We start from the raw sequence: 288,358 nt of genomic DNA, 5'->3' as shown, positions 1-288,358 counted from the left end.
TCCCTGGAGATTATGCCCCCAGTTCAAACATTCTCTGGCATACACAATGAGGAAAGTGCCTCCTGCATTATCTCATATTCTTAACAGAATACATTGTCATCTTTGTCTGAGTCAAGAGGAGCCCCTGGCAGCATGGGCCATGTTACTATTTATATAACTTCGGTTTTACATGCTAGAGGGTGCCAAGTGTATTAAGTCAATGCAAGTAACTTGCAAGATGCATATGGAATCAGGATATATCATGGTTTGAAATGTACTTTTTTTGTACAGTGAATCTTCTTATATTACATAAAATCTACAGATCAGCTTCCAAACAGAATTTTTTAAAATATAGCAAATAAAAGTTTCATAAGAATGATCCCTCTCCTGTTGGATCTTTTCTTTTCACCTCTGGTTAAACAAGGCTTGAGCAGGGGTTAGTAGAGTTCTGAAATGATTGTACCACCCCTTATTTTTGAAATGCCCCAGCTTCTTGGTCGCTCACTCAGGATGAAGTCCCTACCCCTTAGCACATATGACTTTCTTGTCCTGCTGAGTCTGGCCCTAAACCTTCCTCTGTAGCTTTACTACTTCCTATCACTCCTTTCTTGCTGATTCACTATGGATATAACACTTCATAATCGGTTAAATACCTCTCTTCTCCTCCCCATGACTTATCTTTTTAGCCACAAGATCCTGTCCCTTTCCTCTGCCTACATCTAAGAACCTAGTAGCTGACACACAGTAGCCAGTCAACAAATGTCTGTCATCAGTACTAGCTAACATATGATCAGAAGGGCTAGCATTTATCATGTTCTAAGAGCTCTACATGTGTTGTCTCACTCAATCCCTACAACCAGTCCATGAGCTTGGTACTATTCCTACACCTGTTTCATGGATGAGGGAATTAAAGCTCAGAGATTAAACAACTTGCCCAGGATTGTAACAGTCAATAGATGGTAAAACTGGGACTTGAACCCAGGCAGTAAGTCTCCAAAATCCTGGCTCTTAGTTTATAATGAACAAAATCCATTGAAGAATAGATGGCATTAACCATGTCATTGGGACAGTGGCCACATGTGGGGAAGTACTCCAGTTTTCTTGACAGGTACACAGGCTCTGTAGACTGACTACTTCTTTTTAAATTCTATTTCACCGCTCAGGAGCTTTGTGAGTTTGGAAAAGTTATTTACATTTTCGAATCTATTTTCCCATTCATAAAATGTAGATAAAAGTAGCTCCTTCCTGATAAGATTACAGTGGACATTAAATGATATATTCTTCCTTGTCTGGCATATCATAAGAGCTCAATAAATACTGTATACACAAAGCTCTTATTACCAGATCATAAGACTTGTACTTACTGCTATCTTCTGCCCTGGAGTGAATATTTCAAATGCCTTGGAAAACAGAACATTCATTTTCCAATCACCTGCTCTGCATGTGAGTCTGCACATGTGTATTGGTCACACGGGAATATTAAGTGACAAAGTCCCTAGTCCACCTAGAAGGCCTCCTGCAGAGTGTTCTGCACAGCCATTTGTGTTACAGCTTTTCAGAGCAGTGCCAAATGGGGCTTTGCTGTCACTACTGTATAACAGGTCTCAGGGACCCTGTAGTTCCAATATGCCATGAGACAAAAATTAAGGCCTCTTCCAGCCCTCAGATAGTCATGAGAGCTTGGGAGTAGTGCAAGGATTAGAGGTAGCCCCATCCAGCACCCAGAGAAGAGCTCCCCCTTTACCCATCAGCTGATAAGACACCAGCATGCTTCATCTACCCCATAAGCCTGTTTGGGCTCAACATTCCAGACACTAAATTCTCACTGGGTCCTTCTCTCACCAGGGAGGAGACTTGACAGTGACCTCATAATTCCTCTTGTTTTATTTTGAATAGGTCTAGGCAGCTGTGCCCAGAAAATATAGCTCTGACTAGAAGAAATAGGATCTCCTCTCTTTCACCACCAAATCGCCAAGTTGAAATAAAAAGTAAACTGAACTTCAGAAAATGAAAGGGAGACATCAGCCTGCACCATTCAGAAGGGTGCTGGGAGAAAGAGAGAGGCAGAGTAAACAGCACGAAAGCTTCTCAAAAATGAGGCATCCCAGAGCGATGATGACAACTGGTATTTGCAGAGCCCCACACTGCACAAGCAGGGCACTCAGCTCCTCCCCACAGCACCCAGCCGAATTCGGCCTTGAGTGTTAGTCAGGCTTTATTGGTGAAGAAAGGGTTTGGGGGACATTGTAATCTGCCCAGGATCAAGTGAGTCAGTAGCGGTATGAGGATCAGCAGATTTTTTGCCTTTTTAGAGGCAGTGGTCACTGGAAGGGGCTGTGTAGGCTCACAGAATGTTAGTGTTGGAAGGAATCTACCCAGCAGTGCCCCTTCATTTTACCTGGAGAGGGACTAAGGATCAGAGTGAATACATTTTTCCACGGTCACAAAGCTCATTTGGGGCAGAGGATGACTGCTAGCCCAGTGTTCTATTCTGTCATCCTCACGATGATACTGCTTGCCTACTGCTGCTGACTCACACATAGCCCTTCCACCCTACCCACTATTAGTGCCTGACGAAGTCATGACCGCCTTGGTGTGCTACGGAGTGGGAAAGAGGATATATGGCAGAGTTTCGTAGGCAACAGCATGATGTCTGTTTTCCTGCCCATTTTGAAAATCAGTTTTATTTCAGACCCCATAGTGGAGTTAATTTTACACCCAAAGGAGAGACCACAGAGCTCCCAGACCAGGGCAACACCACCCAGGGAGAAGTGTTAGGTAATCAAGCAAATGGAAGGACCAATGTAGTTGCCAAACACATGATATAGCCATTCTCTTGCTTCATGTGCCTAATGATTATTAACATTTTCTTAGCAAGAAAAAAAGGGAATTATTATCAGGATGCCTCATAACTTTTACTGAGCACTTACTGTATGCAGGCAGTATTACTTAATCCTCAATAACACTAGGTAGTTACTGTTATTGCCATTTTAAAGAAGAGAACATTGAGGCACAAAAGGTTTATAACTTGCCCAAAGCCTTGTAAATAGTAAATAATCTGACTCTGGAGCCTTATACTTCATCATGCTTTTGTTAGCTCTCTTGTAAAATTGTATATATTTCTTCCTTCCTAACATGGATTCCATCATTATCATCAAATTCAATTTCTTTATCAAGTACTAAATTAAAGTATTCCTTAAGTATTATTACTGAGCAACACCTGAGCCAAATCTGTTTGTAACTGGTGAGATGCCAGTATTCAAATAATTTGCAGTTTTTACAAAATGCTGCTTTGATTTGACACAACGTATTTTCTGTTTGTGCTACAGGGCACGTAACCAATGTTAGCATGTCGGTGTATTTCCTTTCTGCCATTTTTCTGGACACATGTAGAGGAGGAAAAACTTCCTCTCCTCTTTTCCTAGGTTCAGTGCCAGAGGCTTGGCCATTTAGATTAATAAAGGACAGATTAACAGGAGAATATAAGAGTTTCTTTATGTGCACAATTTATGTGTGCACTGAAGAACTCATTAATGAGTAACTTAAGGGGTGGCCAAGATTTGGGGCTTATACACCATTTTAACAAAAGATCAGATAAATTTGTAGAGAAGTGCAAAGCAAAGGGGAAGGCGTTTGGGCGCCTGGGGGTGGTGAGTTGTAGGAAGGTGAGTTTATGGGGACACTAACGGGATATAATGGTTGTTTCAGTAAGATTTGTCTGTGCAGACTCGTCTCTGTGCTGCTTTCTGTCTCCTGTGATAAGGGCTGTTCGGCTCCTGGTCCACGAGAGGGGAGGGGAAGCCTTCACAGAGGGAGGACAGAATCCTTCTATCTTGCTGTGGACAGATGGAGGGAGGGCGAAGCACCCTTTGTGTGTTTGCTGCTTCTTAATGGTCTTCAGCTCAAAACAATTATTATGCCAAGATGGGGTGGCATATTTGGGTCCCCTTCACAGGATAAAGGTATATTCAAGTTCTTAACTGCCTCCTCCCACTTTGTTATATATATATTGTTTGGTGTGACTATGTAGTCATTATAACTACCATTTTTCAAAAATAAATAACATTTCATTGAGTATATCTGTACCATAATTTCCTTGTGATGATAAACAAGTAGGGTATATAAAGCTTTATTATGAGATATTTGGACTATTCCCAAATTTCTCATATTATCAACAAGTACAGTATACTGCATGTTTATTTACTGGATATATTTTATTCTAGTTTAGCAAAGTTTGAATTATCTTAATGAGGTTCAAAGCATGGTTTAAATCTTTGTGAGTTTAGGTAGCAAAAGTTTGAGGAAATGTGGGTGGGCCATGAGCCAGCCCAGAAGTCTCAGCAAGTTCAGGGAGCGACATGAAAGGCCTGCATATATCAGGGGCAGCAAGAGGAGCAAGATGCCACACCGAACAAGAGAATGTGTACAAGAGATTTAGGAAGGCTGGAAACATCAGCAGCTCTCAATATTTCATCCAGAAAGATAGCTCTCTTTTCACAGGGAACTCCAAGTAGCCATCCCCACAGGAGGCATTTTTCTGAAGATGGGAAGTTCAAATCACGATTCCCAAATCCCTTGGAGCATTCTCAGTTCTTTGCAATAACCAACATGCACAGCACATGTGCCCATACACACACAATCCAGAAATGACTGTTTTCCTGCTTATTTGTGTGGCAGAGTGAGAGACCATGGGATTAGGAGTCAGGAAGACTTCAGTTAAGATCTCAGCATCATCCCTTCCCACCAACAAGACTGTTACTTAGCATGATTATTTCTTAGTCTTCTCACATGTGAAATGGAAATTGCATTTAAGGAAGTAATTAAGTGGATTTTTAAAATTTTTAATGATTTTTATTTACTTATTTTTAGAGAGAGGGGAAGTGAGGGAGAAAGAGTGGGAGAGAAACATCACCCCAACCAGAACCAAACCTGCAACCCAGGCATGTGCCCTGACCAGGAATCAAACCAGCGACCTTTCACTTTGCGGAATAACACTCAACCAACTGGACCATACCAGTCAGGGCTTAAATGGATTTCTAAAAATACTTTTAAAACCACTAAATAGTACATAATGTTAGTTATTTAATGTTAGGACCTGATTATTATATAATCATTACCCATCTTGGGGGCTGAGGATAGATCTGATTACATATAGAATACTTTGAGAGTTTTAAAATGTGAGATATTAATAAATATTTATTACCTCCTGCTGCAGGAGATTCAAAAGAAGGAGTGGTATTTTCCCCTTGGCTTGTCCCAGTGGCACTCAGAGTCTGAGCTGCATGTTCCCTGAGCAGCTTTCCTGGTACCAGGCACCCAGAAAAGCTCCCTGCTTTGCTTTCTTGTTGCAGAGGTGGGAGCCCATTTAGTTTAATTACTTTTCTACTGGGCCTCTTGTGAATCCCAATTCTGGGAAGTCTTGGCAGTCTCTTTCACCTCCTTGCCCATCCACACACTAAATTTAGTTGCCAAATTCTTTGGTTCTATTCTATCAAATGAGTGTGTCCTCTCTCATCCTCCTGCCGCTGCCCTAAACTTTCTTTACATTACATTACCATTTACTTTGCCTGTTGTAATCATCAATCTGGTCTCCTTGATTTTAGTTTCTCCTCATTTCAACCCATCGCTGACAAATATTGGTTATATTCCTAAAATAAAGTGTGAACACATTATTGCCTGAGAATAATCTGCTGTTTCCAAATTGCTTGATGAATTAAGTACAAACTATTCTAACCACATTTTCAAGGCCCTATACAAGGTGTCCATGTAGCAGAGACTGCTAGTTTGTCCTCTCCCTCCTCCTCAATAATAGACACTCTTTTCCTACTGAATGTTAGCCAGATATATATATATATATATATATCTGGCTGCTTTGAATAAGGACTACATTTCCCAGTTTTCCTTTTAGTTTGATGTGGCCATGTGACTTAATGCCTCCAATGAGGTATAAGAAGTAATTAATGCAACTTAAGGGAAATACCTCAGGGGAAAGACCCAGTTCTTTGCCACACCCCCACCCCCAACACACACACCCTTTCCTGCTGGCTGGGATGCAGATGTGGTGGTTGAAACTCGAGTAGCTGAGTAGCCCTATGGAACAATAGATGAAACACGGGCTGAGGCTGACAGAACCTGGCTCCCTGACCCTATTGGAGCATGTCAGTCCTGAATTGACTGTCTTAGGACTGCTTTTATATAGAAAAAAAATAAACTTCTGTCTTTATTGTTTTGTTTTATTATAGTTTTCTTAATATGGAAAATGAATAAACTGTCTTCATTGTTTTGTTTTATTATATTTTTATTAATATGCATTTTAACAGCTTTCCTGAGGTATAATTGATATGTACAAAACTACACATATTTAATATACACAATTTGATGAGTTTGGACATATGCACACACTCATGAAACCATCATTGTTAAAGCTACGTCCATCATCTCCAAAAGTCTCCTTGTGACTCATTGTTGCTGTTGTAGTTGTTGTTAACATGAGATCTGTCCTCAACAGACTTTCCGTGCATGATATGGCATTGTTAACTCTAGGCACTATGTTGTGCAGCAGAGCTCTACAATGAACTCACCTGGCATAAGTGAAGCTTTGTACCAGCTGAACAGCTCCCCACTCCACCCCTCCCCCACCCCTGGCAATCACCATCCCATTCTCTGTTCTGTGGATTTGGTTGTTTCAGATGCCTCATTTAAGTGCAGTCATGTGGTATTTGTCCTTCTGGCTTATATCACGTGGCATGTCCTCCAGGTTTATCTATGTTGTCACATGTGACAGGATTTCTTCCTTTTTAAAAAAGGCTGAATAATATTCCATTGAGTGCATATACTATTTTTTCTTATCCATTCATCTGTTAAGGATATTTGGGTCACTTTCATATCATGTGAGTAGTGCTTCAGTGAATGTGAGAGTACAGATCTCTTCAAGATCCTGATTTCAGTTCTTTTAGACACATATCATTAGTGGGGTTGCTCTCAAAATGTGCCTTTTTAAGGACAGACTTATTGAGATATAATTCACATACCATAAATTTCACCTTTTAAAACTGCCATCTTATAGATTTGTCATCAATCCTTTGGACCCATAACTTTTTTATTTATTACAGTTTATTTATTACTTTATAATTATTCTATACTACTCACATCTCCTCTACTTATATCCTATAGTACTTAGCATTTTAAAAAGCTCAATTGCTTATTTGTAACTTAAGACATGTTGTGCTTATTATATTTGTAAACATAAAAATATTGGTTAAGCTCAAATTCCCAGATGAACAAAAATCAAACACTACATTTGAGAAACCTCTACATACTTTGACCTGTTATTGGAGAATGGATTTCTATTCAAGGCAACACAGAGAATTTAAAGAAGTTTAGCAGCATTAACAATAGAATTTAAAACAGGATCTGAATTAATAAAATCGCGAATTTTTCTTTTATTATGCACATTTTTGTCAGGGTCCTGCACAGAAAACAATGGGGCATCTCTAATGGTTAGTCAATATTAGTACTTTTATTTTACAAATGAGGGAACTAAAGCCAAAAATAAAAAAAGTATTATTTCAGGAAATGGTACCTCATTCTCTGATACAGCAGAAAGACTTCAATCATAACCAGTTTCCTTCAGCTATGAGGATTTACTTCTTCTACATTAATCAGCACTTCTCAAATGTGATCTGTAGACTACAGATGCTGGCTTAACATAGGGTGGGGATTCTGAGGCCTGTGAATTAGAGTCTCTGGGGATGAGGCTCTGGAATCTGCATTTTTAATGAGTTCCTTAGATTTTTATGCACATTAAAGTTTGAGAAACTCCATTGTCCATAATTAATGATACACAAAATCAGAGGATCTCAGTCCTGGCTAAACACCAGAAGCCCCCATTGTGAGAGATTCCGAGGCAGACAGCTTTGAAGACTACTGCATTCTACTCTCACTTAACCGAGGCTCAACTTTCCAGAGGTTTGGAATGACATTTATGGGTCAAATGAAATTACATTTGACCCATAAACAACACAGGTTTGAACTGCTTGGGTCCACTTATATGTATATTTTCTCAATAAATATACAATCAGTGCTCCATATCCATGGAGTTTCACATCTGAGGGTTTAACCAACCACAGATCAAAAACAGCAGATATTTTCAATCTACAGTTAGGAACCCTCAGATGTGGATGGTCAGCTGTGTGCATTTTTCTATGCTGTTTTATATAAAGGACTCAATCATCTGCAGATTTTGGTATGGGAGAAGCCAATCCCCCTGAAGAATCCATGGAGAGAATGAAGCTTTCAGGCAGTCAAAAGTTATACTGGAATTGTTGGCTGCAAGGGGGTAGGCACCCGTAACCCCTGCATTGTTCAAGAGCCAACTGTCATTGTTTAGTGGGCTATGTGTCTGGGTGGAAAATTAATAAAAGATTTTTCTAAGGATCTAAAAGATTACATAAGGCATTGAATTAAATGTGGAAATAGATAAGATTTTTTATGTTCCTCATGCTAAGCCATCCCAGCCACAGAGGAAAGTTGGAATACTATATTTTAGAAAGATTTTCAATAGGATTGTGTCAATTTGCCAAAAGGCCAGTAGAAAAAAACTATTAATAAAGAAAAACTATGATCAGACAAGAAAAGGAAATAAAAGGCATCCAAATGGGAAAGGAGGAAACAAAACTGTCATTGTTTGCAGATGACATGATATTGTACATAGAAAATCCTATAGACTCCACCAAAAAACTGCTTGACCTAATAAACAAATTTTGCAAAACAGCGGGATACAAAGTCAATATCCAGAAATCAAAGGTAGATTTGTATACCAACAGCAAAACAGCAGAAGCAGAAATCAAGAAAAAATCCTGTTTGATATAGCAACAAGAAAAATAAAATACCTAGGAATAAACCTAAGCAAGGAGGTAAAAGACCTGCATGCAGAAAACTATATAACACTGAAGAAAGAAATCAAGGAAGACACAAACAAATGGAAACATATACCATGTTCATGGATCGGAAGAATTAACATCATCAAAATGTCCATACTACCCAAAGCAATTTACAGATTCAGTGCAATACCTATTAAAGTACCAATGGTATTTTTCACAGACATAGAACAAACACTTCAAAAATTTATATGGAACCATAAACAATCCCCAATAGCTACTGCAATTTTGAGAAAGAAGGGCAAAGTAGGAGGGATCACAATACCTGAAACCAAACTGTATTACAAGGCCACTGTAATCAAAATAGCCTGGTACTGGCATAAAAAGAGGGACATGTACCAGTGGAACAGAACAGAGAGCCCAGAAATAAACCCAAGTCTCTACGGTCAATTAATATTTGACAAAGGGGGCAACGAGATAAAATGGAGTAAAAATAGCTTCTTTAACAAATGGTGTTGGGAGAACTGGACAGCTATGCCCCAAAAAATGAAACTCGAGCACCAACTTCCACCATACACAAAAATAAATTCAAGGTGGTTAAAAGACTTAAATATAAGCTGTGACACCATTAAAGTCCTAGAGGAGAACATAGGCAGGAAAATCTCAGATATTTTACACAGCAACATTTTTACTGGTATGTCCCCTAGAGCAAGAGACATAAAGGAAAGAATAAACAAATGGAATCTCATCAAAATAAAAAGCTTCTGCATGGCTAAAGAAAACAGTATTACAATAAAAAGAGAACCAACTGTATGGGAAAATATATTTGCCAATGATACCTCAGACAAGGGTTTAATCTCCAAAATACATAAAGAACTTACACGACTTCACTCTAAGAAGACAAGCAACCCAATTAAAAAATGGGCAAAGGACTTAAACAGACACTTCTCCAAGAAGGACATACACAGAATTCAGAGGCACATGAAAAGATGCTCAGTATTGTTAGCTATCACAGAGATGCAAATTAAAACCATAATGAGATACCACTTCACACCAGTCAGAATGGTCATCATCAACAAAGCACCAAACAAGTGTTGGAGAGGTTGTGGATAAAAGGGAACCCTAGTACACTATTGGTGGGACTGCAGAGTGGTACAACCACTATGGAAAACAGTATGGAATTTTCTAAGAAAACTAAAAATGGATCTGCCTTTTGACCCAGCAATTCCACTGCTAGGATTATATCCTAAGAACCCTGAAACACCAATCCAAAAGAACCTGTGCACCACAATGTTCATAGCAGCACAATTTACAATAGCCAAGTGTTGGAAGCAAGCTAGGTGCCCATCAGTAAATGAGTGGATCAAAAAACTATGGTACATTTACACAATGGAATTCTATGCAGCAGAAAGAAAGAAGGAGCTCCTACCCTTTTCAATGGTATGGATGGAACTGGAAAGCATTATGCTAAGTGAAATAAGCCAGACGGTGAAAGACAAATAACATATGATCTCACCTTTAACAGGAACCTAAACAACAAAACAAACAAACAAGCAAAATATAACCAAAGACACTGAAATAGAGAACAGGCTGACAGTGACAGTGACCAGAGGAGAGAGGGGAGGGAATTTCAGGGGAAAAGGGGAAGGGTTTACAGGAACAAGTATAAAGGACACATGGACAAAAACTGGGAGAGGGGGTGGAAATGGGAGGGAGGTGGAGAGCATTGAGGGGTGGGCTGGGATGGGAGTAAAAGACAGAAAACTGTACTCAAACAACAATTAAAATAAAAAAAGGAGAGAAAACAAAAAAATAATAATAATAAAAAAAGAAAAACTAAGCTTCTTAGCCCTACTGTAGAAGAACACATCACCTTGCCATCCTGGTTGTGTCTCAAAAGGGGGTAAGTTGCAGGAGGATATTCAGAGGATCTTAGGGCCTGGGATGAATGACTTGCAGGCAAGGCTTGGGTGAGGCAGAGTTTACAACACATTAGCTGTGGCTGGTTAGGCACCGGGAGGAGAGGATCTTAAAGCTAGTCTTGATGGCAAGCTGTGACTCTCCTCCTTGACAAGTCTTTTCAACTTGTGCTTGGTTTACCCTCAAAGAGCAAGTATTTCCTGGAGCAAGCCTGGTCCCAGGATCATTAAACACAGGAGAACAGTATCTTTGTTTCCATTCTAACTGAAATGAAAATATGTGCATGAACCTCAATTATCCATAAAAATGCACTTTCCAGAATTTTACATCTGTAAGCACGTTGGTAGCAATCAATCAATTAACATTTGTATTTTATTTAACAGTTTACAGAAAGCATTCACACACGTTGTGTCTTTTGATACCCCCATTTTTACAGATGAGGAAATGAAAACTCAGGGAAGTAATATAATTTGCCCTAAAAGAAAAGTACTTTAGCTAGGAATCAAACCCTGGCATTCAGACTCCAAAGTCTACACTTTTAAATAACACCACAAACAGGTTGTATTATGTTAGAAAGAAAGAGAGAGAAAGACATAAAAAGTGGAGGAAAATGTGGGGATGGCTCTTGAAGGAAGTTTAATATAATCTGGTTTTACAGGAATAGTTAAGAGCAAACTTACAGCCCTGGCCGGAGTGGGCACCCTGGGCATATGGAAGGCAGCCCATGGATGTTCCTCTCACACATCAACATTTCTCTCCTCTTTCTCTCTACCTTCTCCTCTTTCTAAAATCAATCAATAAATAAAATTAAAAAATTAAATGACTCAAAAAAGAGCAAAATTACAGAGAGAGAACCAAAACAGGTCAATAGTAGAGCAGTCATTAGCAAAGTATAAATCAGCTGAGATGGAAGAAATAAACTATGGCTTCCCGTGTGCAAAAATCAACATGAAGCACTCTTGTCTTGGTTGCTATTAAGTCCTTAATACAGGCAACCTACAAGCAAATTCTGTGGGTTCCAAAGTATAAACTCTTACGAAGTTAAATGGTTTTCAAGTACACAAAGACCCCCCTCCTCACCCCACCCTACCCCTCAGCCCAACCAGGAAGTTATAAAACTTTTCAAGTGGAAACTTACTGGTGGGGCTTAATGAACTGTGTCACGTCCATTAATGACGTGAAATACACCACATTTCCAAATGTCCCTTTAAATTGCAAATTTGTCTAAATGGGTTTTTTTGGATAAACAAATGCCACAACTCCTTTTGAACTAGAAAATCATATTCTATGATAATCTGGAAAAATAATTACAAAGTCAGATAAGTGAATATATCAAGGATATCATGGGTATAACAGATATAATTAACTAACTCTTGGAAACTGAATGTCCACATGAATTAAGTAAGTATCCACTCCTGCTTGAAAATGAAAAAAAATCAATTGTCCCACCTGCCTTTCTCAAGTGGGGCCTCATAGTGTAAATTAGAGGCTCTCAACCCTCGCTGTACAATCGCCTGATGTACAAACCTCACCCCACCACCTCCACCACATCAGGTAGGATTTTTAAACTCCCCAGGTGCCACAAAGTGGGGCTGGAATTTAGGAACTGTGCTCTAAATCAGTCGTCCTCAAAATGTGGAGCCAGACAAACAGCATCACCATCACCTGGGATTTAATAAGTAGGTGCTCATTAAATATTTATCATTAACATATGTATCACTCAATTATATAAATACTCATAGTACATGAAGGAAAGTAGAACATGGGGAAAAGCTTTAAAAGGATAAAAAGAAACAGGTGAATATAATTTTAATAAAATGGGGCATCTACCCTCACATGAAGGAGTGGCACATGGTCAGAATGCTTTTGATTTCCATGAGGCCATACTCTCACCGCTGCCCATTTCCCCCCCCCCCCCAACATTCCCAGCTCCCCTTTCCAGTTTCCTTTGCCAGATGCTTCCTTTCTCGTTTGCTCACCAGGACGTTTTGTCGGTCCTCAGTAGTTGTTTCCAGCCCCCATTCTCTTCTCACATTGCATTTGCTCCCCAGGTAGCTTCACCAGTGCCATTTACTGTCTAATACCCATACCACCTCCTAGTTGGCACCCTCAGCCTAGTCCTCTCTTCTGAGCTCCAGACCCACACACCCAACATACCCCTGCCTGCTCACCACCTCTCCCTGCATGTCCCAAATGCAGCAGGTCCAAAATTAAGCAAACTAGTGCTTCCCCATCCCACATATTTACCTATTTTCCATTGTTCTCTTTCTCAGCAAGGGGCATTACCTTCTGCCTAGTTACTCATCCTGATTATGATCTTGGCAAAAGAAACGAAGAAACTAAAAGCTGTCTTAGGGTGGTGGTGCTATTATTTTAAGATGTAACAATGTTTTTATGACATTTTGGTTGTATACATTAGTCAAACAATTATGAAAGAAGAGGGAGAAAACTCCTGATCCCAACATAGGCTCCAATATCAGTCATTTGCATGTTAGTGTAGCTGAGTATAAGTAATGATACTAATGTTGAGGAATATTAACAAACTAAGTGGCAGAGTCATTGCCAGAGAAACTTTATACCTCTCATAATCATGTCTAATGTGTGAGGAGCATTGAAAAAATCCTATCTGGGAAGAAAATTTGGAACCAGGCCTTTCTTAGGAGCGGACAAGATCTTCTCAGAGAGAGATGGCTGTGAGTGTCTAGATGGGCTTCGTGTCCTTCCCATTGCCTCCAGGGTCAGCGTCTTTGCTCATTCTGTGTTCCCGTGGCCCATGGCAGTTTCTGTCTGCTGGGAATGCAGCCCTACTGGATGTAAAATTAGGAAACCTGACTCTCAGACAATGATTTGTTTGTGTCAGGCCTGTGGAATGGAGAGGCCTCCATTTTGTGCACTGCTGGGGTGATGGGAGGTGGAAGGAATGGGAAGAAGGTGGGGAAGGAAATGCGATGTTTGAACTGAAAGCCTCTTGGTGAGACTGTCCCTTCGTCTTGCCTGGCTGCCTTGGTGCAGAGCTACTGGGAAGCCATTGCTCATTTAAAAAATTATTGGATTTTGTAAGTTGTCCTCATTGTGGCAAAAACAACAACAATAACAAAATAAAACTTTGCATCTCACTAAAAAGACTAGAATTAGACCAAAAGAAGAAGAGTTTTGAAGGGGCATGGGAAAGGAAGTGGGGACTCTTTCTATGCTAGAAATTAAACCTCCAGCACAGTGTTGTCCATTTTAAATTCACATATGCAATTTTAAATTTTCTAGTAGTCTCATTTAAAAGGATAAAAAAGAAACAAGTGAAACTACTTTTAATAACATACTTATTCCAAAATATGATTATTTCAACATGCAGTCAATACAACAAAATCATTGGGATACATGCCGTTTCTGTGTGTCCTGAGCCTTTGAAACACAATGTGCATGGTACTTTTCCAGCACATGTCGGTTGGGAGTAGCCACATTTCAAGTGACTGATGTGCCAGTGGCAACTGTGTTAGACAGTATGGCTCTCGCTCATATCTTTCATCACCAAAGGGAAGCAAAGGGTTGTGATGGTAATCTGTAAGCTTCAGTTAAAAACTGGCTTATCTGAAGCATTCAAAAACAAAGCAAGTAGGTTTAGCACCAAGGATTGCTTGATTTACCTAAGAAAACTCTGGGCCTGCTGGACAGGGGCCTTGGGGACTTCTGAATGAAAACAGGCTTTCTGCCAGAAAGACCAGCTCCCATTAGCTGAGTCCTGGGCATTGTTCTTTCCCTAGGCATCTAAACATTTTTCCTCACTAAACAAATTAAGACTTTAATTTTCTCACTTTTCAGTGTGTCCTATGTAGCAACTAAGATATATTTATAAGCCTCGAAATTTCTGGAACTCAGATGGAATTTCATCAGTGATGTGATGATGAGCAAAGCATGAGAGTGGTCTCCATCCACTCTCTGGAGTAGATGGATCTAAACCCATTACACCCAACAGCTATATTAATGGAACAAGCACACATTCAAATAATGTTTTCCTTTGCTTCCCATTACATTAGGTTTTTGGGATCCCAACTGCATGATATAGAAGACAATTCATTCTCACTCTGCATAGGGCTGTTTTGGTTGGTAAATACCCAATTTTATCTGAGCCTGCTTCATTCCAGGAGCTAGAGCTAGTTGCTCCTAAGAGAGACATGGCTGGAGGCAGGAGGGTGAAGATTACTCCCACTCTAGCCCAGCTGGCTCCTCCTGTTTCCAAGTTCTAAGATTATATTTGCATCCTGTGCTGAGCCATCTTCCCTGCTATTCACAAAGAGGACCAAGAGGCGTTCACAAAAGCTAAAATGCACGCGGAAACCCCATGTTTGACTTTCAGAGGGTTAGAAATGTCGTTTTTTCTGTCTGTATGGAGGACGGTACCTTGAAATTTTCCAATCTGGGACAACTCTGCTGACAGACGACCTGCTCGTTGTCAAATCGCCAGCTCAGGCTAAGGCCGTGACTGCACCTGGTCTGCCTGACTCCCTGCAGTCCTCTCTAACATGCTGCTCACACTTCTAAAAAGGTGACATTTTAGCAGTCTGTTTATAAAACTGCCAAAAGAACATTTGTCATGAGGTGCAAACAAAAGAGGCGCTGCGGAGGAATCTTTGTCACCAGGTTTGTCGGAACCGGGAACTTGCCTCCCAGGTCTCTCTGATTTGTTATCCTGCACCGCCCCCAAGTATCAGAAGAGCACGTTTTGGGGGAACGCGGGCCCTGGAAGGCTGACACAGGATGAGTCAAACCTCAGGCTGCTGATTCTAGGATGATTGTGCGTGTCAAAACCTGCCACACTATGTCCGAGGGGTTATTAAAGGAATATGCTGAGGGAAAATTTTCTGATTATAGCAGGAGACAAGAATCCAAGAGGTTGAGGAACTGCTGAGTTAAAATGCCGGTGACTGATGGTTGCCCCTAGCATTATATTAAATTTTGACAGGCCACCTATGACTGGAAAACAAATAGAGACTTCCTTCGACAAGAGGGGGATAAATCAATGGTTCTCCAGGAGCAGCGGCCGCTGAAGCATGGACTTAGGAGTATTATGCAGTTTTCACCAGTGGCTTACCCAGCTTGCTGTCTGCCCACTTGATTTTTTAACCTCTTTGGGGAAATCCCAGGGTCAGAAGTTAATGTCCTGAATAGAAGCTACCAGCAGATGTTACTCATTAACTAAGAAAGCCTCAAAATAACCAGCTGGATCTGGCTGCAGCCATTGGTGCCAGACCAATGTGGATCTTGTCTCATTCCTCTAGGGGTCACGGACTGGGCTGTTCAGGACACACCTGGGAATCTAGGGTCATAAATGCTGATGGATCGATCACCTAGTCCTGTTACAGTGTTCAAGCTCAGAAAGGTGTCGCATTAAAAGGGTGTTCTGAGTACTGCAGGACCCCAACACTAACCTCAGTCAGGTGTTTGCGGCCAAGGGGCCTGTCCACTGCTGGGCCTCTGCTGGACTGCATGCCATCCAGCTGCTCTCTGTCCTTCCCTGTCCCCTTCCTCCTCCCCTCTCTCCTCGTTCTGTCAACCAACAAATGGAAATGGAGATTTAAAGAGTAGGGGCAGAGATGGCAGTCGGACAAATTGTATGGTATCCTAGGAAAGGAGAGACACAAATACCTCGTCCCTGACAATTAGAAGCTCCTCAGAGAGCCGCTTTCTGGCTGGGGCAGGAGGTGGGTGAGGGACTGAAAGGAAGTCCCACATCGACGTATTTGTTCACATGGCTGTTTCTTTCCTAGGCTATGGTTGTCTTCGGAGGCAAGGTCTATGTCTCAAGGTCTTCTTTTAACACAGCATGTATGTTTTTCCTGATTATGAAAGAACTATATGCTCATTATGGAAAAATTCAAATACATAAAAAGAATTTTTACACAGCTTTCAGAATAGTATTGGAACGTAACAGGCACTCAATAAAATTGTGCGGAGAGGGAGGAAGGAAGGAATAAAAAAGAAGTCAAGAATACTGGTAACTGACATCAGTCTCATTAAAATGTGCCGAACTTTGTGATGGCCACAGGAAGCGGTAGGCCGGGAGGGCTGAAGCTACAGACCCACTCAGCCTGGGGCTCGCCAGTTGGTCTGGAGATAAAAAGTGAATTCACCAGATAAGCAGGAACTGAAATTGCCTGGAGAAACCTTGGAAACAATTTAAAACTTACTATGGCAATTTTATTTCTATTATAAAAAGTAGTATATGTTTATTAGAGACAAATTGGAAACAATGAATCTCCTGAGGTCCCAGCCCTGCTGATAATTTGGCACAGTCCCAAGTACATTTTCTGGACCTATGTTTTTGGGGTTTTTTTGCTCTTTTCCATCGTTGGGATGAAACCCACGTGGTGGGTCTAGCTAGATTTGAAAAGGACCAACTCGAAGGTTATGGCATTATATACAGTGCCAGAATGCATCACACCCAACATAGGCAAGCACTGGTCCATGCAAACTTGGAGTCAGTAATAAAAATGCGTACGGGTGTCCTGGGTCAACATGCAAAATGAATGGTTTACCGTAGGTTGTGATGGAAAGGTTTCAAGGATACTGTAGAACACCTCATTCTGCTTGTTCCATTGACCAATTTAATAGAAAAATGGTTGTATGCTATTGCATATTCATGAAATGTCATTGTAAATTAGCAGTTTAATTTACCATCACATGGATGTACTATAATTTACCTAACTTTTCTCCTACTGCTAGGCATTTCAGTCACTTTATTATTATAAATAATATGAAACTTTTAAAAACTTTGCATAATTTTTCTACTTTTAAGAGTTGATTCCCAAAAGGGAAATGATTATAATTAAGTGATATGAAAATTTACATGTGTAGCAGAGATGAAACTTAATAAACTACATAACTCAGAAATGTAATTTATAAATTACTTTCTATAATTGAACTTAACTAGCCTCCACTTCTCTGTTTCTACTCATACGTAGAAAATTTGATTACATCATTTCAAGGTAAGTTAGTCTCTCTAGTTTAAAATTCCATTTGTCTTTAGTAACCACCCCACCAGTTCATGATATTTGTTTCTTTCTGTAACTCTCACTTAGCAGCATCTGAGCACAGGTGAACTTCCCAGGGAGGTGCAAATTTGGTCCACAGTTATCTGTTGACCTAGCTGCCCACTGAGGTATAAGTGCTGCTACCAGCTCTTGGGCATCACTCTGTTTCAGCTACACCCACTGTCCATGACCTTGGGCAGTCATCCATACACTTTGCCTCCTCCTAGCCCAACCAGGAAGTCTCTGCCAGTCTGCTGTCTTTGTCTGCACTGTTGTCCCTCTCCCTGAAGCTCAGAAACTTTTAACTGTTTTCTCCAAACCATCCAGGATGCTCAAGATGCTGGGAAACTACCATAGGTTCATCTGCCTCAACATCTCGCAGCCACTTCTACTCCAACATTCACATACTATGTTGTAGGCACAGCACCTCCTGGAAGCCAGGCAATGGTATCTGCTGCTCTGGCATCTTTCTAAATTTATCTGGCTGTGGGCTGGGTGTGTGTGAGGGGGGAAGGGGGTAGATTTCCATTATCCCAGCTTGTCCAGCCAAAGAGTATGCAGCTTGGATCTCCCTTCAAGAAAGAAACTTGCCATTCAGATGCAAGAATGCAATTAGCTGACAGGTCCAGCCATGTGCTCCCTCAGGCTTTTTCTCAGCCTTTGAGCTGAGGCCACATTCTTCCTAGCAGGGCCAAGCCAGTAACTGCGCAGCACCATGGGATACACAGGCCTTGCCTTCTCTGCACAATGCAGGACTCCTCTAAGGGGCAACCTTTGCTCCAGAACTCCCCTAGGGCTGGCAGAAACTTTCCCTGTGCCCAGTCCTCCCTCTTTGTTCATCACGGGCATTCCTTCTCCTCAGCCTGCTGCGTCCTACCCCCGCCCCCTCCCCGCACTTCTAACTTCATCCCAAGGGCCCACAACATTTGGCCCCAGCCCCCTTCTTCTTTCCAGGAACCATCGGCATCTCAGCCCTGCCCACTTCCCTTCAGTTCTCCCTTTCTCATCACTGGTTACTTCTATTTCCCTTCGGTGAGAAATGGACTTGGTGTTATCTTCCCTTTCTGTGTCATCTCACATGGAATCCTCAGGACCACTGATCCTATTTCACAGATGCAAAGAGTTACTTTCAAAGTCACTAAGCTACTATATATATATCATTCCTGAAGACCAAGTACAAATGAAGCACAGAGGTCTCTGCTGGAAGGAAGGGGCTATGATATTTTTCTTTTTTTTTTAAATTTTGCTTGCATTTGCTTACCATTAGTGGCCATTGGTATGTAACTTAACTGACTGTTGATGGTTATATTAAGAAAAAATTAATTTCTTAAACTTCATAGAGGCAGGAGAGCTTTTGATTGAATATTCCTTCAGGATAGCTCAGAACTTACTAGTTATTAAAGGTCTCCAGGGACTGCTAATCACCATATCATAACTTTGATTTTAAAAATCTGGGAGATGTACTTTAGAAATGACATAGAGAATTAGTTTAATCTGTGTTTGAATTAATGAATGAATGAATTATAGTATATAAGAAATTTACTAGCCAAGAAAAAAATACCTTAGAGGTATTAATTCATCTGGCTCAGCATCTCTGACTTCTACACCTGTAAGGTGAGAGTTCTAGCGATGGACTGAGATACGCTAGTATTAAATGAAACCCCAAGGAATTGATGGAAACTGGTGCTTTTTTGGAGATTACCTATCAGTTGTGGAGGACACAGGAAGAAAACAAAGCAAACAGTCGTGGGCTGGAAGTTGGGGTTGGCATTCCACTTGTGGAAGCTGATGTCAATGAATCCAGGCTCTGCATAAATCAGCTGCTTAGGATTTAAGTAGCTCTAAGCTGGTGATGTTCATTTAGGACAGTGCTTCTCAAAACTTAATGTGCATATAAATCAAAGAGCATCTGGTTAAAATGCAGATTTCGATTTAGGAGTTCTGGGTGGGACCTGAGACTACATTTTTAAAAAACTCCTAGGTGACATTGTGGATGCTGCTAGTCAGTGGGTCAAACTTTGAGTCCCAGTGAATTCAGAGATGCTCAGAGAGCTACATGCTTAATGCCGGAAGCACAGACACTGTTTCAAGAACTTATTCTCTCCCCTTTCCTTAGTCCATGCTTTCAAAGATGCCTGCAGAAGTTCAAGGGCAGCTAGAAGGTGCACTTTGGATTTTCTTATTGAGAAAAGTTATGAAGAACGTAAGCTAATCATAGCCCACTGCAGCTTTGCTGATCCATCATCTCTTCCAACCTAAGAAAACTATTTCCCAAGTGAAGGCTGTGTGCCACTAAGATGATTTCATTTGATAGATACACGTAGTGTTAAATGACCTTGAATCAATAAGGATATTACTCCCTGATTATATCAAGGAGGAAGTCTCTGTTGGGTGCTAGTTTGCCTTTGAACACTTTCTTCTTTCCCTGTCTTAGGATGTAATTAGTTGCTAACAACAGAAAGCCCAACTCAAAATGTTCTCAGTGATTAATGGAAAACAGCCTGCATGGCAGGAGAGTGGAGTTCTGGCAGTCTGCCCCACTGGCTTGGGGGCTCCTAGGATGCTGGCCTTGAACTTGGGCTGGAAGTGGCTCTTTTGATGGCTAGGACATCTCCAGGTCCTGCATTTGCACCCAGCATTGGTCCCAGTCAACATCCAGAGGAAAAGATGCATTCTCTCCCAGGAGTTTCCAAAAGAGAGAAAATCTTTCTTTCCCAAAAGCCTCCAGGAAATTTCCCTCATTTTTATCAGCACATGTTGGCTCATGTGGCCTTTTCTGAAAATCGCAATAGCCAAGAGCATCCCTAAACATTAGATCTGGCTCCCTGGCATGGGGATGTGTGCTGGGTGGTTACAGGAAAGACTCTCTTCACTCCCTTTGTTAACAAAAAGAGAGCAGGCCTGTGGTTAGAGGCCTTTGGGCAAATAACTGTGCCTGACTTGATTTGAATAATATGAAAGGTATTTGTTTTTGCTTCTTTTTTCTCAATTGCCTTCTCTTGATGGTAAATGGTACTAATTTTCTATTCACCATTGTAATAAGAAATTTTGTTTTTAATTACTTATATTTCAGTTTAAAATTTAATTTAGAGGAAAAAAATTAGGAATACTAGGATACATGATACACGAATGTGCCAAAAATTAGGAAGGTGATGGGAAAATGAGAAGTTTGAGAATATCATAAATCTATTACTTTGTGGCTAACAGGTATTTGGGCCTTCTAAATACAGAAGGTTAGATCTAAAAAACATCATCAGCGACAACAGAAATTGATTTCTCACAGTTCCAAAGACTGGAAGTTCAAGAGCAGATGCCAGCACGGTCGGGTGAGGGTCTTTTCCAGGCTGCAAAATTCTGTTGTGTCCTGACTTGCTGGCAGGGGGAAGGGCCCTCTCTTGGGTCTCTCTTATAAGGGCATTAATCTCAGTCACAAGGGTCTCTGCCTCCATGACCTAATGGCCTCCCAGAGGCCCACCTTCTCACACCATCACATTCAGCATTAGGATTCCAATGTATGAATTAGGACACAGACATTTAGACCATAGCACTGAATTAGAATCACATGGGGGTTCTGATAAAACAAATGCTAGGGCCCTACCCCCGTAAGATTACAGTCTTTTGTGGAGTCTGGGTAACCATTTTTTTAAAAAACTTCACAGACTATTCTGATGTACAGCTAAAGTGAGAACAGCTGCTGAGAATTTTGGAGAATCCTTTTGAAATTGAAATTTTACAGCAAGATGTTTGGTTTGACCCCATTGCCAGACTGTCTCTTTCCCAGAAATGTCTTGTGTTATGTTTGCATCCACTATGGATGCAGTCAGGAACATAAAGATGTGCACTGTTGGCCAGAGAGCAAAGGAGCAAGAGCGTTGTCAGAGGTGAACACAACACATTTTGAAAATACTGCTTCTCAAGTAGTGTTCTCACAACAAACTGGCAAAGATGCTTATTGTTATATTGTGATGTCTCCAATGTGTACTTTAGAGAAAAAAAACATATATTAGAGCCGGGAGTATTTGAAAATTATTTTTAAAAAATCAATGTCCCTTTTGAAATTATATTCTTGGTAATAAAAAAATATTAACCTAAGGATATTCAGCTTCAAACTGCAATGTTCATCTGCTCCAGATTTTAGCTAGGTGTTTGAGGATGAGCACAGTTGCTGAGAGACCAGAGTTATTACAGTTTCAACATGTAATCATTGTTGAATTTATTTGAAATGTCATACATGGGCGCTTTTCCACTGCTTATGGCATTTACAAAATTAGGTTCCTCGCTCTTCACTAGTCAATAGTAAGATCAGTGTAATTTAAGAGGTTGCTAACCTACTTCCACACTTCCTCCTCATGTAATTATACTTGTACCTTGGGTCTTCCTTCTGTGTCATGAAAGTGTTGACATTTTTAACCCAACTACAAATGAATTTTAACAAAAGTGTTTTGTGTTCCTTTGTAAGAGCTGTTAAAAAAGGAATAAAGAAGACAATTTAAGTGATGCAAGCAAACTTTATTTAACACTCCATGGGGTGGACAGTTCCCTTTCACAGAACTGCAAAATAGGGTAGAAGGTTAGAAGTTTTACAGGGTAAAGAATAAAGAACAAGAAATAAAAACAAAGCATCTGATTAGTGAGGGCCACATAGTCAGCCTTGTTTGGAATGAGAAGGCCCAGAGTTGGCTTGGTGTTTGGGGGTTGGTAGACTGTGTTTCTGGTCAAGGGGGTATTAGAAGGACATGAAAGTGACCTACATTTCTGTTTGCTGACATGGCACTCTGGCAGGAAAAGCTTTATCTTGGGCCTAGAAAATTGTTTCAACAAAACTGAAAGTGAAATGTGAATGAAGACTCACAACATGGACAAAATCCAGGCACAGGATTAAACGAACCTTCTGCAGTTCTGACAGGTGCTCACTTTGCTAAGGAGGTTTCTGTAATGACCCTGGCGCTGGACCAGGAGTGAGTGATTTGTTGAAGACGGCCATCAGATGGCAGAGAATGTGTCACTACCATTTGCTCCACTTTCCTTCCTGTTCACATTTTTATTCAACATTCATTTGTTCAGCAAATATTTATTAAGCACCTATATGTACTAAGCTCAAGTACCAAGGTAACAAATGTGAATGTCGAGATCCCCCTTGGATATCCAAGGTAGATCAGAAGGCCAACCTTTATCTCCAACTACAGAGCTCTTAGAATCAAGTTGACACTAATTCTAGAAAGACAAGTCTTCTATTGGGGACCGTGACATGAAAGTATGATTGGAAGGATGCATGTCAGAGCCATTTTTCTCAAGGAGTGCTCTCATGTACCTGCACTGCCTCTGACAGGCAGGACTGTCTCCTGTTTTGTTTCCTCCCCTTGCCTTCCTGCCACCACCACTCCTCACGCCGTCCCCAGCCTTCGCCTGGCCTCGCTGACCACTACCTGCCCTTGGCTGTCAGCCCTACCGGGACTTCTCTTCCAGGAGCCCATATCCCTGGTGTACCCTCAAAATTTGCATCTTTATTAAAAGCCATTAACATTGAAACTTTATTCAACATTCTGGAATCATATCTGAATGCCACCTTTTCACTTTTGCATTCCACACTGAAATTAATAGTTTCGTCCAAATTTTTTGCTTTGAGAATTTAAAGACTAGGAAGATAATTCATAACTAGATCAATTATTCCTTGTTGCAACTGTAAGTCCATGTATGGTCTTGTACCATGATACACACAAACACTAGGACATTGAAACTAACAAATTATATGGCAGTTGTACATCAACAATATTTCTACTGCAGAGGTACCAAAAGGATGTATTTTTTAAAAGATTTTATTTATTTATCTTTAGAGAGGGAAGGGAGGGAGATAGAGAGAGAGAAATATTAATGTGTGGTTGCTGGGGGTCATGGCCTGCAACCCAGGCATGTACCCTGACTGGGAATCGGTCCTGCGACACTTTGGTTCGCAGCCCGCACTGAATCCACTGAGCTACGTCAGCTGGGAGAGAAGGATGTATTATAGATAGTAATGTTATTTCAAGTTGCAGAGCTCTGGCCCTGGCATTATTTGAAGTATGATAGCTCATAAACAAGATTCTTCATTTCAGAAAAAACCCATGGACTGGCACCTGCTAGCCAAGTTGTGTTGTACACGCGTGTGGGGTTTTTAAAAATTTTTATTTACTTACTTACTTACTCATTTTTATTGTTCTTCAAGTATAGTTGTTTCCATTTTTACCCCACCATGCTCCCCCCACCCCACCCATCCCTGCCTCCCACCCTCGAACTTGCCCTCTTTTGCTTTATCCATGCGTCCTTCATATATGTTCCTTGACAGCCCTTCCCCCATTTCCCCCCATTATCCCTCTCCCCACTCCCCTCTGGTTACTGTCAGTTTGTTCTCTATGTCAGTGTTGCTGGTTATATTTTGCTTGCTTGATTGTTTGCTTTTAATAGACTGGTACTTTTATTCCAGTTTTGCTTTCTGACCAGTGTTCACTTAAATGTATGTTTTAACTAGATACTCTTTTATAAAATATTTATTTGCTGCTTGCCAAAGACAATATCCTTTGAAACCCAGTGGAGAAAGTGACAGCTTATCAATACTGATGATTTTATGGTTAGGTTTGTGTGCAGAGAAAATAAAAGGAGAAAGTCATGCAAAACAAACTATTACCTGTTCAACTATTTTTTCTTTTCTTTCTAATTTAACATTAGAGATTATAGCCCCAACAAAATAGATTTCTTTCCCTTCCTACTTGAAAGCACTCTGTCCTCATTGATGTTTGGTGCTTACACACCCACGAGGGATGTGTTCTGTTTGCATCCTTGGAAGCTTCCCTCATTTAGAGGGTTCAATGTTATAGCCCTGGAGGGCAATTCATTTATGCATCTGCCTCTGGTCAAAATGGTTCCTGAGCACTTGAGAGGAGTATTGATCATTCCACCCACTAAACTACTTGCAGAAAGGCAAATGAAACCACGTCATGCCTTTTGTAAAAATCCTTTCAATTATGGTTGAAAGAGTTTTATTTACACCTGCCAGTGCTGCCTTTTATGTCTATGTTTTACTTTCTGCAGAGTTGTGTTCACTCCATCGTATCTTTAACTAATGTAGGTCATTGTGATGATGGCCAAAGGCTCAAGGAAATAGGGACTCTCCTGAGACTCAGCTTCAGTTTCTTTTTCAGGTAGCCACTAGAGCTGTTCCCACATACAGGGTCCTGCAATAACATCCCTTCAATACACCATTGATGTGATGCTGTGAGAATTTAACTCTTGTTTTTATCAGTTGGCCTGTGGTAAAGCTGGTTTTGTTATATACCACATTGCTTATGGTGGCAGAACCTATCGACAACTTAAGTGAGGAGAGCTGGAAACAGCCCTCCTCCTTCCAGACTCAGGTAGCACTGCCCTTCCCTGCCAGCCGCAGGTTGGGAGTGGCCATGAGGCTTGCTCTGAAGGAGAGGTGGATGTGGGAGCTGTGTGTGTACCCCACAGACACAAGGTGGAAGAGCCAGTGGGTGCTTTACTGCGTTCTCTTTTTCCACTGCCACCTAGACCAGCCGAGATCCAGAGTGGCTTTTCCTTCAGCCTGGCTCCCAGACAGGGAACCGTAAAGAAGTGGAACAAAGCTCCTACTGACATTGGATAGACATATGGCGTAATTATAAACCTTAGCTGTTTTAAACTACGAAGATTTGGAGGCTGTTTGTGACAGGAGCATAACTTACACTCTCCTATTATATCTTTTTTCCTAAGACTCAAGGAGAATTTGGTTTAAGAGTCACAATAACCAAATGAGAACATCATCTCTTATCTAAATGGAGCAGATTAATGAAAGTTCTGTGTTTATATAAAGATTGACTCAGTTGCTTCTCTCTCTGTAATATCTTCATTATTAAATAGAAGGAGAAATCATGGGGGCATTGGGCCACAAATGGCCATTGCCACTTTCACTTTGAGATCTTTTTAATGCCAATGTTATTGTGAAAGAATGTGTTGCCCTGAGTAAGTCATTTCACTTTTCTAGGCCTCAGTGTCCTTGCTGTGGAGAAGGATGAATTAAAGCAGTAATATTCTGTGCTCAATACGTAGTTCATGGAAGTCAATGGGGATATTAAGTGGAACCTAGAACTCAAGTCTTTTGGTTCCTTTAGCTTCTGGAAAGTGTTAGTAAAGCTTAAAGCAATTTTGTTATAAGTCTATATCTTCTTATGAGAGAGAGGCCTAAAGTAAGAGGATTTTTAAAAAATAATAAAGTATTTGAAATTTGAGGGTTTTGTTTTTTCTTTGATTGTATTTTTTCCAGTGAGTGCTTGATTTAACTATAATGTATATATGGGAAAATGCACAAGTCCTAAGAGAAGAGCTCAGGGAATTTTCTTTCACAAAGTGAACACACATTTGTAACCAGCACCCAGAAACCCTCCCTGTCACTTCCCCTTGACACAGGTTACCACCATCCTTCCTTCCACTAGGCTGACTTCTAGCAGAGGTGGTTAATTTTGCTGCTTTTTAACTTCATACACCAATACCAAAGGTACTCTTTTGGGCCTTTGCTCTTTTTTTTTTAATTGCTTTGAGAGAGAGAGGAAGGGGGAGAGAAAGGGAAAGAGAAACATAGATGTGAGAAAGAAACATTAATTGGTGATCTCTCAGACGCACCCAGACCAGGGATCCTACATAACCTAGGTATGTGCCCTGACCTGAAATCGAACCCTCAATCTTTTGGTTACTGGGCAACACTCCAACCAACTGAGCCACACCAGCCAGGGCTGGGCCTTCCCTTTTTCATTTAACAGTAGGTTCATCAGTGTATTTGCATGAAGTCGCAGTTTGCCCATTCTCCTTGCTCCGTAGTATTCTTCTACCCAAACTCACCACAATCCATCCATTCCACTGTGTGGGACACTGGGATATTTCCAGGTTTGAGCTATTATTAACATTGGACATGTTAATGCATGTCTTCAGTTGATATTATTTCCTTATATTTTCAGGTTTAGATTTCAGAAAGTAGACATTGTTAGACCCAAGTAGGAGGATCTAGCCCTGTGGTTAAAGATTGCATCCTGGAGCATCTCCTTAGGGATGAAGGGGAACAAACAGTTCTACAGTCCCAGGTAGGGAGAGAGGGAGAGAGTCACAGAGGAAGGGAGGGAGGGAGGGAAGGAGGGAGGAAGGAGAGAGGGGAAGCTCTGTAAAGCTAGAGGAGTGAGCACTGCTGGGCTCTACCCTCCCAGCAGGAATTCTACTGTCCCTTTAGTTTGATCCTTGAGCCCTCAGGCAGTTACACTGGGTGGAATTCTCAATGTAACAGGAAAAAGCATGTTCTGGAGCAGCACTGTACTGTCAAAGTAAGAAGTCAGCCAAAACAAAAAAAAGGCAGATGCTTAGAAGAAATTTTTTTTCTAGACTTGTAATTCAAACTTTAAGGAATCTTGTAGACAAACACAATATGTCAAATACTAAATAAATGCATTACAATTCATAAAGGAGAAGGAGAGTGTGAGTAGCCGCCAATTCACCTGATTCCATTGTAGATAGATACTGAAACTCACAGCACCCCTCCCACCAAATCCAGTGTTGGGTGTGTAATCATAATTTACTGAGTACTTCATGTGCATTCTCTCTAACCCTTCCTTGAGTTTTTAGCATTATTATCCCTGTTTTGCAGATGAGGAAACAGGCATACCAAGGTATAGACTTGTGGCTTAAAAGATGCAAGGTCACTACTTAGACATAAGCCTATTCTTGCCTTCCATCTTTCTACCTAGGGAAAACTGTGTTGAGACTTATAGTCTCAACCCAAAGCTGTAGAAGTTGAACAAATGGTACCTGGTATTCTAAGAACACTGGTTCACACCAGAAGGCTACTTTGCCCCCCGGGAGACATTTTACAATGTCCTCAGACAGCCAGAGGGAGGGAGATACTACTAAAATCTAGGGAGTGCAGGCCATGAATACTGCTAAACATCTTCCAATGCACAGTACAGCCCCACAACAAAGAATTATGTAGCCCAAAATGTCCATAGCGCAGAGGGTGAGAATTGTAACTTACAGAGTGTTTGCATATCATAACAGTGTTTTTTAAGCTTAGAAGAGTGAGAGATTGCATTTGATGGGGGCAATGAGGGATAGTTGAGGGATACTGAGTCAGAAGACCTCTGTTCTAGTTCCAGGTCCACTGTTAACTAGTCTCATAGCATTATGAAAATAGACACTCTAAACCTCAGTTACCCTGTGAGTAATGGGTGATAATAGTGTCTGTCTTATCTATTTATTTACTAATTCATCAAATTTATGTTTATTAGGTACTATGTGCCAAGCACTGTGTTAGACACTGATTATGTGACAGGCAACAAAGTAGGCAATGTCCCTACCTTCAAGTAACTCAATGGGAAACAAGATAAGATACAGTCAAACCTCAGTTCTTGAACAATTCAGTTCTCAACCAAGTTGTTCACAGTAAAAATATCTTGGTAGTCTGACAAAACTTTGGCTCTGGATTCTCTACCCAACAGACCTTTCATGGTGATATGTATATGATCAGTCACACATCTCTCAGAGGACAAAGGAGATTCAGTTTTTTAACAAATTGCTTCTTGAACAGTTTTCCAGAACAAATTAAGTTCGAGAACCAAGGTTGCACTGTAGAACTATGAGATGATGAGGTCGCCTAGAGAAAGGACACCTAATCTAGTCTTGGGCAGTCAGAGAATCAATATCTAAACTCAGAAGTGGAGTACAAGAAGTTGGGCAGGCAAAGGAATAGGGAAGAAAGTAGAGGGTACAGTGTTAGCAATGTCCAGAAGTGAGAAAGAGCAGAGGACAAGCAAGGAAATGAAAACTGTGCAGTGTGACTAGAGTGTAGAATGAGAAGGGAGGACAGATGTGCATGGGGGAGGGAAGCCAAGGTCAGCTCCCCGAGGGCTTTTAGGGCCCGGCTAAGGAATGGAAACTCCAGCCTGGGGCAGAGAGAAAATAATGAAAGGTTTGAAAAGCAGTGAGGTGACATACTCAGATTTGAGTTTTAGAAACAGTATTCAGGCTGCAGGGTGAAAAATGGACTCTAATCACTTTAGGGATTGGGAGACCAGATGGAAGTTCATTGCTGTCCCAGCAAGAGGTCATGGTAGCCTCTACTGGGGTAGAGGCAACGGGATAAACAGAAGTGAAAGCATTTAAGAGAAGATCAGTCAATTCCAGCTACTGAAGGGTTGACAAGAAATCCCTGTCTTAAAGTAGCAAAATTTCCAGAGTGAGGAATATCTAGAAGTTGGAAGTATCTGCAGACACCTCACCAGATTGGATTATGCACAGGGTCTGTGTCTGTCTCATTGTGTAAACTAAGTCTCTGGTGTCTAACTGGCAGCGCCTACCTCACATGTCTGTACTTGAACTACAAAGGGTGTTGGGAAAGTGAGTACCTGGCTTCTCCCTGGAAGATGTTTAAGGAAGAAAGACAAATATGTCCTACAGTACCAGTGGAATGTGATTTGTTAGGGCCTATTTAGAAAGCAAACCTGAAAATACCTTTCAAATTAAAATACTCTTGCTATAAAAAACACTGCTTCTCGGAACTTATGGCATAGAAGTAAAATTACCCATACATAAAGAGCACAAATGCACAGGGATATTATAGTACCATTATTCTTTGTGGCAACAATTTGCTAATAAAGAAATGCCTTTTAATTCTCAGTGAATGTCTGGAAAGAGTTACTACATTTATATTGTTAAATGTGCAGCCACTAAAAAGAACTGAGAACCAAGTAAGTTGGGACTGGGACTCTCTAAAAGGCTGTGAGGAACATTCTGGGTCACCTCAAACAGCTTTCTTCATATTAATCTTTTTTCAATGTATTGATTTTAGAGGGAGAGAGAGGGAGGGAGGGAGAGAGATGCATTTATGCATTCATTGGTTGATTCTTGTATGTACCCTGACCAGGGATCAAACCCGCAACCTTGCACATTGGGCTGATGCTCTAACCAGCTGAGCTACTGTGCCAGGACACTCTTCATATTTAACACAGATCTTGATTTGTATCATCTCCCAGGGAATGAGAGGGGTAGGGGTTTTACCACATGGGCATTTCTGCATATTTACCTTTTAATTGCTGCTTCACTCAGGAATGAAGTGACCATTGATAATCAGAAAGGTACCAACAGTTAGTTTACCCAGCTTTTTACAGAAATTTGACTCCTGGTCTGGGGCCCTATCCCACATCACCTTTGAGCCAAGCATCCTCTGTGACTCAACCCCATCCTGCAGAAAGCATGGTCCTCACAGAGAAGCACCTGAAATAAATCCCTGGTCTGAGCAGAACTCCTCTGCCTATAATTCCCTGACTCCCTGGGTAACTTGTTTGTAACAGTTTGGTGATCTGTTTAATCTTTTTGGGCTGCTATAACCAAGTACAAAAGACTGTCTGGCTTAAACAGATATTTTATTTCTCACAGTTCTGGAGACTGGAGGTTCAGGACCCTGGTACCAGTAGATTCAGAGCCCTCTCCCTGGCTAGCAGACAGCTGCTGTCTCACTGCATCCAACTCACACAGTAGAGATAAGAAGTTCTGGTGTCTTTTCTTCTTCTAAGGGTAATAATTCCATCCTGGGGACTCCACCCTCATGACCACATCTAAACCTAATTACCTCCCGAAGGTTCCACCTTCAAACACCATCACTTTGAGAGTTAGAGATTCAACATATGAATTTGAGGAAGACACAAACAGTCAGTCCATAGCACGATCTCTGAGGCATTACAGTGTGATCCTCAAGAATACAGGCTCCAAGACCAAAAAAATCCTGGTTCTGCCATTTACCAGCCATGTGACTGTGACAAATTATTTAGCCTTTCTCTGCCCCAGAATCCTCATCCATAAAATGGGTTAGCAACAGTATCTATTTCACAAAGTTTGTATGAGAATAGATTAGTTAATACACATAATGGCTACAGAGCAGTGCCTTGGTCAAACAAAGAACTCAATAAATGTGATTATCATTATTCCTTTCTGCAACTAGATATATCTTAAATTAATCTCTTCTCAGCTACCTCACCTGGTTTAAGTATCCCAGCAGCTTTCTTTCTATCCCAGCCTTTGGTTGAACCTCCCAGTTTAAAAACAAAACAGAGCTGTATTTATTACTCAAACAATATTATAGTAATGTGATTCATGAAGGACATGGCTGAAATTCCTTGGGGTGGAAGAGGGAGGGAGTTCTTCACAGCCATCCCAGTTTGGAGATGGTAGGGAGGGTGTGTACCCCACTACTGTTCTGTACTTGCAATATTGCTCTTTTCCATTTTTCAAAAGCTCTATTTAGCCATTGTAATTTGTGGTTTTCTTCAAAGCTAAGTATAGAGCAAAACATAATAATGCAAAGTAGCTCATGCTGAGCCAAAATGAGTAGTGTTCTCTCACCAAATTCTCTTGCGAGCTCTAATAATTTCTTTAATTTTTCTGTTATTTTCCATATTGTATAGCTGTTCCAGAAGTATTCATTTTGTCTTTCCTAAACTAACTTTCTTATGCTGGGAAAATGACCAAATTATTCTGCTCCCATCCTCCTGCCACACCTCCATTTTTAAATTTTCGGACCCCATTCTGGGGTTATAACCAATTTAGCAGTTGTTGATCATGGCAAGAGGCTATAATGGAGTCAGTACTGGAGATGGAGTAACTTGCCAGAACATTTCATTGCAGGGAAACCATTTCCAGAACATGGGGAGAGAGAATGAGCAAGACTGCACATATTCATTGTACTTGCTTGGAAACGAATACATTCCAAAGTGGAGTTAACTTGGGTTATTTTCTTTGACTCCAGGACACACTAGCCCCTCCCCCTTTCATTTTAATATTAGCCTCTAACTGAAAGCATAAAAGTTCCCTGTCTGGGTTGAGACACAGACACTGTGTTTAGACTGTAAGTTCTCAGAAAATGCAAAACATTAATGCTAACCATGTCATAGAAACTCAGAAAACATGAATTAAAATCTACAGGCAGAAAGAGGAAAGCAATTAGTTATCTACAGGAGAGTTCCCATAAGACTGTCAGCTGATTTCGCCAAAGAAACTTTGCAGGCCAGAAGGGACTGGCAAGAAATATTTAAAGTCATGAAAAGCAGGGACCTACAGCCAAGATTGGTCTACCCAGCAAAGCTATCATTTAAAGTCAAAGGGCAGATAAAGAGCTTCCCAGAGAAGAAAAACTAAAGGAGTTCATCATTACCAAACCATTATTATATGAAATGCTAAAGGAACTTAATTAAGGAAAAGGAGATCAAAACTAAGAACAATAAAATGGCAATAAATACATACTTGTCTACAATTGAATCTAAAAAACAAACTAAGCAAATAATAAGAACAGAGACAGAATCATGGATACAGAGAGCATTTTGATGGCTGCCAGATGGAGGGAGGGTATAAGGGAATGGTTGAAAAGGTGAGGGGATTAAGAAATACAAATAGGTAGTTACAGAATATCCATGGGGATGTAAATTATAGTATAGAAAATAGAGTAGCCAAAGAACTTACATGCATGACTCATGGACATGAACAGTGTTGTGGGAATTGCCTTAGGGAGTGGGGATGCTGTGTGGAAGGGGTCCGAGGGGGAAAAACTGGGACAACTCTAATAGCATAATCAATAAAATATTTTAAAAATAAAATAAAATCTACAGGCAGAAAGAAAGAGCCATGCTTCAGTGGGTTGGTCAGTGCTTACCATATGGCTGCTCTCATAGATTGTGTGTATCTATATTTGGATCTTCCTACCAAAAAAATAATGTCTGGACATTTCAAAGTACCAGTATAAGAAGGGTGAGTAGCTGGAGCTGAAGTGTAGGATGAAAGGGGCAGGAGAGACCTGACTCCTTGCTGGGCTGTTGATGGGGAACTCAAGAGTTGAACACTTTTTTAGCCTAAAGTTATAGTTTATAAGCTTAGTAATTAATGCACATAGAAAGCTATTGTTCCAAGAACTGGAAAGTATGACCAGACCCACCCTGACTCCAGGAAACTCACAAGCAATTTGACCTTTGTGCCCCAGGAGGACTGCAAGCAATCAAGATAGTATCGGATCCATTGTGCTTCAGGGAGGGAAGTCCATCTACCAGGATGCAGGTAAAGAATAGCTGGTCAGCAGATGAAGGAATGCTAGGAAAATTGCAGGACTGCACCTTTTATCTCATTAATCTTTTTCCTTGAAGTCCAAACTCTTTATCTACTTTTTCCTAATGTCGGCTTGAGAAGAGATATAAGATAGTTTTTGAGGTATATAACTGCCATCTTCTCAGATCATTGGCCCTCTGAATAAAGCTCCCATAAAGACTCAATCTTTGTGTCTACTTATTGCTTCTGGTAGTGAGAGGCAGCAAGAACACTGACTTTTTTGGTTTCACTGTGAAAGGCTCTGGGGTACTTCCCAGGACCATCTGAGAATGTTCTTTTGTCCACATTCCCTCCAGACTGGACTGCCTTCAGTTCCTTGAACAGTATATGTTCTTTAGCACTTCTGTGCCTTTGTTTTCTCTGCCTGAATCAACCCTTCCTGCCAGTGCACTCACTGTGCCCACCCAGACCCCATTCAAACAATGCAAATTATTGCCAGCTGGAATTAATCCCCTCCCCCTCTGCATCCCACAACACCCTCTTCAAGCCTCTCTTATCACATTCCAGTCCATGCTTCTCCTAAAATCAGACCCACAGTAAGAGAGTTGACTATAAGAACTTATTTGGGAAGAGATCCCAGGAAACACTTTGAGGGAGTAGAGGGTGAGATTAAGAAAGAGAAAAGATTCTTGGTTTAGAAGCCGGCACTCAATCCATTGAGCCACACCAGCCAGGACACCCAATAATCCTGTTTTAGTGAGCAGTTTACTCTGGCAAGCAACTGGGGCTCAGCCCCACTGGAGACCCCCTGAGAGTCTGAGGGGCACATGTAGAAAAGTGTCCTATTGAAGGATAAAAACTGCTACCCTCATTGGATGCAAGTTGTACTGGAGATGTTAATTCTCTAACACTTTCCATCTGCCTTCACCTGCTGAGCTGCAACCAGGCTAAAGAATGCCTTCACGTGGAAAGAGACTAGAACCCACAGCCCAGAGGGGAACCATCCAGAAGGGAAGGAGGAGGAGGCTGAAGGGATATGGACTTGACAATGATAGTATAATTCCAACTTTATGACACTCTGAAAAAGGCAAAACTATGGAGATAATAAAAAGAACAATGGTTGCCAGTGGTTGTAAGGGAGGGAGAGATGAGCAGGCAGAGCACAGAGGATTTTTAGGGCAGTGAAACTACCCTGTATGCTACTACAATAATGCTACAATGATGCTAAACAAATATATATTAAAATACTGAGTATGTGCCAGGTAGAACCAGACAGGCCTCGTCCTTAACCTTGGGGAACTGAAAGTCTCACAGAAAAGACAGCCAATAAACAAATAATTACAATGAGGGTGATGAATAGAATGACTGACATCATGGTTATACTTGTCGCCCATTGGCACCACCTCAGTCACCCACTGGTACAAAACCTGTCATCTGATTCTTAGCAGATTAGATTTTTATCTTCTAAGAAGGAGGAGTTTATTTTTCCTATAGAGAATAGGGACAAAGAATAATTTTGATGAAATTTTTTGGTGTCATTTTATATTCTGGGTTGATGGGCTTGGATTTGAAATAGACATAAAAGGAAATGGGAAATGGAAATGTACAAACACAACCTGCTGATTCCTTTCTATTTTTTCTTGAAAAATGAAATGATCTTTTAAAATAGCTAAGTAGGTTCTTGATTCCAGAAATCAGAGGCAAAAGTATATTTTCTTGCTTTGCCTAAAATAATATTCAGTAAATGCTAAAAAGAAGCTCAGTAAAGGAAAGAAAAATATGTCCCTTAAAAATGAGCTTGTCTGTTCTGATTTCAATTTGAGATGAGGAGGCTGAGCAATATAACCAACAGAGCTGTTGACCACTGTGCTTTAGTTTTCTAGAACTTTAAAAATAGTGCCCTTGATGCCTTTCAGTTTCCAGCCCAGTATGCAATGGACTTGGCATTTACTCAAATGAATTCAAAACTTGTGTTCACACAAAAACCTGCACAAAGATGTTTATAGCAGCTTTGTTCATAATTGCCAAAACTTGCATGCAACCAGGATGTCTTTCAGCAGGTGAATGGATATAAAACTGTGGTACATCCAGATGATGGACTATTACTCAGCACTAAAAAGAAATGAGCTGTCAGGTCATGAAACAACACAGAGGAAACTTAAATGAGTATTACTAAGTGGAAATAGCCAATCTGAAAAGACTACATATGGTATAATTTCAACTTTATGGCACTCTGAAAAAGGCAAAACTATGGAGATAATAAAAAGAACAATGGTTGCCAGTGGTTGTAAGGGAGGGAGAGATGAGCAGGCAGAGCACAGAGGATTTTTAGGGCAGTGAAACTACTCCGTATGCTACTATAATAATGCATATGTAAATATATATATGCAAATATATATATTTGTCAAAATCCATACAATGTACATCAAGAATGAACCATAACGTAAACTATGGATTTGGGGTGATGATAATGTGTCAGTGTATGTTCCCTCATTCTAACAAACTTACCACCGTGGTGAGGGGTGTTGACAGCAGGGGAGGCTGCGCGTGTGTGGGGACTGGGGTTACATGGGAACTCTCTGTACCTTCTGCTTAATTTTGCTGTGAACCTAAAACTTCTCTAAAAAGTAAATTGTATTAAGTAATGATTGAATTGTTAGAAACACAAACCTGTATTTTGCCAAATTAAAAGGATTTTTTTTGAACCATAGCAAAACTAATTAACTTTAGGGTGACATAATTTGACATGAGAATTCATGGTGCCTTTTTACATTTATACTTCAACTAAATGTAATTCAATAAAGTACTTATTATGAATTCTACTGCCACTCACTTTGACAAGTACTATTGAGAAATATTAATCTTAAAACACATAGTTCAGAGATGCTGGATCATCTTTATTCATGAAATTATGTTCCCAGAGACAGGCGGGATTTCATTTACACGACTGTGCTCCCCCGCATTTCATTCCCATATTTGTAGTCTCTGCTTCCCTCCCTGAGCATACTAAGGGCTCCACAGAATGGTACACAATTTGCAATATACATATAGAAAACAGTCCTAAATTACTTTGGATTTTAATTTAAGAGTATATATTGATGTATAATTGTTAAACTATTTATGTATTATTCTAAATACAGATAATAACTTTTAGCAGTCTTATCTATCAACCAAAGAAATTTTATCCACAGGAAGATTGGGAAACTGAGTGATCACCTTGTGGCAGACTCTGTAAGAATAATTGAATGTAACAGGTGAGGGGGTGCAGCCTCACCTAACTTCTCCTTAGATTCAAGGAACATTTCATGGATACTGCTAATGCTTCTCCTGGGACTTACCCTGAATCACACACACTTTCAAGTGTGATCTCCAAGACTTCTCTCTTTTTTCTCCCTACTTTGCTTTTAACAAGCATACATTATAGGTGTTATGAAAACCTTTTTGGGTAGGATGTTTGTTTGTTTGTTTGCTTGTTTGCAAGCTTCTGTATGAGGTATTTCACTCAAAAATTCTTAACCACTTTTGTTCTGTGGTCCCCTTCAGCAGTCTGGGGAAACCAATGGATACCTTCCCAGAAACAGATCTGGGGGAAAAAAAAATCTTGCTATGGGAATAGAATGGAAGCCTGGGCAACACCCCGGACTCTGGGCAATGAATGAATGAATGAGCAAACAAACAAGAAAAGGAAACTGGTAAAGGGTTTTCAGGAAGCTCATGAAAAGCTTCTGATGGACTGGGGCTGTTTTCTCACAACAAATACCCCTTAGGTGGCTACAAACCCATCTTTTTCATCATATGAGCAAGCATTCTAGTCAGGACATTTTAAATATTAAATGCCCCTCTTTGTCACAAGGCTGGTTGAATTCTCAGACTTTCACTGAAGAGAGGTAAGACCCTGACAGCTGACATTTCTCCCAGTGTGTCTCTTCCCCTTGGGGGCTCTGCAGGACTCCAGGCTGAGCATCATCAAAGGCCCTGCCAGGGGCTTAAGCCTTAAGTACATCAGAGTGACCTGGACCTGGCATGTGGCAGGGCACAGGACATCTGGGGGCAAGATGGGAATTCCCAATGAGAAAGTGACTTGTGCCCTTTGTCGGAGATTCTTTCAATTAAAGCTTTTAACTTTTTTCACAGGCAACCCCCAGGGATTCAGTCATTCTCGGCACCAGCTTTGATGGATGGCAGGCTAATATAGCAAAGGACTCACTCATCTCACTGCAAACACTATCAAAACTCAGCTATTCTTTCTTCTACAGAAAGCTTCCTGTGCTTCCGACAGGGATGTAGATCAAGAAGCTTTAAGAAATGTTTCTTTTACTTAAAGAAATGCATAAATGCGAACTCCAACAGAAGTTATTCTTGTTGCTTGTTTTTGTCTTTGAGTCATTAAAGATGAAGAAAGCAACATCCTGTGGTCTCTTCATAGGCTGGGTGCCAACCTGATATCCGGACAGAACAGCCTCATTAAAACCCAGCCCCGCTGCATACTGTGTGACTCTAGGTGAATGGCTTAAATTCTCTTAAGTCCACTTTCCCTCATCTCTGCAATGGGGGTAAAACACCCACCTCATAGTTTTCCTTTCAATTCAAAGCAGAGACCTAGTCCATTCCTAAGATGTAGTCACTATCATTCATGGGTCTCACTATAAGGAGTCATCATATAAATGATGTTATCTGTGTATATATGTTTTGTATGTACACATATTAAGCATCTACCTATTCAACTGCACATACCACATACATATATATGAACCAACATATAAAAACTGAAAAATTGCATACAAAAATTTCAGATTTGCTGTTTCTTTTGAAAAAAATCAGAAGATCCCTGTGCTGCTTCTGAGTGGCAACTGCCCCTTAGTCAGGATAGGTGTCACCACTTCCTGGACACTTCACTTACTTCAGGACCAGCCTTTTGGTATTTGTGCCAGTTTCTGCCTGTGCCCTCATCCTACCCCACCCTATACAACAGATCTTATGACAAGAACTCTTCAGAAAGGCAGAAGCAAGCTTCAGTAGGTATTTACTTTCAATGAGGGACCTCCTTTGTCTATCAACTTGTTGGGTAGTTAAACTTGGAAGAGAGGGATTCAGCAAGATGAGTCAATTCTTTAAATTCAAAATTATTTCTGCTATAACCCTGTTCAACAAGACCCTTCTTTCTGCCTTTCTTCAGCTGCCTGGTTGAGCAGATGGTGTTACTGGAGGTGGGGCAGAAGCAATGGGTCCCAGGGCATGTTTCAGCTAAGAGAGTGCTTCTCTACTCGGGCAACTCCATCCTTAGGGAGTGTGTCAATGACCTGTGGCACTTTTTGTTTTGGTCATCACAATGATTAGAGGCTACCACTTGAGTTCAGTGGGTTAGTCAGGGTGGTGGATCCCCTGCAATGTGCAGGAAAATCCCTCGCACTAAAGAATTTGCCATATCCCTCGCCCCTTTGGGATGGCCTGCCAGATACTCATATAGGTGAAAAATGTATTTATAATTACCTAAGCCTAAAACCCAACTCACCATACATACAAATATAAAGTGTTCTCAAATAGTCTTAATAAGCACTGAATTTTCTAGGAGTTCAGTTACTGTATAAATTGATGGAAGAGTGTAATTTCTGTGTTTGGAAATTTACCAAAAGTTGGTCTCCATTTCAGAAACTACCTGAAAGCATAACCCTTCAATATATTTGGGGTAACAATTCAACCAGTTGAGTCAGTCTGCCTGTGTAGATGCTGTATTCAGGTTTGTTTTTGTGTTTTGTTTTTTTACCTGTAGTGGCAAATGTCTGATTATTTCACTAAGGATAATGTATGGGGAAAAATTGAACTAAAGTGGAAAAGTGTGCTCTGTCTATAGCATACCCCTCTGGATTATATGATTCTGATTTTGTGAGAACTATTTTACAACTCTGTAAAATGTTGCTAACTGATAACAGTGCAAAATAATTTTGTCTGCAGACATCCAAACTCTGTCCTTTCTGGTAGAGGCTCAATTGACTTCTGTTCCTCACTGTTGAGGAAACTAGTTTTGATTGTATTTGTACAACATTTCAATGTTCCTGATCTATGGATGTGTCTATTCTTTGGTTTTTCTTTTGAACAGGTTATAACATTTACCTAGTTCCTCAGTTATGAGTTGCTTAAAACATATACATTTGTTCATTTTTATATCTGAATGAGAGTAGTGATTTTACCTGTTTTTAAAAATTATCCTATAACAGTAGTCTTTTTTGGGTATTTGCAAATTGACATTCATATTTTACTGAAAATTCCTTTTAGTTTTCCTTTTATAACAGGGTGTTGTATTTATTTTTAATGTGTAATATATAAATTTCACTTCAAAATAGTAAAAAAGGGTGTTCAAATATTTATTATACAAGGGAGCATGGGGTCTGAAACCATTGCAGTCACAGATTCCATCGGAAAGTCTCTGAGCAAGCCCACATATGCCCCTGATCAGCTGGGTCATTATTTTCCCCAGTCAGACAGAAAGTGCTAGCGCTCCAAGCTGTACAGAGAAACCTCTAAGCTGTGAATTATTTTGGAAACCACTCCCCTTCCTTCCAACTCCAGTTTGGATTAGATAGGACAGTAGGTTATAAAGCAGTCATTTATGAGTACCACTAACCCAAATTTCTTTTCTCAACGTTCCCCCCCCCCCTCAGATCATCAAAAGCCAAGAGTTTTTCAGAAAACTGTTTTGTCTGGTTGTCTTAGGTAATGCCAAGAAAGATCAAATGAAAGTACATCCCCTTGTTCTCCCTCCCTTGAGGTATACATTTTCACCCCGAGATGGAAACCCCCCACAGAGTACACATTTCCCACATCACTTCTAGCAACTCCTGACCCTGACTTGAAGCCCTACAGAAGACTTAGGCCCAACTCTTGTAATACATTCACCTGCTGTCACATTTTAGAATCCAGAAAGGGTGGGATTTCAGGGTAAAATTTCTTTCAGCTCAGGAAAAACAGTGACGTGGCTCACCCGTCTTGAACCATACATTTCACCGTTAGCTAACAGCTGGAAATGTCTTCAGCTGACAATGATGAATTAAAGAGAAAAAAGATCCCCTCCTGGTTTACTACTAAAAATCACTATTTTAAGATATCGCTTTTCTTTTTATTAAATAAGCATTTATCCCCCCAAAAGTACAGAAGAGCTTGAAAAATAAACTTTAGAAAATTTATGAGCCTGGCTTATACATTGCTTTATTTAGAGGATAATTTGCACATGTTTTTTTCCTTCCACTTACCAAAAGGAACATGCATAATAAATGAAACTAAGCTTGGCAGGAAATCTATCAATAAGGTTAATTTAAAGTGTAGGCAGAATAGCAAATCTCCATATGGATATCAAGGAGTTTGTTCTTGATTCAAAACCAATTGACTTCCAGATGTCTGAACATGCTTCTCTCAAGAAACGGAGGAAGGAAATCCCAGTAACTTAAACAACCACAGCCGCATTCTGATAATGCCTTCTGGGAATTCATTTTTAGGATTATTTGCAATAAACAAGCAAGGCGGGGGCAGATATGACGCTGTGCTGGTGAGCAGGAAATCAAGACTTGGGTGGCGTGGGTTCAACTCTTGTACCATCACTCATGAACTCAGAGTTTGTGAGATATAAACATTCCCTAAGCCTCAGTTTCCTCATCTGTAAAATAATGACAGTATACAGTGCTGTATATGTTACATATTGTACACATGGTTGAGATGAGTATACTATTAAATAATCCATTAAAAAATCCTTAGCATTGTGCTTGGCATTATTATAATTATGAAATGCTTAAGACTTGATTTTTTTAATGCTATAAATTGGTGAGGGGTGTGTGTGCAGAAATCTAGGAGAGTATCATTTTAGAGATTAATAATTTTAAAAGAGATGCTTCTCTAAAAAGGAGATAAGAAAACAAGAAAATGGTTATAGACATCATATATATCTATAAGTGGATATAAACACGTCTTAAGGGAACACAATCAAAAAGGTTTGGACCCTTCTGCTGTAAAGACTTTTAGCTCATTGGGAACATGGTTTACTTGTGGTTTTACATTTACTGCTGGGCATGTCTGACTCACTTCTCTAACCTTGGTCAGCTTGTTTCTCAAGAACGGTTAAGATTTTGGTGTTCTGCTGTGTGGCTAGAGAGCCTCACACCTTTTCCTTGCGATGTGAGGGGTGCAGCATTTCTGCCTCTAGAGACTGGGAGAGGCTTGAAGTCATGCCTCCTCTGAGCTTGCTGGGAAGTCCCGGGGAAAGTAAAAATCCATTTCTCCATTCCTTCCTGGCTCTGGGCTTTGTGAGTGAGGAGGGGAGGGGGGTTGCTGTGAGGGGAAGAGTGTTATTCACACCTGATTCTCAAGTTTCTACCCAAGTTTCTTTTAAAAATCACGTTGGGGGGTGACTGAAGTGATCTGAAGATGAAAGAAAGTAAACTGCCAGGTCCTAGCCTTACAAAAACAAAGAGCAATGAAGGTTGGACACAGAGTCCACAGGAATTGAGGAGATTTGGTTCTGGAGCAAAGAGCTAGCATTGTCCTCAAAGCCAAAATGAGGAAATGCTCAGAGCTTTTGGCACAAAGCACTCCCAGTGTGCTATAGCATCAGTATTATTGGGCATTTTCTGAAATTACTAGTTACACTCAGCTGAATAAATGTTCCTAAATGCAATTAAGAATGTATTATATGTTAACTTCATGGATGAGTTCAGAAAAATACTCATTATCTTGTCTCTCTGGGAGGTACTACACATACTTAGAAGCTTTGTGTTTTTGTCATAGTTGTAGGGGACAAACAAGAAGAGGAAAAGGAGAGTTCCCCAGCCCAGCTGGGGCTGCCTTTTCAGCTCCCCCACACCCACACACAGAACCGTCATCCCTACTTCCTTCCCTGACTTGGAAGACTTCACTGAGAAAGCTGTGTGGTGAGGTTGGGGAATGCAGTTTCCTGCCTGATCCCAAGCAGCTGGCTTTCAGGGACCTCAAGATGGTGGCTCACTGGCAGAGTTTGGCCTTAGGAAAAAGGCAGAGGCCTCATAAGGGGCATGGTTGCAACTCTTGACTGCCCAGTGGAGCCTCTCAAGCTAATTCTTTTCCTTTTCTTGGGAGGAGATAAGCCCCCAAGCTGATTTCCTCTGTACCACCCTCTTCATCACTGTAAGGTGATTCCAGAGGGGATTAGGAGGACTGGGCTACAGCTCCCCTCTGCTTGGAAGTCCTCAACCCTTAGCAGTCCCCAAGAGAGGTGCCTATAGCCTCCTCACTCCAGTCTTGTTAGGTCCCGGTTCAGCAGTGTCAGCGTCACCTGTGGGGAGGAGGGTTAGCTAAGCAGAGCCTCTGCCTGCTCTGCAGAAGCCTACCTGAACAGAATTTGCATCTCAACAGGACCCCAGGGGATTCGGATGTGTCAGTCTGAGTGGCAGTGACCTGAAGTTAACTACTCTTGAGATCAAAGCCCAGCTCCCCACTTAAAGCAAGTTACTCCACTTCTCTGAGCCTGAGTTTCTGCATCTATAAAATGAATGTAAAAATAGGTCTCACCTCACAGGCCATTGCAAGGGGAAAGTGTGCTCCCATGTGTAAACAGAGGTACAAAGTAAATGCTCAGAAAATAATGCCTAGAAATCCCCCACTGCCACATCTGTGTATTAAAGCATATCCCAACAGGCCTGGCATCTTGTTTTCTCAGCCTATATTTACAATTGATTAACACTTTACCTGGGGGTGACAGGGAGAAGTAGCTTTAATACATCTCAAAGACCACCAGTGGGATTCACTGCCTGCTCTCTTGCTAGAAGTGAAAAAAACAAAACTGAATCTCCAGTGAGTCACCTGCTGTAGTAGCCAGCCTCCAAGATGGCCCCAGTTACTCCCACCTCTTACTCTTCACACACCCTCAGATTTGAAAAGGGCTGACCTGTGTAATGAATAAGACACTGCAGAAATAACAGTGTGACTTTCAGAGGTAGGTCACGAAAGACATTGCAGTTTCTGCTTTGCTTTCTCTTGGGTCACTCATTCTCAGGGAACCAGCTGCCATGTCCTAGGGGCACTCGAGCAGCCCTAAGGAGAGGTCTGAGAAGCAAGGAGCCAAGGCCTGCTAACCCAGCCTTGCGGTGAGTTATCTTGGAAGTGAATTCCTCCAGCCCTGGTCAGCTTCAAATGACTACAAGCCTGCAGCCAAATGAGAGATCTTGAGCCAGAACCACTCAGCTAAGCCATTCTTGACCTGCAGAAACTATGTGAGATAAAAAAATATTTATTGTTGTTTTAAGTCACTGTGTTCGGGGTAATTTGTTACACAACAATATGTAACTAATACGTACATGGTAGCAGCCAAGTGTGTGTGCATGTGATCTTTTCCAATAAAATTCTCATATCTAAGATCAACACAAATTTTTTTAAAAAGAGAGAATAAAATTCTCTTTCACTCTCATTTGATAAGGCATTCCAATCGTTCCAGAGGAGAAAGCATGCAGATCCAAGATAAGAAATGTGAACAAGGGGGACACTTCTTCCCTGCCTCCTCTTAGGTTTTGATAGAAGGACTGGATTAACCACTCCATTTGCCAGGAGGAAAGAAAAAAAGCTGGAGAGTTTCCCTTTTGCAGTTTATGTGCCCTCACTCTCTCCCCTGGGGCAACCACCTTACCTGAAGGGTGCATTTGGGAGAAGGAACTGCACATGCTCAGCGGGGCCCAGTGCTCCCAGCTACAGGAAGGCTGACTCTACAACACCAGAATGAGCAGAGAAAAGCAAGGCCCTGCAGGGAAAGCTTGTAGTGGTTCGGTCTTCAGTTAGGTGGGGTGTCAGGGTCCATGTGCTACACGCTTAGGCTATGTCCTCCAAGCCAGCTTTACCAGTAGCAAAGTGTCACTTTGCTCTCTCCACCTGTGTGAGTTTGTGGCTATCTCTCAATTGATTCCAAATTTGGAAGAGGAAGGAAGGGGTGTTATTAGGCTCCTAAACCTCAGCAAGAAGCATACATTCAATGTAGATATGAGTAATTCTAAATTAATTTTTTATGATCAGTCATCCTCAACATTTTTTCAGCTACCAGTCCTCATACTACCAAGAATAAAAGAAACTTCTGGTATATTCTAATTCCGGCCTCACTTTTTTTTATTTAACTTTTGTTGTATTTTTTCTATTACCATTTAGCCTCCTTATGGCCCCTCCTACCAGCAATCACCACACTGTTGTCCACGTCTGTGAGCTCTTTTTCTTTTTCTCTCTGTTCTTCCACCCCCTCATCTCCCAACCTACCTGTCATCCTGCTCTCCATCTATGAGACTGTCCCCCTTTTCCTTGTTAATCAGCCTCACTTTCTCAATATAATTCCTTATCTTCAAAATCCAAGTGGTGCGTGGCAAAGAGAGAAACTAGGTTGTTGAGGACGCCAGACCATCTCATTAATCATATAACAATAATGACACCTACTATGTACTACTATACTATTTATGCAGTCTCTCCTTTAATCTTCATAATTAATAATGGCATAATGTAACTGTCAAGTATTCCCATTTCACTGAGGGATGGCTTAGGGAAATGGCAGAACATCCTGGGATCTGGGCGCATGTGTGGCTGGCTCTGAAGTCTCTGCTGTTCCTGATACTCATCATTACATTTTAAACCCTACTATAGAATCCAGTCCTTAGTTTTAGAAACATTATTTTAAATCTGATTTAAAGTGTCAATTCAATAAATAGAATTTCAGAGGAGTATGGAATTTCTGGACCAGAAAGTTATCTGAATATCATCAAGTCCCCCGCCAACCTCCTCCATTTACAGATGAGGATACTCACAGAGAGATTAGATCACTTCTAGCAATTCAGTGATAATTTGCAAAAGCTATGGGTAATCCAAACTGCTTACATGAGTACTAAATTAATTGTGCAGAGATTTTATTCACAGAGGTTTTGGCATTTGCCTATCCAATTGTTGAAGTATACTCTGGCCAAACAACTCAAATGTACAGCTTGGAGAGCCAAGCAATTGAACTGATAAGTGCAATCCCCTCCCCCACCCCCAACCCCCTGTAATTGTTTCTGCAGGCAGTTTAAAGGGGAAAAGGATATAATTCTTTCATAGACCAACAAAAACTTTGGAAAACATTGGGTTTGCCTCCATCCAAGCCTTGGATTTCAACTTTTACAGTTGGTTGCAGAATGGTGGTATTCACAAGTGAAAGATTTCGTCTCTAGAACAGAAGATCCTTGAGTCCATCTCACAAGTACAAATGTGCAAGTAGGCCAGTTTGCCTGGGCTGCAAACTCCGACGTTTTGTAAGCATTTTGGATTTGATTCACATTGGAAGTTGTTAATTATTGCCACAAAACCAGTCTTTCTTAGCTAGAAATTTCTCACACTTGCAAGAATTTCCTTGCCATTTTACCAGGAAATATCAACTTATTTGGAAAGAAAAACAACTCCTGTACTTGCTGCTGTCAGTGACCCATTGCCAATACATAAAAAAATTGTGTATTTATTCTTACATGTTCAAACTTTAGTCACTTTCAAAGTGCTCTCCATCTGATACAATACATGCACTGAGACATTTTTTCCACTGTACAAAACAATGTTTAAACTAGTTGATTTTGATGACTTTTAGTGCTTCTGATTTTTGGGGGGGGGGGAGGGGTTTGTTTGTTTGTTTTACCTCTTCCACTTTGGCAAAATGTTTTCCTTCCAGGACTTTTTTTCATCCAGGGAAACAAAAAAAAAGTCAATTGGGAAGAGAGTGGGTGAATAGGGAGGGTGGGGCACAGGGGTCATGCCATTTTTGGTCAAAAACTGCCGAACACTCCGCATGATGTGGGCAGGTGTGCTCATACATCACCCATCACAAAGTGGGCAAACATGTTAAAAGAGTCTTAAAAAAAATTCACTGAAGCTGAAGGCAGCCTCACACAACAATTCCAGCTGGTACACTGATACAGATGGGCTCCTAGAACACTCACTTCCCCGAGTGGGGGAAGCCTGCATTACAAGGCCCCCGCCTTCCAGAAGATAATTCCAGTTTTTTCGGGGGTGGATCCCCCCTCATACACTGTCCAACCCTGCTGAGCCCTGCCTGCATGAACAAAAGCCAGCGAGGGGACTGCACAGCCTCAGCCCAGTGGGAGACAGGTGGGGAACAATGCAGGTCGCTCTGGACTTCACCTCATTGTCTGGCCATGCTGCTTCGCTCGTTCCAATGACCACCCAACTTCAGCGGGTCCCTGGAGCCTTCCCTTGGCTCCCTCCCCTGGGCATAATGCCCCTTTCCAATGCTCTTCTTCCGGGATCCTTCTAGGATGTGGTGTGAGCCCTGACTTCACAGTCAGATGGTCCTAGGTTAGGTTTCCATGCTAGGGTCCATTCAAGGTTTGTGTCCTTGGAGATAATTTCTTTTTCCTCTGACCTTTGATTTCCTCACTTGTGAAATGGGAGTAAAATATCTGATATGTAGAGATGTTGTGAGGACTAAAGGAGATGATATTTGTCTAACAGCTAACACAACACTTGGCATGTACAGGTACCCAGAAATCAGAGTTCTCATTTCCAGTTACACCTTCAAATCAATAGTTTTTTAAAACATCCATGTTCAGGACCTATGACCCAGGGATTTAACTTAATTATAAATTTTTAAAGCTACCCATATGAATCTAACATAGAGCCAGGGTTGTGTGCCCACAGTCATAAATGGTTCTCCTTCTTTCCCTTGCTTTTACAGTCTTTTATAGAGATGAAAATTCAATCTTACATAATGTAGTACAGTTCTGCCCCTAAAAGGGCCCTGTGTCTGGAGTATCACTTAGGACGTGCTACCCAAGGTCCCAAAACATTGCAATGTATTCAAGTTTTCCCATGACACATGTTTACTTGAGCTGTGCACACTGAGTTCTCTTCTCTTATGCCAGGCTTTATAAAACATTTGTTAAAATATCTAAATCCCAACTGATCTGAATTTATCCATTTGAGATAAATTGTATTGTTATCCCCATTATACAGAGTAAGAAACTGAGAGTCATAAATGTATATTCTTTCAACAAGTATTTATTGCATATCAACAGATACGTGCCAGCCACTGCTCTAGGTGACACACTGAAGTGATGCCTCCAGGTGAACAAGCTTGCCCGCGTCACAAAACGTCAGGTAAGAAAGGGAGCCTGAACTCACCTCGGTCTGTCTGGCTCAAAGTGCACTTCCAGCTGCACGGCAGAGTTTTCAGCCCAGCATCAGGCACCAGAAGGGGCTCATGCTTAATCATTCCTTCAACCTTTACTCTTCAGGGCACGCTACTCACACCACATGTTGCCTGAATGGTGCTTCCCCGAGTTGTGCAAGTCGGCTGCCCTGCCTTTTTCTGTCATTGCCATTTTACAGGTGGCGGAACCAAGGCACATAGAGGGTCTTAGGGTCCCAAAGCCTGTAAGTGCCTCCCAAGCCTCTGGCTGTTTTGCAAGCTTCCAGAGGACGAGGAGTCTTCTGTCCTCTGTTAGGCCATTGGCTTATACGCTCCGAGTATGTGAGCCACATGGAACAACAGCGGAGCAATGCCTGGCAGGCCCTCCTGAGGGAGTCGGTGCCCTGGGGACCAGGGCGGGTAACAAGTACCATAGTTGTGGGCTCCAAGCAGATGACAACCCTAAGCATGTGGTGGTTGTGCATCTTCAGGATTATATTTAGCTTCTATTGCGTCACATGTTCAACCAAACATATTAAAACACAGTGTCTGCATCCAAAGAACTAAATATACAAAAAGACAGGGAGAAAAAGAGATGTGTCGGAAGGAAGAGAGTGAGTTTCCCCACTCCATACTGTTTGGGGTTGTGGTTTGCACTGAGAGCTGATATCAGATGCTGAATCAATTACTCATTGCCCCCCGCCCCCTGCACAGTAGGTGTAGTGGGAAGATGTGGCCATAAATGCCTGCCAATGTGGTTCTCTGTCCTCAGAGAACCTGTGTCCTCAGGCGCACTGATCTATGAGCAGCCAGCAACCTCGACAGGGTGGGGCCTCAGCCTCATGCAGCAGGTCTAGAACACTGGTTCCCAAGCTTTAGGGCACATCAGAATAATACACAGAGCTTGATAAGGCACAACTTATTCTCAGATTTTCTAACTTGCTTACACATCTAACAAGTTCCAAGTGACGCGGTTGTTGCCCGTCTGGGGAACACATTTTTAGAACTTCTAGTTTCCAACAATGAGGCAGTTCTGTGGATACTAAAGGGCCCCCAACCTAAGATAAACAGTTGAGGGACTAAAAAGCACAAGCAGGAGAAGCGGGGAAAGAGTCCACTACCATCTACATAGAAAATGGGTTGACATACACTTGAAGCTTGTGTATGCACAGACTAATTCTGAATGCTTATAAGGAAAAGGCTAGCAGTTGCCTTGGGGGCTGAGGGCCAGGGGTGCTATGTTGATTGTTCTGTGGGTGCCTCCCCAACCCCAACACCACCCCAGATCATTTTCTTTTCTCTGCTTCCTAGAGGAAGTCTGTCCTGCACAGCCTCCATCATTACCCAGTTTCCCTTGACGGGCGACTTCCTCTTGGGTTTGGCGGATGGGAGCACTGGTGGCAGATCTGAGAGTGGAAAAAGACTGAGAGATTTCCATGCTCTCTCCCCACTTCAGTGCAGCCTCTGGAACAGCTGCGTCTGTCCACGGCTAGCCCCTGCTCCCACTGGGCTTCACTGACACCATTTCCTTCTTCAGCTGTTGCTAGTTTCTGGGGACCCCACATCTCTTGTTTGTTCCCTTGGCCCTGCCCCCTTCTCTGTAAGGAGTCCTTTCATTAATGTCTCTGAATTTGAACCTTCTGGAAGTGAATTTTGTTTTCTGCCAGGATCATGACTGAGAAAGGTGGGAAACTTACTATTCACTGTATATACTTTTGTATCATTTAAATATTTTGGCATGTACCTGTAATACCTGTAAAGAATGTATATATTAAAAAATACATCACAGAAATTAAAACTCAATCTTGAATAATCTAGATCCCTAAGTTCCAAAGAAAATCACTAAAGAATTGGTCTACTTCAGCACCTAATGTCTCTTCATTCTGTCTGGCTGTAATCTGATGCCAACAAGGAATTGTTACTTATTTTCTTACATTCCACCCCTGCCCGTATAGCTAAGCTGAAACCTCTTGAAGGACAAGGACCGTAGCTGATGTTTGCAATGCGTGTGGTGTCTGGGTTGCCAAGGTATATAATGTTGCGCGTGGGTCACCGGCCAGCAGTGACCACGGAATGCTGTGGATGGCTTGCCGAAACACACGCGAGAAAAAACAACACATGCACAGAGACAGACTAGTTTCTGTGGGGGAAGTAGGGACGAAATGGCCACCCCCCTAGTGGGGAGCGTGCCGATTTACAGTCCATACCTGCTTTTATTGGGCTCATGCTACATAATAACTCAGGTAAAGTACAATACTCATTAGGGGAAGTAAGGAACTATAGAAAACAAAGAACTCTGCCCGTCTATTGAGTTGGGGGGTCAAAGAGCTGTAAGGCTGAGGAACAAACTAGCTTCCTCCTAAGACCCTTCTCATTCAACTGAGAGCATTCTTGAACAAAGAAGGTTTCACAGTAATTTACATGTTCTTTCTTAGGCCTGATCACCCCGGGAAATCCGCACTTCCCAGTACCGAGCTGTACTACCCTGTCATTGTTTCAGGCTTAGGTGGAGCAAGGGAACTAAGGCCACCGAGAGATAAGGAGATTTTCTTCCGGGACGCTGAGAACTCAGACTTTGTCAAAGCCGAGGAGTGAGGGTCCATCACCCCCTTTTGCTGCAGCCCCCCAAGTCCTTCTTTGGGGGGGCCTCCCCAAAGTGATCGTGCCTGGCTTAGGTCGTTCCCCCCGTGGGGAATCTTACCCATCTTTGGCTAACCGACCAAGCTTTTTGGGGTTCAGCAGCAGAAGCAGCATTCCTGCCAGGGAGATAAGCTTTTGTCTCCTTGCTGGCTCACGGTTCCAAGGGCGTTCCCTTAGCCTTAGCCTAGGCGGGGGTTTCAGCCTCTGATACCAGTCAGGGCAGTTCCCAACAATATAATATGGAGGAAAGTAATTTTCAGCTTTGAAGTCACATGCACTAAATTCAATCAAATCTATGCCACTTGCTTACTTTGATTCCATGAGCCTGCCCTCCCTCCTGGGTCCTTTAAGGGGATTCATCACAGCACATCACATAGGGTTTGTACTGTTGGAACATGGCCTCTTAGTTACCATGAAGATAAATACTTTTACATTCTTTCAGGAGCTAAGAAGCAAACCATTAAACTCTTAGCTGTTTTCATTCCTATGTATGTACACAAGGCCCTCCCCAAAAGCTGGAGCCACACCCCTACTGGCTGGAGTAGGAGCGGCCCTGGGGTCGAGCATAAGAAAAGGGTTTGGACCTCAGGTGCTGAGATTTAGAAGACACATAAATTGTAAATAAGGATTTTGAAAGCTTAACATCTACTTAACAAGAGTAATGGTTTAAAGTGGGAAGCCACCAGATGGTGTGCACTGTTAATAATGCCCATCTGTGAACTGTATCATGAATTATATACACTGATTTGAAGGAGAACATCTCCTGCTGTTTGCCCCAGGTGCCAAAGTATCTTCTTAAAGCTTGGGGGTCAGGTATGGGGTAAGGCAGCCTGAGGTACAAGTTGCCTAAAAAATAATGCTATATATTTACATAATAACATTTATTGCTAATATTTGCATGTTGATTTTTTTCTAGGTTACAAAATATCTGTGGCATCCAGAGGGCCATGCCAGAACTTGCTGCTTCACACCCAGGTCTGCCTCCAGGAGTACGAAATGCCTGGCTGTAGGTGCCACAGTCCCTAGGGCTGCAAATGGTCAGCTCCTGACCAGAAGGTGGTTTTGGTGGCCCTCACTTCTCAGCCTCTTCGCCTTAACCTAGGCTTCTGACAAGCGCCTCAGGTTGGCTCTTAGTAAAGGCCGTTTTGCTCCTGCGTCTCCACCTTGAGCCTTGACCCTTGCCTCTCAAGGTCAGAACACCTTCCTCCTTGCTCACTCAGGACTAGCTCACTGGGAGGCTTAGCCTGAATTCTCTGACAGAAGAGGGAACTAGACACCAAGTAGTTTCCTTAAATATCTGAGGTCCAGTCTCTTCATCTGTAATGGTACCGCACTGAGGAGTTACAGGAAAGATTAGTGCCAAGCACCTAGCAGAGGGTAGTGATGGGGGCAAAAGGAGCCAATTCTCAACTACAGGAGAGTCTTCTCACTATTTCCATGCCCCAAGCATGGTCCCTGCTTTGCTTTTTGTCTCACCTGCAGTGAATCCCCTTCCCTTGCTCCTCACAAAGCCCTAAACCAATAAACACCTCCCCTTTACTATCCCTACCCACAAGGGTCTTTCTGTCCCAGAATCTTTGCAGGCATAGTGTCCATAGGATTATACTTTGCCTTGTGCTGCTCTCAGTTATCTTCATGTGTGCTTATCTTGTCTCCCAAATAGATCAGAAAATCTCTTGAGAGCCATGTCTTCTATGTCTTTGCACCTTCTCCCACAATGTGTCTGACCCAGAGTTGGGGAGACAGAGGGAGTGTAATCATTTCTGTTCACTGTGTAATGCATCTTGTTCCATTATATCAGTGGTCCACCACTCTCACGGGGCACCGGAATCTACGGGGCAACTTTAAATGTACAGTTTCTATACTCTGATTTCTCTTCAGATCATAGAAATCTTTTGTCTTTTAAATATTCAGGTTGTCACAGTGCAGGCTCTACTCCCAGAGACTTCATTTCCATTGGTGTGGAATGCAGCCACCTTTGGGCATTTGCTTATGAGCTCCCCCAATGATTCTAATGTGCAGCTAAGAGTGAGGGCCACTGTACTATATGAGCCAGGGTGACCTTGTCTTAATTCCCCAGGACACTTCAATTTGTCTACTGGCTGCCCTATCTCCATGTTAATATTTCAAATTGTACCTTATAAGTTAAATTGGGACCCTCAGCTCCTGATATAACATACAAGGAATCATCTTTAGGCAAGTGAAAATTTTCTGCCATTACCTTACTGGGCAGAAAGTCAAGCTGTAAAAACCGACTGAGTAATTCCCTTCAAAATGAGACTGTCATTTATCAATGAGCCATCCTCCATGAACCTGTGTGAAGCCAGGCAGTCACTGTTTGTGACTTTCTACCTCTTTCCCCCAGGTAAATCAGACAGAGAGCTAGCAAACAACAAAGACCAAAGGTACTTTTATGTACTGAGGTCACCACAAGTAATGATAAGACAATAGGAAAAGGGGGAAAAAACAAGGGTGATGAATTAATGAGGCCATTATGAAAAAATGATTTAATGATAAGTACGTGGAAGCTAATTAATGAGGCTTTGATGACATTTACAAGTTTCACTTCCCTTAAGCATCTCAGTGAATTCAATATCTGCTGGAAATTTTTGAAGAATATCCTATTTTGAAGACTTTCTACTAACAAGACAGGAAAAACAACCTTGAGGAAAAATTTTCTCATTTGCCTCTTTTTGGTTTAATACAGTTTTATTTACTAATGAAGTGAAACCATGAGGTAAAAAGGAAAAATAGCAACAATGCACAGAACTCTCAAGCAGCCAAGGTGCTTTTACATGTAAATTTTAGTAAGATGATTAAAACTAAAAAGAAAAGATAAGCATGAGGAAGTGTAATGGAATTGTCCCTAAAGTATGATTTTCAAAATTTTTCATCAGGTACCAATAAGTTTTTAAATATTCTGTCAGATTCATCTTCTTAACAATCGCTTTATCAAGGACAACTATAAAGGACACATGGACAAAACCAAGGGGCAGGTGGAAGCAGGGGAAGGAGGTGGGGATGGCTGGGGTCGGGGGCAATGGTGGCAGGGAAATGCAGACAACTGTACTTGAACAACAATAAAATAATTTTTAAAAAAGAAAAAAATTGCTTTAAAAGCTCTGTTTACCTGTTTGAAAGCAAAGAGCTATTATACTTTGTTATGAACTGTGGAGCTGCTGTACTGAGGATCTCTCTGCAGAATATAGGGTCTACAATATAATCAGTGTCTTCTGCAGCTACCCAATCATTCTTTGCATGAACAGAATTGTCATTATTCATGAATCTTTGGTATTGAATGGCCTTCTTTTTTCCTTCAAAATCATTTCAGGCACAGTGTTCATTAAAATTTTTCATTTTTCATCTGCAGAGAAGCCCAGTAGGTGATGCACACTGCTCCCAGGCCCAGAGCTTTCACACACTTTGATTCCTCCCCCTGAAATATAAACAAAGGCCAAGGATCACCAACATCGAGAAAATGCTTCATGTGGATGAGAGTGACCCCAAAACAAATACAGGTTTCCCCCACGATGCAAAAGTAGAGCATTCTTAGGAAACCTTTCTTAACTCAAAATGGTGTAAAGCAAAGAAGCAATTATCACTGATTTGCGTGGAAAATTTTTGAGCTTTCCCAGAGCCCCAAAAATAACCTACCAAATCATACCAAATAATACTAACATATAGTAAAAGTAGGAATGATATGATAAATATGCAGCCTATGTAAAGTAGAAATGATGTATCACAATGTATTTTCACTTATCAATGTGAGCTGCCTCTAGGACAGCTTGCTCCGAAATAGGCTCTGAACTCTATTTTTGCTTTTTGCCTTTTTTTTTTTTTTGGTAAAAGCGAAAATCCTCTTAGGATTTCTTTCAATTAGCACAAACAGGTACAGTTGATGCTTGAACAATGTGGGGAGTAGGGGCGCCAATTCCACATGCAGCTAAAAATCTGCATGTAGCTTTTAACTCTACAGTGGGCTCTTCTCACCCACGAATTCAGTCAACCTCAGATTGAAACAGTATTTTTGATACACAGTTGTGAGTCCCCAGTTGGGAATCCCTGGTGGGGAATTCAAAAATACCATTTTTGATTTGCAGCTGGTTGAATTCGCAGAGGCAAAACACTTGAATATACCAAGAACAAGAGCCAACTGCATTTATTGAAAAAACTCTGCACAGTTCAAACCTGTGTTATTTGAGTATCAACTGTACTAATGTAGGTCTTTCATAAAAGCAAAGTGATGTAAAACAAATTTTCAAAAAGTGGGGAATATGTGTATATAGACTAAAGGAATGTAGGTAAATGAGAGATAATGAATAAGGCAGAAGAAAACACTGAAATATTTATATCTTTCAAGAAAAAAGCTATTGCATCTATTTATAAAAAAAAATCAAACCTGGGAAAACAGATATAATCAAATAAGAGGGAAGAACTCATAGAAATTAAAAATAAAATAGCCAAAATGAAAATTTTAGTAAAAGTGACATGATAAAGTCAAGGAAATCTACTGCAAGTAGAACAAAAAGGAGTGACAAAAATTTAAAAATTAAATAAAAAAGGATAAATACCCAGAAGGTTCAAGAGCCAGCTCTAATCCAAAAAAGGAACACAAGGGATATATGGTAGAAGATGAAGAAAATTATACAAAAATTTTCCAGAACCGAACGGTGTGAGTTTTAGAAAAGTAATGGGCCCCAGGAAGCCAATGATAGTGATGACAGGGGTGATGCAGGGGCGGGGGTGGGGTGGGGGTGGGCGGTGGCAAACTAAGGTAAATCATTGAAAAGTTCGAGAATACCAGGGATAAGCTGGATCTAAAAGCTTCTGGTAATCACTTCTTCCAAGTTTACATTCAGTGGAACTAGAATCAAGATGTCCTCAGCTTTATTAACAGCAATGCCAGATACTAGAAGGCAGTGGAGAAATGCCATCAAAATTCTAGGAGGCCTCAAAAATTTAACTCCCATCAATCCTTTCTTAGGAAATTATTGAAGAATATATATACCAGGAAAAATAGGAAATGAACTAAGAAATATCAAATTCAATGAATCAAAGAAACAAAGGGTCCATCACAAGGGAACTGTGAGGAGTTCCAGAAAGGGGGGAAGTCCAAGGCCAATGTCTGTGGCCAGATTGGAAGAAGTCAGAGATCTCTGGAACTCCTCCAGTAAAAAAGAATTTCCAAAATTATAGTTCTAATTTACATTCCCTTCAGTAATGTTTGAGAGTTCTAGTTGCTTCATGCCCTTGGTAACACTTGATATTATTGGTTTTGTTTGTCATCGTTGTTGTTTTTTTTTTTATTTTAGCCATGTGGTGGGTGTGTACTGGCATCTCATTATGGTTTTTATTTACATTTCTCCAATAACGAATGATGTTGGACACCTTTTCATTTGTTGTTGACCATTTGAATACCTTCTTTTTTCCTGTTCAAGCCTTTTGCTCACTTTTAAATGGTGGTGTCTTCTTTTTTATAGAAATTATTTTTTTATGTTTTAGATTGTGTTCTCTTGTCAGGCTTGCCTTTATACTTTGTTAAAGGTATCTTTTGATAAACAGAAGGTATTTGTTAACTCTATTTTATCAGTCTTTTCCTTTACAGTTAGTACTCTTTAATATTCTCTTAATACTAAAGTTTTCATTTCCAAATTGGGATTACTCCATATATACTTTTTATAACATTTTAAAAGCTTACCAATATAGTGCAAAGAATTTGACACCATAATATTTCTTCAAGAACACTGCTTAAAATGACTGCATAGTATTTCATTGTATGGATGTGTCACTCCTTATGTAACTCAACACTTACTCTTACACATTCAGATTGTTTAGAACAGCATTTTTCAATTGGTGTGCAGCAAGGATCTTTAAAACATGCAATACCTAACTATTTATTTAGTCAGGGGCATTGGCATGTTTTCCCTTTGACTGTCAAATGAGAAAATAACAACAGCCAACATGACAATAGCATCTGGTATGAATGAGTCAAAATTCTATCCATTTTTTTGTGTCAGATTAGCAAAAAGTATATTTTTTGGTGTGCTGCAGAACTTTAGTAATTAGTGCCATGGGATGGAAAAGGTTGAAAATCACTCTTTTAGAACATTACTGAAATAAAATTATAAAGTTAATAAGTGCATTACAAATTAGAAACCCAAGATTTTAAAATCCAAGTTTGACTAATTCTAATATTTATTCCCTAATGAGTACATATGGAGCACCTAATATTTCTTTAGCATTGTGCTGCATATTCTAGAGGATACAAAAAGGAAACACAAGTTGAGACCCGTCCCTAAAGAACTGACAATAATATTTGGTGGTCCAAAATTTACCTGTCAGCAATAAAGGAATAATTGATAGCTCAACTATTAATAACTATATATGCAATAGGAAAAAGTTCAAGGGAAAATAAAGAAGAAAGGGGTTTTGCAGCTTCTTCACATACTGGGGGAACATTCCACAGTGCGGGACTGTATAGGCAGAGGTGGACCCAGGAATGAGCAGCATGTGTGGGAGAGGCAGAGGAGTGGCTTTAGTTGAAAGTCGGAATAAAAGCTGCTGAATGGTGGAGAATAAGAATGAACAAGTAAGATGAAGCCACATTGATGATGGCTTGGACGTGAGAATTTGGGATTTGATTCCACAGGAAATCGGCCGGCCCACTGAGGCTGGGTGGGGGTTGGGGATGGGGCGAAGTGTGAGGAAATGGAGCAGATGTGAGGCTGGGGGCCAGGCCCTCAAACTGGAGTTTCCGGGAGCTCCTTCAGGTTAGTGGTGGGGTGAGGAGGGTGGAGTCGAAAAATAGATTAAAGTTTATGGGAATAATGCAGAGGCCAGGTGATGTTATGTTACAACAAAAATTTACATCTGATGCAATTTTCAAAAGAAACAGAAAACCGTACATTTGCTGTCATAGTCTCCTGTTTAATTCTAACTGATACCCTGAGTTATTTTTTAATAACATTTTGAAAAGAAAGAAAACATCTTACCATGGTTATTGAGAAATCATTGATGAGTGTTGCCTCTAAAGAAAAGTTTATATGTAAAAAGAGTTATGATTCTGTCACTGCTTGGGAAAAAAAGAAAAATAAGATTTATTGAACAACACTTTTATGCTTTACTTACATAGAAAAGCTTGAGAACATAACGGTATTGGTTCAAATTCTAGTTATTTCATATAGAGAAGTCATTTAACCTCTCTAAACCTCAGTTTTCTCATCTGTAAAATGGGACTAATCATGATTAGAAAATACCTGTCAAATAATAAATGTTTATTATTGTCTGTGATGTAAACATTATATTTATAGATTCACTAATTAAAATATTAACTGCATAGATGTAACTTTATTAGAAAAATAAATACTACCATTTATTGTAATGGTACACAAGGAGTTAAAGTATGTTATGAGTAACAATTAAGTAACAAACAATGGGAAATTTGATCAAATGCACTATCTAAGGACAAACCACCCTTCCTTGGCTTTGCATCTATTATAACTATAACATTATCAATAGTAATAAAGTGCTTGGTTTCTATAGCACCTAGAACTTGGAAACAAAGCCAAGTGACATATGTATATATTTATTTAATCGTGGGAGACATGGCACATTTGGCAACAGGCATAGTGTTCCACTCAGTGGGATGAAACGCATGCCTCATGCCAGCTTCTTTAGAGGGACTGTTATTCATCACAGCTGTAATGTTCTCTTCGGAGAACTCCCACCGGAATGGAAAAGGAGCACTGGCAATTTATATACAAAAGCCAACCCACGTTTGGCTTTGAACATTCACTGGGAAAACTGTATGTAGTCTGTTAGTTATTCATGGACATGCTCTGGTTTCTGATGGGAGTGCTGTGGTTTCATTTGTTATTATCAGAGTAAAATTAGAAAGCAGCAAAGAAAAATTAAAGGACTGGCATGTAGACATCTTCTGGCTGACAAATCATTATGCGTGTAAGTTTTTGTGGTTCAGTTGCCACATAAAAATAGCCACAATCCACACAGCACTGTGTTTGGAGTGTGCACCCTGGCCTTTGCCCAGACTGCCCAGCCCTGCCCCCACCTTCCTTTGGTGAAATTACATACTCATCATCTGCACTAGGAAAATTCAACATGCCCCACAGAGATACTGTGGCTCTGAGATGCACTAGCACCCTGCCTCCTGAAGCAGTGCCATTTATGTTAACATCTAATGAAATGGTGTAACTGAAAATATGTATGGGCAAATTGCTTTACAGTTAAATCTTGATTCAAAAGGAATATTATGTCCAGTTAACATTGCAGCCAGAATAGTTTGTGACTCCTTAGTTGGATAAGTGCCTAACTGTGTCTAAATAATAATATTTCTCCCCAAATAACATATTATCTCACATCTGCAGAGGAGTGATGTGCATATTCACATGTACCATCACACCTGATGTTCACAGGCAATGAGACAGAAAGACAAGCGAGCATTGTAATACTCATTTTACTAATGCAGACACCGAAGTCCAGGAAGAGGAGCTAATTTACTCCAAATCTCACAGCTAGGATGGGCAGCAATGGAGCTGAAATTGAGTGCCCAGAAAGAGTATTATCCAACACTTTATGCTGCTTCCTGAAATGTATTTTACAAGAGAAATAGGGCTTTGTCTTCCATAATAATGAGTTAAAATCCTTAAATTATAAAGAATAAGAATAAGTCATTTCTTTTAGCCCCAGTAGAAAAGCAAGCATGACACTGGATTGCTTAGGTATAAAATGTATATAAAAAATGTACTGCTATCCTTTTGTTGTTGGATTTCCCCACGGCACCAGTTCTGCACTTAGATCTACCAGCCTTGAACTGAGCAACCACTATGTAGCAAACAATGTGCAAGACACTGAAGACACCTAGGGGCAAGTTCCAGCCCTTGTCCCGACAGTCCTTAGTGGAGACAGGCAAGCTAACAAATAACACCTCATGGCACTCACAATGCTGTGATTGAGAGGTAGGCATAGGCTGCTAGGGAAGACCAGAGGAGGAGTCAGGTGCGTCAATTCAAAAGTTTCAAAAGAAACACAAAAGATTAGTTTTGAAAGATGACTAGGAGTTTTCTAAGAAAAGAAGAGGGGAAGGAATTCTAGTAATGTTCAGAGAAATGAAAATATAAGACAACAGGAATAAATATAGTTTCTGCTGAGGAACACAGAAAAAGGGGAGGGGATCATTTTAAAGGGAATGTCATGTAATCATGATAATAGCTAAAGTTCCCAAAGTGCTTGCCACGTGTCAAGCTCTTTTCTAAGCACTTGACATATACAAATGCATTTAAGCCTCACAGCCCCTCTGGGAAGTAAATGTAATTATACACCCCCACCCCTGCCCCAGTTTTGCAAACAGATAACTGAGGCAAAAAAATATTAAACAACGTGGCCAGTATTTTATGACTCATGGAATTTTCAGTGGCTTTCAACACTTTGCTGCACCATCTTTCAAAAATGTGGGAGTGGGAAAGGGGGAAGAAGGAGGGAAAGAGAAAAAAAAGAGGGAGATAAAGAACAGAAAAAGTTTCCAAATGGAGAAACAAAGATGAACAAAATTTTGAAAAACATATAGATTTCAGAAAAAAAAATAATTCAAGGTTTTTACTCTGGAAAAATGGGCTGAGAAGGCAGTCTGAAGAAAATGAACCTCAATATTATTAAGGAGCCTATAAAGTAAACTCAAGTAAGTATTTTCTGTTGACTGGGAATAGGCTGTAACAGGCCCACATTACCCAGGGGGCTTGTCAGCTGTCCTTCCTGCAGGCCTAACTCCTCATAAATGCTTTGACTCATCAGAATCCTGACAGGTTATTATGGCAGCACATGAGAAAGACACGTGACTCCATTGGAATGTGTAAACCTTTTGAGTGCAGATGTTCAATAAATATTGATTGACAGCAAGTCATATTTAGTGCCATAACTAAGATCAGTAAAATTAATTGGAAACACATCTCATAGTTGTTATGATTCATGGCTAAGGTAAAAATTCATTAAGTAAAGTTTTACACTTTTCTCCTTTTTAAGAACTTTAGTGTAGATGAGCTGCCACTAGCTATTAAGTTAAATCTGCAGTCTACTTCTGGCAAGGCAGAAAAGACTTTGTGATATGTATTTTAATTGCTTATCTTGCCCTCATTTTATCTTAGTTTTTTTCCATGCTTATTTCCTTTTTTAAAATGTTATTGCCCTGTAGCTTTGAAAATGACTGCAAATTCTTTTGCAGTGAGATATGGTATAAGTAAATACCTACATAAACCAGATGTTCCTTGAAGATCCCTTGGAGATTTAGTTAAAATTAGTTGACCTCCAATCCAAGGACCTCAGAGATCCCCATGATATTGACACTCCTATGGGCCACATCAGTTCAGGCTCATGTATTTATTGTTTTACTCATGCTTTCAACAAGCAATTATCCACCACCAGCAACACCCAGGTATTATTAGAAAGCAATAGCAATGCAATGGTGAAAATCACAGGCAAGTCCCTGTCCTGGTGGAACTTACCTTCTAGTAGGAGGGAGATAAGCAAACAAGCAAACAAAAGTAAAAGAATACTGTGCATGAAAAGATAGTTATAGATAGTGAAAAGTTTTATGAGGAAAATGCAACAGCATAGTATGAGGTCCTGTGATGTAGAGAAGGTACAGGCAGTGAATTTCCCCTGGGGGAGGTCAAGGAAGTCCTTCCTGACAGGTTGGCCAATGCCTGTGACCTCAGCTTGGTGCCCGGCAGATGTGAGGGAGGGGTTCTAAGCAAAGGGAACCACTAAGGCTTTGAGGGCAGGCTGAGTTTGCCTCAGTGAAGAAGACACAGGGAGAGTGAGTGTGGCTAGGTCTGCTGCACCAGGGAAAGAAGGGCTGGCAATGAAGGATGAGCAGCTGTCAGGGACCAGATCACCAATGACTTTGTCAAAACCCAAGAAAAGAGATGGGAGTTTATTCTTAGTGTTGGGGGTGGGGGCTGAAGAGTCTGCTTTATGAATTTTTTATCCTCACCTGAGAACATTTTTTCATTGCTTTTAGAGAGAGAAGAAGGGAGAGGAAAAGAGAGGGAGGGAAACATCAATGTGAGAGAGAAATATTGATTGGTTGTCTTTTGTACAAGCCACAATGGGGACACATTCTGAAACCCAGGCATGTGCCCTGACTGGGAATTGAACCTCTGACCTCCCAGTCTGCAGGACGACTCCCAAACAACTGAGCCACACTGGCCAGGGCTCTGCTTTATGCTTTTTAAAGACTGTTGTGTGTGTTTTGTGGAAAGAAGACTGGAAGAAAGCAGAAGACACTGTAGGAGGTACTTGCCACTGTCCTGGAGTCAGATAGTGGCTCCTGAAACTACAAGAAGGTGTTAGACACACAGGTAGGAATGGGTGGGGGTGGGTTCAGTTTCAAAGATCCTGAGAGAGGCAACTTCCACCCTCCTACTCTCGACCTACTCTCCTCCAATCCCTGACCTACTCTCCTTGCAAGAAATTCAATTGCACCAAGATTGTAAACTTTGGAATTTTACTTATGATTTGTGGGGCCAAAGAAAGGCACTCACTTGGGGAACACATGGGCATCTTTGATAGGGATGCTTTGTCTCACTTTGCCTTTCTAAGGATCTATGGTGCCCACCTGTGACCTCCTGTCCATAGGAATCCTCCAATACATGTCATCCTGTCCCTGCTGCCAGCTTCCTCAGAGGGGCCTAGCCCTTTGATGTCAGTGTCAGTTTAAAAACATTGCAAACATATTAAATCACATGGAAATCACTCACATTCCATATTAAATGCATATTATCTACACATGAGTTTACTTGTGGCTGACTTGGTGATATGCTGTTATGGGTTAGAGGCCATTAATTAGACATCTACTTGTATTTTATGATTTCCTTTTCTGCTGCTTAACCAATTACTTTTTTCAGGCCTCAACATTTTGTAGGTCATTGCAATGCTGGCAACCTCTGTTCCCATGGACTTCCATGATTCCAATGGCCGAGACCAGGCATGTTTGTATAGCCCAGGCTTGCCAGCAGCCCAGTGAATGGTATTGTCTCCACGTCACTGCCCATGCACACAGAAGTAATATCAGCTGCTGCAGCATCAGCAGAGTTCCAGGACACAGCCCACGATGTAGATACTCACCTCCCCCACACTCCCCTCCTTACAAGGCCCTGAATGTGCAGACAGGGCTTCCTGTGCCCCCTGCCCTGCTCTCACCAGCAGGCTGCTTTCCTCTCCCACACTCGTCTACTCCCTGGAGCCTTGGCTTGGGAGGGTCAGCTCCAACCTTGAGATAACAGAAATCCTTGGCTCCAGGTTTTCCACAGCTAACCCAGGGACTGGTGTGGCCTCTACAGAGGAGCCCAAGGCCAGAGACAGGATCTGAGAGTGGGGTGCAGTTCAGGCCAGAGAGAGAATGCCGTGCACAAGAAAGGATTCAGGACCCCCATATGCAGGAATCTTTGGTCAAAATGTTGAGGACAGAGCTGGGAACAAGAGGGAGAAACTGAAGGGAGCAGGAGCATAGTGAAGGGCCAAGGATGGGAGACTGCCAGGGAGACAGGCCTGGGACTGGGAGAGTCTTGAAAACTCACCCACCTTTGCTCCAGCAGGTGCTGCAAATGGTGTTTCAGCAGCCCTACAGGCCATGCCTGTCCCATCCTTTCTGGCATCACTCCCATGCCTGTCTTCTCCTTCTTTTCCTGCTCTAAGAGACACAAGGAGCCCTCTCCATGCACGGAGCATTTTGAAACTGAGACAGCAGATTGGGAAGTTGGACACCTTAGCTCTATAGCCAGAGTGCTTGTGCTCAAACCCCAGCTCTGTGCTTAATCACCTGTGGACTGCTGGGTATAATTCTTAAGGTGCCTGAGCCTCAGTTTTCTCAGTTGTAAACTGGGATGGTAGTTCCTACTTCATAGGCTTGTTGTGGAGTTTCCTGCTAAGTGCCTAGCACATGATAAAGACTCATAAATACTTAGCTATTGTTACTTTAAGGAACCATCAAAGCAGGATCATAAAACTGGTATATTTTAATGTTTACATTAACATTATAATGTTTACATTATAATTTTAATTCAAAAAACACAATGACATATAATTGTGCTACTCACAGGTAATGACAAGAGTTTTTTTTTTAATTAAGTTCATAGCACCCAAAAGGTAACACAGCTCAATCATGGGACATAAGTTCAGAGTCAAATGAAAAGCATCTGTGTCTATAACTATTTATAATCTCATTTGGAAACAATGTCAAAAGTCTAAATTTGAGTTTTTTTGTGAATGTTTGTCTCCAGGCCAAGTGCTTTTCTTGGTCTCTTTCTGACCCCCACTCCTACCCCCATTCATAAATTAAAATGACTGAGCAAATAAATGTGAGGAATTGGAATAGACTCCACTTCCTATCTCTCTGATTTTGAAATTAGATTAATAGGGCACTAAATCTTTAATTCTATAATTGGGTGATTTATATATGTTTACATATATCAGATATCTATATATAGCTAAAAATGCAAACATTAGGAGGGGAAATAATGCAAGGCTAAAACTCATTTGTCCAGTAAACAACTAAAATCCAACCAATCTTCGAGGAGATGAAGGAAGGCCAGTAGGTCCTGGCAAAGAGAGAACCGCAGGGAGGAAGGATAAGCTTCTTCTGTGCACAATTTTTACTCGTTTTGTTTGTATGCCCAGTAGAAGCTGTGTGTGACTGGTAAGGAGTGGATGACTTTCAACCAAATGGTACTTAACAGCTGTGAACATGACCCTAAAGTACAGCAGCCCATAATGTAGGAGCCTGAAAGAGAGGCAAAGTTAACAGTGCCCGTTGTTTCTCTTGGAAACACCAGCCCTGCACAGGAAGGGCTCTGTGGCCACTACCCAGGACTTGCTGCTCCCAGAACTTTAAAAACAGGAGCCTTGGGAGCTCTCAGGGGAGCAGAGATGAAAGCCTACCTAGAGTAGAGCTGACTGGTTGACCTTACAGAGGCCCTTTCATCTAGGAGAGTCTACGGTTTTGATGTAGTGTTCAGTATCTTTGAACTTCCTATCAAGAAGAATCCATATGTAAAAAATAAGGTCTTGTTGTTTACTAATTCTGTCATGCATTTTTAAAATGTTTAAAAAATGAATAAACATTGCAGTTGCTCAATAAATAATAATTGCAACAGGAAGAGATATTTCAATTTTTCTATTTTGTAACTCTAAGAGTTCAAAATTCCTATGAAGGAACACTTGGGGAGAAAACACCATACTTTAAAAATGGGAGACAAGACCTCGTTGCTCTGCCCAGAGTAGGAGCACAGTACATTTTTGTTGAGTGAATGAGTTACTGAGGAACACAGCTTTCCATGTCTTAATGTTAATTTTTTTTAAAAAGTCAATGAATAATAATGATAACTTTAAAAACAGCTGACATTTATGGAGTGCATTTTATCTCAGTGCTGTGTAACAAACCACTACAAAATGCGGTGACTTTAAACAATATTTTATTATTTTTTTAGGGTTTTATGGGTTTGTTGGGCTCAGCTGGTGGTTCTTCTGTTCCTCATGGCATCTGCTGGGGCTAGAATATCCAAGATGGCTGCCTGGAGCCTCAGCTAGCATGGCTGGAACACCTAGGGTTGTTCACGACATTTCTCTCTCCCTTCAGGAGGTCTCACCAACAGGATAGCCTAACTTCTTTGATTCACAGGCCACCACTCAATCCACTGAGCCACACCAGCCAGGGCTTAGCCTAACTTCTTTATACAGTTGCTCAAGGCTCCAGGTGCAAGTGTCCCAAAGAGACAAACACCTGTGTGCACCCACTTATTAAGACTCTGTGCCTGGCTGGTGTAGCTCAGTGGATTGAGCATGGGCTTATGAACCAAAGGGTTACTGGTTCAATTCCCAGTCAGGGTACATGCCTGGGTTGCAGGCCAAGTCCCCAGTAGGGGGCACATGAGAGGCAACCACACATTGATGTTTCTCTCCCTCCCTTTCTCCTTTCCTTCCCCTCTCTCTAAAAAATAAATAAAATCTTCAAAAAAAAAAAAGGCTCTGTGGCTTGTGTAGTTCAGTGGATAGAGCGCTGGCCTGTGAACCAAAGGGTTGCCGGTTCAATTCCCACTTAAGGCACATGCCTGGGTTTTGGGCCAGGTCCCTGATGGGGGGTGCTCAAAAGGCAACCACACATTGATGTTTCTCTCTCTCTCTCTCCCCCCTTCCCTTCTGTCTAAAAATAAATAAATAAAATCTTTTTTAAAAAAAGACTCGGTTTCTATTCCACTTGCTAGTATCCCATTGGCCAAAGCAAGTCCCCCAGCCAAGTCCAGAGACAGTGGCAGGGCAGGTACTACACGAGGACTCAAACACAGAGACATGGTTCATTTGGGGCCACCAGTGTAACAGTCAACCACACAACCTATGTGCCATGCCTGTGTTGGACATTTTGCATCAGTTATTCTCATTAAAAATCAAAACCACCCTATAAAAGTGAATACTACTTAGAGAAGTTACTGATTTTATTACCCAAAGTCACACTGGTAAGAAGTGACAGCTGAGATTGAATTCAAGCCATCTAACCCTAGAGCCTGAACTCACAAGTCTGGAGGCATAAGCACAAGATTAGGAAATTATGAACTTCTATAATATCTCAGAAATAGGTAATATTTGATTTAAACATTTATACATTCAATAGCATTTATGATAATTTTGTCTCCTTTTTCTAACAGAGGTCCTATACCTCTTACCCCTTGACAGAATTGTGATCCAAGAGAGACAAGAACACCTGCTTGATGAGCTCCATTGATCTAAGTTAGAACTTTTCTTCTCTTTACTCACTGACTCATTCATTAACTTAATTTCCTCAACTATAAAGTGGGAATGATAATAATATCTAACTGTCAAGAGTTATAGCAAAGATTAAAGGAGATAATATAATGAGCAAAAAGTATCCAGAATGTTCTCAAGGCATGGAAGGTGTTCATACCCATGTATAAATATGCATACTTGAGAGAGCTAACAGTGGCAGGACATGAAGAGAGCAGGTTTTAGGGGATTCATGAATGCTTACGTGAGCTCACCAGAGTGTGACTAGAGCAGTGAATTTTTACCATAGCATAGACTGTTCTGTCTGCCCACAGCTGGGAAGCATGGACCAGAACAAGGTGGGAGAAATTACTGGTCTGGAACACCCTGCCCGAGGAACAATAGAAAAACAGACACCATGGCTCCTGGCAACTCCAGACTGGTATCCTAACAGAACTATTTGGTTTTACCCAAGCCAAATTGACCAAACTCTAGTCTCTGCAAATTTAATCCAGCTCTAAGAATCTTTTAGGACATCACCCAAATTTGGAAAGTCACATTCTAGCTCAGTAAGGACCAATGATCTAGTCCTGGTCATGTTCCAATACAGAAAACTATGTTGACTCTAGGGAGGATGTGGAAAAAGGGAGAAAAGGAAAACAAAAGCCAATTTACCATGGGTGACTTTTCAGAACTTTACTTTCCATTGTCTGGTTATGCAAGCAGCTGACTGCTGATTTTGAGGCAATTTATAGCTGGAAGAAACAGGACTCCACGTTTCTTCCTTTGGGTTTTGAATGATGGCTTTCTCCATGATATTATAGTCACAGTTCTGTACATGAGTTATGGCTGCTTTAAATTACAGCCACAATATTATGGGGGAAAGGGTAAATTCCTCACTGTCGTCTTTTATCTCCAAAGCAGTCGGGACGTGGGGAGGAGGCCACTTACCCAAAAGGAATAAAATAATGGTGGGGGAATGTGTCTGTGTCCGAAGAGGCAGCTGGCAGCAGGCTTCCTGAAATGCCCTCAAATGCTAACACATTATTATACAAATCTCTCTTTCCCAGATGCAGGAGGAAGGACAGATGAAAGAGGATGAGTGAAGAGAATGAGAACAGGGCAAACCCTTTTCAAATCTCACTGGTAGTATATATATTGCCCAAATATCGCTCTCCAACGACTCAAGGATACTCTTCCCAAAGCATAGTTTCTGGTTTATTTAAGGTAGTTTTCTACAATTCATTAAATGCATTTCTGTCACACATGCCTGAGTAATGTCTGTGTGCAGTGTCTCAATACTTTGTGCTATGTGTTCTAGCTTACTGGCTGTGTAAGCAACAGGGAAGTTATTTCACCTCATTCAGTTCAGTTTTGCCATCTGCAAAGTGGACATAATGACACCTACATTACGGTGTTACTGAGGCAGCTAAATGAAGTTGTTTGCACCTTCCTTTCTCTCGCCCTTCTTCCTGACTCCTGTCAATTCTACATCCCATGTATCCCCAGGATGGAGTCTCTCCTCCGTATCATCCTGCCGATCGTTGTCTCTCACAGGAACCACGGCAGATCCTCCAACAGATGTCCCTCCTTTAGAAAGAAGGATTTCCAGAATTCATACTGATGCTCCTCTACCCGGACCCCTTTGCTTATTCCTGTTTGCTGTAGGGCAGTATCCAAACTTTGGAGCAGGACACCCAAGACTCTCTGACTTGGCCTTGAGCACTTCCCCACTCCATCTCCTCCCCCACCTCATTCTCCACACACAGGTGCTAATTTAGTGATATGGTCAGAGGGTGGCATGGTCTTTGAGAGGAAAACAAAAGCTATTTGTCAGACAGCAGAACTGAGAATTCAAAAGATTCATGTAACTCTGTGGCCACATGAACAGTGGCCAAAGGGGAAGTTTTCATATGGAATTTGTGTTTGGACCACATCTCTTTGTCCTTGGAAGGCCATTAGCAGCCACCACCTACTTCTGAACAAATGCACTCCCCTACATTCTTTCCCCAGCCTAAAGACTCATTTGTTAATTATAATTTAAAAAAATTTAAAGCAAGCAGTACTCTTTAGCTTCGATTAGAAAATTCCCAGGAATTCTGGTCCTAGGAAGAGTCAGAGGTACTTGGGATGCTAAGGGAGCCAGCTCTTTTATCTGATGTAAAAATGTGGCATAGTGGTGACACTTCTGGGGTCAAATGTCCTCATTCCATATGTGCATTTTCAGTCTCAGTATTTTAAGGAAGAAAGAAAATTCTTTGAATAGAGAGCTTTCTATGTTACACAGAAAAGAATCAGAAGCTAAACGACAACATTGGAAACCACACAAGAACAATAGACTTCTGTGTAGGAATAAGAAGGAACAAATTACTGATAGATGCAAAGCCATGGATGGATCTTAAAGGCGTTAGACCAAGTGTCAGAACCCAGACACAGAAGGTTACACACTGTATGACTCCATTTATCTGCTATTCTGGAAAAGCAAAACTTCAGGGACAGGCAGATCAGTGGGGGATGGAGAAATTTGGGTGGTGGTGGAGCTGTTCAGGGTCTTGATTGTGGTATTATTACAAGACTGTGTCAACATCCATCTAACTGGAATCTTATAAAGGGTGAATTTTACTGTATGCAATTTATACCTCAATGAGCCTCACTGACGCTCACACACACTCAGGATGACCCTGCTAGAACTGGCTGGAATCAGGGGTCGAGGAACTGGCTCAGGACTGTGGCCTGTGTTATACATTAAGATTCTGTGGCAGTTTTTGTTTGTAAAGAGTTCTGCTGCTAAAAACATTTGGAAACCATCATATAAGGTTAATGTCAGTGGAGGGCAGCTGAGGTTGCTTAAGAGAGAAACACTCTTTTTGTTATTGTTGGTGTTGTTGTTTTTTAGATATATCTTACTATAAGATAGAAGCCAGAAGAGAGGCGAAAAAAAACTATATACATTTACTTTTCCTGAGTAACTCCCAAAGTGTTTTCTTTCCCTACAATTTAGTCATAATAATAGCCCTGTGCTCTCTATATTTAGGAACAAAGGTTTGGACGCCACCTCTCTTTGCCAGCCTGGGCGGGCCAGTAGAAGGATGCCCCTCCCCATGCACGTAGGTGCGTGCCAGGCAGCCAGGCCTCCCTTCAGCCCAAACTAGCATCTGATGCCTTTCCTGGCCCCCATCAGCAATAGGAGTGCATCAGTAAAAGTAATTGGGGAAGCTTTGCAGGCCTGGGAAGCTGACTGAACAAATCATCCCTGACACTGTGCTTTGGCTCCAAGGACCAGAGAACACTCCTGAATCCAGGTGGTGTAACACTTCAATGGAATGCCCGGCCCCCGACCACCTCCATGGGCTGGCATGACCTTTTACCCCAGTCCCTGCTGCTTGTTCCTGCCTTCCCCTAACTCCCTCAGTTTCCTGATTGAATCCTGAAGGTGGTATCATTCATGGAAACTGTTAGGGTTTACTGGCAAATATTGGAACTGGCAAATATTTGCTGGCAAATAATGGTGGTCATCAGAAGAGAAATTCCTTCTGATCTCCTGTAGTCACCCATCCTCACCGGCACTCTTCCCTCATGCGGCTGGGCCATGTCCTAACCCCACTCCATCTCCACTCTACAAATCTTCCTAACAGACTCTGGGAGTCACCACCTGACACATCTGTTGGTGGCCACCGTGGCATGGCTCCTTTTCTTCCCAGATGCCAGGGACAGCTTCCTCTCAGCCCCTCCAGGTGTGGGCTGGTGACAGCTTCTCTCTGCTGCAAGTCCCTGTGTGCTTCACCACCTTTTTGGGTTTCCTAACCCTGCCCACTCCTAGGTTTGTAGTCCTCTCCTTCTGTTCTCTTCAGTTAAACCCTTTCATTGTTTACTCTGACTCCTGTCAGTCTAGTGACCATCACAAATTCCCTGCCACACATTCTATAATGACTTGTCAGTGCTCTTAGGATAATATCCAAACTCCTTTAAGCCCATCTCCCTGACTTCCTCTCCTCCTTTTCTCTAATCCACTAGGTTCCATCCTGTGCAAACTCTTCCCCATCGGGGGGCCTTTGCATTTGTTGTCCCCCACCTGGAATGTTCCTTCCTCATATGTTTGTGCAGCTGTCGTTCTCATCACATTCTTAGGTTCAATGTCATCTCGTCAGAATGGCCCTCCCAGGCCAGTTTAGGCAAGGAGCCGTCTCCCTTAGATCCTCTCCTTCCATTACCCTATTTTAGCATTTTTGGGCCCTTATCACTATGGAACATTCTATAAATTGTATTTGCTGTTGTGTTTGTTGTCTGTCTCTCCTTCATGCTATTGTGAGCCCTGACTTATTTACCATTATATAGGTCAGGGTTGCAGCCAGAACGCAGGGATGGCACGCTTACACTGCGTCCAGTGAAAAGAGGTTACTAAAGGAACCATTTAGAATGAGGAAGGTAACAAGGGCTAACACAGTCCCCTGGTGCTGGAAAGACTGAGGTAATCAGAGTGCTTGCCAGGATTCTGAGAAAGTAGCTGAGTGGAAAGGCTGCATGGCAGGAGCTGTGGCCTTCAACTGCAAACCCACAAACCTGCAGACAACCTGCAGGTTGCCTGGCCATCCCCTCCTGCCCTACCTTTGCATTTCCTGCTAGTGCTTCCCATAATCCAATGGGAAGTTGGAGGTTCAAAGAGTTGATACAATCCATACAGGTCTGCTTCCTAGGACCCAGAGCAGAGTAGAGAAGATGAAAGAGTGCATCTGAAGGAGCAAAGACATACAGCATAGTCACTGGGCTCGCTGCATTTCAAGACAGTGCTCGGCATCAGGCCCACCACATCTGACCACCTGGGAGCACCCCTTACCTAGAGATGTGTGACATGGCAGCCCTGCCTAGGGGAAGGATCTCAGGGAAGGAGAAATGGAATGAGTCCTTGAGTTCCTGTAGGTTTGGCTTCAGGTTCTGAGGGAACATTTACTCCCTTCTTAACACGAGACAATCGGGACAGAGATTCACTCCATGGTGGGTGTCCTGAATAGGGCCACCAAGATCATAGTCTCGGCCCTGAAAGGTAGAGAGAGAGAGAATTCCCGTGACTGGTAGGCTTGCACGTTCCATGCCAAGGACATTTCTGAAGTTGAAGAACAATCTCTATTTCTGTGCGGCATGGAAACAGGAGATTGTTTAACATTCTGTTTGAAGGCAGAGAGGAATCAGGTAGTGCACTAGCAGCACTTCTGATTTTTCAAGGTGTGTAGAGCTCTCCAGGTTTTGTGTGGCGTGTGTGGTGGGGATCAGGGGGGTTGGGGAGGGGGACAAAGTCGTTCATCTGCAGGATGAGTGGCTGAAGAAACCAAGTCATTACACACTACTGCCATCATTTTTTAGCAAGGTGTGGGGTTACTATGGTGACTTATATGGAGTAGGTTAATAGCTAAGTGGAATTATTAATCAGAAATCCCCCTTGAGTGCCTACTCCCCCTACTAAGTATGAGGAGTGGTGAGTATTCACAATGAAGTGAAGACAGAGGTTTGCTTTTAATCATAGACAGCAAGAGGAGTGGCAGGTGTATGACTGAGAACCAATGACAAGGGACATGTTACATTACCAAGGGTGGAGTGGGAAACACTTGTCAAAGGGTTTGAACACTAAGCTAGAGACTAGTAAGTATGTTGTGATGAAAATTGCTCCCAAAACAATCTCCCCTACTTCTCGGTTAGGACAGGTAGAAAGAGGAGGTGACCTGGGATGGCCGTGAACATAGAGAAGCAAGGCAGGCAGGATAGACTGCCAGGGCCCACAGCCCGGGCTGCTATTCATGCCTGACGGCTGCATTGTTTCTTTCCAGAAACACAGCAGACTCTCAAACAACTATGAGCTCTGTGCTGCTGCAATTACATACCTGGTAATTTAATTTCCCAACACACATTTCCATGTAACCCATCCTATAGAGATTTGCAGAAAATGGTGTTGTTGTTGCTTTCAGCTACAGTACTGCACCTTAGCTCTGTCACAAAAGGAAGAAGTCATTGCCCACATGTGTTAATTTCTGGTAAGAATTCATCCTCCCCATAAGGAAAGCTGCTGCGTGCTAGTTGGCTGATGACACGAAAAAGAAGGGAGGGAGGGAGGGAGGGAGGGAAGGAGGGAGGAAAAAAAAAGAAATCAACCCAAAAAGTACACGTCTTCTAAGGACATTAACTTCAAACCTATAATACTGGAACTTGTTCATTCTTGCCATAAACCCTCCTTAGGTGCCAGCTGATAATAGACTAAGAATTTACTTTCTCAACAAAATCTGCATTTGATAAAAAGGGATTTTTATTCAACAGTTTTGGAGCCCTTACTATGTGCTAGGTTCTGTGTTAGGCATGAAAGATACAAAGATGAATAAGATGGGGCAGATAGTCCCATGAGGAATGCACAGTCCAGCGTGCATGTGTGTGCGTGGGGCCTGGGGGATGTGGGGGACACAGCAAGGCTGTGAAGGTGGGAACCACACAGAGTTGTGGGGCCCCATAGGAGAGGCTGCTGACCAAGGCTGGAACTGGGGGCAGGGAGGCAGGGAAAGTGTACTGGTCTTCCCCCTGCCTCTCCCCCAACTCTGTGCCCTGGGGGCTGGCCTGCAGGGATGGCATCAGTGCTCTCAGTGCCTGCTGCTTCTAGTTGGACTTGGCGAACGGGAAGCCCCAGCAAGAGATGAGTGGGAGGGATGAGGGCAAGGCTGGGGTGTTAACTCTCTGGAGTTCCTCATTTCAGGTCATTGCAGAGTGGCTGTATCCCTCCCCCCCCCCCCACCTCTTGAGGAATGCAGCTCCTGCCCAGTGGATTTCACCATACAACCCTTTCCTCTGGGGTCTAGAGACTTCTCTCCCCTGACCCTTTCTAGCCACTGAGATGATAACAGTAGTACCAGCTGTGGGTGCCGTACCACCACTTTTTGGTTTCTTTGAACCCTGTTCATACCTATATAACTAGTCATCTCCTTCCCGCTGGATTCTGGCAGCTGTGGAAGGTTTCCAAGGAGAAGATGCCTGCACTGAGTGTGGAATGGTGAACAGTGTGATTTGGGTGAACAGGGAGGGGGAAGGGTCCAGTTAAAAGACATGCAGAGATGCAGGGAAGAGAGACACAGGGTGTTGCAGATGCTAGAACATGAACCCCGAACTCTCTGTTACCACCTTGACATGCACCTGGACCTCAAGCCCCAAACATTCAACTTCCTCACCATCTCTCCACCCTGCCACTTTTCTCCATCTCCAGTACCCTCGTGATTTCTTGCTTCTGTTAATACCCCAGTTTTGCAATGATTCTCAGTCCTTGCTAACAACCCTCTACTGTCTCCTCATAACTATTAGGATAAATGCAAACTCCTCCAGCCCCACCAAATGACTTCAGCTTTAATTTTGTGCCTGTATTCTTGGTTACTTTTCTGTAAAATGAGAAATCATAGTAGTAATTAACACAGGGATGGCATCATTATTTCGTGAGAATAATATGGATAAGCAGATAGCTTGAACTATAGCAAGCTCTTATAGTGGGAAAGTGAAAAACTCTGGCCAATTCCAGAAGAATTTCTCTCTGGAATTGCATTTATTTGACCTTAGCTTTCAGTACACAGATGGGCACCTTACCCATTAGACACAGTGAGTATGAAAGTGTTTTATTTATTTTAAAAAGCAGAAGAAAATGGAATAATATACTAATGCATATGGCCTGGATGATCTTCATCTTTATACCAGTACAATTATAAAATATGATTTTTAACCTTTTTTAAGAGGAGAAAAAGCCCCATGAACACACAAGGTCCCATGAAAGTCATGTGTCTCCATTTCTCTTATCATCCATTATTATTCCAATGGATAATTTGGTTCAAATTGCTATAAGTCAGGCACCATGCTACACAGAGTAAAATCTAGAGAAGAGTGAGAGGGGCTCCCTGAACTCGGGGTGTCACCAGGCACAGTGCTGGGTAGTGGAGGGCAATAAAGAAGGACATAAAGAGATGGAATGATCCAGAGATAAGTGCTAGACTGTTTCCTCAGAAAGCCAATGATGTGTGTGGGTGGACAGTTCCTAACACATAATCCCAGCATGATGACCTCTGTGTGTCTGGAGAGCAGTGACACAGCAGTGTGGCATTGTCCCATCTTCCAAGTCAGGAACCTGAAGCTTAAAAAAAGAAAGAAAAATAGAGAGAGAGAAAGAACTCGTGCACAGAGACAGCAGTGTGGTGATTGTAGCAGGGAGGGGGCAGGTGCAGGTGGAAGAGGGTGTGGGGGGATAAATATAATAGAAAATACAATAAAAATGCCAAAATTTTTAAATATATAGATGATAACACATGGAGCAGTAGAAGTATGATTTTCCCTCTTAACATTTGTAATGTATCATGCTAGAATTAATCTTGATTTTGCTGAAATACCTAATATATAAGCCCTGAAAGAAAAATAGTAATGTGTAAAATGTGAAGGCATCAATAGGTTTTACAACATGAGTGTCCAGATAAAATTTTGACCACTTGAGCACAGGAAAGTAGAAAATCAGTAGAATACTGCAATAAGTGTTCCAGCAACTCCAGGATGGAGTACTGTAGCTTATCTCTAGAGAATGGACTTGTGAGTTATTTTATTTTCTTTTTGTTTATATCTCTATTTGCTTCTGTTTTTGGACACCTACAAATTTTCTTTCCAAAAATTAATACAATTTTCCAAACCTACTATAAAAATTGCACTATCATACATTGAAAAATTTTCTTTTTTTTAAAATCCTCACCCGAGAACATTTTTTTTCATTGTGTTTAGAGAGAGGGGAAGGGAAAGAAGCATTGACATAAGAGAGAAACATTGATTGGATGCCTCCTGTACACACCCAGACCGAGAATCAAACCCGTAACCTAGGTGTGTGCTTGGACCTGTAATCAAACCCACAACCTTTGGTTATGAAACAATGCTCCAACCAACTGAGCCACACCAGCCAGGGCTGAAAAATTTCTTTCAAGAAGATAATTAGTACATGATGGAGTAGTATATGAAACTGAACAATTGAAATAAGCTAAATATTAATCAATACAGAATTGATTAAATACATTCCAGTATACACTTAAATTGTCACTAAAATTATTATTTAGATCTATACTTATTGATATGGAAGACATTCACAATATTGTTAAATATAATGTACAAAAATGTATTTAAGGAATATACATGATATAATTCCTTTTTTAAAAATTTTAAAATGTCACTTTTAAGGCCAGAATGGATATACATTGAAATATCAGTAGTAATGTCTGTAGAAATATGGGTATTTGTCACTTTTCTAAATCTTTGTTTCCAATCTTAATTTTTTAGTTTTATCTTTTCATTCCTTACTCTTTTCTAACTAGAATAAAAACTATTCCTACTTTTTAAATTAGAATTGGAGAAGATTGTCAGATGCCCATGAAACAGAAAGTCTTAAGAAACATATCTCCTGAACATATCTTTCAGTGAAAGCCAATGTGATTTTGAAAAAAGAAACAAACAAAAATGCTATTGCCATAACTTTAACGTCTCAAAGATTTATCAGATCATTGCCCTACCATCTCTGCTTCTCCTCCCTGTTCCACTTATTGTGACTATCCTGGAGCTCGGAAATTCAGGCACTTGCTTCCCAAACCAGTGGTGTAATGGCTATAATGACCTCACAGCTAAAACGAGGGTATGTTGCCCTGACCGGTGGGGCTCAGTTAGCTGGCTCAGTTGGTCATCCCACAAGGCAAAGGGTCACCAGCTCAGTTCCCATTCAGAGCACGTGCCTGGGTTGTGGGTTCAGTCCCTGGTCAGGGCGCATGAGAGGCAACAGGTTCATGTTTTTCTCTCACATCGATGTTCTTCTCCCTCTCTTTCTCCCTCACTTTCCCTCTCTCTAAAATTAAGTAAATGAAATTTTTTAAAAAATAAAATGAGGTTGTATTTCGGATAGGTTGAAGTCAAAGGAATGACAGGCAGAACAAATGGCATGGACAAAAGCTGGGAGTTGAGAATATGCACCTTGTCTTTGAAAAATAGCAATGAGATCCTAGCGGATGAATGAGGAGTTTGTGAGGGGAACGGCAGGAAGTACAATAAAGTGGGCCCAGTTAGAGGGTCTTAAATGTCAGACTGAGTGGTCCTCGGTTTGTCTAGGATGTGATGGAACCACTGGGTATTTTTGTATCAAAAAGACGAGAGGTAATTAAAATGTTAGAAAGATTCATCAAAGGCTAAAAACAAAAAGATCAGTTTTACTGCTGTTGTTTGTATTTAAAATGAGAAGAGCCTGGATTAAGACAGAAGCAGTGAGAGAGGGAAGATGACAACTGAGAGATGTTCTGTAGTAGGGTCCTCCTGAGGAGCAAAGCCAATAGAGTTCATATTAGAGATATAGAGAGAGTTCACTGTATGTATAGACATTATATGTAGGTATACACACACACACACACACACACACACACATATGTACACACAGAGAGAGAAAGAGAGATTTATTCTAAGAAATCAACTGACGAGTCCCAAGATTTACAAACTGGACCCAAGAGAGTTGGGTGTAAGTTCCAGTCTGAAGGTGAGTAGGATCAAGCCTCAGGAGGAGCTAATGTTTTAGTTCAAATCCAAAGGTGGGAAAAGACTGCTATCCCAGTATGAAGCAATCAGTCAAAAGGAGTTCCCTCTTAGTCCTGGGAGATTGAGCCTTTTTGAGCTATTCAGGCCTTCAGCTGATTAGATGGAACCCACCACATTGGGTGGGGCAATCTGCTTTACTCACTCCACTGATTCAAATGTGAACCTCATCCAGAAAAACCCTGACAGATACACCTAGAATAATGTTTGACAGGAATTCTGGCATTCTGTGGCCCTGTCAATTTGACACGTAAATGTTAACCATCACACTTTCCAAAGGCAAACAATTTTACTATTTGCTTTCAGGATATCCACATGCAAAGAGTACGTACACAGGTTTTTCTCACCTCCAGAAAGACATACCTCCTGACATCTCAGACAGAAGCCTGACACTCTTCCATTGCACAATGGCCGTGGTTGTGAAGTCCACCACTGAGCTATCAGGCAGGTGTGAGAGTGGTGGCCATCACCCACAACAATAGGAACATCTGTCCAGACACACCTGAGAACATTCCAGGGAGCAGGCATTTTTGTGGTCTTCTACGCAATTTAAAGATAAGGAAAACTGAGGCCAGGAACATTTAAATAAGTTGCTAAAAGTCTCACAGCAATTAGCAGCAAAATCAGGACCGGGGGGGGGGGGTAACAAACTCCTGAGTAACCATCATTGATTAGGTAATTGGCCAGGAAATCATTATCCATTACTGTGGCTAATCCTCACGGTAACCCTAGATGCTATTATTATCCCCATTTTTCAGATGAAGAAACTGAGACAGATTAGGAGACAGGGAGAGTCGGATTGGAACTTATGTCTGTTTGATTCTAAAGCCATGTGCTACACTTTACTGATTATGACAAGTCACATGAGAACAGAGGAAAAAGTTAAAGACGACCAAGGACAATGAGCCAAGCCAGCGCAAATGACTGGAGTAAATGAGCCAAAAAATTCTGATTCACTCCTTGGTATCTGTACAAAGTCTGTTCTCTCGCTGCTCAGCCCTGCAGTTTATCCCAGACCTGTCTTGTGATGGTTTCCTCTTCCATCCCACACACAGGCCTGTGTTCTAATGTTCGCTGCTGCCTGGAACCACAGAAGGGCTGGACTTTTTTGATCACGACAGAGAGGAACTCAGTGTTAGCAAACTAAAAGCAGAAATCCCAACTGTCAGTGGTACTTACACTCTGTACAATGCTTATTCCCTTAAAAGCCAAGCAGCCCTAACTCACTGACTGGCTGACTAATTAGTGGAATGTTCTTTGCACAGACAGAACTCAGACACCTCCAACAATAAAAGTAAAATCAGCTCTTTGGAATCCCTTTTTTCTCCCTTACAGATCAAAAGTCTGAAAGGAACACTGTGTGAACAAGTTTCACTAAGGGCTTACAAGGGGGGATCCCACCCCAAAAAGGAATTACCTTCTGGAGGACTGGCCCTTACAGTACAGGCTTCCCCCACTAGGTAAGTGTTCTAGGAACTCATCTGTATCCGTGTACTAGATGGCATTGTTGTGAGAGGCCACATTCAGCTTTAGTGATTTTTTTTGAAGACTCTTTCAACACGTTTGCCCATTTCATGATGGGTGATTTATCAGTGCACCTGCCCACACCACACTGAGTGTTCAATAGTTTTTGAACATGCCAAAATGTTCAAATATGGCATGACCCCATGCCCCACTCTTCTTATTCACCTGATCTGGCCCCCAGTGACATTTTTGTGTTGTTTCCCCAGATGAAAGAAATCCTCAAAGAGAAATGTTTTGCTAATGTGGAAGAGGTGAAAAAAAAATGGCAGAAGCACTAAAAGGTGTCAAAATCAATGAGTTCAAAATCGTTTTGAGCAGGGGGAAAAAATGTCTCGATAGGTGTATTGCAGCAAAAGGAGAGTATTTTGAAGGTGACTTAAGTTTAAACATGTGAGAATAAATACACAATTTTTATAAATAAATTTCTGGTTTCTTGGTGTCCCCCCATAAATATGATTTCATCAGTGTGGAGAGATCAGTGGATGAAGAAGAACAAAAGAACTGGAAGCTCCTTGGGAGTTCTGCTCACGCTTTCTGTTGGTTTCACTCCTGCGTCACCTTGCAGGGGAGGATGAGAAACAAAACATGAGTAGGATTTGTTGGAACAGTATTTATTGTTCAGGTTTACATAGAAATAGATACCTGTTCCATCCTTCACGCACATTTACCTAGTCTTCCGGAGGTGCCTTTTGTGATCCTGGGGTCTAGCCACCCAAACAATTTTAAAATTCCCTCAAACCACAACTAGCATTTATATGACAAAAAGAACCTGATCCACCTTACTGAAAGCTATTCTGTCCCAGCACGGGAGGGTTTCCTATTCCCTGTTGTACACCAGCCAGTTATACATTATCCACACTTGTCTACACTCTCACATGCACCTACCTGACAGAAGGCTATACCCCCAGGAAAAAATATTTTCTTTCCTCACATCGAACCTCTGATTGGGTATGTCTGCCCACACTGACCCATGGAGAGGGCCTCTCTGTGAGACCAGAGAACATAGAGTCACATGCTCTTAAGAGAGTGTTCCATGTGCACATTCCTCTCTCTCCAGCTGGTTTTTCTATCCTTGAGGGCAGAGGCCAGTATCTAAGCCCCAAGTCAATCTGGTCTGCGGCGGGCAGTCAGCAGAAAGAAGCTGGAGCCCAGAAAGCATGTCATGGAGCCGGCTGGGGTGGCGGCAGGAGAAGCCGAATGCGGAGGAACATTAAAACCTGAGGACAAGGTACTTCTGCAGTCCCCGTGGTAACGCTGACTTGGATCTGATTTTGCCACCCACTTCCAGCGGTGCAGGAACGAAGCCCAAAGCGGTGTCAGGTGGCTGCAGCGGGGTGGCCAGGCTGCAGCCTTTTGGCAGCTAATGAACTGGCCAGAGCAAAGGAGTGAGGCTTCAAAGAAAGCAATGAGTCGGCCTGCAGCTCCCTGCCAAGGCCTGATATGCCTTGGAAACAATCGGTGAAGTGGTAGCAATTACCAGAAGTCCTTGCCCCTTGGTTTTGGTAGCATTGATCTATGACACAGTCTCTAAGTCCTGGCACACTTTGAGAGGGCAGAAAAGACAGTCGCCTTTGCAGGCGGATTTCCATATTTAAGATTGTTGTCTCAGAGGCTATTTTGGAAACAGTCTGTCATAACTAAGCTATGAGTGCTTCTCTGTGATGTTGTTCCTTTGTAATTGACACTCTATGTTGTAAAAGACACTTTTTTTGTTCTTTGTTTCAGGAAGTAATTCATCTAGATATTACTCTGTGGTTGGGGTAATGGTTATAAAGCAGAAGGATTGTTTAATTTATATTTAAGCAAGAAGCCAAGGTCAGTGACCTTCATTTTGAAGAGTATCATGCTTATTGCAAAATCCATGCACTTACAGTGCTTAGTGGTAAGGGTGGCTCCCAAATCTCTGTGTGGGAGGGGCTCAGGGTGCTGATATGTTTGGAAATAGAAGAGGAGGCTGGAAGCTGCATTTGCACAACACCTGCCACAATACGGAGTAACCTCAGCAGACCCTCTCAGAGAGTGCGTGGGGACTGAAGTGCCCCTAACCACAACCCCCTTCCCCAACCCCTGCTTAGCTTAATCATGATCTGGAATCTTTTCCACTCCTCCCAAGGAAAGTTTTGTTTGCTTTTAGCGTTTTACTGTCAAACCAATTTTTCAATTGATTTCAAATGCTTATTTCAACCTACAATTTCACTAGCTATATGAGCGATCCTTGACTCTTTTCTTTTGAACCCATCCTTTCTTTCCCATCCCCCACAGTCACAACCTAAAGGCAGGCCCCCATCTCCTCTCTCCTAGACCATCATAAAACCCTCCCACTGTCCTCCCCTTCATCCTGACTCCTGGAGGAACTCTCCTAATGTATACCCAGCCAGGCAAGCCAGTCAGTCATTCCCTTCTTCAGCAGTTGTCTGCAGTATCCAATCTGACTTCCTTAGTATGGCAGCTCTAAGCTATGATGATGCGACACCCCCCCCTACCATTTTCAGAAAAATGAAAGTAGTTCTTTCCATTGTTGCAGAAGTTAACAATGTAGTAAAGGTCTTTGTAAAAGACCTCCATGATGAGGGCTTGCTGAACACTCCAGCATTTTGCAGATGCTCTGATGACTTCCACTTCCAGGGAGCAATCTCTGCCCCAGAAATAATAATAATCATCATTTGGTTCCGTCCAGAAATGAATTTTCTTAGAGTCTTCCCAAGGTCAGTCCTACGAAAGAGTGTGGCTTCCAATCAGGGCAGGTCACACGTGGCATGCCCTTCCCAGGTAAATAACATTTACCTTGACAGCAGAAGGTTTATGAATACTTTTTAACATTATGAAAGCTTTGAAGAACTAAAATAAAAATGGCCAATCTAATTACCCACACTATTCAGAAGCTCTTGACTCAAGGACAAGTCTATTCAACAGTAAGAGAGAGAAATATGCATGGGCCTCGTGGAGCCCAGACCTGCCTGCGTGTCGGTTTGACCTGGAAGGTGACTTGTGCACTTTGTTCTGTACTTGGCAACTGAGGCCTGTGGGGATACTTCGACTTTGGGCCTTGAGATCCTTCTCTATTTCTTATTAAAGATGGGAGGTGACAGCAGGCAAACTGTTACCCTGAGGGAGAGACCCAGATTGAACTCAGAACCAGCTGAGCTGGGAGGGGCCGGCTCTTGGCAAAATGCTTGAGAGAATGCGTGTGTGTCCTGTGCCACAGCCTCCTACTTGGTGTCTTTCCATGACGCCTCACCAGAGTGGTGTGAGGACAATGATGTTACATGGTGAAGTCATCGTTCCTGACTTCAAATCCCTTTTGGTGTATGGTCCAGTGCAAGGGTTGTCAAATTACATGTAGCCTGCTGGCCAAATCCAGTCCACCGCCTGATTTGGTAACAAAGTTTTATTGGAACCTACAGCCACACGCACTCACTGATGGTTGCCTTTGCACTGAAAAGCAGAGCTGAGTAGCAATACAAAGACCATAGGCTGTCAAAGATTACAACTTTTACTATCTGACCCTTTATAGAAAAAGTTTGTAGACCCCTGCCTAGAGCAAGTGACTTAACCTCAATTTCTTTATCTGTTCTTTAATGTGGATAATAACACTATTCCAAAAGGTTTTGTGGCAATGCTAACAGATGTTAAACAAAAATAAATAAGCACACTTGGAAAACTCTAGGTTAAAGAAGGTTTAACCTTAAGTGTTTCTTTACTGTAGATCCTCTCAGAGCCTTTAAGAAGCCAAAAAGGGAAGCTGGCATCATTCTCCAAATTAACTTAACCTCGGACTACTACAGCCATGGAGTTATATACAAGGTTTGACTTGGTAATGGGGTACAGGTACCTCAGGAGTGCAGAAGACTTCCCAGAGGGAAGGGATACAGATCATTTAAAAGGAATCAATTTTCAGGTCTAAAGTCTATATTTTTTTATAAAACTGATCTACTTGATATTAAGATTGCCTTGCCAATACTATGGTCTTCTCTCCTTTATAAGTGACAACCTGCTCTCTCACTCACCCCAAATCTTAACATGAGGCTTTGCACTGTAATACAAGTATCCTGGATTGCCTGCTCCTTTAATGTTAAATCATGGAACCCATAAGGTTCCCTGTCTTACGCAGACTTTTGTTAAGCCTGAAGCTTTGCAATAATGTCCTGTTTGGGGCATGCTGAGATGCTCTGAGTAGCTGAAGTGGTGCAGGTTTCTGATGTATATTCTCTAGCCTGTAACTGGGATGTTTTCTGAGATCAGCAAATTTTGAGATATAGCAAAGAAATCTAATGAATAAAAATTTTAAATGCTTTTTTCAGATATGTTGTTCTTTATTCAATAAGCTAGTCAAAATTTATTTGAGCAAGTCATGTTATGAAATGTTTATACCAATTGTGATCAGTCCTAACCTGGGTTTATGTTCAAATGTTTTATATTTTACACTATTAAAAATCTTTAACTTACAAGGAAAAATTTTAGGTGTTAACTTAAAAATGTGTAAGAGGGGACATGATTTTTCAAAATTCTCCTAAAAAGTAGGTGAGGAAAAACGTTTAGAGACCTGTCTCTTGCCAGACTAGCATTCTTCACACTCTCTTCAGGAAATACTAGGATAATGTATGAGAAGTGTCCATCAAGATGCCAACATGCAGCAACTGTTCCCTATGGGTTCTCCCCTCCAGGTCTCCTTCCCCAGCCAGTTTGACCAGTGCATGCATGCTCTCCCCCTCCTCTCCTGAAGTCCAAACCTGCTCTCAGGCAAGGGTTTAATGAATACATTCACACAAAGAGATAACTGATATAATTTAGGGTGCATGCTCACACATCACTCAGCACTTGCATTGTAACACTGGAGAAAATACAAGCCAGTGGGAGAGAAGCCGTACTGAGCTGCTTCCCTCGCTGTCTGACATCAGGCCACTGAAAGGCACTGCCTATTTGTGCAGCTTTCCTTTGCAGGCAACTCTTCACTGGGACGAGGGGGAGCTTCTTAAGCCCCAAGCAAGGAATGCTTCACAGAGCAGCCTCAGGGCACATTTCTGGCTCCTGTGGACTGGGAGGCTGAGCCTGCAGGCGGATCCTGGTCCCAGGAGTACATTCCCTTCGGAAAGATCACACTGGGACCTTCTACCAGGAACACATCTGTGCCTTCTTCTGGCACCACCCACACTTAGTCAGCTTGTGGTATCTGGGGCTGTCTTAACTTTCTCTGAAGTTAGAGAAGAATCTTAATGAGCCATTTTGTGAGTTTTCTTCAACCTTGCAGATGAATTCAGCAAAAGTGAGAGGGAGTGGTAAGATAAGTGATGGGTCCATAGCTTCAGATATCCTGGTAACTTAGCATAAACAGACACCATCCCAGTCTGTTCCAGACCACCCACCTTTGGTCCCTTCCAGTCAGCAGCCTCTGGTTCCAGCCCTTGACAAAAGGAAACACACTATTTCTGCCTTTGTATTAAGGGCTTCTCCAGCTGCTTTATATATCTCCCTAAGCAGTGTATTCAGAGATCAGCTCTTACCAGGGTAGGAATGGGAGTGAGCCCCTGAAAGTATGGCAAAGATGTGCTTTAGTTCAAGTTCCTGTGGAGGCTCAAGTGGACTCCCTTCTTTTCTTGCAGACATCTGGATTCATGAACCTCTTCTTGCCCTCTGGGCCCCACCCCAACCCTGGGTGGTACGCCCTAGTCTGGGCAGCACTTCACCCAGACTGTACTCCTTGACTGCCCAAAGCTAAGGCTTCCACTGACCCCTGGTAATGGCTCAGCCATCTCTGAGAGCAGCTCACTGTGTCTGTGCTATCCCCGTGAGCCGCACGGCTGATCTGTCACCCAGGGCTCAGGTGCTCCGTGTACTCACCTGAAAAGTCTGCCTATCCTCCCCAGCCCTGACCACTTGAAAACCTAGGGTAACATATATGAGTCCTTTCCTAAGTCCCTTGTTCACTCCTTAACTTTGAAACACATGCAGCCTCCCCAGGCACACTGACACCCCAGGATTCTCGCAGCAGAAATTCCCTAAATCAGCCTCCTGTCTATTCCAATCCTACACTGCCTTCTCTCAGATGAACCTCTGGTCCTGGTCAGCATACCCTGGTTTCTTTCCAGGGCTCTTCACTTGTTTTTCCTCCTGAAAGCCACAACGTTTCATTAATAAAACATCACACTTTACTTTCTTCTTCCATATTCCCCTCCTAAAGGTGCAAGGTAGTCTGCCAAGGAAAAATATTTCACCTCTCTCATTTTATGTTTAAATGCACAAGTTGTGTTCTCCTCTTATCATTAATATGTTTAAAAATCCAAATTTATGTCTTTCACTGCAGTTTCTGTCTGGCATGACCCAGCAGTCTACAGAGCATAAGGCCGGCCTGGGGCCTGCTCCCTGCAGTTCTATTTCCCACACTCAAAAAACATATACACTTTAGAGAGGTCTAAAACCAAACTTTCCTTCCTTTCCACCGAGTCCTTGAGTATCCTTTATACATGCCTGTGTTACTAGGATGGGCCTCAATGCAGGGTTTTTCTAAAGGGGATATTTGGATAACAACAAATGCAGTGGACACTGCCTTTTCACGCTACAGTTGTGGAAGTGGGCTTTTGCACTGGGATTCCAGGCTGGGGAAGGGGCTCTTTGCACAATGTGCTACAGGAGATAGGCTAGCAGAAAGGGACTGCTGATAACATGTTGTAAGGGACTGAGGAGCCAGGGTGGGAGGGGACAGAGTGACCTGAGGGAGAAGCCTTTGGGGCACAGTGCCTGCCCACAAGGGTGGTCACAAATGTGCCTGACAGTCTGCGCCTGAAGCCACATCCACAGCCAAGAGTAGAGGCAGCTGACTCAACAAGTAACACCACTCCCAAAATTTCTCTGCCTGGTGCTCTCTAGGTGGACTGGAAACATCCTTGAACTTGAAGGGAACAATGGTTTGATTTCCTCTGCACCCCACTACCCTTCTCTAATAATGTCCAGTGTGTAAGAATCAAGGCAGAAAGCCTTGAAAAAAGCAAAAAAAGTCTCCTCTCCAAAACGATGTTCAACTGTCTTCCAAATTGTTTGTCAGTCAACATTTGCACAGCTCTCCACATTCACAGATTGGGGAGCAGAGGGCAGTCAGTAACTAGCAGTCAGAACAGAAATCTAGACTAGGCTGTGGATCTGTTTTCAAGTCTTCTTTAGATCCTGATTCAGAGCTGAATGAATAACCCCCAACCCCGTGTCCTTTGGGTGAAGCCTCCTGAACAATTGCAGAGCTGAACCCAGAGCTTTGCATCAACTCCTCCTGGCCTGAGGCCAGAGTCAGCAGCTCTCTCCTCATAGACACTTTGTTTCTCCTTTCCTCTCTCTGGCCCTAGCAGACACAACAAACAAATCAAAATCTAAACAAGCGAGGATGCCAAAGTTTACTTGAACATTCAAAGATCGGTGCAATTATAAGCATCTTTGTACTCTCAACAGACTGCTTCATTATTAATGTGAAATTAAAACCCGTTCTTAGCTCTCACAATCTGGTAAGTGTCCTGTAATTGTATTTATTGATATTGCCCTGATATGGAACACTTGGGAACACATATCATAAATAAAGGATGTTGCAAGTCATAGGTATGATTACTGTCAAGTTGGACAAGCATGGGTTTGACACTCGTTTGAGCCACTTAAACTCTCTGAGCTTCAGCTTTTGCATTACTAAAACAGGAATAATTACACCTACCACCTAGGGTTGTTGTGAAGATTACATAAAGCAGGACTTGAAAAAGGCCTAACATAATGTTTGAAAATACAGCACATCACAATAAATAGCAGGTATTATTATCATGCTATATTAAAGTTGCAGTACAATGTTATTAGAAAACCCAGATTAACAGAGGACTCTTGAAACGCTTTTCATTATTATTATCGTTGCCAGTGTTCATTGAACACCTATGCTGTATCAGACACCATCCTAAAAGCAGGAAATACAGCAGGGAGCAAGACAGGTAAGGCCCCAACTCTCTGGCAGGTCACCTGCACATGGCAAGGAGACAACAATAGAAAAGGAATTAATTAACCAAAAAAAAATGATTTCAAGTATTTCTGGGTTGGGAAGAAAATTAAACAGGGTAATGCAATAGACGGGGGTTATTAGGGAAGATTATTATGATCCAAAAAAAATCCTAATTGAGGTGACACCTGACAGAAGAAGGAGCCACAGGAGTATATGGGTGGGGACAAGTTAGAGGCGAGTACCAAGGCCTGAAGTGGGACCAAGCCTGGCCTGTCAGGGAACAGAATGAAGACAACCGTTCCTGGAGTTTGATGAGGGCGAGGGGAAGCCATGTGGGGTGAAGCTGGGGGGCTGGGCAGGGGTTCGGAGTTCCTACCTCAGCTGTGTCACCAGCTGACTGTATTTCTTTGGATAAAACTCTTATGTTCTTGGAGCCTCAGTTTTGCCATGTGGAAAATGGGGGAAAGGATTGACCTTGATATCGTTAAGGTCCTTTCAGTTCTACGATTTGAATAGAATACAAGCACAGATTAAATGCTGTATTACTCTTTCTATGGTGACAATACTGGAGTCAAATATAACTTTAGCGATTACGTGTTTTTGCTTATTTGTAAGTATATTGATTTTTAGGGAAGAGTTACCTGCAAAACCGACCAGGCCCCATGACTTGGAATCCTTTACTTCTCTTATCTGAAAGCATCCTTTGATGCATCACTACAACCAAAAGATTCACTGACTACAGATCATTTTTAGTTCTTGGTGGCAAACCTCTAGGAGCTCACAGACAGTCCAAAACCTACTTTAATATTTTTACTTTAATTGTTCTGTACAGTGTATTCTGTACACTTTTTTTCCCCAAAAAACAACTGAGGAACATGTATCAAGTTACACAGCTGGGTTTAGGGAAGTATTAACATACTTTCTATTTTGTTCAAAGGCATTAACTCATATGGAAAATCATCCCGAACAGTCAAAATGAATGTCAAAATGCTCTTTGTAAATCACCATCTGGAATATTAAAACAACTTCGACTCTATTTTAGTACCAGACTCTTGTGCAGACATTTAATATGCAATTGGTCCACCCCCAGGGCAAATGTACATTCAGGAAATGACAAACCACCCACCATTACCACTAGTGGCATTGCTCACTGAAAGCCAGAAGAGACCATGACAACTGTATGAGATTCCAAACCACCCAGATCAGGAAGGTCGGTGCTCACCCTGAGATGGCTCTAGTATAACAGATTTGCACGAAAACTACCCTGGTCAAAAGAGTAACCCTGTTTTTAAAGGCATTTAGTTTTCAAGCCCATAGAACTTCCTTGATATACTATTCCAGAATTTACAAAATAACAAGAACTGTCCAAGTTCTCTCTTATTTCTAACTGAAGTCCCTCCTGCTGCTTTCTAGGCTATTCCCTCCGACTCTGCCTGCGCGGTGAAGAGTAAGGTGGTGGTCACTCTCAGCACATTAACCTCTTAAAATAACAGCAGCACACAGACACGTAGTATTTACTAATCTAGTTTCTTTATAGATTATGCATGTGATCCTCACAACAACCCCATGAGGTAAATGTATGAACCCCACTTCATAAGTAGGAATGCTGAGGTGTGGAGGCCAAATGGAGCAGAGCTGGAGTTTGAACCTATGCCACCTGACTCCGGGGTCTCTGCTTTCAGTCACTTCACCATATTGCCTCTTTCATAATTAAAATGTCTACCTGGCATGCTATTCACAAACTTACCTCTTTTTTGGTTTAAGTGATTCATGAAGAGAAACCAGAATGTTTTTTTTTCTTTTTCTTTCCTAAACGTAAGCTTAAGATCAATGCTTTATTTCAAAACTTTCAGAAAGGGCCTTTGATTTATCCGTGCTTCATCATTAATGGAGAAAATACTTGCTATGGCCAAACCAAGCCAACGTGTCTCCCCCTCACCATCTAATTCCTTCAGAAAGCAGCATCCACCACGAGAGGTACAACAGGAACTCTGCCCATTCAGTGTGAGAGCACACAAGGCCATGAGATTAACTGCACAACTGAAGCCGCCCAAGTGGATTGAAGAACCCAGAAGATGTGTTATTCAGGTTTATATTGAAGTGTAGAGTCTCTCTGCATCATAACTGCTCTGGGCATAGAAGGGCTAGCTCAAAATCTATGTCTATCTTCATTATACGCCACACACACACACATACACACACGATTTCTTTTTATTTACCTTATTGGAAACCACTACAGTAATTTTCTGTTTAGCCTATTGAGCCTCCATCATAAATAGAAAAGTCTCCCTGGCTGATGTGGCTTGGTGGATTGAGTGCTGACATGTGAACCAAAAGGTCACCGGTTCAATTCCCAGTCAGGACACATGCCTGAGTTGTGGGCCAGGTCCCCAGTAGGGGGCACATGATAGACAACCACACACTGATGTTTTTCTCCTTCTCTTTCTCCCATCCTCACCACTCTCTAAAAATAAAGGAATAAATAAAATCTTGAAAAAAAGAAAAAAGAAAAGTCTACTCCTCTAATTGTCTAGCAAATTTCCAAACCAGAAACATAGGGAGTGCACACAATTTAAATATATAAAATATTATACTCGATATCTACATATCTATCATCTATCTATCTGTCTAAAGTGGACATGTATTTCAGACATAATCTTAGTGGTTTAAAATATATAACTTCCTGTAATCTCCAAATAACCAAACTTAGTGTGTGTTATGTGGAAACAATCTCAGTCAAGGAGGGTCTCTTCCTTCCTTGTGTCTACGTTGCTGTGGGAGAACTGTGTCCCCAGACACTGGGTAGGAGGGGGTGTAGGGAGTGGATCATTCTCCATCCAATGAAGGAGGCATCTTCATTCCTGTCTGGTGTCCCAGACAGGACATGCAGAGAGTCCAAGGTTTCTGGAGTTCTGGTCTGTCAGGGGCCATTCTAGGGCCCCCATGCCTCCCAGGGCTCAGATATCAGTAAGCCTGCTTGGGTCCCTGAACCCAGTGCTCCATCATAGATGAGGGCATTCCAGGGGACTCTGGTCCTGCTATTTCTCAGCCTTGGAGTAAGTTGGAGGGGGAAGGGAGTACAGACGCTCACCACTCTCAGATCCTGTGATCTCATTTAGTATTTTTTTAACCTTTCTCCTCACCTTTTACCAAGGGCCTCAGCCTGGGGAAGGGAAAAGTGCTTGGAAAATCTTCCTCAGTCACACAAGAGTTTAGCTAACTTTCCTTTGCCTCCCCTCCAATTTTCTTCTTTTCCTTCTCCCCCTAACCTGTTATCTTTGGGGGAATGATGAGTTGAAGGGAAAACTTGCTCTTTCTCAATAGGATGTTTCTATTCCCTGAGCACTCATACTTTTGAAAACCAAAAGCCTTTTCTCTGCTATAACGACTTGAGGCAAAAAGGTCTGTGTCCAGCTGACACAATGGGGCAAAAGGAACTGCAATGAGAGAGACATTGGTCTTTTCATTCAGTCACATGTACTCATGGGACTGTTGTATGTATCCCGACATATGTACATATATGTATTTAATACACAGAATTATATTTAAACATATAGACATGACTCACCCATGTGATTTTAGTCCATGAATGATAGCTTTTTGGGGGAAAAAATCCATGGATGACTTGTTCAACCCAATTCTTAAATATTTGAGTCATAAGCATTTTTATTTATGTTTCTAATTTAGGATTTGTAGGGTATTGGGAGAAGTAGAGAACCAGAAGATGATAGATAGATGGATAGACAGATAGATTTCTCATCACCAATTATAGAACCAAGAATTTCTGACTCATGTACTCTGTAATAATTGACTCACTATAACCCTAGCCATGTCATTTAGTTTTATTAACAGTCTTGTTTCATCATTAATGGGAGTTTTAAAAGTGCTCAAAGTGGGTGGGGGATGTAGAGGAGGGTAGTAGAGTGGGATAAATGGTGATGAAAAAAGACTTGACTTGGGACGGTGAACACACAATATGATATACAGATGATGTATTATAGAATTGTACACCTGAAATCTATAAAATTTAAGTAACCAATGTCACCCCAGTAAATTCAATTAAAAATAAAAATAAACAAATAAAACAAAGTACACAAAAATAAAGGGAAACTACAAAAAGGAAAAACATGCTCAAGTACATGGCAAATATAAGCTCACAGATTTCAAATAATACAGTTGATTATGCTTGAGGTTTAATTAGTGGTTTATTCATGAGTAAAGCACTTTTGAACACTAATCAGACAGTAAAGAATTTCTAGTTCTTGAATCAAATACCGTGATTCAGGATGTTTTTCTTGGTATTAAATTGCTTTCAAGCTAGATTCAGACATACTTGGAAAAAAGTCAAATTGTATAGGGTCTTTCTGTACAAACTCTATGCAAAAGGAGGGTTGGGGGAAAGAAATAAATCAATCTTAGATTGGATTGATCACATCTTTACCTTATTGCTACTACTCTAAGGCAAAAATTTAATTTAATTCTCCCTAAATATCCAAAAGAAATATTCCTCCCGCAGGTAGAGAGATAGGACATGGCAGTTTTTGCTTACCTGTGCCAAGGGGACAGAACACCTGCTTAGGGGAAAAATTACCCCATTCTTCTGACTAGCCTGAACCTTGAAAGGGCATACTCCTCTTCCAGATTGTAGGACAGGAGTCTGTTTTTGTTTCTGGATGTGTAAACATATTGTCACTGTAGACTGTAAGGGATAAGATTTAGGAAAAACAGTTTTGGAGAAATTACCTGGAAAGGACAATAGGTAGAATCCTAGGGGAAGTGGCCTGAGGTAAGTGTTGCCAAATTTAGCAACAAAAAATGCAGGCAGTCCATGTCAATTTAAATTTTAGATGAATAGTATAAGTTCAAAATATTGCATGAGACAACATTACTAAGGTGGAAGCATGTGAAGAAAAGAAGTGGCCACTGGGTGAATGCTTCACGGGAATATGGGCTCACCAACCAAAAGAGTGAACAAGTGGCAACTGGATCCACTTGGCCCCTGGACATGCTAGCCTCAAAAAGTAGCTGAGAACCAAATTCCACCAACAGCAGAACAGGTCCTAGGGAGCCCTACAAATGCAACTAGCAAACTGAAACAGTGGTATTATTTTTTAATATATTTTATTGATTATGCTATTACAGTTGTCCCATTTCCCCCTTTACTCCCCTCCACCCTGCACACCCCCTCCCACCCACATCCCCCCCTTTAGTTCATGTCCATGTGTCATAAGTTCTTTAGCTTCTACATTTCCCATCCTATTCTTGCCCTCCCCCTGTCTATTTTCTACCTACCATCTATGCTACTTATTCTCCATATGAAACAGTGGTATTAACATGAGCCTACCTTATTTAGAGTTAGCCCAAGAAGCTTAGCACAGCATCCAAGTGAGACCAAGGTGGGACAGAGAGAGAAATAAAGGGCCTGTTAGCCAGGTTGCTCTTGCTGTCGCACCGGTCTGTGGCTTGTCTTTAAGCTATCTTAGGGCACAAAGTCTGTGTCAAGTAGTTCATCTGCTTATGTGCTTTTGTATTTTCATTTTTGGTCTTTTTTGGACTTTCTCCTTATTTCTCAGTCAAGTTCAATTTTTTTAAACCCTAGCTTCTATCTCTAAATAATTAGCATCTAGGGAATTAATCTTGATTATCCTCATCAATCCATCCTCTGTGGCAATGAGAGGGGCCTCCCTCTCTGCATCTTTCTAAAATTGACCTTATTGAGGTACATTTTACATACAATGAACTTCACCATTTTATGTGTACAGTTCTATGTATTTTGAAAATATATACAGTTATATAACCACCACCACAATCAAGATTTTACAACATTTCGATCACACCAAAAAGTTCCCCAGTGCTTCTTTGCAGACAATTGCCTGCTCCTCTAACTGGACCCTGGCAACCTCTAGTATCTTTCTGTTACTACAGTTTAATGTATGTAGTCTTTTGTGTCCAGCTTTTTTGACTTAGCATAGTGCTTTTGAGATTTGTCTATGATGATGAATTCTTATCAGTTGTGAATTCTTTCATACAGATTTTCCATATATTTTGTTAGATTTATATCTCTAAACATCTTGTGATTTTTGATGTTAGTGCAAATGTTATATTTTATTTCAATTTCTAATTACTTATGGATAGCATATAGAAACAGAATTAAGTTTTTTATGTTGACATTGAATCTTGCAAAGTTATAAACTTTTTCATTGGGTAGATTTTTGGAGATTCTTTGACATGTAGACAATCATGATATCTATGAATAGAAACAGTTTGTTTTTTTCTTTATAATTTATATGCATGTTATTTCTTTTTCTTGCCTTATTACACCACTAAGAACTCTACTAAATATTGAATAGAAGTAGTGAGAGTGGACTTTATTGCCCTTTGATCTTAGGAAGAAAGCATTCAGTCTGTCACCATTAAATGTGATGGTAGCTGCAGGTATGTAGTAGTTGTAGTATATGTTACATGTGCACTTAATAAAAATGTGTATTCTGCTATTAGGTGTAACGTAGGTCAAAAGACACCTGAAAATAAAACAATGTTAGAAGTCAACTGTAATTGAAAAATAAATAAAATTTTAAAATTAGGTCCTAAGGGCAAAGATGGCTTTTATCGAATTGAGGACTTTCCCTTCTATTTCTAGTTTGCTGAAAGTTTTATTATGGATCTATGTTGATTGTTCCAATGCATTGTTGCATCTGTGAAATGATCTCATGCTTTTTCTTTTCTGTTCCTTTTTTTTAAAGATTTATGTATGTATGTATGTATGTATTTTTAGATAGAGGTGAAGGGAGGGAGAAACAGAGGGAGAAAAACATCAATGTGTGGTTGCTTCTCATGCACCCCAAACTGGAGACCTGGCCTACAACCCAGGCATGTGCTCTGATGGGAATCAAACCAGTGACACTTTGGTTGGCAGACTAGGGCTAAATCCACTGAGCCACATCAGCCAGGGCTCTTTTCTGTTCTTTTGATAAGGTGAATTATACAGATTTATTTTCAATTGTTGAACCAGACTTGTATTCCTCTGGTAAACCCCACTGGGTCATAATGTATTTATTATCTTTTTATTTTTAAAAGATTTTATTTATTTATTTTGAGAGGGGGAGAGAGAAAGAGAGGGAGAAAAAGCTGTTTTTATAATACTGTATTCTATTTGCTAGCATTTTGTTGAAGGCCATTTATGTCTAGGAAAATTGCTCTGTAGGAATATTAGTCTGTCGTGTTCTTGTAATGTCTTTGTCTGGTTTTGGTATCAGAGTAATACTGGCCTTATAAAACAAGTTGAGAAGTATCCCCCTACTTTTCTAATTTCTGAAACACACTATAGAATTGGTCTTATTTCTTCCTTTAAGGTTTGATAGAATTCATTATGGTAGCCATCTGGGCCTGGATTATTCATTATTGCATGGTTTGTAACCATAAATACAATCTCTTTAATATTTTCTTCTTTTGGCTTGATTTCAGTTTAATTTTCTCTTTTTAAATATTCTTAGGCTAAATGCTTAAAGATATTTCTTCTTTAACATATTTTTAATTCTATAAATTTTCCTCTAAGCCCAATTTTATCTGATATGTTTTCATTTTCACTTAATTAAAACAATGTCATAATTTATCTTGTAACTTCAGAAAGGTTACATACATTCCTTCAAGTGGGGGACTATGTGCCAGAATCTTGACCAGCACAGAAGGTAATCACACAGATGTGTTTCATATACTGGTACATGTCTTAGTAAATTATAAACAGAATGATTTTCTTCAGAGAGTTTAACATACTGTCACAGTATAATTTTAAAAAATCTAAAAATATAACATTTGTATAAATATAAGGTAAACACATGTCAAAGATTTTATTTAGATCATTAATGAGGAAACTCTTAAGATGGTAAATCTGGTGCAAGAGCGTTGGAAGAACTGGGTATTTACAGGAAATTATAAACAATAGAAGAGATTGCTAGATTAGATACAAAATTGGTTATAAACCCATAATTTTTTAGAATATCTTTTCTAACAGACAAAAGTGATTTGCATCTCTACCAGACAAAAAAAATCTACAAGTTAACATGTAATTTCACAAAATCTGGGACCATTAAACATTAGTAAAAAGTGAGTCAAATAAAGATACATTGCCCTAGACAATTAAATACTCACTGGTGGGTTTTAAAGCAATGCCCCAACATGATGTTGAAAGGCTGTGTCTTTCAATGAGCCAAATAAAACTCTCTTGGTCTTATTTCCAAGTTTTTACCAATGTTTTCTTAATAACATACCAAGAAACCTACTGTAATAGTGTCAGGGCCTTAAACAAGGGTGGGTTCAAATTGTATGGGGCCTGTAGCTTATGGAATATTGGCATCTCTTTTTTTAAAAAATGCAAAAACATTTTACTTTTATAAATATTACAAAAATATATAAACATGAGAATACATAGTTTATGTTCCTTCAGGGCCTTGCAAGGGCCATACTCAGAGGGTCCCTGCGATTTAAGCTGCATTAAGTTTCATTGTAAGTTGACTCTGCCTTTCACCATAGCATTATTTTAGTATAAAAGGAATAAAGTATCTGATCGAAAATAATTTTCTTTTCACTTTAAATCTCCAGTATTTTGTAATCAAGTGTCTTTAATTCTGGGTTGAATAAAGTATCATCAGCCTAAATACCTATGACTTTTTTGGTTTGCTAATATTGTGTATCTTGCTAGGATCACTCAGTTCACTGATCCAAGGTATTAACCCGGGCAATCTAGTTGAATGAATTCTCCACCTTTTGTAAATTGTGTTTAAAATCTTATACCAGGAAATATGTGCAGGCACTGGCTTTTCACTAGCTAAGAGACATTGAGGGCCAGCATGAATAAAATTATGTGTTTGTATTTAGTCCACAAGTGACAGACTTAGCATTTTTCATGAATGTGTGTTCTCGCCAGACTCTCTTCCATCCCTATTCACTAAAAAGGCTTCTGCCATCACCAGTTCAATTATTTCCCAGCTTTAAGTTCTGCCTTTACCAGACTAGTTCTTCCACCTATTTGGTGGATAGAGACTTGGAGGGGGAGAGGAGAGCAAGGAGAGAAAGGAAATGCAAGGAGAGTGGGAGGCACAAATGTAAAAGTACTGAACACTTCCTGTGTGCAGACACCATCCTAAGGGTTCTGCATGGTTAACCAGTCAGTGGCAGGAGCTACTACTTGCTTTATATTACAAAAGAGGGAACAAATTAATTAAATACCTTTCCCAGTAAAGCCAAAACCTACATGTTTCCATCCAAGAGCAAAGTCACATTCAAAGCAACACAAAAGATGTGTTTTTTATTTTGTAGGTCCTTGAAAAACAAAGTTTGTATCTACTCTTATTAAAATCCACTGGCCTCTCCTGCTAATTCCCTGTGCATTTGTTTCATATCACAAAAATCCAACTCAAACTTTCTCAAAACAAAGGGGTTGTGTTGAGGTTCTTGTAACTAGGAGTGTCTCCCTTTAGGTACTGCTGCATCCAGCATGTTTAGTGATGCCATCAAAGCTGTGTGTGTGTTTGTCTTTCCATCTCCTGACTCTGCTTTTCTCTGTGTGGTGACTCCCTCCTCCGGCAGTTTCTCCCACAGTCCTGGGGAAATTGCCTCTGGCAGACCCAGGTTCATGTAATTTGTACAATAAGAAACCCCAGGATAAAATAGACATCTTTTCTTTTCCCATGTTCATACATCATGTCATAAGGAAGGCCAGTGCTCTGAAGAACTGAGACCTCTGATTGGATATCTGGGGCCTTAGGGAGGTGGGAAAGGTCATGAGGGACCATAATCCTTCCATGACCACATGGAGTATGAGAAGCAGAGTGCTCTGAAGAAAACAGCATGCTATTAATCTGACAAAGAAGACAAAATACTAACCAGGTGAAATCAACAGGTGCCGTAACATCCTGTCATGCTCTGGTCCTCTCCTCCTGCCGACCCAGTACCCCCTCTCATTCACGGTCTTCAGAAATTACCACCGTACACCCAACAGGCCTGCATCAGCCTATCCACAGATCTCAACAGATTTCACTTCTGCTCTGTTGCTCCCTTATGCCACAGCCTCCTGTGACTTAAAAGTACATGTCAATCATTAACATTTTAATGTCATTTTTCTGCTAAGCACTGCCTCCCAATAACATTTGGATTTAAAGTCTAAGCAAGCAATTAAAACCTTTATTCCCAGAGTAAATTTATTCTAACATAATCAAACAGGGAGGGAGACCTTCTCTGCAAAACATGAACGTCCACAGATGTCCATTTTCCTCTGTGCTAGCCATTGTCACAGAGAGCCAATGACGTCAAACCCTTCTACTGACCACATGCCGGATCATTCAGGTAGAAAATCAGAATCTGACTGACTCCTGTGTACAAAATTCCTTCCACAAACAGTCATAGGGTTTTTTAAAGGCCTGAGACACATGGGCAGCTGCTTCTCCCCAAGGGGATTTATGAGGACTCAGGATGATCTTACTTTCTCTGGTTACCCAAATCAAATAGCTGGCCCAACCACATCTAATCCACTGTCACCATATATGAGCAGCTCTCTTAAATATTTTTAAACAATTCTCTTTTTCTATATACTTCCTCTCTGTGTGGTAGCAAAAATACTTCATAGACCCTTATCTTAGTCATTTTTGACCACTTATTTCCTTTTTGTTTATCTTCAAAGTAAACCTTTTGGATGATGGCTGCCTGCAGCACTGAAGGAGGGAGAGCTAAATTGGCAGGATGATGGAGTAGCACCGCAGATGCTACAAACTGTGGGAGTAAGTGGAACATGACATTTCTTCCCTAGCACTGGGCAGGGGAAGCTATTATTAAGTGGACTAAGAGCTCACGCCTAGAGCAGCAGTGGTGAGATCCTACTGCTGGGCCAACCTTCGGTTTTTAAATACATTCTGCCCACAGGTTGGCCAATGTTTTCTCCAAGTTATTTCTTGTCAACAAATGAGCTCACTCCAAAGGGTTGCAAGTTCTACCTCTGCCCTGCAAGCAACACAAAAGTGTATTTGTAAGGGAGGAAAATGCATTATACATGTCTTTATTTCTTCCACATTCTTTGGGTTGGATTGACATTGATTCATGTAACAAACTCATTCCCCGAAGAAAAGGCTGTGTTAATATGGGAATGCTAAAGAATACACACATCAGAGTTTATTTTCTTCATTCTGTTGGTGACATTGGTCCCTATGGGCCTGTAATCAATAGGAGTTTGCTATTATTTTCTTGCTGTAAAACATTTTACTGTATGATAAATGGTCCCCTTCCTGTCTTCCTGAGACGAATGTCTCTTTGCCAACTAGTACCATTGTGGCTGGTGTCCCTAGGGAACACAGTTCAGGCTGTGTTTCCAGGAAAGTTCAGGCATGTCCAAGTACCTCTGGAACACTGTGGACCAATAAGAGGAGCTCATTTGAAAGTCCACTTGTATGAAGGTCCAAAAACTAATGGGAAGAGACACCTTAAAAAAAGGATAGTGAGTGTGTGTGTGCAAATGTGAGTGGAAGGGTGATTCTGAGCACAATGGAGAGCATGAAGTTCACACTGCCCTCTGGATCAGCCTTCCTGCTACACCTCCATGCCTAGCTTTCCTGCTATTCCCTCTTCTCCAGGTTTCTGGCTCACATTTGTTGGGGAGGTTGAAATACAAAAACAAAGAAGTGTTTCAATAAAACCACTGGAAGGCTTTGAGAGCAGAAAGACTATTCCTTACCTTGTGCTCTGTGTTACAGAATGCAACACAAATGGATAACAATGTTAGGGGCAACCTGGGAGCCCAACATTGCTATCCAAAGTCACAAAGGCAAAGCTACATGGCAGGGCCCTGTGCTGTCTGGATGGAGAAAGCCACGAGGATGTCACAGGGAGCATGTGCAAAGCCATGGAGACACTATGGTCACACCTCACTGGGGCTGCCAGAATCCTGCAGTATTGGAGAATAACTTGGTGGGAAGCAGGGTTGGGAATTGTGTGTTGCCAGAGTTCCTGTAATTCTGTGATTGGAGGCTGAATCAAGAAAACTATTACTATTTCTGTGACTCTGTTTTCCCCAGATTTGGTGTGGAGAAACAGAGATTCATGCTTATGATAAAAATGCATGTGTTCAACTGAAGAAAGACATTAAGGAGGAAAGAAAACAAATATGTAGAAGCATATACCACACTCATGAATTAAAAGAATTAACATCATCAAAATATCCATATTACCCAAAGCCATTTACAGATTCAATACAATCCCTATTAAAATACCGTATTTCACAGGTATAGAAAAAATATTTCAAAAATTTATATGGGACCATAAATGAACCAAAATAGCCTTTGCAATTTTGAGAAAGAAGAACAAAGTATGAGGGATCACATATAGTATGAGGGATGTAATATAGTTTGATACCTGATATCAAACTATATTACAAGACCACTGTAATCAAAACAGTCTGGTATGAGCATAAGAACAGACATATAAATCAATGGAACAGAGTAGAGAGCTCAGAAATAAATCTATGTCTCTATGGTCAATTAGTATTTGACAATGGGGGCAGGATCATAAAATGGAGTAAACATAGCCTCTTCAACAAATGGTGTTGGGAGATCTTGATAGCTACATGCAAAACAATGAAACTCAACCACTAACTAACACCATACACAAAAATGAACTCAAGATGGATAAAAGACTTAAATATAAGTCACAACACCATGAAAGTACTAGATAAAAACATAGGCAGGAAAATCTCAGATATTCCACACAGCAGTATTTTCACTGATGGTCCCCTGGAGCAAGGGACATATAGGAAAGAATAAACAAATGGGACTTCATCAAATTAAAAAGCTTCTGCATGGCTAAAGAAATCATCAACAAAATGAAAAGGGAACCAAGCATTTGGGAAAACATATTTGCCAATGAAACTTCAGACAAGGGTTTGATCTTCAAAATATATAAATAACTCACATAACTCCATACCAAGAAGACAAACAATTCAATTAAAAAATGGGCAAAAGACCTAAACAGACAGTTCTCCAAGGAGGACATACATAGGGCCAATAGACATAAGAAAGGATGTTCAGCATTGCTAGACATCAGGGAGATACAAATTAAAACCACAATGAGATACCACTTCACACCAGTCATAATGGCCATCATAAACAAATCAACAAACAACAAGTGCTGGTGAGGTTGTGGAAAAAGAGCCCTAGTACACTGTTGATGGAAATGTAGACTGGTGCAGCCACTGTGGAAAACAGTATGGAATTTCCTCAAAAAAAGTAAAAACAGAACTGCCTTTTGACCCAGTAATTCCACTTCTGGGACTATACCCTAAGAATCCTGAAACACCAATTCAAAAGATCCTATGTACCCCAATGTTCATAGCAGCACAATTTACAATAGCCAAATGCTGGAAACAGCCTAAGTGCCCATCAGTAAATGAGTGGATAAAAAACTGTGGTACATTTACACAATGGAATATTACACAGCAGAAAGAAAAAGAAGAACTCTTACCCTTTGCAACAGCGTGGATGGATCCAGAGAGTATTATGTTAAGTGAAGTAAGCCAGGCAGTGAAAGACAAATACCATATGATCTTTTTAACTGGAACCTAATCAACAAACAAGCAAGCAAAATACAACCAAAGACATGGAAATAAAGAGCAAACTGACAGTGACCAGAGGGGAGAGGGTAATAGGGTGGACAGGAGGGGAAGGGTCATCAAGGAACATGTACAAAGTACATACAGACAAAGACAACAGGGGTGGGGTAGGATTGAATTTGGGAGGTGGGAATGGGTAGGGCAGAGGAGAGTAATGGGGAGAAAATAGGGACAATTGTAATTGAACAACAATAAAAAAAGGAAAACAGAAAACCTAACAAACATAAATAACATCTTTATATCAAAAAATGGGATAATTTATCATAACTTAATAAATTATAATAATTTTTCAAAAAATAAAAATAAAGGGAAAATGCATGTGTTCAATTGTCTGTGCTTCCGCCCACCAAATATAATTTTGTCTCAAAGCTACTCCACTTTCTAGTTCCCAAATGAGCTGACACTTGGCAATCAGTCTGGTTTTTCACTTGTCCTGTAATGTACACCATTTCCAAGAGGCCCTCGAGGTGTCGAAAGTCAAACAGGTCCAGAGATTACAATATTGGTTTCAAATAACAAATACACTTCCAGTGGGAGAAGACAGCAGGCCAAATCTTTAGCTAAGCTTCCACCGGGTGTCTCTTTTTTAAGACTGCAGTTTGGATGCCTACAATTATTTGCATTTTTGTTACTAATTATTCCTGCCGTTGGTGCAACCAAGCACTTTTGGGTGCAATTACCCCCTCATGGGAGCAATTACATATGAAAACAGGTCTGCACGTGCAACTAATAGTGACAAAACAAAGGAGGCTGGAGAGGACAATTTGGCTCATCAAGTTGTAATGCCAGCTTCAAGTGTGTTCCAGCTATAAGAGACAGAACAGCGGGACAGGGTACTGGGTGTTACAGGCTGCAACATTCCTTCCATTCCATACTAATGTGTTTCTACCGAATTAGACTATGGATCTATTTAATTAGAAAAGAACAACTCAGCCCTGACCAGCATCATTCAGTTGGTTGAGCATCCTCCCACAAAGTGAAAGGTTGCTGGTTAGATTCCTGGTCAGGGCACATGCCTGGGTTGCAAGGGGTCCCCAGCTGGGGCATGTGCAAGAGGCAACTGATCAATGTTTCTCTCCCTCTCTTTCTCACTCCCTTCCCCATTCTCTAACAACTAAATAAATAAATACAATCTTAAAAAAAGAAAAGAACAACTCTTCTGGGCCTTCTGCTAAAGTGAGTTCTATATACTAAATCAAGCCAAAAAGCCTTCTAATTCAGCATGCAAACCCTTAGATGATGCCAGATTCTAATGAAATTCTGGTGTGTGTTTTTTTCTTCACTGAGAACACTGAGACCCATCCCACTGAATTATAATGTACACGAAAATCTCCCTCCCCTTGTCTGTCTCTACTAGGCATGCCAAGATAACTGCTTCAGGCTCAGGATTGGGAATGACAGTGTAATAGGCTGACACACCAGGTGTGATTACCAGGAGCGGTGGTCCCTACTGGCAATATATATCTAGCAGTCTAAACAAACCCTCTGGGGGTTTCCAGGCAGTCCACATAACAGACAATGGTCACATTATATCTTGTTGCCTGATTCAAATTTTAGATTAGAAATGAAAAATTGGACTGCATCTTATTCCACCATCAGCCTATATTTCCAGTTCAATCAAATCCACACACACACATGCACACACCACAGATACCTTACTGTGCCCATAGCTGTTTTGTTCATGGGAGGCAGGTCAGCACACAGGCTTTGGAGCCAGATTGCCTCAACTTCCTCCTCTGTGAAATGAGGACAGTGACAGGCCTGCCTGCCTCCTGGCATTGTAACAGGGACTAAAAGAGCTCGCATGTGAAAATACTTAGAACTGTGCCCAGCACTCCATAATGCTGACTATTCTTATCATTACCTATGACATGTTACTGCAGTATCTGCTTCTAGATCTGTCTCCTTTCTGAATTTTAAAAAGCATCCAAAACAAGATAACCACAGCTTTTTAAGTCATACTCAAGCATTATCTAACACGCAGGCCCAAAAAGAAAGTCACTTTGTTTGACTTATTACTATCCATTGGTTAGAAGCTAGATTTTGGAAAGTTAAATATTAATTTGTGGAAGGTTGATAATGATTTGTAGCCAATAAAGAGGAAAGCTCCAATTAAAACAAATAAATTAATAAAGACAAAGGTTAAGGTTTTGGGGTTCCTATAAGACATTAACCAGTTTGGTACTGAATCTTGCAATCTTATTCCAGCATTTCTTTCTTTCTTTTTTTCTTTTTTTGAGAAGTTAATTTAAATGACATTTTAATTTAAACCAAATTAAAAACATTTCAAAAGGAACACACAATAAAAATAATTTTATAATCTTACTAAACAGAGAAAATTACAAAATATTATTTTTCCCATAGCTAAAATATAAATGTTTAGATTCTTCTGGTTTAATAAATTACTCCAGTGACATTTAAATCTATTGCTTTTTTTTGATGTTGTATATGTAGTTTTTTTTTTATTGTTGTTAAGTACAGTTGTCTCCATTTTCCTGCCACTTTTCCCGGCCCCGCCCACCTCGCCACCCCACCTCCCACCTTCCACCTCCCACCTTCCACCTCCCACCCTCAATCCCTCTCCTCTTTGGCTTTGTCCCTGCATCCTTTATGCACGTTCCTTGATGACCCTTCCCCTTATCCCTCCCCATTATCGCCCTTCCCCCTCCCCTCTGGTTACATTTGGCAGTTTTTCCTGTCCTCTTTTGAACCAACTTTACCACTTTGGTGATCCCCTCATTAATAAATTAAGTCACTATATCTTTTTCTGAGATGTTTTTACCTTAAAAAAAAATAAGTATCCCTTGCCAGGAACCAGGATTCAGTAGGTCTGGGGAGGAGCCTAGAAATTTGAAATTCCTAGCAGGTGCTGCTGGCCTTGGTCCTGAGCACAATACCTGGACACAGAAAATGGCAGATGCCTAGAAAATATTGGTGTAAACATCCACCCATTTGAGCAAATAACTACCTTACTCCTTATACCACCTCCCTCCAATAGCTAACCTTTATTTTACAAATTTTCCCGAGTAATATGGAGGATCTAATCAGGGTGGAAACACGATTAGTAAACCTCGCTTATCACAATGACCACTTAAATAAAAGGTTAATGAGAGGGTGAGGGAGAGGGGAGAGGGTTCACCAATAACAGCAAAATATAGTCAGTTTAGATGTCAAGGTTAAGCCACCTGTGATGATTATGGTGCTCCAACCCCCACAGACACTCCCATCTCAGAACTCTCAGCGATAAGATAATACCAGCAGCATTACCCAACCTCGTTCCCCAGTCTTAGGTGATCCTGGGCTTCAGAGAGGTGAATCTCAGCTGGCCTTGCAAATGCTGTGGGGACTTCTGACCCAGGGGGTGGACTTGATATCCAGCTCCTACTGTCTTGGGGCATTCCACCTTTATGTGCCTTCTCATATATATAATCAATGGGCAGTACACTCTCCGCTAGTAGAAAAATAAAATAATCAGTGCCTCTTATATGAACTTAGGAAGAATCATGAATGTCTACCACAATGGTTCTCAACCCTGGCAACCCATTAGGATTGGGAGCGTGAATAAAAACGAGCCTGTGTCTGGATCTCATCTCCAGAGAGTCTGCTCTGAGTCCGGGTGAGACCTGAACCATAGTACTTTCAATATTGCACTGTGTCCTTGGGGAAATAGCCACATTGGCTGCATTGTCGTTGAGGTAACTGGGACATTGTTGTTGGCTATCAACTCCTTCAATCATTCTAACAACACATTAAGTCTAAGTGTCTGTAGTCATTTTAGGAGCTCTGCAGATTTTCAAAGACAGTAGTTTGAATTCTCTGTACCTTATAATGTTAATGTACTAAAACTGCTTTTGAGGGGAAAGTCTTAGAAACTACCAAGTACTGTGACACATGAAGCCTGCCCATAAGGCCTGACCTCCTGCAAGCACCTGGAAATAAGGAATAATGTTCCATCTGAAGCTAAAACTTACGAAATCCACACAAAATGGATATAATTAAGCAGCCAAGAAATTGTAACTATGATTACAAAGGTTTTAGGGGTAATTTTTTTACAAAATACTCTTACTATTAAATGATTACAGTACTTCTAAAAATAAATTACCTTGAAAAAAAACATAAGAACATAAAGCCTCCCTTTCTACACCCTCTTTCGCTCCCCATCACTGCTTCTCATCCTGTACCAGGAGTCACGTGTGAGAAAGGAGTAAGGAGAACTCAGCTTGAAAGCTCAGCCACATTAGCACCTCTGCTAAGGAAGAGGACACCTTTGTCTGACACCCACATTTATCCAGCAGGTTTCTTCCAGAGGCAAAACAATTGAGAAGGCACAGATGAGGGGAGAAACGTGCTGAGAAAACACTCTAACATATCTAACCCTCAAAAAGTGTCATTAAATGCCAACAAAAATAATGCCAAGTACATGCACCTGTTAAGAAAGGCTGGGGAAGGAGGAAAAAGAATGTGAGAACAGCTAAAATAGAGGAAACAAATGTAAACGAACCATGGCAGACTAGTAGTGGCCACCATGTGTTCGGTGCTGTGCCAGGCACTTTATAAACACTGTTTTGTACAATTCTCAGAAGAGCCCAATGAGGTCTACATCTCTCAGATAAAGGTCTGTTTCTGTAGTGACAGCACAGTCAGGGTCTTTCCCCAGTCAGCAAATTTTAGAACGTTTCCAAACCTGATGTCAGGGAAGGGAGGGCATACCCAGTTCCTGAGGCTGGATGCCACTGCGGGGATTGAGAGGACCCTGAATACCTCAAGAAATATGGAGTCCCAAGAAGGAAGGAAACTGGGCCTCTAAATGAGCCCAGGGGAAACCAACAGACCAGGAGCTGTACCCATGCTGGCCTGTGAGTGAGCAAGAAACAAATTTTTATCCATCCATCCATCCTTTCATTCAACAACCAGTTATACTGATTTGCTATGTGTTGGGCACTATTCTAAGGCCTTTTATATTCATTTAATACACAAAGCAACATTATGCAACATGTGCTAATATTCTCCCAATTTTATAGATGAGGAAACTGATCCACAAAAAAGATAAATAACTTCCCAACAGCACAACTACTGTTTTAAGCCACTGATTAGAAGTTCTATTTGTTACAACAGTGAGGTTACCCTAACTAATACAATGTCAACTATGGTGATACTTTCTATTCAGACTTACTTACAGGACTAATTTTGTCAAGAAGTTTACAAAGCCCAGAATAGTGACTTCAGAGACATTAGAAGTGAAGTTCAAAACATCACATTTTGGTATGGCGTAGTTCAAAACATTTATGACAATGATGAGTTTATCTGAATGGTGAAAAGGGGAATAATACATTGGCTAATAACAATCTTTTTGAAGGGATCTATACATTTTTATTTACAAAATCTCATATGAAATTCGCCATCTTTTAAGTAACATGAATAAGTTCATCACTCAGTTCATGGTGACTGTGTGTTCTCATCTGTTAAATGAAGGGTGAGGACTGATGAGCTTGGAAGCAATTCCCAGCATCCACAGTAAGCGTCAATGATAATGTCCCGTGTCTGAAGCCATCTCAACATGGGAAACACAATTTAAACTAAGATTAATTGATTTCAGAAACAGTTCACATACTCAAGACCAAATCTGAGCCTTGGACCTCAGTCTTAACTCTGAGCCTGGGCAGAAGACATGAAAAGTCTGTGTAAGAACGGGAACATATGTATAGTCTCTGGCTCATATAAAAGGGTTGTAACTACACTTTAATTTTCCTATCTTTTGTAAAAATGCATATACACTGTACAATTCCATAATAAATAAATTGATGCAATAAATATTTGCCTTGGATGCAAGGGTACAGTACTGCTGTATCTGATTTCTAAGAGAAAACATCAGATCAACAGAGATAATCTGACTTCCTCTCCCACCCATCATGCTCCGCTACCTTCTGTTCTCCATCCCCTGGCTGTCTCCTCTTTGGAGTCTCTGACACCCTCATTTTGCAGTCCTGTCATTTGACACTCAAGTCACCTTTTCCTTTCAACAGCCCCTCTGCTTTATGCTTTCCCTTTTGTAACTCTGCAAAGATAAATATCTCATTTTTCAATGAGAGCTGAGACTCAGATAAAGTGTAACTGGGAATTAGTTTAATTGGCAAAGAAAAAAGAAAATGATTGAACGAGCCAGATAACTGACTCCAGCCCAAACACAATTTTAAATCTGGCATAACTGTCATCTTCTTTCAATCTCAGAACCAAACCAAACTTACTATTTTTTTAGGGTTTTCTGAAATTTAATCAAGCATTACAGTGGGGAATGTGAATGATGCTATGTATGAGAATCATTTGAAACCACCTGCACTGTCACTGGCTTGAACCTGAACTAAGCCAGAACAACCTTGGATGTAAGTAGACACTGAAACCCATGCAGAAAAATTCATGGTTCCACTCCATGTAGGGATAAAGCAGCAACTGCTATTAATTTTATCAAGTAGACTTACTAGTCTCTAAAAATAAATGCATTTGAGAATTTGACTTTACCTTTAAGATAAATGGATTGATGTCACAAGGTAGATACCAAATCCTCCCCTCCTCCTTCCTCCTCCTCCTCCCCTCCCCCTCCTCCTCCTCCCCTTCCCCTTCTTCTTCCCCTTCTTCTTCTTCTTCTTCTTCTTCTTCTTCTTCTTCTTCTTCTTCTTCTTCTTCTTCTTCTTCTTCTTCTTCTTCTCCTTCTCCTTCTCCTTCTCCTTCTTCTCTTCCTCCTCCTCCTCCTCCTCTTCCCCGTCAATTCATCAGAATGCAAGCAAGTTCCAGATGATCTCAAACAGGCTCTTGGCTTAAAATACCATCCTTAGGATGATGGTCCCAGGAATCCATATCTCCAGCCTCAATCCCTTCCCAGAACCACAGACTGTTATTTATTCAGCCACCTTCTTGGCGCCTCAGTTTAGTATGTTTCAAACTTAACATGACCCAACAGAACTCTAGATGTTTGTTTGCAGCCTAACCTCCCTCACAGTCTTCCCTGTCCCAGTAAATGACTTCCTCACAATTCCATCACTAAATTAAGTAAATTATCCTTGATTGCTCTCCTTTCTCACCCCCACATCTAATCCAGCAGGCAAACCCATTGAGTCCACCTCCAAAACATACCCACTGCTCTTCAATTTCAGCATCTCCATCCTGGTCCAACCACCATCCTCTCTTACCAGGTTGCTGAAATTTCAAACTTCCTCCTTTCCACTCTTGCTCCTCCACAATCCATTTTTCTTAATAGCATGCAGAGTATCTTTTAGACACATAAGTTGAATCATGTAACTCTTCTGTTTAATGGCTTACCTATGGTTTTCATTGTACTTAGAAGGCTTGTATCTTTGTATCCTTGTTTCTAAACTCTCTGTCCTTATTTCCATGATCTGGCCTCTCAGACTTCATTTAACATGACTCTCACCTCCACCCACCACATTCTAGCTATGAAGTCTTACTTCAGTCCTGGTACAGGCCAAGCTCATTCTCACATCAGGCTTTTGCTCCAGCTATTAACCCCTCGCCTCAGCTTGGCTGACTCTTGCTGTTCAGCTTTTTGTTCCAGTGTCTCCTTCTAGACTACCCAACCTAGCATGATGGAATGCTTTGCATAGCACTGATTACATGAAAGCAGGGTTCATGTAAATGTATTTTTAACTTATCTGTTTTTCAGCTTTCGTTTACAGTAGTATAGGTGCTTTGTCTTTGTCTGCTGTTGCCTTCCCAATACCCAGAACAGTGCCTGGCCCCATATTAGGTGCTCAATAAACATTTGCCAACTGACCAAATGAAACAATCAGTGTGGTAAGAATTATAAAGAAAAGTGTTGGGTGCTACAGGAACAAATAATGAGGGGACTAACCTAGTTTCAGTCATGCATCGGGAACCATTTCTTTGAGAAGGTGGCATGGCAGTTAAGCAAAGATCAAAGGAGAAAAAGGAGAAAGATAGAAAAACAGGGAGTGGGGAGGTGGCAGAGATGAACACCTTTGTGTCATACAGATTTTTAGGCCTTCATCTTAGATCCCGTGATGGTTTTCTGTCTGACCCCCTACTCTCCCCTACCCGATCCTCTTCACCATACACACACATACACACCAATCCCATTAGCCTATGGCCCATGCTAAATCTTCCTAGGAAGTGGCCTTCATCACCATACTTCTCCAACCAAAGACTTGAGTGGCTTCTCAGCCCCAGCACCATCCTGTCTAAACCCCTTCAGCAGGCTTCATACCTCTCTTCTAACCTGATCTACCAGCACCTCTTCTGAAGGATACTACTTCATAAACAATGAATGCACCAAAATCATTCCCTCCAGCATTTTTGCATTTGGCCCAGAATGACCTCCTTTCTCCTCTCAGTGATTTAAGTTGTCCTCCTCCATAAAGCATCTGCCCATCACTCAGTGTATGGTCATGCTTAAGAGCTCAGAGTCTGGAGCTGGATTGTACAATTCCACCTTTCATCTGCAGCAGGATCATGGTCAAGTCACAGCCTCTCTGTGCTTTGTTGTTCTCACTTACAAAATGGAAATAATCATAGTATCCAAGTCATAGGGTTCTTGTGAGGATTCCATGAGTTAATATATGTAAAGTACTTAAGGCAGTGCCTGGCACATTGAAAATACTAAGAAGTGTTTACTACTGTGGTTGTTATGGCTCCATCTTCTCTGTTCTAAACTCATAAAGCTAAGAGCATTGTCCATACCACAGATTTAATTTTTACTTTTATTCCAAATTGTATTTTTACTTGCTGTTCCTGAGACTACAAGCCCTTCCCCCACCCCCTATCACAGTGAGAAGATCGTTTCCTTGAAGACAGAGAAATACCATAGACTGAGTTACATGCTAGCAGCCCAGGAACTGCTGTGGTGAGTGAGACAGGGTCCTGACCCTTGGCTTGTTCATGGCCCAGTGGGAGGAGACTGGCCTACAACCATTATTCAATCCCACGGGGTATGGAAGTGTGAGAACAAGATAGGCACAGAGGATATAGGAGCCCTGTGGATGGGCTTTCTGGAAGCAATGCTCCCTGAACTGCAGTTTAAAGGAGAGTGAAAATCAGGTCTATAGTGTAGGGAACAGAAGAGACTGTAAGCAATTCCAACCCACACAACCTGAGTCTCCTCTTCCTGGGGTGGCAGTCAGTGAAGAACCAGTTCGATAACCAAAAAGCACTAAAAAGGATTTAAAAACTCTCCTGAAGTTTTTTTTAAACAGACCTAAACCAAGGTGTATGGCATGATTCACAGCAACTTATCTAAAGTCCCTCCAACGCCGTCCACTCCCCAGCCGTCCACTCCCGTCTCTACAGCAGCCACTCAGAAATCTCTCTTGGCTACCTTCCCACTCTCTCTGCACAAACTCTCCTTCTGAACACCCCCAGGGGTGGCTGATTCTACCTCCCCTCTTCTGCTCACTAAGAAGACACACTGAGCCTTTCTATGCTTCTTTCAATTCATCTTTTATTCTTAGCAGTAACACAAAGCCAGGCTCCAAGGCCTCTCTAGAAGGGCAGGAAGAGGGAGGCTGCAAAGGTTTATTATTGTACACTTGTTATTTAAGTTCATCACAAATTCTCCCTAGTGAAAGGTTTGCAGGTCACCTTCTACTCTCATAACCCACCCAGCATGCTTCCCCCTTCTCTCCCACTGGGTTGAGTAGGGTGCTCCTCTGACATCCCTGAAGGGAGGGGAGGGGCTTGGGTGGAAGACGCTGAGGCTGCTTGTGAGGATGGGTCCTTCAGAATATTTTTCTAAAACAATGACCTTTGAACTTTCCTGAAGACTCATTATAAGACATGCATTGTTATTTCAGCCAAGCATACAGATTGTTCACACACACAAGGGAAACAAAAGCTTAATAAAATATTACTTAACCTTCACTCTCTATTTTCTATTTCATGTATGACATTTAAAAATGATAACAATCAGCCCTGACTGGTGTGACTCAGTAGGTTGGGCATTGTTTCGAAAACCAAAAGGTCGCTGGTTCATTTCCTGGTCAGGGCCCATGCCCGGGTTGCAGGCCAGGTCCCCAATTAAGGGCATGTGAGAGACTCCTGATAAATCTTTCTTTCCCTTTCTTTCTCCCTCCCTTCCCCTCTTTCTAAAAATAAATAAATAAATAAATAAATAAATAAGATTTTAAAAAATGGCAATAATCATCATCTTTTAGGGATACATATATACAAAGTATTTGCAGATGAATGCTATGAGGTCTGGAATTTGCATCAGAATAACTAAGACAGAGGTGCGAGGTACAGGTGAAACAAGATTGATCATGAGTTGGTAACTGTTGAAATTGGATGAGGGGCACATGGCGGTTCATTATACTATTCTCTCTCAGACTTCATATATTCGATATCTTCCATAGCAAAAATTTTAAAGCAAAACAAAAATGTTGGTCATGCCCCACTAAATTGATTTCACAATCCACTTATAGGCTAAGAACTACAGTTTGCAAAACACATTCTAGAAAATCTTGGAGTCAGGAAATTTGAAATTAGATGGCAGGGAAACACACCAACATCTACAGTTAATCTAATACACACAGCCTATCCCCTGTTTCTTTTCCAGGGTTGGCTGAAGTTTGCTTCCCCTTAGGGTACAGTGCAACTGTTTATCAGATGTCTCTCTTCGTCAAAGCTAAACCTACATGGTAGTTATTTCCATCGATCAAGATTCAAATCAGTTTCTCATGAGCTGAGATCTCCCACACATTAAAGGATTTGTGTTGGAGGCCCACAGCCACCCAGTCACATTAGAAGCAAATTAGGGGACACTGTGACCAAAGCCCCACTGAGACTCTGAGAGAGCTCAGAATGGGGCACAGGAACCTACTCATTCATGTTCCACAACCAACCAACTGGTCGCCATTTCTGGCTCCCCAGGTGTACCCTGGTGCCACCCTGGCAGTCTCTGAGGATCTCTGTGGCAACCCCATCCTCTTCTTCATTTCCAATTAGTTTATCAAAGTGAGAGTTCAGGCATCCTTTTGTTTTCTGAAGGATGTTTGTTATCTCTTAGTCACAGGATGCTCTGAACCAGCTTCGACTCTGCTTCTCCACAACGCTTGGTCACACTGTGCTTGGGGGATGCTGCAGCCACCCCTTGTGTCCAAAACCACATGTGGACCAATTCTGTGCTCCCTTTAGTATGCAGCTGGGAACTCTACATAGAACCACCACTTCGGCAAAAAAAATCTTTCCATAGCTGAAGCAATTCTGGCATTAAGAAAACAGACGCTTTTAGGTTTTGAGTTTACAATGCTGACCTTGTCGACCCACACTTCTCATGCCCAAAGCCAGTCATCTGCATAACTCAGGGTTCTGTTCTCCTATCCTGCCCACAATTTCTCCAGTTTCTGAAAGCAAATAAGCCTTATCTGTGATTTCCAAATCCTTATCACTCAAACTACCACAGCAGCCCAACTCTCAGTGGTGCCATACACTATTAGTATCTGAGAGGATAAAACAACTAATATGGCAGAGCAGGTAAAATGTACCAAAAAGCCATTAAAAACAGCCAAGGCAGTCCTGTATGGTGTCCATTTCAAGTGAATAAAAAAGGAGGTGATTGTAACACCCAATCTAGACATTACAATGAGCTTTACCAGAAATATTGACAGTTGTGCTCATCAGTTGGTCCTCCAGGAATGCTGTTTAAAGTGTAGAGATGATGTCAAGTTGCCAGCCACTTGGGATATGATTTCCATTCTGGAGGTTATTGCCCTTATGAAATAAGGCAAGCTCCTGGTTGAGGAAGGGTGGGCGGTGACCACTGCCTATAATGTGGAGGGTGTGGTCTCATGTCCTATATAAACGAGATGGATTCATAGCTTGATCTGAGGCTCACTCTGCCACCCCAGCCCTCCTGGCTGGCATTGACTGGGCAGTGACAGATTTGCCTCAGGAAAGCCCATGCTGTGTGGCTCCTGACCTTGCAACTTCAGTGCCTGTTGATCTGTTAGATCCACTGAGTGTGGACTGGCATGCATCACCAGCAGCACCTTTCCTGGAAGCCACCGGCAAAAAAGGATCAAGCCTAATCGTCCAAATCCTAACCAAGTTCATGAAAAAAGAGGCCCCTAAATATGCTACTGAATTATTCTCAGTTCATTTAAACAAAATTGCAGAAGTGTACTCTTGGTTTATAAATATAGAGACTGCCTCCTGGAAGAAATTAAACCATCCTCACTCCCATAAAGTGGACTATAAGAAGCTGTCTCTCTTCATAGCAACTTACATACAAAGATTACAGATTCCAGTGGTAACCTTCACCACATTGGGAAATACAGCAATCCATCACGGTGGACTGGTGATCCACCTGCCTTTGAGCTGCCACCACCAGCTTTCTTGGAGAAGCCCCCATTGCAGAACCCTCACAGAGCACCAGTTCCTCCAGTTGGCTGAGAGAAGAAGAGCTGACCCACTCATGGTGACTGAGGATTCAGACTCCCCACCCTGTTCCACTTTCCCCCACAAAACCATACACACTAGCAAGGTGCTTCTACAAACTGTGACATGGCTACTACTGTTGCTCTTAAAATGGACACTAGCCAGCCTTGCCAGGGTCAGACAGTGGGCTCTAGGGTCTTTAGCCCCTGGAGGCAGGGGAGGAGGTCTGGCGTAGGACTAGGCCATAGTGCAGTCCCTGAGCTTCAGGCAAACCTGCTGTCCAAGTCTCCCATCACACACCGGACACTTGCCAAGTGCTGATGCCAGATGATTCACCCACTGGGGTGGGGCACCCTCTGTGAGTATAGGGACCATCTGCATTACATGCACTGCTTACACTATTCATCCCTAATGTCCACCTCTGTCTTCTTTTCTTTTCTGGAATGAATTCACATTTCAGAAACTGTGTCCAGGAAGTCTCAAATTAAAAGATCTGCATGCAGGCTATAGAGATGATGAGGGAGTGGACCCAGTCAATCTAGAGCAGCTTCAGGAGGCTCTGTGCATATGGAACCCCTTATCGGTATACCAAGCCCCTGGCCAGACATTCTCCCAAAGATTGGCTCCACAGTTTCAGAATTGGTTCCAGTTTCCTAGGATTCTGAGGTGCTGCTCCACAGAGAGAGGCTGCTGTGCTGAGTCCATGCCACCTACTTTGCACCATAAGTCTGTCAGCAGGCACTTTTGGTGAAGGCACCCTTGAAAGCTCACTTTGGGAGATATTTAACTCAGTAGCTTGCTAGAAGCTCAGGGCCGAGATCCAGGACACCTTCTCCCCATTTTGCTTGGTTGGCCATATAGAGTGGCTAAAACCAAAGGAGTAAGGCTAAGAAAGGCGAGCAGAATGTAACTTATGTTTTCTCCTTTTCCTCTGCAGCTCATTTAGGAGAGGTAAGGCAGGGCCACATTTTGACTTTTGAGGGCCCTAAGAACTTTATCTTCATGGGTCTCTTCCTCCATAAAAATATTAAAATTGATATTTTACTCTTGTATTTGTATAAAGGACAAATATGTTAGCATTATACACTTAAAATTTTTTCAACCTAAGAGTTATTATTTTTCTTCTGATTTTAAAAGAAGTTAAACATTTTATGGACCCTCAAAAACACTGTTGTCCCTGGATGCTGTGCTTGTGGAGCCTAATGCATGTCGATCTTGTTAAGAGGTGCCCATTAACTACCTGGAGATGGGTGGGTATATTAGCGGTGAGCACACCGTATTGAGGAGATCGAGGTTTGCAGAAAATCCTTCACTGTGTTTCCTCCCATGTGTCCACACTACCCCGGGCTTCCAGCTCTCAGCCATGATTACTGGATCTCCATTCACTTTGAAGGGTGGGAAAGTATATGTGAAGGGAAGTGTCATTTCCCACACATGAGTCACCAAAATACTGTAGTAATAGAGGGTTACAGTTTCCAGTTTTAAAGGGAAATTTATTTAAGCACACTAACAGAAATATCATATCAAGAATAAATTTTGTCCTTTGCTGCAAACATTGCTGCAGATGTCCTAGCATTAGTCATAAGAAAGACCATTTTAAAAGATATTTACAGAGCTACCTTCAGAATCTTGGGCTTCATTATCATAATATTTTTCAGCTGTTGATTGAGTATCCAGTCTTATGATCCACTGAATCACAAACAGAAAGACATAAGATTGGCAATGGCTTCTCCAATATTTCACATTTGTCATTTTCAGAATTTATTACCAAGAGAAAATTTATTATAATTTTCTTTGTCCTCATAGTTCTAATTTACTTTTCCTTACCTTACTCTACTGGTCTAGGGATGGTCAGAATCTACTATGTAATCCTGAAATTTCCTGTTCTTTTCCAGAGACATTCCAGTTCACTGTAACCTGACACTGAGATGCCGTGCAGCACAGGTAGCAGCGTGTGCGTGTCCTCCAACAACGACGAGGGATTGTAACAAAACTAGAGAGCCTGAGAACTGCTTCTGATATTGTTAAAACCAAGTAAACTGAGTTATTATTGTTGGGGAGCAAAAAATAATCTTTTCTCTACCTTTCTAGGTTCTTGGCTGACAACCCCTGTAATAAAAAGATTAACAGGAGAAAAACAAATGATATTATGCGTATGGGAACCCCACAAAGACATAAGACTCAAAAGGCAGCCAGGCAATTGAAGCTAAAAAATGGGATAGGGACCTGGGGCTTCAAAGGGAGAAAGGCAATTCGCAAGAAGGTGAGAAGAGCAAATATTTGGTAAATAAATATTTGCCCTGCAGAGTAGATAAGTCTCTCAGATTAAAAAGTTATCACTGGTAATAGCTCTCTTCCTGGTATGCCAGGGAGAGGAAAAAAGCTTTTCCCCCAGTCAGCTGAGTTTTGATTGCCTTCAGCTCAAAATAATCCACATGCCAAAGTGGTGCTTCTAGGGTTGGTAATTCAGAACCCCCTTATTAATTTAGCCAAGAGTGACAACTCTAGCCCTGGGCCAAATCCAGCCCACCACCTGTTTTTGTATATCCCAGGAGAGAAGAACGGTTTTTTACATTTTTAAATGATTGAAAAAAAGACAAAAAAAGAAAAAAGAAAATATTTAGTGACCTGAAAATTGTGTGAAATTTAGATTCCATCGTCCATAAATAAAATTTAATTGGATCATAAGCATACCAATTCATTTACAGATTGTCTCTGGCTGCTTTCATGCTAAAGGGTAAAGTTGAGTATTTTTGGCAGAGACCGTATGTCCTACGAAGTCTAAATTTTTTACAATCTGTCTCTTACAGAAAATGTGTTGACCCCTGTCTTCGTGTTGCTGGAGGAAATAGGATTCTTTCACAGAGTCATGGGAAAGGAATTTCAGGGACTCACACATAGCAGGATTTGGGGTACAGTAGCAAGACTCACTGGAGCGAAAACAGAGGACTGCCCCACGTGCCGGATGTGTCATCTACCACTCAGTGGCTCAGCAAAAGAAGTCCAGCCTGAGGGGCCCCTGGGCCGTACCCAAGCCCATCAGACCCAGGGGGGCCAGAGCTCAGAGATGCAGAACTTCTGTGTCTCACTTTCCCGTCTGCACATCCACCACCAAGGCTTGGTGGTGCCCAGCCACGACTGGCACCGCACCTTGGTCCATGAGGCTGCTAGGAGACAACGCACCTGAGGCCTTTGTTAAGCCTTGATTGTATCTCCTTGGGTTTGGGAAAAGATAAGCTTTCTTTCAAATTAACCAATCTTCTTAATTGTTTGTGGGCTTGTGTGGGTGCCACCCCCTATCCAATCCCTTTCTTGGCTAGAATCCCGCCCCCTTTATGTCACCATTTTGGCTTCTACTACTCATGCACCCAGCAAAGGAATTTCCCCTTGCTAGTTCTCCTTCCCTCCAGTAATCCAGGCTAACAGCAGGTTATTTCCCAGGGAGACAGAGAGCAGGTCTTTCCTGCTTGCTCAGGATTAACCATCCCTTTCATGGAGGATGCTGGAGGATGCGGCTGTCCCTTGGAGTGTCTAGGAAGCTGTTATCTTCCAACTTAATTAAGCTTAGTCAGCTTTCTCCCTTCTCTTTTGTTAATACCCAACTAGCTGCCTATGCTAACTTTAGAATATAAGAATTTCTACACAGGATCAGAGCCACAAAGTTTCTTTTACTAATCACATTGCAGGAACTCTTACCAGGAATAACATTGCTAGTTAACCTCTGTTGACCTCGGACTATGTGCTGGACCCTGCGTTACATGTTTTTATCCATTATTGGACTTAATCTTCACAACAACCCAATGAAATAGACAACGTCATGACCTCTGTTTTATACACAAGAAATACGAAGCTCAATGAGATTAATGAATTTGCTTCAAGTTACTCGTAGCAAATGCTCTAACTGGGATTCAAACTCAAGACCATCTAATGCCAAAGTTCATACCCAAAACTATGGTGTTACTCATCCACGTGCCCTAAGCTTTTCTTGGTGTTATGGTTGCCATGAGTACTACTCTGAAGTAAAGATTTGTATAAAACTTACTAAGCATTGTGTAAAGTGCAGCTCCCTTTTATTTGTCCTAATTTGCACCTTTCCTAATTTTACAAGATCTTTGGGTCTGGTGAATTGCTCTTGGTGAGTCTGTTTATCTAGCCAGTCTGTACTATTTTATGGATTGGAGTTTCATCTGCCTCTAAGCTTTTCTTGGAGGGAAGGGGTTGTCTCTGATCTCTGCATATCAAAGTCTCCTCTATTCTTCAAGCCTGCTATGATTTTGTCTCTTTTTTAAGATTTTATTTATTTTATTTTTTAGAGAGGTGAAGGGAGAGAAAGGGGGAGAGAAACATCAATGTGTGGTTGTCTCTCCTGCACCCCCTACTGGGGACCTGGCCTGCAAAGCCGGCATGTGTCCTAGACAGAGAGTCGAACTGGTGACCCTTTGATTAGAAGGCTGGCACTCAACCACTGAGCCACACCAGCCAGGCTGTTTTATTTCTTTTAATGCAGTGACCAGAATATATGATATTCCAAGGTTTGACAAACTGTCAAAATAGTGTTTATTTTCATTTTCCATGTCTTTCTTAGTGATTCTTTGCATTCCGTTGCTGTTTTATTTCATTGTCTTGAGGCCACAGAAGCAAAATATGTCAATGTTTTCAGCTTATAGTGACTTTACAATCATTTTCTGGGATCCCAACTTTATTTACCAAGAGCTAAGAATCTTCTTATGTTGCTCACATTAGTTTTCTCAGAATAGTTTAAATATCATTTTCTTTCATTGTTCAAAAATTCTAGTTCTCATTCTAAAGGGAGAGGTGTGTGTGTGTGTGTGTGTGTGTGTGTGTGTGTGTCCTGAGGAGGGCTGCCCAGTGAGGCAGAAGGCCTACATTCCTTTACAGGAACTGGAGCTTCCAAACGTCTCCCCAAGAATACCAGATGCAATATAATCCCCGAATTGGAAGTCAGCAGACTGTTCCCATGACTCATGACTCCAGATACGTCTTTTAACAATAAGGTCTTCGCTTCACAGGGAGGGTAGTATCTATCACTCCAGCAATGTGCATAAAGCAGATCCTTTTTAAAGACTCCTATTTATTCCAAAGAATAGAAACAATATTTTGCTTCAGATATATTTTATCCAGCCTTCTTAAATCTATTTTCCAAAACATACATTTCTGCCAAGTTTCTAGGTAAATTTTCATGTAAGCATTTTTTTGAATGCCTCAGCATAATTACCAGTTGGTAGTAGGGGGCTGACCCTGATACAGCTCCTGACAGGGCATTTTTAGGTCCCTGTCAGTTTCACAAGCTGTGTGATATGAGATGATGTCATTCATCAAGCTGTATGAGAAAGACTGTGTAATTTCTGCCTAGCAATTTATCCCCAGAATGAAAGATTCTTTCTGGGCATTCATGCAAGTTTTTAAAACTTTGCTTAAACATTTTTTATGACTTCTCTGTGATATTTATGCTTATTTTGTCTAATCAGCCAGTTCTTTATGTCCTTGTACTAACTTCTCTCCATTCCTTTTTGGAAAACCTAACAAGAATTTCATCTATCCTCACTGCTCAACACATTTGCTACCCTATATTTGTTTTTTCGTTTAATTTTGTTTTGTCTTTTTATAAAACCAACATCAGAATACATAAAATTGAAGCCAAGGAAATGCTTTTGTAATAAACATCCTCAAGTGTGTGGCTGGTACACACAGTTAGAACCTGGACTTGCTGAGGGCCATCTCACACATTTCTCGGGTGGTCAGAATTCCACAAACAGAGAATGCCTTACCCAGCTTTCTTAGAACTGATAAAATTTTATCAGTAGAATGTCATATATTGACAACCAATGTATTCAAACTTGGTGTAGACAGTATGTCACAGAACCAGCCAACAACTTCAGAGGAGTCTCCAAAAGCACTGATTGACAATCAAAGTCTAGGGACAAAGTAAAGGGGACAGCAAGGCCAGGTTCGACCTAAAGCACACCAAGGGCCCACACTGAAAAGAGGCTTGATACCCCCCACTCAGATGGGTCCTACAGCAAATAGCCTGATACTGGTCTAAAGCTTCATGAAAATAGGAGTATCCAGTCATGTCTGAACCTTGAGTCAAGGTAAAGAAGCCATAAACCTAGCCAAGCTGAAAAAGACAAATTAATGCTTAGTCATTTCAAAAATAATTAAGTAATGTGACTCTCTAATCTTGTAATCACTTATACCTAATATCATTCTCTGGACCTAGATAAATAATAGTATGTGGTCTTGAGCTTTCTGTGTATAAAGAATGTGCATGAAATGTCTGTGAGGGGCAAGAAAGGATGAAAGATTATGAATCCCACCATTGTATCTTTTACAGAAGATCTTTCTGACCCTTTTGCAAATTATAGAATGTTAGCTATCACTTAGAGAAGCCACCCTGGACAGGGAGCTTCTAATATATTAGGAACCCAGGTAACTAGTGACAACCTTACATTAGGAGAACAGTTTGCAGGTAGCTCATGAAACAAAGAATTTCTACAATCAGCATTGGTTTCTCTCTTTATTAAAATGCAATATACACTTGAACTCTCACCTGTCTTAAAATTCTCAACCACAAGAAACCACAATAAAAAAGACAGGAAAATGAGAGTAAAAGGGCAACCTTGTGTTTTATCATGTAGTCATTCTGGTTTCTACAAACAACTGGAATGAAACAAATTTAAAATTACCAGTGTTTCTTATACATTTTCTAAGTTTCTATTTCTAATTACAAGTTTTATATGCTCATTAACTGATTCCCAAATCAACCTCATTATTGATAATATTATTGTATGCAGACAGGAAAATATCATCATAAATACAGAACATTTGTACCTAAAAACCTATCACATGTCAAAATACATCATCACATGTCAGTTTTGGAAATAAGAATGTTTTGTCAAATTTCAACAACCCTTTTTCCTAGTTCAAAATCTTACTTTAAAAATATTTAATACTTAACATATGTCACACAATCTGTTTATTGTTCAGTAGAACACTTTGAGGGCAAACTCAGTATGCAGGACTCAGTGTTGTATCACATAATCAAAATTAGTTATTTTCTTTAACAAATAACTTGAATCAAAAAATTAACTTGCTACTTTAATATAAAAAATGATTAGAGCCCTGGCTGGTATAGTTCAGTGGACTGAGTGCGGGCTGTGGGCCAAAGGTCGCTGGTTCGATTCCCAGTCAGGGCACATGCCTGGGTTGTGGGCCAGGTCCCCAGCAGGGGCGTACAAGAGGCAACCACACATTGATGTTTCGCTCCCTCTCTTTCTCCTTACCTTCACCTCTCTCTAAAAATAAATAAAACAAAATCCTTTTAAAAATGTATCAGGCATATGGTTTCTCTGATTTTTGTTTAGCAAAATGCTTTCCAATAGCAATATTGCTAATACCTCTATCAATGACTTATTTGGAAAATGTCTTCATAAAATACACTTTAGAATTCTGGTCCTGGTAATGGCAGACAAGCTTATATCAGACTAATATTTCTGCAGATAAAAATAATAAGTTTTAGAAAAAATATTTTAAAAGTACCATCATAAAACATCAGAAAACAAACAAACTCTGGCAGAAACTGAAGAGAATAAAGTAAGGATGAGATTCACATTGGTATAGTTTCATCCTGAAAGCATAAAGCATAAACCCCAGTTTTTACTTTACAGAGTGGCTAAAATTCAAATGGAAAACAGCAATTTTGTTGGCTTGAAATGTCAAAGAATTAAGTTCAAAGCTGCTGGAAAAAAAAAACACCTGGAAATTAAAGGAGGAAATCTCAGAAAAGAGGAAGAAACACAGGAGGAGCACTAAAATCTGTGGATAAGCTCCTCTCAGATCCTTGGCTGATTTCTAAACTCTGCATGTGTGGGAGTGACTTCAAGGAACCCAGAGAAAAGTAATAACTAGAAGGTCATAAAGCTAAGCATATATGTCATTTGCTGCAGAGAACTGGGAGACTGACTTGAAAAATTTGAGTTTTGCAAAATTAGAAGGGCTTGGTACACACCTCCAAATGAAATAGACCTGTGTCCACAAGTATTAATCCAAGTCTGCAGAAATTCAAGGTAATCTGTCAATAATTAACTGGTGACTGGAAGAAAAATCAATGTTATTCACAGGAAGATAACACAGTCAAGAGTCTCTATAACATATCAATCATAATGTACCCTATATAGTTTTTAAATGACTAGGCAAGCTATATGAGTCTGAGTCTAATCAAGGGACAGAAAGCATACAGTAATTTGAACATAGAAGTTTAATATAAGGAATCACTAAATTATGATAGAAGAGTAATTATAAAGTTATAAAGAGACCTCTAAAAGGGGGCTGTAAAGAGAACTACTCTGAGGCTGAGAGAGTACTTAAGGAAGAACAAAATTGGAAGGGGGTTCCCTTCCCAAGACTAGGGTTCAGGCCTCATTGGGGAAGATGTGGTTGTATTGCAGTGGATGGCAGAAGTGTCCAGTGGGTTGCTCACTATAGAGTTGGTCTGTATCACAAGGCAGCAGGAAGCAATCTTCCAGTGCACAAGTGAGCTGAGACTGGCAGGCGGGTACACAGAGGGAGACAGGGTTTCAGTAGCCTATTTTCTGGCCAAGTGATGCAGCCTGAGGTATGCAGAGTCCATGTCTTAGAAGTCAATTATCTGGGGTACAGACAAGCCAAGGCAGAGTCAGAGCACCACTCCCAGCACAGGGGCTGAAGCATAGTGGTGTCTGTATCAGGAAGACAATAGGAAACAATTCTTTGGGATGTAGGCAAATTGAGACTAGGGGCACCTATACAAAAGGAATAGAGGCACCTTTCCCAGTATAAGACATGAAGTATACCATTGTCCACATAAGGAAGGCTTCATCATGAAGGTCACCAGGCCTGAGATAGGACTGACAGGTCATGAAAGGACTGTGTAGTCTAGGCACGTGCTTGGAGCAGTATACCAATGGATGTTCCCACACATGTACACATCAATGGAGACTGAAGCAGGAGCAATGGAAAATGATCAAACATATCAGAATAAGGAAGAAATGTGTCCTTCCTCCTGCAAGATGCTTCCAGCCTCCTCCACTTATAAAACTTAACATCATGTTCACTATATAGAAGAAATACTTAAATAGCCAATACCTTTCAACAGTGCAGATACTAAAGGGTAAATTTGGAATTAAGAGATAATAAACTGATAACAGGCACACTTGCAAAAAAACAAGAAAATGTTATCTGAAGCTAAAAGGAAAAGCCTCCAGTAGAAATCAACCTCTGTATTAAATGTTGGAATTAGCAAAGACTTTGCAACAGCTATTATAAGTACATTCAATGGCTTAAAGGAAAAGATTGTATAACAATTGAATATCTATGGCAGCAAATGAAATGAACACCATAGAAAAAAATAACCAGTGGAAATTTTAGATCTGGAAATAAAATATCAGAAATTAAAATAAATTACTTAAGAGCATATTAAAAAGGAGAAGAAAGAGCTGATAAACGTGAAGACAGATCAGTAGAAATGATTAAATCTAAGGAGAGAGAGAGAAAAAAAAGGTTGAAAAAATAAACAGAGCCTCAGTGGCCTACAGGACAATATCAAGGAGTCTAACACATGGTAACTAGAGTTTAAGGAGGAGAAAAGATAGAAAATGGGGCAGAAAAAATATATTTAAAGAAATAATAGTGAAAAATATCAAATTAGAGACCCAAGAGTCTCAGCAAACTCCAAGCAGACAGCTATAAGGAAAACCACACCTAGCGAAATTATAATCAAACTCCTGAAAACTAAAGATAGAAAATCTTGAAATCATCTAGAGGAAAGAATATGTCTCACACAGGAGAAAAATAACACAAATGATGGATCACTTCTCTTAAGAGGAAAAAAAATGGAAGCCAGAAGACAATGAAATGACATTTTAAAGTGCTGAAAGACTTTAAAATAAAAACTGTCAACCCAGACATTTTTAATAAACAAAAGCTGAGAGAATTTGGCATAAATAGATTTGTTCTACAAAAATGATTAATACAGATTCTCTGGCTGAAATGAAGCAGCACCAAATGGAAATTTGAATTGATAGGAAGAAATTAAGAGCACTGGAAATACTAAATATTTTAATTAATATTAAAAAATCTTTTTTTCTCTCAGGTTATTTAAAGGACAATTGATTGTTTAAAAAAATTTACAACACTGTATTGTGAAGTTTACCACCTACATAAATGTAAAATATATGACAATAATAGCACAAAGGATGGGATGGGATAAATAAAGTTACACTGTGGCAAATTCTTCTATTTTGTTTTTTTTTTAAGATTTTATTTATTTACTTTTAAAGAGAGGGGAAAGAAGGGAGAAAGAGAGAAACATTGATGTGCAAGAGACACTTTGATCAGCTGCTTCTCACATGTCCCCAAGTGAGGACCTGGCTTGCAACCAAGGCATGTGCCCCGACTGGGAACTGAACTGGTGACCTTTCTGTTCACAGACTGGCACCCAACCCACTGAGCCACACAAGCCAGGGAAAATTATTCTATTTGGAATGAAATGAGACAATATTAAGTCTACTAGACTGCCATAAATTAAGATGCAGATTATACTCTTTAGACAAAGCAACAAAAAATTACAAGGAAATATATCTAAAAAATGGAGGAATCTAAATGGAATACTCTAATATATTTGATAGCTCTTACAAAGCCAGAAGAGAAATAGCAAAATGTTGACTAAATCCAAAAATTACCTTATATTTAGATGGATTATACAATCCAATTTAGCTGGATTTTGGATTTTAAAAAGGGAAGACCCACCCTAGCCAGGTGCCTCAGTTGGTTGGAGTGTCATCCCGAAAACTAATAGGTCATGGGTTCGATTCCTGGTCAGGGCACATGCCTAGGTTTCTGGTTTAGTCCACAGTCAGGGTACGTACAAGAGGCAACTAGTTTATATTTCTCCCTTACAGCAATGTGTTTCTCCCTCTCTCTCTTCCTCTCTTCCCCTCTCTCTAAATCAATAAACATGTACCTGGATGAAAATTTAAAAAATAAAATTAAATTAAAAAAAGAGGCCTGTAATGTGGGCATTTAAATTTTAAAAAGCAGGACCCAGTTATATGCTCTCTACAAAAGATAGGTTAACATACAGTTATGTCTGAATAGATATTTCCTAACATCTATGCAATGAACTTGGAAGCATTCCTGGTTTGAGCTAAATATGTTTTAGATATTTGGAGTTCAATTAAACTGTTACAGTTTCCTCAAAAGAATTTGAGGATGAGATCTTCAAATCTCCTTTCTCAAAACTTGTTTCTGCTGCTGCCAATTAATTATTTGTTCACACAATTTCCTGCTTCATCTACATCTGCATGCATTAAAATGTTGTATTTAAACTTCAGACATGATCTAATATCTAAAACCACTTTTAGGCATATAAAATTATGGTTTGAAATTCTAATGATCTTTAATGAACACAGAAATGATCAATTGAATATGCAAATCACGGACCTGAGATCGAATGGTCCTCAGTGGCACTTCCTGCTCATTTAGGGACCATATGCAGTGGTTCGAGGCCACTCGCATCTTCACTGGAAGAGGGAGTCCAACCCACCTTGCTCTGACCCCTGTCTCTTCTAACTGGCAGTGAGACCTGAGAAAAGTTAGCCAACTTTTGTTTTTCTTGCTTGTTCCCTCTTATGTTTAGGAGGATGACTAGAAGGCAGACTGCTTAGGTTCTAATAAAACCACCTCCTTCTAACTAGGTAACTTCAGGCAGGTTGCTTAAGTTTCTACGCCTTTGCTTCCTTACCTGTAAAAATGAGTATAATAACAGCCCCAAGAGCACTAAGAGTAAGTCCTGGTACATAGGAAGCATTATGTACCTGTTTGTTAAGTAAAATAAACACCTTCCTCACTGGGTTCTTATAATGATTAATTAAGATAATTTAAATAAATCACCTACCATTATGTCTAAGAAATAGTAAGTACTCAACAGTAGTTGCTATTACTGTTACAGGAGGTGCTATGGGTGATGGAACTAAACCTTAGCAATTGTCTCACTAGTACACTTTGTCTTGCACTGGGGAGAAGTCTGTTTGCTAATTAATAATGAGAGTTGACAACCTTTATGCATTTTTTCTCTTCATAGACTATATAATCCAATATAAAAGTGGTAATAAGGGAAAATTTGTTTACATAGAGATCCCCTAAGAAGTTAAAGAATAAGTGTGTGGGAAGGGGTTGGGAAAGAAGTAATGCTAAGAGATATAAAATTGTAAACGTGAAGACTGTTTAGAGCTGATGAAAATGTTGATGAAGAAATAAAGCTTTAGAAATTGCTACCTCTGGACTGGGTATAACTAATGCAGAAGGAAAGCAAGCTTTCGAAGACATTGGTGGACAGACTGGCAGCAATGGTACTGCTTGAGAGCTTGTCAGAAATGCAGCATCTTGGGCCCTTCCAGAATCAGAATTAGCTAGACCCCCAGTTGATTTTCATGTAAATTAAAATTTGAGATGCATAGTTGTATACTTTTACCATCCCTAGAGTTCATTTTGAATATAATACATTAATAATATTCAGATTTGTGTAATCTTATGCCTTTTTAGAGGGAAACATTTTTCTCTGAAGATACAACTTTAAAACTTGGCTGTATGCATGTTTTTATTACGTCCTGGGGACAAACTTTTCTAGTCAAAAGCCACTTGTAGTTTTATAAAGTTGCCAAGCAGGTTTTATAGTATATGTCACTGGCATTTCTCAGTTTCATTATAGGAGGATTCCATGTTTTTTAAAAAGTCACCTCTGAATCACTAGAGCTCAGAATTTCATCATTTTTCATAGTTCACCCTTGCTCCACCTGAAGAAGTGAAAGATGAAAACAGGTCCCTGATTCAGGCTTCTTCTGTTCTAATGAAGTCACAACTCAGCAACTTTTAAAATACCATGTTTCAAGGCTAAATATTTTATTTGGAAGTATCTAAAAAGCTAAAGTATTTCTATTGAAATTCCCTGTGAGAAAACATTCTAGATGTGAAACATCTGCTTTTGGTCATTTCAGTTAAAGACTAATATTTGCACAGGGCAGGGAGGCGCATGGTGATATTGTGTTGTTCTAAGTAGAGTATTTCCAAGATGTGGTATTCCTGAGGAATTGGGTAGAAGTATTTACCCCATTAACATGATTCAAAGATTCTCAATATATTAGGGAATATGTATACTGGCAAATACACAAAACTCACTTTTTCACTTCCTCTTTGTTTTTCTTTCTGAGAAAAGAGGATGGAGAGAGTGTGGGTGGGGTAGGACACGGCTGTGGAAACACCCTAAAAGCTCAGTATCAGGGGTAGTATGTCTGGGAAGAGTCAAGGGAGACAGGAGTATCAGCCCAACTATTTCTCAGGAGGGGTGATTACCACCAACGGATCTTTCATACAATTCCCCTGGCCCAGAGGGAAGATGACCTAGGGGCCTGCCATTGAATTTGGTGTGGGGGTTGGGGCATCTAGTCCCCACCTTTAACAGAGTGAGGGGTCTGAAAATTACACCCTCTGTGCAGAGTACTGGAGCTCAAAGACTTGTGATTATACCTTAGGCTGCCAACCTTGTCTCCACTATTAGAATCATCTGGGGAGTTTTAATTAAAAGTTACTGATGCCTAAGTTTCATCCCAAACATTCTGATTTAATTGTTCTTAGGTATGACGTGGGCATTGAGATGTTTTAAAGTGACCCTGGTGACCAATGTACAGTCTCAAGGGCCCTTAGGACTCACTCTCCTCTCTCTTCCTCAAGATACCGTTTCCTGTCCTGTTCCAGCTCCTCTGTTCTTTTGATTCCTTCAGAGTTGCCATCTCAGCAACTTTCCACTGGTGAATCCTTTAGCCTGGTGAGTACAAGGTTTGGTTGGACTTAACAGAAGCTGATGTTAGTAGCTTAACCAGATGAAAGTTTATTTATCCAGTGTAACAAGAGTCCGGAGTAGGCAGTGCAAGCACAATATGAGCAAGGGAGAGGACAGGTTAAAGGCAGAAAGCTTAGGCCAAATAAACAGTCCTTTTTTAAAGTATCAGAAAGTAAGTAGCTCTCCATGAAATAACTTCCGTTTCAGCTCACTGGCCAATGGATTAGATGATCACTCTAGCTGGAAGGGCTTTTTTTTTTAAAAAAAAAATCCTCACCTGAGGACATTTTCTCATTGCTTTTAGAGATGGAGGGAGGAAGGGTGGGGAGGGTGGGGAGGAGAGGGAGAGTGAGAGAGAGAGAGAGAGAGAGAGAGATCAATTGGCCAATCAATCCTGTGTGTCCCTTGCCTGACCAGGGATTGAACCCACAATCTGGGTATGTGCCCTGACTGGGAATTGAACCTGCAACCTATTGGTTTATGGGACGACACTCAAACCAATGAAGCCACACCAGCCAGGGCTGAAAGGGCATTTTGGGAAGCAATTTAAAATTGTATTTATTTTCTCTTCCCTCTGCCCCCAAGCAAATTTATGATTGTTAGCAAGGACGAACAACAGATATTGGGTAGATAAACCAACAATATCTAGCACATTTGATTAAGTGCCATATTTTATATTTCAAATCTTGCTGTTAGGCATTTGCATGTCTTTGAAAGTTCATCACCATACAAATCCTAACTAAATTTTCTTTTTGATTGTTTCTCAACATGATTTTTCTGTAAGAACAAATACCTTATGTACATCCATTTGATGGACTACTGCAATCATTACAAATAACAAATATATGGTGGAAGATTTGCACAAGCACTTCACCAAAAAAATCGCCCAAAAGATGTACACTTTTGTCATTGGAAATATGCAAATTAAAGCATAAAAATTACTATTACATTTCCAGAAAAATGTTTAAAATTAAAAAGAACAATAATACCAAATGGTGGTGAGGATGTGGAGCTACTGAAACATTTGTTCATTGCTGGTGCCAGGGTAAAATGGTATAATCTCTTTGGAATGTTGTTTGGTTGTATCTACAAAACCTGAACTTAAGAGCTAGCAATCCCACTCAGGTGTATGCTTACCTCTGCTCACCAAAATACATGCAAAAACGTGTTTATATTCATAATAATAAAAACCTAGAAACTAACCAATTATGCATCAAGAGTAGAACTAACAAATAAATTATGGTATAGTCATGCAATTGAATACTATACAGCCATGAGAATGCGCAAAATAAAATTACATGCAATAATTTGGATGACTCTTAAAAACATTTGAGCAGAAGAACCCAGATACTGTCACAAGAGTTACTGTGTGAGTCTATTTGCATAACTTTCAAAAATAGACAAAATTATCCTATGACTTCTAGGAAGTCAGAAAAGTAGTTTAAATTCTGAGAGTAGGGACTCAAAATGGGCAAGAAGACTCCTGGGTTCCTAATAGTGTCCTGTTTCTTGATTCAGATGCTGGTTAACTAGGTAAATTCATTTTGTGAAAATTCATCAAGATATATATTTGTGATTGGTTTGCTTTTCTATATGTATGTCATACTGCAGGAAAAAAGAAGAAAAAGTTACAAGTATATACTGCTGTTATAGTGAGGGCATACCATCTTTTGACTAAGGCCAATTCTATCCAACTGTGCTTGGATCCCAGGCTTTTTTGTTCTTTAATATTCCAGAGCCCTAACATATTATTTATCTTGCTTTTCTTTTATATCTTTAACATCTCCTTCTCCACTAGGGCCACCCCACCAGCATTTAGTCATATTCAAGACTCTCTAGGTAAAATAATCACCACCATCACCAGCACCACTACCACCTTCCTTTATCCAAATATTCCCTTTAGTTATTATTCTCTATTCTCTCCTTATACCATCAAAATTTTTAATGAAGGATGTTTTAACTCCCTGACTTCCATATTTTTCCCTTTATCCACTGCAATTTGGTTTACTCCCCCGCCCCCATTCACCTAAATCTGTGTTTGCCAAGTTTCTAAAATAGCTTCTATGTGTCTAATCCAATGAACACCTTCAATGCCTGTTATTTGATTTCTCAGCATTACTTGCTACTCTTGACCATTTCTACCAGATGGAAAAACTCTTCCTTGGGCATTTATGACCTACTGGCCTCTGATTTCCCACCCAACTTCTCTGGCCACTCATTCTGTTTTCATTGTGAACTTTATTTCCTCTACTCACTTTTGAAATGCTACCTTGACTTCAGATATCTCTTCTGAACTAGAGCTGTGCATCTGACTGCCAGGCAACATTTTCATTAAATGACTTACAAGCATTAAAAAGTCAATTAAGTTTAACATCTCCCTCCTTAATGTTCATCTTCCTGTACTCCTTGTCTCAGTAAATAGCACCAACTAGTACCCAAGCCTGAAACTTATATTCAATTCATAATTATTGAACAAAACACAGAAGCTGCAAAATTGTGGGCATGGCTTCTGTTTCTGGTATCATGGTGGACTAGATATTTGTGGGATAATTGTCCTGCTGCAAATGGCCAGATATTGAATCAAAAACATTTTTTATGTTTTTCTTGGTTGTCAGAAAATAGAAAAATCTCCAAAGACTCCTCTTTGCCACCAAGTGAAGAGAACTAAATCTTGAGCAGAAACTAGAGCAGGAATCTGTATACAACCTAAAGAGAAGGGCTGGTCTGAGTGCAAATGCCAACAGTAACTCTGTGTGAGGAGGTGAATCACATACTCCTGCATTTGGGGGACACCTTTGAAATGATTAAAGTGGTCCCAGGTTGCTAGCACTCCTGGGCACATAGCAGAAGCTGATGTAAATCATGTTTAAAACAAAGTGTTCTCAATTTAAGCCATGAGAATGCCAACATATTATGATCAAGGGAATATAAATTTACAATCTATGATCACCAAGTATACAAAGATATAAGCTGTCATTGAGTGAGAGAGATAAGAAAATAATACAACTTTTTTAGATATTGGGATTGTGAGATACTGTTTAGAATAACTAGGTAAGAAATGTTGGAAGAAATAAAGTACAGAACCACAAAAACAGGCAAGCTATAAAAGACTATCAGGAATAATGAAAAAGATCTGCATATCAATTAAATGGCAATTCTAAAAATAAGTAATTTTTAGAAATAAAAAAGAAAAACTCAAGCCCTGGCTGGCATAGCTCAGTGGATTGAACACAAGCTGTGAACCAAAACATTGCAGGTTCGATTCCCAGTCAGGGCACATGCTTGGGTTGCAGGACAGGTCCCCAATGGGGGCCACATGAGAAGCAACCACACATTGATGTCTCTCTCTCTGTTTTTCCCTCCCTCCCCCTCTCTAAAAACACATACATATATACATACATACTCACTCAATATAGGGGTTTAACAATTGATGCAACACAGTGGAAAAGTGAACTGGTACATTTGGCTGAAGAAATTACTCAGAATGCAACACAGAGGTAAGAAGATGGAAAATATAAAAAGAAACTAAGAAATATAGAGAACAGATGAGGAAAAGAAATATTTATTCTGAACCCTAAAAAAGGCAGTAGAGAGAATTGAGGAAATGAAATAATTGAAGAGATAATGATTGATAAATTTCCAGAAGTGATCACAGGTATAAATTTATTTTTCCGAGTAAAAGAAACCCAGGTATAGGTATAACATAGTGAAACTGTAAACAGTAAAGACAAAAAGGTTCCAAAAGAAGCCAGAGAAGAACAGATCATCCATAAACCTACAATAGCAATGATGAAAACCAGAACAAATGGAATATTGTCAAAATGTCAATATAGTATTATAGACCCAACCTATTTTTAAAGAATTAAAGTCATATAAAACATTTTCAGATAAACAAAAATAGAGTTTACCACCAAGAGACCACCATTAAAATAACTTCTAAAGATTTACTTTAGGAAGAAGAAGAAGACTCATAGAATAATGGTCTGAGATATGAGATGGAATGATAAGTAAATAAAATAGCAAATGTATATGTATAAACAAATATCTGTGTAACATAATATTGTGGAGAGAGGTGACCAGATTTAAAGTGTCCTGAGGTCCTTGGATTGTATGAAGGGAAAGATTAATATATTAATTTAAGCCCTGGCTAGTATAGCTCAGTGGATTGAGCCGGGCCTGTGAACCAAAGGGTCATGGGTTCAATTCCCAGTCAGGACACATGCCTGGGTTGTAGGCCAGGTCCCCAGTAGGGGACAGATGGGAGACAACCACACAATAATGCTTCTCCCCGTTTTTTTCTCCCTCCCTTCCCTTCTCTCTAAAAAATAAATACAATCCTTTAAAAAAGATATTAATTTCAAGCTTTGTCTATTATATATATGCATGGTAAATTTCAAAGATAACACTAAAAGAATAGAAATTGAACATATAAATTTCACATGGATGAAAAATTAAAGGATAGATTGTCTGTTATTTGAAGAGCCAAAGTCTAGCTATGTGAAGTTTACATCAGACATCTAAAATTAAAGAACAAGGAAAAGGATTCGGGGAGAGAGAGAGAAAGGAGGAGAAAGAGGAGGGATAGAAGGACAGGGGAAAGAGAAAGGAGAGAGAAAAGATATATCAGGTATCAGTAAAAAGAGAACTGGCAGAGTTACTTTAATTTTTCACAAAACAGATTTAAGACAAAAAGCAGTATTGGTGATAAAGAGGGCCACTACTTAACATGAAGATTAAAATCATTAGAAAGAAAATAAAATAATTATAACTTGTATGTGCCTAATTAAATAATCTCATAATATAAAAAGCAAAAATTCAGTTTCAAGGTAAAATGAACAAATCCAGAATTGAAGGTACTTCTTGTTTCTTACTGTAAAAAATCATAAATAAAAGTGAGTGAATACAAAACTGCTAATAAATACATTATCTATCAACAATTGAATGTAAAAAACAAAAATAAGGAAACAAGCAGAACAAAAACAAAATCATAGAAACAGAAAATATTTTGAGAGTTGCCAGATGGGAGAGGGGTTGGGGGCATGGGTGAAAAAAGGTGAAAGGATTAAAAAGTACAAATTGGTTGTTACAGAATAGTCATGGGGATGTAAAGTACAGCATAGGGAATATAGTTAATAATATTCTAACAACTATGTATGGTGTCAGGTGGGTAGAGATTGCTTGGGGTGATTACTTAGTAAGTTATGTAATGTGTAATCACTGGGGTGTATACCTGAAACTAATAAAATAATGTATGTCAACTATAATCGAAAAATAAAAATGATTTTAAAATGGAGGAAAGTGTGAGTGAATACATTCACAAGGTAACATTTGTATTGCTTGTGAGATTAAAGATAATTTTTCTCCATTTCTAAACTTTTTCTTGATTGTTGTAAGAATTTGTATAATTAAAACTGGTTTTCAAAAATGAAGTATGGAGGTGAAAAATTTAGTTAATTGAGGGCAGAGGGTGGGCTTAGTTAATTATGGATTTACTATATTTTGGGTAATTATATGCTACAGTTTAGTTCCTACCCTAATGTTTATTAGTTTGAATACATTTTAACAATTACAACTTAACTTCTTGTTTCTTTGTATTATGCTAAAATGTCAAGTGATTTATTCATCAGATGATTTACTCTTGAACTTAAATGGCTCAAGCATCCTCCACTGATACATTAAAGAATCTGATTTACCACATAGTTTCTGTTTCAAAAATAAGAATAAAAGAATTTTGAAATAAATGCACAATAATGCACTCCAAATTTAAATGTGCTATTACTGATTGTTAATGGCTACATCATTCTGGATAACTGTATCTGCTTCTGCCCAGCCACTGATATGATCACTGTAGAGATTGGGTACCCTTAAAAAAAGTGAGAAAGATACAAATTGGTAATGCTTTTTCTCATATTGATACTCCCTTGCACTTAATTTTTACTGATATTCCTAAAACTGTATTCAACCTTTATTTAAGCCTTTTGAGACATGATGTGGTAAACAATAATTGTATGAAATAGGAACAGATCTTGTATACAAATAAAATAAAGCATAATGTTAGGAAGCTGGTTCTAAAGAAAATAGGCACAGGATTGTTTTATCACAGTAATGAAAACGGAGACTCTGAGTATATCATCTAAAAACCTAAACTGTAAAACCTAGTTAGTCTATTATACAGAATATATTTTTCATAGTTGTTTAAATTTTACTATGTTGGGAAAGTAAAAGTTATTTTAGAATGCATTATTACATTTTGAAAAATATAGAAAAATGACAGAAATTTTAAATTCTTATAAATGTTTTGCCCAATAGATATTTTACAATCTTTTGAGATTTGAATATCCAGAATATTCAGGTAGTCTAATGCTTTTTCTGTTTAAAGACAACAATAAAATAAGAATGGAATGCAATTATCTCCAACTCTTTGATATAAAAATAACAAGGTGAATAGTCTAGAAATGAAATCTCAAAGACTTCAGAGTAGATCAATAAAACTGAATTTCAATATACTTTAAATTATCATTTTATTATTTTTCTTTCTTCTCATTATTGTTTACTGTTTAAATTTACCAAAAGCACAAATCATTAACTGTACAGTTTGATAAAATCTCACAAAGTGAACATATCCATGTAATGAGCACACTACAACATTAACCTTTAAGGTGATAAATCACTAAACTTGAAGGATTAAAACCATCAACAACCACTACAAAAAGGCAGAGTAGTAAAGAACTAGCACGTGTAAATAAATCAGGTAGCAGGCCTACTTGAGATGAAACAATTTTGGGCAGGCATTTTACACCACATAAGGTTTCCAAAACATTTGAACATTGACACAATGTGTCTTCCTGAGACTTTGGTGGGGGGGCTTCCTACTGTGTCCCTCACTCAGGAGTAACTGTTCATTTCAAAGCAAACAGCTGAAAAAAAAATCAAAACTTCAGAACCAATTAGATTGCTTAGCAACATTTTTCTTCTTTCTTAAGCTACCTTCGTGTAATTCTCCTGTCACAAACTGTGACCTTACATGCTAACTTTAAAGTTGAAAATACGCTTTTCGATGTTTTAAATGCTTTTTGTTCTTTCTCTTGAGAAGCAGATAATTTCTTCTCACTTAAAATTGGAATTGTAAGACATCTCATTCCTTGTCTGGTTATAGAGCCCAGAGGTTACTAAAGATGATGCGAGATTCATACGGACTATACCCACCGTTTACCTTGTAATTTTTTAAAGCCATTTTCAGGTTTGGGTCCCGAAATTATTTTATTCTTCGAGAGCAAAAATATTACTGGGTTCATTCAGTGAACTCCTTCTTAGGTTTTTTTATTCTTTGTACGTTCAACGATTTCTTCGACCCACCAATAACTTTCCCAGTTAACAAAAATAGTTTACACAGATCGCTTTTTGTTCGGGATTTACAAGCAGTTTAGCCACACACGATTAGCAACATTAAGCAGGGAAGGGTGGAGGGGTTCTTCTATTCAAAGAATCCACAGACTGCGGGGGTCCCTCATACCCAAATGAGGCAACAATGAAAGATCCGCAAAACTCAGAACCGTTCCTGTAAGTCACCGACGCCTGCTCTGATTGCAGGTTGCAGGAGCATGCCGGCTCGGCTGCCTGTGTGGCCGTGGAGTAGAAGGATCCAGGGAAGAGGGTCCCACTGGGGACGCCTGAGAGTGGGCGACTGTCACCAGCCACCCCCACCACGTACAGGAGTAAACGCTCCGCATCCCGTCACTAGGGTAACTCTGCAATCCGACACCTAGGCACAAAATACTGCATTTCAAACCACCGCACTCCCAAGAGACGCATCACTGCACGGTCACGGGGACTCCAAGGCTTCCCAGACACCGCCATCCCACGGGTGCCTAATGCGACCGGGAAAGAGCCCTCTCCCCGGGCCCCGGGTCTGAGGCTAGGCAACCCCCCGCAACCCGTCGCGCCGGGACTTCGTTCTCGGCACGTGGCGGCAGTGATTGTCCCCGAGCGGTATCCCTCCGCGCCCCCCCGCCTCAGTCTCCCTCTCCCTTCCCGGGACCCTCTGAGTCGGGGCGCCGCGGAAGGATCGCACGCACGCGCGCACGTCCCTCCGTGGCCGCAGAGAACCGGGGGCGCAGCGGTGGAAAGCAATCGCGCCGCTGCCGCTGTCTGCACGACTGGTCCTCAGCCTCCCAGAGCGGGTTAGTCAGCCCCGCGGCTGCGGGCGAGCAGCCGGGTCCGCGTGCTCCGAGGCTTGTCCCTCACCGCTGTCCCCGCGTCCTCCCACCGCAGCTCCTCGGGGAGGGGGGCGGTCGGTGCTTGCGCAGAGCCGCCTCCTCCCCGCCCCCGCCCCGCCCCCCCTCCGCCGCCGCCCGCTACTGCCGCCGCCGCTGCGCCTGCTGCTTCTCGCCATCCCCGCTGCAGTGCGAAGGGCTCGAAGATGGCCGGTTGGCAGAGCTACGTGGATAACCTGATGTGCGATGGCTGCTGCCAGGAGGCCGCCATTGTCGGCTACTGCGACGCCAAATACGTCTGGGCAGCCACGGCTGGGGGCGTCTTCCAGAGCATTACGGTGAGGACCGGGGGCGGCGCGGATTCCGGTCCCCGGACAGGAGCGGTGCCGGCCGGCTGTGGGGGCACCGCAGCGCGGGCCCGTGGCACAGAGGGCCGCGCCGGCAGGTGTGCCGGACGGCCGGCGCCGAGGATGCGGCTGCCAGGCTGGCCGGGAGGCCGAGGCCCGGGGACGCCCCCTTGCTCGGGGCTGCGCTGACAGGCGGGGGCGGCGGCCGGGCTCTCCTCGTTCACAGAGGTGGTCTGACTGAAGCTGGGGGAGGGGGCACGCACCAGCTGGGGCGGGTGGGGAGGGCCCTTTTTTTTCTCTTCGTGTGTCTGTCTCAGGTACCCTGGAAGCCCTGAGGTTTGCTTTGAGTGTCCCGGGATGGAAACGAGGGCCTGAGGGGCCGGGCCGGGCGGGGGTCCTCTGGCGGCGGCGGAGGCTGCCACTGGCCCCGCGTACGGACGGCGCGCCTCCCGCCCCACGGGCAGTGGGAGGCGGCGGCTGCCGGGCCCCCGGGATCCTCGTAGCGACTTTGCGTAGGTTTGCCGGTGTCCAGGCCGGTGGGGCTTCCGAGGAATGTGCGCCGACAACGTAGGTGGATTCGTGAATCTCGACTTCAGCTCTGGCTCCATAGGATTTTTTTTTTAATTCTCCAAGATGGCGAACTGCCATTGATTTCTCTCCTCCTACTATGGAGACTCATCGATATACCGTTATCCCCAATTACGCAACATATCTCCAAAAAAAAGGGATGCTTTTATAGGGTTTTCTGTAATCTGTGAACACCAAAGGGACACTTCACTTCTCCAAGTCCCTCCCTCTTTCGTGATGGTAGTAAGGAACTAATGCAAATTTATGCTTCACAGTGCCTGATTTTGTGACTTGCTGGTTTTAATTTGCTTGCCACATGGGTGGGGAATAATTGTCACTAAGCCTTCAGTGTTACCTTATTATTTTGTCTCTTTCTGCACGAAGCTTTTTCTAAAATTGTGACGACTGTGTCAAATATTAGACCATTCCCTTAATTTCTCAGCCTCACGCTCTCTTTCTATCCAATGCCAAAATTCGTGCCCCCCGTTAGGGTGCTGCTAAGTACTACTAAACACGGTTTGAGATCTGACTGTGTAGAACTCAGTTCCTGATGCTAGTACTTTAAGGCCTCACATGACCACAGGGGACTACAGTCCTTACAGAGAATTGGCATCTGGTGATCAACTTTTTTTCTTCAGTCCCCTGGTTTTGTGTGTGTGTGAGTTCTCGGTCTGGCTGGGAAGATTGCAGGAGTGTGCTTGGGAATGGCTGGGGCCTGCTATGACTCTGCAGTTCTGATGGGGGCGACGCCTTCCTTCATATTCATGGAATGTTGGAATGCATGTTTTCTCCTTTCCGGTTCTGGTGGCTACCTCAGTTTCTTTCCAAAGCCCCCCTCCATTTTCTCTGTTCTTTTACCGTGGCCTGCTGCAGTACTACTGAAAGAATCCTCTTTGCATTTGCCGAAATGAAAACTGATTACTGACGTGGGAGGGGAAGGGAAGTTGGAGAGAAAAAGGAGTAGTGGCTGGAAAAATAGGAGGGAAATATGAATTTGGGAAAGCACTGAGGTTGGGGGTTTTGAAGAGTTCATGCTGTGGGGAGTTGTCAAGCCATTTGAAGCAGAGTAGATGTGAACAGAGACCTACTAAGCATGAAGCTATCAAACAACTTAAAATTCAGTGCAACATGACTGACTGTAATGTAACTGAATATGATAGACAAGTTGTTGCTGTTAGTTTATGGGTGAGTCTTTACCATTATATAAGCACTTCAGGTCCCACCTGACTTGATACAGTTTATAAATAACTCTTCATAGTTTCTCTAATGTCAACTACCAACTGTTTAGAGATTCTTAACTCTAATTCTCTAATTTAGAATTCTTAATTTGATCTTTAGTTGGCAGACTACAGTGTGAACTGTGAAATCTAATTAACTGATAGAACATGTAATCATATAGGAGTAAATGATTCTTTAGAAAAGACTAAAACTTGATTTTATATTATTGAGATGTCAATGTCTTGCACTGGTAGTAAAAACTTGGCACACAGTCTTTCCTGTTATATTGAGGCCTGAAGGAATCAACTATATTGATTTTTTTTCTTTTTCTTTTTTTGGGGGGCAGCCAGTAGAAATAGATATGATTGTAGGAAAAGACCGGGAAGGTTTCTTTACCAACGGTTTGACTCTTGGAGCAAAGAAGTGCTCAGTGATCAGAGATAGTCTATACGTCGATGGTGACTGCACAATGGACATCCGGACAAAGAGTCAAGGTGGGGAGCCAACATACAACGTTGCAGTGGGCAGAGCTGGTAGAGGTAAGCAGGGCAGTCTTTTGGTTAAAAGTTGCATGCCACATTACAACTTATTAAGCGGTTTCTTTAACATTTGGAATAAAAGTGTTAGTCCATAATGGCTATTAAGGTGGTTTTTGTGAACTGCCCAGCACTGAAGGGAGGCACTGCTTTAAATTTACTAACTCTACAGCAGCTGCATATACAGCCTAGCCTCTGAGATCCTGTCTTTATTCTAAAATAGAATATTCATATCTACTTTCCAGTTTTGGCTTTAGTAATTGAAAATCTAAATTTGTCCCTTAAACTGCTTGACATGTCCAATAGTAATCTTATGGTGTATTCAGATTGTTAAATCACTGTTTGGTTACTTTAGTGTCTTTATGACATAAAGTTTATGTCTTTCACCTTTGGATCTCTTCCTTTTCTTTCTTGCTTACATTTTAATCTTTCATTGCTCAGCATAAAAATGGAAAAATTAACATTGACTCATTTTTTTCTGTTAGGAACATTGCTGGGGAAGAGAGAAATGATTAGAATAAGGGTTTTGGAGTAAGTTGTCTCTTTATTAAAATATTTTCAAAGACTAAATGTGATTTAGACTTGAAAAATAGGAAATTATATTTCATTTATACAGTTGATCTAGAAATTGTGTTGTTTCCTGACTTGTCAACATTGCAGAAAATCTTACTGTACTTCATATGTCTTACTACTTTTTTAAAATTTTCAAAATTGAGGTTCAATATGACACTTAATTTATAAGTATATTTAAATGTGCTAACCTGTGTAAATATTTTGTGAATAAAGAGGGTTTGTGTAGCCTCATACAGCAGACTTGGCACATATAAGTAAGACCAAATCTACCATGTAAAGGAACTTGAAGCTTCTCTGAGCCATAATTTACTGTAATGCTCCTAACTCCTTGTGATTGTCCTAATGGTTTCTCTTACTCTAACGTGAATTGATGAGTATGAGAATTTCTTTATAGGAAAATTAGGTGGTAGAAATAATATACAAATCTCTTTAAATATCAGCTGAGCTCAGATAAATGTTAAAAAGCATCAACCATGTGACATAAAACCAGAATGAGATTTCTATACCATATAGCGCTGCTGACATCTAGTGGCAGTGAATATAAAATCTGACATACATATATTTTGGGGCTAGATCTTTGAACTGCATCATAGAAGAACCTGTTGTTGGAAATAGTAAATCTGTTTCAGGATTTTACACTCAATTAAAAACAAAGCTAGAACAGTAAGGATATCAGTAATCGTAACACTTAAGTACTTTTAATTTGGCCTTTCCTGAATAGCACTGAAAATGCTATTTGAAAATTTGGTCTTGGTTTTCCTCTGGAAGTAATGGACACATTTAGCCTCACTGGTAAGACTTAATAGTTTACACTTAATCAAGACTGTTAAATTGGGAGAATTTTTAAAAGTAATCACCTAAATTTTTTAAGTTTATATTTTTGGGGCCAGTCTAACATGTATGTCATACTAACGAGAAGTTTTTGCCCTAGAATGGAAGATAAATGATCACACTCTCCCTCTTCACTCCACCACCCAATTAGTGTAAGGATATTTTTATAGAGCACTGCAGCTTCATTGACTGGATTTTCCAGATGCAGTTAAGTTACAGTTTTTCACATATAATTAGTTTGAAAATTCTCCTTTTTTGGAGACCTAGTTGACTTCAGTGCTTGACAGTTCATAGAAAACTAACTTAATGTTAACTTATTAATCGGGGTTCTGTCTGCTAAAACTTATGTGACTTTTCTTAATTAACACTTCTTTTGAAACACTTTTCTTCTTTCTCTTTCAGTCTTGGTCTTTGTAATGGGAAAAGAAGGGGTCCATGGAGGCGGATTGAATAAGAAGGCATACTCAATGGCAAAATACTTGAGAGACTCTGGGTTCTAGCTGCTAGGCAGACTGTTAAGTATTAGGGGAAAATTGCTCTTAAACTTTCCTAGCTGTAAGCTTGAGTCTTAATTCTGGAAATTTTATTAGCAATGCAGGGTGATGGGGTATGAACCTGTGTCTCCTTTGTATCCCTCTGTTGGTGGGGAAAGGTTATCTTTCTTTTTGCCCTCCCCCCATTAAATAATTCTGTTCACTTTGTTTTGTTTCCTTGTGTACTCCAGCATTGGTTATAGTCATGGGAAAGGAAGGTGTCCACGGAGGCACACTTAACAAGAAAGCATATGAACTCGCTTTATACCTGAGGCGGTCTGATGTGTAAGCAGCCTCTCCCCATCTACCTAGCAACTGTCTTCATCACCACCCCAATTATAGTCACAGTGCTACCAGATTGTATGGTAGCTAAGTTTTCTTTACCTATTTTCTAATGTCATGATTCCTATTTGCCCAATGGATCATTTGTATGTTAACCACTGTATGTAATCAAACCTTATCTGGCAACATAATTGCAGCACAATAATGATTTGCATGATACCTTGAAATTTGGGGGGAGGGGGCATGCCAAGTTGGGCATCGTTTTGTTTAGCAATTAATGGGATATTGATTACTAAAATAAGTTAATATAAGCAAGGTGCCGGTGTACAATCTCTAATTTGATCAATGTCTTTTTAGCACTTTGAGCATTTACTTAGCTCATTTAGTCTTCCTTTTGTAGCGCATGGTTGGGAGGAAAAAGTGCATGCATCTTTCCTTCACTCCTCTCTTTTTCACCCCCTCCCTTTGCACATAAGGTATTTCTTTTGCTTCCATCTTATTTTATGCAGTGCCTGGTTTATTTAACCAAATAATCCCTTTTGTTGATGAACTATTGAGAGCTGCAGTAGTTTGCTTTTAGTATTGTTGTTGCACGTGAGTAGACAAACCTTTTTTCATAGTGTCTACAGGACATATGAAGAGTGCAACTGCAAAATGAGTAAAAGGCACTTCCTCCCATGACCTCACAGTAACTGTACTGATCGAATCCCCAGGGACATTCCATCATCGCAATAGATTAGGTTTTTGTTCCTGTCCTTTTCTTTGCATACCAACTCTACTCTGTAGTAAAATTGTAAAAGGCTGCCATTATGGACATTAGGTATCCCAACATAACCATCTGGAGTGTGTCCAGTTTGTTCTTCATAGGACCAATTTTTATTTGCAGCTTAAGTTTTTATATGAAGTTGCATTATTGTGGACTTGGCTGTCTTGTGATGAATTTTTTTCATATGTATTCTGTGCCATACTGTTGTTAAAATGAACTGTTGCTATTGTGAGATGGATTTTAACTGACCTATTAAAGGTTTCTTTTGAATGGCACTACTTAGGGACATTCTAGTATTTGCTTCTATTGTTTGGGCCTTGTGGATAATGTACAGATTTAAAAACAAATCTTGTTGCTGATTTGTCCTTTTCTTTCCCTGCACTTTGTTACATCTGGGATACAGTCTAACTCATCTGATTTAATATGCATTTAAAAAAATGCCATAACTATTAAACACCTTGTTTACAGACAGATGAAATAAATTTATTCCAACCAAATATTCTAGACTCCTGTTGTTTATATAAATTGCTGGCTTACTATTACAGTTGATTTTTGACACAATGGGAATATACAGAATAAGCCAAACTCTGCTGCAGGCATAAAATCTTTTTTAAAAATTCAGCTGATGGCCTACTCCAGTTCCTGCAGTATTTATTATAAATAAAATGAGAATTGTATTTATAAAATAGATAAAAGGGAATTTCTTTTTAATGGGTTTTATTCCACTAAAATGGCTTCTAGTCATCTCAGGCTTATTTACAGGCTTACGAGAGGAAGATTAATATATCCACTAGGAAGTAAATCAGTCATATCTCAGTGCTGGATGGTTTCAGAACTTGTCACCCTGTACACATTTCATTTTGATGAGCAAAAAGTGTTTTTGGACTTGTCGCACTTGCTAGAATTTGTATGAGTCATGATGCCGCCTTGCAAAAGAAAATGCTTCATCCTTTGGTACTCATGGGTTTCAGCACTTATGGTCACAAGTTCCAGAATGAATTAACAGCAAGTACCCAGGTACCACTGCAGTACTTTTCTTGCTGGTCTCTAGATGTGAAATGTAGTGAGCAGTAGGGGGCCCAGTACAACAAGGGTTTTTGCATTGTGGATTCTTCTGGGTTGACAGTCATATGACTTTAGGCTATGTTGGCAGGCTGAAGTCAGCCACTTGGGACTCTCACAAAAGAGAAGACATTCCTTGGGCAGGATATAAAATAATTTGGATGTTCTTGCAGTTTCTGGCTTTGGAGTGAAGTGTTAACCATAGCTATGTAAATCAAGTTAATCCCAGAGGTTAGAAGGTTCCTGAGATATATTGAAGTTTAGCAAATATGTTACTTTAAGACTAGATTAAATCATTACCATGAACTATCAACAGAAGTTCAGAGCAGGGGTGCTCAAAACTTGGTGGGTCTAAGTGAAACTGGGGATTTGGTTATAATGCAGATTCTGGGCTCTGGAGTTCCACCCTGGAGGTGGAGATTCCATAAGCCTAGAAGATCCTTTAGAAACAATTGGCAGGTCAGTCTGAATCACTTTTAAGCAGCCCATGTGCTACCCTTTGAGAAATAGTGGATTAGGGAATGAGAATTAGTATCTTTGCCTTACTTAAATTACTGTGCATAACTAAAAGTTTTTTCTTTGGCAGTGTTGTCAGGCAGTAGTTCTGCATTTGTATGTACAGGGATTTGGAAATTTGGAAGATAGAGGTTTGGGGCTACTTTGGTAACTGGGTGGGCATACCTTAGAAATTGTAAAACAAGAATAAACCTCAACTTTCTAACTCATTAAGATCCCTGTTAGGAACAAAGGTTGATGAAATGAAAATTTGGTGATTGGGTTGTGATGATTTGACATGTTATGGTAATACGCATTCACACTTTACTTGTTAAGAGTTGTTAGGGTAACTAGAAAGCAGCAACTAGAATTGTGAAACCCATAATGAATGAACCTGTAAGTAAGTAGGTGAGGGAGAGTGTGTTGAGGGTGTGTACAGATTAGTAGTAGTTGGTAGCTGGCATCTGTTATCATTAAAATAGTAAATAATGAAACTAGTCACTGGTCCCCTACCTGCAATTTCATTGGAAAAACACTTGTGATAACACTTGCACATGTTTCCTTTGTGCTTAGTCCTAGGAATTTAATGTAAAGAAATGGAGCTATGCAAATTCATACACCAGAATATCCATCATACGGCATTACTTGTAATAAACTTGGAAAACAACAAAATTTAATTTTCAAGGTTATGGGTTGGATAATGGTTGTCCAGAGGATAAAAGTCATTGAAGAGTGGCACAAGAAAATGCTCACCAATGAATGTTAAAGAGGATATAAGATGTTAGATACAGTATACCCATATTTCATTGTGTATAATGCACACTTTTTTGCTCAAATTTTTGAGAGGAAAATAAAGATATGCATTATACATGGGTATAATGATTACATACCATGGGTATGATAATGGGCAGATAACCCTGTGTATAATGTGCACAAAACTGGTGTGTATTATACACGGGAGTGCATTTATACATGGTGAAATACAGTAAATATAGTGTACTATATATATATATATATATTTTACATATGTATTTCTGAAGGTAAAATATCAAGATAAATTTATCTCCAGGGTAAGTTTTCAGGTGACTGTCCTTTTATAACAGAAAAAACTTTAATTATGAAGGTATTGAAAAGAAATTGGATTTCACTTTCATTTAATGTCCTAGTTATACCATGAAGATACTATAAAAGATTTCAAGTGAATATCAGGACTAGCCCAATCACAGACAGTGTTATTTAAGACACTTCATAAATTTTACAACTAAAAGCAACAGCTTGGAGTTTTTTTAAAAAGTAATTTTTACCTCAGAAAAACTTCTAACTTAAAGGAACCAGGGTCTTTGATCTGAACTGTGGATTAAGAACTGAGGGAAACAGTATCTCATATATGTCACAGTGACTTTTCCCTGTTTAAAAAAAGTATTTTAGGTATGATGTTTTTATTTAAAAACTATGAAAGCTATTACATTGTCATGTATTTTTGTGTCAGGTACTAAGTTCAGTGTTTTGCCCTCATAACCCTACCTTAAGTTAAATGAAATACAAATGACCAAATTCCAAAGCTCTGCTAACTATCATAGTAAACAACTGTTCTGTTTCTCATGCCTTTGTTTTATATTTAAAAGATGGAAATGAGGTGGTATCAGATAGTAGACAATGACTGAATGATTTTTAACTTTTGGGGGAATTACCTAATTGCTTGTGAGTAGTTAGTTACTTTGTATAAACTTCTAAGGTGATGTGTATTTATCTGATCTAAACTACCTTAATTGTTACATCTTTATTGAACTTTAATTTTTTTAAAGATTTTATTTTTCAAGAGAGGGGAAGGAAGGAGAAAGAGGGAGAGAAACATTGATGTGCAAGAGATAACATGGATCGATTGCCTCTCTTGCCCCCAACTGGGGACCTGGCCCGCAACCCAGGCATGTGCCCTGACTGGGAATCAAACCAGTGACCTTTTGGTTTGGAGGCCAGCACTAAATCCACTGAGCCACATAAACCAGGGCTGAACTTTTATTTTCATAAGCAGCAATAACTATTTTTTGGTTATTTATAAAAGTTTCTCTAAAAAGCAGTTCAGAAAATGAAATTCTAATAGTGTTACATTTCTTTTAAAATTATTTTTTCTTATAACAAAGGCTTATCTCCCTAGTGTACTCATCATTTTCTAATATGCTTTTGTTTCCTAACAATTTACCATATCAGTGCATATATATACTTTATTCTTTCGAGGCTGTGTAACTATCTGCTGTACTGTAAAGGTGTACTATAATTACAATAAGGTACCAAAATGTACACTATTGTTGGAATGATTTTTAACTTTTGGGGGGAATTACCTAATTGCTTGTGAGTAGTTAGTTACCTTGTATAAACTTCTAAGGTGATGTGTATTTATCTGATCTAAACTACCTTAATTGTTACATCTTTATAGCACTGCATAGAAAAATAAGGCTAATGTGGGTAATATTATAGTACAACAAATAAAGTTCTTAAAGTAGAAAATGTGTTTATTAACATTCAAACTCCCTTCATACAAGGCCATATAAAAATTCTTAGCATTTTGATTATACATTAAGTCTATATTTTATATGTAGTTACAATGATGTATAATTTAGCTTTTCATAATACATTGTTTACATAGATCATTAGTTCTGTTAAACATAAGCAATTATTTTCAAATCCAATATTTGAACAATTTCCTCTGTACATAGTGTAGCAGGGCTAATTAGCATAAGATGCTCTTTATTAAGAGGTATATGATCTGTGTGTTAAAAGTTGAAGTTTGGTATTTTTGTATAGCATTTCCTTTTTGCTTTGATCACAACACAAAACCCTTAAGGATACTGAAATTCAGTAACTTAAGTCCAGTGACATATTACTTTATCTGATGACTCAATTTCATACATAATACTATAGTATTAGAAACCTTAAAACTTGAAATCTGCACCAATATAGACTGTTCCTTTCAGGGTAAGAAGACTACTTGGGAATAGAAAGAAGAAAGATGGCTTTGAGTTTGTGCTGCCAACAGGAGGAAAAATGCTAAATTACCTTGTTGCCCCTCCCTAATGATGGCAATTTAGGGTAATATCAGATCAAACATTCCAACTCAACAACTCGAGGTGACTTTGTGGAAATGGAAGTTGGCTTAGCTCATGCTAGGCAGCCACAGCATTGACCTTGTGTGTAAAACACAAAATTTGCATACTGTGATCTAGGTCTTAATTGCAAGCTATACTGAGAAAAAAAATTAATGTTTGGTTATATTTCATTCCAAAATAAGAGCTGACTTGATGCTTGAGTTACAGCAACAGTCTGTTAATACTTATTAGTAAAATGAAATACAGTCCAGATAAACACTAGATTTTTTTTTAAAATGGTTTCAGTAAGATTAAAGTGTAGAATACTAAAAAATAAGTTATTTCTACAGAAATCTGTGAAGGGAGCAAAAAAAATCAAATTATATACCTAAATAAACATTTTGAAGGGAAATAACCCAATCACCCTCTGATTGGGTCAAACAGTATTTGCTATGTTATAATCCCGTTCACCATTAGACTGCAGTTGAACCACAACACTATGTTCGTTAATCTCGTTTTCTGCATCACTACTGTCAGTATCTTCATTGTCATCTTCCTCATAGTCTGAAGATTCTGTCAGGTTTTGATGTGAGCGAGATTCTGACAAAGCCCCAAATGACTGGGTGCTGACAGAAGCCAAAGGTCGAAGTAGAGGGGTATGTTCTGACACTTCGTTTTCTTCTTGACTACTGTCTGTGTCAGAGTCTGAATCACCTTGAGAAGAAACAACTTTTTGCTTGCAGACTGGGCAGGTTTTTTTGGTTTTAGTTAGCCAAGGATCTACACACTTGCAATGATAAGCTGTTGAAGCAAAATACACATCTTTAGGTAGTATTCTGGTTTCAAACATTTAAAATTTTTTACCATGATTATGAATGTTATGAAGTATGTAAATTTTTATAAATACAACTCCATCCTATAACAATTGAGATCACTAATTAGTACAGGACCTGGCTTATGGTGTGCTAGTAACTATTTTCTGTCTCCCCGTCTAATATTGAACCTAAATATAAGTTTACTATGTGAATTCAAAGAAATATGTGATTATTCATACCATGGGAACAGGGAAGGATTCTGAGCTTATCTCCATCTTCATATTCATCCAAACAAATGGCACATACATCATATTCATCTCCTATGAGAGGAAATAGTAAATAAAATTTATTAAAAAATGGAGAGAAGTGTTCTTTTCAAACTATTAAAGTTGGATCTTCCTTGGTCAGTTATTTTAAATGCCTTTTGTTTTACCTATATTTAAGCAACACCTTTTGTTTTCTGTCAGATTGAGGACATACTTCAACTTAGGGAAACTGAAGTTTTAATTTAAATAATTGAACTTTTACCTAAAATAAATTAAAAGATGTCAAATTTGTTTACCTTGATTACCTTTGCAAAAGATTTTGGTAAAAATAATTCCATTAGTTTTATATAACTATTCTGAAATATTTTATACCACAGACACAAAATTTCACTATTTAGATTTCTTAAAGTCTCAAGTAAAAATGGAAACATGTTATGCTCAATTTTTAAATAATATACTGGTTAATAAAAACAATTGGAATGAGACACATTGAGCTTTGAATGTCTGTTCCATCATTTGCCAGTTTTGTGTTGCCTAGACAGTTACTTAGCCTTTGGCATTCAGTTCTTTTGTCTGGGAAAAGATTCCATCTACCTTGCAGGGTTGTGAGGATGAAATGAGATAATGCAAGCAAAGGGATAGGCATATAAGTGTTCACTAAATGGTGTTTATATTAATGTTAGTGCCCTTTGTCATTTCTTATTGTTGAACTTGCTACCTTTAAATCATGAATATTTATTAATTCATAGCTCTTTCTGGAATTCAAGAGTAGTTGTATGTTTTTTAAGGAACTGGCACTCTTATGTCACATGACACATAGTCTTGAGTCAGCCGTGGCTTTTTATGTAGTGGCAATGACCATTGTGACTGCTTTCAACTCATTACAAGAAGCTCAGGGAACAATTAAATTTAGTGGCTACCTCACACACATGGCAACAACCTTGGTAGGCATATTAGAAATAAAGCCCATCTCTGGATAGCATCACAAGGACACCAGAAGGAGAAGATAATAAGCAAGGGACTAAGAACCTATGTGAAGAAATAATAACTGAAAACTTACCTAATCTGGAGAAGGAAAAAGACACACAAGTCCAAGAAGCACAAGCAGTCTCAAACAACATAGACCCAAAGAGGCCCAACCAAGACACCTAATAATTAAAATGGCAAAGCTTAAAGACAATGAGAGAATCTTTAAAACCACAAGAGAAGAGCAGTTACCTACAAGGGAGGTCCCATAAGATTCATCTGATTTCTCAACAGAAACATTTCAAGCCAGAAGGGATTGTCATGAATTATTCAAGGTGATGAAAAGCAAGGACCTACAGCCAAGGCTACTTTACCTAGCAAGGCTATCATTTAAAATTGAAGGAGAGCCCTGGTTGATGTGGCTCAGTGGATTAAGCACTGGCCTGTAAGCTGCAGGATCATTGGTTTGATTCCTTGTCAGTGTACACGCCTGGGTTGCAGTCCTAGTGCAAGAGGCAACCAATCGATGTTTCTCTTGCACATTGATGTTCTTATCTCCCTCCTTCTCCCTCCTTTCCCCTATCTCTAAAAGTAAATAAATAAAATCTTTAAAAAAAATAGAAGTAAAATTAAGGAGAAATAAAGAGCTTCCCAGACCAAAAAAAGAAGCTAAAGGAGTTTGTTACCACCAAACCGGTATTGCAACAAATTTTAAAGGGCTTGCTTTAAGAAGAAAAAGAAGAACGAGGAAGAATTTTGAAAAATAAAATGGCAATAAATACTATCAATAAGCACTTTATGTGTAAATGGCTTAAATGCTCCAATCAAAAGACACAGGGTAGCTAAATGGCTAAGAAAACAAGACCCAATATATATGCTATATACAAGAGACGCACCTCAGAACAAAATACAGACTTAAAAGTAAAGGGATGGAAAAGGATACTTCATGCAAATGGAAAATGAAAAAAAAGCTGGGAGAGCAATACTTATATCTGACAAAATAGACTTTAAAGCCAAGGCCATAGTAAGAGATAGAGAACACAACTTAATAATAAGGGAACAATCCAACAAGAAAATATAACCCTAGTACATATTTATGTACTCAACATATAAGCACCTAAATATGTAAAGTAAATATTGATGGTCATGAAAGGCTGACAGAAATAGTCATAGTAGGGCATTTCAGTGAATGGATCTTATAGACTTAAGTCTTCCTTCTTGGAGAGGAAGATGTAAACCTGTCATTATTTGCAAATGACAAGATACTGTACGTAAAGAATCCTAAAGATTCCATGAAGAAACTACTAGAACTGATAAATGAATTCAGTAAAGTAGCAGGATACAAAATTAATAAATCAGTTGCATTTTTATATACCATAATGAACTATAGAAAGGGAAATTAAGAAAACAGTCCCATTGATAATTGCTTTAAAAAGAATAAAGTACCTAGGAATAAATTTAACCAAGGATGTAAAAGGCCTATACTCAGAAAATTGTAAGACACCAAAGAAAGAAAATGAAGAAGGTACAAATAAGTGGAAGCAGATACCATGTTCATGGATAGGAAGAACTGACATCATTAAAATGTCTGTACTACCCAAAGCAATCTATCAATTCAACACACTTTCTATCAAGATACCAAGGATGTATTTAACAGAACTAGAACAAATATTTCAAAAATTTACATGGAACTACAAAAGGCCCCAAATAGCAACAGTGATCTTGAAAAAGAACAAAGTTTGAGGATCACATTACCTAATATCAAACTATATTGTAAGGCCACAGTAATCGAAATAGCATGGTACTGGCATAAAAACAGACACATAAATCAGTGGAACCAAACAGAGAGCCCAGAAATAAAATCACGCTTTTATACTCAATATTTGACAGAGGACGCAAGGACATACAATGGGATAAAGATAGTTTATTCAATAAATGATGTTGGGAAAATTGGACAGAATTGCACAGAAAAGAGAAACAAAACACCTTCTGGTGCCACACACAAGAATTCAAAGTGGATTAAATTAGGCTTAAATGTTAAGACTCCAAACCATAAAAATCCTATAAGAAAACATAGGCAGTAAAATCTCAGACATTGCTTGTAGCAGTATTTTTTTTTCTGCTATATCTCCTCAGGCAAGGGAAACAAAAAAGTAAACAAGTGGGACTACGTCAAACTAAAAAGTTTTTTGCACAGCAAAGAAAACCATCAATAAGATAAACCCACTGAATGGGAGAACATACTTGCCAATACATCTGATAAAGGAGATGTATTTGCCAATACATCTGATAAGGGAGTAAATTCATAAAGAACTTATAAAACTCAACACCAAAAAAAATCCAATTAAAGAATGGGCAAAGGGGCTAAATAGACACTTCTCCACAGAAGATATACAGATGGCCAACAGACATAAAAAAAGATGCTCAATGTTACTAATCATGAGAGAAATGCAAATTAAAACCACAATGAGGTGTCACTTCACACCTGTCAAAATGGCTATCATCAATAAATCAACAAATATTGTAGTGGTGAAAATGTGGAGAAAGGGGAATCCTAGTGCACTGTTGGTGGGAATGCACATTGGTACAGTAACTGTAGAAAGTTGTATGGAATTACCTCAAATTAAAAACAGACTTGTTTTATGACCCAGTGATTTCACTTCTAAGAATTTACCCAAAGAAACACAGAACACTAATTCAAAAGAATATAAGTACCCCTATGTTTGTTGCAGCATTATTTACAATAGCCAAAATTTGGAAACAGCCTGTGTCCATCAGTAGGTAAGTGGATAAAACAACTATGGGTTTCTCTCCCTCTCTCCCAATAAAATCTTTTTAAAAGGTTGCCCAGACTGGTGTGGATCAGTGGCCTTAGTGTTGGCCTGTAAACCAAGAGGTCACTGGTTCAATTCCCAGTGAGGGCACATGCCAAGGTTTTGGGCCAGATCCCCATCTGGGGGCATATGAGAGCAATTGATTGACATATCTCTCATACATCGATGTTTCTCTCCCTCTCTTCCCTCCATTCTGTCTAAAAATAAATAAATAAAATGTTTTTTTAAAGGTCCTTTAGAAAAAAAACCTACTACCAGACATTTATACAATGGAATACTACTTTGCCATAAAAGAAAATTTACCTTTTGTGACAGCATGGATAGACTGGGATAACGGTATGCTATGTGGAATAAGCCAGCCAGATAAAGACAAATACAATATAATTTCACTCATATGTGGAACCTAATGAACAAACTGAACTAACAAGGAAAACAGAGAGACTCATAGATAGAGAGCAGGTTGACAGCTCTGGGGGTAGTGGTGGGGGTAGCTCGGTGGTTTAGGGGGTGGAGAGGTTAATTACAAAGAAAAAGGGCTAATGGATATGGACAACAGTGTGGTAATTGTGGGGGAGATTGAGTGGATGGAGGTAGAAGAGGGTATAAGGGAGATAAACGGAAATGGAAAAAGTATAATAATAAATTATTTAAAAAATGAAGCACGTTTGCTCCTTCAAAACCAAGAAAACAACTAAAAGGCTATTATTATTTCATATGTGCTAGAAATGGCTGTCAATATTTAAATCATTTAAGTATTAGTCACATTTCTGAAAGACCTTCCAAGGTGAAGATCAGTAAAATAATTAGGAATATTTAAGATAACCATGTTCCCACAGTATGGTAAATGTATGGGAGTGCTGACCAGCTTTTGTGGTGGGGCCTCAAGTTGGTGGTTTCTGTAGGTTTGAGAACAGGCTATTCCTGTGGAAGGGTTCCAAAAGTCAAAATCTTTGGTTTGTTGACAAATATTTCCAAATTGTTAGAAATTCCCCTAACGCTAACATTCCCATCACATTGTAAGCCTATATGAATTCTTTTAAGACTTCCATAGTTTGGTGCTATAACTTACTGGAGTGATGAGTACCCATAGAAGTGTTTTATACTTCCCTTCATTTTTCAATCTAATAGTTGCATCTATAACTATAAGAAAATTACAACAATTAGATTGGGATTTTTTCCATTATTATCTATGCATACTTTTTTCAAAACCATTACAGTATACTAGAACATGCATAACAAATAATCCTCTTTGTTAATTTAAATGCCAAATCTCAACCAAAACATTCTAAGACAAAAATATAACTAACTTGATCTTTTGGTTATTAGAAATTACAAGCATAATATTTATAAAGTTACATATTTTTAAGCTGCTTTATGATTTTGGCAGTCTCTTATTTCATCATAAAAAATGTTTAATGACTTAATTTTGATGACACTAATAGATTATTTATGGTTTTAAGGGATTGTTTTGTTTTTGTAATAATAATTGCTTCCATCTGTTGACTGGTTTCATATGTTAATTTACACCTCCCACCCATCTAATGAAGCAGGTATTGTTAGTCACATTTACACATGAAGGGATGCATATACAGAGATTATGAAACTTGCACAAGGTCACACAGTCAATAAATGGGTGATCCAGAATTCCAGCCCAGGTCTGTCAGACTCCAAAGTCCATGTATGTGTGGTATTATCTTCTAGTACATGCACTCAACTTCACAATTAAATAATCCCCTTTGATTTATAATGTATAAAATGGAAGAGGTTAAGAAATACTTAAGCAGCCACTTATTAGAAATCAAAATGTTTCCAATTCATAAACCAAAACACTCTTTTGGTCTTCAGACTGTTACACATAGAAAACAAAAGATTTTTTTTCATCTCTATCTCCCATAATTTCATACTTGTATAAACTGTTCAGGATGCTACAAAATAACTATATTCTACAAGTTTAATTAACAGTCAAACTTTTCTTAGACATTCTGATGATGAAGTGATAGTGGCCTACACAGTAAGCAAACAAATGACTCCACTGAAGGAAAGAACATGATGTTGGCAGTTTTTTTTTTTTTGGTGGGGGTGGTTTGTGGTAATTATTTCACTAATTGAGAGAATAAAAAGGATATCCTTAGAGACCATAAATAAATCCATATAACCAACCTAAAATCCAAACCTAAGCATTGGTATCCGCACTAACCAAATTACAATTGGGGTAATTTTCTTATCTTCAATTTTTTTTAATATTGATTTAGAGAGAGCAAAGGGGCGAGGGAGAGAAACATCAATTTGTTGTTCCATTTATTTATGTATTCATTGGTTGAGTCAAACCCACAACCTTGGCATATTAGGACAATGCCCTAACCAACTGAGCTACCTGGCCAGGGCCAGTTGGTTATTTTTTTTTTTTAAACCTAACTTTTCTCTGTATTCTAAATAGACATTATATATTAGCCTTTATTGGTTCTAACTTGAATGCATTATGCAGATAAACTATAATTGCACCCAAAATCCTTCTGAATAGAAAACCAAATAGATTCAAAGATTCATGATCCTGAAGTGAAAAATCAAATTTAAATGGATTTTAGAATGGTAAATATCATCAGACCTCAAGTACTTTAAAAGCATTTCCTTGAACTAACTACTGAAGTTTTCATATTCTTTCATTATTCCTTTTCAGGCCACTAGAAAATTGGTGTACAATACTCTTCCACAGCCAACTTACAACCTCAAGTTTATGTACATCTTTAAATATTTTGTGTTCTAATTCAATAATTATTTTTCTTTTGTTTCACATAAAGGGATTTAAACTAAAAACTTGAACAGCCTCAGGTACACTTGGGGTTTAAAGTGGAGGAAGTTTTGCACCTACATTTCTTTGAATAAAACAATTTCTTCTAGATGACTTCTGCCTATTGACTAGATTGGGCTAATATTTATTACAACTCTTATGTTGCAAAGGTGATTGTAAAAAGAATCAAATATATATAAGATAAGGACTTTATTTGTCCTGTAAATGCATCTACATTTTGGATTTGGGTGATTGCATACATTGACTGCTTTTTAAGATGGCTGGAGCATTACATTAATTATTCTATGTTCAGATAAAAAATTCTACTGGTTCAATTGTACCTTTATGCAAACTGGGGGTGGGGGGAACCCACACTTCCTTAAGGCACTTTACTGCTACCTGCCAAAAAAAATAATTATCACAAATATAAAAACCTCTGGTGAGGAAGAATGAATGATAACTTCCCAGAGCTGTACAATGTACAACCTGTGTGATTGTATGTTACAGCCTGGATTCAGAATTGTTGATAACTTCCCACAAGTAAGAAAAGGTGGGTGGCATTCCTTTTTGATAAACTGGATTATGCCTGAAAAGGCATAAAGATCATCAATTTTCAACACTGTCATTATCCTTACACAGTGGTGAGGTTAACAGGCTTTTCATACTCTTGGCCATGTATGCCAAGCATCTTGACTTAGAAAAAAATTAAGGTTTTGGCAAAAGAATAACTTTAAAAAAATTTTAAATAGTCTCCAGTTCTATGTTCATGTGGAAACCACTTTGATTTTATCCTTTCCATATTGATGACAAAAAGTATGACTTTTTTAGACAATAACTATCAAAATGTATTTAGCTTGCCATTTTAAGAGGAAATTACTCTATTTAATGATTGGTTCTAAATTTTCTCATAATTTGGTTTACAATGGAATAATCAAAGGTATGCTGAGAACAAAACTTACACTGTTAAGTCATCTATGCAAATTAAAAACTACTGTCAGTGGATACAATAGACGGTATTTTAGAAGAGGTATGGTATTCTGACAACTGATGGTTAGTTTAGTATTTTTAGGATCAGGGTAACTGAATTTAAGTGGTTTATGATTTAATATAATTCAGAACAATGAACAAATATCTGAGTTCCTACTAAGTGCCATGCTAAGTATGAATGTTCCTTAGAAACTAAAAATAATTATGCAAAGAAAAATACTTTAAGATGTAAACTAATAAATAATTTAAATATGTGAGGCCTATCTCATTTTATGTATTAGGAATTCAAAAAAGATACATTACACATTTCCTTCTTGATATAGATTCACTCTTGCATCCCCAATGTTTAGGTAGAATGCTACCTCTAGAGCACAGCAAGTCTCCAGTGCATATTTACTTAATGTGTGAGTAGGTGTTTAAATCTGAAATTTACTGTGTAAGTTAATGTGTAAGTTACTTTAGGACAGTATTTTTTAATGTGTTTTTTAAAAGCAGTTTGTATAAATCAGTAATATTAACAAATAGTTCTGCTAGTACTAAAATACTATATGAACACCTCAGATAAAGAAGGTGGGTGTGATCAGACCTAAAACTTTTTAAGGATCCTGGATTGACATGACAATTTGTAAAGTAACAGGAGTTCTTATATAGCTCTTGTGAGAAAATTAATATAAACATTTTAGAGATCAATTTAGCATAGTGCACTAAATTTGATGATATATATATTCTATGACTTGGTCATTTCACTCATAGGTAAGCAAATGATCTTAGAGAAATACACATGTATAACCAAGGTGCTATGAAAAAGAAGAGGATGTAGAAGGGTGGGAAAAATGGTGGAGACTTCCAGTTACTGGTCTGGCATGTTAAGGCGATCAGAAGTTGTCAGTCCTGTACTCACAAAGAAAAAGCTGAACAAACTGAAAGCCAACAACTCTTCTTAGATCTATTGAAGTATTGAGTTCCCAGAAAAAACTCCTGCCCCCAAATTGGACAGATTGGCTGATATAATTACAATTATAATTACAATGTACTGGAGCAGAAGCCCAGGAGTTAAAAAACTCTTGAGACCCAGAACCAGTATAGAAAAACATAAACTGTTAACTGACAAGTTGCTAGAAGTTCAGTGTGGACAAATCTGAGATTTAAAGAAATCTATTGGAGCTTTTCTGGTACAGCATGGAAGGAGTTTTGAAAGTTACTATTCTGTTCTAACAAGTAAAAAGCTAAGGAAACTAAAAAAATCAATAATACTTGTTAGATCCATCAGAGAAAGGGTAAACTACTGCCCTTCTATAGGTGGATGGACCTATAGGGTATTACACTAAATGAAATAAATTAGAAAAAGAGAAATATTGTATGATTTCACTTATATGTGGAATCTTAAAAAATGTATATAAAATAAATAAAATAGATCCATCGATTTAGAGAACAAGCTGATAGTTGCCAAAGGTGGATGGGGTGGGGGAATGGGAAGAAAAAAACAAGTATTGTTAAAAGAATTCCCAACGGATTAAAATTCTGAAACTGAAAAATACAATACTTGAATTGAGAATTTAATAGAGGGATTCAACAACAGACCTTACCAAGGAGAAGGATCAATCAGCAAATTTTCAGACAGACTTTTGAAATTACTGAGGCAGTGGAACAAAAATAAAAAAGAACGAAAATAATTATGGATTCCTAAGGAACCTATGGGATACCATTAAGCTGAACAACATAAGCATTTTGGTTGTCTTAATAAGGAAAAGGAAGAGAGGTAAGTAATTTATTTGAAAAAATAATAGCAGAAAATTTCCCAAATCTGATGACAGAAAATGGACTTACAAATTCAAGAAGCCCATAGAACTCTAGGACAAGCTTAAAAAGACCCTCCTAGATGCATCATAATCAAACTGTTCAAAGTCACAGATAAAGAATATTGAAAGTAACAAGAGAAAAGCAACTTGTTACATACAAAGAAACTCCTTTTAGATCATATTTGTCAGTAGAAACCTTGCAGGCTAGAAAGGAGTAGGATGATGTATTTCAAGTACTAAATGAAACTAACTGCCAAATAATACTATAACCAATGACTTCCAGTCAAGATGGTGATGTACTCAGACATGGCTTGCCTCTTCCCACAGGCCAACTAAAATATAAAATAATCATCATTCAAGAACATCAGAAATTGAGCTGAATGGAAGCCTGACAACCATGAAATCAAGTTGATTGGAAGCTTGACAACTACAGAATTAAAGCAATCACATCCATCCAGACTAGTAGAAGGGGTGCAGGTATGGAACAGGTTGGTCCCACACCCACGTGATTAAAAATTCAGGAGGGATATCTCAGGAACAAGGAACCCAACCCACACCAAACCCCCAACCCAGTATTCCAGTGCCAGAAAGATAAGTCCCACAACTTCTTGATGTAAAAACCAGTGGGGATTGAATCAGTGGAAGAAGCTGCTGCAGCCCCAAGCAGTCCCTCTTAAAGTACCCAAAAAATGGACTCACCTGCTCAGACTCATTCCCTCTGGACCCCAGTACTGGAGTAGCAGCTTGAAAGGCACCAGTGGTATATAGGGAGAAACTGAAGTGTCTGGCATCAAGGTGAGCAGAAGCCATTGTCCCTTTGCTAAACCTTTCCCCCACAGAGCCAGCAAGCTGGTGCCATATTTGACATTCCATCAACCTGGCTGACACTGTTTGACCTGCCTTGGAGATAGACCCCCAGAGGCTCTGCCTCAGCCAACTTTTATGGACCCACCCAAGCTGCTTTTCCGTAAGAATGGCTGGTCATGCCTCCTAAATCCTATCAAACAGACTACAGCTGGTTTCAGTGAGCCCTAGCAGCAGCCAGATTAGAGTCACAATTTGGCTTTGCCTGGGAATCTCTAAGCCCAGCACAAATAGCAGCCATCTCAGATTGCTTTACAATTCAGGCAGGGTACCCCCAGCAAAACACAAGTAGAGCCTGGCTGGGACATAAAAAGGAACTCCTTTTAGATTACAAGTGCACCCAGTGGACAGCTACAGACCACATCAGAGAACTACCACCCTGCCCCTGGCAGCTGATCCTCCACAGATGGCAGACATTGGTGATAAATGGTCACACAGAGCCAGTCCTTGCAGCTGATTGGCCTGGGTAAATCCCTCTCATCCACCTACCAACACCAACCAAGGTTTAACTACAAGAGGAGGGTGTACTCACTCCACACAAAGGGCACACCTCAAATATACAGCTTGGGTGACAAAGGAGGCTGTACCACTGGACCCTGCAGGACACCCACTACATTAGGCCACACTACAAAGACACAGAGTTAAAGCAGCTCTGCCTAAGACATAGAAACAAACACAAGGGGGCTGCCAAAACAAGGAGACAAAGAAACATGGCCCAAATGAAAGAAAAGATCAAAACTCCAGAAAAGGCTAAATGAAATGGAGATAAGCAATCTATCAGATGCAGAGTTCAAAACACGGTTTATAAGGATGCTCAAGGAACTTAGGGCCTCAGGAGCATAAAAAAGACCCAGTCAGACACAAAGGATACATATTGAAATAAAGAAGAATTTACAGGGAAACAACAGTGGAGTGGATAAAGCTGAAAATGAAATCAATGATTTGAAACACTAGAAAGCAAAAAACAAACATGCAGAACATCAAGAAGAAAAAATAGCCCCCCCCAAAATGAGGATAGTATAAGTAGCCTCTGGGACAACTTCAAGAGGTCCAACATTCACTTCATAGTGTTACCAGAAAGAGAAGAGAAAGAGCAAGAAATTGAAAGTCTATTTGAAAAAATAGAGAAAGGAAACTCCCCTAATTTGGTGAAGGAAATAGACATGCCAGTACAGGAAGCACACAGAGTCCCAATCATAATGGTTGCAAAGAGGCCCACTCCAAGACACATCATAATTAAAATGCCAACGGTTCAAGATAAAGAGAGACCCTTAAAAGCAGCAAGAGAAAAGAAGTTAGTTGCCAGATAGATGCCAGATGGAAGGGCAGAGGGGGAGAATGGGTGAAGATGTGAGGAGATTAAGAAGTACAAATAGGTAGGTAGAGAAGAGCCATGGGGATGTAAAGTACAGTGTAGGAAATGGAGTAGTCAAAGAACGCATGACCCATGGACATGAACAATGTGGTGGGATTGCTTGGGGGAATATGGGGCACTGGGTAGAGGGGGGCAATGGAGGAAAAGTCAAGACAACTGTAACAGGATAATAAAATATAATTTAAAAAATACTAAAGCAAATAAAAATTTCTTAAAGAAAAGGCAAATTTAACACCGTAAAAGATTAAAAACAAAGAAAAAACAACAACAAAAAAACTGTTCATCACCACTAGCTGGATGCTACAAGAAATGTGGATAGTCCTACAAGTGAAGCGAAAGGACGATTAATAGCAATATAAAACCATATGAAAATATAAAATTCCCTAGTAAAAGTAAATAGTCAAATATGGAATCCTATAATATTGCAACTTAGAAGAGTAAATCACATGTAAATCTGGTATAATAAATTTTCTCATAAATCAACGTTAATAGATATATGCAATATAAAAACAATTTGTGTACTCAATAACAAAATGAGAGGAAGGAAAAATGTAGAGGTGTACTTTCTATATATGATTGATCTTATCAATTTAAAAGATTGTATAATTTGAAGATATTTTATGTAATTGCAATGGCAGCCACAAAGAAAATATCAAAAGAATATACACAAAGGCAAATGAGAAGAAAATCAAAACGTCACTACAAAGAGATCAACAAAACGTAAAGATAGCAAGAGAAGATGCAAAAAAAGCTAAAAGTCAGAAAACAACTACATGTCAATGGTAATTACTTTAAATGTAAATCTACACATATAAGGCAGAACTGAAAGGGTGGAAAAAGATATTCCATGCCAATAGGAGCCTAAAGAGAGCAGCAGGGGCCACACTTATTCAGACAAAATATTGGGTTAGCCAAGAAGTGTGGTTTTTCAAAAAAATGGCTCTAGTAGCACTAGTTGTCTTTAACTTCATTTGAAACAATTTCATTGATTGTATTGTGACAGCTGTCATATCAGTGTGCATTTTTTAAAAAAATCAAAATTGGTGAATTCTTGTGTAGCCATTTTATTATTGAAAATGGAAGAAAATACTAAACATTTTCAGCATAGTATGCTTTATTTGTTCAGTGTACAGACAAGGTGCTGTGACTGATTGAATGTGTCAAAAGTGGTTTGCAAAGTTTTGTGCTGGAGATTTCTTGCTGGATGATGCTCCACAGTCAGGTAGATCAGTTGAAGTTGTTAGCAATCAAATGGAGACATTAATTGAGAACAGTCAATGGTATGCCATGTGGTAGACAGCTGACATACTCAAAATATCCAAATCAATAAAGTTACTGGTGAAAATGAAAAAAGACAATTTTGTCTTTATTTTATGGAAAAAGCAATATGGACTTTTTGGCCAACCCAATATAACTTGAGATATAAAACTATCACAAGAGACAAAGATGTTCTATAATAATAAACGGTAAATTCACCAGGAAGCCATAACAATTATAAATATATACACAACTTAACATTAGAGCACCCAAATATATGAAGTATGCATTGCCAGACTAAAGGGAGAAATAGACACCAACACAACAGTGGTGGGAAACTTCAATATCTCACTCTCAGATATGGATAGAAAACCACACAGTTCCATAAGGAAATGGGAAATGCGAACAAAACTACAGACCAATTGTGTGGAGGACAGTGAAGGCTGGCGTCACAGCCAAGGCTCAGTGCTTAACAAAGCTGCACTTGACTGCTTGCATCTGCAAGGCAGATCAAGCCAGCAGCGATAGCAGCTGGGACTCGCAGGGGTTGAACAGGAGATAGATAACCCCAAGCTTCAGCTGTACGCACTGTAACTTTTACAGTAGATATTATGTATCAGTTAGCCTGGGAATGGAACGATATTTGCAAAACGTCCTTGAGCTGTATCTAACCTACCCCTATAAAATAAACAAGATTACCATGTTCAGGGCTCACTGTCTCTCCATCAGAGGACAATGTCCCACCTGGTCCCCGATTTTCCTTAAACTATCTGTGTTGTGTCTTTCTTCATCTCCCGTCGACCCCATGCAGGTACCCCCACTCCGTGCTGGTCACAGCAAGTTGTACCAAACACATATACACAGTACTCTACCCAGCAACAGCAGAATACACATTCTCAAGAACACATGGAACATTCTCCCAGTAGACCACATATTAGGCCACAAAACAAATATTAACAAATTTAAGAAGACAAATACCAACTACCTTCTTCAAAACAAGGAAATGAAACTAGAAATCATTAGAAGGAAAACAGGAACATCCATAAATATGGATAATGCACCGTAAATAACTAATGGTTAAAAAAAGGATTCATAGAGAAATTTAGAAAGTATCTTGAAACAAATTAAAACAAACACATGACATACCAAAACTTATGGGACACAGCAAAAGCAGTACTAAGGGACATTTATAGCAGTAAATGCTGATATTTTAAGAAGATCTTAAATCAATGACTTAACCTAACACCTCAAGGAACTAGAAAAGGAAGAATAAACTAAACAAAGTTAGCAGAAGAAGAGAAATATTCAACATTTGAGCAGAAATAAATGAAATAGAAAATAAAAAAGAGAAAAAACCAATGAAACTAAAAATTGGTGTACTAAAAAGATCAACAAAATTGATAAACCATTAGCTAGAGTGACTAAGAAAAAGAGAAGACTCATAACTGAAATTATTAATGAAAGAAGAGATACTACAACTGATGTCACAAAAATCAAAAGGATTAAAAGAGACGTGTATGAACAATTATATGCCAACAAATTAGATAACTGAGAAAATGTTGATAAATTCCCAGAATCGTAAATCCTACCATGACTGAATGATAAAGATGTAAAAAAATCTGAACAGACCAATGACTAGAAGAGATTGAAGTAGCAATCAAAAGATCTCCCAACAAAGAAAAACCCAGCACTACATAGCTTAACTAGTAAATTATACAAAGTACTTAAAGAAGAATTAACACCACTGTATCTCAAACTCTTCCAGCAAATCAAAGAGGAGGAAACACTCCCAATTTATCCTACTATAAGGCTAGCATTATTCTCAAGTTGAAAGATGAAATTGACCCATATGTAAAAATTAACTCAAAATAGATTAAAGATCTAGGCATAATACCTAAAACTATTAAACTGCTAGAAGAAAACACAGGGGAACTGCTTCAGGTCACTGGATTGGCAGTAATTTCTTGGAAGTGATACCAAAAGCATGCACAACAAAATAAATAAGAACAATTACACCAAACTGGAAAACTTCTGTGTGTCAAAGGAAACAAAATGAAAAGACAACCTATGAATGAAATAAAATAACTGCACATCATCTATCTAATAAGGAATTAAATCCCTAAATATATGTATGGAATTTCTACAAATCAACAATGACAACAAAAATAACCCAATTAACAACAGGGTAAAGGAAAAGATATTTCACCAAAGAAGATATGCAAATGGCTAGTAAGCACATGAAACGATCCTCAGTATGGCTAATCATAAGAAAAGTGTAAATCAAACCACAATGAGACATCCCCTCACAGTAATCAGGATGGTTACTATCAAAAGAACAGAAAATAAGTGTGAGCAGAGATTGGAAAAGTTGGAACACTTGCACATGGTTAATGGGAATGTAAAATGGCATAGTCATTATGGAGAACAGTAAAAAGTTCCTTATAAATATAGAAATAGAATTACTACATCATCTAACAATCCCACGTTTGGGTGTATATCCAAATGAATTCAAAGTAGGGTCTCGAATATTTTGTTAGTATAAGATACATCACTACCTGTGAAGCAGTATATTATTTGGAAGTATATTTGGATTAGTTATATAGTGCAAACTCGAGGACAGTCACTAGAAAAAAATTTAAAAGATGAATTAATTACTAAACTAAGACAAGAGAGAAAACAAAATCATACAAAATTCTCAATTGAAACCACAGAAGGCAGAAAAATGGAAGGAAAAATAGGAACAAAGAGGACAAGAATGATAAAAAAACAGTAACAAATATGTGTATTATTATTTATCCATATTACATACCCAAATATATTAATCCAACTACATCAATAATCATTTTTTTATTTTTAAAGATTTTATGTATTTATTTTTAGAGAGAGGGGAAGGGAAAAAGAGGGAAAGAAACATCAATGTTTGGTTGCCTCTTGCATGCCCCCTACTGGGGACCTTTAAATTGCTCAGAACAGTGAGCAATTTAAAACATAGGAAGTGTTTATTTTTCGATTTTTCCATTTAATATTTTTGACCACAGTTGATTACAGGTAACTGAAACCACAGAAAGCAAAACCATGGATAAGCGGGGACTACAGTAGTACAGTCTGAGACTTCAACATGCCTCTACTGGAAATGGACAGGTCCAGTAAGCAGAAAATCATTTAGGATATAGTTTAACTCAACAGAAATATCAATCAATCGGGTAAAATTGGCATATAGATTATTTCAGCCAATTAGAAGCAGAATATAGTTAAGTCCTTACTTAACTTTGATAGGTTCTGTGACTTTAACTGAAATGACATAGAAAGAAACCAATTTTACTATAAGTTAATGACTATAAACAAGAGTTAAGTTCCTAATGCATTTCATCAACATTACAATGAAATGACCTTATTCAAGGACCTGTTATACATATTTTTTTCAAACTCACATAGAACATGCACCAAGACACATTCTGAGCCATACAGCACACCTAAACAAATTTAAAAGAAATTATACAATGTCTGCTCTCAGACCAAAATGGAATTAAAAATCATAAAGAGGTCTGAAAATCCCCAAATACTTGGATATTAAACAACATACACATGGATCAAAGGAGAAACCTCAAAAGAAAATTTTAAATATTTTAATTAAATAAAAATAAACCTTATCAAAATTTATGGTATGCAGTTAGGAGAAATACATATCAGAAAAAAACAAGGATCTAAAATCAACAGTCTAAGATTCCACCTTAGGAAACTAGAAAATGAAGACCAAATTAAATCCAAAGAAAGAATAAGAAACAAACATTAGAACAGAAATTAATGAAATTGAAAATAGAAAATCAATAGAGAAAAATCAATAAAACAAAAAGCTGCTTCTTTGGAAAGACTAGTAATATTAATACCTCCAGGCCCTGGCCTAGTAGCTCAGTTGGTCAGAATGTCGTCTTCATAGGCCAAGGTTGTGGGTTTGGTCTCCAGTCAGACACATAAAAGAGGCAATGCATGCATAAATGGGTGAAACAATAAATAGATATTTCTCTTTTCTCTCCCTCTCTCTCTCTAAAAAAAAATCAGTAATTAAAAAAATATTGATACTTTCTTAAACCAGATTTTCATGGCTTCTTCATTCATCCATCCTTTTTCATGCATGTGGACAATAAGTCCACTTGGAGTCTGTTCTTTCAGAAACATTGTTCTTTTAAAGATGATCATAGGTGGTAGCTTTGTCCCATCTGCACAACAGGCTAGAACAACAGTGAAATGTGTTTTCTTATGACTACTGGTTTTAACAGCCACGGTCTTTGCTCCTTTGATGTCCACAGTTCTGTTTGATGTCACATCAAATGTGAGTGGGACCTCATCCATACTGGCGATGTGGGACAACTCAAAGCTGTAAGTCTTTCAAAGACTGATAATCTAAGATGAAATTCCAAAACTTGATTCTCATAGGCTGCTGGAAGTTTTGGGCCAAGTTTTGTTCATGTCCTTATAATCAAACTTTCTCTCTTCATAAAGTTAAAGTACCATTTAGGTGTCCCTGAGAAGTCCTCAGTGTTTTATTCTCATGCAATCCTTTTACCTTCTTCTTGTATCATCTTGGTCAAAACAGAGATCCCAACTGGATGCTTCTCCAGAATCCAGGTCTTCACCTCCTGCTCCACTTCTGGCCACTTTGGAAGTTTCTCTCGCATTGCCTTCTTCCGTCTTGGCCTCTGAAGAAGTTTTTCTTCCTGTTGCCTCCACAATCTGATGATACTCTCTGTGGAAGAGGTCCAAAATGTCTCACAGCAGCTCTGTTGCCATGCTTTTCAGCATATTTAATAACTTTTAGCTCAAAGTTTGCAGTGTAAGAAAACCGTTTTGACACTTTACAAGGGATTTTCCAATAATTTATCCTGCCTAAAGTGCATGAAGAGAAATGTCTCACTGTTCACCCTATGGTGATAAACCTGGCATCATCTATTTTATCAAGTGGCTAATAGTCGGCATCATCTATCTTACTCTGGATAACAATATGTTGCTCTTCATTTCATTTTGTTGAACCATTGGCTGAAACTGCTTTTGATGGAAGTTTGTTGTAAATTCAACAAAACCGATTACTGTATTCTAGGATATTACTTTGCATATGGATATTGTTATTGTTTTCTAGAGTTACACTTTTAATTCATAAGCATAAATAAAAGAATTAAAAATCATTTATATAGATACAGAATTAGTACTTCCCATGTAAAATGTGCATCCTTATTTTTCCCTCAAAAATTTGGGCATAAAAGTGCATATTATAGCCCTGGCTGGTGTAGCTCAGTGGATTGAGCACAGGCCTGCAAACCAAAGGGTTGCTGGTTCAATTCCCAGTCAGGGCACATGCCTGGGTTGAGGGCCAGGTCCCCAGGAGGAGATGTGTGAGAGACAACCACACATTGATGTTTCTCTCCCTCTCTTTCTCCTTCCCTTCTCCCTCTAAAAATAAATAAAATCTTTTAAAAAATATGCGCATTATACATGGCAAAATACAGTAATCACAATCCCAGAAGTTTCTTCTTTATTGGATACTGACAAACCAATTCAAAAGTTTATAGGGAAAGGCAAAAGACCCAAACAGCCAATACAATATTAAAGAAGAATAGGAAAGTTGAAGAACTGACACTACTGTACTTTAAGACTTACTACAAGGCTATAATAATTAAAACAGTATGGAATTGATGAAAGAAAAGACATATAGATAAACGGGGCAAAACAGGAAGTCCACAAGTAGATCCACACAAATAGTCAATTGCTCTTTGACAACAGAGCAAGGGAGAAAAGTCAAGTTGTTTTTTTAAACAAATGGTCCCAGAACAACTGGACAAGCCAAAAAAAAAAAATGAATCTAGATAAAAGAGAGCTTTATCAAAATTATAAAAGGCATTTTGAAAATCGTATAGCTAATATCCTACTATACTGAAAGCTTTCCTCCTAAGTTTGGAAAAAGACATGGGTGTGTACTTTGACCACTGCTAGTCAACATTTTATTGGAAGTTCTATCCAGGGCTGTTAGACAAGAAAAAGAAACAAAAGGAATCCAAAGTGGAAGAAGTAAAACTGTCCATTCACAGATGACATGATCCTATACATAGAAAATCCCAAAAAATACACAAGAAAGGTACTGACCTAATAAATTCAGCAAAGTTGCAGCCTTCAAGATCAACATATAAAAATTAGTTGGGATTCTTTATAAACCAGCAATAAACAGTACAAAAAGGAAATTAAGAAATCAATTCCATTCATCATAGCATTTAAAAAAATAAAATACCTAGGAAAACATCTAACAAAGAAGGTGAAAGATTTGTACACTGACAACTATAAGACAATGATAAAATAATTTAAAGAATACCCAAGTCAATGGAAAGACATCCCATGTTTATGGATTAAAAGACTTAATATTGTTAAGATGTCAATATTTCCCTAAGCAGTCTACAAATCCAATACAATCACTATTAATATTCCAATAGCCTTTTCTGTAGAAATAGAAAATTTGATTCACTAATTCAAATGGAATTGCAAGGGATCCTGAATAACCAAAGCTCTTGGAAAAAGAACAAAGTTTGAGACTCATACTTTCCAATATTAAAATGTATTGCAAATCTAAAGTAATCCAAAGTGTGTCATACTGGCATAAGGCTAGTACCTCACACTCGCTTTATGCCAGTACCATACAGATCAATGGAATAGATGTAAGAGTCTAGAAATAAACCCACACATTTAGGACCAATATTTCTGACAAGGGTGAAAGACTATTCAATGAGGAAATAACAGTCTCTTCAACAAATGGTTCTGGAACAACTGCATTTCCACATGCAAAAGAATAGAGTAAGAGTGATACCTCACACTATATTAAAAAGAATTAACTAAAAAATGATGAAGACTTATTATGAGCCAAAACCATAAAACTCTTAGAAGGAAAAAAGAGGTAAATCTTTATTACCTTGGACTTGGCAATGTAGTCTTAATTATGACACCAAAACCATGAACAAAAAAAGAATAGAGAAATTCGAATTCAACATAATTAAAAACTATTGTTTTTTAAAGGCCATTGACAAGGATTAGAGAAATAAGACCCATTGTGCACTACTGCTGGAAATGTAAAATGGTATAGTATCTGTGGAAGTCAGTATGGCAGGTCCTCTAAGAGTTAAACATGGAATTATCATATGACCCAGTAATACCACTCTTAGGTATGTCCTCAAAAGAACATAAGACATAGGTATGTCCTCAAAAGAACATCAAAAGAACTGAATTCAGGAACTTAATATATACTTCCACACAAATTATCACTGCAACATTATTCACAATAGGCAAAAGGCAGAAGCACCCCGTGTCCATCAGCAAATAAATGGATAAACAAAATATGGCAAAAACCTAGGATGGAATTTTATCCAGCTATTAAAAAAAGTGAAGTTATGAAACATAGTACATGGATAATCTTTGAAAATATTATGCTAAGTAAAATCAACTGACACAAAAGGTCAAATATTGTATTATTTCACTTACATGAAATATCTAGTACAGGCAAATTCATAATGATGGAAGGTATATTACAGGTTACCAGAGACTGGGGGGAGCTGGAAATAGGAAGTTCTTGATTAAGGAGTATGGAGTTCCTGGAGCAATGAAAAGTTTTAGAAAAAGATAGTAGTGATGTTTGCAAAACACTGTGAATATAATTAATACCACTGAATTAAAATGGTTAAAATGACAAATTTTGTCATATACATATCAGATTAAAAACAAATATTAAAAAAAGAATCTAGACAAAAACCTTACACCATTCCCAAAAAGTAACTATAAATGGATCACAGAATTAAACATAAAAGGCAAAATTATAAAACTTATAGAAGATAACACAAAAATCTAGGCAACCTTGGGTCTGACAATGAGTTTTTAGGTACAACAACAAAAGAATGATCCATGAAAGAAAAAAACTGGTAGGATGGATTTCACTAAAATTAAAAACAACTCTGAAAACGACATTATTAGAGAATGGAAGGACAAACTAAACACTAGAAAAATATTATTTTCCAAAGCCTTATCTGACAAAAGCCTAGTATCCTAAATATACAAAGAACTCTTAAAACAATAAGAAAACCAATAATCTGTCTTAAGTCATTTTGGGATGCTATAACAAATACCACAGACTGGATGGTATAAAGAACAAACATTTACTAATCACAATACTAGAGGCTAGGAAGTCCAAGATCAGGGGCTGGGCTGGCCAATTCAGTTCCTGGTAAGATGTCTCTTGCTTATTTGCAGATGGCTGCCTTCTTGTGGTACCTTCACATGACAGAGAGACATTTCTCGTATGTCTTCTTATGAAGGCACTAATCCCATTCATGAGGGCTCTACTTTTGTGACATAATTACTTTCCAAATGTCATATCCCTAAATATCAACATACTGGTTATTGTGGCTTCAACATATACATTTTGGAGGGATACAAACATTTAGTCTACTGCACAACCCAATTTAAAAAGGGGCAAAAGATCTCACCAAAGAAAATGTAAATACAGATGGCAAACACAAATAAGCATATGAAAAGATGCTCAACATTATATATAATTAAGGTATGATATATCACTACACACCTATTTATTAAAATGTCTAAAATACAAAACACTGACAACACCAAATGTTGGAGAGAACTCTCATTTATTACTGTTAGGAATGCAAAGTGGTACAGCCAACTTGGAAGAAAGTTTAGCAGCTAGTTTCTTACAAAGTTATATAGTCTTACCACATAATCCATCTATCGTCTTCCTTCGTATTTACCCTAATGTGTGGGAAACTTGTGTCCACAAAAAAATGTACATACAAAAGATTATTGAAGCTTTATTATTAATTGCCAAAACTTGGAAACAAACAAGATGTCCTTCATTAGGTGAAATGAATAAACATTATTTGCTACAGCCATACAACGGAATTATTAGTCAGCAAAAGAAAAAAAGCGAGCCTTCAAATCACAAAAAAAGCCATGAAAAAACCTTAAATGCATATTGCTATTCCATGACATTCTACAACAGACAAAACTATAGGGACAGCAAAAATATTGGTAATTGCTAGTGGTTTGGGGAAGGTAAGGGAAAAGCAATTTTTAGAGCAGTGAAACTATTCTCTATGATATTTTAATGTTGGATAAATAACATACATTTGTCAAAATGCATAGAACTGGACAACACAAAGAGTGAACTCTAATGCAAACTATGTTCTTTAGTTAGAAATATATCAATATTTATTCAACACTTGCAACTAATGCACCACACTAATGAATCATAGTGTTAGGGGAAATTGTTAGAAGGGAGGGGCATATGGGAGCTCTCTATACTTTCTACTCTATTTTTCTGTAAACCTAAAACTGCTTTAAAACTAAAGTCTATTAATTAAAAAACAAACATTTTTTTAAGAAAGGAGCAATGTGTTATTCAAAATGTCTATGTTACGAAAGACAGCGAAATGCTGACTAACAAGTCCAGATTAAAGAAACCTAAAGAAACATGGTAATTACATGCAAAAGTGATACTAGATTGACTACTACACTGGAAGAAAAAATACTTTAAAGGAATCTTATTGAAACAATTGCCAAAACTGGGAAAAGGGCAATGAATTAGACTAAAATAGTCCATCAGCAATGTTCTAAATTTGATGACTTCAATGCAGCACAACAAAAGAATTCTTATCTCCTTATTCTTAAGAAATACACATGAAAATATTTAGAGATAAAAGATAGTGCTGTATGTAACTTACTCTCAAATTACTCAGTAAAGGTTTTATATACATACATGCATAAAGAGGAAGAGAGAGAACAAAAATGATAAAACAATGGGTTGACTAGTGGCCTCTAAAAATTCATTTCTACCCAGAACCTGTGAACGTTACCTTATCTGGACATAGGTTTCTTCCAGATAGTCAAGTTAAAATGGAGTTATACTGGATTAGGGATATTTGGAAACACACACACACACACACACACACACACACACACACACACAAGAAAGCCTTGTGAAGATGGAGGTAGAGATTGCTGTTATGCTGCCACAAGCCAAGGAAAATCAAGGCCTGCCAGCAACCACCAGAAACTGGAAAGAGGCAAGAGGCAAGGAAGAATCCTTCTAGAGCCTCAGAAAGGAAACAATACTGCCAAAGCCTTAATTTTGGAATTCTAGCTTCCAAAACTGTGAGAAAATAAATTTCTGTTGTTTTAAGCCACCTAGTTTATGGTACTTTGTTATGGAAGTCCTATGGAAACTAATATAGCAAGTAATAGGTGAATCTGGGTGAAAGGTATATGGGTATTTTTTTTGTACTACTCATGCAAAGTTTTTTGTCCTCTTAATGGTCTTCCTCAGAACAAAAGTGTTTAACTTTGAACCAAAGTATTTTTATAAGTTTGAAATTATTTCCCAAAAGGTTAAAGAAGAATTCAATATGGCCAAGGACTTTTATAGACATTTCTCCAAAGAAGAGAGACAAATGGGCAATAAGCACCTGCAAAGATGCTCAAAATCACTACTCATGAGGGAAATGCAAATCAAAACCACAATGAGATACCACACCCCATCCATTAGGGTTATTTATAACCCATCCATAGGGAGGGAGGGAGGGAGGCAGGGAAGGAGGGAGGCAGGGAGGAAGGAAAGAGGGAAGGGAGGAGGAAAGGAAAGGAAAGGAAAGGAAAGGAAAGGAAAGGAAAGGAAAGGAAAGGAAAGGAAAGGAAAGGAAAGGAAAGGAAAGGAAAGGAAAGGAAAGGAAAGGAAGAGAAAGGAAAGAAAGAGAAAGGAAGAGAAAGGAAAGGAAGAGAAAGGAAAGGAAGAGAAAGGAAGAGAAAGGAAGAGAAAGAGAAAAAGAAAGGAAAGAAAGAGAAAAAGAAAGAAAGACAGAAAGAAAGAGAGAAAGGAAGGAGGGAAGAAAGAGAGAAAGGAAGGAGGGAAGAAAGGGAGAAAGGAAGGAGGGAAGAAAGAGAGAAAAGGAAGGAGGGAAGGAAGATAGGAAGGCAAAGAAAAGACAATGACAAATGTTGTTGAGGATAAAGAGAAACTGGGACTCTAGGTCACTACTGACAGAAATGTTAAGTAACACAGCTAACTATGGAAAGTGGTATGCCATTCCTCAAAATTAAAACAGAGAATTACACTATGATCCAGCAGTTCCACTTCTGTGTAAATACCCAAAGAAGTGAAAACAGAGATTCAAACAGACATGTGTGCACTCATGTTCACAGCAGCATTATTCACAATAGCCAAAAGGTGAAAGCAACCCAAGTCTCCATTAACAGATGGGTGGATAAACAGTATGTGGCATGTACATAGAATATTATGAATATTATTCAGCCTTAAAGCAGAATGAAATCTGACATACACTAGAACATAGATGAATCCTGTGGACATTATGTTAAGTGAAAAAAGCTAGTCACATATTCCACTTATACCAGGTACCTAGAATAGTCCAATTCAGAGACAGAAAGTAGAATGGCAGCTGCCATGGACTGGTGGGAGAGGGGAAATGGGCAGTTATTGTTTATTAGGTAGAGTGTTTCAGTTCTGGAGATTGACAGTGGTGACAATTGCATAATAATGTGAATGTCCTTAATGTCATTGAACGTAACACTTAAAAAAGGTTAAAATGGTCAATTTTATGTTATGTATATTTTACTACAAAATATACAAGATTATTATGTATGTTTAGAGGTGGGGTGGCCTTGACAAATTAATTTTAAAATTTACATGGAAATTTGAAGTGTCAGTAATAGCTAAAAACTATTGAAAAACAAGGTGAGAAGACCAACTCTTAACAGATATCAAGACTTACCTAAACCTACCCTGGCTGGTGTGGCTCAGTAAATTGAGCACAGGCCTGCGAACCAGAAGATCGCAGGTTCAATTCCCGGTCAAGGCACTTGCCTGGGTTATGGGCCAGGTCCCCAGTTGGGGGTGTGTGAGAGGCAACCAATTGGTGTTTCTCTTGCACAAGTTTCTCTCCCTCTCTTTCTCCCTCCCTCTCTCTCCTTAAAAATAAATAAAATCTTAAAAAAAAAAGACTTATCGAAACCTATAGTAACTGAAATAGTGTGATAAGGAAGTAAAGAACACTTCTACAGACTCGCCACCATTAATATCCATCTACCAGGATTTTGCACCCACCTCTCTATCTGAGGCCAACCCACCTATTTGTGCAACAGATCCTAACCCTTCTTTCCTTTTCAAAGACTTTATTGAAGCAACTCTCCCATCTATCACCATGTATTTATTCTTAAATAAACTAAGGGTAATTATTTAGAAAATAAAAATATTCACTTACCTTTTTTGAATTTATGTATAGGGAGTTTCTTTAGTTGATCTTTACGAAGTCTATTTCTTCTAGCTCTATGTCTGTCCTGGACAAATTTTGTGATCTAAAAATAAAAGAAAAAAAAGGAATCATATATTAACATGCATGTACAAATGGCCATCAAATATCTTGTAAGTTTCTGGATAGCTGCTGAAAATGAATTTAATTTCTTTTAATCCTAATGGCAATATTAATTAAAACATTAAACTACATTAGTCATTAATTACCCTATTAAATTACCCTTTGAATTTTTACTCATTGATCTAAATTATCTTTAATTTAGTCTGACAGAAACATTATAAATAACATATGTTTGTTTGAAAAAAACACAAATACTAAATTATAGGTTACAAAGAAGATGAAAAAAGGGAGAGTGAAATTCCTGTAATTTATAACCTAAAAAATTTGGCGAAGATGTGGAGAAAGGGGAATCCTCCTGCACTGTAGTATGGAGTTACCTCAAAAAATTTAAAATGGAATTGCCTAATGTCTCAGCAATTCCACTGCTGAGAATTTATCCAAAGAAGCCCAAAACACTAATTTGAAGGAACATAAGCACCCTATGTTTATTGTGTATTATTTATAACAGCCAAGATTTGGAAGCAGCCCAAATGACCATCAATAGATGAATGGATGAAAAGAAACTGCGGGACATTTACACAATGAAATACTACTCAGTTGTAAAAAAGAAGAAAATGTTACCCTTTACGATAGCACTGATGGACCTGGGGAACATTATGTTAAGTGAAAGAAGCTAGTCAGAGAAAGACAAATACCATATGATTTCACTCATATGTGGAATCTAATGAACAAACTGAATTAACAAGCAAAATAGAGACAGGCTCATAGAGAGAACAGGCAGATAGCTCTGGAGAGGGAGTTGGGGTGAAGGGATCAAGCAAAAATGAAAAAGAACTCATGGACACAGACAACAGTGTGGTGATTGTATGGGGAAGAGGTATAAGGGGGATAAATGATAATGAAAAAATACAATAACAATATATTTTTAAAAATTTGCTTAGGAATCACAGTACAAAAAATGAAAATAAAAAAAACTAAAGAATTTTCAAACATATCTATCTATCTATCTATCTATCTATATAGATATATAATATATATCTCTACTACAAATATTCAGAAATGCTAGATAACATAAAAAAGATTTTTAACTATAAATTACTATGTTTGCAAGAATAAAAAGGAAGTCCATGGGGCTAGAACCAAATGCCAAAGCAACATCTATCAAAGAAAATTGGACAAATTTAATTACATCAATGTTAAGTACTTCTGTCCTTAAATGACACAGTTAAAAGATAAAAGAGAAGTCATACACTGGGAAAAAATATCTGCAAACTGCATATCTGACAAGGGATTTGTATCCAGAATACAAAAATAACTCAAAACTCACTAAGAAAAGAAGCAACCCGATAGAAAAAAAATGGGCAAAATATTTGAATATAAGGATGACAACTAACCACTTAAAAAGATGCTCAACAAATTAGTCAAGAGGAAACAAAAATTAAAATCACAACTACCACCATACACCTATTAGAATGACTAAAATTAGAAAGACTGACTATACCAAGAATTGCCAAGAAAGCAGAGAAAGTGGCACTCTGGTACACTAACGGCAGGACTGTAAAATGGTGCCACCATGTTGAAAACCAGTCTGGTGGTCTCTTACAAATTTAAACACATATTTACCATATGACTCAATCGTCCCACTCCTACTTATATTTACCCAATAGAAATAAAGGCATGTACCATACAACAACTTGTGTACAAAAGTGCATGTCCAAAGTCCATGTCAGCTTTATTTGTAAGAGCCAAAAATAATAAACAACCAAATGTCCATCAATAGGTAAACAGGTAAACAAAACAGTGGTATGTCTGTACAATGGAATATAACTCAGCTATAAAAAGAAATTAATAATCAATGTATTTAATAATATTTATGAATTTCATAATAATTACTCTGAGAGAAAAAAGGCACATACATAAGAGTACGTAATTTATGATTCCATGTATACAAAGTTGTAGAAAATCTACACTGACCAAAAAAGCAGATCTGTGGTTGCCTAGGGTTGGGGATGAGTGGGATATTAAGGAAAAATTGGAAGGGGTTAGAGGGAGGGATTACCAAGGAGCATGAGAAACTTTTTGAGCTGATCAGTATTTCATTATCTTGATTCTGGTGGTGGCTTCACAAATATACATATGTTAAAAACTTGCCAAATTATATAATTTAAATATGTGAGGTTAATTATATCTTAATCATACATCAATAAAATCAGAGCTAATATATATACAGGGTGGGGCAAAAGTAGGACTACAAGTTGTTCATATGGAAAATACAGTAATTAATAATTAATACAAGAATGAACTGTTGTGTTTCACATACTCACAACTATAAACCTACTTTTGTCCCACTCTATATTTAAAAAAACTGTTTTAAACATAGTGAAAAAAAGACTAGACAAAACAAACGCACAAGCTCAAACAAAAGTACACATATGGAACTCTGCACAACCTAATTCTTTTTACATACATGGGGAATGTTTATAAGAGATAACCAAAAGCAAGTCTTTGGAAATAACCAAATAATCCATAACATATGATGTTTCATGACCACAACGCAATTGAATTAGAAGTCAATGGGGAAAAAAGATATGGGAAAAATATGTGTTTTGAACAGTTACAATAATTTATAAGTCACAGAAGAAATCACAATGGATATTTGAGTTTCTGAGGGGCTCTGATAATCAGCATGCCTCTTCACCTATTGTATTCTAAACAGCTTGAGAAATAAGATGATGAACTGGCAGATGGAGACAAGTGGAGTACCTAATTCAGTGGAGAAAGAGACAGAACTTTTTACTGAACCACAGAATTAGAAGTCCTTGCCCACCCAAATGTACACAAAGACAACTCTGGAATGGAAAAGGCTTTCCCTTTATCCTCCCCTAGAATTGTATTCCCAGTTCTGGAGGAGATGAAAACAGGTTGGTCCCAAGAGAAAGGCAGAGGTGAATCAAGTATACCCTAATTTATTCCTCCCAAATGTACCACACAGATAAGATACTTCATCTTCCCTACGACCAAATGAGTGAAAGGGTAGAGAAGGGCTAGGAGTTATAGTACTTGAGTTCCCCCTTCGCATAGATGGAGACATCAGAGTCATAAAGAAATGTATGTAAAACAAGGAAAAAATTTTTAACAAACCATTAAAATAAAAATATTCCTTATCAAAATTTATGAGTTATAGCTAATGTGACTGTTAAAAAGACTGTTAAAACATAAATAAAAGCATAAAGCATTTATTTATGCTTTAAATAAAGCATAAAAGCTTTAAAAGCATAAAGCTTTTAAAATTTAAAAGCATAAAGCTAGGAAAAGAAAATTAATATATCCATACAAAATAGAAGAAAATAAATAATGATGATAAGAGCAGATATTCATTCATAAGATAAATAAAAAGGAAAGACTTTAGAATATAAGTTCCATGGGAATGTATGTTGCTTGATATCACAGAGTTTTACCTATCTGTTCAATGATGAGTCTTCAGACCCTAGAGTAGTGCCTAATTCATTCTAGGTGCAAAATAAATGTTTGCTGAATGAAAAGAAAAACCCCTCAATGTCTACTTCTTTGAAAGGCAAAACAAATAAACTGGCAACACTATGCAAGACACAGATGGATATGAAGAGAACTCAGTCCACATACAGTAGAAATTCTTTTGAAGTTGCTATATGAGTACATAAATATTATGCATCACTTTTTGCCACTGATTTGATAACAGACAAAATAATTTCCTAGAAATATAATAAAGAAGTATAAAGTATAAGGCAGTATTAGTATAAAGAAGTAGACAACCATCTGAATGTCTTGTAACCATGAAAATGTGCAGTAGACCTAGATGATTTTATAGGCCAAAAGGCAAGTCACAGATGATTCCAATTTCAGAAAAAATATTTTAGAAATGGAAAATAAGACAAAGCTTTAAATTTTTGAACTAGTTTTATTGTGTCTAGTTACATTTATGTTATTTAAAACATTGGGAAATATACATAAAATTTACTCTTATCCATTCTTAAGTGTACAGTTCTGTGGCATTAAGTACACTCAAACTATGCTACCATCACCACTATCCATCCATAAAATTATTTTCATCTTGCAAAACTGAAATTCTGTACCCATTAAACAATAATTCCCCATTCTCCCCTTCCTACATCCCCCAGCAACTACCATTCCACTTTCAGTCTCTGAATCTGACTATTCTAGGTACCACATATAAATAGAATCATACAACATTTGTCTTCTTGTGGTTGGTTTATTCACCTTGCATAATGTCCTCTAGGCTCATCCATGCTGTAGCATGTGTCCGAATTTCCTTCCTTTTTAAGGTTGAATAATATTCCATTCTAAGTATATATCACATTTTGTTTATTCATCTGTCAATGAACAACTGAGTTGCTTTCACCTTTGGCTATTGCAAATAGTGCTGCTATGAACATAGTTTCAACTCCCACTTTCAATTCTTTTGGGTATATGCCCAGAAGTGGAATTGCCAGAGAGTATGGTAATTTATGTTTAAATTTTTGAAGAACTGCCATAGTGACTGTTCCACTTAACATTCCTACCAACAGTACTCAAGGGATTTTTCAGTTCTGATATCTAGATTATTCTAGCTCCATAAAACTAAAACTTTCCCTTACCTAGAAATTCAGATGGCCAGTACTTTACTTAGGATTAGTTACATCTATGCCCAAGTGTAAAACTGACTGACCCATACTAAAAATCTGAATAACCCAAAATGCAAATACAAAATTTATACATCATAATCAAGTAGTTTATCCCCAATACAAGGATTTTAAAATCCCAAATACAAGGATTTTGAAAATTTATATAACAAATTAGTGCAATCCAATTTAATAAAGGTAGAAAATCAATGATCATTACAAGAGATAGAGGACATAATTCAGTATCCATTCATGACTTTTAAAAGGAAATAAAAATTTGGTTTCTTTTATTTCTAATCCTTATACTGTTTTTTCATGTTTTACCAGAAAATATAACATAATACTAATAGAAGTCCCAACAATAAGCATCCTTTTTTTGTTCTCAACTTCCAAGGGAAGGCTTCTAATAATTCACCATTTAATGATACTCATTTAAAGTTTTTAGTCAATAATCTTTATTAGCTTAAAGGTTATTTATTTCTATTCCGCATTTGCCAAGAGTATTTTTTATTTGTTTGTTGTTCTAACTTTCTACACTTCCTTGTTTCTACACTAAAAACCCAAAAGAATCAACAAATCCAAATAATCAGAATAGGAGAATCCAGCAAAATTATAGATATGAAATTATTATATAAAAATCAAATCAATAATGGCCATTGTTGAATCACCATTTCTAAATAAAAACTATTCAATAAAAGGAACCAGGGGTTTTTGGAGAAATGTCTGATTCTAGGGCTGAGCCAAGAAAAATGTAAGGTGAGCCTGAACCTTCTTATAGTACCAGACTGTGAAGAAATACTAAAAAAAAAAAAAGCCCTGGCTAGGGTAGCTCAGTGGATTGAGCACGGGCTGCGAACCAAAGTGTCGCAGGTTCGATTCCCAATTAGGGTACATGCGTGGGTTGCAGGCCATGGCCCCCAGCAACAGCACATTGATGTTTCCACATTGATGTTGCTCTCTCTCTCTCTCTCTCTATCTCCCTCCCTTCCCTCTCTAAAAATAAATAAAATCTTAAAAAAAAAAATTATGGGCCAAATCAAAGGGATACAGAAGCAAGCCTAACGCAGCTCCCAATGGCCAACACTCAAATAATTTAAACAAGAAAAATAATGTAGTATTTTACTCAAGTGTAAAATAAACATACATGAATACATATTAATGTAAATAAATGAGTGAATAAATAAATAAATACCAAAAAGAGACAAATCTTCCTTTCAAAATAATTCTAAATAATGTATGTGGATACTCCCTGTTACCCCCCAGGAAGTGAAGACTAATTCCTGCCCCTCTCCATCTTCAGGGTGGGCTACACTTACTGCCTCATTTCAAAAGTAAGAATAGAATAGAGAAAGGAAAAATAATAACTTTCTAATGGAGAAACTTGGCAAACACTACCTTAATCAAGGGAGAAAGGTTAACATCAGTGATGTTACGCAGAGGTCACATACCCCCGATACGGTATGATGAAAAGGGCATTTCACCTCTGATATTCTTTTTAAAAACCCATAATCCAGTCTAATCATAAGAAAAACACCAGATTGAGGGACATTGTATAGGATAACTGGCCAACGCTTTTTAAGACTGCCTAGGTCATGAAAAATAAGGACAGACTGAGAAACTGTCATAGACCAGAGGAGACTGGGAAGATGTGATAACTAAATACAGTGGGGTACTCTAGATTGGATAGATTGATGGAAAAATTAGTGAAATCCATACAGTCTGGGTTTGAACTACTGGTAATATACCAATCTCAGTTTCTTAGTTTTGTCAAGTGTACTATGATAATGTAAAATGTTACCAATGGGTAACCTAGATGACAAATGTACAGAAACTCTCTTTTGTAATTTTTCTATAAATCTTAATGCTATTTCAAAATTACTGAATAGAAAAACTTATTCCAAAATTATTGAATAAAAATCTGTCCTGGCTGGTGTGGCTCAGTGGATTGAGTATCAGTCTGAGAACCAAAGGGTCGCCAGTTTGATTCCCAGTCAGGGCACATGCCTGGGTTGTGGACCAGGTCCCTGATATGGGGCACACCAGAGGCAACCACACATTGATGTTTCTCTCCCTCTCTTTCTTTTTCCCTTCCCTTCTCTCTAAAAATAAATAAATAAAATCTTTTTTAAAAATCAATAATGTTCTTATAACCAAGTAATAACCAATTAGAAAATGCAATTTCAAAAAAGTCTAACAAAATACATAAATAAATGAAAAGGAATACCAAAGCATCATAGAAAGACTATACATTTCAAAGATGCCATTTAATTTTTAAATTAATTTATAAACTCAATATAATAAACTCATTAGAGGTTGAAGAACAGTGGGACTGTTTTATATCTTTACAAATTTCTTTAAATATTTATCTTTATAGAATACAGAGGGATTCTCATAATCTGCTTTTGTCTTCAATTTGTTTTCATACCACATACCATATAGCCTCTAGAAACCTTCACTCTAAACCCTGAATGACAGTGGTATAGGAAAATAATACCTTAGCATTATTATGAAATAATTTTGACCCTGCAGACCCACTAAGAGTCCTGGAACCAAATTTTGGTCAGCACTGTTCTGGAGAAAAAATGTGCCATTCCTCTTAACATTAAGCCCTCAGGCTATTTTTTTATCTACATTTTGATACGAAAATTTTCATATACAGAGAAGAGGTGAAAGAATTTTTATAATAAATAACCATATAGACACTACTTAGATTCTATAATTAACATTTTACTCTGCTTCTTTTTATCACATATCTATCCATCCCTCTATGGATCCATCAATCAATTTCTTTTTCTCATTTCTTCCAAAGTTTCAAGTATCAGTATACTTTCCTTAAAATACTTCAGCATGTATATCACTACTTAGAATTTAGTAATTTTTAAAGATTCTCTTTTCTTTTTAAGTAAAATTTACATACCATGAAATGCACAAAACTTTAAGTATACAATTTGGAGATTCAGGCAACAGAACTGCCCAAATCTCTCAAGATAAAGAACATGATTCACACTCCAGACAGTTCCTTCAGACCCATTCCAGTAAATCCTCACCCCGCCCTAGCCCCCCAGAAGCAATCACTGTTCTAGTTTTTTCTACCCAGATTATCTTTGCCTTTTCCAGAAACTGTTACATAAATGGACTCATATAAAAAGACTTAATGTAATTCTTCTCTTAATACAATGTTTTTTAGAGCCATTTATACTATTTTTTAAAAGTATTTAAAATCAGTTTACCTACCATAAAAATGACTATCAAGATGAGACAAATGCCCACTATGATAAGGAAGGGAATCAGGTAGTATTCCAGAGGAAGACTAAATTCTGGAACTAAGATAATGTGGCCCCTGGAAGAAAACAAGAATAAATGAGAAATATTGAGTTGCCAAATTATGATGCTAATCCAAATCAAATATATTTTTAAAAAGCATTTAGACATTACAATTCAATCCACTAGACACATCACATTTTCTAATATATAATTTCCAATAACTTAAGGGATGATTTTTCCATTTTTAAGTCTATTTTACATATTTGCCAAAATTACTTGTCCATATAATTCAAAAAAGCTTTTAGACTGGGTAGTGGAATCAGCTAATCAATACTTACTGTGTCTATCCTGGAAATACATTATTTACTGAATTTAGTAACCTGGACAAAAGTATGCATATTTTATAGGCAAAATCAACATTAAAATAATGGCAATACCTTAAGTAGTATGTCAATAACAACCCCACCTCAACCCAATTATTGTTCATCAGTTTCCCCTCTGAAAAAACTCTGAAGCCACCAATGATGAAAGTATGCTCCTTCCTCCCTATATGCTTTCATAAACTTGTTTTACCAGAGACAATGGACACAGCCCCTGTACTCTACATTATCTGTGAGACATAGAATGGGAAACTGGTAAAGGAATTCACAGGAGTTGTAGCTTCCTCTCTATTCTCCATCTTCACTGCTTCCCTGGGGGGAAAAAAACTACAAAAATATGTATTTTGTCAGGGGAGAGGTGGAGAATGCTACATGCCTTATTCCCCTTTGTTACTAATGTGTTATTAGATACTGTAATATTACTGTTATAAAAACTGAAAAGGACTCATGAAATTAAACTGTGATCAGAGTAGCCACACTATTTGTGTTATGTGAGCAAATATTACATGGCAGCAAAACCCTGCATTAGAAAATATCCTCAGTCTAGGAAAGGGTCTGTATACTGGTCAGTAACATGACCGATTTCTCCATTGTACTTCTGTGCTACTCAACTAATATAGTGTCAGCAATGCTACTCTGTTATCCATGGCTCAGTGATTAATTTAGGCAGTGAAGCCAGGTACTTCATACAAAACTTCTCAATTTTATAAAAGAAAATAAAAATAGGTTGACTCCTCCCCTGATACAGAGATGTTTAGGACACCATAGTACTTAGGAAAAATACCATGAAAGCAAATTATTTCCATTTCAAAGTGACTTTTTTAAAATCCTTGCCCAAAGATACATTTACTGATTTTAGAGAGAGAGGAAGAAGGAGAGAGAGAAGGGGGAGGAGGAGTGCGGAGAGAAACATGGATTTGTTGTTCTACTCATTTGTGTATTCATTGGTTGATTCCTATATGTGCCCTGACCAGGGACTGAATCCACAACCTTGGTGTATGGGGACGACACTCTAACCAACTGAGCTAGCCTCATTGGTTGAACAAATAAAAGGACATACCATGTTCTTGGATAAGTAGATTTAACATCCTATAAATGTCAATTCTCCCTAAATAAGTTTTTAAGTATGATGTAATTTCAATGAAAATACCATCAGGTTTTTCTAGGGCTACACAATTGCTTATTAAAGTCCTTTGGAAGGAGAAATCCAAACCCTCATAGATGGCTGGTGCTCGTGCTCTGGAAAGCAGTCTAGCTTTACTTCTATTTCCTCTGTCTGTGCAGGTTCCCACAGCTGAGCCTACAGATTCATCCCCGTCCAGGTCATACTAGATCAATTTGTATTTGAAAAAGGAGATATTTAAACAACTTAGTATCTTACACACAACCTCCATGTGAAGCCCTACATATAATACTCTCCATGAGCTCTGCAGTTAAGATGTGATCATTGAAGCAGAGTCCTAAGCAACCCAGGAAATAGTGTCTTATTCTACTTTTCATGAGTTTCCAGACTAATTTCAAACCAGGTGTCTCAGCCTAAACTTTGTTACAATTACTCTAATTTCCCAATCCCTATGCTGATACATGAGATATTTGTCCTGCCGTCTGTTTTCATACCAACCCCCATCATCTTGGATCAAAGAGCTATCTCTACACTACTGAGCCCCAATGGATATACAACTACACATCAAAGCCTTTCTTCTTGTAAAGCAACAACTACACACCAAAGTCTTCTTATAAACCAACTTTCCAGGCAATGACCTGTGATCAGCCCAGCAGTGGGACACGTTCACTCTTTCGGATGACTACTGCCCTGAACTTGCCCCTTTCAGACAAAGCTCACAACTGCCTCACCAAACATCCCACATTCCACACTACACAGGCCCATATCTCAGTTCTGGGTCACCATCTGTGGCACAACCTGTTCTGTTGCCAGCACAGTGCTCTTTGTTGAAGAATACTCAGGTTGTACAATAGCAATTAAATTTCACCAGCATTTACTGACTATGCTGTCATCGTGCCTGATCCTAGGGACAAATAATGAAAAAATGGAGTCCCTACACATGGGAGAGAATATGGAAATCTCCGAGTTGAAAGAAACAGGATTCTATGTCCATGAGGATTAAATGACCCCGTAAAGGCCATACCCCAGGAATATCTCCAGTTCACCTTGCTACTCACTACTATCAAAAACAATTCTTTCCTTTGCCCACAATTGTTAAAAGAAACACACATTAAAGCTACCAACAGAACTCTTTCTTACCTGATTAGGGTAAATCTAAAAATCTGACAACATAATTTGTTGATGACTCTTTGGGAAAAGAGACACTGTCATATACTGCTGGCATAACCCTATGGATGAGAGTTTGCCAATATCTAGCAACCTCTGACCTAGCATTTGTACTTCTAGAAATCTTTTCCAAAGATAAACTAGCAAAAACATGAAAAGGCTTCTACATAAGATTATTTACTAGAGCACTACTTAACAGCAAAAGGCTGTAAATAACTCCAGTGTTCATCAACAGGAGACTAGCAACTAATGGAGTTCTATGCATCTTTTATAAAGAAATGAAAAATCTGTCTTTTCATATGGTGTGATCTCCAGGCCATACTGTTAATTGAAGAAAAACAAGATAGGAAACAGTGTTAATGTATTGAGAATGGAAGATAGAGAAGAGATAGGTATCTTTACATTTAAAAAAATAATTAAAGAATAAACTAAAAACTTTAAAAAATTATTACTTTATTGAGAATGGAAGATAGAGAAGAGATAGGTATCTTTACATTTAAAAAATAATTAAAGAATAAACTAAAAACTTTAAAAAATTATTACTTTAAGGTAAGGGTACAACAGGAGGGACAAGGTGAATAACACATGTAAGCTGGACGTCACTGGATAAACCCTGTCTTGCTGGTTATGATTTTAAATTTATATAGAATTATTAAAATCATAGTGCAGATAGAAACACAATCCCTAAAAGTAAAATATATCAACTACAGTTGTGTTTCCAGTTGACAGCATCAGCACACACAACAATTATTTCATGTCTTTAAAATATAATTTGACTTTATATCCTTGTGATATACCTTAAGCAAAGAAAGAACTGTTTTGTTTTTTTTAATCCTCACTGTGGCACATGTTCATTAATCTTAGAGAGACAGACCAGAGAGAGAGAGAGAAAGAAACATTGATTGGTGGCTTTCTATATGCACCCCAAGCAGGGAATGTACCAGCAAACCCAGGTATGTGCCCTGACTGGGAATTGAACCCACAAACTTTTGGTGGACAGGGCAGTGCTCCAACCAACCCAGCACCTGGCCAGGGCAAGAACTGTTTTTTACAGATGTTCGTAGTAGTGTTAGTATTGTTCTGCTGAGTCTATTTTGTGTGTATTATGTAATTTAAAAAGAAAAAAATAATTATATTGGTGTCTTCGAGCACAGAAAAGTAAAATACAGATGTGAGATCAACAAAGTAAAAATCCTATAGCCCCAAATTTAAATTGTAAGTAACAGTACACACTTACGATTTATTGTATCTTTAAAAGCCTATATATTTCTTAGCTCTGTGCACTGAAAAGCCCTAGAAATAGTGACAAATCCACAAGCAATGATTACCCCTGATCTCTAAATACCAAAATCAATAAAAGGAACCAGAACTTGAAGATATGACTGATTCTAGGTTAGGGGAAGGAAAAGAATAGGCCTGGAACATCTTGTCCTGTATCAAAAAGAAGGAACAAACAAAAGCTCCTAAATTCCTGTCAAAAAAAAAAACAAAAAACAGGATTAAACCTGAAGTCCAAAATAGGACAATGTGAACATCAATAAAGATAAAAATTACAATGGACTGGAGCATATGAAATAGGTTTTAACTCATGAGTTTGCAATAATACTTTAAATCTATATATTAAATCGTCTTTGGAAGATGCTAGCAAACCAAGTCATTTTAAAAAGCAGTAAAGGGAAAGAATCAAGTGTTTATCCTGTCTTTCCTAAAGACATTATACATGAAAGTAATCAAATAATAAGTGCAAGTCACCTTTAGAAAAGGATTTTAACTAATAAATGAAGGAGGAATTATAAAATTAAATTACTTGCATTACAAAGATAGATCTAAATATTGTTTCTGGTGGAAACATATAATACCATATATAAAGTATTCTTGCCTTCCCTATTTTTCTAGCCCCTCAGTAACTCTAATTGGAACAAACCTCAACATCTACTGAGCAGTTTATAGGAAAAATAAGTAACAAAGGAATATTCTAGATAATATCCAAGGATTCAATCAGGAAAGTCCAGACTGTAGTAAAATACACAGGACAAATTAAAAAAAAAATTAAGGCATAAGACCAATGCAGTATATAGACATTATTTAGAGTATTAAAAATATTTTTTAAAAAAGGATTTCAAAGAGTTGGAAAAATCTGAAGACTCAGTGTTTTGAAATTGAATTAATATTTACTTTTTTAAAAAAGGTATACCGTATTTTGCCGTGTATTATGTGCACTTTTTTGCCCAAATCTTTTAAGGAAAAATAATACATGGGCAGTACTATATATGGGTAGTACTAATTCTGTATCTATATAAATGTTTTTAATTCTTTTATTTATGCTTATGCATTAAAAGTATAATTCTAGAAAGCAATAATGATATTCATATGCAAAATATCCTGGAATATGAAAATTGGTTTTGTTTCTAAATATAAATAAATATATAAATAAATATAAATAAATAATGTAGTAAAACAGAATATTCTCAAATATAACTTTAATTGCAACTAATATTATCTCATTTTACCCTAATACAAAAAATTTTTACTCTACATCATTATTTTTTATATCCATTACTTACCCTCTTTCATATGTGAATTCATCCTTCAGGGAATTAGCTGATGATTCTCCAATAAAGACAGATGGTATGTCAATTTTCTTTAACAGACCAACTATATAAAACAATAATAAAATTAGTTTTAGCTAACATTTTGCATATATACATTATCATGCTAGTTCAACAGTTCTATGAGATTGGGATATAATTATTTTTAATATTTCCATTGGATTTATCCTTAATAGACATAATTAACTATTAGAAAAAGAAGAAGAGAAATTTTAAGTTTCCTTTCCACACTTAATTCCTAAATGAGAAAGTGGAAAAGCTTTTTTTTTTTTAATATACCCATTCCCAGGAGAGGTACAAGCCTAAGAATGTTAAAAAAGACCACTTCACAACAGTCTGAAAAATGACACCACACATGGACGGCTTTCCAGAGTGAAATGGCTGATAAGAATTGAAATAGGACAGGAGAGCTAAGTAAATTTCTACTTCCTCCTAACCCTGGAGTTCCTGGTAAAGTTTTGTGTTTTGACTGGTGTCTTAAGAAATTTGACTCATAACCATATTACAAAACCAAAGTCAAATGCCAAAAAAGAAAACTTTGTAAAAATTAGCCATTTCTCAGGAAAAGAAATAAAAACAATCCTCAATATTACTACAGAAAAAGCAACTATATTTTCAGCTGTGAATTAATTGAATAGATTTGAGTAACTGAATAGACTTTAGAGAAAGCTCATTTGTTTCCTTGTTATATTTTCACAATAACTTTGTTCTACATTTCTTTAAAAATGCATATTCATTATTAATTTTTAAAAGGGTAGAGGATACAAGTAAAAAATTACAAACAGAACATAGCCATAATCCTTTCCACCCAAAGACAGAGGTTTTATTTGAATAAACCTTTGTCATTATCTAACCACCATCATAATCAAGACATAAAATGGTCTATCATCCCTCAAAATAAGTCCCTCCTGCCCCAACCTTAGCAACCATTAATGTGCTTTTCTTTAATCCTTATAAAGACAAGTTTTAATGTTTTAAAATCTTGGTATCCCTTGGTAGAATACATTTTTTTCACTTCCAGATTGGTTTGTTTTATGCAAATATAATCACTCATTCCTACTCATACTCTCATTCTCTCCCTCTCTTTCACACACACACAAACACACATCATCTAAACCCCAGGAGGGCAGGAAGCAAAATGGTTAGCAGAGAAATATTTAATCACTATTTTTATATCAATAGGATAAATAAAAATTTTATTTTTTATATCAATGATGTCATATACTAATGGAAAAAAATATAAGCTTTTGTTCCACTCAATGATACACATCAGAGATTCTGCCACCTCAATAAAGACCCACCTCATCATCTTCATCGCTGCAGAGACACTGCTATAATCACATACACTTTAGGGGGATATTTTCTGTCTTGCTAGGAGATCTTTATCACATAGTTTACAATTTAATTGATTTAATAATTAAAACTGGGAATTACACTCCCTTTGATAAAATGAGTGTTCTACCCTTTCATGAAGATACTCTGATAAACTGAAGGAGAAACTTTTGGGTTATAATTACCAGAAGTAAGATAATTTCTTTGATTTATGATACTTAAAGAGATGTAATAAGCTCCTCATTTTAGTCAAAAGATAAAGAAGAAGGGGGGCAATGATGTATGCAAATATGAATAGCTACTTCACAAAATATTTGAAAAAATATTAAATTTTAATTCTGATGCACAAAACAATTCTGTGAAGTATGTACTGCCAAACAGTGTTAACGTGATAACACAGACAAATCATAACTTAAATGGCCAGCCCCAACCTCTCCAGATTCATATATCCAGTTGCCTGTTTAATATTTCCACTTGACTGCCTAACACATGTTTCAAATGTAATGTTTCTCCAATGGGACTCTCAAGGTCTCTGCTCTAATTCCTAGTCTTTCTCATCTCTGTAATTAACCATTCACCTAGTTTCTCAGGGCAAACATCTTGGAGTCATCCTTGATTCCTCCCTCTATTTCTTATAACAAATTCTATCAACTCAAAAAAGGTCCTTAATTCTACCACTTCTCACCACAATCATTGCTAACACTTCAAATCACCATCACCTCCTGCCTAGCTGCTGCAGCAACGTTCTAACTCATCTCTGTTGGCACTCTTGGCCATCTTTTACCTTCAGTCTATTCTTAAAAAGAATCACAGCCAAAGTGAGCATTTAAAAATACCTCCATATGTCAGATCACCTCACACTTCTGTACACTGTATTTTACCACATATAATGTGCACTTTTGCCCAAATTTTTGAGAGAAAAATAAGGATGCACATTATACATGGACAGTGCTAAAAAGTGTGCGTGTGCATTATACACAGCAAAATATGGTAAAACCCATGCAGAATAAGCTGCAAAATCCTACAGACCTGGATATGATCAGGCCCCTGATGCCCTTTCTAACCTCACCCCCTACCACTCTCTCTGTACAAACACCAAGTATGCTTTATCTTTGAGCCTTTGTATCTGTTTGCTGTTCCCTTTCCTTGGAAAACTCCTCCTCCAGAAATCTTCATGTCTCAGCCTCTCACTTTAGGACTATGCTTAAATGTCAAAGCCTCACACAAAGAAGTCTTCTCTGGCCACCCAATCTAAAATAGGCACCGTTCTCTCATCCCTGTACCTTTGTATCCCTTTAGCCAAATATATTTTTCTTCATAGCACCTGTCACTACTTGACATATATCATACCTCTTTGTATTCACTTCCTCTCTCCCACCCTAGAACATAATAATAATAGTAACAGCAGCAATAATAATAGTAGCTAAATAACCATTAACTGGTTACTAAGAACCAGGCAGTCTTCTAAATGCTTAAATGGCTTAATTCATTCAATCCTCACAATAACCCAAATGAGTTAAATATTATTATTATTCCCATTTTACAGATCAAAAAAGTGAAGCACATAGATATTTCATAACATAGCCAAGGTCACACAGCTAGTAAGTGGCAGAGCTGGAATTCAAACCCTGGCAGGCAGTCCCCAGAAACTGTAACCGACCAAACCAGGGCTCATCCAGGTGGTGCTTTGATGCATGACCCAACACTTACTGTTGAAGGAAACAGATTTTTATTTACAAGATTCCAACCTTGGGGGTGCTGAGAGTACTCCTGCCCAAAACCTTGCTGTCCCATGAGACCCAGCACTTCCCTTGCTCCCCACCAGGATCTAAGCCAAAACCATGTCCAGAAGTTCCCCATATCCTTATCTGTTCTTAAGCTGGCTGCACAAGCAGGTTTCCAACCCCTCTGGAAGGTGCTCTTGTGGGTTTCAGGGTCACCATCCTCTTGCAGCAGCTCTCTCCTTCAGGATGTGGTGTACATTGTCCTCAGCCTCCATGTAATGATTCAGGGAAACATGTGCCATGTTATTCTGGATCATGGCGGAGTCCAGGGAGGCACATGTCCCAAGAGAGTGACTTCTCTATACATCTTTCATAGAAGCAGAAGTCTGCAGCTCTATAGCCCCAGTTCAGCTCCAAGCACCTCCCACTAATCCATATGTGTTTAGGCAGGTCCTCACACAGCTCCATCCACTCTCTCCTTAAACCCTTTCCTCCAGCCTGCATGGCTGCTATATCACTATAGACTACATGGCACCTTCCTCCTTCTACCCCAGGCCGCATGGCAGAAAAAAACCCTTCTCTACATCCTTTCAAACTGTGTGACTGCTTCCCCCTTCTCTCAGCCCACCCTTATTTTAAATGCCCAGGCTTCACATCCGATCCCTCCTATGACATGCTACTTTTGCCAGTACCCCTGTATCTTTTACCTTCTTTTGGCTGCCATCTTTAATCAGGGCAAGAGTTCTCAGTGACACAGGGGCAACCAGATCCTGCCTCTCACACAGGCACTGTATAAGCTCCCCAGCCTAAAGCTCCCCAGGCTATGTCATGAGTCATGATACCCACTTAAAGTCATGTACACCTTTCCCCAGGGTGGCAGCAGAGCTATTAACTTGCCATTGTAATGCAAAATATCTTAACTACTATATCTTCCACTTCCCCCTCACCTAGTCCAGATTTGTGGGGAATATTTCAGAGAACCACTGCTCTGCACCCCATTACAAAACCACACCTTTAACTACTGCCACTTCAACGAAATGTATGAAAGTAAGGCCTTAAATTGTATCAATCCCTGCTATACTCATGGTACCTAAAACTGCTCGATGCAGTATAGACTGTCAAAAAATACTTGCTGAAGAAAGAAAGCAATGAAATAAGGAGAGGAAACAACCCGAGACATACTGGTAACTTTCCCTAGTTATATAGTTAGGCATTTGCACAGCCCAAGACTCAGCTTGAGGTTCTGACTCCTAACCCAGGTTCTTCCCACTTTTATAGCATAGGTTTTCTCATATACCTGCTCTTCTATGATCTTCACAGTCTTGTCAAGTCAAATAAGAATTAAAATTATTCACATTTTTACAGATGAAAATAAAGGACTTAAGAAGGTTAAGTACTTTCCCAAAGGCTGAGGTAAGTAAAATCCCTTCATCAGTTCCTCTAAATCCCAAGTAGTGGTTGTTAAACTTTTGTGAAATCCTAGAACCCCTAGAGTGTACTTCATGCATCCTATAATTATGATAATTTAACCAGATAGAAGAATAAAATAATGATTTAATATATTATAAGTTTGCCTCAGGTTATATTAGGAGTAGGACGGAAAAGATTTCTACTCAAACAACAAAAAAAATAATTTCTTATGTTATAAAAAGTTTTTTTGGTCTAGGAATCCAAAATATTGCCTATTGAAGATATAGTTATTTAAAGTCCTAAATACATTCCAATGTACTAAATCAGTCCATAGCTTTATGTCTGCTCTTTGTGCTGGGCTCTTTCTTCCATGTATGACTCAATGGAACTTAGTAGCAAGAGTTATTACTATTATGTACTAAAAGGAAAACAAAAATAAAATACCTAATCATACCCAATTTCCTGTGTGTGTGTGTGTGTATCTCCCCCACAGCATTGAAAAATTCAGTTCAACTCAAGTTTGATGATATATAGCCAGAAATAGTATCAGGTTCCACAGGTTAAGGGTTTAGTCCCATCCCACAAGACTAGAAACCCTCCTTCAGAAGCCAATTGCAAGCCACATTGTCTTGTGTGCTTCTGACTGACGAGTTATAGACTCAGGTCCCATCCCCCTACCCACTTATGTCCAGTTAATCTAGTAGAGTAGCTCACAAAACTCAGAAAAATATTTTACTTACTAGATTACCAGTTTATTATAAAAGAATATAACTCAGAAACAGACATCAGAGATATACAGGGCAAGTAAATGGGAAGGGACACAGAGTTTCCATGCCCTACCCAGGCAGCAATTCTCCCAGCACCCCCTGCTCATTCACCAAGCTCATTCACCAATCTGAAAGCTTTCCAAACCTATCCTTTTGTTATTTTAAGGAGACTTCATTAGATCAAATAATTGATCAAATCATTGGCCATTCTGGATCCATTCAACCTCCAGCACTTCTTTCCTCCCTGAAGATCACAGGGGTGGGACGAAAAGTTTCAACTCTCAAATCACAGGGCTGGTTCTCCCAGCAACCAGACCTCACCCTTAGATGGGTTCTCCAAGTCAGCTCATCAACATAACAAAAGACATCTTTTTTTTTTTTAACTCTCTCACTAAATTACGTGGAAACACACAACTTAAAAGTTACTTTCTGATTAAAGCCAGTTCATTAAAATTGGCTCATTCTCCTTAGATGCTAATATTTAGTAATGAGTAAAGGAACAATATTCCCATTTTAAATGAAAAGCTATAGGAATTCCAATGTATATTAAGTGGCTAATAACCAACTGGTATTTAAGAAAGTACAAATGTGTAGCTTTGAAACTCCACAAGAATACAGTAGTCTCATATCCTAAAATTTAATCTTGTCAATCTCTAAATAAGTCACAAAAATTCTTTGATGTTATCTTTAACTCAGCATGTCTGTCTCTCTTTAAAATACCAACATATTTCCTAAAATGACGCACATAGATTAAAAAAAAATCGGAAAAGAACAAGTCAATTCCATTTCTATTTTGAATAAAATTGTCCCAGGGGTTAAAAATTGGGAATCACTTTTTTAAAAGAGATTATGCTTTTTAAACAGAACCCGAAAAAAGAAAAATCTTGTTAAGTTTTAGTTCCAAAAAATCTGTCAAACAGGAGAGAAGAAAAGTGATACCTGTACTTACTGTCGTTGGATCCCATGCCAATGAGCTCATCAGAATCAACATTGTGAACTATGGCTGCTTTGTATCCTGCTCTCTGTGCATTCAGAACCTGTGGGACAGAAAACAGTCATGGTATGAGGAAGAAAGTGCTTTCGTCACCCTATAGCTAGGACTTCTTACATATCTTGTATACATAAGAATAAATCTCTTCTGTTCTTAAAACATAAATGGATGTTTTACAATTGATTTTCAAGGACTTCTTCAGATATCTTCTTGATTTCATTCACGGCATTAAATGAAATGAGAAGCAAACAAAGAATAGGGATAGAAGCTAAAGTACTAAAAAGATCCAAATCAATAAACCTGTCTAGCCCTGAAGAGATGGAGACTTTCAGTGACCAATCTTCAGCCATCAGTCCTTGGGAATTCAATCTGCTTCTACTACTTATTAGTGGGATAAACTTGAGCAGATTATTTTTCTGCCTTATTTCTCAGTTACCACAGTTTTAAAATGAGAATAACAATATTTTTCTCATGTAAACAGTATAAAAATGATTAATACTATGCCTAACACATATAAATGAGTCAAATAAAAGCTATTTTTTATTAGCTTCATCATTAACCATGCTCTTAAAGATTCATTTCTAAAGTTTTGAAAATATTAAAAATACCTCCAGCCTAAAGTTGCTTACTTTGGTTCTATCTATTTAATCATTCCTGAAACTAGCCTCCAAAACACTCACTTTCACATCATAAGAATATGACTATATATGTGACAAAATTTTCTTACCTGTAGTATCTAAAAGGTATCCAAACAGGCTACCATACCTCACTTTAACAATAACAATATTTTAAATAAAAATAAACCCAGACCTAAGCTATTTAGTCATATAACCTTTGGACCACTGGTGGAAAAGGAAGGATTAGATCATTATTTGCATACTGACTGAATAAAATAAAAATTGGGCAGGCTATATCTATATAATAATGTACATATTATATATATATTATATACACATATATAGTTTTGAATACTTTGAAAACTATATACATATATACAGTTTTGAATACTTAATATGGTAAGACACTCTTGAAATGCATCACCTATTATCATTGCATAGTGTTAAGTCTCTCAAGCTATTTCTTCTTTTACTGTTTTTATTTTTTAAAATATTTTATCTATTTATTTTTAGAGAGAGGGGAAAGAAGAGAGAAAGAGAAGGAGAGAAACATCAATGTGTGGTTGCCTCTCCTCTGCCCCATACTGGGGACCTGGCCTGCAACCCAGGCATGTGCTCTGACTGGGAACTGAACCAGCGACCCTTTGGCTTGCAGGTCCACACTCAATCCACTGAGCCACACCAGCCAGGAATCTCAAAGTGTTTCTTTATGATTCCTATAATTCTAAAGAAAAAGAAATTTTTTTTAATTTCCAGAAGGTCTAATATTCTGTTTTAGTTATCAGCACTATAATGTAATTCAACAAAAATAAAATCTCTACTGTAATTCAACAAAAATAAAATCTGAATCAAGTTCCAAAGACTAAGGGAAAGCTCAAAGAACTGAGTTCTCAAGAGTCAAAAGAATAGCCACATATTCAGACAGACTCTGGATTTGAGTGCTAGGTAAAAGGATGAAGCTCATGGATTCAACCCTAAACTGACAAGTTGGCTTTGCACAGAGTAAATTTCTCTTCTATATTACCCTTGACTTCTCTAAAACGACCTCACAATGTAAGCTGGGTATGTAAAATACACAATAATGTAGATTAATCAGAATAATTTCATCCTATCACTGAAAAAAGTTGAATTGTCATAGATAAGAGTGCCTCAAAGAACTAATGTTTTGTTCATCTTTACAGCCTCTATAGCATTTATGAAATAGTCAGATATGGAGTAGGGATGCATTAAATATTATTTGAATGAGTAAATGAATAAAACATGTGTTCAAATTAGTAGCTCATATTATATTATAAACATGAGAGAAAATTAGAGAGAGATTTTTAAAACCTGATTAAAATAACATAAATAGTGGACCAACACAGTACCTACTGTTCTAATGTTAGGAATAATGGCAAGGAAATCAACCAGTCCACAAAACTGTTACAAGGAATGTATTGCAGTCATGCAAGAAAAGGTCAGTAATCAAGACGTTAAGTCTATGATTTTTTGGTCATTGTGTACATACTGTATTTTTAGGTGAATTTTCTTATGCAAATAAAATTGAGGAAATGTCAGCCCCATAGCTTCTTCCCCATAGATATTACCATTTTTCAAGGGATGGGGAAAAAAACTCTTAAAAAGACTATGATTTCTAAACCTTAATTCTTTTTGTTTTATGGTTATCTTTTAATTAAAATGATCCTTACAATACTAAAATCTTTTTTAATGTGTTCATTATTTTTTAAAATTTTAAAAATATATTTATTGATTATGCTATTACAGTTTGCCATTTCCCCCCCTTTTTTCCCCTCTGCCCTGCACACCCCCCCAACCACATTCCCCGCCGCTTAGTTCATGTCCATGGGTTGTACATATAAGTTCTTTGGCTTCTCCATTTCCTATACTATTCTTAATCTCCCCTGGCTATTTTTCTACCTATCATTTATGCTACTTATTCTCTGTACCTTTTCCCCCTCTCTCCCTTTCCCACTCCCCCATTGATCACCACTCATGTGATCTCCAATTCTGTGATTCTGTTCCTGTTCTAGTTGTTTGCTTAGTTTTGTTTTGTTTTGTTTTTCCAGTTCGGTTGTTAATAGCTGTGAGTTTGTCATCATTTCGTTGTTTATAGTTTTGATCTTCTTTTTCTTAGGTAAGTCCCTTTAACATTTCATATAATAAGGGCTTGGTGATGATGAACTCTTTTAACTTGACCTCATCTTGGAAGCACTTTATCTCTGCCCTTCCATTCTAAATGATAGCTTTGCTGGATAGAGTAATCTTGGATGTAGGTCCTTGCCTTTCATGACTTGGAATACTTCTTCCCAGCCCCTTCTTGCCCGCAAGGTTTATTTTGAGAAATCAGCTGATAAAGTCTAATGGGAACTCCTTTGTAGGTAACAGTCTCCTTTTCTCTTGCTGCTTTTAAGATTCTCTCCTTATCTTTGATCTTGGGTAATGTAATTAAGATGTGCCTTGGTGTGTGTTTCCTTGGGTCCAACTTCTTTGGGACTCTCTGAGCTTCATGGATTTCCTCGAAGTCTATTTCCTTTGCCAGATTGGGGGAGGTCCCTTCATTATTGTTTCAAGTAAGTTTTCAATATCTTGCTCTTCCTCTTCTCCTTCTGGCAACCCTATGATTCAGATGTTGGAACGTTTAAAGGTTCCTGGAGGTTCATAAGCCTCTCCTTATTTTTTGAATTCTTGTTTCTTCATTCTGTTCTGGTTGAATATTTCTTTCTTCTTTCTGCTCCAAACCATTGATTTGCGTGCTAGTTTCCTTCCTGTCACTGTTGGTTCCCTGTAGGTTTTTCTTTATTTCACATAATGCAACCTTCATTGCTGCCTGGGTTTTTTTTATGCTGTTGAAGTACCCAGTGAGTTCCTGGAGCATCCTGATAGCCAGTGTTTTGAACTGTGCATCTGATAGATTGGCTATCTCTTTGTCACTTAGTTGCATGTTTTCTGGAGCTTTCAACTATTCTTTCATTTGGGCCACTTTTTTTTTGTCTTGATGCGCCTGTTACATAGTAAGGGGCAGAGCCTTAAGTGTTCGCCAGGACAGGGCAACCCACATTGCTGCGTTCTGACGCTGTATGTGGGAGAGGGGTCTGGGAGGGAACAGTGACACTTGCTCTGCTCTCTGCCAGTTTTCAGTCACTTCCCCCGCTTCCCACAATCCAATTGGGCCCTTCTGGTGCTGATTCCCAAGTAGTGGTGTTGAAGTATATTCTAGGACCCGATGGGTCTTTCCAACAAACTCTCCTGTGAGGCTAGGAGTTTGCCATCGCCTCAACCCCCACAAGTGTTTCCAGTCAGAGGTTTTGAGGCTTTATTTTCCCACCTGGAACCCTGGATTGCATGGTCTGTCTCACTCCCCAGTTGTTCCTCCCAGTTTATCTACAAGCAAATGTGGGACCACCCAGTCTGCAAGCCACTGCTTTGCCTGGTCCGCCAGCTGCCACCTTGCCGTGTGTCCTAACCACACAGCTGCCCAACTCTGCCCTTCCTACCAGTCTGGATGAATGTTTCTTCTTTAACTCCTTGGTTGTCAGACCTCCATAAGTTTGATTTTCTGTCAGTTCTGGTTGTTTTTTGTTTTTAAATTTCTTGTCCTTCTTTTGGTTGTGTGAGGAGGCACAGTGTGTCTACCTACGCCTCCATCTTGGCCAGAAGTGTAAACCTTATTTCTTATATATTTATCTATTATTTCTTCATTAAATTACCATAAAAGTACAAACTTCACTTAGCTGTTATTTAAACAAAAGTATACTTGGTTGGGGTTGCTATTAGTTTACCTGCTGCTTTAATGACTTAAATTTTAACTTCCCAAAAAACTAAGTAACTCAGGAGAAATGTTTTCTTCACAAATCTAAAAAACAATTGTTCCAGAGATACAGGTTATAATAGAAATACAATTTAAGAAATATAAAATTTATATAAAAGCTGTTCTTTGCTGATCTAAAAGAAGTCTGTTTCTTTTAGAATGCCAACTAATGCATGTAAGTCATTGAGATCATATGATTTAACTTGTTTTCCTGCAAAATACATATCTGTGAACAAAGGCACAACACATTAGCACACAGAGAAAGGTGCTCTCAGAAGGATGATACAGAACAAAAAATGTAGTTCAGTAAGTATTCATTAAGTTCACAGAACAAGTAACGTACTGTGTGTTGGGCACAGTGCACAACTCAAAGGTGAATCAGAAACAATCATAATCCTCAAAAAGACCTCAATACTCATGGATATCTAAACAGGTCAAATACTTTCTTGCCTCTCTATTTGCTCAGGCTATCTTCTCCGCTTGCAGCAGGCTTCTTTTCTGTATGCCTATCAAGCTTTCAAATTCCATTATCTCCATGAAGCTCCCTCACCCCCACCCCATTCCATGCCCTGTTCCACATGCTATCCCCAAACACTCACATAATTGCACATTGCTTGTAGTATTTATATCAGTGTGTTTACATTTCTCTTAAAAATCTATATAGTACCTTCAATTATAAGTACTTATAGATACATGTACTATTCCAGTTCCAAAACAAGCCTTACTGGCGTCCTTAAGTCTCCTGCAGTTATCTATGTGTAAACTTTCCTAGACAGAGGGGACAAAGTAATCATAGATTTTACAAGAGGCTTACTGACTCCTCAAGTTGCTCAGAAAAACCAATACAAACAATCTGCTATGTGTGTAACTACATCTAGCCATAAGACTCTTAAAACTATACCAAGTAACTGAGAAATGTTTCTTTCACATATTCAAACTGTCATTGCTTCCATAAATATAATATAAAATTATATTGATATCAAAAGCTGTTCTCAGCCCTGGCTGGCGTAGCTCAGTGAATTAAGCGCGGGCTGCGAACCAAAGTGTCACAGGTTCAATTCCCAGTCAGGGTACATGCCTGGGTTGCAGGCCATGACCCCCAGCAACCGCACATTGATGTTTCTCTCTCTCTCTTTCTCCCTCCATTCCCTCTCTAAAAATAAATAAATAAAATCTTTTTTTAAAAAAAAAGCTGTTCTTGTCTAAAAAGTAATAATAAAATTCCTAAAACAGAAAACACTAATATAAGAAGAAACCCTTGTAAGTAATTTACAAGAGTAAATTAAAAAAGATAGAAATATGCTTTCGAAATTTTAACAAGAAGTCTCCCCCAGGTTTTTTGTTGTTTTTTTTCATTGATTTCTAAAATACAGTAAAATTAAATGAAGAAATGCATTAACATATGGACCAACATGCTTATGAATACAAATAAGAAAAATATACTCATGTTTATGAACTAAAAAACTCATGTCAAATTAAATTACATTTTTAAATAAGCAGAAGCTGGTACTTTAAAAACACATGAAGCAGAAATAAAACTTTAATCATTTACTAAGCATGTGTAAGGTTTCACATTCACAAATTACAACCTCACATGGTGTCAGATGAAAGCAAAGAACTCAAAGACTCATGAATAAAAAGCATCCACAATAAACAAATCTAAATTCCAAAACCACCATCAAAAATAAAAACTGCATTAAAAAGCCTTCTGAACTGTATTGTCAAACTTCCTTTCTAAGGGAACTGATTAGAACTATTAGCTCCAATTGTGGTAAATGCAATACATCTAATCAAAACATTACCTGCAAAGAAATAATGTAGAACAAGTGGCACCTAACCAAGAGTTTTAAAGAAATGTAAGACTGCTGGGTTTATTATTATAGTCAATGTCAGAAGATAGAAAACTGCTAATAGAAGAGTCTACAATAGGACAGGTACTAAAAGAAACCCCAGAAGAGACATCTTATTTCCATACTGGACAAACTGGTCACACTAACACAAATGAAATGTCTTGATTATGCTATGAAGATAAGCATGAGTAGAGATCTTTTAAAGGACATACAGGCATGTAGAGTTCGGGGAAACTGTTGATAAACTATACTTAATAAGGCTTCAGACAAAAGGCTATATGAATAAAGGAAGTCTTTAACTGCTGGATCTTTATATATTTATTTTTAATAAGTAATACAACTCTATAATGCAGGTATTCTTTTTTATATTTTAAAAATAAGAAAATATGGGTAAGCAAAACTGCCCTAAGGTTACACATAGGCAGAGTTGAGATCTGAATAAAACATTATTTGATTAAATAAACTTGGGGTTTCCCAATAAATCAGGATGAGAACCAAGGTTACTAATCTTATTTACCATTTTTTTCAATGTCTGGAAAAAGGAATTGAAATGAGAAAGCATGAAGACTCAGACAACACTTCTCTTAAAATCTTGTGGGAAAAATAAGGCCTATACTGTTAGCCATCCCCTTATCCACTGTTTCATTTTCCACAGTTTGTTACCCTCGATCAACTACAGTCTGAAAAAATTAAATGAAAAATTCCATAAAGAATCGTAAGTTTTAAATTATGTGCTGCTCTGAGAAGCATGATGAAATCCTTCTCAGGCCCTCTCCACCTCTCCTGGGACATGACTCATTCTAGTGCATACAGCATGGATGTGCTGGACAATATCAACCCACGTCAGCAGCCATGTGGGTTAACTGATCAGTTAGGAGAGAGAGGAGAGCACATTCATGTAAGTTTTATTACAGTATTTTGTTATAATTATTCTATTTTTAGTTACTGTTGTTAATCTCTTAATGTGCCTGACTTATGAATTAAACTTTATCATAGGTATGTATGAGAAAAAATATGTGAATGTACACACACATATTGAGTACTACACATGGTTTCAGGCATCCACTAGGGGTCTTGGAATGCATCCCCTACAGAGAAGCAGGAACTTCTATAAACAAAAGAGTATAAGCCATGAATATAAGCCAAGAGAAGTGCTAAAACATTGTGGTAGAGTGCTAAAAAGTGCTTAAGAGGAGAAAAGACTGTGGACTGAAATACCTATAGCAGATTTTATGGAATGTGAATTACACTTTAACACAAATAGGACATTTGGGTTAACAGTGAAAAAAGTTAGGGAAAATTTCTCATATGAGACATAGAGAGAAATAACAAAAGACAAGACCTAGTCAGGCATATTAAAAACAAAAACCAAACAAACAAAAACACAAAAAGTGACCTCATTAAGTAATGATGAGTGTTACTGAAAGGAAGGACAGCAGATGAGTTAAAAGTATAGCCACTTGGAACTAGATTACCTGAATTCAAATTCTGACTCTGTCATATACAAGGTATATAAACTTAGGCAAATAACTTCTGTAAAATGATAGTAGTTCTGAGGATTAAGTAACTTTATATAAAGCATTTTTATTACTGTTTTTTTAATATTTGTTGTTTTATTTTTAAGGTTGACACAAGGAAAATGCAAAGACAGATCATGTCCCTCTAACTAAATATTAACCCACTTGCAACTAATTACTTATTATGTCTTACTTTTCTAGGTTCAAATTGGTATCAGGACTACTATAGTGGGTCAACAGTTTCACCTAACACTGTCTGTCCCAACTCTTAAACTCCAGAGAATCACTCAGTTTTTCGTCAGCACTAGGGAGGGTGCTATATATGTTGGCACTATTGTTTTGAGAGGGAAAAATAAATGCAGTTCTGGAAGGAAAAACTTCTAAAGAGAACTCTGACAAGAAAAACTACTTTTTGAGAACATTATGGTCCCCTTCTATGGCTTCTTCCTATTTCCTACTCACAGAGTTACAGACATGAAAACCAATACTAAATTCTGAGAGCTACATCCTACATTCTAACTGCTTTCCATATTTAACCATTTAACTTTTAAAAATATGTTTGTTATGATCATGCTCATTAACTGTTAACATTCTATTTTTTTAGTACATACACACTGAAAATGAATCTATTTGGCCATTGAAGCACTCATTTATTTTCAACTGCTGAACATTTATTATTATCCTCCCAGATCCTCAATTTTATGTCCATTTTTATCTTATGCATTCATTTTAATTATAATGAGTATCAGTAATAATGATTTTAGAAAATTAAGGCACCTTAACAGCTTCAAGCAAATCACTCCCACTATAGTGTATGATACCAACTCATCTTTATTTTAAAATATTCAGAAAAGATTCCTGAGTATTCATACATTTTTTTAACTATGGTAAAAAAAATTTTATTTTTTTATTTTAATTGTTGTTCAAGTACAGTTTTCTGTCTTTTACTCCCATCCCAGCCCACCCTCCCAGCATTCCCCACCTCCCTCCCATTTCTACCCCCCCGCTAGTTTTTGTCCAAGTGTCCTTTATACTTGTTCCTGTAAATCCTTCCCCTTTTCCCCTGAAATTCCCTCCCCTCTCTGCTCTGGTCACTGTCAGACTGTTCTCTATTTCAGTGTCTTTGGTTATATTTTGCTTGTCTGTTTGTTTTGTTGTTTAGGTTCCTGTTAGGTGAGATCATATGGTATTTGTCTTTCACTGCCTGGCTTATTTCACTCAGCATAATGCCTTCCAGCTCCATCCATGCTGTCACAAAGGGTAGGAGCTCCTCCTTTCTTTCTGCTGCATAGAATTTCATTGTGTAAATGCACCATAGTTTTTTGATATGTAAAACATTTAAAATAGTGCTTAGTGCCCACCACATATTAAATAAGTTCTAGTTATTACTATTGTCATTGTTACTGTTTTTTATTGTTGCTGTTGGAGAGTCAGAGGTGAGGAGGGGTAGAGAAAAAGTGGACAGATTCTGCCATATCTTGAAGGGCATTCAGAAAAGTAAAGATGAGGTCTCCTCTGTCAAGGGTTCACACTGGACACTTGAATAAGGGGTAGACACAATTAAAGCAACATTTTAGAACAATCTGGTAGTGCTTGGATTGATATGGAGAGGACAGGCTGAAGACTCGGAAGCTATTGTAACAAAGCAACCAATTTTTGAAACCTGGAAAACTGGAGGGCTGCACTTAACCAAAATGAGAAAGCTGAGAAACAGAGCTTGTTTTCCTAAAGAAGAGGGGCTTTGAACACATGAAATTTGAGAGGTAGCGTAGATTTCTCAGGTAGGTAGAATTTGACAGATCGGGACTTGAGATAAAAATTTAGACATTTTCAGCAAATTAAATAATTTATTCTTTCAACAAATATTTGGAAAAATACAGCCAACTGGTTGTTAAAAATAAACTTCTAATAAAATGTAATCCATTCATATTTTTAAAATTTCCTATTGTCTTCAACACACTTAACATCTACACATGAACTCAGTAAAGTGTACTTTGTTTTTCCCCAGGAGGAGACACTACGAATAAGCAGACCAGTGTCTATTTCTGAGCTATACCCCTGCAAAAGTGGTAAAAATGCAACACAGGTGATTTTCCTTGATGGAAAAGAAACTTGAAAAGAACCCAACTAGCCCTGACAGGTGTGGCTCAGTGGATTGAGTGACAACCTGCGACCCAAAGAGTCACTAGTTCGATTCCCAGTCAAGGCACAGGCCTGCAGGCCAGGTCCCCAGTTGGGGGCACGCAAGAGGCAACCATACACTGATGTTTCTCTCCCTCTCTTTCTCCTTCCTTTCCCCTTTCTCTAATACTAAATAAATCTTTTAAAAAAATGTTTATCAAAAAAAGAATCCAATTATTATATCTGACAATAGTCTGGATACTCATGTAAAATAAGACACACTTGGAACAAGAACTTAAAAAAAATTTTTTTGTGTTGTTCAATTAGTTGTCCCCATTTTCCCCCCACTACTCTCCACTGCCCTGCCCACTCCCTACCTCCCACATTCAATGCCCATTCCCCTGCTGTTTTCTTTATCCATGGGTCCTTTATACATGTTCCTTGATTTGACCTTTCACATTCTTTCACCTGTTCTGCCCTCCCCTGTTCCCTTCTGGTCACTGTCAGTTTGTTCTTTACATCTCTGGTTCTATTTTGCTCACTCATTTGTTTTGTTGATTAGGCTCCACTTATAGATGTGGTATTTGTCTTTCACCACCTGGCTTATATCACTTAGCATAATACTCTCCAGTTCCATCCATGCTGTTGGAAAAGGTAGGAATTCCTTGTTTTTGCTATATAGTATTCCATTGTGTAAATGTACCACAGTTTTTGGTCTACTCATCTAGTTATGAGCACTTAGGCTATTTCCAGCACTTGGCTATTATTATAACACTGCTATGAACACAGGTTCTTCTGAATTGGTGTTTCAGAAATCTTATGGTATATTCCCAGCAGTAGAATCACTGAGTCACAAGGAAGTTCCATTTTAATTTTTTGAGGAAATTTCATGCTGTTTTCCATAGTGGATGCACCAGTCTGCATTCCCACCAACAGTATATCAGGGTTCCCTTTTCTCTACAACTTCACCAGAACTTGTTGTTTCTTGATTTGTTAATGGTGGCCATTCTGACTGGTGCAAAGTGGTACTTCATTGTGCCTTTAATTTGCATCTTTCTGATGCCTAGTGATGTTGATCATCCTTTCACGCATCTATGGGCCTTCTGTATTTCCTCCTTGGAGAACCATCTGTTTGGGTCCTTTGCCCACTTTTTAACTAGGTTGTTTGTCTTCCTGGAGTGGAGTCATGTGAGTTCTTTGTTTTGCAGATCATACCCTCTCCAAGGCATCACTGGCAAATGTATTTTCCCATATGGTTGGTTCCCTTTTCATTTTGCTGATGTTTTCTTTAGCTGCACAGAAGCTTTTTAATTTGATGTAGTCCCATTTGTTTCTTCTTTTCTTTACATCCCTTGTTCTAGGGACATATCAGTGAAAATACTGCTGTGTGGAATATCTGAAATTTTTCTGCCTATGTTTTCCTCTAGGACTTTCATGGTGTCATGACTTATATGTCTTTTATTGAACTTGAGTTTATTTTTGTGTATGGTGTAAACTGGTGGCAGAGTTTCATTTTTTTGCATGTTGCATCTCCCAACACCACCATTGAAAAGGCTATTTTTTACTCCATTTTATGCTTCTGCCCCCTTTGTCAAATATTAATTGACCATAGAGACAAATTTATTTCTGGGCTCTCTATTCTGTTCCATTGGTCCATGCATCTGTTCTTATGTCAGTACTAGACTGCTTTGATGACAGTGGACTTGTAATATAGTTTGATATCAGGTATTGTGATCCCTCCTACTTTGTTCTTCTTTCTCAAAACTGCTGAGGCTATTCGGGGTCATTTATGGTTCCATATAAACTTTTGAAATGTTTGTTCTATGTCTGTGAAACATGTCATTGGTATTTTAATAGAGATTGTGCTGAATCTATAAATTGCTTTGGGTAGTACGGGCATTCCGATGATGTTAATTCTTCCAATCCATGAACACGGCATATGGTTCCATTTATTTGTGTCTTCCTTAATTTCTTTCTTCACTGTTCTGTAGTTTTCTGAACATTTTTTGGTTAGGTTTTACTTTCTTGGTTAGGTTTATTCCTAGGTACTTTATTTTTCTTGTTACTATAGTAAATGGGATTTTTTTCCTAATTTCTGTTTCTGATATTTCATTGTTGGTGTACAAAAGTACCTTTGATTTTTAAATGTTGACTTTGTATCCCACTGTTCTGCCAAACTCACTTGTTATGTCGAGTAGTTTTTTCGTGGAGTCTAGAGGGTTTTCTACTAAAGTATCATGTCATCTGCAAACAATGACAGTTTTACTTCCTGCTTTCCAATTTGGATACCTTTTTTCTTTTTCTTGTCTGACCACTGAGCCTAGAACTTCCAAAACTATGTTGAATAGAAGTAGTGAAAGCAGACACTCTTGTGCCAATAAAGGAACAAGAACATTTTTTATTTGAAATGTGTTTTGAGTTCTAAAGCCTTTAATTGAATGATAGTGTTGCTTTCCCCTTGCATAAAGAACAATTTGCGATGTTTGAACAACTGAAAAGGCAAGCTCAGAATCAGGATTACTTCAGATAGGCAGGTGATACTTTATGAACAGCACATATGCATCTGCTGTAGATGTACAGTATTTCTATCTTTAGGTGATAGTCAAAAGATGTTTACTTCAGAACAGAATCCATTTTAAATATATTCTCTTCTAAAATTGATGGTAATACAATACTTAGCATAGTTCATTATTTCAACAGTTTTATTAGAAGTGTGAAAAGGTAATTCATTATAATTGGGAAGCTAAAAGAATATACTAAAATATATCAGATTGTAAGTATTCATGCAGAATAGAAATATAAGAGATATAGAGAAAAATATCAGTTACAAGTTATAATTTTATTTACTAAAACAATAAAGTAGTAAGAATAGAAATAGAAAAAGACATAATAAATATTAAGAAAATTCAACTATCCTAGCTTAGGAATAAGTATTTTAAAAATACACCTATTGTGATATGTATTTTGAGTGCTTAACTACTAGGAAGAGAATGACTACATTTTCTTGAACTCCCATTTAATCATCTAATACCTTCGGTGACTTTAAAGCATCTTTATTTTCTTTTGCTCTCAATCCACTTTCCAGCCCAAGAATAAAACCTGTGTTCACATTTTAAATTAATATTTAAGAATATTTCCTGTTAATAGTGTTATCTATAAAATCCCAACAATTAACAACATATTTTCTGATACAACACTGGAAATTTTCTCTTGAATAATATGGTGGGAGAGTAGAAAGGAAGAAAAATAGAAAGAGAGAAAAGGAGAGGAAGGAAAAGAGAGAAAGAGTAAACATAGATTACAAAAAAAGGAAGATACCCTTTATATGCAAGTTTACATAATCATCTACTTAGATAAATCTATAAAAAGGCTACAAGAAGAAACACTTGAGATTCCATATCCAGCAAAACTATCCTTCATAGATGAAGGTGAATAAAATCAAAAATGGATAAAGGACTTAAAAATAAGTCATGATACCATAGAAGTCCTAGCGGAAAACAGGCAGTAAATTTCAGACATCCCATGTAGCAGTATTTTTCCTGATACTGTCTCCCATGGCAAGGGAAATAAAGGAAAAAATAAACAAATGGAACCACATCAAATTAAAAGGTTTCTGCATGGCTAAAGAAACCATCATTAAAACGAAAAAAGAACCAACTACATGGGAGAACATATTTGCCAATGATACATCAGAGAAGGGTTTAATCTCCAAAATATATAAAGTTACATGACTTAATACCAGGAAAACAAACAACCCAAATAAAAATGAGTGAAGCACTCTGGCTGATGTTGCTCAGTGGACTGAATACCAGCCTATGAACCAACAGATCATCTGTTCGATTCCCAGTCAGGGCACATGCCTGGGTTGTAGACCATGTGCCCAGGAGGGGACATACAAGAGGCAACAACACATTAATGTTTTTCTCCCTCTCTCCCTCCCTTCCCTTCTGTCTAAAAATAAAATCTTTTTTTAAAAAATAGGCGAAGGACCTGAATGGACACTTCTCCAAGGAAGACATACAGATAGCCTACAGACATATGAAAAAATGCTCAACATCACTAGCCATCAGAAAGATGCAAATTAAAACCACAATAAGACCACCTTACACTGTCAGAATGGCTATCATTAATAAATCAATAAACAACAAGTGCTGGGGGGGATGTGGAGAAAAGGGAACCCCTGTGCACCATTGGTGGGAATGCAGACTGGTGCAGCCACTGTGGGAAACAGTATGGAATTTCCTCAAAAAATTAAAAACAGAACTACCGTATGACACAGCAACTCCACTGGCTGGGATTATACCTTCAGAATCCTGAAACACTAGTTCAGAACAACTTATGCACCCCAATGTTCATAGTAGCATTATTTACAATAGTCAAGTGCTAGAAACAGCCTAAAAGCTCATCAGTAGATGAGAGGATAAAAAAAATTGTGGTACATTTACACAATGGAATACTACATAGTAGAAAGAAAGAAGGAATTCCTACCTTTTGTGACAGCATGGATGGAAATGGAGAGTATTATGCTAACTGAAATAAGCCAATCAGTGAAAGATAAATACCATATGACCTCACTTATAACTGGAATCTATGAACAAAATAAACTAATGAGAAAAATAGAACCAGAGACATGAAATCGTGGAAGAGACTGATAGCTGTAGGAGGGGAGAGGGTGGGGGGAATGGTAAAAGGAAAGGGAAGGGATTAGTCAAAGAACATGTATGAATGACCCATGAACAAAGACAACAAAGAGGGGATTGACTGGGAGAAAGGGGTGGGCTAGGTGGAGGTAGGCAACAGGGAAAAAATTGGCACAACTATAATAGAAAACACAATGAAAAAAATCATTAAAAAAAGACAGAACAGTCTAAAAACAGGTGAAAGTGAAATTAAGACATCTTCAGATAAACAAAAACTGAAAGATTCTGTCAGTAGGCCCGACAGGCTAAAAAATACCAGAATCCACACAAAATAAAAAGTATCAGTAAATATAACTATTTAAGTATTATGAAAACAGTATGAAGATTTTTTTGTTACTATTTTTTTGTTTTAAAAGAAAGATACATAGCCCTGGCCAGGTGGCTCAGTTGGTTGGAGCATCGTCCAATACACCAAAATGTTACAGACCTGATTCCAAGTAGTGGGTGCACGAGAGGCAACCACACACTGACGTTTCTCTCCCTCTCTTTCTCCCTCCCTTTGCCTCTGTCTAAAAATAAATAAATAAAATATTTTTAAAAACACAATTAATCTATGTGTTGTCTATGAGACTCACTTTCACTATTCAAAGACATAAATAGCTTGAAAATAAAAGGAAAAAACATGTACCATGCAAATCGTACAAAACTAGACTTGAAGATAAAAATTGTTACTGAGACAAAAAAATTTTTTACAATGTGTTCCATCAAGAAGCATTTATATACCTAATTAAAAGCATTTATACACCTAATTACAGAGTTCCAAAATACATGAAGCAAGAACTGAGACCTGATGGAAAAAAATTCCATCAATAGTGCGAGACTTCTATAATGGAGAATGTCTATGGTAATTAGAACTAGTCATAATATCAACAAGGTAGAGAAGAAGACTCAAACCAGTGGTCCCCCACCTTTCTGGCACCAAGGACTGGTTTTTCCACAGACAGGCGTAGGGAAGAGCTCAGGAGGGGGGTCAGGAGGGGGAACTCAGGCGAGTTCCCCTTGCAGACAGGTTGGGGTTGGGGATCTCTGACTTAAACATCACTGTAGTTGACTAGACCTAACAAACATCTATTCAACAGTGCACTCAACAATAAATATTCTTTACAAGTGCACATTCTTCTGGATAGACCATGTGTTAGGCCTTAATACAATCCTTGATAACTTTAAAAGTACTGAAATCATACAAAGTACCACAGAGGCAGGGAAAGTACCTCAGAAATCTACATTTGGGCTCCTTGAGTCTGTATTTGAATATGAAGATGTATATTTATATAGTGAGTCTCTATGAAACTGGAAAAACAGTCTCAAGTGGAAAGAACAACTATTGGGAAGCTTAAGATGAACAATTCCGAGTTTAAACAGGGTTAGGAGAATTTCAAGTTCTGACCTCTTTGTTGGAAAGGGGAAACTACCTTGAACACCCAGGGCATTCAGAGGAAGCGCTAGAAGAAACAACTTAGCAATAGAACTAAAACAGTAGTCCTAGAGTAAAGGCTACTCTTGAACAATATCCAATCAAAAATCACTAGACATGCAAAGAAACATGAAAACGTGGCACATAACCAGGAGAAAAATCAATTGAAAGCAACAGGCTCAGAAATGACACAGACATGGAATTAGCAGGCAAGAACTTTAGAAGAGCTACTACAGACAATAATTTATTATAATTATATTGATTTACAGGAACAAAATATATTATATAAAATTATAAATTATGGCCCTGATCTGTGTGGTTCAGTTGGTTGAAGCATCTTCCTGTAATTGAACAGATGTGAGCTTGATCCCTAATCTGGGTGTTATGATCCCCAGTCTGGGTACTTACGGGAAGCAACCAATTGATGCTTCTCTCTCACATCAGTGTTTCTCTCTCCCTTGCTCTCTCTCTAAAAGCAATGAAAAAATGTCCTTGGGTGAAAAAATAATAAAATTATAAATTATGTTCCAGGATTTGAAAGAAGTACCCTGGCTGATGTGGCTCAGTGGACTGAGCACCAGTCTGTGAACCAAAACATTGCTGGTTTGATTCCTGACCCCGGCACATGCCTAGGTTGTGGGCCAAGTCCCCAGTTGGGGGTGTGGAAAGGGAACCAATTGATGTTTTTCTCCCTCTCTTTCTCCCTTCCCTTTTCTCTAAAAATAAATAAGTAAAGTCTTTTTTAAAACATATGAATATAACATTGAGAAAAATGGAAGATACGCATATATACACACTAGCACAAACATATTTTTTAAAAGATGCAAATAAAGCTTCTAGAGAAGAAACACACTATCAGAAATGAAAAGTTCACTAGATGTACTGAACAAAAGATTAGACAATGCAGAAGAAAAGATCAGCAAATCTGAAGACAAGGCAATAAAAGTTATCTAAACTGAAACACAATAGTAGAAAAGTGAGAGGAAAAGGATCAAAAACTATTGCAAGATTAAAGGAGACATGACAACTAATTTAATGTGTGACCCATGACTGGATTCTGAAATGGTTAAAAACAAAACCCCTATGTCGGCCAATTTGAGGACAATTAGGAAATGTAAACATGTACTCACAGCATTTATTGATATTAAATTTCATAAGTGTGGTAACTGTATTTTGTGGACATGTAGGAAAATGCTGTTGTGAGAAAGAGAAAATCACAAGACATAAAAGATGTGACCATTCTAAAGTAGTCTGAGATAAAACACTTGAGAATAACTAACAATGATAACTTCAACAGGATAATGCCTTGGGGGCATTACTTTTTTAATATCCATCTGAGTACTCTAAAAACCTGATACACTTCAGTCAGGCCAGGGTAAATAAACTAACTTTAAATACAGGGTCCAGCAGAAGTAACTCCTGGGTGAGTGTGGTTGGTAGCATAATAGTATAGGTATAATGATTTACAGTTTTAATTTGAACGTTTCACCTAAAATGTCATATGGTGTGCCTGAGTGTGATATTGTTAGGTTACAGAATTACATGCTTATGACTTTTTAATAAAAGATTTTGTATTAAAAAGGGAGTGCTATTTGTGCCCTACCCCTGTAGAATAAATTTTAATTACCGTGGTTCATTAATAAAATAATATACTCATTTCACCATTTCTCAAAAAGATAAAAGTAAAATCCTGCTACACCTTGAAGATAAGTGAAAATCACAATACTAGAAAACTGATTTTGAAATAATTTATAAAGTATTACCTTACAATTACAAAGATCATTTTCTTACGGTTTTTGTTAAAAAACATTAATTATCAGAAAAGTAAACTTATTACCACCTTGAAAAACAGAGATCTGATAACAGTGCATTTTGAATGCCAGACTTTATGCTCCTTAAGAACTACCTTGTTTATTTGTACATATTTCAAGCCCAGGAGAATCTCTCTCACATAAATACCTGTTCTTCAAACTAAACCACAGCTAAGGTAACTGTCTATCTACCCTACCCAACAAGACATGCCACAAAAATAAAATTTCCTTATATCTGTTGGTTAGTTCACCTTAAAAGGATGCCAGAAATTTGAATAAAATTTTACTGTAATATTTTGCATTTTCCCAGCTTGCTCAAGTAGATGGCACCAACTGTAATTTGACCTTTTCCAGTGACTTGTAATCATGAACAGCTTCACCAGACCTTAGCTGGTTTTTCTCTTTAATGTTAAGTGTCAAATATTACTTCCTCTCTGTGTGCTTACTACTAGGAGACGACTGGTAGTCACTCCAGCTGCATTCCACCCTTGGTCAAAGAAAGAGAGAAGTAAATCTAAGGATTCTAAACTTAAAAAAAAATTAAGTACATAAAAGTTGAGAAAAACTCTTAGGAAAAGTACATGATTTTAATACTGAAGCTTTGTGACACTTATTACAGTATCTGGTATTTTAGGTGTTGTTCTGAGATGTGCCTTTTAATGGCACTTCACAACTGTATATGTCTATTTAGGCTTAGAAAAAAGCTGAATTTATTTGTTTCATTAGAAAAAATTTTCTAAGGCCAGGAAAATCTGTATCTGTATGAATAGTTATTCATTTCAAGTACGGCAGATAACAAAAGCCAGAATCCTGGGAACTTTAAAAATCAATTAAGACTTCAGAGGTAGCATTTAAAGTCAATCTTTGGTACATGGGAAAGTAATTTTTAAATATATGGGTAGTGAAAATTGTGGGCAATAAAATAACTTAGTGGATCTTGGTGAACTTTTAAGTAAAAAGAAAATCCGTACACCAGTGTATCATAAGTAGTACAGAAAAGTACAGTTTCATAAAACTCCATTATTGGCTGTGTGTTGTTATATATTGGGGCATGAGTAAAAATAAATGTCTTAGTGTGGGCTGCAGTCAAATGTTTGAAACCCACTCATATAGTGAGTTCTTAATGTTCTGTAGGTTGCCTGAAATCAGAAAAGAGATTTGTACTTTTCCACTCACTGCAACAATAATATTCTGCAACATACCATCACAAAATCAGTCATTAGTTTATAGGTGTTTCAAGTGTGGCTGTTTCCAATGAACTTTTAATACTGTATCTGACATATGATTAGTCCTAAAGGTTAAAACTAAAATAATCCTTTTTTTTCTCAGTGACATTAAGAAAATCCAAATAAACCTTTATGTGTGGCTATTTCTGATGCGTATCGTTAATTTGAAGTAAAGATGCTTTAAAAAAATTCACTACAAATGAACTGTCCCACTTAAAATAAACTACATTAGTTAAAAGCTACCTAAATATTTAATTTTCAGAACTGCAATTTAAGTTTAACAAGAGTATGCACATAATATTCTCCAGCTACCTATCTATTAAAGTACATATTAAAATGAAGAATCTAAGTTCACATTTTTTTTTGGATACCAATAGGACTCATATCCAATCAAATCTTAATCCGTTCTCATCCTAACACAGCAGAAGCTCTATTTCCACCCACCCACCACTGTAAATAAAGCTTGATGGGAGAACTTCTTGTGCACCAAAAGAATAATAACTCTCTGAACTTGCCATCAGTCTACTGGGAATTTCCAAGTATGCCAGGGACTCCTACTGCACTTAAAAATAACTGATGGAGCAATTACAATAAGAATTGTGATGCTCAGCGCCACCCAGTGACAGATCTCTGATTATGCGCCTCCTTTACTGCCTATTCATTTTGGTGTTCTGAGGCACTGTAAAAAAAAGCTCTACTCCACAGCAGCTGAAGTAAGAAAAGATATACCTATGAGTTTTCTAGGCTAGGATCAAAGAGAGAGGGAAAGACAGTAAATACTATGGAACAAAAAGAAAAGAATCTACATAAAGAAACAAGAAATGCACTGTATTGCTGGGGTTTGTTCTGGCCTTAGCAAAAAATCTTTCCCATCACAAGCTTTTTCAAACACAAGACAGAATGAGCAGCTTAATAAGCAATCACTTCATAGTACACTTGACATCACTTTACTAAAACATCTGAAATTACTGTAAAAATATTATAAGTAGGCAACTCCTTCATAAAAATCAGATATTAATACTAGTTTAATATGACCTATATATTAATAAAATCTAAAAGATGAAGAATTTACCTAATAAAGTTTTTAATTTGGTCTGCTTGAAGGACTTAACAACTCTAACATTAATAAGTAACAGGTCTCTCTTAAGAGCAGGGTAGTAAGTACTCATATTCATTTTACTATAATTTAAATTGTACATACATACATTATAAATGCTTTTTGTGTATGCTATATTTCAAAACACAATAAGACTTTTTTAAAAAAAAACAAAACACCATAATACAGATACTGGGTGGTTTCAGAGCCTGGCCTCTTCTGACTATCTTGGCTATATTACACTGGGTTTGGGCAGTTCTACCAACCTGAGACAACTGCAAAGATTAAATCCCACTCCAACACCATTCTTTCCTCACATTATTTTAGTATCACTAGAGGCCGTGTGGAGAACAGCTACTCCACTAAAGACAGTACTGGGCTAAAATGGCACTTCATTAACAGAAGTTCAATGATATACACTATCTTTCCCTCTTCCTTTCAGTCCCATTTTCCTCCTTAATTAGACAATCATCATTTACAGTTCATCTGAGTAATCTGAATATCTTGATTTTGAAGCAAAAGAACGTGTAGGGAAGAGGTATGTAAATAAAGTTACCAAAATAACACTGCTTAGTTGGGTTAGGGTAAAATACATGCAATTAACTAATTCTCCAGTTTTTTTCTTTCATTTAATATTACATTTCTGATTTTAAAGTATTTTTTTGCTTTATTAAAGTTTTAATATTGAATAAATTTGTGTTTTAAAAAACCTAATTATTAAAATGCAGTTATGTTTATCAATTAAGGAGTGGGAGAAAAAACAAATGAGTAAACTAACTAGTAGCAAAAAGTTGTTTGAATCATAATGTGGGTTGAAATGTTCCCATCCACCAAGTATCTTTGGACACATTCTTTTAGTAGAATCTTTTAAACATAATTCTCAAGTAGATTAATAACAAGTGCTATACATTACTTTGTAGGATTATAGAGAAGACTTAGAAAAATCAAGTGACAACATTAAGTGACTTTCAGATAATTTGCAGGGGTTAATTTCTACTCCAGGTCATATCTACTTACTTAGTACTACTGAAATAAAAGTGCCGTTCTGAAATACCATGTAATGTATTAAGTAGGAGGCCTGAAAAATGACAATGAAAGGCAATCCTAGAGAGGAAAACTGGAGGACTATTTTATAATATATCAAAATTTTGCAAAAAATATTTTTATATTTATTATGACCTTACAATGTAGATCCCAATAATCTTTTAAAAGTTTACTGTAATTTTAAAAAATTCTCATAAATATGTAGACCTACCGAAAAGTATTTGTGGGGCAATACATACCTAAATTTAAAAATACCCAAGAGCATTAAGTGAAGTGCACATGAAGCCAATAGAAGGTTCCTATAATATTATTTATTCTTTAACCTGGTTAAATTTAATTGTAAGCCCTTAGGGTTTTCTAAATTAGTTCATTCAGCAAATATTTATTAATCATCTACCAAGTACCATACAGCGTACTAGGCACCAGAACTAGAGAATCTAAAACATTACCTCTTCCTTGAAAGAGACTGACACAGGATTAAGTAAGTACTATATAAAAGAAGTGATCTGCTCTTCCTTGGAGAAAAATCAGAAAAGGTTTCAGACAGGAGATGATACTTCATCTTACGCCTAGAAGTTCAATTTCCCAGACAGACAAGCAGAGAAAAGATGTTACAGATGAAGAACATGGTCAAAACCAAGAGACAGGGAGAGACTACTCAGCATGTATGGAAACTTGTAAATAATTTTTTTTATTTTGAATTTGAAAGATTTATTTATTTTTATTGAGAGGGAAAAGGAGGAAGAAAGAGAGGGAGAGAAGCATTGATGTGTGACATACATCAACTGGTTGCCTCTTGCACGCCCCCAACTGGGGACCTGGCCCACAACTCAGGCATGTCCCCTGACCAGGAATAGAACCAGTGACCTTTTGGTTTGCAGGCCAGCACTCAATCCACTGAGCCACACCAGCCAGGGCCTTCTAAATTTTTGAAGGTTAAGGTTGAGGGGACAGGCGAAGCACAAATGTGACTTGGGAGAGTCAAAAGTCAGGTAAAATAGGGGTTTGTACCACAACCAAGTGTTGTAAACATCACATTCCAACTGAAATGAGTATGAACATATTCCTTATCATCTACCATCCAAATGCAACTCCATCCATACCAAAAAAAAAAAAAAGTCAAGAAAATAATCTGTCCTTTCAGCCTCTTTGATGATGGCCTATATGGTTTTGCAGCCACATTTTTCAAAAGTAATTATTAGAGCATAGATGATAATAAAATTCAGCAGAAGTACATGCACTGCACCAATTGTTTACCAGGCTTCCTTAGAATTCAATTAAAAATAAATTGACTATTTGAAGAAATAAATTGACTTTGCATTAAAATCATATGATTAAAATAACCTGGACTATAATAACAATGGACAGATTTGTGATAATTAATTTTATTTGGTTATAGACACTGAAATTTGTGCAGTTTTGAAAAGTTCTATTCTATGTGATTATTTTAATGTTCTTGAAATAACCAGAGCATTTTATGAACATTTTTAAATGGTATATTTCCCATGGAAATGCTAATATAAGTCCTTGGAGAACTCTCTGTCTCAGAATGCTAAAAAGTTGTTTTCCTAATTAAAACATTTAATATAGCCTTAATTTATTTGCTAAAGAGCCAGCAAAGTTTTTTTTTAACTTCAAATACTCACCCCAAACTAACATTTCCAAATAATCTTGTAACAGTAAAGAACAGCATTTTTCAAAGATAAACAAAATAACATTGTTTTGCTTTTCCTCTAAAGAGCTTTATTTTTCAGAGGATACAGTTTTTCTCAGTGTAAGTAAAAGTCATTGTTTTCAGAATAACAGCTGGCGTGTGATCAATGTTCTTACTGGCCTTCTGGACATTCCACATATCCAAATACTGTTTCTAAATACTTGTTTTGCTGTTTGTCTTGAGGACAAGATAAATTAAAAAGCTCAGATGCACTTCTCCCAACAGCCGACAAAACAAGTTTTTTTAAAGTGCTCTATTTTAGAATGTTACCAACGATGTAATTTCCTGCCTTCCAAAAATTGTTCCTCCATCTTATTTGCCTATCTCTGTTATCTCTAAATCACAAAACACTGGTAAGTTTTTAATCTGCCATTTCCATTATTTTAGCAAGTAAAGGGCAAATAAAGAGCTACACAGACAAGAAAAAAAATTAAAGGAGTTCATCATCACCAAAGCATTATTATATGAAATATTAAAGGGACTTATTTTAAGAATAAGATCAAAACTAGAAACAATAAAATGTCAATAAACACATACTTATCAACAACTGGATCTAAAAAACAAATTAAGCAAACAAGAACAGAGACAGAATCATGGATACAGAGAGCATTTTGAGGCTTGCCAGATGGGAGGGAGTGTGGAGTAAATGGGTGAAGAGGGTGTTTCTTAATCCCTGGGGATTAAGAAGTACAAATCGGTAGTTATAGGAATAGCCATGGGGAGGTACAGTACAGTAAAGAAAAGGGAGTAGTCAAACAACTTATACAAATGACCCATGGACATGGACAATGGGGTGGGGACTGCCTGAGGTAGTGGGGGATGCTGAGTGAAGGAGGACAAAAGGAGAAAACTGGGACAATTGTAATAGCATAATCAATAAAATAGAATTAAAATTAAAGAAAAAATAAAATTTAAAAATAAAGTTATTCTGGTTTTTATTTACCAAAAACTGAACTGAGGCAAAAACTGTAATAGCATAGCCCTGGCTGGTGACTCAGTTGGTTGGAGTGTCCAACCAAAAACCAAAAGGTTGCAGGTTCAATTCCCAGTCAGGGCATATAACTATGCTGCAAATTCAATCCCTGGTCAGGGCATGTAGAGGATACAACTGATTGATGTTCCTCTCTCTCTTTCTCCCTTTTCCTCTCTCTCTAGAATCAATAAACATATCCTTGGGTGATGATTAAAAAAATCACATAACATAATAGTGTAATAAACCTTGGAATCAGCATTTAGTTTAATTTTTTAGAGGCAAGAAATTAATGAAGTATCAAATAACACTTCATTTTTGTTAGAACAATCTCTATGAAAGCTTAGTTTTGGATCAAATCTTAAAATGGTTTAAATTCAAACTACTATGAACATAAGATTTCTGGAGAGCAGGAAATCTACTACATTTGACTTCAAGCTCTAATTTATTTCTTATTTAAAAGCAATTGAGAGTTTAGGTTTGTAACTAATACAAAATAGTAACGATATCTATTATTTATAAAGTGTTCTACATTTTCAAATCCCTCTACAGTTATTTCTATTCCTTTAATAAGTTTGTTTTGGAGGTGTTATTTCTTTTAGGAAATGAAAGGAGCAGAGACAAAATTCAGGCATAGTCCAAAAACAGATTTGTAAAAACAGTATTAAAAGTGTCCAAAAACAAACACACGCCTTTATAGTAGCGCTGATGATAGCAGGGAAGTCCTACAGCAAACTTTATTTTACTATCTAAAACACCAGCTTAACCACACTTAGGAGACAAATTTTATACAGGTAACAGGATCAGCTTATTACAACAGAGAAACCCCAATGTCAACATAGATACAGATACAGTAGAAGGCTGGAGACATAAAACTAAAGGTTAGCATTTCCATTCCTACATTAGATCAAACAAGATTCCACTATTCCACTACAGTTCAAAGATACCCAACAACCACCTTGAAATTCTTAGTCAATAGTAATTATTTAACACCCTGGCTGGCATTGCTCAGTGGATTGAGCGCGGGCTGCGAAGCAAAGCATCACAGGTTCAATTCCCAGTCAGGGCACATGCCTGGGTTGCAGGCCACGGCCCCCAGCAACCACACATTGATGTTTCTCTCTCTCTCTCTCTTTCTCCCTCCTTTCCCTCTCTAAAAATAAATAAATAAAATCTTTCTAAAAATCTTTTTAAAAAAGTATTTATACTCTAGGCAATTTGCTTGTTGTCAGTCATACTAAAACTGTGAATCATGAAACCAATGGCGTCTTCTTTCTCTTTGCACTGGTTGCTAAAGGCTTAAATACAATTTTACAGCAAATGAATAAGACTTAGGTAAACCTATTCCTGTATTTTTTGCCTTCACCATCTCATTTTCCTATGTCCTCACTTCTTTCATTTTTTAATCTGAATGAATTGTGTAAACTTTTAAAATCCATTCTGAAACAAGAAAGTATTTAAGATACTAACTAAACAAACAGTAACAAAAAAATTAAAAAGCAACATTACCTTTACATCAAAATTACAATCAAGTCTTCTAATTAACACGATGAAAGTTCCAGATGAATTGTCTTTTAGTGGTGGAGGCACTATGGGTTCACAGGCATTCTCTGGTTTTGAGTTAATCAAAAAACCCTGAAAAAGAATTGGTAATGAGATTTTTCAGTTTCAAACCTCAAAAAATTCATTCAACTGGCTTCTATCAACAACTTTTGAATCTGTTTTACGTGTTTTGCACTGTTAGATGAGTTATCTGGCAACACCACAGTTTTCACTCTCCAGCTGCTCACAATCCCAGAACTTCTAAGTAGTCATTGGTTTCATAAGCATTTAGATTTTTTAAGTAAGTTCTCTTTTTGCTATTAAAAGTTCTTTTAAAAATCACACATTAGCCTATTACCCCAAGACAACCACTATTATTAGCGTGTTGGCATATTTTCCAGCAATGAACTGACATTTCTAAACCAAGTAAATACTTATTTAAAATTAATTTTTTGTAGTTGTAAGTATTCACTTATTTTTATTTAAAATTAACTTTTACATTTCTTCTATATTATCAAACAATGAAAATACACAGAATTTCTATAAATGTGTTGTATAGAAATACTATCCTCAGTTAATAAAGGTATATGTGGAAAGATGCTACCTACTACATTGTTTTAATAGCAAAACCTTGAAATCATGCACATCAATAAGGCAGCCGTTAATATAATTTATTCATATAAGAGAAACTATAACATATTCATACAAGAGAAAAATAACGAAGCCATTAAAAAATAAGGTGAATCTGCATACAGTAAATGGAAAACATGGCTATAAGATAATTACTAATTTAAAAAGAAACTAGCAAATTGCTTCCCCAAAACTACATGATAGTTTGACATAGATGTAATTTATTAATATTAAATGTTATATTAATAGATTAAAACAGAAAAACCAAATGACTGTCTCAAAAGATGTAAAACACTGAATAAACGCATCAAGATGATCAAATTCATTAAATCCATTTACAAACAGAAAGGAAGCAGGTAAAACCTATGACACGGTGCCTTAGCCACAGTCTGCACGGTTTATTGGTCACATCAAGCATCTATCCCACAGGATTTGGCAATTTCTCCTGCCTGAAGTTTCATTGTTTAGCTTGTGATAAGGAATGCTTTTACACATGTTTCAGGAGTAAAGTTTAACATACCTTAATTTATTCATAGAATAGTTCCCCCTCTTGATTTCATAAAGCATTTGTTTTTACTAGGGCTATGGTTATCATTCCCACAATGGATATTTACTTGGCTCGTGTTAAATTTATACCCTGATGCTTTTTCTGCACCTTCATGTACACACAAACACTTTTGGCTTTAATGCCAAATCACATAGTACAGTTCTTTTCAAGACACTTATAACAGCAATTAAACTGAACCTGGGCAGTACTATTAAGGCATATAACTCAAGTTAAGACAGTAAGAGCAGCTAAGGCCAAATTTCCCATGTCCTGGATGACAGCACCATTGTGACTGCAACCTGGTGGACATCAATTGAAAAACACATCCCAATTTCAGAGATGTTAAACACAGGGTAATAAAATGTATCTTAGAGTCAGTAAATTTATGTTATGGACAGACCATACAAGTGGAACTTTTACAAGATTTTTGCTTTTAATCACTTCTATATTGTTGAATGTGTTATGACAAGCATGTATTGTTTTTTTCTTAAAATATATAAAAATACACATAGGCTAGAAGTACAAAAACATTATTAGCATTAATGAAAAACTGAATTCTTTAAAAAGGTCTTAAATTAAACATTATTTTTCTTATTGATTATGCAAAAAAAGAATAACTTGCTAAAACAGATTACTAATTCCTATTCTTCCATCAGGTGTCAGTCACTTAAAACTACATGGAAATTTACTTTCTTTCATCTACAAAGTCTATGAAGAGGAGTAACATGCTTTGCAAATTAATTTGGCAGAAGTTCCTTAAATAGGAGTGGTCAAGAAGGTGCTGCCTTCAGTGAGTTCCACAGGCCTAGCATCATCCTCCAGGCGCAGGATGTCAAACTCATTTTCACTGGGGGCCACAGCAGCCTCACGGTTGCCTTCAAAGGGCCAAATGTAATTTTAGGACTGTATAAGTGTAACTACTCCTTAACTAAGGACATGGAGTTTGGCACTGCCACTGGGTAGAAACAAGGTGCTAGGCCAGATAAAACAAGGTAGAGGGCCAGATTCCGCACGTGGGCCTTGTGTTTGCCACCTGTGCTCTAGGGCCAAACCCTTCTTATTAAAATGATGCTTATTCCACAATCAAGATCTTGTTATAAAGGAGAACTTAATGCCAGTACTATGTAGGAAGCTCAAGAAAACTACCAATGCCTGGGGGGCTCAAGCTGGATGACCACCTTTCTTCTCTTTGTTCTTGTAATTCTCTGATGATTAAACAAGGTTCTGCACAAAAATAGTGCCATACACTAATACCTCAAATTATCATTAAATGCATAATGTGGTAAGCTTACAATATGTTAATATGTTGATTTTTTTAAAAAGCTTTAATGACGTTACATAAGGCAAAGTGCACAAAATTGAATTCTGCAGCTTGATAGGTTTCCACAAACTGACTGCCCCTGCATCAGGACATGGAATATTAACAGTGCTGCAGAGGTTCCCTTTGCCCTCCATGCCACTCATTACACCCCAACCCAGTACCCAGCATCACTGCATGCACTTTTAAGAGCTTAGATTAGTGTTGGCCTACTTTGACACAGCATACACAGAACCCTAAAAGCGTATAGTAAACACTTTTAGATATTTTTCTCTTAGTACTGTATTTGTCAGATTCAACTCTACTGTTAAAAAACCACACTGTTGAGATATACATAGTAGATTTTTCATTTTCATTTCTATATAGTATTACACTGTGTGGATGTGCCAAAATTTATTCTATAGTTTTTTTAATATATTTTATTGATTATGCTATTACAGTTGTCCCATTTTTTATTTATTATTAAAATTTATTCTATAGCTGATGAGCATTTGGGTAATTTCTAGGTAGGGGCTATCACAAATAGTGCTGTTATAAACATCTAGTGCAAGTCTTTTCATGAACACATGTATGCATCTGTGAAGTATGCACAGTAAAGCAAGATCATAGGGCATTAAGCTTTATTAAATACCATAAAGCAGTTTTCCAAAGTGGTTTGGGTTACCACTTTTTAACTGAAATAATCTAAACATAAATCATACAAATATAATTTTGCCTTAGTGCTTCAGAAAGTATTAGGAATTGCAACATTTCAGGGTAAACATTATGGAAAAATTAGTTTTGTTGATAAATTACACTGGTTAATAAAGTCACAAAAAGCTAGAATACTCAATAAAGTGGTTTTGTTCAAAATATTGTTTCAGGTTGAAAAGAGCCTTCACTTTCCTTCCCTTCAGATTTCACTGAATGTCAAACTATAAAATGAGTAAAATTAAGAAGAGTAAATGCAGCAATAATTCAACAAAAGTGCTAAATACAAGGCAGTAGACCATCTTTGCCTTCATTAGAGTATAAAAGGAAAAGCAGGAAGAAGTGATAAGTTGTTTTCTTAGTGAATACCTTAAGTTATGAATTAATAACTGCAGCAACATCAAGCAGTTAACATTTGTTGAGCCATGGTACTCAGTATGGTGTGTCAAGTACTATGCCCTTTAACTGTTCTAATTCAGTTCATCTTTGCAACCCTATGAGGTAGCTACTATTATCATCACTCTTGTAAAGATGAAGAATCTAAGTCTCAAAAAAAGTAATTTGCCCACGGTTACATATAGCAGGCATGCAATTCCAGAAGTCTAACTCTAGATCCTATGCTTTCAACCATTATGCTATATTGCCTCCACAAGACAGACAAGACAAAAAACAAAAAACAAAAAACCACCACTGGGTGAAGTACAAAATAGACAAAGAGGGGAGTGAACATTTATAAAAATGAATAAGCAAAAATGACAGTCTAAAAGGTAATTAAGGTCGATTTCACAATTTGATACAAATATTTCAAATGATGAATATGTCAACCTTTCTACCACAATTTTTACATCCAAACCTGACCAAAAAGAGTTCTACTTATCAATTAGACTTTATTAGCTAACATTTTCCTAATGTGAGACAGATGATTTTATTTATATCAATAACTTTCTATAATGTTAAAAATATTCACTGCCCTTTTCCCTAATTCTTTATTAAATCATTCTTCCAAAATCTACCAATAACTTTCATATGGAGGACATATTCAATTCCTTTTTTACAAATAGTTGGGGATTAGTCTCCTCTTAGGCAGCAAAACATCCTTTCACTGTAATTCATATCATAGTAAGCTCCTCTAACACTATGCTCTGAATACACTGGTCACATTTCATGAGGACTCTGGTTAAGTACTAGAATGGATTACACTGAGTCTACCCAGCTAATATCTGTAAAGAACTAACAGATCCAATAAGATAAGAGGAAACAAAGTATAAGCAACATGCAGCACAACTGCACAGAATAGAGCAAATTATTCTAACTATAGCTAGAAGTAACAGAAAAAGTGTTGCTTGTGTTGGTTCTTAAACTTTAGTGTATTTCAGGTGGGTGCCAAAAACTGACTGTACTACTATACATGATCTGACTGATATAACAACAAATAGGAATTATAGCTCTTTTTTTTTAAGTTGAAGATCTAATGTGGCTTTATTCTACAATTCATGAATCAGGCAGCACCCCATCTAGTAAATAGTGGGTTGGCCAAAAAGTTTGTTTGGCTTTTTCCCCAAGATGGCTCTAGAAGCACTTAGTTGTCTTTAATTTCATCCGAAAGTATTTTGTTAGACTGTACTGTCACAGCTGTCATATCAGCATTCATTTAAAAAATAAGCTTATCAAAATTGGTGAATTTTTGTGTAGCCATTTTAATATTGAAGTTGGAAGAAAATATGCAACATTTTTGGCATATTATGCTTTATTATTTCAAGAAAGGTAACAATGCAACTGAAACTCAAAAAAAAAAAAAGACTTGTAAAGTGTATGGAGAAGGTGCTCTGGCTGATTGAACCTGTCAAAAGTGGTTTGCAAGATTTTGTGCTGGAGATTTCTTGCTAAACGATGCTCCACAGTTGGGTAGACCAGTTGAGAAGTTAATAGAGATCAAATTGAGACACTGATTGAGAACAATCAATGTTATACCACACGGGAGATAGTCAACATACTCAAAATATCCAAATCAAAAAAGTTATGGGTGACAATGAAAAATATGTCTTTTATTTTATAGAGAAAACCATACATATGGACTTGTTGGGCAACCCCATAGAAAGGTGCTCTAAACTACCACTCTTTAACCTGTTTTAGACACTTAACCCTTTCTATTCAAGCACTATACATCCAAATTAGGTTTTTGGCAAATATATCACAGTTGTTTCAACAAATTTTAACATGTTGCAACTAAGCTATATTTCTACTTTTCAGTACCTATCTTTTAAGACTCAAGGGCAAAACATTAGTATATTAACCATTCCAAGCTTCATGCATCTCCAAATTTGATAGCCATGCCTTCCATGTCTTTCTGCACATCACTGAGGAATGCACTTAATAAGAATGCACTTAATAATGTGAGTGCTATATACTTATTAAAAGTTAAGCCCTCCCTGGCTGGCACAGCTCAGTGGATTGAGCATGGACTGCGAACCAAAGTGTCACAGGTTCAATTCCCAGTCAGGGTTCATGCCTGGGTTGCAGGCCATGACCCCCAGCAACTGCACATTGATGTTTCTCTCTCTTTCTCTATCTCCCTCCCTTCCCTCTCTAAAAATAAATAAATAAAATCTTAAAAAAAAAAGTTAAGCCCTTAACTGTATTAAAAAGTTTTCAAAAAACTTCTTCACAAATTAAGTATTACACCTGTAACATTATTCAGAGCAGTAACTGAGTACCTTCCACCTCAGAATTACATCTCTCCTTGTATATACTATTAGAATTCTCCCCAATAATTTTTTGTTATATATTTTTATCAATGAATTAAATTTTAGATTTTGATAAAATCTGAATACAAAATGTCATACAAGATGTTTCTGGTCAAGATGAGGAAGTAGGTAAACACTGTGTTTGCCTCTTCCCATGACCATGTCAAAATTACAACTAAATTATAGAACAATCAACCTGGAGAACCACTTAAAGACTAGCTGGACAGAACTCCCCTAACTAAGGATACAAAGAAGCCACGTGGAGACTGATAGGACAGGCAGAGGTGTGAAACAGGCTGGTCCCACACCCACATGTGACAGTTGAGAACTGGGGTTTCTCAGCTGCAGAGGTCCCATGAGAGGAGTGACAGGTCCCAGTCCCACAATGAACTCCCCAGCGCAGGGTTCCAGTGCCAGGAAGAGGAGTTCCCACAACATCTGGCTAGGTAAATCAGCAGGGACTCCATCCAGGTGAGACCGAAGGCTGCTGAAACACCCAGGCATCCTTTTAACAGGCCCATGCACAATCTCACTCACACTCACTATAAGCTCCAGAGAAGGGAGAGCAGCTTGAAAGGCACCAGAGACATACTGGGGAGAAACTAAATTATGAGGTTTCAGGGTGAGGGCCTGGAGGGACAGAAAATTTTATTCCTGTATTAAGCCCTGCCCTGACTTGGCCTGCAGACACAGGTGCTGCAGACTTTCTTAAAAACTCTCAAGGTCCACAGATCCCAGGCAGGCTACAAATGGCCTCAGTGTGTGTGTGCCTTTTGCTGAAAGGACCCAGGCCCAGCACTGACACTAAATCTGAATATTCATGAACATTCATAAATCATGAATATTCATTCATATCCTGGGAACACCACTAACCCCAAGCTGGTGACTCCCTGAGATCCGCCTCACCCAAAGCTCTTTCACAGGCTGTTCCTCACAGGTACAGGCCTCACTTGTGATGCAGACCATTCTAAAAACTCTCAAAGGTCTGAAAGGTCTGGAAAGGTGCCTCACAGCCACATCATGCCCTGTACCTCTTGCTGAGTGGCCCCAGGCCCAGTTGCAGTTTTGGCCTTCCTCAATTTGCCCTGTTGCCTCTCCCACATGCCTCCCGGCACAGCACAGGCAGTTCCAGCTGTGGATCACTTTGTAGCTCCTGCCAGTGGCCCAGGGCCAAGCATAGGCAGTGGCTGACCTTGGCCTGCACAGAAGTCCCACCTAAGAGGCCCCAAAACCAACATACCAGGTGGCTGCTTTCAGACCACAACAGAACACCACCCAATTAGCTCCGTGAACAACATACCCCAAGAGCTGTCTCAGTAGGCACCAGAGCCTCACTGGAGCAAATCCTACTCCATGGGGTCAGCCCCTGTACAGCAGCTGGTACACTGTGGTCATAGCCAATCCTTCCAGCCAGCCAGCCTGAGGATCAACCCCACCCACTGACTTGCCAACAGCAATCAAAGTTCAACCACAACAGGAGGGCACACACAACCCACACAAGGGACATTCTTGGAGCACCAGGCTGAGCCACTGGGTTCCACAAGACACCTACCACATAAGGTCACCTGCCAAGACTGGGAGAAGTATAAGATTTACCTAATACAGTGAAACGAACACCAAGAAGCAGCCAAAATGAGGAGACAAAGAAACAAGTCCCAAATGAAAGAACAGAAAAAAAGCCCCAGAAAAAGAACTAAACCAAAGAGAGGCACGCAATCTACCAGATATGGAATGTAAAAACATTGCTTATAAGGATGTTCAATGAACTAGGGGAGAAATATACATGTATTTTGCCATGTATAATGCATGCCCATGGGATTGTTATGCCCATTATTATACCCATGGTATGCAACAATATACCCATGTATAATGCACATCCTTATTTTCCCTCAAAAATTTGGGCAAAAAAGTGTACATTATACATGGCAAAGTACAGTAGATAAAAAGTCACTATAGGTTTGAACTTTTTTTTATCCTCACCCAAGGACATTTTTTTTTCAATGCTTTTGAAGAGAAAAGGACAGAGAAAAACATCCATGCAAGAGAGAAGCATCCATCATTTGCCTCCTGTATGTGCCCAAACAGAGAATCAGTGCCCGCACAGGGATATCTGCATCCAACAGGGGTTGCATGCAGCCAGACGGGGAGTTGCACACACCCACACCTGGACCAGGGATCCAATGGGAATCGAACTGCAACCTTTTAGTTATAGGACAACACTCCAACCAAGCAAGCCACACCAACCAGGGCAGTCTGAACATTTCTGACATTGACACCAGCTTCCTTCATAGCTTATTTCACTAAAGTATATGGCTAGTAACTACAGTCTACAGTCGATCAGCCAGAAGAATCCAGGTGTTAGATTTGGGGAAACAGAATAGCAAAGGACAAGTGTGAACTTTATGAGTTTATAAACTTACGAATTAAAAGCAGTACATATTCAGAAAAAAAGGATCTGTAGGTCTGTAATATTATTTAACACCCTAATATTCAACTCTAAAGAAAAGAGTGGGATTGATATGTGCAGATAAACAAAGGGGTGAAGGCTTTTCCTTTTCCCTCTGTATACTTCTCTTCTGTTTAAATACCTTTACAATGAGAAATAGTCATACAATGCTGGAAATTTCAAAAAAATCATTCAAACCATGCTTGCTTCAGCAGCACATGTACTAAAAGTAACTTAAAATCTTTAAAAAAATTAAAAACTAACATGCCTCTCCCAAAGGTGCCTGTCAACCTAACTGAGAATAGTTTTACAGTACTTAAGAAATTTTTTAAAAGTTAGAACAAGCTGAAATCATTCTGTGGTATATATATACACAATTTTATGTATACTAAGTTATGTAACATAAAAACTTCATATTACCTTGGAAAAGATAATATGAGTAATACTTTCTAACCATGAACCTAGATGTAGAAAGAAAAAATAGCATTTTTTAAGTACAAAAACAAAGACGGTCAATTGCATTAGATATTTCTTTATCAATTAACAAAAAATGGATAATGTCTAGTACTGAAAAAGGCATGGGAAAAAGAACAGCTTCAAATACTAAATTTGGAAGGGCCACTTGGAATCCCAACAAAATTTTAAACACGTGTTCCATAAACAAAGCTCTACACTTAGAAAAGTATCTTATGCAAATAAACAGACAAATACAGAAGAATAAAGCCATTCATTGTAGCACTGTTTGTAACAGCAAAAACTGGACAATCTAAATATTCACTATGAAAAATTAAAGCAATCAATTTTTAAAAATCTATAGTGTTTTATGATAATGTAAAAACATGCTGCTCTGGCTGGTGTGGCTCAGTGGATTGAGCACCGGACAGTGAACTGGCACATGCCTAGGTTGCGGGCCAAGTCCCGACTGGGGGAGCGTGAGGGGCAACCGATCGATGGTTCCCCTCCCTTTCTCCCTCACTTCCTCTCTCTCTAAAGAATAATAAATAAAATCTTTTTAAAAAGACCAAAAACCAAAAACATAGCCATTGCAATAAAAACATGAAAAGATTTTCTAGATATACAATTAAGTGAAAAAGGCAGTGAAAAACCTGTTAGTGTTAAATATAGGTTCATTGTCTATATAACCATGTATTCAATACATAAATATACACACACACATCTACAAACATACACACAGCACACAGCCTAGAAAACAGGTCTAAAATACTGCATAACAAAATATTAACAGTGGCTAGTTCAGAGTAATACAATCATAGGTGATTTTCACTTTCTTCTTCATACCTTTTAAATAGTCTAAACCCTGTACAAATGAATATGTACAAGTTTTATGATAAGAAATAGTAACAAATATTTTCATCCTTTAAACAAAGAGCAATCAAATGACCTTATTAAATATCTCGTGCTTTTATCATATATCACAATTTTCTTACCTTTAAACCTTCAGCCGGAAGTCTATAACCAAATCTTGCTGGAAGGTCATCAAATGTCTGAGACACATTTTCAAAATTATACTAAATATAAAATTAAACACAATTAAGTTACAACCGATTCACACATGGCATTAAAAACAAAAAGTTTATTAAATTATTTGAGTTTTCATTTCCACAATTCTGATTATCTCCATTTATCACAGGGGAAATAACTTTGCAAATGCACATCAAAATATCAAGAAATACCTATAATTTACTACATACACAGCTGCTTAAATTGGATCCTATTTCATATAATAATTATACAACAGCAATAAATCTATGACATTAAACCACCTACTGTTTTCTGAGTTTTTCCCACAGACAATACCCAACAAGAAATTTTCCAAACAGATTATTTCCCAGCAAGAATTCCATTTTATTTTCTCTATATTGTAAAGGTCTGACATAAGAGATTTATAGGATTTCTGGTTGTAGCTATGAAAAATGCTTTTTCCCCAGAGAAAGAAGGGGCATCAAATCATACCTTTAAAGTATTATCATTTTTTATATAATCTGAACATTTTTATCTAGGGCTAAACAATGAAAAGACTAAACTCAGTGAAGTACATACATATAGACAGCTGAAGATATTCCAACTCTTTGAGCAACTTTCCCCTTTGTTATGGATTTAGATTCCTATGTTATAATATTTATCAATCCTCTACAAAAACAGAACAAAACAAAACCAAATAAGGGTTTGTGTGCTTTTGGAAGATAATAGTAAATGATAATTGTGTAGTGAGATTGATGTATTAAGAATGTTTAATCTGGTATATCTCTAATTAGGGAAATAAGAAATATAGATGAAACTAAGCAAAGATAATAAACAAATAACTTTTGAAACATAGACAAAACTTGTATAGTACATTAGAAGTTAAGATAGTTGCCATAATGGCAAAAAAAAAAAAAAAACAGAAAAAATTGAACACATCAGTTTTGAATAGAGATAAAAAGGATGGAACAAAGCAAGAGTGTTATGTATAGAGAGCAAAGGATGAAAGGATGAAGTAAACCTTAAATATTCACAAAGCATGGATTAGACCGCACACACCAATTGATGGCTACATCATCCCTAAATCAAACACCTACTGGTGATCACCATTCGAGCCTCCTGTGTCATTTGCAAGCAACATGCAGATAGATAAATAGCTCTTCAGGTTAAAAGCAAGTAACAGTGGTGTTCATTTTTAAATATCTTGTATCTCTCCAACAGAGCAAACAAAGGTTGGATCCAGACACCTTCCATCTGTCAAGTCCCCATGCTAACCCTCAACTCAGATCCTGGTAACCACACTGTCACCAGGGAAAGCTGAAGCAGCGTAAAGGGACTGGACAAATTGAAACAATAACACAGGATTCACATAGTGTGGTTCTTGCATTCCACTCATACCCTATCCTAAGTGTCTCAGTATATTCATCTGTTACCTATACCTCTCACTGTATATTTGTAACTAACTCAATAAACTGATTTAAGCATCTGGATTTGATCACTGAAGCTAGCCATTGTGTTACCTCTAGAATAATCATCCTGGCATTATACTTAGAGGCCAGCACTGCTTCTGGGTAATTTCCTGCAGTAACACTAATTCATATTTGCAGAGTGCTCTATGATTACTAAGTGCTTTAGATTGACAAAGTGCTATTGTATCATCACCATCTAATCTCTTAATTAAAAGATCTGTCTTTAATTGATTTCATTCCATTTTGATCAGCTTTGTGTTGAACTTGAGAAAGTCATTTAACTCTTCCAAGGAAAAAGATACTACTGTAAAACAAAGAAATTGATCTAGATAAACATAGATTGACCAAAGGAAAATACGTATGTGTACAGGCAGTACTTTTTCAAAAAGGTACCTTTAAAATCAGGAATGGAAAATATACAACTGTGCTAACATATTCTTATGCCATTTCCTATTACTGAAGAGTTTCACTTTTTTGACCGGAAGTTCAGAAATAAAATATCTAGCTTAAACAGTAGTACTTGTAACACTAGGACTTGGAATCAGTTTTGTTATTGAGTGAGACGCATTTTGAAATTGCTTTTTCTTTCCTTAATAGCAAAATAAGGACTATCTCACACTGCTTCTCACAATCACATTGTTTAAAAACAACAACAAAAAAATGTTCTTACCATGAACAAGAGAAATAGAAAGATCTTTACCACAAAAGTACTTTACATTTTTAGTATTAGAAGGGAGGCTGCTACTCCTGAAATTAAAGCATGCTCACTATTAAAATTTTTTTAAGATCTTTCTTATTTATTTACTTATTTGTTTTTAGAGAGAGGGGAAAGGAGGGAGAAAGAGAAGGAGAGAAACATCGATGTGTGAAGAAACATCAATCTGTTTGCCTCCCATACACCCTCAAATGGTACGCAGCCTGCAACCCAGACATGTGCCCTGACTGGGAATCAAACTGGTGACCTTTTGGTCTGCAGGACGATGCCCAGCCCACTGAGCCATACCATCAGGGGACTATTAACTTTTGTGAAGTAGAAAATAAAGTCATCCTCTCTGGAATTCCAGCCTCAATGATTAATACATATAACGGTTTTGATTTCTGAAAAGGTCTTTTCCTTAACCAGTTCTCAGCTTTGACAGCAGCCTTAACAAAAGGTATAATTTAATTTTGAAAGTAACAATTATTAAACATTTATGACATCATACTAAACACTTAACAGGTATTTACTTATTTAATCCTTACAACTCTATAATATCAGGCATTATTATGGTCATTCTCATTTTAGAGAGACCACAGATACTGAAAATAACTTGCTCTAGTAAATTAGAGGACCAAGATTCTGATCCAGGCAGTCTGGCCCCAGAACCCTGGCTCTTAACCCACTACCCTACACTGTGTATCATACAATCTCATTTTCATAAGAAGTTAAGTGTGACTTAAGATAATTAAATTCAACTCAGAGTCTAACTCAATTGCTAGAACTCTTAACTACCATGCTATGTAATCTAATCCACTCACACCACTGGGTCCTTCTCTCCTACTCTGCCTACTGACCCTCACAAGCAATGAATTCTCTCTGACAAATCCCTACAATAAAATCAAAAGGCAGATTGGGAGTAAACCAAACTTGAACCCAAGTTCAACTTTGCTCTCTACTCTCTAAAGCTGTATAAGATGGATACCACTTCTCAGTAAGACCATGGCACTATTCAGAGCTAACAAGTCCCTTGTAGCTTATGGGCCTCAGAATATTCAACATTGATCTCATTATCTCTAAAGTGTGAATGCCCCTGCAAGGTCTAAAGCTCCATGTTTCTAGGTATAGACCTACATAATTACTAATTTCACATTTCCTTTTGGGTCAAAGGAAAGAGAAATGAGGTAAGAGATAAAAGCAGAAAAAATTGCTAACAGAAACAACAACTATCTAAAGTACCAAGGAATGAATGCTATTAAGAAAAACACTGAAGAACTGAAGTGTGGCTCAGTGGATTGAGTGTCAGCTTGCAAACCGAAGGATCGCAGGTTTGATTCCCAGTCAGTGCACATGTCTGGGTTGCAGGCCAGGCCCCCAGTAGGAGGCGCATGAGAAGCAACCACATATTGATGTTTCCCTCCTTTTTTTCTCCCTCCCTTCCCCTCTCTCTAAAAATAAATAAATAAAATCAAAAAGAAAAGCAAAAAACAAAAGAAAGGACTAAATCTCTATCAATTCAAACATTTACTGACTTCTACTTGTATAACTTGCACTAGGTGCCAGAAACATGTTTAGTAAGACACAGTCCTGCCTTCCAGGTTCTCATGATCTAGGGAGCTTACTGGGTAGTTAGCCACACACTATACTGGCATCTCTAATAGTCTCTTAGAACTCAGCAACTAGTTGGACAAGTACTGTTTCAGGCAATTAACAGTTAAATGGGAGAATTCAACTGCCAAAAATAAAATCATCTGGCATACAAATGCATGACTAAAACTGACTTTATCATTTCAAATGCAGAATCCTAATATCTGTCCAAAATGGAACAAGAATCAATCTGTACCAACTTACTTAAATCTGTATTGCTACAAGCTCTAATTTTAGGAATGTTCTTATTTAAGCAACTCCTACGCAGATGATTCCTTCACTAGATAACATTAACATACATTCCACACTTACCTACCTGAAGTACAGGGAACCCTGATGGCAAGAACTGACTGTTCTGCTATACCTAATACTTTGTTTTGTCTATATGAGACAGGCTAGTAAGCCAGACAAGTGGGAAAGGGAAACTGAGACAAACAGTTAAACAAGCAGTTTGCAGCCATTTAGTTAGTAATCCCTACCTTCCCTAAACCAGGGGCACTTAAGAGTAAATGGTTTGGACTTCTGGTCAAGATGGCAGCATAAGCAGACATGGCTCACCTCCTCACCCAACCACAACAAAATTACAACTAAGATATAGAACAACCATCACTCAGAACTCATAGAAATAGAGTTGAATGAAAGTCTGACAACTACAGAATTAAAGAAACCACATCCATCCAGACTGGTACAAATGGGCTGGTCCCACATCCAAGTGTGGTGAATAAAAATTAGGGAGGGATATCTCGGGAGCAAAGAGTCCCACAACCACACCAGTTCCCCCTGCCCAGGGTCCAGTGCCAGGAGGATAAAGTCCCCACAACGTCTGGCCACAAAAAGCAGTGGGGATTGAGTTGATGAAAGAAACTTCTGGAGCCCCAAGTAGTTCCTCATAAAGAACCCACACATGGATTCACCTACTCAGACTCAACTCTCTCTGGGCTCCTGTACCAGGTTGGCAATTGCGAGGCACAAGTGGTGTGCAGGGGAGGCTGAGATGTCTGGCATCAAGGTGAGCAGAAGCCAATGGGAGCCCTCCCCCTACATAGCTGGCAGACTGGTACTGATCTAAGATCCCATAAACTTGGTGAACAGCGTTTGATCTGCCTTGGAGATTTCCAGAAACTCTGCCCCACCCAAATTACAGATACCTAAGCTGCTTTTCCATATGAATGGCTGGTCATGCTTTACAACTTCCTAAATCCTCTCAAACATGCAACAACCAGCCTTAGTGAGCCCTAGGCCCAGAACTAGCAGCCTAGATTCATAGTATGATTTCACCTGGGAATCTTTAAGCCCAGCACAAGTAGCAGCCATCTCAGATTCTTTTACAGTTCAGGCAGGGTGGCCTACAGGCAAAACACAGGCCTATACCACCCAGGAAACCCCAGGGCTAGCACACGCAGTGGACAGCTACAGACCACATCAGGGTACCACCACCCTACCTACCCCTGCACAGCTGATCCCCATGGATGGTCAGGTTCATGGGAAGTGGTCACAGCCAATCCTTGCAGCTGACTGGCCTGGGTAAATCCCTCCCACTGATCAGCTAACAGTTGAACCAGGGTTCAACTACAAGAGGAGGGTGTGCTCAGCCCACTCAAAGGGCGCACCTTGAGTACCCTGCTTGGGTATTGGGAGAGGCTGTGCCACTAGACCCTACAGGACACCTACTATATTAGGCCACTCTACCAAGACATGGAGTCAAAGCAGCTCTGCCTAATACAAGGAAACAAACACAAGGAGGCTGTCAAAATGAGCAAAGAAACATGGCCTAAGTGAAAGAACAGATCAAAACTCGAGAAAAAGAGGTAAACGAAATGGAGATAAGCAATCTCTCAGATGTAGAGGTCAAAACACTGGTCATAAGGATGCTCAAAGAACTTAATGAGGACCTCAACAGCACAAAAAACATCTAATCAGAAACAAAGGATACACTAATTAAAATAAAGAAGGATTTACAGGGAAACAACAGTGGAATGTATGAAGCCGATAATCAAATGAATGATTTGGAACACAAGGAAACAAAAAACAACCAACCAGAACAACAAAAAGAAAAAAGAATGCAAAAAATGAGGACAGAATAAGCAGCATCTGAGAAAACTTCAAGAAGTCCAACATTTGCCTCATAGGGGTACCAGAAGGAGAAGAGAAAAAGCAAGAAATTGGAAATCTATCTGAAAAAATAACAAAAGAAAACTTCCCTAATTTGGTGAAGGAAATAGACATATATGTCCAGGAAGCACAGAGGGACCCAAACAAGATAGATGAAAAGAGGCCCATTCCAAGACACATCATAATTAAAATGCCAAAGGTTACAGATAAGAGAGAATCTTAAAAGCAGCAAGAGAAAAGTAGTTAGTTACCTCAGGGGAGTTCCCATAAGACTGTCAGCTGATTTCTCAAAAGAAACTTTGTAGGCTAGAGGAGACTGGTAAGAAATATCAAAGTCATGAAAAGCAGGGACCCACAGCCAAGATTGCTCTACCCGGCAAAGCTATCATTTAGAAGTGAAGGGCAGATAAAGAGTTTCCCAGACAAGAAAAAGTTAAAGGAGTTTATTGTCACCAAACCATTATTATCCAATTTTTAAATATAACATTATCAAAGTCATTACAGATACACTAATTATCAAGAAAAACAGTAAGATTCTACAAAAATACACAGCACATAGATATATATGTGCATGAACACTCTTGGGAATACACACACACTCTCAAGAGCAACATTTGTCATGTACTTATTGAACATTAGATCTTAACTAGCTATTAAACAATAAAAAGATGAGTATGGTCCTCCCACTTTCAAGTAACAACTATGCATATGTGCCTGTATGTCTGCAGGTAAACAGCTCATAGGATTCCATCATTTAGAACTTTTTTAAAGCTTTTTTTTAAGGGATGCTTTTAGACAAAAATAAATTTTATTGTACTTACGGCTAAAATGTCTGCTTCTACAGGCAGTAGGTTTAAGAATGCAAACAGCTGCACAGTCAAGATGGTGTAGACTTGTGTGGCTGACAGCATGAGCATCCCTATGGAGAGCAGCATCTCGCTGTAAAATCACCTGTAATATAAGAAGGTAAGTAACAATGAGCTCTGGTGCTTTGTCCCTGAAGATAAGTGACATGCTGTATTAATTCCTGATGTCCAAAAATATCTCTTTTAATTGTAAATATGTGATAATTAAAATTAAACATATTTCAAAAGCATTAGAATTTACACATATTTGGACATTTAGGTAAACACCCAAAATTAGTTAATACTTAGCAATTCGTGGTGACTAAGTACTGAGTTTTAACTACAAATCAAACATATTCCCACAGCCCTTGGTTTACAGTAGGGCTTATATCCTAATTCAATTATGGGGAAACTAGATTTCAATCAAAATAATGATTTAAAAATCACAAGCACCTTTGCTTTAAATTTTCTATAATTTTAAAGGATTTTGTAATTCTTTAAATGATATGTACATTCACTTTTTATTCTAGCATATTGTACTTATAGTAGAGAATGTAAAAAATGGACACTTACTATAGAATAATACTTTTTGCCCTTTCTCTCCTAATATGTGCATTTTTCCTTCCCTACATCCTAATGGCAATAGTGCAGCTACCTCTCCCAACCTCATCCAATTCTCTGCATAAGTCCCTATCTATTGTACAGCAAAAAGATACCCTGAAAGGACTAAACATTAACCTAGTTGAGTTTGAAATTCTCATCAATAAGCCTCAACCAACTGCAGAGCATACTTAAAGGTGAGAGCAAAGTCTGCCTTTATAAAGAATTAGTTCATTAAATGCCAGCAACTCATGTAATACCAATTTTGATGATGATCACTGTTGTTAAGGGTGATCACTCTGGGTTTGGAGACTACATACAGATTCAAACTTTGACTCTTTGACAAAAACTAAAATATCTCAATAATTTTTGAACTACCACCTTACAAACCCATTAATCTGAGAGATGAAATAAAGGTGAAAACACATTAAATAAGAGATTTGTTCCTAAGAGAAAGAAAATACATTAGCGGTTACCTCTGGCTGGGGTTAAGAATTAAGGGAGGGGGAGGGACAGATATGAAGAGGGAATGACTGCTCATAAACTAGGTTTCTTTTCAGGGTGATAAAAATGTTCCAGGTCCTGCCTGGGTAGTTCAGTTGCTTAGAGCATCATCCAAATACACCAAGGTTGCAGGGTTTTTTCCCAGTCCGGGCACATGCCTGGGTTGTGGGTTCAGTCCCTGGTAAGAACATGTGGGAGAGGCAACTGACAGATGTTTTTCTTTCACAGCCATGTTTCTCTCTCTCTTCTTCCCTCTCTTCTTCTAAGTATGTCCTCAGGTAAGGATTGAAAAAAAATAATCTGTCCTAAAAAATGTCCTAAAATCAGATTGTGGTTATGGTTGCACAAATGTATCAATATATTAAAAATCACTGCACTGTTTCAATGGGTAGATTTTATGGTGAATGAATTATATCTCAATAAAGCTGCTTTTTAAATGTATAGATTTGTTGATACTACTCTTAGGTAAAATACATTTGATAATATACCTCTGTGCAGGAAAAAAGTTAACATAGCAGGCCTGAGACTTTTATCCTTAGAAAGGCCCCTTTATAAGCAAGACTGGCCCTTCACTGGTACCTGGGAACCTAAATTTCAGAAGGGTTCCATTGTGCCTAAACTCTGCAAACAATCCGGTTTATGTTCAAAATGTACTTTCTTTCTGGGAGTCTGAAATTTTGGTACATACTAGGATACATGAGCAGCACCCAGTGTAAACCATACACACTGTATCTAGCTGCTTTTCGGGTAGACATTTCCATGTGTTGTCATAACATATTGCTGAGAAATTAAGCATAATCTGTGTGACTCCACTGGAAGGCAACTCTTAAAAGTCTAAACCTGGTTTCCTCTGGACTTTACCCATGCTCCTTTTCTCTTTGCTGATTTTGCAATAAATCATACTCATGAGTACAACCATACCCTGAGTCCTGTAAGTTCTCCTAGTGCAGGAGTGTCAAACTCATTTTCACTGGGGGCCACATCAGCCTTGCAGTTGCCTTCAAAGGGCTGAATGTGATTTTTGGACTGTATAAATGTAACTGCTCCTTAACAGTTAAGCAAGAGCTTGGTGCTGCCACCAGACAGAAACAAGGTGCCTGGCTGGATAAAACAAGGTGGAGGGCCGGATTCAACCTGCAGGCCTTGTATTTGCCACCTGTGTCCTAGTGTATCACTTACACTGGGATGGTCTTGGGGACCCCCCTAACAATCACATTAGATAATTTCTGATCAAAAATCACATGATTATAACATACAAATCCTTACTAAATAAGGCATAGTTGCTGCTAAAGTTTGCTAGGAAGAAAAATAACGTTCAGTATGTTGACCTCTGATCTGTTTGACAAACTTAATCTGAATAAGAACTATATATGACTTCCCTTGATGTTCTGCAATTGCTAGCCAAATTTGTGGGGTGAGAAGGAAGAGTTTACAGGGAAAATAACTCTACAAACGTGAATAATAACCACAACTGTTATTGATCACTTGTAGTAAGAACCACAACTGTTATCGATAACTTGTACTTAGCGCAACAGGCATTGCTCTAAGCATGTAACTAAGTTAATCACATCCAATCCCAACAACTCCCTATAAGGTAGGTATCTTTTCCTAGATGGGAAAACACACTGATAAGTAACTTGCCCAAGGTCAAACAATGAATAACAGCAGAATCAAGATTCAAACCCAGAAGAATGTGGGTTTGAATTCTTAGGTAGAAGCCAGGAATTCTATCCAAGACATAGAGAGAGTTAAGAGCATCAACAAATTAGTGATAATCTTAATATAAAAACAAAAATTAAAAAGAGAAGAAGCTATAGAAAACAATATATCTGAATGTAAGGGTAGGGAGAGAAAAGAGATTGATTTCACAAAAGTAAAGAAAGAAATAAACTTTGAGATAAATATGGAGGGAAGAAAGGCAGTCAACAGAAGTAAATGTTGGAAAAGAGGCAAAAAGGTCAAAAAATGTTCACATTTCAGAGTCTGTCCAACCTAAACAATTTTATTTCCCTGTAGCCTAACATGTACCCTCATTCTGATCAACTCCCTATTTCCAAGAATGTACCCTGCTATGGCCAGCTCTGTTATCTTCATTCATGTGTTATCCAGAAACTCAAGTATACTTTCCTCTACCTTCAAAGGGAAATTTAAGAGAAAACTAAGAATCCTATGAAACTGTTTGCAAAATTAAATATATGCAGTTTCTGTGAAAGAGATCCATGGTTGTTAGCACATTCTCAAAAAGGGCACAAAAGGGTGTTTTTGTTGTTAAATCTTCCATTCTCAAAGAAGTCTTCTGGAGAGAAAGGTTAACAAGCTTAAATTAAATCCTTTGATACTATCTAGTAGTCTAATCCTTAGACTACTGGGTCTAAGGATTACTTAGACTTAGTCTAATCCTTAGACTACTGGGTAAAAAATAAATATAGACTACTCACTGTAATACTAGGCAACATTATTTATTATAACAATGACTTCCCAATCAGTAAAAAACATGAAAGAATTTAAACTGGAAAGAGTGTATATTAACTAATAAAAGCTTGTTACAGAAATCAGAATAACCTGTTTCCCTGTGGTGTGTGTTTCTTAAAACCAAAAATGACCGTTGAGGTACCTGGAAGTTATTCATGAACTGCTACAAATGGCTCTGTTCATATATGACCTACCTACACTAATGTGATACACATCCACATATTTGATCTTATCTGTTAGTCTAGTATACTCCTTGTTGAGTATAAAAGTTGCACCTGGATGAATGTAAGCTTCTCAATGTAGGTTGATACACTGTATCAGTTTGTATGCTCCTACAAAGCTCATGACCCTGGTGCCAGACCACGACCAATCAGTTACTGAGAGTCTGAATATTAACCAGAAGCCCTAACCATGACTGGTCCTGCAGAGTGGGTATTGTACCTTTCTTCCCCAAGACAATTCTCATGAGCCTCACATCCTTGAATTTATTCAACTGTTACAGCCTCTTTAATAGAATAGAAATATTCATCTTGACATTTCTTTAGAACCATGTTTAGAAAGGGAGAACACACAGGAACACCTAATAAAATCTTGCTAATTACAAATATCTACCTTTCCCCTCCCTCCTGCCCTTTCCTTTTCTTTCTCTCCCGTTCTCTTTGCTCTTTTTCTCCACAGCCCCCCTCCCCGCCAGTAACTACCAAAGATAGATCATGACTCTATCTTCATTCTGAGTATGCCTAAAATCAGGTTAAACTTCTTCAAAGGAAGTATATAGCAGAGAAAATGCAAGAAATCCTTGAGAACTACAGAGCAGATTTCTAGAAATGTCTCCATCACCATCTCCGATCATATCTAGAGATATGACCTAATATTTAACAGAATTCTAATTACTAACAGACATTTATCTGAAATTAGCTTCCTGACTCTATGAACTGGCAAATTCTCATTCTACTTGCTGTTCAGTCTATACCACCTAAAATGTATTCTTGCCAAAATTGTTTAAACTTGATTCTAACAAGCCTTTTTAGCTCTAACTTCAAGTTTACAGAAAATACATGGAATAGGAAAAACAAGGTGGGTGTGTTACTTGAGGATACCACATCAATTTCTAGAAAATTAAATGTAATAAACAAAACAGTGCAGGAAGATAGAATGGGAAAAGAGCATGAAACCGTTAAAGAGTTAAGAAACAATAAATCCAAATGCGAAACGCAAACTTCAAGCAAATCAACAATAAAACAACAGTTTAGGAACAAGGGGGACAAAATGAACATAGTCTAGATACTAGATACGTTTTTAAAAGATTATTGTTAATTTTCTTAGGTATCATTGTAACCACAGAATCTGCCCAAACTGGCATTACACTGTTTCTAACAACATACTGAGTTGTTTTTCAGGGACAGCAGAACAAAACCATTAAGTCATGCAGTACACACATGCACTGAGGAGAGAATTTTGACCTTCAGTAACAACTGGAACCATTACCACCAACCAAAGAGCTGGAACTTCACTGGAACTTCATCATCAGAATTCTTTCAGAGACTTCTAGAAAGATGGAGGCATAGGTGGATGCACCGTACCTCCATGCACAACCAAGATGGGAACAACAACAATTTAGAGACAGAATAACACCCAGAACTGACAGAAAATTTATATGAATGGAAGTCGGACAGCCAAGAAGTTGAAATAGACCCATTTATCCAGACTGGTAGGAGGGGCGGAGACAAACAGCCGGGTGTGGGACGTGGCGCGGAGAACAGGGAGAATTGGGCGCATAAGGCAACTGGGAGCGTGTAAGGCATCTGGGGCGCAAAAGATCGCAGCAGGTGGACCCTGAATACACAGGGGGCAGCCGGCAGACCCAGTGAGGCAGCAATTGTGGAGCAGGGCAGAGTGCGCAACCAAGGATCCCAGGGAAGGGACTGAGGTCGCATGGAGAACGGAGATATCGCTATTGTTCCCTCTCGAACCCACCCTCACATACAAGGTCACAATCTAGCAACTGGGGTGCCCAGCCCTGGTGGACACCTAAGGCTCCGCCTCTCACCGTAGCAGAAGCGACAGACCAAAAAAAAAAAAGAGAGAAAGAGAGATGGCTCAAACAGAAAAACAAATCAGTGTCCCAGAATTCATCCTTTTGAGAGACCAAGAGATAGCTAATCTAACAGATACACAGTTCAAAACACTGGTGATCAGGAAGCTCACAAAATTAGTTGATTTTGGTCGCAAATTAGATGAACAAAAGCAGGTTACCATAAAAGAAATGAAGGAAAATGCACAGGGAACCAATAGTGATGGGAAGGAAACTGGGATTCAAAACAGTCGAGTCGACCAGAAGGAGGAAAGAAACAATGAAACAGGAAAGAATGGAGAAATAAGAATTCAAAAAAATGAGGAGAAGCTTAGGAACCTCCAGGACATCTTTAAACATTCCAACATCCGAATTATAGGGGTACCAGAAGGGGAAGAGGTAGAACAACAGATTGAAAACGTATTTGAACAAATAATAAAGGAGAACTTACCCATTCTGGCAAAGGAAATAGATTTCCAGGAAGTCCAGGAAGCTCAGAGAGTCCCAAAGAAGGTGGGCCCAAGAAGAAATACACCAAGGCACATCATAATTACATTAGCCAAGGTAAAAATGAAGGAAGAATCCTAGAAGCAGCAAGAGATAAGGGGACAGTAACCTACAAAGAAGTTCCCATCAGACTGTCAGCTGATTTCTCAAAAGAGACCTTGCAGGCAAAAAGAGGCTGGAAAGAAGTATTCCAAGTCATGAAAGACAAGGACCTATATCCCAGACTACTCTATCCAGCAAAGTTTTCATTTAGAATGGAAGGGCAGATAAAGTGCTTCTCAGATAAGGTCAAGTTAAAGGAGTTCATCATCACCAAGCCCTTATTTTATGAAATGTTAAAGGGACTTATCTAAGAAAAGAAGATTAAAAACAAAAACATGTATAGTAAAAGGACAGCAAACTCACAATTATTAACAACCACACCTAAAGCAAAACCAAAACAAACTAAGCAAACAACTAGAACAGGAACAGAACCACAGAAATGGAGAACACATGGAGGGTTAGCAACAGGGGAGTGGGAGGAGGAGAGAGGGGGAAAAGCTGCAGAGAATAAGTAGCATAGATTGTAGGTAGGAAATAGGCAGGGGGAGGGTAAGAATAGTATGAGAAATGTAGAAGCTGAAGAACTTATAAGTATGACACATGGACATGAACTAAAGGGGGGGAAGTGGGTGGGAGAGGGTATACAGGGTGGAGGGGAGTGAAGGGGGGAAATGGGACAACTGTAATAGCATAATCAATAAAATATATTTTAAAAAAAGAAAAAGCCTAAAAAAAAAATTCTTTCAGAAGGTAAGGATTTGTTATCCTGAACATCTGGTGTCCACATGCTCCAACGGAAACTTGTTCCACCAGCACTTCCACGTAGCAGCCCATCCTTCCCTAATCCTTTAAATTCCATCCCAAACTCTCAACTGGGGAGACAATTTGAGCTTTGCCTCCCATCTCCTTGCCTGTGGACTTCGCAATTAAGCCTTTTTTTTAACTATTTTTTTATTAATGTTGGAATACAATTGTCTCCATTTTCCCACCACTACTTACTGGTTTTTTAATCCAGATCAGGCAGGGAGCCCTTACTCATAACATGATCACAGCACTGTGCTCTTATGAAAAAATCCTTACTTTTGGAAATGCCCAGTGAAGTACCTAGGAATGAAATATCATGATATCTGAAATTTACTTTAAAATACACCAACCAAAACAAAAATTAATCCAAAAACTAATAATGTTAAATCTAGGTGAAGATTATATTGCAGTCTACTTTTCTATGTTTTTGATCATTTGTATAAGTTTCTTTAAATGTAGTGAATGAACAATTGTTTTAGTGATCTTTTTAGAAGGCCTTCAGTCTCATTGTCTTTTATTGTGGTATAATAAACATAACATAAAAGTACCATTTTAAACAGTGACATTCATGTTGTTGTGCAACCATCCCCAGGATCCATCTCCAGAACTTTTTCATCTTCCCAAACTGAAGCTCTGTACCTATTAAACACTAATTTCCCACTGATATTCTAGGTATCTCATATAAGTGAAATCATTTTTTGTCCTTTTATGTCTGGCTTATTTCACTTAGCATGTCTTCAAACTCATCCATGTTGTAGCATATTATCAAAATTTCCTTCTTTCTTTAAAGCTAAAAATATTCCATTACATGTACATATCATATTTTATCCATTCATTCATTGATAGACACTTTGATTGCTTGTACCTGTTGATGTCTATGAATAATGCTGCTCTGAACATAGGTGTACAAATATCTGTTTGAGTTCCCACTTTCACTTCTTTATACCCAGAAGAAGTACAAATTGCTGAATCATATGGTAATTCAACATTTAATTTTTCTGAGGAATTGCCATATCGTTTTCCATAACAACTCCATCATTTCACATTCCCACCAGCAATGCACAGGGTTTCAACTCCTTCACATGCTAACCAACACTTTTTATTTTCTTCGATAAAAATCATCTCAATGGGTATAAAGTGGTATCTCATTGTGGTTTGAATTGCATTTCCCTGATGATTAATGATGTTCATTGAGCATCTTTTCATATGTTTTTTAGACATTTGTATATCTCCACTGGAAAAGTGAATATTCAAGTCCTCTGTCCATTTTAATCAGTTATTGTTGTTCAGTTGCAAAAGTTCTTTATATTCTGTATATATTTCCCTTATCAGATATATGAAAAATATTTTTTTCCATTACATGGGTTGTCTTTTCGCTCTGTATAATGTCCTTTGATGTACAAGTCTTTAATTGTACTGAAGTCCACCTCATTTTTTCTTTTGTTGCCTGTGCTCTTAATGTTATATATAACATACCACTGCCAAATCCAATGTTATGAAGATTTCCCCCATGTTTTCATCTAAGAGTATACATCAGCCCTTATGATTAGGTCTTTAATCCATTTTCAATTTATTTTTGTATATGGTGTAAGATGAGGTCCCACTTCACTTTTTGTTTGTGGCTATCCAGTTTCCCTAAAACTATTTGTTAAAATAACTGCCTTTTTCCCATTAAATAGTCTTGGTACCCTTGTTAAAAATCATTTAAACATATATGTAAAAATTTGTTTCTGGGCTCTCTATTCTATTCCACTAGACTATATGTCTGTTTTTATGCCAGTACCATACTGTTTTGATTACTGTAGGTTTTGAATTCAGAAAAGATGAGACTTCCAATTTTGTTCTTCTTTGTCAATATAATTTTGGCTAGCCAAGATCCCTTGAGATTCCATATAAATTTTAGGATGCATTTTTCTATTTCAGCAAAAATTGTCATTGAGATTTTGCTAGGAATTACTGTGAATCTAAAGATTGCTTTGGAATATTGATGTCTTAACAATATTAATTCTATCTCGATCCACAAACATGGGATGTCTATCCATTTATTTGGAATTTCTTTAATGTCTTTCAGCAACATACTGTAGTTTTCAGTATACAAGCCATTTGCCATGCTTGGTAAACTCATTCCTAAACATTTTATTTATTTTTGCTGGTATTGTTAGAGAAATTGTTTTATTTATTTCCTTTTAGAGTTGTTCACTGTTTTTATTTCGGAATGGAGCTAAATTTTGCATGCTAATTATACATACTGCAATTCTGCTGAACTTCTTTAGCAGTTCTAATAGTTTTTTTGTGAAATCTTTGTGGTTTTATACATGAAAGATTATGTCTGTAAACAGAAATAATTTTATTTCTTCCTTTCCAACTTGGGAGCCATTTATTTCTTATTCTTCCCAATTTATCTGGCTAGGACTTCCAGTAATATGATGAATAGAAGTGGGAAAAGTAGGCATCCTTGTCTTGTTCCTGATATTAAAGGAAAAGCTTTCAATTTTTCACCACTTGGTAGAATGTAAAGTGTGTATTTTTCATATGTAGTCTTTATTATGGCAAGGTAATTTCCTTTTACTTTTAGTTTTTACCATGAAAAAGTATTGAATTCTGTCTAATTCCTTTTCTGCACTAATTGAGGTAGTCATGTGTTTTTTCCCTTCAGGCCATTAACGTGGCATTTTACACCAATTACTTTTCATATGTTGAACCATTCTAGCAATTAGTCCAACTTGGTCATGGTCCTATTTAATTTGGTTTACTAGTACTTGTTGAGGGTTTTTGCATCAATATTTGTAACAAATACAAGCATATCTCAGAGTGGTTGTGGGTTTGGTTTCAGACCAAGGCAGTTTTATCAAAATAAAACAAGGTTGATCCATTCATTTACTGATGGACACTTAGGTTGCTTCCAACACTTGGCTACTGTAAATTGTGCTGCTATGAACATTGGGGTGCATAGGTTCTTTTTTATTGGTGTTTCAGGGTCTTAAGGTATAATCCCAGCAGTAGAACTGCCAGGTTGAAAGGCAGCCCCATTTTTAGTTTTCTGAGGAAATTCCATACTGTTTTCCCACAGTGGCCACACCAGTCTGCATTCCCACCAACAGTGCACTATGGTACATTTACACAATGGAATACTACAAGGCAGAAAGAAAAAAAGAGCTCCTACCCTTTGCAACAGCATAGATGGATCTGGAGAGTGTTATGCTAAGTGAAATAAGCCAGGCGGTAAAAGACAAATACCATATAATCTCACCTATAAGTGGAACCTAATCAGCAAAACAAACAAGCAAGCAAAATATAACCAAGGACATTGAAATTAAGAACAAACTGGCAGTAACCAGAGGGGAGGTGGGAGGGGATAATGGTGGGGGGGAAAGGGAGCAGGATTTGCAGGAACATGTATAAAGGACATATGTACAAAACTAAAGGGGGTAGGATCAAGGGTAAAAAGTAGGGATGGTTGGGGTGGGAGGGTAGTAGTTGGGAGGAAATGGAGACAACTGTAGTTGAACAACAATAAAAAATGTGGAAAAAATTTTTTAAATTAAAAAAGACATGGAACAAATTTTTGGTTTCCAAGTGCATATAAAAGTTACGTTTACACAATACTAGAGTCTATTAAGTGTGCAATAGCATTATATCTAAAAACCAATGTATATACCTTAATTTAAAAATATTTTATTGCTGCCCTGGCCAGTGTGGCTCAGTTGGTTGGAGCATCATTCCATAAACAGAAAGACTGTGAGTTCGATTCCTGGTCAGGGCACATGCCTAGGTTGTGAGTTCGGTTCCTGATCAGGGTGCATATAACAAGCAACCAATCAATGTTTCTCTCTCACATGGATGTTTCTCTCCCTCTCCTTCCCTTCCTCACTCTCTAAAACAAGTCAATAAGCATATCCTCAGGGGTGAGGAGATATATATAACAAAGTATGCCTGCATTGGTCTGCAGCTTTCTTGTCTTGTAGCATCTATGTCTGGCTTTGGTATCAGGGTAATCTTGGTCTTACAGAATGAGCTAGGAAGTGTTTCTTCCTCTTCAAGTTTTGGGAAGATTTTAATAAGGATTCCTGTTAATTATTCTTTAAGTGTTTGGTAAACTTCACCAGTAAAGTCATCTATCTGGTCCTGGGCTTTTTTCCTTCTTGGGAGATTTTAAATTATCGATTCAATATCCCTACTAGTCATAAATCTACTCATAATTTCTATTTTTTCATGTTTCAGTTTTGGAAAGTTGTAAGTTTCTTGGCATTTATCCATTTTATCTAAGCTATCCAATTTTTGGTTCTACAATTATTCATATTATTCCTTTATAATATTTTTTATGTTCTCCTTTCATGTCTAATTTTAGTTGAGTCTTCCATTTTTTTTCTTAGTAAATCTAGCTAAAGGCTTATTAATTTTGTTTATCTTTAATAAAAACAACTCTTGATTTTGCTGATTTTTCTCTTGGCCTCATTTTTGAGAACTTGAGCACCTTGGGTAGCATATGTGATTATCTGTATGATTTAAGAGCATAGATGCCAGTTACTCACCTAATGCTGATGTGGTAATTGCAAAATTTAAAAACTTCCCCAAGCATCACAGTAAACCCTATCCTCACATTTAAATCTGTGACAAAACCATACAACTCACCTACACAAAATTACATTCTAAAACTTCATTTTACAAATGGCGATGCATTTAGTAAGTGCTTAAGACCAACATTACTTTCAGGAAATTCCTTTCCAAATAATTTTTAATTCTGAAGATAACTCACATTCTGACATTAACTAGTTCAGTGCCAAATAACACTAATGAAACAGCTAACCACCTCCAATAGAAAGCCTCTGAATAAAGCTCATATGCCATTGTTTCTCAAGTTACATTCCTGAGCATCACTGGCATTTCAAAACTGGACCAAAACTACTCCACTGATAAAACAATGGTAATCTTTTCCTAATTTGCAAAAATATTAAGTTGATGGTAATTTAAAATTGTTTTTCTCCACAAACTTATCTTATACTACAATATACATCAAAAGAGCATATACTGTAGCAAGCACTAACAGAAAACGTAAGTAAACAGCTAGTTAATATTTTTGTGTAAAATTTGTAATAACCAATTCACATTTCATTAAATAGGTTGTTTTTCTTATAAATGTACTCACGATCATTTACTTATATTAGGTATATATAGAGAGTGTTCTCAACACATACAACAGAAAAGTATCAGTGACTTCATAGTGTTCCTTAAAAAGTATCATTACTTCAAGAGTCGTAACAACTGGGAACAACTAACATATACTAAAAAGTGGGGCAAAGGTAGGTTTACAGTTGTGAATACACAAAACACAAGTTTACTCTTATATTACTGTTTATTAATCATTGTATTATTTTCCAGACAAACCATGGTAAAACCTATTTTTGTCCCACCCTGTAGAGTTAAATTCCCATAAAGCATAGTTTCTTAAAGCTTTTAAAGAAAGATTTTAAAGAAAGGTTTACTGTTTTTAAGTAATAATAAGATGCCCAATAGTCCTTTCCAAGAAAACAAAAAAGTTATCCAGCTAATTTGTCTAACATAAAGCCATCCAAACTAAAAGCAATCCTCATCTAATATTATTAATTACTATTGTCAACCAAAGCAAATTTTTTTCAGGTTCCATGACAACTCTTCACAATTTGATTTTTTTCCACCAAATGAAACAAAATGAACAAATTTTTAATTAAAAAAAAATTACCAAACAGGTTTCTCTAAAACAGAAATTCTTTCTAACCTCAGGGGCTCATATAAACTGTTTCCAATATTTAATATACACTTAAATAGGCTTCTTTTCCCCCCATGGAAACAATTCTTGACTATTTCCAAATATATATATGTGTGTGTGTGTATATACATATATGTATGCACATATACACACAAACACATATCTCAACAATAATATAATCAAGAATATTGCTACTGTTAAGTAACAGAACCCATGTCCTCTTCCTCCCCAAAATATAACTCTTTTGTCTTTGTGCAGACATAGGCAAATGAACTATTCTTTTTTATATCAAATATGATTGAGCATTACGATAAAAGTACAAATTAGTAAGCTGCAATATGTGCACATAATGTAATTCTCTACAATAATAAAAATGAATGACAACTGCATGAGCAACATAGATGAATTTCACAAGAATAACCCTGAGGAAAAGAAGCAAGTCACAAAGAATGGAAACACTATATCCCACTCATATAAAGTCCTTTAAAAGGCAAAATAGATGGTATTAGAGATTCACATTTAAGAGGTAAAAACATAAAGAAAAATGAGGAAATCAGCATAATAAAAATCAAGATAGTAGATACCTCAAGGGGAACAGAAGGGAGTGTGGCAGGAAAAGGGTGCTCCTAGGATGCCAGCAGTACTCTGTATCTCAACTGGGCTGTGGTGAAATGGGCATTTACATTACGGTTATTCTTTAAATCATATACAAATGTTTTATGTACTCTTCTATATCTACGATATCTAACCATTTTTAAAAGTAAAAAATAAGAACAAAGTGGCCTGCCATTCAAAACAAGTTTTGTTTTGTTTTGTTTTCCTTGTACATAGAAATATTATGAAAGGTAGCAAGCAGCAGCCTTCCAAGATCACAAACACACAATAAAAGAGTCAGCAAATAGGCAACTATTAAATAATCAGACTCACGTTCAACCCCAGTGATAAAGCTTCTCATTCAATGGACATGAGATTGGGTCTGGTCAGTGGTATTATTCATATTATTAACATGTATTACAAGTGATTCTTATCACCTGGGAAGTTTGTAAAATATGCTTTAGCACATATGACCATGGGGCCTGTGATAAAAATAAATGTTCCTAGGCTCCTCCTCTAGAGAGTAAGACAAAAAACCTATAATCTTGCTTTAAAAAAATGTCCCCTAGTGAGTCCTTATGATCAAGCCAAGACTGGAAATGTTCTCAACCACACACAGTCATGTGGCATACCAAGTCATTATTCATAAAATTCTTGTAAGTCGAAGAGAAGGGTAGAGAGTCAAGTTAGAAAAAGAAAAACAGAGAGAGAGAGAGAAATGGGAATGCTAACAAAAATAAATTTCATAATTCCCTCAAATACCACTGTTGTCACACAGTGCCATAGGCTGCCAATCTCAGCAATATGCCACATGTAAAACACAAAAGAGACAATTGACAACAAAACTGCTTTCATGGATATCAGAATCTTAAGCACTACTTAGGAAAGCAGGCAGCAAATTATGGTTTTCTAGGTTACCAAATATATCATGCCCAGTGTGCTTCATAGTATAAGTCTCCTGAACCAGAATTCTTTTTATGATATTTCACACAAATGTCACCACCATTACTATAAACAAATCAGTAGGGAACTTAATTTTGTGCCAGGTGTTCTGTCTGTTAAGCAACTGAAATGAATGCATTTCCACCTACTCCTCAGAACAACGCTGTCAAGTAAAACAAGAACAAATAAAAACAATGCCAGCTTCCCTACTTTAGAGGCCTCAACTTCTATGTGTAAGTACTAGCAATTGAATAAGTGAAGCAATCCCCTTACCCATTATCCCTGCCCCATCCCTCCTTAATTTATGGCAATTTCTGAACAAAAATCTGAGCATACCCAATGACCAATACACAGATTGGTGTTGTCTGGCCTACTATGATAGTGATGGAGGGTTATAGGGTACCAGATCAAGTGGTTGTAACAACTGTTTCTTTAAAATATCACCCTAGAGAACTGCTCTTGGCCGCCTTTTCTGTATACCACACTCTCACCTGACAAATGTCTGCAACCTGCAATGCCTCGCTCCTTTAATATCCTCTATATCTTTCATTTATCATAATTCTCAGTGCTTTCTATCATGCCATACTTTGCTTACACATTGAAATTATTGTTCCATGTCCCTCTATGTGGCAAGAATATAAACTCCTCCAAGACAAGAATCTTTATTTTATGGGTATATCATGAAGGAATGTAACATGAGGTGATTTTGTGGGAACATCACAGAGTGCACTTACAAACCTACATGATATATACAGCCTACTACACACCTAGGCTATATGGTATAGCCTGTCACTCCAAGACTACAAACCTGTACAGCACAATACTGTACTGAACACCGTAGGCAACTGTAACACAATGCTAAGTATTTATATTCTTAAACATAGAAACGGTACAGTAAACATACAGTATAAAAGATTTTTTAAATGGCATACCTGTACAGGGCACTTAGCATGAATGAAACTTGCAGAACAGGAAGTTGCTCTGGGTGAGTCAGTGAGTGACAGGTGAGTGACTGTGAAGGCCCTAGGACGTTGCTGTATACTACTGTAGACTTTACAAACTCTGTACATGTAAACTACATTAAATTCATTTAAAAATTCTTCCTTTAATAATAGACAACAAAATTACAACTAAACTCGAACATCATTCAGAACTGTCAGAAATTGAGAGGGATGAAAGTCCTACAATACAGAATTAAAGAAACCACACATTGAGACTGGTAGGAGGGGCAGAAATGCAGAACAGGCTGGTCTCACACCCACATGTGGTGGATACAAATTGGGTGGAATATCTCAAGAGCAAAGGGTCCCAGCCCCACATGAGGCCCCCAAGACCAGGGTTCCAGTGCCAGGAATGAGGCTAGTTTAAGGAGCCTCTGGGACAACTTCAAGTATACCAACATTTGCATCACAGGGGTGCTGGAAGAAGAGAGAGAGCAAACAATTAGAAATCTATTTTTAAAAATAATGACAGAAAATTTCCCTAACTTGATAAAAGGAAACAGACATACAAGTCCAGGAAACACAGAGTCCCAAACAAGGTGAACCAAAAGAGGGTCACACCTGGACACATCATAATTCAAATGCCAAAGGTTAAAGACATAGAGAAAATCTTAAAAGCAGCTAGAGAAAAGCAGTTAGTTACCTACAATGGTGCCCCCATATGACTTCCAGCTGATTTCTCAAAAGAAACTTTGCAGGCTAGAAGGGATTGGCAAGAAATATTCAAAGTGATGAAAAGCAAGGACCTACAACCAAGATTACTTTACCCAGCAAAGCTATCATTTAGAATCAAAGGGCAGATAGCTTCCAGACCAGAAAAAGCTAAAGGAGTATATCACCATCAAACCAACAATATACGAAAGGATCCAGATAAAAAATATGAACAATATAATGGCAATAAAGCAACAATTGAATCTAAAAAAACAAAATAAACAAACAAGCAGAACAGAAACAGAATCACAAATACAGAGACTATTTTGACGTCTGCCAGATAGGGGGGAGATCAGGGGATGGGCAAAATAGGTGAAGGGATTAAGAAGTACAAACTGGTAGTTACAGAGTAGTCACGGGATGTAAAGTACAACATAGGAAATAGAGTAGCCAAAGAACATATGCACATTGTCTGGAAAAACTAGCCATTGTTAATATAACGAGAATGTTTGGGGCAACATCAATATAACCTGGCAGCCAAGGAGAGTGGACTTGAATGTGCATGCTTAAACAATAATGACTTCAGTGTTCTAGTCAGTGGGGACAGTAGACACCATTGAGTGAGCATTCGTACTATGTGGCCGTTGCATTAAATCTGCATCAAATTTTGCGTTAAGCTTGAACATTCCTCCACAGAAACTATTCAGATGATTTGGAAGGCTTTCAGGGACAATGTAATGAGTGCAGCACAAATAAAAGTGTGGCACGATTGCTTCAAAGATGGTCGAAGATCTGTTGAAAGTGATCCATGTTCTGGAAGGCCTTCAACAAGCAGAACACCTAAGAAGGTTGAACACACACAGACTGCAATCAACAAAGATCAGCAACTAACACTGGAAGAACTAGAAGCTGATCTGGGGATTCCAAAAACTGCTGTGGGCTAAGATTTTGACACAGGATCTTGGCAAGAAATGTGCAGTGGAAAAATTCATTCCATGGCTTCTGTTATCAGACCAGAAGGAACATCGCACTACAGTTGCTAATGACTTGATTCAAACTGCTACCAATGAACCAGATTTCCTCAAAAAGGTCATAACCAGGAATGAACTGTGGGTCTATGGTTGTGATCCGGAAATGAAGGCCCAGTCATCCCAATGGAAGTTGCCTTGTTCTCCATGCCTGAAGAAGGCATGGCAAAGTCCGCAGCAAGATCAAGACCATGTTAACTGTGTTTTCTGATTGGGAAGGTGTTGTCCATCATGAGAACACCCCTCCAGGCCAAACAATTAATAGGGAGTACTACCTCAATGTTCTTCAACACTTGAGAGATGCCATACCACAAAAATGGCTGCAGCTATGGGCAACCGATGACTGGCAGCTTCATCATGACAACGTACCCACTCGTGCATCACATCTCATGCAGAGTTTCTGGTGAAACACCAAATTACCCAGGTGACTCAGCTCCTCCTACAGCCCAGATTTGACACCCTGTGAGTTACTGGCTTTTCCCAAAATTAAAATCACCTTTGAAAGGGAAGTGATTTCAGATCATGGATGAGATTCAGGAAAATATAATAGGGCAGGTGACTGATTCCAACAAAGGATTTTGCAGAGTATTTTGAACAATGGAAGACATGTTGGGAAAACTGTGTGAGGTCCCAAGGTGCCTACTTTGAAGGGGACTGAGATGTCAGTCACTGTCCTATGTACTATGTTTCTTGTATCTTGTATCTTCTTCAATAAATGTCTCTATTTTTCTTCTAGCACACAGTTCCCTCCAACACCTGATAAAGCCTAACATCGTGCTCTTCTAAAGGAAAAATGTTTACCTGTCTAGTCCATTATTGCAGAGCATGGATTGAATGGTGAATGTGGAGCACAAGAAAATAAGCTGATAATTGACACTTATCTTTCTGACTTTAACAGTATTTAAATAAGGCAGTGCTTCTCTCATCTAATAAGAAAAAGAAGAAAATGTATATGTGGCTTTTAGTGAGTTATCAAGGTACAGAATCCGAAAAAGCATAATCTCTTTGAAATATCACTTATTTTTAAAAATCATGCAAATTTCTTATTCTAGTCTTGGCTATTATCCATGTGTGCTTCAAAATAAAAAAAGTTTTAAATTACACAACAATTGATTGTCATGCCTAACAGCTTCTAGAGGCTGCCCACATTCCTGGGCTGGTGGCCCTTTTCTCTACCTTCAAAGCCAGCATCGGCAGATTGATCCCTTCTCACATTACATTATTCTAAACTCCTCTTCTGGCTCCTCCTCCTACTTTTAAGGATCCTTGGGATCACACTGGGCCAAAGTTCTACTCAAAGTCCTTAACTAAACCACATTTACAAAATTCCTTTTGCCATATTAGGTAACATATTCACAGGTTCCAGGGCATGGACATCTTTGGGGGTCATTATTCTCTCTACCACAGTAATTATCTCACTTTTCAACAAATTTTCAAGTTACTCATGTTTTATTCAATGTGTTATAATCTGTTACAGTTACTATTATTTTGATGCCTAGTTGTCCTCAGTTTGGCCAGTAGAGACTCATTCAAAAGGCCCCTGTGTCTTTTTGACATGTTCCCATCATTCCTGACTACTTCTTTGTTTTCTCCCACCAGATTTTCCAGTCCTGTCCTGTTCTTTCCCTGCCCTGGCCCTGGAACCAGCCCATTCTCCAAGGAGAATATCCTTGTTTGTAGGAGTCTTACACTGAAGTATTTGGTGGGTAAAGAGCAACAGATCAACAACTTACAATCAAGTAATTAAGGGAGGATAAAAGGTCTCTGTACTAGTCTTACAACTTTTCTGGTACCTCATAATTATTTCAAAATATTTTACTTTAATCATATAATGTCTTCCAAAGTTCAAAATAAATTATTTGAGGCCTGTCTAAAATTAGTAGTACAGATGACTGAAAAGTTACCAGCTATAAAAATCACTGTGGTTTCTCTCAGAACCTGGCAAACTGAATTTGGCTTTTAAAGTGTAATTGCAAAGATTATAATAAGCACTGGAATATTTGAGATCAAAGTTCTAACCCTGGTTCCATCATTTACTGACTTAAGTTAATACCATTGTAGTGAGCCTCTAATCTCCATGTTATTCATTACACTGGCATCTAATAAAACTTTTGTGACTTTCTCTAAGACTAAAAATAACATTCACTGGAAACTATAGAGAAAATATTAATTACCCACAATGTTAACATTCACAGATAACATTTGTCTTCATGTGCTATAATTCTTCTCACAGGTTCTAACATATCCTTGCTCTCCCAACCTCAATTTCAGCTGTCCTTCCTCCCTGCAACCCAGGCAACCCGTGACAGCCCAGCTCACCCAACATGGGAGGCACAAAGGCCACAGCAGCCTTGTAATATACTTCTTAACCAGTTGCCAAAATTTCTTAGATTTTAAACCCTTGTTCTGTATCACTCATATCATTCACAATGGTTCTTCTTCTGATTCAACCATAAGTAACATTTTTTTCCATGCTTATTTTACATCATTTGGACCATAATGTACTATGATTTGTATGCTTTGTGACTTAAAGTTGTAGCACTTTCCCTTGTTGTTAAAACTCTTCATAACCATTATGAATGTAGCTGCTTAATGCTACATTATATGGCTGAACCATAGCTTTGTCTAACTATTCTCCTGTTGTTCAGTATTAAAGTGAACCCAACTACAAATTCTATGATAAATTACAAATAATTCTATGATAAATATCAATTTCTTTCCATGTTTCTGATTATTTTCTTAGGATCGATTCCTACATATAGAATCACCATGCCAAAGGAACATTTATTTTTTTAATTGTATTGATTATGCTATTACAGTTTTCCCAATTCCTCCCCCTTTAACCCCCTCTCAATCCTGCACCCCCAACCCTCCAGCATCCCCTCCTTAGTTTGTGTACATGGACTGTACATATAAGTTCTTTGAATTCTCTATTTCCTATACTATTTTTGACCTGTCCCCATCTATTTAATGCCTACCAATTATGCCTCTTCTTCCCTGTACCTTTTCCTCCCTATTCCTCCCCTCCCCTGCCCAGTTAAAACCCTCCATGTGATGTCCATTTCTCTGATTCTATTCCTGTTCTCGTTGTTTGCTTAGTTTTTGTTTTCATTGTTTTTCTTTCTTTTATTTTTTAAGGTTCATTTGTTGATAGCTGTGAGTTTGTTGTCATTTTACTGTTTGTATTTTTGATCTTCCTTTCCTTAGATAAGTCTCTTTAACATTTCATATACTAATGGCTTGGTATGAACTCTTTTAATTTGACCTTACCTGAGAAGCACTTTATCTGCCCTTCCATTCTAAATGATAGCTTTGCTGATAGAGTATTCTTGGGATGTAGGTCCTTGCTTTTCATGATTTCAAATACTTCTTTCTAGCCCCTTCTTGACTGTAAGGTTTCTTTTGAGAAGAAATCAGCTGATAGCCTTATGGGCACTCCTTTGTAGATAACTCTTACCTTTCCACTTGCTGCTTTTAAGATTCTCTCTTTGGCCCTGGCTAGCATAGCTCAGTGGATTGAGTGTGGGCTGTGAACCAAAGTGTTGCAGGTTTGATTCCCAGTCAGGGTACATGCCTGGGTTGCAGGCCATCACCCCCAGCAACTGCACATTGATGTTTCTCTCTCTCTCTCTCTCTCTCTCTCTCTCTCTCTCTCTCTCTCTCTCTCCCTCCCTTCTCTCTAAAAATAAATAAATAAAATCTTTTAAAAAAAGATTCTCTCTTTGTCTTTAATCTTGGGTAACTTAATGATGATGTGCCTTGGTGTGTTCTTCTTTGAGTCCAAATTCTTTAAGACTCTCTGGGCTTCCTGGACTTCCTGAAAGTCTATTTCCTTTGCCAGATTGGGGAAGTTTACCTTCATTATTTGTTCAAATAAGTTTTCAATTTCTTGCTCTTGTTCTTCTCCTTCTGGCGCCCCTATAATTCAGATACTGGAACGTATCAGGTTGTCGAAGTTTATAAGACTCTTCACTTTCTTCAATTCTTGTTTCTTCATTCTGTTCCAGTTGGATGTTTATTTCTTCCTTTTGTTCCAAATTGTTGATGTGAGTCCTGGTTTCCTTCCTGTCACTGTTGTTTCCCTGAATATTTTGCTTTATCTCATTTCAGGTATCTTTTACTTGTTCTTTCATTTTTCAACCAAACTCAATCAGTTCTGTGAGCATTTTGATGACCAAGGCTTTAAATTCTCTATTAGACTGGCTATATCCTCATGGCTTAGCTCTCTTTCTGAGGTTTTGCTCTGTTCTTTCATTTTGGCCCTATTTCTTTTTTCAGGGTCCCTATTAAGTTGTAAGGGGGTGGGGTCCTAGGTATTCACCCAGGCAAGGCAAACCTCCTTGCAGTGCTGCGGCTGCCTATTGGGGAGAGGACAGAGAGGGAATAGTGCAACTTGCCTGCTCATCTCTAGCATGCTTTTCAACAAACTCTTGTGTGAGACTGGGAGTTTCTCCCACCACAGCAACTGCAGTACTCCATAGTCAGCTCTGAGCCTCAGTTTCCCCTTAAGTCAGCCCCTCCTGCACAGGCTGTAGCCAGCCCCGCCCCCAAGGTCTTCCGCCTCACCTCGGTTTCTCTCCATCCACTGCATTACAGGTCTGGTTGTCCTGTTTAACTATTTCTTTAATTCCGTGATTGTTGGAGCTCCATGCAGTTGATTTTCTGGGACTTCTGGTTGTTTATTGATTTTAGATTGATTGGTATCCTCCTTTTGGTTGTGCAAGGAAGTGAAGGGTTTCTGACTATGCCTCCATCTTGGCCAGAACTCCCCCAAAAGAACATTTTAAAGCCTTATACATATTTTCAACTTGCTTTTCAGAAAGAATGTTCCTATTTATATTTCCAAGTAAAGGTGCATTTCATTGCACAGATGATCCTTTTTCATCTTTGTTGGTATTAGGTGAAGTTATAAATGATAAAAACAGCCAATGTTTCTTAAATGCTTACTACTGGGTTGGCTAAAAAGTTTGTTTGGTTTTTTCCATAAGAAGACCCTAGTAGTGCTTAGTTGTCTTTAATTTCATTTGAAACTATTTTGTTAAACTGTATTGTGACAGCTGTCATATTAGCTTGCATATTTTAAAAAACTTATCAAAATTGGTGAATTTTTGTGTAGTCATTTTAATACTGAAGTTGGAAAAATATGCAACATTTTCAGCATATATGCTTTATTATTTCAAGAAAGCTAAACACACAACTGAAATGCAAAAAAAAGATTTGTGCAGTGTATGGAGAAGGTGCTGTGATGACTGACTGAAAGTGTCAAAAGTGGTGTGGGAAGTTTTGTGTTTGAGATTTCTTGCTGGACGTTGCTCCACAATTGGGTAGACCAGTTGAAGTTGACAGGATCAAATTGAGACATTAATTGAGAACAATCAATGTTATACTACATGAGAGATAGCCAACATACTCAAAATATCCAAGTCAATAAACTTATTTACAAAAATGAAAAGTGTATCTTTTATTTTATGGAGAAAGCCATGCATACAGACTCTTTGGCCAACCCAGTACATCTCTGACTGAATATTTAACGCGTATAATTTCTTTTAACCCTCACAACACTATCAACAGAGGTAGGTTCTACTACCTTTCCATAAAAATAGGAAATTAAGATTAGATCAATAACATAAAGTGCTTATAACAAGGCCTAGCATATATCAAGTACTTGGTAAGTCTTCACTCTTATTTTTTATTAATAATTTTTACATTACAGATAGTATTCAATATTATATTAGTTTCAAGTATATAGTATAATGATGAGATATTTATAATTTATGAAATAATCTCCCCAGTAAATCTAGCACACCTGGCACCATACACAATTATTATAATATTTTTTACTATATTCTCTATGCTGAACTTTGGATCCCCATTACTCTTACTTTTTAAAAAACTTGACCAATGACACCTCTTAAATAGTGGAGCCAAGATTCAAACACAGATCTATTTCATGAAATGCCAGTCATTCTAGACCATTCAATTATTGTATAAAGTTGCACTTTCTTAATTATCTGTGAGGTTGAAATTATTAATGTCTATTCATAATAAATTTTAAGTATTTTAAAACTAAATATTTAAAAACTTCTTTCAAGGGGAACTGTTGCAGGAGGACAAGTTCATACCCTTGGTACACCCCTTCTTGGTGAGCTGAGGTGCCCGATGTTCAGCAGACTGTGCCAAGCTGCAGAGAAGAGCGAGTGCCCTCTGCAGGTGGGGCACAGAGCCCACAGTCTCAGAGGCCAATGCTTGGCTGATCCCTGCAAGAGGACCAGCCCACTATTCTGCCTCTTGTCTGTGCAACTGCCTGGCCCAGAGGCTGTGGGAACCCCAGTACATACTGCAAGCGGGATAAGGCACTGCCTCCACTCAGTGGGAGGGGTGGTTGCACCCAGCTGCAATGGAGCATTTGCCAGGAGATGGCATAGCTGCCACTTTGCTTGCAGTTCAAGGCCCCAAGGGCAGGGAAGTCAGGCAGCCCCAGGACATGCAGTCAGGTGAGTCCCTCACCTGCCAGGATGCCAGTGACAGGAGGTTCTTGCACTGAGCATGCAAAAAGCCTCTCCCCCTCCTCCACCCTCCAGTACTAGATTGGGGGTAGGCCCACATGAAGACAGGCACATGTGCCATGGAAGTCAAACTGGCTAAGGGGGAGGTGCTGGACCAAGGAGGTCTGTCAGTCTAGCTTAGGAAAAGAATAGATAGGTTGGGATGTGGACCCACCCGAAGCATGGGATAGCTTGGGAAGTTGGTCATTTTTGAGAAACCACCTGATCCACCCAAACTCAAACCCAGGGGAACAAAGAAGGCTTTCTACTTTGGCATGGCTCACTGGCTAATGGCCTGCACTCAGATGGTGGGCTGGTCTATTCTCTCCAAGGGCTTCATGGCTACTAAGGCCATGTGGTACACAGCCTCCAGGAGGGAGTCTCTCTCTCTCCCTCTTTTGCCAACCTGGTGATGCATTCACTGGTGCATTCATGCTACCTTAAAGCCTTAGCAGCTGCATGGTACATGGCCTCCAGTGGGTCGCTTTCTCCCCCAGCTGGTGATGCATGGGCCATGCATTTGCAAGCTTTCCAGCCTGGGAACAAACCATCCTGTGGCCATAGAAGCCACATGGTCCACGGCCTCCAGGAGGGAGCCTGAAATGGGCAGCAACTGGAAACAAGCTAAGCTGCCTGGATAACCACTTAGAAGCTATCTGCAGGCCCAAAGGACAATACTTTAAAAAGGGGCAGGAACTCTGGGAACTGGCTTTTGTTTTGGTATTACTGAGAATGTCTGGACTTTGTCTTGGTTTTGCAGAGGAGGTGGGCTTTGAGAAAAGGAATCTGCCATTCTCCCAGATCACACAGCATCTGAATAAAACCTCTTTCCTTTTTTACCAGCAACTATCTCATAAGTTTGGCTTTTGTGGTGGCAGACAGACAAACCCCCCTTTTTTTGTTTGGTAACAAAACTAAAGTATACTAATAACTTATATATTCAAATAAGCTTCTACTCCAATCTTATTTTTATTATTCATGGATCTCTAAACAAGATTCAGTAATAAATATGGTTTGTGCTTTCTCTATAACATCAGAATTTAAGTCACAAATAATCATTCTTATTTATTTAAAATAAATTTTTTTATCTTCACCTGAGGACACTTTTTCATTGCTTTTATAAAGAGAGGATGGGAGAGACCGAAACATAAATGTGGGAGAGAAACATCAGATTGGTTGCCTCTCGAATGCGCCCGGATTGGGGGTCCTATGCACCCAGAATGGAATTGAACCTGCAACCTTTCAGTTACAGGATGATGCTCCAGCCACCTCAGCCACACCAGCCAGGGGATTATTATTAAATTTTAAGCATGTTACTATATTTAAACCTTTCTCCTAGCATAAAGAAAACAAAATGAAATGTTCTCTCTTCTATTATATGGCCAAGTATATGTGACATGACACCAGGAATGCAATAATTTAATTAAATAATCATTCAATTCCATACTATAGGGACACTCCATACTATTTACATTCAGAATAATCATACAACAGAGATCAAAATTCTTTAGTGCTCCACTTTCTTAGTTATTATTTCTTATTGTCTATATAATCCAGCTCACATATGTAAAAAAGAAAATGAACTGCTGAAAAATCAATGTTACATGCAAAAACTAGTTGTATTTCTATATACCAGCAATGAACAATCCAAAGATAAAATTAAAAAAACAATTTTATGCCCTGGCTAGGTGGTTCTGTTGGTTGGAGCATCACTCTATACACCAAAGACTGTGGATTCGATCCCCAGTCAGGGCACATACTGATGTTAAGGGTTCAGTCCCAGTCAGGGTGCATACAAGAAGGCAACCAATTGGTATTTCTCTCTCACATTGATGTTTCTCTTCTCTCTCTCTCCCCCCGCCCCTTCCTCTCTCTCTAAAAATCAATAAATGTATCCTTGGGCAAAGATTTTTTAAAAATTTCATTTACAAAAGATGTGAAAGGACAGCCCCCACCACTGAACAAACTGAAATAGAAATGTATACATAGAGAACAATCACTCCTGTGAGACAACTGAAGTATAAATGAACTGCTTCTCAACAAGAAGGAGAGAAAGAGAATGACATATAGAGAAGGCTAGGAAACTGGGGGAGCTTTCCATGGACTGCAGCAACTTTCCAGACTGGAGGTGACAGTGATCACCAGTTTACATCCCCCTCCAGTTCTGTAGGACCAACAGAAGCTCCATTAGAGTGTTTTGCCCTGCTTAAAGCCACACTTCCCCAGGCACTACAAATAAAGGGAGGAAAAAGAATCAACAAGGCTTCACCACGAGCACCTGGCTTCCCTCCCCACAGCCACTCCAGCCCAGCCAGCCACTGTCCCAGATGCCATAAGCGACTTCCAGGCTCCAACTGACCTTCCAAAACTACCCAGCACACAGCCTACACAGAGGTTGCTTCTACACAAGGTCACTCACTGTAAAACAAACAAGAGAGAAATGCTATAAAAAAGGCTTGGGAGTCACAAGAGCCCTCCAAGAACTACGGGAACTCTCTAAGATCAAAGATGCTGCTGAGAGCAGCATTACATACATTCCCTTCCACCTCCACAGGGTAGATGGCAACTTTATCCAGGTGCTCTGCCCTACCTGAGAGGTCACCACAGAGCATTCCTCAAAAAAACATCCACCGAGCACATTTCAGCTCCAAACAAAGGAAGCAAGCAGGATCAACAGGGCACTACTATGTGCAACTGGCTTCAGGGCTTCTCTGGCTCAGTAGGCCAGCACCCCAGACACCATAGGCATCTGCTCAGCTCCAGCTAGCCTGCCAACACCACCCAGCACACAGAGGCTATACAGAACCCACTTCCTCCAGACTGAGAGAGAGAGCTGTTTTGTCCAGTTCAAATAAATAACCATAGAAAGTCAAACAAAATGTAAACAGAATACTTCTCAAATGAAGAAACAAAGAAAATCTCCAGGGGTGGGGGAAACACTAAGGAAATGGAGATAAGTAATTTGCATGATAAAGAATTCAAAGATACAGTATAAGGTGCTTACCAATTCTGAGAGTGAAACAGAAAACTTAGGAAGAATTCTTTTAAATAACCAAGCAGAGCTGAAGAAGCCAGTAACTGCAAATGAAAAAAATACATTGAAGGAATCATCAGCAGAGTAGCCAACACAGAAGAACAAATCAGCAACCTGGAAGACAAACTACTGGAAATCAAACAGAACAGCAAAAAGAAACAAGAATTTTAAAAAATGAGAATAGTTTAAGGGACCTCTGGGATAACATCAAGCACAAAAACGTTCGTATTATAGAGGTCCCAGAAGGAAAAGAAAGAGAAGGAACAGAAATTTTATTTAAAGAAATAATAGCTGAAAACCTTCCTAACTTGGAATAGGAAAGAGATATCCTCACTCAAGAAGCAGAGTTCCACACAAGATGAACCCAAAGAGACCCATGCCAAGACATACTGTAATTAAAATGCCAAAAGTTAAAGATAAAGAAATGATCTTGAAGGAAGCAAGACAAAAACTATGCTGACTATGAAGTGACTTTTCAGCAGCAACTTTATAGGCCAGAATGGGATGGCATGACATCTTTAAAATGATGAAAGTAACCTGCAACCTAGAATAATTGTCCCAGCAAGGTTATTATTTAGGATTGAAGGAGAGACAAAGAGATCCCCAGACAAGCAAAAACTAAAGGACTTCATCTCCATTAAACCAGCTATAGTGTTATGGGCATAAGAATAAACATATAGACCACAGGAATAGAATTGAGAGTCCAAAAATAAACCCATATAGCTATGGCCAACTTATTTCAACAAAGATGCCAAGACCATTCGCACAGGAAATAATAGCTCTTTGATAAGTGGTACTGCAACAATTATGTAGTCATATGCAAAACAATGAGGGTGTACCCCTAACTTATACTACATATAAAAATTAACTCAGAACGAGTCAATGACCTAAATATAGCAACTAAATTGATAAAACTCTTAGAAGAAAATATAGGGATAAATCTTCATGACCTTGGATTCAGCAATGTATTCTTAGATATGTGGTATCACAAGCATGAGCAACAAAAATAAACCGGTCTTCATTAAAACTCTTATGCATCAAAAGGCATTAAGGGCAAAACCCAATTTTAAAATCGTTAGCCCTGACTGGTATGGCTCAGTTGGTTGGGCATCATCCTACAAAACAAAAGGTTGCCAGTTCGATTCCCAGTCAGGGCACATGCCTGGGTGGCAGGTTCAGTCCTCAATCAGAGCACATGTAAGAGGCAACCAATTGATGTTTCTCTCTCATAATGATTCTCTCCTCTTTTCCCTCCCTTTCCCTCTCTCTAAAAATAAATGAATCAAGTCTTTAAAAAAAATGGTCAAAGAAGGTGAATAGGCACTCCTCCAAAGAAAATATACAAATGGCCAACAAGAACATAAAAAGATGCTCAATGTCACTAGTGAAATGCAAATTAAAACCACTGTGAGACACTACTTCATACCCACGATGATAGCAGTAATATTAACTTCAAAGAATAGAAAAGAATGAGTGTTGGTGGCCATAATGTAAAGAAACTAGAACCTCATACATAGCTGGTGGAAATGTAAGATAATCCATGCACTATGGAAAAGAGTTTGGTGACTCCTCAAAAAGCTAAACATAGAATTACCATATGATCAAGCAATTGAACTCTTGGTATGCAACCCCCACCCCTCCAAAAATAGGCATGCAAACAAATTCTTGCACATGAATGTTCACAGCAACAATGTTCACAACAACCAAAGGGTAGACAGAATTCAAACATCCTTAAACAGATATGAGTCTAAAGTGTGGTATATACTATACAACAAAATGGCTTAGCTATAAAACTGAAAGAAATACTGACACAACCATGTGACTTGCAACAACATGGAATAACCTCAAAAACAGTGTGCTCAGTGGAAGCAGCAAATACAAAAGGTCACATGTTGTATGGCTCCATTCATATGAGATTTTCAGAATAAATGAGGTATCTAGGGTATTCGTAGAACTAGAAAACAGACTGGTGGTGGTTGGGGCTGAGGGCAGCAGGGAATGGGGAATAACTGCTTAATGAGTATACGGTTTTATTTTGGAGTGATAAAAATGGTTCAGAACTAGGTGGAAGTGGTGGTTGTACAACACTATGAATGAGCTAAATGCCACTCATTGTTAACTTTAAAATCATTAATTCTACATTACATGAATTTCACCTCAAAAAAAATCTTTAAAGCATTTAGTGTTTGTTTATAATAAGTGTTGGAGAAATGTATAAATAAAAGCACAGTTCTTCCTTTTTGAAGGTCAAACACATAAATTACAAGCACAGTAATTAGACAAATAAAGCACTCTCCAACATTTAAGTTTTTTTTTTAATTCTCCCCAGAGAATATATATTTATAGATTTTAGAAAGAGAGGTAGGAGGGAGGGAGGCAAGAGGAAAGGAGAGAAAGAGGGAAACATGGATGTGAAAGAAATATCTATGGGTTGCCTTCCCCACCCACCCCAACTGGGGATCTAACCTGGAACATCTCGGTGTACAGGACAACACTCCAACCAAGTAAGCCATGCAGTCAGGGCAACATTTAAGTAACTCAATTACTCAAGCAAAAACAGTAATTACTAAGCAAAACAGTAATTCAATTCCTTTTCTCTTCCATGATGATTTAGAAATATTCACCTATCACCAGGTATGATTATTCCCCCCTGGAAATTCCCTCTATAAAGTTTAACTGGATAGCTTGATCATTAGTGAAGCTGAACTAAAAATTACATTCAATTAAACTTCAACAAATTTATAGTCCCTTAGAAATGATTATAAATCAAGTTCTTATAGCTGACCAGAAGTAGCTCTCTTATTTCAATAAGGAGAATATCCCAACATTTCAGTTGCCTTTTCAATTTACATTAATGTGGTTATGAACAAAATATTGAAATGTTTTAATGTCTAAATTTTTCATGGTTACTACTACTCTAAAACCACAAAATTGACAGTTCTCAAGCTTTATCTCAGAGTTAAAAGACTGATTTCCTCAGTTATGACTATGTCTTTGAAGTAAAACATATCTTCTTCATCTTCCTTCAAGAGAAATACAGATATAAAAATGCCTGATCATGTTACCCTTGCATAAAATTCCTTAACAGATTAAATAACTTTCAGAATAAAGCTCAAAACTAAGTTGTGATTTTGCACAGAAAGTTCTTCATAAACTGACTCTTGCCTATGACTCCAAGTTTATCCTTTGCTGTACCTTCTCAGTCTTTCTTCTCTGACCATATTAATGTCTTCTTCTCCTAGATACTTATTATGTGCCAATGTAAACTAATTTAATTTTTCATTATTCCCATTATTCTTTAAAGTCTTTGAAGTTAGAGACTAAACCTTTTCAACCTGGTATACTCAACACCTAGCACAATAACCAAAGGCTGTTGTAAAATTAAAGTATGAAAGTATAAGTATGAAGATCCATTATTAACATGTAAAATAGTATAGTTTATATTTCCTATATAATGGCAAAAAGGAAAACTATATATTAGGCTATAATTGGCATTTAAAAAAATTACAATGTGGTCTTCCTAGTAAATAACATCAAATAGGTAACAATAGTTTTGTAGGTACTTTTTTAAGCATCTCATTCATTAATATAAATTTAGTCCCCTATTATTATTCATTGAAAGCTCATGATCAGCTCTACTTTATATTATAAAGTGAAACATTACTGTAATAGAGATTTTGCAAGAAACTTTAGAAACAGATTTGTTAACTAGAAAATTCCAACTACCTCATTTTACAAATGAGGAAATGAACTAAGAGGTCAACTCATTTATGAAAAGTCATCCTTAATGTTGATATTTTCAACTACAATCTAACCTCATTTCTATTTCCACCTTGTAGGCAAGCCAGGTAATGCATATGCACCTTTTTCATTTTCCCTACCTTCAGTCTAGTGAGTGTATGGGTCCTTAATACTTGCTACATTTTACTGATTTCTTTAAGAACCGGCCTCACTTTAACATAATCTCCTTCTTCCCATCATAAACATTTAATTAGTACCTTCATTTGCTAATTATTAAATACATCTAAGTCATTCTATTGGGAAGAAAGGGAAATGGGGAGACACACATGAGTAGGAATAACATTGTCCCTTCCTTCAAAGTGCTCTACAAAATTAGGTACAATCTGGTATAGTACTTTTACTATTAAGATGGTGTTTTTATAAATATATAGTACAAGAAAAATCTAATCACTTTCCATTATTAAAATATATCTTATTTCTCCCAGTAGAAGACATGCTCTATGAGGTCAGCTCTTTGGTTCACTAATGTACTCTGAATGCCTAGAACAGTTCCTGACATAGAAGGTACTTTAAATATTTGTTGGATGAATGAATGCTATAGAAAACCTGTAAGTAGCAGGATCCAAGTAATGTTTCCAACAATAGTGTGACAGAATATGTGAACTTTTCCTTGTCTTATTGCTTGAGCCTAATGTTCACTTTTTTATTTGATTGGCCAGATCAGGCCATGCATTGTAAGAAACTAAAATAGTTCAGTGATGCATAAATTATACTGCTTAATTTATAACATCATGTTCTACTCAACTGCACCAAACCCTAGAAAATCTGCCAATAGAGGAAATCTATAGGCTCTTCTACTATTCAGACCTGAGCCATTTTTTCAAGCGCAAAGGATCTCCGCAGACTCCCCTTCTTTCTTATCAAAGGTCAGAATTGGTATTATCATCATCATTTTATAGAATGAGGAAACCAAAACCAGAGAATAGGTAGCCCAGAGATTCATTCACAGAATCTCTATTCTTCCCACCACACCAGGTAGCTTTGTCCTCATCCTTTGAGGTTCTTGTTCCACAATCTTAGCCATAAATAAGCAGAACATAATCTTTCTAGGTCCCCTCTTGTTACCGTTCCCCTAACAAGCACACAGGCTCTCTGATGTTAAAGGTTTTGCTATTGATCTATTGAGGGTAACAAACAGGAGATAACAAGAATAACAAATCTGGAGATGTTACAACTAAGAACTGTGTGTATAAATGCCTGGCCCCATATAAAAAACACACCACCTTTTCAAGTTCTTAGTGAGCCTCCAATTTATTGGCTCTTTTTGAAATGATCAATGGGAGTCTTGCTAGGTTCCCAAAATTTTACCTCCTTACTTATACTACCTCCCCTCTTATCCTCCCATGGCACAAAACACTTAACAGGGAAAAACAGTGGGTATAACCCTATCAAGGGAGAAATTTGCATTTCTGAAGACCTTCAGGAGTCACATCACTCCTATGAATCTTTGACTCTCAGGCAAATGATTGCTATAGACCACTTCCTCAAAATGTGAGCTATTTATCTCTTCCCTTTTTATGGAATACACAAAGCTCCCAGTACCCATTTTACATTGCCAAACATCTGAACAACTCTTCAGCTCTGAAATCCCTATCATAAAGTGTTCTCCTAAATCCCCTTCCACCAAAACCTATTCTTCATAAAATCCTTATTTTTGTTAACAGCATCACTATCCTCCCCAAAATTTGTCTTGCACTCATACTTATGTCAGTTCCCATGCCAATGTCAATATTTCTCAGCTCTCTATACCCTTCACTACAATCCCACTATCATCACTTCTTGACTCAACTACTGTAATTAAACTCCGCAGACTTCTATTAAAGATTAATATCCACAAAGAGGGGTTCTTTTCAACTAAGAATCTTGTACAAAATCCTTATCCTGGCATTTAAAGATCTTCATAATCTGTATCCTGGTATCCTTAACAGCCTATTCCTTAAACAGACAACTTGGGCAAATGTTTCCTGCTTTTCTACCTCTGCACCTCTGTTTGGGCAGTGCCCTTATGTGGAACTAGCTTTCTTCTCCCATCCTCCCCCAACTAACAATTTCTGAATGGCCACATCCTCACGAAAGGAAAACAGCTGAGGCATATCATTTACTGAACACATATTCTCTCTAGCACTTTTATAAATTATCCTAATCCTCACAGAAACATAATGGCTTCATACTACATTTCTTTTTTTGAGGAAGGAGCTGAAGAAACTAAGGGCCAAAGGCATTTACCCAAAGTCATCCATCACCCAAACCAGCAAGAAAGGAATCCAAAATAACTCCTTAGTATTCTGTATTTTTTAATAAAACATGACAACTAGAATGCCTCTGTGCACATTTCAGCAACTCCACTAACAACCTGTGTGAACTAAGCAAGTTATGCACTTGTGATGCCTTCGTTCTCTGTCTATAAACAGGGGATAATGGTACTAACTACCACATTGATAACAATGAGAATTACATGAGACAACATGAAGTGCTTAGAATTGAATTTGGACATGTTAGCTATTATTACTGTCATTGCTATTTATATGCTACGACATGTAAACTCTGACAATACCAATTATGCTCTCACTGTTCCCAAATCAACTTTTGCAAAATGTAAGAGCTTAATACTATATTTTATATATGCTCAATATTTGCAGAATACATAAATTTTCAAACAATGATTAACCACCATAATGTATTAAAAGAAATTCACTTGCCTATTGTTTCCTCTTTTAAGAAAACTACAAGGCTTACCAACTTTCTTCCCTTTTTGTCATGTGAAACTACCATATGCAATGCCATATGGTAGTAACATGTCAAATGGTGCAAAACACAATTTTGATTCAAACTAATCTTGCCTTCCACTAAACATTAATTCCCAGATTTTAAAATGTCCAAAATCATACTTTTAATTTAAACACTAGCTGTTTTTAGGTCATAACAACATGAAGTAAGCACACCATGATATTTCACAAAGCCATTTTATTTCAAACACCTCAATGGCAATAAACTATAAAACATAAAATGCCTTCCTATCCAATTTACTCAAAGACATAAGTCTATCATACCCTTAGTCCTACCCTTACATACTAAAATTAATTTCTGAAAACTTCTAAGATCTGAGAATCTGTTACTCTGAGATGCAGAAAATATTCAAAGGAAGGGTGCTGAATCCTAGTAACAAAATGCCTGAGAGAAATTAGCTTTTAAACAAGGATAGATGAGAATTGACTCCAAATCCTTCCAGCACTCTTCAAGTACTGAAACCTCACAAACAAGATTCTGTCTACGTGACTTACTATTACACATGGAGACATCAAGCTGGCTGGCTTCAAATAAAGGCAGAACTAAAAACAGTTGTCATTTCTGAAACAGAAATAACTGGGCTCTACCCAATTCTTTTAAAAAAATTGAGGCTTATCCATGTAACATTTTATAAGTATATAACAGAGCTGAAGGCTGAACCCAGCCTGACCCCCAAGTTTGGAATCCAGTGTTTTGACATAATCCACAATAATATGGTAATCATTAACCTCTTCCTCTTCAAACACACATTATTTAAAAACAAAAGCTTCATGAAATATTTACTCTTATTCCGCAGAATGTCCTCTCATATTTCTCGATACTTCTTGTCTCCTGTTTAAAGGGTTGGTTTGGTTTGGTTTGGTTTGGTTCGTGAAGTGGAGTTCATCTCCTAAACCCATTAAAAACTATCGTTAAATAAATTAAACACTCCAATCTTGAGTTTATCTGTTTCTCTACTAGAACTCTCTGGCGGCATACCCGTATTACTTATATTGTATCAAACTGTAAATGTTCTCCTTGGAAAACAACAGATCAGTGTTGACAGAAATGCCTTCATTTTCGCTGTTCCTGCTGCATCACTGGCAAATAACAGGCGGGCAGGTTTGGCGCAACAAAAGGACCTGAGCGGCTGCCCACGGTGCTGAATCTGAGAATGATATGATAGTTTTGGAAATTTACTACTGCCAAATTAGGGCAAATAGAGGAATTCACCACAAACTGACAGAGAACACTCTGGCTGCCACCCTAGTTGCTTGAGTGCCTCTGGGGTCGCCAGGCTTTGGTGTCACCCACTCCCTCTCTGGTACAGAGTTCTTTCAGCTGTGCGGCTCAACTCAATAAGCTTCTGGGCAGAGCAGACTTTAAGAGGGCAGGGACGTAGAATCTGTCCCTAGCAGAGTCACGGCCCACCTTGAATCTGAGCTTCCAGTGGGGTGGGGGAGAGGGACCGGGAGGAGGAAAAAGGTTAGAAGGAAAGGAGGTGACAGCTTTCTTCTTTTTTCAAAGATTACCGAGTCCCCGCAACTTAAGTCTGGCAACTTCTTCTGGGGACTTTGCGGCAAGTGCTCAACCAAGAAAAGCCTCCAAACATCTCCCGAGCTCCTGCCACCTCAGCAGGGGAATGTAAAAAGCCATATGGATAAACCAACAACTTTAAATACAAACAAAAACTCACGGGATGGAGGTGTAGAAGGACTCAGTCTTCCCAGGGCAGAGCTTTTTTTTTCTTTACCTTTTACGAAAAGCAGATGAAGGGGTGTGTTCTCCGGGCCAGGCCTGCCACCTGGCACTTCGAGGTGGCTTCGAGGCTGCTTCGAGTTCGTAGAGGTTCTTACCTGGAATCTTGACTCCCAGCACTCAAATAAGCTTGCTGGCCGCGTCTCTGCGGAGTACTCCCTATCCCGACTCCATAGCTGAAAATCCGCACCGCCCCTACCACCCGGAGTCTAGCGGGAGGACAACACCAGGCGAGGCGGAAGTCCCGCCCCATGCATCTCATTGGCCTACAGCCGAAAGCAGAAGTAAGCCATTGGGCCACAGAGCTGCTTGCTAAACCTCCTTCCCACTCTCACGCTCAGTGTCTGTGCCAGCCTTGGCCCAGCTTATAGAAATACCCAGTTCGCACAGTCCCGTTCTGGGCCACGTGATTTCGCTGGAAGGAAGGGCCGGGCGGGGCATACTTCTAGAGCAAGACTGATGAATCTGACCTGTTTTCAGGAGGGGAGGGGGTAGAATGACAGAAAGGATTCTGGGGGATTGGACCGAGCGGCCACCCTGGTCCGACCTAGCTGTTCGGCCAAAGCAGCCTCCGACCCAGCTAGGGAGCTGTCCCTGGGAGGGCCTGGCACTGGTTCCAGCACCAGCCTCGCCTGACAGGCGGAAGAGGGGAGAAAGAGGCCTCATCCCCTTAGCACCGAGTCTGTAGCGTGAGAGTGGAATGGATGCTACCAAAGCTTTAAACGCCTTAGAGTTTGGGGTCCACGTATTAGAGGTGTGAGTAGCCGGAAGGCTAAACTGGAGTCCTACGCCTGTCTGGGAGCCGAGTTAACGTTAGCATTTGGGGCCGGACAGGAGAATATGTAAAGAATCCACAGGAATTCATACATGTATGAATGAAAAAAATTTTACAGAAGGTGACTTCATAGGGTGATCTGATCATGAATTCCGAACTGGTCAGGTCTTTGCGAGTAGTCGCGCCCCAAGCATATAACTTCTTTAGTGAAAGGTTTTTAAGCAAGCCCTATTCTTTGTTTCCGTGCATCTGAATTAACACACCTTTGAAATGCATAAGGAAATACCCCTGGAAGGTGTGATTTCCCTCTAGAAAGCACATGATTTTGTTAACTATAATCCAACCCCTATCCTACTTTCTCCCACCTTTATGTAATCTTCCTTATTTATTTCCTTAACTAAAAATGCATAAAAGTAACGGCAAAACTGTTATTCTTGGAAGCATTTGAGATCTTGATTCCCAACAATTGTCAGTTTGGTTCAAATAAACTCTAAAGGTTTGGATGTGTCTTACATTGATCGGCATGTGTATACAATAGATAACTTGAAAAAGTACCAAACAAAACTTTTAAAAACTTTTAGGAAATTTCTGGCCAAAGATTAGAAAAGACCCATTTCTTTATCAAGTTTTAAGCTAACAAATAAGTTCATTTGGTAAGATAGTGAAAGGTTCAGAACACAAAAAATCAGGCATCAGGCAAAAGGGTTTTTCAAAAAGTTTATTTTCCAGGAGTTAAGAAAGTTCAGATCAAAAAAAAAAAAAGCTCTGAGGTCTGTTTAATGTTAACACTCTTTAAGAAATGACCTGGTCACTAATGTGCAGAAATTTATGTTACATATTGTAATGTAAAGAAACAATGGCATTATCTGGGTAGGTTGAACAAGAATGTTTTCTATGACAAAGCAAATTCAATCCAAGGAATAAACCCTAAAGAAACAGAATAAATTCATATCAAGGTATATTATGGTGAAATTTTTTAAAAAATTAAAGAAAAACAGAAGTACTTAAGTAAGCAGAAAGAAAAATAAAATACTGCACTTATAAAGGAATAGAGGCTTGCCTTCTCAAAAGCAACAAAGAACCTAGAGGTCAATGAAATAATATCTTCAAATGTTAAAATAAAATAATTATAATTGTTGACCTACAATTATATGCCATGCTAACTTAGCATTTAAAAGTGAGGACAAAATAAAGACATTTTTAGAGGAAATAACAGCATTTACTCCTAAGAGAATTTTATTGAAAGAACTTCTAAAGGATGTCTTTAAAAAATTAAAAATTGAACTCAAAAGAAGGAATAAGATGTAAGAAAGTATGGAGAAGGAAGAAATTGAGTATAATTTTTAAACCAGTAGATTTTAAAAAGGAAATAAAACATACTCCATACAAAGCCAGTAGGTAGGGGGAGGAAAAGTTCAAATAAGAGGTATTGTAGATGGAAAATATAAAATGAGAAAGAAGAATTACATCAATAATCTATAAAAGTGGTAAATGCGGTACACTTACCAATTAAAAAATAAATTTTCAGCCCTGGCTGGTATGGCTCAGTGGATGGAGTGCTGGCCTTTGAACCAGGGAGTTGCCTATTTGATTCCCAGTCAGGGCACATGCCTGGGTTATGAGCCAAATTCCCAGTGGGGTAGCACATGAGGGTCAACCACACATTAATGTTTCTCTCCCTCTCTTCCTCCCTCTCTTCCCTCCTCTCTGAAAATAAACAAATAAGTTCTTTTAAAAAATAAATAAATTTTCAGCTATATATTTTTTAACAAGATGTGCTAAAACAAAGGACAGTCAAAGATTGATGGTAAAAGAATGGGGAAAGATTTGTTAAGCAAACAACAAGCAAAACAAAGCTGGTATAGCTGTATTATTATTGAGGAAGGATAAACAGACCTAAAGTCAAAGAGCACTGTTACTAGGATAAATTGAGCTATTAAATAATGATTAAAAAGATTGCAAAAAAGTTATAATCATCTTGAACCAATATGCATATAGAAACATAGCCTCAAAATATTTAAAGCAAGAATTTATAAGCTTACCAGAAAAAGTTGGCAATTCCACAATCACAAAAGAGTTGTACATATCTTTAAGCAAAGTTCATTAGTGATAACACTCTCATGAATGAGAATAGGCCTAGCCAAGATGGATGAGAAAGGCACAGGCATTTGATCTTTTTGTCCTGAAGAGCTATATACATATCATTTCAAATAACTGATAAATCCAACAAACAAAAACTTAATAAGAATAGATTATTTGGATAACACAGAGAACACATAGAGAATCCTGTAAACATTTTTTTTCAAGCATACCAGAAATCTTTCCCCAAATGGCAGCATATGATATTAGAACACAAATCTCAAAAATATCAAAGAATCAGTGGCATATAACCCATGTTATAAACCAAAATATAATACTAGGTTTCAGTGATTGATAGAATACAAATTTTTAAAATTCTAAAGGAATACTATGAACAACTTAAGATAATGAATATGAAAAAATGTCAAATGAACAATTTCTTAGGTAAAAGCTTTAACTTACCCAAACATCTGAGAAGATATAGAAAATCTAAGCAGGCTAAAGAAATTTAAACAGTACTCAAAAATCTGCAACCCTCCCCCTCAAGAAATCAACTCAAATAGGTTTTAAAGATAAGTTCACTACATCTTCAAGGAACAGATAATAAAATTTTTATAAGACATTTCATAGAATTAAAAAGAAAACCTTAGTTGCTTTGCAGCTAATTCCATTAAGGTAGTATAACCTCGATGCCAAAGCTGAACAAAAGCAATACAAGTAAGAAAAATTATAGGCCAACCTCATTTTGAATGAATATGTAAAAATCCCAAATAAAACTAAAATGGGCAAAGCTTAAAAAAAAATACTGTTTATTCCTTAAGAGTGAGATAATATTTTAAAGTGTAATAATATGATTTACCACATTAATACATTAAAAGTAAAAAGCTATAAGATCATCTTACATATTCAGAAAAAGCATTTGAGAATTAAAGGACAAACCTGTATTGTACAAATTGTCAGAGAAACCTCTCTGAAAAGCTGACATAAACTGAGATTTAAAGAGGCTTCCTAAATTGTGAACCACAGGAGCCAACTCTGGTAAATTTAGGTAGCAAAAAAGGCAATCTATTTCAAGAATATGGGAATACTCACAGGATCAAAAGGATGCTTTAAGTAGAATCTTATAAAGACCAGTTACCAGTAACTCTAATCTTCCCACAGAATCAACATTCTCATCCTGTCAGGACAACTCCAGCCATTTGCATTACTCTGTTTACAGTTCAAATTCCAGAGAGGGAGCATTCCACTGGCTCACCTTGTGATACATGTTCATGTCATGATTACAGTGACTTAAATAACTGTCCCATCAGATCATATCATATACCTTTGCGTGTCAACTTCAGATGATGTTATCAAAAGAAAACAACAAATGCTGAGTAAGAACACCAGAAAGAATTGAACAGTATTGACTTCTGGTCAAGATGATGAAGTAGGTAAACTTTGAGATTGCCTCCTCCCATGATCGTATCAAAATTGCAACTAAATTACAGAACAGTCATCACTGAGAGCTAACTGAAGAATAGCTGAACAGAATTCCTCTAACTAAGGATACAAAGAAAAAGCCAGGTCAAGACTGGTAGAAGGGGCAGAGATGCAAACTGCACAGAAGGGTCAACACCACCCACTGATATACCAGCAACAATGAAGGCAAATCTACAATAGGAGGGCACACACAACCTACACAGGGGACACCCCTTGAGCACCCAACTCAGGCGACCAGGGAAACACTGTCACTGCACCCCATACAATGCCTTCTTGTAAGGCCACTCTGTCAAGACTGAAGGACATAGGAGATGTACCTAATACATAGAAGCATAGGGAAAAAACACACAGGAAGCCAGACAAAAGGAGAAAACAAAGAAACATGTCCCAAACAATGGAATAGGACAAAAGTCCAGAGAAAGAACTGAATGAAATGGAGATAAGTAATCTACCAGATACAGATTGCAAAACACTAGTTACAAAGATGCTTAAGGAACTTCAGGGTAAAATAGAAGAACTCAGTGAAAAAGAGTTTAAAAACAGTAAAAAGTAGACAGAAAACATAAATAAGAACTAATCAGAAATGAGGAATAGAATAACTGAAATGAAGAATACACAAAAAGGAATTAACAGCAAATAACATGAAGCAGAGGATCAAACAAGCAATCTGGAAGTAAAGGTGGCAAAACAAACAAACAATCAGACAGCAAAAAGAAAAAGAATTTTAAAAAGTGAGAATAGTTTAAGGGATCTCTGGAATAACATCAAGTATACAAACATTTGTATCATAGGAGTACCACAAGGAAAAGAAAGAGAGCAAGCAAGGGATTGAAAACCTATTTGAAGAAATAATGACTGCAAAGTTCCATAACCTGGTGAAGGATATAGACATACAAGTCGAGAAAGCACAGAGAGTCTCAAACAAGATGAACCCAAAGAGGCCCACACAAAGACTTATAATTAAAATGCCAAAAGTTAAAGAAAAAGAGACAATCATAAAAGTAGGAAAAGAAAAAGTTAGTTACATACAAGGGAGCTCCCATAAGACTGTCAGCTGGTTTTTCAACAGAAATGTGGCAGACCACAGTGAAACGGCAAGAAATATCTGAAATGATGAAAGGCAAATACAGTGATATATCGATACTTTTCGTTATTTGTTCTGGAACTCGTGATGAATGTCAAAACCAATGAATACCAAGCAATGAAGCATTTTCTCTGGCAGGGCAGCATCATGGCATCATGACTCATACAAGTCTAGCAAGTTCAATGAACTCCTAGAAAGTGCAACAAGTCCTGAACAAGTGCCAAGTGCTGAAACCTTTTTTTCTCGTCAAAATGCAATTAGTACAGGGTTTGACATGTTCTGAAGCTGACAAGTACCAAGGTATGACTATATCTACAACCAAGATCATCCTACCAGCAAAGCTATCATTTAGGATCAAAGGAGAGATAAAGAATTTCCCAGACAATAAAAAGCAAAAGGAGTTCATCACCACAAAACCAGTATTACAAGAAATCTTAAAGGAACTTATTTTTTAAGACTTTTTTTTATCTTTTAGGGAGAGAGTAAGGAAGGGAAAAAGAGAAAGAGAAGAACGTTGGTGTGCAAAAAAACATTGATCATTTGCCTCTCATATGTCCCCAGCCAGGGACCTGGCCCCCAACCCAGGTATGTGCCCTGACTGGGAATCAACCAGTGACCTTTCAATTCTCATGACAGCACTCAATCCACCGAACCACACCAGCCAGGACAGGAGCTTCTTTAAGAAGAAAGGAAAAGTTCAAAAATAGAATGAAAAATATAGGAAAGAAAAAAATCTCACCAACAAAAGAAAACACAGCATAAAAGCAGTGGGTTAGTCAATTATGAATCGAGTACAAAGGTAGAGACAAAAGTAGAAAGACTATGTGTAATTAAAATAGTAAATTAAGGCATACACAAAAAAGTAAACAATAATAACAAAAGCATATGTAAACATGGGAGGGGTGAGTAAAAATTTTAGTGATTTTATTTCTTATTTAAATTTACTGGGGTGATATTGGTTAATAACAATATATAAGTTTCAAGTGTATAATTCTATAATACCTCACCTGTGTGTTGCATTGTGTGCTCACTACCCAAAGTCTAGTCTCTCTTCATCACCATGTATTAGATTCCTTTTATTCTCTTCCTCTTCCCCCAACCTCCTTCCCATCTGATAAGAGTACCTTTATATGGTATTCTTGTCTATGTCTATGAATTTAATTGTTTTGTTTCTTTTGTTGCCTTCTGTTTTATAGCCCACATATAAATGAGATCATTTGATTTTGTCCTTTCCATCTGACTTACTTCACTTAATATGATATTCTCAAAATCCATCCCAGTTGTTGCAATTGGCAGTATTTCATCCTTTCTTATGGCTGAATATTATTCCATTGCATATATGTACCACAATTTCTTGATTTAATCATCCACCAAAAAACAATTAGGTTGTTTCCATGTCTTGGATACCATGACTAATGCTGCAATGAACAAAGAAGTACATATATCTTTACAAATAAATGTTTTCAAATTTTTCAGGCAGATACCCAGAAGAGGGATTGCTGAGTCATATTGAAGCTCTAAAATTGTAGTAATTCTAGAAAGTGTTAGAACAGAAGAAAACATCAACTTAAAATAGACCACTATAACCATAGTTTGGTATATATGAAGCACATGATAACCATAAGCTGAAACTAAATAAAAGATATACAAGAAATAGAGGGACCCACCCACATAACACTATAAAAAGTCATCAATGTACAAGAGAAGAAAGCAAGAGAATATCAAAAGAACAGAGAAGAGCTATAAGAACAATCAGAAAACAATTAATAAAATGGCAATAACTACATACTTTCATAATTACTTAAAAAATAAATATTCCAATCAAAAGACACAAGATGGATGAATGAATAAGAAAACATATAATAAGCATATGTACAAGAGACCTATAAGAGACTCACTTCAGATTAAAAGACACACGCACACTGAAAGCAAAGAGATAGAAAAAGGCATTTCATGCAAAAGGAAATTTTTTAAAAGCTGTAGTAGCAATATTTATATCAATGAATTAGGATTTTAAAAAAAGGCTGTAACAGAGACAAAGAAGAAATTCTTTTCTTCTTTTTATATTAAAATTCTTGTAATGATAAAGGGAATAAAGCAACAAGAGGACAGAGCTTATAAACACCTGTGGAACCAGGATAGGTGCACCTAAATGTATAAAGCAAATACTGACAGACATAAAGGGAGATATCAACAGTGATACAATAATAGTAGTGTACTTTAACAGCCTATAGACTTTATTGGATAGATAGATAATCAACAAGAAAAAAGTAGCCTTAAATGACACATTAGAACAGATAAATTTAACTAGTATTTTTTTAAAAATGTACCCAAAAGCAGCAAAATATACATTTTTTTCAAGTGCACATGTAATATTTCTACCAAATGTGGAACCAAATGTAGAACATTTGACCACATGTTAGGCCAAAACAAAGTCTCAATAAGTTTAAGAAAATTAAAATTATATCAAGTATCTCTTCTGATTACAATGATGTGAAACTAGAAACCAGTAACAAGATGAAAACTGAAAAACACACAAACACAAAAAAGCTAATATGCTACTAAACAATGAATGAATGGGTAACCAGTGAAATCAAAGAGAAAGTCAATAGATATTTTGAGACCAATTAAAATAAAAAAGCAATGACCAAAAAACAATGAGACATGGAAAAAAGCAGTTCTAAGAGAGAAATTCATAGCAATATAGGCCTAAATCAAGAAACAAGAAAAATCTCAAATAAACTATCTAAACTTACACCAAAGTGAATTACAAAAAAACTCAAAGGAGTAGAAGAAAAAAATAATAATATGATCAGAGTGGGAATAAACAAAAAGAGTTTATGTAAAAATAGAAAAGATCAATGAAACCAAGAGTAGGTTATTTTAAAAGGTAAACAAAAAACAATCAGAAAACAATCATAAAAATTGATAAGCCTTATCTAGGCTCATCAAAAAAAAGAAACAGAGGGCCCAAATAAATAAAATCAGAAATGAAAGAGATGTGACAAATGCACCATCAAAATCAAAGGATTATAAGAAAATAATGTGAACAAGCTGGAAGAAATAGATAAATTCCTAGAAACATGAAAGCTTCCAAGACTAAATCAGGAAGAAACAGAAAATCTGAACAGACCAGTTACTATTATACTAACAAAGTCAAATCAATAATCAAAAAACTCCTAACAAAAGTCTTGAACCAGAAGGCAGACTTCACAGCTGAATTTTTCCACATTCAAGGAAGAATTAATACCTACCTTTCTCAAAGTATTCCAAATAATTTGAGAGGAGGGAAGGCTCCTAAACTCAATTTATAAGGCCATCTTTTGTCTGATATCAAAGACAAAGATTCTACAAAAAGAGAAAGAGAGAGAGAAAGGGAGAGAGAAAATTACAGGCCAATATCCCTGATGTGCATAGATGCAAATATCCTCAACAAAAAAATTAGCAACCCAAATTCAGCAATTTATTAAAAGTATCACACACTATGATCAAGTGTAATTTATTCCTGGGATACAAGGTTGCAATATCCACAAATCAATTAACATGATACACCACAAAAACAAAATGAAAAATAAAAATGATATGATCATATAAATATATGCTGAAAAAATATTTGACAAAATTTAGCATGCATTTATGATAAAAAAAACTCAGAAAAGTAGTAATAGAGGAAATATACCTCAACATAATAAAGGCCATATAGCTCTGACAAACTCACAGCTAACACAAAACTCAATGGTGAAAAGCTGAAAGCTTTTTCTTTAACATCAGGAACAAGACAAGGATGTCTACTTTCACCACTTTTACTCAACATAGTATTGGAAGTTCTAGCCACAGCAAACAGAGAAGGAAAAAAGGCAGCCAAACTGGAAAGGAGGAAGTAAAACTATCATTATTTGCAGATGACATGATATTTTATATAGAGAACCTTAAAGATTACACCAAAAAAACTACTAAAACTAATAAATGAATTTAGTAAATTAGCAGAATACAAAATTAATTTTCAGAAATCAGTTGCATTTTAAATGTCAGTACTAAACTATCAGAAAGAGAAATTTAAAAACAATCCCATTAAGAATCACAAAAAAATACCTAAGAATAAATTTAACCAAGGATGTAAAAGACCAATACTAAAAAATAAATGACATTGAAGAAAAAATTAAAGACAACACAAATAAATGGAAGACCATACCATGCTCATGGATAGGGAACAATGAACATCATTCACATGTTCATATTACCTGAAGCAATTTATAGCTTCATTACAATTCCTACTAGAGTACCAATGGCATTTTTCACAGAACTATATCAAATAATCCTAAAATGTATATGGAATTACAAAAGACCCTGAAGAGCTAAAGCAATCTTGAGAAAGAAGAACAAAGTTGGAGGCATCAAGTTACCTGATATCAAACTACACTAAAAGCCTATAGTAATCAAAACAGCATGATACTGGCATATAGATCAATGGAACTGAATAGAGAGCTCAGAAATTCACCCACACATATGGTCAATTAATCTATAACAAAAGAAGCAATAATATACCATGGGATAAAAACCATCTCTTCAATAAATGGTGTTGGGAAAACTGGACAGATACTTGCAAAACATGAAAATAGACAACTTTTTTACACTGTATACAGACATAAACTCAAAATGGATTAAAGACTTAAATGTAAAATATGAAACCACAAAAATCCTAGAAGAAAACATAGGCAGTAACTTCTTTGACATCACTCTTAGCAATATTGTTTTGGATATGTCTCATTTGGTAAGAGAAACAAAACAAAAAATAAGCAAATGGGACTATATCAATCTAAAAAGTTTTTGCGCAGCAAAGGAAACCAGCAAAATGAAAATACAACCTACTGATTTGGAGAAGATATTTGCCAATAATACATCCATAAGGGGTTAATATCCAAAATTTATAAAGAATTCATATAACTCAAGGCCAAAAAACAAACAATTAAAAAATGGACAGAGGACATGGACACTTGTCCAAAGAGGACACACAGGTAGCCAATAGATGTAGGAAAATATGCTCAACACCACTAATCATCAGAAAAGTGCAAATTAAAACCATAATGAGATATCACCTCACACTTGTCAGAATAGCTATCACTAATAAATCAATAAATAACAAGGGTTATTGAGAATGTGAAGAAAAGCAAAACCTTGTGCACTGTTGGTGGGATTGCTAATTGGTGCAGCCACTATGGAAAAGAGTATAGAGGTTCTTCAAAAAATTAAAAATAGAACTACCACATGACCCAGCAATTCCACTTCTGGGTATTTATCCAAAGAAATCCAAAACATTAATTCAAAAAAAAATATGCACCCCTATGTTCATTGATGCATTGCTTACAATAGCCAAGACATGCAAACAACCTAAGTGCCCGTCAATAGACAAGTGGATAAAAAAGAAGTGGAACATATATACAATGGAATACCACTTGGCCATAAAAAAGAATAAAATCTTACCCATTGAGACAACATTGGATGGACCTAGAGTGTATTATGCTAAGTGAAATAAGCCTGACAGAGAAAGACAAATACCATATGATTTCACTTAGATGTAGAATCTAAAGAACAAAATAAATGAATAAGCAAGACAGAAACAGATTCATAGATACAGAGAAAAAACTAATAGTTGCCAGGTGAAAGAGGGTTTGGAGGAGAGCTGGGTAAAAGAGGTGAAGAAACTAAGAAGTACAAATTGGTAGTTACAAAACAGTCACAGGGATGTAAACTACAGTCTAGGGAATAAATGCTGTCAATAATATTGTAATAACTATGTATGGTGCCAGGTGGATGATAGACTTAGGGGAATTACTCTGTAAATTATATAAATCTTACTATGCTGTACACCTGAAAACGAATATAAAACTAATATAATATTAAATGTAAACTATAAATTTAAAAGGTTAAAAAATTGATGATTGGGAAAAAGAAGAGGGGGTACACAATGAAATATTACTCAGCCATAAAAAGAATGAAATTTGGCCATTTGCAACAACATGAATGTGTTACTGAACAGTAAGTGGGGTCCTGCTGCCTGCCGCCACCCTCTAGGCAAAATTCTGGAGGCAAAGTTTCGGTGATAAAGTAAAGGAGTCTTTATTCAAAAGCTACACAATTTTGGAATAACAGCTTTCCACCTGTGTTAGTCATTAAGCCTATCAATTAAGGCTAACCTTTTAAGACTTTAGTTACAACTTTAATCATTTCAAGCTATCAATTAAGATTAAACTCTTTAACACCTGAGCTCTCCTATCATTCTCCTTGTTAGTTTTTAATTCTTATTTCTATAGGATTAGTTTACAAACTAAAGCAACATAAAATACAAAAGCTACTCAATTTTAGAAGAATAGCAGGTTTCTGCCTCAGAGCTTGTCCCCCTAGAACACTCAAAGAAGAATAACCCTGCCACCCTCTGCCAGGCCAGCCTGATCCTAGGCTGCTCCTGGAGTTTCTTCTCCCATCCAAAATCCATCCAAAATGCCTTCCTTTGGGAAACATAAGCAGCTGCAGCACGATCACCCAGGCATCCTCGAGGAAAAGATAGCCTGAGAGCCAGTCTCTGCCTCTTTTTATTTTAAATCTTCTGGCCCATAATTCCATGCACTCTGGAAGCATTCAGCTTCTCAGACAATCCTATCCTAGACTATTTTACTAATGTCTTGGGCAACCTCCTCCTGCTCCTCCCTGGTGATCTCATTATATCTCTCTGTATCAGAGGGAACTTGAGGGTATTATGCTAAGTGAAATAAGTGAGGCAGAGAAATACAAACACCATATAATTTCACTTATATGTGGAATCAATAAAAATAAAATATACAAATAAACAAAAAGAAACAAACCCATAGGCATAGAGAACAATTTGATGGTTGCCAAATGTAATGGGTTTGGGAAGCTAGGTGAAAAGAGGTTAAGTACAAATTGCCAGCTGTAAAAACAGTCACAGGGATAAAAAGTACAGGGCAATCACTTGTAAGGTATATAAATGCCTAATCACTACGTTGTATACCTGAAACTAAAATAATATTGTATATCATCTGTAATTGGAAAATTACTTAAAAAGAATTAAACAGCGGTTCAAAGGCCCTGAGGCTGGAACAAGCCTTGCATATTTGAGGATAAGGAAGTCAGTGGAGCTAGAATGTAGTGAGGAAGGGGAAGAGTAGTAGGCGATTAGAGCAGATTTGGACATTATTATTTAAGGTGTGGCCCTTGACTGGTCATATCAGTTTCATCTAGGAGCTTGTTAGAAATTTGCATTCTCGGGCTAGTTCTGAGAATCAGATTTTCAGGCCTAGGAATCCATGTTTTAACTAGTGCTCCAAGGGATCTTAAAAATGTTTGTTTGAGAATCACTTATGTACAGATTTATAGATTATAGTAAAAGATCAGATTTCTGTCCTAAGAGCAATTTGAAATTGCAAGCAGAGGAGTGATCTAATTTGTATTTTAAGAGAACAATCCTACCTATGGAGGAAAGAAATTTAAGAAAGACATGAGTGAAAACAAAGAAATCAATCAAGAGATTGTTGTAATAATCCAAGAAGAAAATAATGGCCTGGACCAAAGTGATGACAGTAGAGATGGAAAGAAATGGTCAGGATAAAGATATATTTTGGAGTTCAAATTATGAGGATTTGTTGATAGATGTAGAGGATGTGGGAAATGTAGAATTAACAACGAGTCCCGGGTTTCTAGTTGAGCAGCTGCGGGAGTAGTGATACCATTTATGAGACAGAGAAAACTGAGTGATGAAAGTAGACTTTGGAGAACGAAAAGCACAAGTTCACTTTTGTACCTGTTAAGATTGAGATACCTAAATAGTCATGCTCAGGAGGCATCTGGATGTAAAAAGGAGTGGTTACAACAGGAGGTATAAAATTTGGAAGTTTCATTGTAAAAGTAGCATTAAACACACAGGAATGACATCATTTATAAAATGCCTCCTTTTGCAGAATTTGATAAAACTACTGAATTAAATAAAACACATTTAGAGGTAGACATTAATATAAATGGAGCAGGTAGCCACCTATAGATTATGTTTTGAGGACTCCTTAGCTCTTGCCCCCCAATTTTTTCCACATGGAATCCTTACAAATTCCTACAACAATTTTTTATTCAAAAGAAGGGCAGAGATATTAGATAGTTAATTGTCATCCATCGACACCTCATATTTGATGAGTTCTCCCTTCCCCTTCCCCCTTGCAGATTGCTAGACCAAATACAAATGGGAAGCACTGAACAGAAAAGATAAGATCTGAGATGGCACTGTCCTGATCTGGGGAGCTTCACTGAAAATGTAAGAGTTTTCTCCACCATTTGGACACATTATAGGGGACAAGACAACAGCATGTACCAGCACAGCGGAAGAGAAAGCATGATGTCTGATTTTACTAAATGGGGCAGTGGTTAAAGTTAGAATTTAATTTCAAAGTTCTGTATTGATATAAAACATTCCAACTAACAAAATGATACTTAAACAGTATTTTAATTAGGCCACTGTTTTTTTCTGTTTCAGTTAACAATAAACAGTTTTATAACTGCTACTTCCCCCAAAAGCTTGTTTTCCTAATTTTACATTTCTTTTCTGTTCACTGATTGTTATTTCCTGTTTCAAGCATGAGTCTGTTCCAGCTTTCAGTTGCACAATTTTACTTCCTTGAAAGAGGCTTTGCATCTGGTGATGAACTCTATAGTCTGGAAATTATCCTGGCTTCCATCCTTATTATAGTTAAGGCTTACAAATCTTGGCAATTTAATGAAATGCATCTGCCCCTTTCTTGTTTGTGTTAAAAAATAAAGACATGGGGGAACTACTTAATTACACTTGTCATGCACTCAGATCACCAAATAAAGACATAGGTATATATGATAGTAATCATAATCAAATAATGGGGAAAAGATCTACATTGTATGAAAATTACTAGAGTTGATTGCTGTTTTTAGCCTCTTATTTTCACCTATAGTTTTCTTACTCTGTCTTCATATTTGTTTGCTACTTTATAAGGATTTACTTTTTATTTATTGGTCTCTTCATGTTCAGTGCTAAGTAAAATTTTTAAATCAATAAAGCTTGTTCTTAGGCCTGGCTGAATAGCTCAGTTGGTTAGAGTGTTGTCCCCATACACCAAGGTTGTAGGTTCAGTCCCCCATCAGGGCACATAAAAGAATTAACCAATGAAGGTATAAATAAATGGAAGAACAAACTGATGCTTCTTTCTCTATCCCTGCTCCATCTCTCTCTATCTCCCCCTCCCTCTCTGTCTCTAAAAATCAAATAAATTTAAACATTAAAAACGTTTGTTCTCAAATCTTTCAAATCTTTCTTTTCATTATTGTTGTTTCCTTTCCATATCCAACCCTCTAACCCCAAGAGCTCTCAAAACATTCCCAAACATTTCCTTGTTCTTCTTGCTCCCTTAACTAATAACAATAACAATAACAGCAGCAGGAACAACACTATACTAAACTCTTTGACTCATTTTTTAATTAATCCTAATGACAACCTTAAGTCGCGTCATTGTGTTTATTTTTACAGATCAGGGAACTATGGCTCAAATAAATTAAATAACTCATCCATACTCATGCAGCTAGTAAAAAATGGAAAACCTCTTGGGTTCTGAAACTGGTGTTTGAATACAAGTCTATCCATATCAGAGCCTGAGCTCTGAATCAAAAAAAAAAAAAAGAGTAGCCAGTATAACACGAGAGAGAGGGCTCATATTGGAGTCAAATGACTTCCATGTGATCTGAGGCGAGTAATGCAACCAACCTCTTGTTCCTAGATTTCATCACATTCTGACTATGCACAGTTGTCCTGCCTGAAGGGCACCCCTTGTATGAGCCTATTGTTCACTCTTTAACACCTAAAATTTACCTCTCTTAAATTTCAAAGCTCTACTTCCAGCTAACTGTTATTTAGAAAACCTTTAAATAAATTATCACAAGAGTATTAGCCTTGGTAAAGATATATACTTTTTAGGGTTGCTTCTGAAATCACAATACCTGAAATGAAAATTGTAGATACTGAAATGAATGAGTAGAAAAACTTGGTGGCAACAGAAGTCTTCCTAGTACCACTCAACTATGGTATTATGTAGACCGGGGCTTCTTAAACTACTATGCGTAGGAACACCTGAGAGTATGCTAAAATGTAGATTCTAATTCGGTGAGCCTGGGGTAGAGCCTGAGCTTCTATAGTTCCAGCAAGTACCCAGGAGACACTGATGCTGCTCATGGCCAGACCAAACTTCTAAATCATCCATCCTTTTACTAGTTTGTTTATCTTCATTAATCCATTGATTCTTCTCATGTTTCATTTGCTAAATAGCAAATTCAAGAAACTGTAAAATCTGATTTTTAGTTCCCTCTTTGTTAGGGTCAAGAGGGTATTCCTAATTTTCTTGGAAGCTCTACTCTGCAAATAATAAGATGTATTATATTTAACTCAATATATCTAGGTATCTTAGGATTTCCCAAACCTCCATGATTGCTTTTCCAGTGAAAATAAAAATAAGAATAAATTACTTTTTAAAGAGGTACTAAAACCATACTTTAAAAGAATCAAGAATATGAGGACCAGAAGAATACTGAGAGTTAACAATTGTACTTCCTTTTTTCAAACTTCTTTCTGTTCTCAAGACGCAGGCGTAGCTCTTCCTCTGTGCTGCCTATGGAAGTGGCAGCTGTCTGCTACTCGGCACCATTGCTGCCCTCAGACCCCTTGAGAAACCCAAGATTGTCAAAAATGAAACCAAGTTCACCTGGCACCAGTCAGACCAATGCCAAAATTAAGTGAAACCTAGAGGTATTGACAATGGGTTGGCAGAAGATTCAAGTGACAGATCTTGATGTCCACTACTGGTTATGGGAGCAACACGAGAGAACAGAGCACATGCTACCCAGTGGCTTTCGGAATTTCCTGGTCCACAACGTCAAGGAGCCTGAAGTGCTGCTGATGTGCAACAAATGTTACTGTGCTGAGATTACTCCCAACTTCTCCAAGAACCACAAAGCTATTGTGGGAAGAGCAGCTCAGCTGGCCATCAGATCACCAACCCCAAAGCCAAGCTGCGCAGCAAAGGAAATGAATAGACAAATTGTGTAAACATTGTATTTGTACCTGACATTACAGACAAGTCCTTTCTATGAAAAAGCTAGTACTATTGTTACCAGAGAGCCCCGAGATGGGTGGAGGGGAGCTTCCCTACCGTCTTGGTTCTTGTCTCGATCTCAAGAGAATTCAAGCAACAGACAACACATATAGTGGAAATGAAATAGCAAGTTTATTTATGAAATACATGAGCAAAAAGGCTACAAGTGGGCACTCAGCCATTCTGACTGCCCTGACTATTGGGGTTCAGAGGTTATATACACTTTAGCTAGCTTCTAGGTACCCCTCCTTTTCCCCCTTCTAGACCTTGAAATTAATATATGGCTACAAAGTCTTTCCTTCTAAGCTAGTAAAGGCTTTTTTTTTTTTTTTTGTCTTAGTGAAATTGCTACAGAGGCTCCCTTTCCTAGTGTACACAGAGTTTCAAGGACTCCCTTCCTTCTACGCTGTCTTTCCTTGTGATGTTCAGATCAACTGACAATCTTATTGGACTGGACACAGGACTGCTGAATCCAGGGGTGAGACATGTCTTCTTCCCCCTCCCTGCCTTGGTTTACTATCTATCCCGCCAAACACTATTAGCAAGGGCTACTCAGGCATGGTAATCAACATAGTAAATCATCACACTTAATTCCTAGTCAAAACAGTAACTACTAGTTTTTAAACTTTGTGAAGGTTAAGAAATGTGAAGCAAGCTTTGTTGTCAAAATAAGCTTGTATCTTTTGATTTACAAAAAAAAATATTTTGAAGTAAATGTGACTTTTAAAACATGAATTTTAAACTAAAGGTAGCTCATTTTGCTTTTATTAGTCTACAAATGAAAATGCTTATTTATATTAGTCATGTATCAACAGATTGCTTTGTTTATACCTTTTATCATTTTCAAGAAAATTAAGGAATGCAAAATTAAAATCACTGTTTTGTAAGTCTATTTTTAGTGGAATTTAGAGAATAATTTTCTTCTGATTGTCTTTGTATTAAATTGGAAATCGGCTGGGTAGAAATCTTTATTTTCACAATTTCTTTTTTTTTTTCTAAATCTCCATATAGCTTTTAGTTCCCTGCTATTTCAAGTATGTTTCAGGGAGTTTGTTAGAAGTGAAAATCTCAGGCCCCACTTTAGAACTACTCAGTGAGAGTCCATATGTCGAGAGAATCATCGGGTGATTAAAATGTACTTTATACTTTCTTAAATGATCAAAACTCAGTGACAAATTTTAAAAGTTACAATAAGAATAGCATAATTATATATTAAAAACAGATGCTTTCAAATTTTGCTCAACACATTAGCATTGAGCATCTTACCAAAGCAGATACTCCTAAGGTGCCTCGTATCATAAAGGATCACCAATCATTCAGCATTCTTTCATAATACTATTTACCATGTGACATAAAATTATATTTCTTACTATTCTGTATATACCACATAACATGTATGACATGTATCAGCATGTCATAAATCAGAAAATATTTTCAAGTCAGTTCAAACGTATAATTACTTTAAAGCTTTTTAAAAGAACATAAAGTAAAGGGTTAAACCAGAATAGGGAGAATGCCATGACTTGAAATGCAGAAATAAAAATCAAGTAACTGGTCTTGATCATTGTGGCTCAGTAGCTTGAGCTTTGTCCCACAAAGCAAAAAGTCACTGATTCAATTTTCCACCAGGGCACATGCCTAGGTTTCAGGTTTGGTCCCTGGTTGGGGTGTACAAGAGGCAACTGATCCATGTTTCTCTCCTTCTCTTTCTCCCTCCCTTCCCCTCTTTCTAAAATAATAACTATACATTTTTAAAAATCAAGTAACTGATTTCCATCTTTGAAATATATGAAAGATCAGAGCACTAAAATATTAGTCACTGACTATGACATAATTATTTCTTTTTTATCCGGGCCCAGATCTTCTTGTAACACTTTTCTTTCTCTTTCTCTTTTGGTATGTGTCATCTTCCTATTTATTTGTTTTCCCTGCATTTAACCTAATGTCTCCTACCATTATTCCTAGCAAGTGATTCCTTTCCTGTTTCTCTAAGTGTATTTTATCTTATTTACCTTTTTCATGCTTATCCCTACTGGATGACCACTCCTTTTAAACAAAGCTTATTTATTTATTGCTTATTTAATTATTGTCTTTCTTTGCCCTCCAACTCCCCATTCTTTACATACCCTTAACCTTCCTCCACCCCAAACACATGTACACATTCACACTAAACCAGAGGCCTCATGTCTTGTTCATGGCAGTGATCCAACACCAAGCAGTGCCTGACACACAGTAGGGGCTCAGTACAAATGTTTGAAGGAACAAAATTAATTAACAGTATATCTTCATCTCGGATCAAGTGAATCTTCACAATCATATCTAGATTGTTTATACCTCTCATAATTCACCCTATAATATAGTTTCTAGCCCAGGTGTTTGGGACAACTATCATCTTCCCCACTCAATGCAAATCCCTTAAGGTCACATTCATCACTAAATCTTCCAATACTTAGCATATACTATTACATGTAAGGGGCACTCAGTAAGCTAACTACATTAATTAAAATCTCCTAGAAAATTTTTTAAAAAAGAACTTCTAGATGCTAAAGTAAGCTGTTCCTAGATTGCAACTAAGAATTTTCAAATCTAATTCTTATCATTTACAGCTCTCTCCCTAGACAGATTTCTCAGGGAGTCTTCAAGTCTACTTATTTCATTGTTACAAGGCAACTTTTAATGATGTCAATCTACAATAATCTAGCTTGTTTATTCAGCCACTGCAAAACACTGGGCTAAGTCACTCCCCCACAAAGGTGATCAAGACACTGCCCCACTGTGTTGCAGCCAATCCAGGCCTAGCAGGTCTACTCTAGATTCAGGGAGACAGAAGAAAATGTTCGGAACCGTGGGGATGCTTGACATACTTTTATTCACAGGTGGGCGAGCCACGCATGCTGCAAGCTGCACACCTCTCTAGTGAGAAGCCCCTACCTGCTTAAGTATTAAAGACAAACAAAGCTGGCAAAAAAGCCAAAAAACTAGCATGATTCTGCACATACAAGCCCATTTCATGTTATGGGAACCACTAACTGGACCCAGTCTCAAGGCTAGGAGAGCACTACTTATCGGGCCCATTCAAGGTTATGGGAAAACTGCTTCCCTTAGTTACCCAGACACTTGGGTAAGGAAGCCAGACTGCCTCCATTTACCTTATACCCTCTGTGGAAAAGCTCATAGTCCCTGGGGCTGGGGCGGAGGGTGGTGCTGACAACGATATGGTAATGGAATGCAACATAAAAAATCTTATAGTTGCCCTGGCTGGTGTGACTAAATGGGTTGAGTGCTGGCTTGCAAGCTGAAAGGTCACCAGGTCAATTCCCACTCAGTACACATACCTGGGGTGTGGGCCAGGTCCCCAGTTGGAGGCATGCTAGAGACAGCCAATAGATTTTTCTCTTGTACATTGATATTTCTCTCCCTCTCTTCTTTCTCCCTTCCCCTCTCTCTAAAAATAAATAAATAAAGTGTTTTTTAAAAAATCTTACAGAATGCACAATGTAGTTGCGTGAGGAATACAGAGAGAGGTCAACTTTCCTGGGGAGATCAAGAAGGAGTCTTAAAGAGACTGATTTGGGCTTTATTTTATTTTATTTATTTTATTGTATTGTATTGTATTTCTCAATTAACTTTTTTTTTGGTTGACTAATGCATTCACATGGTTCAAAGTTTAAAAGAATAGAAAGATAATACAAACAATAAATGCTGGTGAGGATTAGGAGCAAGAGGAACTCTCATTTGCTGCTAGTGGAAATGCAAAATGGTACAGAAAACAGGTCAACATTTTCTTACAAAACTAAAACTATACACCTACTGTATTATATCATACTACCTAGCAATTACACTCCTTAGTATTTACCCAAATGAGCTGAAAACTTATGACCATACAAAAACCTGTACATGGATATTTATAGAAGCTATAATGGCTAAAGCTTGGAAGCAACCAAGATGTCCTTTAATAGGTGAATGGATAAACAAACTGTGTTACATCCAGACAATGGAATATTATTACACTAAAAAGAAATGAGCTATCAAGCCATGAAAAGTCATAAAAGAACCATGAATGGATATTATTAAAGTGAAAAAAGCTAATCTGAAAAGCATAAATATTGCATGACTCCAACTACATGACATTCAGGAAAAGACAAAACTATGGAAACAGTTAAAAGACTAGAGTGAGACAGAACGTGCAACCCAAGTTTCCAACACAGGAAAAGAAAGACTCAAACCTTTGGCTATAAAAATCTGTGGGGGTTGAGGCAGTAGGAGAAACTCCCAGCCTCACAGGAGAGGTCATTGGATTGACCCTCAGGGTTCTGAAATGTATACAAACCTACCCACCCTTGAATCAACACCAGAAGGGCCCAATTTGCTTGTGGGCAGCAGGGGAAGTGACTAAAAGCTGGTGGTGAACAAGTGGCATTCTTCCCTCTCAGACCCCTCCCCCACAGAGAGTGCCACGACAGAGTCACATGGGTTACCCCACGCTGGCAATTACCTAAGGCTCTGCCCCTTACAACATAACAGGTGTTGCCAAGACAAAAAAAAGTATGGTCCAAATGAAAGAACTAATCAAAACTCCAGAAAAAGAACTAAGCGATGAAGAGATAGCCAACCTATCAGATACACAGTTCAAAACACTGGTAATCAGGATGCTCACAGAAATGGTAGAGTATAGTCGCAAAATAGAGGAAAAAATGAAGGCTATGCAATGTGAAATAAAGAAAAATTTACAGAGAACCAACAGTGAAGGAAAATATACACAGAATCAACAGTGAAGGAAAGGAAACCAGGACTCAAATCAATGATTTGGAGCAAAAGGAAGAAAGAAATATTCAATCAGAAAAGAATGAAGATACAAGAATTAAAAAAAAAAAATGAGGAGAGGCTTAGGAACCTCCAGGACAAATTTAAACGTTCCAAGATACGAATCACAGGGGTACCAGCAGGAGCAGAGGGAGAGCAAGAAATTGAAAACTTATTTGAAAAAATAATGGAGAACTCCCCCAATCTGGCAA

At 38.3% G+C, this 288,358-nt stretch overlaps 2 protein-coding genes and 1 long non-coding RNA gene across 13 annotated transcripts; 1 reads left to right on the top strand and 2 right to left on the bottom strand.

Annotated features, from left to right (window-relative positions):
- Positions 1–132,023: 132,023 nt before the first annotated feature.
- Positions 132,024–133,828, bottom strand: LOC123827293. The gene is made up of 2 exons (XR_006787212.1): positions 133,595–133,828; positions 132,024–133,281 (listed from the first exon to the last, which is right to left on the bottom strand). It is a non-coding gene; the product is annotated as an uncharacterized LOC123827293 (long non-coding RNA).
- Positions 133,829–133,853: 25 nt separating this feature from the next.
- PFN2 (profilin 2) lies at positions 133,854–139,882 on the top strand. 4 transcript variants are annotated; one of them, XM_045851806.1, is made up of 4 exons: positions 133,854–134,070; positions 136,211–136,403; positions 136,886–136,931; positions 138,207–139,882. In XM_045851806.1, the coding sequence occupies exons 1-4, from the start codon at positions 133,939–133,941 to the stop codon at positions 138,256–138,258; spliced, it is 423 nt and encodes a 140-aa protein (XP_045707762.1). In that variant the 5' UTR covers positions 133,854–133,938; the 3' UTR covers positions 138,259–139,882. The 4 variants fall into 4 exon arrangements, with proteins under 4 accessions (XP_045707762.1, XP_045707763.1, XP_045707761.1 ...); XM_045851807.1 differs by lacking the exon at positions 138,207–139,882 and adding an exon at positions 137,905–137,935; XM_045851805.1 differs by lacking the exon at positions 136,886–136,931 and having other exon boundaries at positions 133,855–134,070; positions 138,529–139,882.
- Positions 139,883–143,434: 3,552 nt separating this feature from the next.
- On the bottom strand, positions 143,435–266,991 carry RNF13 (ring finger protein 13). Of its 8 annotated transcripts, none has more exons than XM_045851836.1 (11): positions 266,691–266,980; positions 265,799–265,904; positions 231,860–231,989; positions 225,080–225,160; positions 215,224–215,349; positions 189,785–189,872; positions 183,558–183,648; positions 178,294–178,399; positions 170,291–170,384; positions 145,080–145,160; positions 143,435–144,826 (listed from the first exon to the last, which is right to left on the bottom strand). In XM_045851836.1, the coding sequence occupies exons 3-11, from the start codon at positions 231,971–231,973 to the stop codon at positions 144,462–144,464; spliced, it is 1,146 nt and encodes a 381-aa protein (XP_045707792.1). In that variant the 5' UTR covers positions 231,974–231,989; positions 265,799–265,904; positions 266,691–266,980; the 3' UTR covers positions 143,435–144,461. The 8 variants fall into 8 exon arrangements, with proteins under 8 accessions (XP_045707792.1, XP_045707789.1, XP_045707793.1 ...); XM_045851833.1 differs by having other exon boundaries at positions 266,748–266,980; XM_045851837.1 differs by having other exon boundaries at positions 266,851–266,974.
- Between the last annotated feature and the right edge of the window lie 21,367 nt (positions 266,992–288,358).

Source organism: Phyllostomus hastatus, unplaced genomic scaffold, assembly GCF_019186645.2.
Source record: "Phyllostomus hastatus isolate PE091 unplaced genomic scaffold, TTU_PhHast_1.1 phas_contig_86, whole genome shotgun sequence".
Classification (NCBI taxonomy): domain Eukaryota; kingdom Metazoa; phylum Chordata; class Mammalia; order Chiroptera; family Phyllostomidae; genus Phyllostomus; species Phyllostomus hastatus.
Note: the sequence above shows the minus strand (reverse complement) of the source record. Positions and strands in the feature narration are given on the sequence as shown.

Bases quoted from the DNA above. Each gene is read 5' to 3' on its own strand.
- RNF13 (XM_045851831.1), bottom strand. From the start codon at position 231,973: ATGCTGCTCTCCATAGGGATGCTCATGCTGTCAGCCACACAAGTCTAC. The intron at 225,161-231,859 runs GTAAGTACAATA...TTTTATATTTAG, and splicing joins TAGAAGCAGACATTTTAGCC to TATAATTTTGAAAATGTGTC. The intron at 144,827-145,079 runs GTATGAATAATC...TTGCTTCAACAG, and splicing joins AATCCTTCCCTGTTCCCATG to CTTATCATTGCAAGTGTGTA.
- PFN2 (XM_045851806.1), top strand. From the start codon at position 133,939: ATGGCCGGTTGGCAGAGCTACGTGGATAACCTGATGTGCGATGGCTGC. The intron at 134,071-136,210 runs GTGAGGACCGGG...TTTGGGGGGCAG, and splicing joins GCGTCTTCCAGAGCATTACG to CCAGTAGAAATAGATATGAT. The intron at 136,932-138,206 runs GTAAGTTGTCTC...TTTCTCTTTCAG, and splicing joins ATTAGAATAAGGGTTTTGGA to TCTTGGTCTTTGTAATGGGA.